This window comes from Emys orbicularis, chromosome 1, assembly GCF_028017835.1.
Source record: "Emys orbicularis isolate rEmyOrb1 chromosome 1, rEmyOrb1.hap1, whole genome shotgun sequence".
NCBI lineage: Eukaryota > Metazoa > Chordata > Testudines > Emydidae > Emys > Emys orbicularis.
This window is the reverse complement of record NC_088683.1, coordinates 237,252,287-237,538,258: the sequence shown is the minus strand read 5'-3', so window position 1 is coordinate 237,538,258 and position 285,972 is coordinate 237,252,287. Positions and strand designations below refer to the sequence as shown.

The 285,972-nt window shown below is 42.1% G+C and overlaps 1 protein-coding gene and 1 pseudogene across 1 annotated transcript; one reads left to right on the top strand and one right to left on the bottom strand.

Moving 5' to 3' along the window:
- Nucleotides 1-44,870: 44,870 nt before the first annotated feature.
- Nucleotides 44,871-172,090, top strand: STS (steroid sulfatase). Its single transcript, XM_065414985.1, has 9 exons — nt 44,871-45,023; nt 46,205-46,326; nt 49,081-49,203; nt 60,327-60,750; nt 71,563-71,699; nt 110,946-111,083; nt 121,448-121,607; nt 127,812-127,933; nt 171,711-172,090. The coding sequence occupies exons 1-9, from the start codon at nt 44,878-44,880 to the stop codon at nt 172,088-172,090; spliced, it is 1,752 nt and encodes a 583-aa protein (XP_065271057.1). The 5' UTR covers nt 44,871-44,877.
- A 17,139-nt stretch (nt 172,091-189,229) lies between these two features.
- Nucleotides 189,230-191,799, bottom strand: LOC135895312 (tigger transposable element-derived protein 1-like; annotated as a pseudogene).
- Between the last annotated feature and the right edge of the window lie 94,173 nt (nt 191,800-285,972).

Here is a 285,972-nt window from a genome sequence, read left to right as displayed (position 1 = left end):
TTCCCCTCCTCGAAAAGTGAACGCCATCTCTGCCTAGCAGTCCTTCCTGTAATAGCATCCTGTGGTCGAGGAAGCCAAAGCCCTCCTGGCGACACTGTGACGTTGTGCAGTCTACATGGTTTTATAAAAACATGATAATAAGTGAATATAATGTAACTGGGATAGTTTTATAAAAAAATTGATAATAAGTGACTATAATGCAAATGGGATATGCTTTGTGCAAAAGGTCTCTTGTAAGGTATCATTACAAAGCTCATAATCTACTGAGTGTGATCATCCTATTTGTAGAAATGTACCACTCTTGTATCTAAAACTAGAAATATAAAATGTAACTCTGAGGGCCTATTGTAATTATGTAAAGTGTGGGCCATTAATGATGGTTTGGAATCTTGATGACTCCCATTGTCTGCAGATGGCTGTTTACCTGTGAGTCTCCCTGTATATGTGTGTGCTGGCAAGTGAGTAATGAAGTCTTGCAGTGACATGCGATCATGTCACCTGAACTGGAATCCATCTTTAACCTGGTGCTTTTCCAGTGAGGGGAGGGGGTGGAAACCCAGAGGGACAAAGGGTTCCCGCCTTATGCAAAAGATATATAAAGGGGTGGAAGAGAACAGAGAGGGAGAGGAGCCATCATGGAGAATCCCCTAGCTAACACCTAAGCTGGAACAAGAGCTGTACCAGGGGAAAGAATTGTGCCCAGGCCTGGAAGGTGTCCAGTCTGAGAAAAACTTACTGAAGCATCTCTGAGGGTGAGATTATCTGTATTTAGTTTGATTAGGCATAGATTTGCGCATTTTATTTTATTTTGCTTGTGACTTACTTTGTTCTGTCTGTTACTACTTGGAACTACTTAAATCCTACTGTCTGTATTTAATAAAATCACTTTTTATTTAGTAACTTACTCAGAGTATGTATTAATACCTGGGGGAGCAAACAACTGTGCATATCTCTCTATCAGTGTTATAGAGGGCGAACAATTTATGAGTTTACTCTGCATAAGCTTTATGCAGGGTAAAACGGATTTATCTGGGTTTAGACCCCATTGGGAGTTGGGCATCTGAGTGCTAAAGACAAGCACACTACTGAGAGCTGTTTTCAGGTAAACTTGCAGCTTTGGGACAAGTGATTCAGACCCTGGGTCTTTGTTAGAGCAGACTGGAGTGTCTGGCTCAGCAAGACAGGGTGCTGGAGTCCTGAGCTGGCAGGGAAAACAGAAGCAGGGGTAGTCTTTGCACATTGGATGACAGCTCCCAAGGGGGTTTCTGTGATCCAACCCGTCACAGACACCATCTTCGCAGCCAGGCATTCACCTCCACGATGCACCTGTCTCTGCCCGGGCCCCTACCATTGACAGGAAGGATGGAAGACAATACCACCTGCGCTCCAAACTCCTTTACCTGTACTCCCAGAGTCCTGTAGTCACTCTTGATCCGCTCAGTGTCACACCTCTCAGTATCATTTGTGCCCACTTGGATGAGTAGCATGGGGTAGTAGTGGATAATCCTAGACAATGCCTCCGTAACGTCTCGGATACGGGCCCCCAGGAGGCAGCATACCTCTCGAGATGAATTGTCAGGGCGACAGATGGGCACCTCCGTCCCCCTCAGAAGAGAGTCTCTGACCACCACTACCCTACGTTTCCTATTCGCAGTGGTGGCAGCAGACCCCCCCCCCAACCTTAGGGGTACTAGGCTTCTCCTCCTCTGCTGTAGGGGGTGATTCCTTCTCTCCTGTATCAAGAAGAGCAGTTACCTATTACCACGGTGGGAGGGTTTGGAGCAGGGGTGGAGCACTGCCTGCTGCCAGAGTAACCAGCTGCCAGTGTCCACCCTGAGCCATCTCCTCCTCCACCAGTGGTGTGTCAGCAGTCCTGTGCACTGGGACAGCTACCTCAGCTGTCTCCACATGGAGACTGTCCAGGAATTGCTCGTGGATTCGGATGCTCCTCAACCTAGCCATCTCCTCCTGTAGCTCTCCCACCTGCTGCCTGAGAGACGTGCCAATAGAACATTCATAACACATCACACCATTGTTTATTCTGTGCCAAATCCTAAAGCACCCCAATGCTTCTTGATCTGTTCGGGCTTGACTGATCTTCAGGTTGTCATGATGGTACAATAAGGGGTGCAGAGTACAGAGGGTCTTGACTAGTCAGGAAGGCCCAGATCTACCAAGGTATTTAGGCTCCTAGCTTCCAGTGAAATCAATATATTTGTGTATAGGGGCCAAAGTGCTCTGGACATTTCACTGACTCTGCGGATCCTGACACTCACTTCTCCCGTGCAGGATCCATAGAGGCCACTACTATCCTGGGGCAGCAGAAGCCCCAACAGAGTCACTTGTGTGGAGTGAAGAAAGAAATTCTTACTGTGAACCCTCCAAAAACGTGATAGAAAGGATATTAGGAATTTTAGGAATCAGGAAACATCAGGGGCCCTCTCTCCTTCTCCCTGAGAATGGGGTGTTTGGGGGCCAATCAGATTGCTAGTTGAATGCTCTGTGTATATTGTTACATATATATGGTACCACCAAAAAAAAAAAAAAAAGAAAGGGAGATGCAACGTGACCAAGTTAAAATATAATACTTACAGTGTTAATCAACCAGCAAATAAGTACATTATATACCATGGATTATAGCATACCATTGATGTTCAAGCAGAACTCCCTGTTGAAATCAGTGAGGAGTTGTGATTAAAAAATCAATGGTATTATGGTCTTGTGGACTGTATTTTACTTCAGACAGAATTTGGAATTCTAATTAACTTATTTTATCACTTGATTGAAATATTTTCCTGGCCTGTCAATTTCTTTTGTCTGAAGTAGTGCACTATAGCTTTTTTCCTGAACTGCTGTCCTATGCCTAGATCAGAAGTCATTCCAAAATGGTCAGTTAAGAGACATATAGCAGAGAAGACCTGCTTAGCAACAAGTGCACCAGCAATAAATTCCTCCAGAGCTTTAAAGCTAAACAAAAATTCATACATGTTTAATTTTTTTCCTGCAAAGTAGAAGACATATGCACAATAGTTGAGTGTTCCTATTTTCTCTTTAACTGGCAAGTAATTGAACCAATAACAATGAAAAGATTTTTGTGATCCTTTCTCACTGACTTGTCCTCCCTTGCAGCTTTTTTCTCTCTCCACAGTAATAAATAAATAAAACAAAAACTCTCTATGGCTGATATAGGGCCTGAATCTGCACCACTTAAGTCAAAGGGAGCTTTGTCATTGATTTCAGTAGGTGCAGGATCAGGTCTATAATTATTAGAAAACACTAATTACTCAATTAAAACTAGCTAAATATGCAGAAGTATAGAGGTCCTTAAATTTACCTACTTTCCCTATAAGAAAATGGAATGTTCCCAAAGGAGCATAAGTTTGTCTGGAAGATTGACAGTCGCCATTCAGGTACCTGAATAAGTAAATAACTAGACGTGGGACCTTTATCTCATCCATCTAAACATAATTCTAAAATTTGGGGAAACTTTGCAGACTGCAACACTTTTTTGCATCAATGAGTGATATCAATGGGACTACTCATGGAATAAGGTGCTGTTCAACATAAAGAAGAGTATCAGAATCTGGCCCTCTTAATATCAAGGTGATAAGCTTTCTGCTTCAGTGTATGATTCAAATCTTACTTGCAGTATTCAAAATTTCCTGTCACAAGCTACAGTTTGTGTTCTGATGCCACTCATCTAATTAAAAAATTAAACCCATATCTTTATGGGCAACCATTGTCCATTTATTTCATAATTGAAATTATAAATTTAAATATTACTCTTAATTAAAAGAGGTCTAGGAATAAATATCTAACCCATGAAGAGCAAGTACTTAATACAAATTGAAAGGGATTTGTGAGGGCTCCAAGTATGAGAAATGAATTCATCATAAATCCGATGATGCAGCTATCTACAAAATAGGTTACAGAATGATTTGTTGTGTAATTATTTCATAAATATTAGACATGTCATTTAGACCATTTGGTACCACAATCTATAACAGATTAGCGTTGTGTTAACAACTAAATTTGACAGCCTTACTCCATAATCTACTGTAATAGTTTTAACTGAATTTTTTAGCCTAACAACTGTGCCCTCATCTGAAACAGAAAAACTAGGTTAATGCAATTTCCTAAAAGCTAATAACAAGATTTCCAATATTAATAGTAAAGTATATTCTAATTATGTAAAAGGTGAAATCCTGAAATCAGCCACCTCATGCTGGGATCCTGTCTGATCTTGCAAACTGCACAGGATCAAATTGAGTTCTTGGATGGGAGAACTCTTAGGAAAACCTAGGTGCAGGAAACATTGGATTTGATTCAGTAGGTGGCACTCTTGTCTCTGAATCTGTACCAGACCAAACTTCTTGCATCATGTTTGAGGACCTCCGCAGTTAGAGCTGGGATTGATTTGCAGTTATTAAAGATCTCATGTTGCTTTATTTTGTAAGAGTAGATGTGTCAATTCTGGTAACCTGGCCAAATTTCAACTAGGCCAAATATAGATTCAGGTGCGTAACTTAAAACATCATTTTGGCATTTAGATAACAAGGTATTAAGCTTTGGGTTTTGCGGGATACACAGATTGCTGAAGTGTTGAGAAATTCCTTTTTTCACCTTATCTAGTTAGAAAGCCTTGTACACTCTTCTCACATGGACACAGTCAACATTATCCACTTTCATCATTTCCATGTTTTACTCATAACTCACTCTATCTAGGATTTGACACAACCACTACAAAAATACCAAATCTGGTAACACATATTTCTAAATTCCTCATTAGCAATACAAGTGAATATCACCACAGAAAATCACAGATTCCTCTGGCTCCCAATGTGGTTCAAATAGTAATTCTAAGGCTTGGTCTACACTTACTCCCCAAGTCGAAGTAAGGTACGCAAATTCAGCTACGTGAATAACGTAGCTGAATTCGACATACCTTACTTCGAACTTACCGCGGTTCAGACGCGGTCCACACGCGGCAGGCAGGCTCCCCGTCGACTCCGCGGTACTCCTCTCGTCTAGCTGGAGTACCGCAGTCGACGGCGAGCACTTCCTGGTTTGATTTATCGCGTCCACACCAGACGCGATAAATCGAACACGGAACTTCGATCCCCAGCCGCCGAACTAGCGCGGCAGTGTAGACATACCCTAAGTCTTAGTCCTATGATACAAGGTATTCCTGGAGTTACCGAATACTCCAGGAATTATCCTTCCACAATACCCATTGGTGAATATGTTCCACAGAGTGATGCAATCAAATAGAACCAGGTTCTGACTATTTGGCAGTGAGAAAAAAAATTATTCTTGGTTTTGGAATCCCTATTGCAGAATTTTTTTTCTAGAGATATCAGACTAAGGCTATGACAAGCAGTGAACTGATCAAGGTTCAAAACACACCTTTTCATTGAAGTTTTTCTACAGTATAGATTCATCTTTTTGTTTCTTCATTCTTTTGTTTTAAATCATAGCCACAAAAAGTCCAGAGGAACAGAATAAGAAAAAACTCTGTCTTTTTGTTGTTGTTTTGGGATTCTGTAATTGTATACAGTATGTCCTAAAACTACCCCTTAGATTTCAGTGTGATAGACGGTTTTAAAAGTGCAGAAATATGGAAAGTTAAACTAAAAGAAGTCTCTATATTTAACTCTTTTAATGGCGTGTGTCCTTTGCATCCGTATTCAAGACCAGAGAAGCATTTGTAGACGTATTTGGAGATATTGTAAACTCTTTGATTAGACAGATTAGATTAGAGTGCAGGAACATTCAACCATTTCATATTAAAGGACTGTTCAACTACGTAAAGGACATGCTCAGGTTCTTGGTTGGATTGGGACCCAAAGTTCAACTTTCCTAACATTCTTTGTGGTCATTGGGTTTTCCATGTGCTCCTTTCTGACAGCAGCCCACATCTTCACTGAACATTTAAAGAGTGGGCCACCTTCTAGCTTACCCATTTGATCCACTGTTCCATACCTTTGTGCCCTCTTTCTCTTTCTGAACAGAATTTAGAAGCAAAGCTAGTTTTCCTAATCTCTGAGAATGGTCCATAGGTATTGTCCCCATTCCAACCTAAACACAGATATTTCTTTTAAAAAACAACACTATTACATATCTGAGAGAAAATCAAAGCAAATAAAAGTGAAGTGCTATAAAATCTTATATATATTTTTCTTCTAATGTCTGGTCAGAAACACCACTGGTAGTAAGTCAGGTAATAATATGTTTGTGTCCTTCAGGCTTACAGTTTCTCTTACTAGGCTCATCTCCAATAGGAAAATTACCTGTTGCTTACAGCAGAAGCTGCAAATAGTTTAAGTGCTAGTGTCGACAGACAAAACTGTTTTCAGCACCAAGAGAAAACATGGCTGAGACCATGTTTCAGCATAAGTCAAATAGAACCTCTCACTCTTATTAGCATCCCAGTCCCAGTTCCCTGCCCTGCTGTGTCAGTGAAGTCATTCAGTTCTAATATTAAGTCACTTTGGTCCTTAGGTGTAAAGATCCCTTAAAATCCATTGATTTCTAATCAAATACAAGTTATACAATAAGCATTAAGAACAATACCATTTCCATTTTATGTTCTAGTTCTTCCAATACTCAATTAGTAGACAGCTTGCTTTTCCTCTTCTGTCACTTAGCATGTATCACTTCAACAGAACCCTCTAAATCTTTTGCATACCATTTTGGTCAAAATAAAGTCTGTTTACATAGCTTTGTTGTTGTGATTCCAGATTGAACCATTACGAATTTTCAGACTAGGGTTGCCAACCCTCCCGGTTTCACTGGGAGTCTCCTGGAATCAGGCTCTATCTTCCTGAGGTTACTGCAGCCAAACCAGGAGATTTTAGGCGCTAAAAGTCCAGTGGCGTGGCAGAACTAAGGCAGGCTCGCTGCCTGCCCTGGCCCCACGCTGCTCTCGGAAGCAGCCGGCATGTCCCTGTGGCCCTTGGGGGGGGGCAGGGGCAGGGATTCTCCGCGCGCTGCCCCCACCCCCAGTGCTGACTATGCAGCTCCCATTGGCCAGGAACTGTGACCAATGGGAGCTGCGGAGGCGGTGCCCATGGGCAGGGACAGCACGTGGAGACCGCCCCCTGGCCCCACCGCCTAGGAGCTGCTGCCAGAGGGATGTGCTGGTCGCTTTCAAGAGCCTCCCAAGGTAAGTGACATCCCCTTCACCCCCTCTTGCATCCCAACCCCCTGCCCCAGCCCAGAGCCCACACCCTGCACCCACACTCCCTCCCAGAGCCCACACATCCTCCTGCACCCCAACCCTCTGCCCCAGGCTCAGCCCGGACATTCCGGACCCCCCCGGCCCCAGCCCAGATCCCACACCCCCTTCCACACCTCAACTGCCTACCCCAGCCCAGTGAGGGTGTGGGAGAGCAAGTAACGGAGGGAGGGGGGCTTGAGTGAATGGGGGCAGGGGCTTAGGGAAAGGGCGGGGCAGAGGGTGTGGCAAGGTTGTTTGAGTTTGTGCGATTAGACAGTTGGCAACACTATTTCAGACTAATTTAGCAATCTTGTCATTTCAATTAGGTCGGGTCTATATTGCAGTTTTAATCAGACTATTGTATACCCAGACAATCTCAGATCCCTTTACTACTGTTTGTATCAGAGAACAGTATGTGCACTTCAGAAAGGTAGGAAAATATCAAATCACCTCTTTTCTCTCCTTATGAAAGCTTCTGCTGCGCCTAATGTACTGCTTGTTATGGCTGTACAAAGCAGCATCTCTCAGTGGCTGCCAGAAGACATTACTACTAAGAATTTTCACTTATGGCAAGAAGAGGTGGATGAAAAATTTCGAGATATATATAAATAAAAAATGTGGATGACATTTTTTACAAAATATTTTAAAAAAAACTTGAAGACTTTGTTGATGTTTTTCAACCAGATGTAAGACATTGGAAAGGGATATAGTTTTACAAATCTGAAAAGTTCATTGCAGAGCTAGTGAATGAATGGCAGAAGAGGTGTTTTCATGTGTATTTAAACATTTAAAATAAACACAGTAAAACATGAAGGCTGGCAATTGAAATCTCATTTGTTTGGTAGGTGTCACACTACAAGTATACTGTGACAGGTTAGACCCCCCCGTCCAGGATGCCACCTGATGTGCTGGGGTTCCACTTCACTTTTGTTCCACCAGCCTGGGCTTCCTCCCCCTGCCCTTGCTGTGCCAGGCCCTCAAGCCTTCTCTAGCACACACCCAGCTGCAGACACAGACTGAAATCACCTCTCTGTGGGAGGATTCAGCTCGGGACTTTACCCTGCACTCACGTGCACACCTTCTTTGGGCCCGGGGTGCCACTGCTGCTTGAGGACTGCTGCTCCAGGGCAGCGCCGAGGACCGCCGCTGCTCCAGCGGTGCCTGGGGCTGCCCAAGGAGCAGCTGACCTTGGGACTGCCCCAGCTGCTCGGCCAGCCCTGGGGTAGCCACACTGGCCGCTGCAGAAGTCATGGAGATCCTGGAAAGTCACGGAATCCTTAATTACTGGCCCTGGAGAAAGGGTGTGATTTTGTAGTCAGAGCACAGGAATGGGAGCTATTCACTTTGGCACCAGCTCTCTGACATGTCTTTCAACTTGTCTCTCTCTCTTACTTAGTTTCCTTATATACAATATGAGAAGAATAATATGTACCTCACAAGCATTTTGTGAAGCTAAATTAATACTTGCAAAGGGCTTTAATATCCCTTGATAGAAGTTACTATGTAGATGTTCAGTAGGAGTATTTTACCATACTCACAATAGGATGAACATTAAATTGCATCTATGGCCTGGTCCCCACTAAGCCCCCACTTCGGACTAAGGTACGCAAATTCAGCTACGTTAATAACGTAGCTGAAGTCGAAGTACCTTAGTCCGAACTTACCGCGGGTCCAGACGCTGCAGGCAGGCTCCCCCATCGATGCCGCGTACTCCTCTCGCCGAGCTGGAGTACCGGCGTCGACGGCGAGCACTTCCGGGATCGATCCCAGAACATCGATTGCCTGCCGCCGGACCCTCCAGTAAGTGTAGATGTACCCTATGATTCTCTCCTTCCCTGTTTCCTACAGTGTGTTTCTAATTAATTAGAATCGAAAGTCCTACAGTAGTTGATCCAGTACAATTGGAAGGTTTAAACTACATTATTTCTCTTAAGCTTATCTTTGCATACGCATGGACTATGAAAATTTGTTTGCCTTTGTTTCTTTATGTATAATATTACGTATGTGTATATATATATATAGAGAGAGAGAGATTTTGAAGATATTGTATAGTCTTTTTTACACTGTTTTATCTGTAGGGGCTGTATGCCAAGAACAAATGGTGCCTTTTCCTTCCCCACTCTGTCATTCCTACAGTTAATGGGAGTGGACTTTCCACCCATATAGTGGTGATAAGTGCATGCAGCCAGCTTGTTTGAAAGCTGGAGGCAGAAAGTGAAACAGCCTGACGAGAGGTAAAGTATCTTTTTCAAATGTCTCTCCTATGTACTTATACTGTAAGATCTTTGGAACAAGGGACTGCTATATTTTTCAGTCTTATGCAGCCGTAAGCACATTTTTGGCACTTGATAAATTAATAATAATAATGTACCAAAATGTCTTATAACAAAAAAAGGAAGGTGGTTGGTGAAAGACTCTGATAAGCCAAATCTACAAAAGATAATCTGGCAACCATAATGACAAACTAAGATTGTAACATGAGAATGCACTGCATTAGTACAGTACTGTAATGTGCTATTAAGTTTCCTGCCTAGAATGGGTTACAAAGAACATAAAACGTTGTCTGGTTTCGGAAAGCAGTAGGAACCAGTGAGAAAGTGGTGAGACCATGAGTTACACTGTTTCCCTGCTGTGCTGCAGTGTGATTTTTTTCCCCCCTCACCACTTAAATCCTTGTGTGTTCAAAAAAGTGATATTAAAAGAATGTGTAATTTTGATTAGAAATTCTGTTTAAAGACTCAAAAGCTGCTGGGCTGCTAAAGAGTTGTAAAATAAGCTCTTTAACAAACCTCTGGTTTTAGAGTAGCTTTGCTGACTCTGAGTGAGAGGGTTATATTGTATAAAGTAAGCTAATGCAAGCCCATTGATTCAATGGAGGAAATACATGAGACTGAGAAATTTAATTATTTAAATTACATACATACATACATACATACATACAATTACATAAGTTAGTAAAGTTAGACTCTTTCTTCAATAATCCCATATGCCCTCAGGTTTACTGAGGCTAATGAAAGTTAAGGTCATGTACTGTGGGGAATATCCATTAATGGAAATAATTGAGACAGAGAACTGGTGTGGGTGTGATAGAGGAGCAGCAATGGAAAGTATGCCCTTCAGTACCCCTGTACTCACCCCTTACACACTATTGCAATAATATTTGTGCAAACTATGCCTTGTGAGATATCACATGAAGGCTAATAACACACTGGTTACCTAATATGATTGTAAAATGCATGTGTTAATGATTATATGTGAAGTTATGAATTCCCTCTGTATGATATTACTAAAACACACTTAAGGCCAGACAGCCTTGCCCAGGTAAAGGTGATAAACAGGTCTGTCCTAGATAAACAAATGTGGGTTTACCTCAATTTACATATTAACAGTAAACAAGGCCATCAAGCTAAACCTGCAGGGGTTATCTGATCCTGAATTTGAAAGACAGAGAATTAACATGGCTCCTGCACCCCAGAGAGACACAAGAGCCTGAATCCCCAGGAGACATTCCTGACTTGTAAGACAAAGGGCATGGCTACACTTGCAGATGTCAGGGCCGGCTCCAGCTTTTTTGCCGCCCCGAGCGGCGAAGAAAAAAAAAGAAAAAACCTGATTGAAGCGGAGCGATTGAGCCGAAGTGCCGCCGAAGAGGAAGCAAGGCACTGAAGGATCCGCCGCCGAATTGCCACCACAGACCCAGACGTGCCGCCCCAACAACGGACGGACTGCCGCCCCTTTCTATTGGCCGCCCCAGGCAGCTGCTTCCTTCGCTGGTGCCTGGAGTTGGCCCTGGCAGATGTAGAGCGCTTTGAGTTAAACCAGCTCTCGGAGATTGCAGCAGGGAAAACGATGCCGTGTGTTTACACTGTCAGCTGCAAGCGCAGTAGCGTGGCCACATTAGCAGCTCTTGCAATGCCACAGAGAGCAGTGCATTGTGGTAGCTATCCCAGTGTGCAAGTGGCTGCAGCGTGCTTTTCAAATCGGGGAGGGGGGGAAGAGATGAGGTGGGTGGAGTGTGACAAGGAGTTTGTTGTGTTTATGTGGAGGGAGATACTGTGTTTTGGGGGGCAGAGAGTGTGTCAGCATGCTGTCCTGTAAGTTCAGACAGCGGCAGAGGGAAGGGGGAAACCCCAACATCAGCTCCCACCCCCGCCTCTCTCTCTCACACACACACACGCACAAACACAGCACATTCCACAGTAAAGGTTTGCTTTGTCCCGGAGCAGATAAGCATGCCGGCTGTCAGAAATGGAGGTTTGAAAGGAGATAGCCGCGTGTCTTCAGCTGAGTTCAAAACAGTGAGAAAAGTGGCCACTTGACTTCGAGGGATTATGGGACGTTTCCGGAGGCCAATCACAGTGCAGTAATGCAACACATCGTCCACACTGACGCCCGGGCGTTTCAGCCAGGGTGCAGCAAGCTTTATGCTTCTCGTGGAGGTGGATTGCCGGGGCGCTCCAGCTGCAGAGTCCAGGCACTCAACGTGCCTTGCCAGTGTGGACACCTCAGGAGTTAGGGCACCTGGGGCTGATTTAATGCATTCTAACTTGCAAGTGTAGACAAGGCCAAAGACATTCCCCTTGGGGATATAAGGAACACAGAGAGATTCCATCTTTACCCTTCACCTTAGGGGACAAAGAAATCAAGCAATTTGATCTCTGAAATGGGTTGTGGCCAGGCCAGTCAGTAAAGAACTTGAAAGGAGAGTGGGGATGAGAAAAACCATCTTGCCGAGGCAACAGTAAAACATACAGCTGTTAATACTTGTGCTTCAGTCAAAAGGAGAAAAAAACCTCTCACAACTTTATCATGGTATTTGATGTTTTACTTATTAGCTCAGCTCTTTGTCTCATATATTCAAATTATTTCCTCATCTCAGCTTTCTTTCTTTTTTTCTTTCTTTCTTTCTAGTAAGACTCTAGCACAAATGGTTGCAGAGAAAGGCTGGAAAAAACATGAACACTAAATGTTCAAATCCTAGATGACAATTAAAAAGACACCAAAAACACTATTTTAAAAAAATCTTGTGATTTTGTGGGCCTGACTCGTGATTGAGTGATTGGGACTGGCAATATTAAAGATTTAAAACTCAGAATTTAGTTACATAAATTACCGCCAACTATCTCTTCTATTAAGTTAACCTTCCCTGTTCCCTTCCTCAAAGTTTTATACATTTAGGGCTATATTTTCAAAAGCTTTGTATATCTAAATTGGGTGTTTGTGCCCCTGAAATCAGGCACAAAGTGCAGAGAAGAGTGCAGAGAAATAGCTAGTGAATTGGCTCTGCCTAGATGGGTGTACCCAGAAATATGTACCCACCATGGAATTTTCACAGGGTTGCACCAAGGGGCATCATTTCTGAAAAATTTGGGAGGGAGGGCAAACTTGTGTCAGCATATAAAACGTTGTGTGTCCCAAAGAGCATCATAAATGAGAAAAACTAGGCAGTTAATATTTTCCTAATGACCATGTCCAAAGTCAGAGGAGAGGGGGGGAAAGATGTGAGGCAGACAGTGGAAGACATAATAGAGCATTTAGACTTATGAAAAGATGGGATGAGGGGAACCATAGTCGAGGGAGAAGGCCAATATCCATCCATAGCACCTGGATGCACCTGGACATAATTGTAAAGGCTCAAATATGCTATTCCTCAGATTATGTCCATGGCAACTGCCACAAACCCAAACAAGCTCCCCTGCATTGCCTATTTGGGCCAGCTGTTTAACATGCACAAACCAGACAGAACAGCCCATCACTTGCAAATGGGGCATGGTCACTGGGCACATACTCATAGCACATTTTGGGCCAAGTCAAACTGAGACAAGAGAAGGAAAGGAATTTGTGGGGTCATTCTGACCACATAGAATGGCATGTGCTGCTGTATAATGATTCATTAAGGAGAATCAAAGGCCCATCTCATAAACATTATTGAAGAATCAGTAAAAGTAGTGGCCTAACCAGGTTGAAAGTTTATAAAATTTTCAAAATTATGGCATAAACAAACAAAAAAATACTGTCTTAAAAATATGTTCCGTACAGCTCTATTATTGGCAGAGTGTTAGCAGGATGCAAGCTGCACAGTAGACACAAACTGCCTGAATCCTTTTTAAGATATTAGCAAAACTCCATTAACTAAGCCAGTCAAACCATTATTGCTGCAGCAATCCCCACCCCCACACACACACGTACACACACAATCTAAAAAAGTACATATCATGACTAATAGAAACTACCTAATGAATCCCCAATATTAAGGAATTCTGTTTTATTAAATGTGGGAGAAAGTCAGTAAAATGGAAAGTTTTTTCTTCCTCTTATTGCTCCGGTGTATGCTTATAAAATTTGCAGATTACATCAAGGTGGGAGGGGTTGAAAGCACTTTGGAGGACAGGATTAGAATTCAAAATAACCTTGACAAATTGGAGAATTGACCTGAAGTCAACAAGATGAAATTCAATAAAGACAAGTGCAAGGTACTTCACTTTGGAAGGAAAAATCAAATGCACAACTACCAAATGGGGAATAGATGGCTAGGTGGTAGTACTACTGAAAAGGATCTGGGGGTTATAGTGGATCACAAATTGAATATGAGTCAACACTTTGATGCAGTTACGAAAGAGGCTAATGATTCTGGGATGTATTAACAGGAGTGTCGTATGTAAGACACAGAACGTTATTGCCCTGCTCTACTCAACACAGGTGAGGCCTCAGCTAGAGCAGTGGTTCTCAACCAAGGGTACGCATGCCCACTGGGGTACACAGAGGTCTTCCAAGGGGTACATCAACTCACCCAGATATTTGCCTAGTTTTACAACAGGCTACATAAAAAGTACCAGTGAAGTCAATACAAACTAAAAGCTCATACAGACAATGGTTTATTGTGCTCTATATACTATACACTGAAATTTAAGTACAATATTTATATTCCAATTGATTTATTTTGTAATTACATGGTAAAATGAAAAGGTAAGCCATTTTTCAGTAATAGTGTGCTGTGACACTTTTATATTTTTATGTCTGATTTTGTATTCAATAATTTTAAGTGAGGTATAACTTGGGGGTTTGCAAGACAAATCAGACTCCTGAAAGGGGTACAGTAATCTGGAAAGGTTGAGAACCACTGAGCTAGAGGTCTGTGTTCAGTTCTGAGAGCCACACTTTAGGAAAAATGTGAACAAATTGGAGAGAGTCAAGTGGAAAGCAACAAAATACTGAAAAGGTTTGAAAACCTGATCTATGAGGAAAGGTTTAAAATACTGGGGATGTTTAGTCTTGAGAAAAGAATACTGAGGGGGGATCAGATAATACTCTTCAAATATGTTATGGGCTGCTATAAAGAGAACGGGGGATCACCTTTTCTTCATGTCCATTGAAGGTAGGAGAAGAATAGGCTTAATCTATAGCACGGAGATTTAGATTAGATATTAGGAGAAAACTTGCTAACTATAAGGTTATTTAAGGTCTGGAATAGAGTTACAAGAGAAATTGTGGAATCCCATTCATTGGAGGTTTTTAAGAACAGGTTGAACAAACACCTGTCTGTGCTGATCTAGGTTTATTGGTCCTACCTTAGCTCAGCGCGCTGGACTTGATGACCTCTTGAGGTCCCTTCCAGTCCTACATTTCAATGATTCTGTGATCACCCCTGCACTTGCTGACATGCAAATGGAGACAGAGGACTTGTCCTGACTGCTAAAAAAGGTTTATATTTTATCCTGGAATAACTAATACATCTGAGCTATACTGAAATGAAAACACAGTTAAGATTAGGCATTTTAGTTTTACTGCACGGTAAACATGCCAACATCAACCCAGAGGGGTTATAGGTAGAGCCCTACCAAATTCACAGCCATGAAATCTGATCTCCTACTATCTGGTCTTTTGTGTGCTTTTACCCTATACTATAAAGATCTCATGGAGGAGATGAGCATTTCTCAAATTGGGGGTCCTGACCCAAAAGGGAGTTGTAGGGGGGTCACAAGGTTATTTTAGGGGGCTCCCAGTCAGCAGCTGACACTCTCCAGCTGCCCAGCTCTGAAGGCAGCACCGCTTCCAGCAGCACTGCAGAAGTAAGGGTAGCAGTACCGGAACTTCCTCTACAATAACCTTGCGACCCCTGCCAGAACTCCTTTTTGATTTAGAACCCCTACAGTTCCAACACCATGAAATTTCAGATTTAAATAGCAAAAATTGTTAAATTTATGATTTTTAAAATCCTATTCTGTGAAATTGACCAAAATGGATCGTGAATTTGGCACGTTTCTAATTATATGGCAGTTTTCCTCATGGTTTACCTCACAGTGAAAGTGGGTGCCTAGTCTTCTCTGTATTTTTACCTCAAGATAGCTCATGCATGTTAGTTACTCCCAGGTTTAAAAAAAACCCACCTTTTTTAGCAGTGGGGACCAGGGTTGATACAGAAGTACTGGTTAAGGAGATTAAAGGCCATCATACAATAGGAGTTACATAAAAGTGGCACGCAGCTGCATAAGAAGAGCCCCATCCACAATTAATGCTAGGTGTTTTAGAAAAGATAAAAGGATGTCAGAAGCTGAACAGCATGGGAGTAATAGTGCTAGAAATTGTAAGTAAAACCTGTACAGGGATGTGGACTTTCTCCTTGATAAATCTGAAGACTTAGAAAATAGGAGTACTCTCTTGAACATATCTGGTGTCCCCGAGGACACAGAAGGAAGGTGAAAATATAATTTCCTTTGTCCAAAACTCATTTAAGGATATTTTGAAAAAAGATAAAAATTCCCTAGTTGTTGAATTCTAACACACCCACAGAGTACTTCAGTCCAAATAATGAGACCCCAAGAGCAATTATTGAGAAACTGCTCAGCTTCCAGAAAAAAAAAAAAAAGTAATACTAAGGGAAAGCAAGACAATGGAAAAGGTGTCTTTTCAGAACAGTCAGCTTTTTTTTTTTTTTTTTTTTTTTTATGTGCTTAGGCTTTGGTACAGAAACATTCAGAAGGAAAGGAAGTGAAATAAATATAATGATCATCTAATGAAAAATGAGGCTCGTTCTGCTGTGTGGGACCCTATCGTGTTAACCTTTATATATTAAGGGAGGACAGTTTCTTAACACTCCTCAGGAATTTAAAGATTTCCTACATTCTCCACCTAACTTCCTAAAAGAAAAAACAGACACAAGCAGCTGGATTTCTACCTATAAGTGCCACAAAAAACACCTGACCCATCATGGCTTGGCTTTCAGTTTTTCTGTATTGTTCTAACTAAAGAGCCTTGTGTCTACACTATTTATTCAAGACTTATTTCTGTCAGGTTTTGTAGAACATATTTGGCCTCCTCTTGTATCTTCAGCAGATTTTTTTTTTAATTTGCAGAATGCATTGCTATTTCAGAGATCATTCTTTTTAATACTTTGTTTTTGTGTAATCCTATTATGTTTCAGTTGTGTTCCTCAAATGTTTTGCCTGGTTAAACATATTCATAATTCATTCCTTTCCTTGATGTTAAAGGGAGTAACTCAATGGTTCCTACTGTGCATTTACTGAAGCTTATTTTTTTCTAAAATATGTTTAGATGTGAACAAAACCCAGTAATAGCGTTTTTCCAGTTAATAGCCAGACATTCCTGGTTTTGTTTTTTTAATGGTTTTGCCCCTCTCCTGGCACACCTTCAGGATATTTTTCTCCTTTACTATGATTTGTTTTACAAGCAACCTTCTCTATATAAGCACTGTGTAGTTCTTCAGTCTTTTTCTCTGTGTGCATATGTTTTTTTCAAGGTACACCTCTACCCCGATATAACACGGCCCGATATAAGATGAATTCAGATATAATACAGTAAAGCAGTGCTCGGGGAGGGGGGCTGCACACTCTGGTGGATCAAAGCAAGTTCAGTATAACGCGGTGTCACCTATAATGCTGTAAGATTTTTTGGCTCCCGCGGACAGCGTTATATCGAGGTAGAGGCGTATGTAAAATACTATATTTCCTTCCTGTTTGGATGTTCTCCATAGTGTAAGGCCATGACCATCTGTTTCCAAACATAGTTTCCATTACTCATGTCTGACTTTCAAGATTCTTCATGGTTTTATGTGCTATTTATGGGCCCAGTCCTGATGCAACACGAGTAACTTTACACATGTGCATAATGGTTTGCAGGATGGTTTCCATAGTTCTTTTAATGTTAATAGCATGAACTAACCTATTTTAAAAAAAGAAAAGATTACATTTTGATTTTGATGTTAACTCCAGGAACAGTGCAGGGAAGGAATCATTCCTCACAGAGGCACTCTTCCCTTCCTGCTCTTCCCTTGCTCCAGAAAAGTTGGGTTCTGGGCCCATGTCCACAAAGGGACTTGAGCATTGCAACGAGCATCACAGTATCTAACTTTTAGGCACCTAGAAAAATCACAGGAACACCACTGCTATCCATACTGCCTGAGTTAGTTGCCTAGGCTACCTGTACAGGGAATGGGAAGAGATAGGCACCTCAGAGTACAATACACAAAAACCAGCATGCTAAGTGGGAAACATCAGGTCCTTGAAGCCTGGTCCACAGTGCTCTCAGCGGCTAGCAATAAGGTTGCCAACCCCGCAGGATTGTCCTGGAGTTTCCAAGAATTAAAGATTAATCTTTAATTAAAGATTATGTCATGTGAGGAAACCTCCAGGAATACGTCCAACCAAAATTGGCAACCCTAGCTAGCAGTTCCAACCTGGCACCCAATGACTTGCTAACAGGTGTCAGAATAGAAGCTGAATTCTGACAGAGAGGACTTCAGTCCTGGGATCAGATTGGCAGAACTCTGGGGGTCCTGATTGGTTCACAACTTCTATTTAAACCAAGCACAAGCACAGGAAGGTGTCCATGCAGCTGGGTTCTCTCAGCTTAGGCCTGTCATCCCCGTGCTACCTGCTCCCACTGCTGATCTCCTGGTAACCTAACCTTTCCTGACTCTTGGTTTTGCCCTCTGGCCTGTCTTGGACTCTGACCCCTTGGTATTTGACCCGGCTTGACTCCTGCTCTGACCACTAGGTCAGACTGTTCACATCCACTTATGACACTGAGCTGCTTAAGCTATCCAAGGGGAGAAGCCACTTAGAGGGGTGTGTGGTAAGTCCTGACCCTGCCAGAGTGATAGGCACCTCCTTCAAAGTTGGACTTAGGCACCTATCTCTGCTAGAGATACATGAATGGGAACCAGCCAAGACACCTAAATAGCTTTTTTGCAGGAATGAGTTTGGTGTCTGCCTTGCTCCACATGAAACAGCCACAGAAGGAGGAGGTTGTGGTGCTTACCTTATAACTTTTAGGCCAGTGGTTAGAGCACTCGCATGGGATGTGGGAGATCCAGGTTTAATTCCCTCAGGCAGAGGGGAGAACATATTTGAAAAGAGGTCTCTCACTTATCAATAGAGTGGTCTGACCACTGAACTATAAGATATACTGTTGTGGGACTGCCTCAGCCTCTCCCGGTGAAGCTGTTCCACTGTGGATAACTAATGAAAGAGTGCTTGGAGCAAGGGGATTGGACCCTGGGTCTCCCACCTCCCACCACTGGACTGTAGAGTCATTTTTTTTTTCCTCTTGTGCATGAGTATGCCAAGTGACTATTCCACTGTGGATACTTTATTAAATAGTCATTAGGTCACAGAGAGAGAGAATGACTCAATAGTCCAGTGGTTAGGACACCCACTAGGCAGACCCAGAGTCTAGTCCCCTTATTCTAACCACTCTGAGTATTCATCAGAGATGAATGCATTGCTGTATAGCTTGGAGATTAAAAATTTCATTTGGGGAGAAAATCTGCAACCCATACTCATGATGTGCAGTCCCTTAATCTGAGGTTTCTATGGGGCTATTCACAGAGTATACTACTCAGCATGGGTTAGGTTGACAAAATCTGCCACTATGCTCATTTAAAACTGTGTTATTTGTTAAACTCACTTGTTGTGTCTTATCCTACATTAGACTGTCAGCTCTTCAGGACAGGGACTGTCTCTTTCTCTGTTTTTGTACAGTACCTAGTACAGTGGTGACGTGTTGGGGACCTTTGGGTGTCATCACAACACAATTATAAATAGTAGTAGACCCTATATGGAAAAAAAATCCTAGAAACTTTCGCAGGAGAATCCTACAGATGAGGTCAAATGAATGCAGCCACAACTTTCTAACACAGAACATCATCTTAGCTATCTCAAAAGATTTGGGGCCAGATTTACCAATACACTGTTGCTGCTGTGTACCACTCTGATGAGGCAGGGCAGCCATTAAATGGTCATTTCACCAGGTCGCTGTGTCGAACTGAGTAGCATACTCCCTTCTAATGAATTGGTTGGATGTGGGAGAAATACAAGAATATAATATCAGGAGACCTACAACTGTGGTCCTCACAGACCCCAAAGACTACCTAGGAGCAGTTGTGAGCAAGGTTCATGAAAACCTATGAGCTTTGTTTTGACAGAATTTCAGCCCTTGTCATTGACTTGCATGTTGAAGACTTTCTCTGCAATGAAAAGGGCTAGAAACTTTTTTTTTAATTAATGTTGGGATTAGCGTTGGGAGGGAGGGGATCATTGGCCATGGGCTCTTCAGACCACCAAAGCCAGCGCTATATTTTAGCCCTGTACCTTCCATTCTGCCCTAAGTGGCTGTTCTGTTATGGAGTTGGTAGAATTTAGAAACACAATAAACTTTATTATCTAAAATTAGACATTTTTCCTTAAGGGTTTTCTAAACATCTCGCTATGTTAGTTTTTGCTGATGTGGATGTTAATTTTTCTCTCAGCTCTGTTCCATCAACATTTAAGGATGGGTTATTATTTTAATAAACAGAAATTTGTGCTGAGATGCACCTTCTTGGAGTGCATAAACGCCCATAAAGAGTTTAAAAGAGATGGGCACAAACCAAGACCATGGATCTACACCCTCAAGATCTCTTTTCTGTTATGATGTATGTGTTTTGAGGAAATTGAAATGACCTAGCCTTTTTAGAGCAACATCATGATCATTTTTTGAGAATTTGGATCTGCTGGAAGTGTCAGGTCTTTGAACATATTTGATTAAATTGCAGTTTGCTGCTCCTGGTGGAACAAGCAACATGTTTTTGCATCATCTTACGAGACTTCTGTGTCACAATGGGAGAAAGCCTCTTGACTCTAATTCTTAATGATTTAGGGCCAGATCTTCAAAGGTATTTGAACACCTACAGATGCAAATAGGTGCTCAGTAGGATTTTCAGGTTAGGCACCCAACTAACATTGAAATAATATTACAGAGGCCCCCAGAACATAATTACCCCATAATTACATAATTAAACAGAACTGATTAATTCCCCTGCTAGGAGCCACAGAACAGCTGTGGGGCGTGCTCAGCTAATAGGGACAGGAAAGGAGGCTTCATTCATTCAGACATGTCCCTCCCTTCTATTCATCCTGCCTCCTCAAGTATGCTCTATGGTTGTGGGAGGGGGTACCACCCTGCATCTGTCCGTCCCTCCCAAACCAGTTGGAAGAAAGCTATGGGGAGAGTGAGGGGAGAAAAAGGAGAAACACACATGTTACCAGCTTTGCCCGTTACTTTGGGGTATGCTCATTTATTAGGGTTACTTTTGGGGGGAGGGGGTCTGTACTTCTATCAATGTACTGCTTGTGTCACTTGTGTGCTCATATGGAGCTCTACTTCTCCCTGCTGCAAGTTCCCTCCCAATGGAGCTATCCTGCAGGACCTAGGTTCCCCAGGGCTGGGTTCTTCAGCCCCAGAATCAGACACACACACACACACACACACACACACACATTAACAGAGTGCGTCTGAGAGGACTGGGTTAATCAGCACTCCCAAGCTGACCCCTTATATATCCCTGGACTCAGTAGTCTGGGTTGAGCAGCACTTCCAAGGTGTCACCCTCATATGTCCCAGGTTCAGCACATCTCTATCCCCACTTTCACGTTATTGTTATTCTGATAGTAACCCACTTGATGAGCAAACCCCTGCAGGGATCTTTTAGCTTAGGTATGAGGAGCGTTGCTGCAGAGGGAATGAGGAAACCAAAAAAAAAAACCCCACCCATGGGGGGGCGGGAAGGGAGAAAGAGAAAGAGAAGCAACCAGCTTAATCATTAAAGTTATTTATTGCCAGGTAATAACCATAGGGGAGCCATATTAAATCTAACTTAAATTTGATTATAAAAGTCAGATTTAGAAAACTATAACTGATCACACAAGTCAGGGTCAGAAGGCTAGAGAGAGAGAGAGAGAGCTGGGTTCTCACCACTCCATGAAGCTTGAATCGATTGGGGGTCCCAAGTGGTAGTGGTAGCTGAGGGTCCTGAGTGCTGGAGACAGGCGGAGTCCCCAGCATGATCAGTCAGGAGAAGATGACATCCTAATGGAACTGATGCAGATTTTGGATCCAGGGCATCAGAACACTTACTTGAGCATAGGTAGGGGTTTTTGTAGAGAAACAACAATGGTTCAAGGGAGAACACTAGATTTGTTTATGTGTAAACAAGGGAGTATACCAAAGTTGTTTTGTTCAGGTTATGGGAGCTGATCATTCCTGGCTTTGGGCAGTGTTCCTTGGAGGGAGCTCACAATGCAATTAGGCAACTTCACTATTTTGGATACCATTAAAGGATTTATTACTAGAATGGGCCTGATAAGTACTGAGCTGGGTGTGTGCAGGCATTGATTCATTAACATCTGGATCAGAGATCCCGCATCATGCAGTGCTTCCCTGCTTTTCTGGTCCCAGAGTTCAGACAGTTTCTTCCTTGGAATCTCTTTTCTCTATTCGGTATGCTAATGGAGATGCCTCCTTGTCCCATCTTCTATGCAAATGAGGCTAGGGGAGTTTCCCTAATCCTGTCATCCTTATCCCAGGGGGTTAAGTATGTCTCCCACTGCCTTTTCATTGCTTTTTGTAAGTCTTTCTTCTGACTGGTTTTGATTCAAGCAGAGGCCAGGGCGGGAGGGAAAGCTCTTTTGTGAGTCAGACAGGCTGGGTACTGCGCCCTGGTTCCCAAGAATACAGAGCTGACAGGTAACACATAGGGCATGGTGGGAAGGAGAGAAGGGGGCAGGAGTAGAGCCTCTGGCATGCTAGGGAGAATGGGGGACCTTGCTGTGGGGAATACACAGAACCCCTAGGAGAGTACTTGGGGAACACTGGTGTGGGGGGAAAGGGGCATGAGGAACACAAGAACCCCTCGTGAGTGGAAATTGGTAGAACCACATCCGATCCGCAATCTGCAAAAATAATCTGCGGATATCCGCATCCGCAGATATCCGGGGATTTGCAGGGCTCTACACCAGGGGTTGGACTGAGGTTCCAAGGAACCCCCTCTCACCCGGAGCCCGGTCGGGGAGAGACACGCTGGCAGCTGTGGGGAGCCATGGCAGACCCTCCACCTGTCCTGGGCGGGGAGCCTGAGCAGCCCCCTGCCCAGTGTCCCAGCCTATCACCCAGGGCAAGAGACCCAGCCTCCCCACAGCTGCCAGCCCGGCTCTCTCTGACCAGGCTCCGGCCGGGTAGGGGGGCAGCTTGAAGCCGCAGCCCGGCCACGGTAAGAGCCGGGCTGGCAGCTGTGGGGATCTGTGACGGACCCTCCACCTGCCCTGGGCATGGGACCCGAGCCGACCCCTATCCCTGCCCCTCAGGCCCTCTGCCCAGGATAAGTGGAGGATCCGCACTGTGGTTCCTCACAGCTGCCCGCCTGCTCTTAACCATCAGAGCCCTTTGTATCCGCATCTGCATTGGTATCTGCAGAAATGATCCACGGATATAAAGCGGATACCCACAGATTTGCAGGGCTCTAGAGATTGGGGGACCCTGCTGTGGGGGAATATGGGGGCCAACAGAGCCCCTAGTGGGTGGGGAGAGATTGTTTGGGGGAGTTTCAGAGAGTCTCTGAAATAGAGAGGGATGAGAGGATGGTACCCAGGGAGCTTGTGGGGTGGAGTGGAGAAATGCAAGACGGATGTAGTGTATGCAGTAAGCGCTGCTTACAGAAGTTACAAAGTGGGTGCCTTTCCTGCTATACATATATTGACTCATGAGTTCACCGGACTTCAATAATACGTAATAATCCTTATTAAATAAGGATTGGGAAGGTGGGGACTGCTTTTTTTTTTTTAATACAAAGAAGATCGCGTATCATTAGAGAGTTGAAAAAGCATCTAAGCAGAGGCTCTAGAGTGAAACAGAAATAGAATAATAACATTCTTTATATAGTGTCAGAAGATAATGACTATGGTTCTTTACTTGTCATGTGACGTAGCAAAAGATGCAGCAGACATGGCTAATCTGTAAAGAATGAATAAACTTTAAATTAATGTCAGAAATTATTATTAATAATATACAGTGTGCTCCTACTATTCTGTTTTGTTATGATTCCAAAACTTAAATTTTTGTTGTTTTCCAATACACAGTGAGGAATTTTGTTTTTGCAGAATCATCTGGATTAAGTGTGTTTTGCTTACAGTGACATCTTTTTTGTGGCTGTTAGAACTTCATATTGAAATACTAGCACCCTATTAAACCAGTTAAAATCACTTTTGGCATACTATTCATGTATATCACAGAATATTTTTGAAGTGAGTATCTTTAAATGTTGTTTGTTTTAGCAAACCTCCCAGTAGAAAGCATGTGAAACATTTTATCAAAGGATTCTGCAGATTTCTATACGAAAGGAATAGTTTAGAGATAAATCACTTAAACTGAATAAAACTGTAGGAAGATTGTGTGTGTGAAGGGGTTTTTGTAGCAATTGTAGCTACAGCTGCTGCATGTTCCTATAATAATCAAGTTGATGACAAGGAGCTAATTGGTGAGAAAACTGGGCACACTTCTAATTTTGTTAAGAGAAACAGGACAAATCTTCAGCTTCTGCATGAGGTATCAAAATATATTGTGCAGAAGACAGAACATTTGTAATGAAAAGAAATGTTTGGTAGATCCATGTGAAGTAAAAACAGCTATGCATATGCATTTCTATACATTAAAGTTTATTAGAAAAAGGGATTTCTGTGTGTGAAATGAAATCTATAATTCTGAATTATGAAGGAAGGTAACTGTTTTTAGATGAGTACTGTTTTTTTTTTAACTGTAAAAATTATATTTGGCTGAATTATTTGTTTAACTATTTGAAATTCTTATATTTCCCTTAAAGGGTATTTAATTTGATTATATAAACATTACAGTTTCAAATAAATAGAAATACAGTGTTTGCTATTATCTATCTTAGGTTCTTATATGGCCCCCATTGCTGAAAAACACCCCTGTGAGGTAGAGACTTCCTATTGTCCCCATTTTATAGATGAGGAACCTAGGAACAGAGAGGCTAAGTGACTTGCCCAGAGTCACACAGGAAGTGTGTGGCAGAGCATGCATGTGAAACAAGGCATCTCAAGTCCAACAACAGTATCCTACTTACTGGACAGCCTTCCTCACCCTTTAATTTGTCCAGTTAAATTACCTGTTCTCAGATACTACAAATTATCTGTATTCTTACTGGGTCTTATCTTTATGTCTTTCTCATGCTGTAATGTTCTGTAGTCTTCTGTAAATGAACCATCGACCTTAATATTTTACCTTTTTTTAAAATATGGGATTACAGCTGCCCAGACTGTTTTTCTAAGGGAGACTAACATGGGTGAAATCTTAATCTCATTGACTTCAATGCGGCCAGGATTTTACTCCAACTGTTTATTGCTGAGCTGAAGCAGGTGTGTTCTTTTGGTTATGTGAGTTTCTATTGAAGTCTCAAACTTAACAGGCACCACTTTTATTCCAACACACAAAGAACCCCTTTCCCATACTAGAATTGATCAACTTTAAATTCATTTATAGGCACTGCCATGGTGTGTATCGCTGTAGTATTTGAATGTCTATATATCACAGGCATACTTGCTAATATCTGAGAAGCGTTACAAGGGGCAGTTCTTATAAACCAGGAATGTGTGAGAGATTAGTTCCACCATCCACTGGATAGTTGTCTATGCATTCTAGTAGATTTTGAGGCCTGATTCTCCACTGGTGTGTCCATTTACGCTTGTGCAAAAGTGGGCTTACATTAAAACACCATTGACTCAGAATAGTAGTGTGTTACACCCATTTTGCACAGGTGTAAATGAATATACAAGGCAATGCAGGATCAGATCCTAGATATTTTTTCTTGGGAAAATGTAAACAAAACCTTTCAATGTTTCCCCTTTTGGATTCTTGCCTTATTTGGAAAAATTGCATTAGCATTCTTACCCCACCAAAGCTATCTCATACCTCTTCCTTCTCCTTCAAGGCTCCCCTTTCTCCCCCCACTCCCAAGACCTTTCCTTCCATTCTCATTGCTTCCCCAGTGGCTTCTTACCTTTTTTTCTTCAGTGGCTGCCAGTGGCTCCCTCGTCTTCTTGACCATAATGTATTTCTTCCTTTTCCCACCCATATCTGTCTCTCTTTTTCCTGCTCCTTTTCCAAAGAGAAGTGGAGGCTGCTATTACTGGGACTGGTTGAACGAGTGTTTATGTTCATTTGCTCTCACTGCAAGGACCACAGATATCATCAGGAGCAGAAAGGAAGCCCTGGTCAGGAGAGTAGCTGAGGAGTGTATTCAGACAGCTATCCCTGCAGTGATGGGATGTAGACATTGCAGTACCATGGTGGTTTGATATCTGAACAATCAGAGAACCAAGACAGTGGCTGAGGCCGTCCTCACCAGGGACAGAATCTACAGGCTGGTACCAGCCAAATTGGGACTTCTAGCAAATGTACAAAGGAAGATGCTCTAGAAATATTTCTAAGGGAACAGCTATCACCAGCTCTTTCTTATAGACTATATTTCAAAAATAAGGGTATGAAGAGGCTACACGATACTCTTAGTAGAAGAGGTTAGAGTTTCATGTTGAAAGTTACCATCTTATCAGTTTAAAATATTAGAAATTGTTTTATTGTATTATGTGGTTTACTGTTTTATGTTTCTATCCAGACTCAAGTTCTTACTGAAATAAAGATATGAAAGATAGTGATCAGCCAGCTTCTAAGTTACAGCCTCCATTTATTGTACTACTTTGATACTGGAAACCAAAATACTGTCGATATTGGGATTTTCATTAACAACACCTTTGTCCCGTTCACTGTTGGCTAAATGCCTCACCAGAGGTTCAAAAAGGCTTTCTTGTTCTGGATCATATATTCTAACTAAAATACAGGCTTGTCTTTTTTCAATTAGCTTAAACCTTTGAAATTTTGTGTTTGTGAAAGTTGTCAAAACATACCCTGATATGCTTGATTTCATATAAAACGATGTTTTTGTTAGTGCTGCAAGTACACGTCTAGATTTTAATATCATAAGAGTGGTTACACGAGAGTGGGAAATCAAACAGGATAAATAATGTTTAGCTGATTGCAAATCATTCAAGCTGCAGCAGAGTTTTTATGTTTATCTTGTTCCTTCAACTTATATTTCTGAACATGTCACAGTAGTTTCACCTGCAGAGCAACACATTCAAGCGTCAAGCCAAACAGAGCAGTCCAGAATTAGGCTGTGCCCCCTAAATTGTTAAAGTGATGTTGAGTTGTCTTTCAGCAGGGCTCCTTGTGACGTTAGAGAGTGGCTGGTAAATTTTACAGCTAGCATGAAAAAGTATGGTAATTCCCAGATGGGATGATTTAGTGGATTAATATTCCCTCCCCCCAATGTTTCCAATAGAAGATCCAGAGCCTATGGAAATCACTTTTAGCTATTAGCTATCTGCTTTAAATTGGGATTGTGCCTCTGTTAAGGAAACAACAGAGGTAGAGTTCAGTGAGATGAAGGATGTAAGTCACTTATCTGATTCAGCTGGACTTATGGGGAAAAGATAGTGCCCTATCATGTGAGGCCCCTGTAGAAATAGAGGAACAGGAGATTTTCTGTATTGTCTTAAAACCCTGTAAAATTTTTGCTACAGGCAAGATTTCTTATCTGACCACAAACTGAGGCAACCAGGTCAACTATTAACAAAGGTCAATGGTGCTAGCTAGAAGAATCGCTCAACAGTCTTTCTGTTTGCTAACAAGACAGTAATGTTTGGATAAGGACTGAGAGACACTGTAGTTTGATTCCAACTCTGAATAATCCACACTACATGTATTGACACACTACAAATTAGAAAGCACTATAGACTGATACATCATCAGAGATGAAAGGATAGTTATGTATTAGATGTAGTTGGGGTATGTATTTGTTCTCCTAAAAAACATTGATGAAAGCAACAAAAATTTCATTTTCATTAAAGTTTTTATTCAAGTTTTCATTGAAAACCCAACCCCCAGTATGGGCCAAATACTGAAATGTTGGGGTTTGGGATGGTCAAGAAAAAGAAAAAATATTCAGGTTTTGTCTGAGATTTTTCAGTTTTTGGTTGCTGAAAAGTGTGTGTGGGGGGGGAATTCTCAACAGACCTCCTGTCTCCTCCCCCCCAAAAAATTATTTGTAAACAGACATTTCCTGCACATTTTCCATTATCACATTCTTTATATGTATATAATGAAAAACTTTACAAGCTCTCTTATCTGTGTGTGACCTAGGAACCTCTTAATGTCAACTGGCAAAGGGCACAGAGGGAGTGCACAGGGGTTATGGGAATCTCCTCAGTCTGCTATGTATATTTTAGCTCACCAAAAGAGTGTCATGTGAGGTCTCTAATAAAAGCCTGTGTCACTCTGGTCATCAATATCATTGTGAGATGTATTTACAGATACTATGTAAGTAGTTGTGTGTGTATTCTTAATATGTCCTTAAACTGTGTTTGTAGAGACTGGTCACCAGCAAAGGTGAAAAAACAGCTCTTTGGTCAGATAAGAAATTGGTATCTGTCTGGCTGTTTAAATGTAAATGAAGTATTACATCGTTTACAATGGGTCGCCACTCACCAGTCTGAACACAATGCCAAGAAAACATAGTGAGAACATCAAAAGAAAGAAACGATCAGGAAGAGTTAAAACAGCAGGGTGTTGGGGGGAAACCTATCTGGAGATATACATCAAAGGTTTGATCTACTATATTTGGGGACAAAAGACATCATACCACCCTTTACTGAGAAAGTAAGCAAATAGCGAGTCTGCTTTGTGAAAAAGGGGTCTCAACCAGGCATGATTGAAAATGTTGAAGAGAACTTTGGGTGAGATAAACTTCTTTAGAATGAAGGTTAGCCTGTTAGTTTAAAAACAACAAGGAGTCCGGTGGCACCTTAAAGACTAACAGATTTATTTGTGCATAAGCATTCGTGGGTAAAAATCCACTTCTTCAGATGCATGGAGTGAAAATTACAGATGCAGGCATCATTATACTGTTAGTTTAGTCACTAGAAAGTGTGTTATGATGTTGTTTTGTATGTAATCATTCATTTTCACTATTCTTACTCACTATCACTTGAATTAATAATGAACTTATCCTTGTTTTCATTTTAAATAAAGTCTAAGTCCTGAGGGGCCAAGCAAAGTAGTGATCCTACAAGCTGGTGTGTACTGTTCCTTTGGGAACAGCAGGCCTGGTAATTCTATGGAGCTACTATAAAGGTGGGTGCATAACTGGTTGGGAAACCATTCCCAGAGAGTAGTTATAAGTGATTCACAGTCAAGTTGGAAGGGCATATCAAGTAGGGTCCCAGAGGGACTGGTCCTAGTTCTGATTCTGTTCAATATCTCCATTAATGATTTAGATAATGGCATAGAGAATATACTTATAAAGTTTGCAGATGATACCAAGCTGGAAGGGGTTGCAAGTGATTTGGAGGAGGGGATTACAATTCAAAATGATCTGGACAAACTGGAGAAATGGTCTGAAGTAAATAGGATGAAATTCAAGAAGTACAAATGCAAAGTTCTCTACTTAGAATTGCAGACATGCAAAATGGACTGCCTAGGAAGGAGTACTACAGAAAGGGATCTGGAGGTTATAGTAGATCACAAGCTAAATATGAGTCAACACTGTTGCAAAAAAAAAAAAAAAAAGACCATTTTGGGATGTATTAGCAGGAGTGGGCAGCACATTTCAGGAAAGATGTGGACAAATCAGAGAAAGTCCAAAGAAGAGCAACAAAAATTATTAAAGGTTTAGAAAACATGACCTATGATGAGAGATTGAAAAAAAAATGGATTTGTTTAGTTTGGAGAAGAGAAGACTGAGGGGAGAACATGACACCAATCGTCAAGTACATAAAAGGCTGTTACAAAGAGAAGGGTGAAAACCTCTGAGGATAGGACAAGAAGCAATGGGCTTAAATTACAGCAAGGGCAGTTTAGGTTGGACATTAGGAAAATCTTCCTAACTTCAATATGGTTAAGCACTGGAATAAATTGCCTTTGGAGGTTGTGGAATATCCATCATTGGAGGTTTTTAAGAACAGGTTAGACAAACACCTGTCAGGAATGGGCTAGTTATGTAATCCTGCTTTGAGTGCAGGAGATTGGGCAAGATGACCTATTGAGGTCCCTTCCAGTCCTACACTTCTATGATTCTATGACTGTAATAGCAGTAGAAAGCATTTGTGAAAGTCTGTGTAGGAAGAACACAGTGATCAATTTACTGCATAATAGCTCTTGTTTAAAAGTAATTTAAGAATATTTCAAGTACTATTTAAATGTTTCTTTTTTTGTACTATATGTACATATAAATATACACTAAACAACTGAGTGGTACTCTGTCTTTAAATGAGACTGAGAGCTGTTACTAATCCCCAAGGTGAGGGTTTTGAGTATCATAGCCCCAGGTTTGATTCTGTGTAATGTGCACTGAAAGGTCCTGGAAAAGATAGAACCTTGGTCTGTGCCTCAATAAAGAGGCAAACGGAGGTTTTGAAAAGGTAAATGTAATAGGAGCTGTACATAACTTGCCCCCATCATGCCTTACCTAGTCCTACATGGGTCTCTCTCTATTGTCTCAAAGAGCATAAGCCTCCCTTAAAACATATTGTAATTTTAGCTGCTTAGTGCTGGAGTATCGCATAGCATGCCAGGTATACCACAACTTGGAGGCAAGTACTGATGGTGTTTCAGCTGGTAGGCCTGGTGTGCCCACTTGTGGGTGCTAGTCCTGGTGTGCTCCAGTAATCACTCAGACACATGGCTAAGTGAAAATGGTTATCTTGCTAGGACTGGCAGGAAAAGGAAAGGTTGCAAATGCCCTACACAGAGAGGCTTAAATAGTTTCAGTTCAAAGTGAGCAATAGGGGTTTTTTGTTTGGGTCACTGGGGTCAGTCCACTGGAGAGTAAGGCTCTTAGGCCTGGTCTACACTAGGAGGTTATGTCGAATTTAGCAGCGTTAAATCGAATTAACCCTGCACCCGTCCACACAACGAAGCTATTTAGTTCGACATAGAGGTCTCTTTAAATCGATTTCTGTACTCCTCCCCGACGAGGGGAGTAGCGCTAAATTCGACATGGCCATGTCGAATTTGGGTAGGTCTGGATGGAATTCGACGCTAATAGCTCCGGGAGCTATCCCACAGTGTACCACTCTGTTGACGCTCTGGACAGCAGTCCGAGCTCGGATGCTCTGACCAGCCACACAGGAAATGCCCCGGGAAAATTTGAATTCCTTTTCCTGTCTGGCCAGTTTGAATCTCACTTCCTGTTTGGACATCGTGGCGAGCTCAGCAGCACTGGCAACGATGCAGAGCTCTCCAGCAGAGGTGACCATGCAATCGCAGAATAGAAAGAGGGCCCCAGCATGGACTGATCGGGAAGTCTTGGATCTGATCGCTGTGTGGGGCGATGAGTCTGGGCTTTCGGAGCTGCGATCGAAAAAACGGAATGCGAAGATCTACGAGAAGATCTCCAAAGCCATGATGGAGAGAGGATACAGCCGGGATGCAACGCAGTGCCGCGTGAAAATCAAGGACCTGAGACAAGGCTACCAGAAGACCAAAGCGGCAAACGGACGCTCCGGATCCCAGCCCCAGACATGCCGTTTCTACGAGGCAAAGCATTGCATTCTAGGTGCGGCTGCCACCACTACCCCACCACTGACCGTGGACTCTGACGATGGGGTTGTCATAACTATAAAGGGAAGGGTGACAGCTCTCCTGTGTACAGTACTAAAGTCCCTCCTGGTCAGAGACTCTAAAATCCTTTTACCTGTAAAGGGTTAAGAAGCTCGGGTAACCTGGCTGACACCTGACCCAGAGGACCAATAAGGGGACAAGATACTTTCAAATCTTGGGGGGGGAAAGGCTTTTGTGTGTGTCCTTTGTTTAAGGGGTTGTTCGCTCTTGGGACTGAGAGGGACCAGACATCAATCCAGGTTCTCCCCATCTTTCTAAACAAGTCTCTCTTATTTCAAAATTGTAAGTAAAAGCCAGGCAAGGCGTCTTAGATTTACTTTGTTTTCTCAATTTGTAAATGTACCTTTTACTAAAGTGCTTATCTTGTTTGCTATACTTTGAACCTAAGACAGAGGGGATTCCTCTGAGCTCTTTAAGTTTGATTACCCTGTAAAGTTATTTTCCATACTGATTTTGCAGAGATAATTTTTACCTTTTGCTTTAATTAAAAGCCTTCTTTTTAAGAACCTGATTGATTTCTCCTTGTTTTAAGATCCAAAGGGGGTTTGGATCTGTATTCACCAGGAGTTGGTGAAAGGAAGGAGGGGGGAAGGGTCAATCTCTCCTTGTTTAAGATCCAAGCAGTTTGGATCTGTATTCACCAGGGAATTGGTGAAAGGTTTCTCAAGGCTTCCCAGGGAGGGAATCCATCGAGAATGGTGGCAGCGGGACCAGAGCTAAGCTGGTAGATAAGCTTAGCAGTTTTCATGCAGGCCCCTACATTTGTACCCTAAAGTTCAAAGTAGGGATACAGCCTTGACATGGTGGCACAGCGGTGGGATCGTTTTAAACCCAAAAGCCAGTAAGATTTTTTTTTTCCTTCTAGCTGCTTGGAAAGCAGAGCTGAAGGTAGATGCATATCTTATCTCTCCTTGCCTGAAGGCAGAGGTGTTAAGTTTTTTTTAACAAGGTCCTTTGTTAAGAGAAAGGTTCAATAAGTGAGCAAACTTTGATCTAGTAAAGGTAATTTACAAGGTGAATTGTTTTTTTTTTTCTTTTTACATCCTCGGGAGTAGCTTGTTAGAAAGTCTCTGTTAACTCAGCAGCACTCAGCAGGAGCCTGAGCTAAGTACATCCCAGTTTCAGTCAACTGCAGAGGGGTGTGACCCAGCACAAGAAAACCAGGAAAATGACTACCAAAGAAGAAAAAGCTAAAGAGGAGGCCCACAAGAGAGCTATGGAGCTGAAAGAAAAAGAGATAGAGCTGAGAGACAGAGAAGAGAAAGCCAAAGAGGGGGCCCACAAGAGAGAGATGGAGCTGAGAGACAGAGAAGAGAAAGCCAAAGAGGAGGCCCACAAGAGAGAAATGGAGCTGGAAAAAGCCAAACAGGAGGCCCATAAAAGAGAGATGGAGCTGAGAGAAAGAGAAGAAAAAGCCAAACAGGAGGCCCATAAAAGAGAGATGGAGCTGAAAGAAAAAGAGATGGAACTGGAAGCAGCAAGGACTAGGCAGGGTGCATCAGACCATCCTAACAACTCCTCTCCAGGTACCACTTCCCATCCCAGGAAATTCCCCACCTACAAGGCAGGCGATGATACTGAGGCCTTCTTAGAAAATTTTGAAAGGGCCTGCCTTGGATACGACATCCCTCCAACCCAGTACATGGTAGAGCTGAGGCCGCAGCTCAGTGGACCCTTAGCAGAGGTGGCGGCTGAAATGCCTAAGGAACACATGAACAGTTATGAACTTTTTAAAAACAAGGCCAGAATCAGAATGGGGCTAACACCTGAGCATGCCCGTCGGCGGTTCAGAGCCCTAAGGTGGAAACCTGATGTGTCATTTACCCGACATGCCTACCACATTGGGAAAAATTGGGATGCCTGGATATCAGGAGCAAATGTTAAATCTACGGAAGAGTTGCCCTTCCTATTGCAAATGGAGCAGTTTTTAGAGGGTGTTCCTGAGGAAATAGAAAGGTACATCCTAGATGGGAAGCCCAAAACTGTAACCGAGGCGGGGGAGATTGGAGCCAAATGGGTGGAGGTGACAGAAAAGAAAAAAGCTAGTAGCAGTTGGAGCGAATATCAGAAGGGGCAAACCGAAACAAAACCTTATCACCGGGGACAACCCAAGGCCCCACCCACATCCCAAGGGAAACCCCAGACGCCTTCTCACCCCACCACACCAGTCTCCATCAACCAACATCGCCCCGGTGATACCTTAGCAGGGCGATGTTTTAAATGTAATGAACTGGGGCACATAAAGGCTCACTGCCCCAAGAACCCCAACCGATTACAGTTCATTACACCCCAATCACACCAAAGAACCCCAGACCCAGATGCCTCTCTCATACCCTCGGAGCGAAGGGAAACCTTGAGAGTGGGCGGAAAGAAGGTTATCGCTTGGAGGGACACTGGGGCACAAGTGTCAACTATTCACCAATCCCTAGTGGACCCCAAACTCATCAACCCGGAGGCTACAGTGACAATTCAACCCTTCGTGTCACAGTCTGTAACCTTGCCTACAGCCCAGTTGCATGTCCAGTACAAGGGCTGGGCAGGAATGTGGACTTTTGCAGTCTATGACAATTATCCCATCCCCATGCTGCTGGGGGAAGACTTGGCCAACCATGTGAAGCTAGCCAAGAGGGTGGGAATAGTCACCCGCAGCCAGGCTAAGCAAGCTTCCACCCCCATCCCTGTTCCTGAGCCGTCCACCAGGACCCCGTCTGTGTTACCAGAGACCCAAACAAAGGTGGTGGAACCGGATCCCCTGCCAACGACTGCAACAGCCGTAGTGGATCCAATCCCAGAGACCCAGCCAAAGCCAGTCCCGGAACCGGAACTGGCAACGCACCCAGCACCAGAACCATTGCCAGCACTGAGTCCAGCGCTTGCAAGCCCATCTACAACTCCAATGCCAGAGGGCACCAGCGAGTCTGAACTGGTGGAAGCAGCAGATAACCCTACCCAAGAGGCTCAGCCAGAGCCTGAAATACCACATAGTGCACCAACGGACAGCGGTTCACAGTCAATGGAAACAGCCCCAGCACCTGCATCGCTTCCAGAGGGACCAAGCCTCAGTCCACAGTCCAAGGAGGAACTGATGTCTCCAGCATCAAGGGAACAGTTCCAGGCCGAGCAGGAAGCAGATGACAGCCTTCAAAAAGCTTGGGCGGCGGCACGGAGCACCCCACCGCCTCTCAGCTCTTCTAACCGATCCCGGTTTGTTGTAGAAAAAGGACTATTATACAAGGAGACTCTTTCTGGTGGGCACCAGGAAGACTGGCATCCTCAAAGACAGTTGGTAGTTCCCACTAAGTATCGGGTAAAGCTCTTGAGCTTAGCCCATGATCATCCCAGTGGCCATTCTGGGGTGAACAGAACCAAAGACCGGTTGGGGAAGTCCTTCCACTGGGAGGGAATGGGCAAGGACGTTGCTAATTATGTCCGGTCTTGTGAAGTGTGCCAACGAGTGGGAAAGCCCCAAGATCAGGTTAAAGCCCCTCTCCAGCCACTACCCATAATTGAGGTCCCCTTTCAGCGAGTAGCTGTGGATATTCTGGGTCCTTTCCCAAAGAAGACACCCAGAGGAAAGCAGTACGTACTGACTTTCATGGATTTTGCTACCCGATGGCCGGAAGCTGTACCCTTAAGCAACACCAAGACTAAAAGTGTGTGCCAGGCATTAGCAGACATTTTTGCCAGGGTAGGGTGGCCCTCCGACATACTTACAGATTCGGGAACTAATTTCCTGGCAGGGAACATGAAAAACCTGTGGAAAGCTCATGGGGTGAATCACTTGGTTGCCACCCCTCATCACCATCAAACCAATGGTCTGGTGGAGAGGTTTAATGGAACTTTGGGGGCCATGATACGTAAATTCGTAAATGAACACTCCAATGATTGGGACCTAGTGTTGCAGCAGTTGCTTTTTGCCTACAGGGCTGTACCACATCCCAGTTTAGGGTTTTCACCATTTGAACTTGTGTATGGCCGCGAGGTTAAGGGGCCATTACAGTTGGTGAAGCAGCAATGGGAGGGGTTTACGCCTTCTCCAGGAACTAACATTCTAGACTTTGTAAGCAACCTACAAAACACCCTCCGACACTCTTTAGCCCTTGCTAAAGAAAACCTAAAGGATGCTCAGGAAGAGCAAAAGGCCTGGTATGATAAACATTCCAGAGAACGGTCCTTCAAAGTAGGAGACCAAGTAATGGTCTTAAAGGCGCTCCAGGCCCATAAAATGGAAGCGTCGTGGGAAGGACCATTCACGGTCCAGGAGCGCCTAGGAGCTGTTAACTATCTCATAGCCTCCCCCACCTCCAACATAAAGCCTAAGGTATACCATGTTAATTCTCTTAAGCCCTTTTATTCTAGAGAATTAAACGTTTGCCAGTTTACAGCCCAGGAAACTGATGACGCGGAGTGGCCTGCAGGTGTCTACTATGAAGGAAAAAGGAATGGTGGCGTGGAAGAGGTGAACCTCTCCACGACCCTGGGACGTCTGCAGCGACAGCAGATAAAGGAGCTGTGCACAAGCTTTGCACCGATTTTCTCAGCCACTCCAGGACGGACCGAACGGGCATACCACTCCATTGACACAGGTAATGCTCACCCAATTAGAACCCCACCCTACCGGGAGTCACCTCATGCCCAAGCGGCTAAACAAAGGGAGATCCAGGACATGCTACAGATGGGTATAATCCGCCCCTCTACCAGTGCATGGGCATCTCCAGTGGTTCTAGTTCCCAAACCAGATGGGGAAATACGCTTTTGCGTGGACTACCGTAAGCTAAATGCTGTAACTCGTCCTGACAACTATCCAATGCCACGCACAGATGAGCTATTGGAAAAATTGGGACATGCCCAATTCATCTCTACTTTAGACTTAACCAAAGGGTACTGGCAAGTACCACTAGATGAACCCGCTAAGGAAAGGTCAGCCTTCGTCACCCAGGCAGGGGTGTATGAATTCAATGTACTCCCTTTCGGGTTGCGAAATGCACCCGCCACCTTCCAAAGACTTGTAGATGGTCTCCTAGCAGGATTGGGAGAATCTGCAGTTGCCTACCTCGATGATGTGGCCATTTTTTCTGATTCATGGACAGAACACCTGGAGCACCTGAAAAAAGTCTTCGAGCGCATCCGGCAGGCAGGACTAACTGTTAAGGCTAAAAAGTGTCAAATAGGCCAAAACAGAGTGACGTACCTGGGGCACCAGGTGGGTCAAGGAACTATAAATCCCCTACAGGCCAAAGTGGATGCTATCCAAAAGTGGCCGGTTCCAAAGTCAAAGAAACAGGTCCAATCCTTCTTAGGCTTGGCCGGATATTATAGGCGATTTGTACCACACTACAGCCAAATCGCCGCCCCGCTGACAGACCTAACCAGAAAGAAACAGCCAAATGCAGTTCAGTGGACTGATAAGTGTCAAAAGGCCTTTAACCAGCTTAAGGCAACACTCATGTCTGACCCTGTGCTAAGGGCCCCAGACTTTGACGAACCGTTCCTAGTAACCACAGATGCGTCCGAGCGAGGCGTGGGAGCAGTTTTAATGCAGGAAGGACCGGATCAAGAATTCCATCCTGTCGTGTTTCTCAGCAAGAAACTGTCTGAGAGGGAAAGCCACTGGTCAATCAGCGAAAAGGAATGCTACGCCATTGTGTACGCGCTGGAAAAGCTACGCCCATATGTTTGGGGACGGCGGTTCCAACTACAAACAGACCATGCTGCGCTACAGTGGCTTCATACCGCCAAGGGAAATAACAAAAAACTTCTTCGGTGGAGTTTAGCCCTCCAAGATTTTGATTTTGAAATACAACACATTTCGGGAGCTTCTAACAAAGTGGCTGATGCACTCTCCCGGGAAGGTTTCCCAGAGTTAACTGGTTAACAATTGTTCTTGTAATGAAACATATTGTTAGTTTTTATATAATCAGTAGTATGTCTAAAGGTACATGTGTCTTGTTAACTCTGTTTTCTCCTAGAACTCCAGGAAGAAATCACAGCCAGTGTGGAACCGAACGTCCAACACTATCTGTGATTTGGGGGGCGTGTCATAACTATAAAGGGAAGGGTGACAGCTCTCCTGTGTACAGTACTAAAGTCCCTCCTGGTCAGAGACTCTAAAATCCTTTTACCTGTAAAGGGTTAAGAAGCTCGGGTAACCTGGCTGACACCTGACCCAGAGGACCAATAAGGGGACAAGATACTTTCAAATCTTGGGGGGGGAAAGGCTTTTGTGTGTGTCCTTTGTTTAAGGGGTTGTTCGCTCTTGGGACTGAGAGGGACCAGACATCAATCCAGGTTCTCCCCATCTTTCTAAACAAGTCTCTCTTATTTCAAAATTGTAAGTAAAAGCCAGGCAAGGCGTCTTAGATTTACTTTGTTTTCTCAACTTGTAAATGTACCTTTTACTAAAGTGCTTATCTTGTTTGCTATACTTTGAACCTAAGACAGAGGGGATTCCTCTGAGCTCTTTAAGTTTGATTACCCTGTAAAGTTATTTTCCATACTGATTTTGCAGAGATAATTTTTACCTTTTGCTTTAATTAAAAGCCTTCTTTTTAAGAACCTGATTGATTTCTCCTTGTTTTAAGATCCAAAGGGGGTTTGGATCTGTATTCACCAGGAGTTGGTGAAAGGAAGGAGGGGGGAAGGGTCAATCTCTCCTTGTTTAAGATCCAAGCAGTTTGGATCTGTATTCACCAGGGAATTGGTGAAAGGTTTCTCAAGGCTTCCCAGGGAGGGAATCCATCGAGAATGGTGGCAGCGGGACCAGAGCTAAGCTGGTAGATAAGCTTAGCAGTTTTCATGCAGGCCCCTACATTTGTACCCTAAAGTTCAAAGTAGGGATACAGCCTTGACAGGGGTATTGTCGACGGCCGCGTCCTCAGAGATGTTCGCGGACAGGGAAGATGAGGAAGGAGATGAGGAGGACGAGGCAGTCGACAGCGCTTACAACGCTGATTTCCCCGACAGCCAGGATCTCTTCATCACCCTCACGGAGATCCCCTACCAACCCTCCCAAGGCGTTAACCGTGACCCTGAATCAGGGGAAGGATCAGTCGGTAAGTGTTTTAAACATGTAAACATTTATTTTGAACAGAACAGGAATGGAATATTAACAATGGGTTTTTCATGATTACTTTGCCCTAGGCGCTTAACTTTTTAGTCCTTGCCAGTGCAACTACTGCAAAAGTATCTCAAAATGTCCGGTTTTTCATTATTAGTTTGCCCTAGGCACTCTACCTTTTAGTCCTTGCCAGTGCAGCTACTGGAAAATTAGGTCAATATGTCCGGGGATAGAGCTGAAATCCTCCTGGGACATCTCCACGAAGCTCTCCTGGAGGTAATTTGAAAGCCTTTGCATCAGGTTCCTGGGGAGAGCGGCCTTATTGCGTCCTCCATGGTAGGAAACTTTTCCGCGCCAGGCTAGCAGCAAGTACTCTGGGATCAGTGCCTCGCACAGCATGGCTGCATATAGCCCTGGTTTTTGCTGGCATTCACGCAGCATGCGGTCTTTCTCAGTGTCCGAAATCCCCATCAGAGTGATATCACTCATGGTGACCTGCTTTAAATTAGGGGAATGTTAGTATTGGGACTGATTGCCTGTTCCTTTACATAACTGTAACCGGTGGTTTACAGCCATGCGGTGGAGGCGGGACAGGGGCAGCATACAGGGATCTTTCCCGGGGACAGCCGCGAGGGGGGTGGGACAGGGGCAGAGTTCATGCTGGCCGGATTGCTGGCAGCAGGAACTGGCCAACGCTAGGGGCATTGATTTGAACGTGAAAGGAGGGCACTGCTATAAATTAAGCTTTCAGCAGCCAAAAGTCTACGGCTTACCATGTCCGCCTGCTACCCGAATTCCGCTGTCCTGCCCCGCTTATGTGATCTGTACTCCAAGACTCCAGGCACTGAATGGGAAGGCCGAAAATTCGACCTTGTCCTGAGTGCACATGTGATAGGTGCTGTGCATGATCTTGTTCACAGAGAAAGACTATGTTCATTGTTCACAAAAATGTATCTTTGTGAGGAATTCACTCCCTTTTTCCCATCCCACAGCTGCGAGTGTCTCCCGACCTACCCCGGCATCCCCCTCCCAGAGGCTGGCGCAGATTAGGCGCCAAAAGAGAAGGACACGGGACGAGATGTTCTCCAAACTTATGGGCTGCTCCCGAGCCGAGGCGGCACAGCAGACCCAGTGGAGGGAGAATATGTTGCAATACCAGCGATCACACAGCGAACGGGAGGACAGGTGGCAGCAGGAAGACCAGCAGGCGACTCAAACGCTGCTTGGACTAATGAGGGAGCAAACGGACACGCTCCGGCGCCTTGTAGATGTTCTACAGGACCGGAGGCAGGAGGACAGAGCCCCGCTGCAGTCTATCTCTAACCGCCCTCCCCCGCCACAAAGTCCCATCCCCCCCTCACCCAAAGTCCCAAGAAGGAGGGGCGGCAGGGGCCGTGGAAACAGTCACTCTACCCCTGCAGACTGCTCAAGTACCAGACGGCTCTCATTCCCAAAGTTTTGATAAGTCCTTTCCTTCACTCCAAAAGCACCTCACCCAAGCCCCCGTCCCAGTGTCATCCCCTACCTGTGCAGTTGTTAATAAAAAATATGTTTCTTTTAATTACTGTTTCCATCAGGTTCTTTTAGAGGAGAGTGTGTTTGAAGGGGGAAAGAGGGTTGGGAATTGGAGAGGACAGTCACCTTTACCAGGATACAGACACGGAGGCAGGTTCAGCAGCAGGTCACACACACATTGCAGTCACTAGGCACCCTGGTCAGTCTGGGAGGTGGTTTTCATGTTCTGTGTGTGGGGGCTATGTGAGTTTGTGGCAGGGGAGGGCGGTTACAGATCTTATGCAGCGGTCCTTAGCCAGGATGACAGAGCCACGCAGCAGGGGATCTGTAACCGTCCTCCCCAGCCACAAAGTCACATAGCCCCCACACACAGAGTCCCGAAAAGGAGGGGTGGCAGGCTCCGTTGAAACAACCAGTCCACCACTGCGGACCGCTCTTGGAGCAGGAGCCTGTCATTCCTCGAGTTTAGAAGCGTCCTTTCCATCACTACACCCACTCCCCACCACAGTCTGCGTCCCAGTTTCAACCCTTTACCACGAAACCCTTAATAAAGAAAACTGTGTTAATTAACGAAGTTCCATTTACTTTATTTTTAAAGATGTGTTGGAAGGGGGGAAACGGGGTGAAGGGGGTATGTAACTGGAGAGGATAGTCAACATTAACTGGGTAAAGAAACAGGGGCAGGTTCAGCTTCTCTTTAAACAAACTTAATAGTCACAGATTACCCTGCTCACTGTGGGACCTAGCTTTCAAAGCCTCCCGGATGCACAGCGTGTCCCGCTGGGCTCTTTTAATCGCCCGGCTGTCTGGCTGGGCGTAATCAGCAGCCAGGCGATGTGCCTCAACCTCCCACCCCGCCATAAACGTCTCCCCCTTGCTCTCACAGAGATTGTGGAGCACACAGCAAGCTGCAATAACAATGGGGATATTGGTTTCGCTGAGATCAGAGCGAGTCAGTAAGCTTCTCCATCTCCCCTTGAGACGTCCAAAAGCACACTCCACCACCATTCTGCACTTGCTCAGACGGTAGTTGAAGAGTTCTTTTTCACTGTCCAGGGCGCCTGTATAGGGCTTCATGAGCCAGGGCATTAGCGGGTAGGCTGGGTCCCCGAGGATCACTATAGGCATCTCCACATCCCCAACAGTTATTTTGTGGTCCGGGAAGTAAATACCTTCCTGCAGCCGTCTAAACAGACCAGAGTTCCTGAAAACACGAGCGTCATGAACCTTGCCCGGCCATCCGACGTTGATGTTGGTAAAACATCCCCTATGGTCCACCAGTGCTTGCAGCACCATTGAAAAGTAGCCCTTTCGGTTAATGTACTGGCTGGCCTGGTGCTCCGGTCCCAGGATAGGGATGTGAGTTCCATCTATAGCCCCACCGCAGTTTGGGAATCCCATCGCGGCGAAGCCATCTATGATGACCTGCACGTTTCCCAGGGTCACTACCTTTGAAAGCAGTAGCTCAACGATTGCGTTGGCTACTTGCATCACAGCAACCCCCACGGTAGATTTGCCCACGCCAAAGTGGTTCGCGACTGACCGGTAGCTGTCTGGCATTGCAAGCTTCCAGAGGGCTATGGCCACTCGCTTCTGGACAGTCAGGGCTGCTCGCATCCGGGTGTCCTTGCACTTCAGGGCAGGGGACAGCAACTCACAAAGTTCAAGGAAAGTTCCCTTACGCATGCAAAAGTTTCGCAGCCACTGTGATTCATCCCAGACCTGCAGCACTATGCGGTCCCACCAGTCCGTGCTTGTTTCCCGGGCCCAGAATCGCCGTTCCACAGCATCAATATGACCCACTGCCACCATGATATCCAAGGTGCGGGGTCCCGTGCTTTGCGAGAGGTCTGTGCCACTCTCAGACTTAATGTCTTCACCGCGCTGCCGTAGCCTCCTCGCCCGATTTCTCAGCCTCTGCCTCTGAAAAAGGTGGATGATAAGGTGCGAGGTGTTGACAACGGCCATAACTGCAGCGATGGTCGCAGCGGGCTCCATGCTCGCAGTGCTGTGGCATCCGCGCTGTCACTCACCAGAAAAGTGCGCGAACTGATTCCCCGCCGGCGCTTTCAGGGAGGGAGGGCGAGAGTGACGGTTGAATGACGACAGTTACCCAAAACCACCCTCGACACATTTTTTTCCCCAGCAGGCATTGGGGGCTCGACCCAGAATTCCAATGGGCAGCGGGGTCTGTGGGAACTGTGGGATAGCTGCCCACAGTGCACCGCTTCCAATGTCGATGCTTGCCCCGTTAGTGTGGACTCACAAAGTCGAATTACTGTTCTTAGTGTGGATACACACGTTCGACTTTGTAATATCGGTTCCACTAATTCGATTTAAGTAAAATCGAACTACTCTCGTAGTGTAGACATACCCTTAGTGCCTTGGGTGGCCTCTCTGTTAAAAGGCTCTATGAGAAGTAAATAGGAGCTTGTAGGTCTCCAGGCCAGATTCAGTTAGTAGCATATCTCTCACTGGGGCCTCTTTACCCTGGCTCCCTGCCCAGTCATTGCTGCTCCCCAACAAGTCTCACAGACCTGCACCCACCTGTAATGTCTGGAAGTCACACCCTGTATGCAGTTACTCAGGATTCTTCTCTGCAGCTTCTGACTAGCCACTTCCACTGCCTCCCAAAATCGCCCAGTCAATTCCTAGTTCAGCGTCCTTCCTCCTACCTGGCCAGGAAGAAGAGGATGCGCAGTGGGAAGAGGATGATGGGAAATTGTAATTCATGGTAATATTTATCTTAGTGTCTGGATTTGTAAGCAGTTAAAGATGGGTTTGGGACTCCATTGTGAATATTCCTTGTTGGACTTTAACTCGACTGACTAACTCATGCGAAGACTTCAAACGTCAACAGGATTGTAATTCAAGTTAATGAACTCAAGTAATGATTTTTATTTATTTATTTATTTTGCCATGGACACAAGGTCTTTGTCTCAGTACCTTCTTCTAGAAGCAGTTTCTCAGTCTGCTTCCTAACAAAACACCATCCCCCATATTTGGCTTGTGTGACTCTGCAGAATCTCACTTCAAACAACATACAAGAGTCCTTTTCGGTTTTTTTCAGCCTCTTGCTTACAGCTCTGTGGACAGATTAAATTCCATTGGGAGTCAGCCTCCCTGGGATTCTCTGTCCCGGTGAATGTATGTTCACATCCAGCATTGCATATGAAAATAATCTATTTTTTTTTTTAAAAAAAAAGTTTAACAGTATAGCCAGGTGTAGAGGAGCGGACTCACCCCTGCAGCGCCTCCTGCTGGTCACTCTGGGAATTAGCTTGATCCAGCCATCAGAGCACCCCCTGCAGGCCAGTGATCCATCTGTCCTCTGATGGCCCCGTGTCCCTCCCAGCGGTGCCCTTTTGTCTGGGGTGCTGCCCACTGGCAGTATACCCCACAGTCTTAGGGTCACCCCTCCCTAGGGAACCCCCACCCACTATCCCTACCTCACCTCAGAATAAGGCCACTGCCAGTCACCAACTAGCCCCCGCTCCCTGGGGCAGACTGCAGTATAGGCCACTCATCACTGGCAAGGGGGGGGGGGGGTTGGACCTGCTGCCTTGGCCTAGCCCTGGGCTGCCCTCTGCAACCCCCAGTACCTGTTGGCCTTATGCCAGGCCACAGCCTGGGGCTTTCCAGGCTGGAGCTCCCCAGCCTTTCCCCAGCCCTGCTCCACTCAGCCAGCCAGCCAGCCAGCCAGCCCCTCCCTCCCTCTCTGAAGGCAGAGAGAGACTGCTGAGAGCCTGGCTCCCAGCCTTTTTATACAGGCCAGCTGTGGCCTGATTGGGGCGTGGCCCAGCTGCAGCCACTTCCCCCAATCAGCCAGGGTTTTACCTTGCCCAGCCCCAGCCCTCTGCAGGGCTTTTCCAACCCCTTCAGGGCCGGAGCGGGTGTTCACCCTGCTACACCAGGAAATAGGAAAAATACCATTTTCCTATTCTTATTCCTGTTAGGCTGGATGTGGCTGTAGTATTGTTGATAGCTCATTGTGATCTCATGTCAAATATTTTGACGTTATTTTATTATGACCCCTTATGTTTAAACCATTTATGGAGAGTTTCTTCTTAGACATTCATTTCAATAATTCCCTAATGCATCTCTTCACCACCTTTACCACAACAATACTTATTCCTTGATGGAAATATTTTTTGTGTTGATAGTATTTTGCTATGAAATTTGTTTACTTCAGATACTGAAATCTCTGAAAGTTTCTCCTGTCAATCAGCAGCTGAAGATCTGTTCCTAAATGTTCTTTTCTTTGTTTTCAAATAATCATTAAAATTTAAGAAACCTTTCTTCTCATTATATGTACATGCTGGTTTATTGCTGTAGGATTATCTTTATATGTTAGAATACTAGCACACAGATTTCTTTTTAATTTTAATATACTACTGATGGATTTGTGTTAGAGAAGGAGGGGCCTGACACACATAATAAAGTATGCATAGGTGCCAACTTTTCCCGGCGCCGGTGGGGGCTCGTGCCCCATGCCCCGACTCCACCCCTGCCCTGCCCCTGCCCCGCCCCCATTCCAACCCCTTCCCCAAAGTCCCTGCCCCAACTCCGCCCCCTCCCTGCCCCTATTGGACCCCTTCCCCAAATCCCCGCTCCAGCCCCACCTCTTCCCCGAGCATGCCAAGTTCTCCCTCCCCCCTCCCTCCCAGCGCTTACCGCCGCGAAACAGCTGTTTCACGGCAGGAAGCGCTGGGCGCTAGGGGGAAAAAGCGGTGCGCTCGGGGAGGAGGCGGAGTGGACGCAGAGGTGAGCTGGGGCGGGGAGCTGCCGGTGGGTGCAGAGCACCCATCAATTTTTCTAGTGGGTGCTCCAGCCCCGGAGCACCCACGGAGTCGGCATCTATGAAAGTACGTACTTAAGAAAAAGGTCAGATTTTCTACCTTGACAGTATGTCAACTTAAAAGCCATAATAATTGCTTTCTTCACCTTTTGTTCTTACTATAATAACTGGGGATATGATGGTGCTAAATTAGAGTAACCCTTGTGAAGACAAACAATGGTCTTTATCCTTAATATTTACAACTTTTTCACCACCACTAGGAGGAAGATGAGGATCCTTGTACTTCTACTATTTTATCACTATGCCACAAAGAATGCCAAAAGTTACAGAACTTCAAATCCTAACTTTATTTTAATCATGGCTGATGACCTTGGCATTGGAGATCTTGGATGTTATGGAAACAAAACTTTAAGGTTTGATAAAACACTTGGAGGAGGGGGAGAGTGTACCATATCTATGTATAGAGCATATTGTGTGCTTACAGATTTTAAACTATTTTAAATACAGTTAGAGCTTCAGCAAGGTATCTTTTGTACAGAAAGGTCAATCCTGTTTCTGCAGTGTGGACTGCGTATATTTGACTCTCATTGTTTCTTTACTGTTATAGGAAGAAATTTAGGTAAATATACATAGTCCTCCAAAAAGCTGCATCACAAACAGAAAAAATCAATAAAAGTAAGATTGTGGTCCAAGCAAGAAAAATGAATGATAATTTTCTTTTAACATAATTTCAGAAGTATACATATTTTGAAGTAGTCTCAAAATTGTAACTTTTTGGAGAGCTTGTCATTACGCATTTGAAAATAAAGCACTGATTTGTTTTACTGCAGTTCATCTTTAACTATGGCATGCTAATTAAATCCATTAAAGCAAATGTTAATATATCTGACTAATTCAGAAATGTCTTCCCAACATGATTGTTGTCACCAGATTAGGTAAGGTGCTGCTGTACTGGTTGAAAAAGCATATAGGTTAAGCCTCCACATTTAAATGTGTTTTTTTTCCAAGTGCGCGAATCAAAACTGTGATTGAGTAGAGTAAAATATAATATAAAGGCCCTTTCCTGTGAAATGAGTGCCTGTGAAATGAATGAGATATATATCAGTAAACACTGAACATTTATATTGAAATATTACAAAATTGGAGCTTTTTAATAATATGAAAAATAACTGAAATATGTTAAATTCATACAACTCATAATTATAGTTATATGTTTTTTATAATATGTGTCTTATATATTATTAAAAACATATATATTACATTTGGGTATACCATATTGTCAATGTTTTAATAAGGTTTGTTAAATGTGAACAGACTATTACTCTGGGCTGCAATACTCCAAAATCAAATGTCTGGTTGTGCATTTAGTGTATTGTAAAAGTTGCACTAGACCCGTATGTTGACCATGATCATCGTTTTCAAAAATGGCTCAGTGACTTGGGAGCCTGTCTCTTTGAAAGTCAGTGCAAATCAGACTCCTAAGACACTGAGGCATTTTTGAACATTTTAGCCCATGAGCTTTAATTTGGCCATTTCCAGATAATCAATATGAAATTATTATATATTTATATATATATATATTTCCCCCCACTAGAACCCGCAATATTGACAAGCTAGCTAAAGGAGGAGTGACATTTACTCAACATATAGCAGCATCTCCACTGTGTACCCCAAGCAGAGCAGCTTTTCTGACAGGCCGATACCCTGTCAGATCAGGTAAAATTCATTAATATTTCATTATCATTTATGCGTAATGGTTTTGCCTCTGACAGGAACTATTTTGCATTTTTTGCCTTCTGCCCCGGTACTGGCTGAATGTGTCTTTATGATCACTGGATCAAATACTCAGTCAAGTGCCCAGTGAGGTTGTGTGCTTGGGAAAAGAGAGTGAAGAATCTTCACCACCAAGCATATCCATGTCATGTCCGCCTCTCCTCCTTCATTTTAAGATCATGCAAGCGCATGCAACTTTAGCTTTGGCAGTTCTTGCTTGTCATTGACTTCAGTGGCTGGGACTCTGGGTGCTTCACCATTGCACCTTAACATTTCCGAACATGGTTTTTAGCAAGGACTGTTATATTAATCAGATTACTTGTTCATTAGTGATAACCCATTTCCTGTTCTTGCTTCTGAGAATAAAAGCAAAGCATGTCTCAGGGTCCTGCTTAATAAGTGTATGTTCATTCCAATCAAGTAAGAAGCTGCAGCTGCAGCAGTCAGTGTAACCTGCTGGGTTCATTCATAGTTTCTGTTGTAAAGGAAGCTAATATGTGTTTATTACCAATAGCACCTGCTATATTTAAAATTGCAAACAGCTTTCCATTGTGACCCTTGTTTTCATGTATTTGTGATTTTCTGAAAAATTCATTGTTTTGAGCTGAAAGTTTCACTGATTGTCCTGCCCTGGGTCTTCTTTAATATCTTCATGTATCAATGAAAGAGTAAACATTCTTTTTTGTCAAATTTATAAAAGCTGTTCAATGGGGACTAATTGCAAATACTAGTGGAGACAGAGAATTGATACCAAAGGACCCTGAGATATCAGAAGCATGTTCAGAAAATAAAGTGAGCTTCAACTTGCAATAATTCAGGCTAAAACATCTGAAGGAAAGTAAACCAAAACCCAGATATTTAATGGGAGGGAGAAACCTGGAGAAAAGTAATGGCATAATAATAATAATAATTAATAAGTTATTAATAATAATAATCCCCAACTGGTGTAAATCAGTGTAGCCCCAATAATCTTAATGGAGCGACATTGATTTATACCAATTGAGAACCTGACCTGAGATATCTAAATATGCCTTCAAATAAAATAAATAAAGTGTTTTTGTAGAGAACACAACTATCTATCCTTTGAGCATGTTGATTGTGGGTGCGAAATCTAGGACTAAGTTGGAAGTAAGATTGAGATCACTTTGATGATTTGGTCCAACAGGTCTTTTCCATTTCTTGCTGCTACAATTACATACATCTGGTGGGATCCACATGAAGGGACTACAGCATTGCAACACTGAGCATAACGGCACCTAATGTCTAGGTGCCTATAATATCATAGGAACAAGACTGTGATCCACCAAGCTGAGCTATGTGCCTAGGATCCCTATACAATAAATGGGCAGAGATAAGCTCCTAAGAACATGATCCACAGAAGCCAACACACTAGGTGGGGACCCACCTAAACTAGCCAATGGGAGATGCTGACCAGATGGGTGTGTGCTCAGAGATAGGTGCCTAGGTGTAGGCTGCAGAAAGGCACCTTGCTCTGCTTAGCAATCCACAAATTGGAACCCGCCTCCTGGAATCAGATGGTTTAGGCAGCTAAGGCATTAGTGAGGGAATGAGTTAGGTGCCTGCTTTGTTCCACACAAAACAGGGATTGCGGGGGTGATGGAGGCAGGGAAGCGGTGGCAGAAAAGTGCTCTAACCACGGAGCCAGTGCTTAATTTGTGCCAGGGCTTGCCAGGGCTCAGCCCTGGCACCTCTGGGCTTGCTGCATCAGTTATGAATGTAAGAAAATTGTTTGAGCCCTGGCACCTCTTTCATTACAAATTAATCACTGCACTGAGCTATGGGATACTCTGATGTAGTGGGAATTGAACCTAGGTCTCCTGTATTCCACCTGAGTGTGCTAACCACTGGGCTGAAAGTTATAAGGTGAGCAGCACCTCCTCCTTCTGTCTTTCCCCAGTTTGTGAATCGCTCTGGGGCTTAGGCAGGAGATAGTCATCTGGACACCTAAAGTGAGGCAGCAGTGCACATGCCAGAGGCAGAAAGGTAAACACTTGGGGAACTTCTACTCTGCAAAACTTAGGTGGTGAGCAAGTTTGGGCATCTACAGAGTTCGGCAAGAGTTTGTGGATTGTAGTGGAGCCAAAACTGGGACTTACTACTTTTGAGTATCCCACCCTTAGTGCCTTGCTCTGAGGAATTCAAAAATGCACTTCAGAAATGTCAATTAACCATGCCTCACAACATCACGTGAAGTAGATGGTATTAATAGTTTTACAGGTAGGTAAAATGAGGCAAAGAGATGTTGAGTGAGTTGCCCAAATTCATACAGTCAGATCTGGAAATAGAACCTTGGAGTGTTGACTACCGGTCCCCTGATCTAACCACTACCTGTGGTCCCTGACTCTTAAGGAAAGAAGAAATATTAAATTGTGCAATCCCAAATTCTGCTGTCAGAAGTACAGATATGTCATAGTAATGACTACAAAAATTGCCTGTCTGTTTGGAAGGGCCCACAGTAATTTGAGATTTTTCTCCATCTCTACTTCTCAGCTTTGCATAAAAGTGGAAAAACGACCTTATTCAGCGGAAACAGACAATTCCCTGCCATTTGCTGCTATAGCTGCTGGTGGGAAAATGTCATTCTAGTGACACCACTTTTTAAAAAAAGTATAGAATTGATGAATGAAAATCATTTCTCTTCATTATGCTGTTCACACTCATTTTTGTTTTATTTAGGAATGGCTGCATTGTCAAACATTGGTGTCTTCTTATTTTCTGCCTCTTCTGGTGGACTTCCCACTGAAGAAATAACTTTTGCGAAACTTTTGAAGCAGAAAGGTTATTCTACAGCTCTTATAGGTACGACTGTTGATATATGTATAGCAACAACTATGTTATATAATAGCATATGTTTTATTATTCATTTAAATAAGAAGTGCACTTTCTACAGTGCAAGAAGTATTAAATCAGTCACACAAAGTCGTTTTCTTCTGCAATGCAATGAGTTTACTCCTGTAATACACTATAGCTCACCAGAACTGCAACACATTCAGAGAAAATTTATGCATGTGTGAAGCACTAATAATTTAGATATGTCTTCTTATTGATCTGTATTGACATAATGCATAAGGTCTCAAACATGGGTCAGTGTCCCATTGTGCAATGCAGTGTACAGACACAGAACAAAAGAAGGCCCCAAAGAGCTTACAATCTAAGTTTAAAATGTGACAAGTAGATGCAATAAACAGACAGGTAGCAAGAAGTAACAGTAGTCACTGCACACCAGCTGCTTAACCAATGCTATTAGGTGATTACATAACCAACACTAATATTTTTTTTTGTTGAGATATCCTATCTCCTAGAACTGGAAGGGACCTTGAAAGGTCATCAAGTCCAGCCCCCTGCCTTCACTAGCAGGACCAAATACTGCTTTTGCCCCAGATCCCTAAGGCTAGGTCTACACTACAGCGGGGGTCCGACCTAAGATACGCAACTTCAGCTACGTGAATACCGTAGCTGAAGTTGCGTATTTTAGGTCGGCTTACCTGGCTGTGAGGACGGGGGAAAGTCGACCGCTGCCGCGCTGTCGCCGACTCCGCTGCCGCCTCTTGCCGTGGTGGATTTCCGGAGTCGACGGCAGAGCGATCAGGGATCGATTTTATCGCATCTTCACTAGACGCGGTAAGTCGATCCCCGATAGACCGATTGCTACCTGCCGGATCGGCGGGTAGTGAAGACAAGCCCTAAGTGGCTCCCTCAAAGATTGAACTCATAACCCTGGGTTTAGGAGGCCAATGCTCAAACCACTGAGCTATCCCTCCCCCCCCATGTTTGGACAGGTAGAGACTGTTTAGGGTAATAATAATACTTTATTGTATTTAAATGTATTGCATTTAAATACTGTGATGTGCTTTCCTAATTTGGGCAGTGAGGCACTTCATATTGCTTGTGTTGGGAGGTTTCTGTGAGCTGATCACAAATGAAATTCTATTGTGATTTTTCATTTAAGTATTTGTTATCTACAGGCCAGTCACTAACAGCATCATTTTCAAAGGTGACCACTAATCTGGATACCTCCTTTTTTAGGTTCCCAAGTAGACATCTAGGACCTGATTTTTACTTGACATCATTTTGAGTTGTGGATGCTTAGTACCTCTAAAAATCAGGCCTAAATGTATTCCAGCTTTTAAAGGAATAAAATAATAAATCCTTGTCAAACTCTTCAGAACAAGGGGGTATGTTCTGACAAATTTGGAATGGGAAAATATCAGCTGTGTTGTTTAATACAAGCTACACTGCAAATACAGTAACATTAATATAATTCACAGTCACCATAAAAGTTTAACCACAGTTTGATTCCCCGCAGTCTGTATACAATTTAAGGCTGCAAACAATTCATTTTTCTGTTTGTAATAAGCAGCTCCATTTAGTGTCGCTTATTTTCTTGAGGCTAACTTACATAATGCTTACTCTTCTTCACTACTATCACTGTGACATGACAAACTTCCATGTAGATCACCAGAAGATAAACATGATGTTATAATGAGGGATTTCCTCCAAGTGTCTAAATGATAATATTGCATCTTATAGTTTCATAACTTACCATACTCTTAAAACGTAATGAAGCCTTCAGAAAATCAAGAAGAGTCTTCAAACTAAGGAAAGAGCATATATAAATGAAAAAGGGAAATACTGTAGATTTAAATTGCAGAAGACAGATTTCACTGCCCAACCTGCCCTTCTCTGCCTGCTGATATGCTCATCATGTCATCTTGGCAGGTCAGGGAGACTTTGCTTGGTTCAGCCTAACCAGGGCCGGCTCCAAGTTTTTTGCTGCCCCAAGCAAAAAAATTTTCCCATGCCCCCCCGGCCCCGCCCCAACTCCGCCCCTTCCCTGCCCCATTCCAACCCCTTCCCCAAATCCCCGGCCCCGCCTCCTCCCCCGGACGCAGGGGCGGCTCTGTGTTTTCTGCCGCCCCAAGCACGGCAGTCAGGCGGCTTTCGGCGGCGCGCCTGCGGGAGGACCGCTGGTAACGCGGATTCGGCATACCCGCCGCTGAATTGCCGCGGGACCAGCGGACCTCCCGCAGGCATGCCGACCCAGGCACGCGCTTGGTGCGCTGATGCCTGGAGCCGCCGCTGCCCAGATGTGCTGCATTTTTCCTCCCATTCTTCCCTCCCAGGCAAGCCTGGGAGGGAGAGGGGAGAAGCGGAGCAGCGGCGTGCTCGGGGGAGGAGGCGGAGGTGAGCTGGGGGGGGGGAGCGGTTCCTCTGCCCCCTCCAGGGTTGCTTCCTGCGGCCCTCCCCACACCCCCCACAGCTGCAGCTCACCTCCGCTCCGCCTGCTCCCCTGAGCGCACCACCGCAGCTCCGCTTCTCCCCTCCCCCCCCCCCCCCCCGGCTTGCCGCAAAACAGCTGATTCACGCAGCATGCCTGGGAGGGAGGGGGTAGAAGCGGAGCAGCGGCACGCTCGGGGGAGCAGGCGGCAGCGGAGGTGAGCTGGGGGGGGGGGGAGAGCGTTTCCTCTGCCCCCCCCCCCCGAGTTACATCCTGCGGCCCTCCCCGCGCCTCCCACCACCGCAGCTCACCTCCGCTCAGGGCCGGCTCCCGGCTTTTTGCACCCCAAGCAACAAAAAAAAAAGGAGCCGGAGTGCCGCCCCTTGGAAAGTGCCGCCCCCAAGCACATGCTTAGAGCGCTGGTGCCTAGAGCCGGCCCTGAGCCTAACTCAGTGGTTCCCAAACATTTATTGTCACAACCTCCACTAGTGATGGATTAATATCTCCATGTTTCCTTGCACCAAGCCACTGTTTTTTAGTCCACTGTGCCTCATTCCTTTTCTCTCTGCTTTTCACTACTCTTGTATTTTTCTTTCCCCTGTCTTTCTTTTTATCTTTTATCTTTGGTGCACAAATTTTCTTTCTTTTTTAATCTATAAATATATTTTATATGTACATTTTTTTATCTCCTTGCTACACTCCCCACCCCCAATCACCTCCAGAAGGCAACATATACTACTTAAATGGCAAATATCCCTTGGTCACTCCATAGATCAGAGTTGTATGTGGTCCCATTGAATGCAGCTCAGCTGTGGAATGATCAAAGAATCTTGAGCTGACAAGCTGGTACCCGAGCCTATAACCTCATATGCATGAACTGTCCCCTATATTTAGCTGCATCAGGGAGCAGGAGGAGTGTGGGCAGTGTTCAAGACTGTGTACTCTTTTAACCACAGCCAAGGGTACATGTCTGCAGTGGACAAAGGGCATTCTTTGGTCCTGCCTCTCCCTCATTGCTCCTGTCTTTTGCCCCACATCTGATTAGTCTAGAGCCCTCAGTAGGACCTATCTCCAATGTTAGAAAAGTCCAGTTGCTAAATTCAAATAGTGTGACCTTCAAAGTGAGAATCTGCAAGATCTGTAGACCCCATCTAGCTAGAGATTGGGTGACCTGCTGAACCCACACAATGAATTTAATAGTTTAGCGTATTGGAAAGGTAAAGATCTTATTAGGAACAGCACGCTGTGAATCCATTGTCATATACACCTTAACAATTCATTCATCACATTGATATATTTATTTGAAAGCATAAAATATAGCTATAGGCATCAATCTTACGTTTTAGGCACCTGCCCCATTGGTAAAACACACACAAAATCATAAAAAAGAACTGCCAGTTAATATAAACAACTCAGTTTTCAGCCAACTCTTTTCTCAACAGCCTGAGAAAAAAAGAGGGAAAATGTGGGCTTTGCCATGTGCCCAGAAGGTTATGAAATCTGTGCTCTGGCAGAGCGAGAGCGAGACCAAGTTCCAGAATTGAGGGCCCATTACAGGGAACTCCCTGCTAGCAGCTCCTAAATCCCAAACTATTTAGGTCTTTACAGTTTAAATCCAACATGTGAAATTCTACTCTGAAGTTTATTGGAAGCCATTGCAGTGCGCAGAGCACTGGTCTTACATGCTTCCAGCGTACAACTACACTTAATAAACAGGCTACAGCATTCTGCCCTAGTTTCACCTTCTGAATGGTCTCAAGTTGTAGCTATAGATCAAGCACATTACAGCAATCTAATCTTAACATGTCAAAGGCATCAATAATTGTGGCAAGAAAAGGTCTCACTCTGCTTGCCAGGAACAGATGGGAAAAAATGTGTTCATGGATACAACCATTACTTGGGCATCCAGAAGCATCTCAGGATCTATCAGCAGGCCCCAAATTGCTCACCTGTTTTGAAAAACCACAGTTGCACTCCCTCAGTCGGGCACTGATATAAATTCCTTCAATTCTTCTGGCTCCTTATTCCACCAGCACTATCTCTGTCTTGTCTGGATTAAGTTGTAACATGACAATTCTTAATTGTGGCCCAAATTCATCTAGACACTGAATAATTTGTTACATTTAGTAAAAGGTTTTTGATTAAAATTGCCTAAATCGTGCGTGCTGTTCAACTCAGAAGAACCTCCTTAAAAAGATGTTTTGTTTGTTTTTGTAGCACTTTTCCTCTACCTACCTAATCACAAGCACCTTGAGACTGACAAATTAAAATACATATTTTTTTTAAAAAAGTTTTGAAGATCCTTTTATTTTTATGATTATAAGCCTCTAATTTTACTTCAGCTATCTGACTTTATGAGAGGAACTTGCTGCCCAACTTGCCATCCATCTGGCTTTAACATTATTTTCTAAACCCAAAGACAGTCATCAAAAATCAAAGAGAATACACTGATATAGTGCTGTAATTTCATCAACTTCACTTTTACTGGTTTGACTGAATCCTTGGGAAACTTCAGATCAACCAAAGGAACTAGTGGTAAGCTCTCCGGAGGAGGCCAGAAAACTAATGTTACAATGTGGCTAGTGCCCCAGTGCATAGGAAGAGAGAAGAAAAATTGTACTGCCAGGTGTGTGCCTCTACTAGATAGAACTGAAATGCAGAGCTTCACAATTTCAGTCTTAGGCCCATATGCCACTGTGACAATATCAAGAAATTCAGTACATTTGGCCATAGTGTGTTTTTTGTAACTTGTCCTGTTAAAGTACATGTATTGGTCCACAGCAGCAGTGACCAAAGGCATTCTGTCTATAGAGAACTGTGTGCCTTTGGGGGTTGAGGTGGCTATCCTGATAACAAGGGACATCACTTGTGACATATTGAGTGTGGGAGCCATAAATGCCTCCAGTTCACTGGGGCAAGCACTGTGAGCAATGCCTGTAACACTGGTCTACAATTTTTGAGAAGTCGTCTGCTTCAGAGATAAAATGTGCTATTTATTATGTATTTTGATGTGCTGAATTCAAATATGACAATTAAAACAACTGATTGGCTACTGTTTCTAAGATATTTAAGTTTTTACATTTTATGTCTATGTATATTGTGTAGATAGTAGAGTTTTAATCATAAATTGTAAACCTAGGTCTTTTCATGTGTTTATGGTTGCTTTACATGATAATATTTCACCTGTCCTGTTTATGTAACACTTTAAAAATCAGCAAAAGGGTTATATAAATAAAATTTATTATGAAACAAAAGGCAAAAAACTATTCTGTACATAGTTTAGTCCTATTCAGTGTCTACTCGGCGCTTCTTGGCTTGTCTCTTGTATTCATTAAATGGAGCATCTCTTGTCACTGTCCAGCAATAGTCTGCAAGCATTGATGGGCTCCATTTGCCCTGATAGCGTTTCTCCATTGTTGCAATGTCCTGGTGAAATCGCTCGCCGTGCTCGTCGCTCACTGCTCCGCAGTTCGGTGGAAAAAAATCTAGATGAGAGTGCAAAAAATGTATCTTTAGTGACATGTTGCAACCAAGGCTTTTGTATGCCTTGAGGAGGTTTTCCACCAACAACCTGTAGTTGTCTGCCTTGTTGTTTCCGAGAAAATTTATTGCCACTAACTGGAAGGCTTTCCATGCCGTCTTTTCCTTGCCACGCAGTGCATGGTCAAATGCATCATCTCGAAGAAGTTCACGAATCTGAGGACCAACAAAGACACCTTCCTTTATCTTAGCTTCACTTAACCTTGGAAATTTTCCACGGAGGTACTTGAAAGCTGCTTGTGTTTTGTCAATGGCCTTGACAAAGTTCTTCATCAGACCCAGCTTGATGTGTAAGGGTGATAACAAAATCTTCCTTGATTCAACAAGTGGTGGATGCTGAACACTTTTCCTCCCAGGCTCCAATGACTGTCGGAGTGGCCAATCTTTCTTGATGTAGTGGGAATCTCTTGCACGACTATCCCATTCGCAGAGAAAACAGCAGTACTTTGTGTATCCAGTCTGCAGACCAAGCAAGAGAGCAACAACCTTCAAATCGCCACAAAGCTGCCACTGATGTTGGTCATAGTTTATGCACCTCAAAAGTTGTTTCATGTTGTCATAGGTTTCCTTCATATGGACTGCATGACCAACTGGAATTGATGGCAAAACATTGCCATTATGCAGTAAAACAGCTTTAAGACTCGTCTTGGATGAATCAATGAACAGTCTCCACTCATCTGGATCGTGAACGATGTTGAGGGCTGCCATCACACCATCGATGTTGTTGCAGGCTACAAGATCACCTTCCATGAAGAAGAATGGGACAAGATCCTTTTGACGGTCACGGAACATGGAAACCCTAACATCACCTGCCAGGAGATTCCACTGCTGTAGTCTGGAGCCCAACAGCTCTGCCTTACTCTTGGGTAGTTCCAAATCCCTGACAAGGTCATTCAGTTCACCTTGTGTTATGAGGTGTGGTTCAGAGGAGGAGGATGGGAGAAAATGGGGTCCTGTGACATTGATGGTTCAGGACCAGAAGTTTCATCCTCTTCCTCTTCCTCGTCTGACTCAAGTGAGAATGATTCTGGTGCATCAGGAACCGGCAGTCCTTCTCCGTGGGGTACTGGGCGTATAGCTGATGGAATGTTTGGATAATGTACAGTCCACTTTTTCTTCTTTGACACACCTTTCCCAACTGGAGGCACCATGCAGAAGTAACAATTGCTGGTATGATCTGTTGGCTCTCTCCAAATCATTGGCACTGCAAAAGGCATAGATTTCCTTTTCCTGTTCAACCACCGGCGAAGATTTGTTGCACAAGTGTTGCAGCATATGTGTGGGGCCCACCTCTTGCCCTGATCTCCAATTTTGCAGCCAAAATAAAGGTGATAGGCTTTCTAAACCATAGTGGTTATACTGCGCTTTTGTGATGCAAAAGTCACTTCACCACAAACATAGCAGAAGTTATCTGCACTGTTCATACAAGTACGAGGCATCTCTGCTCACTTTGGCTAAACAGAAATGTGTCCCTTTGCAAAATCAAGCACTGACAAATAAGAGAGCACGACACTGTATGATTTCTAGAGCTGATATAGGGCAATTTGTTCAGCAGAGTGATGTAAGCTTCATTATGATTGCATCATCCATGACTTCTAGGAATAACATGATGCAATTCATATCATGTATGACGCAATACCAGTTTCAGATTGCATCATTCATTGTTTTGCCTAAAAAGCAAGTACTGTCCAAACCCAGTCAGATTTATTCATAGATCCAGTCAAAGATGTATTTTAGTCATTTCTGGTTTAAATTGAGATCCCTTCCCTTTATAACTCACTTATCCTCCGCCATTCCCAAGTCAAGGGTCATATATACTGACCCAATAGCATATCTTGAAAACTAGAGCCAATCAACAATTTTAAGCATCATTTTCGTTCTCAGTGACCCAGAATTAGTAAAGTTTGACTACGTTTATTTCAGAAGCATTTTGGCTGTAGAGCAGTGTAATTATCAGGCCCCATGGGTCTCAAACCCAGGTCCCTGGAGTCATCACACTCTAGTTCTCTACTTGGCAGCTCACAGACTGGAGCTGGGACCAGGGTCCATGAAACCCAAGTGGGTCATAAGCTCTGCTCTACACTCTGATTGGGAGAGATGCAAGACTCCTGGGCTGCAGCCTTTATTTAAGAAAGAGGAAGTTGTCTGTACAACTGAGCTTCACCCTGCCTATGACTGCTGGTCTGGTGTTTATCTGTTCCCGCCTTCTGATCCTGACCTCTTGGTAACTGACTTTTTATCTCTGCCTTCCAGTTTGTCTCTTGGTTTTGATCTCCTGGCGTTACAGTCTGGCCTGATTCCTGGTAATTGGCTCCTGGACCCTTGACTCATGTCTGACACTAATCCTTAGGCCAGGCTTCCCACACCCTGACCCTGATGCTAATTTCTCCTCTGAGTTGCAGCACATGCTCTTCGTGGTGCTGGCCTAAGACTACCAGCTGGTGTGCAAAGAGAACTAGACCCTAGCCTTGTGCTTACCTCACCCTGTTTGGGATGTTTGGTGGTGCTATGCTCTTTGGAGGGTGTATAATAGAGCAGGTTGGAACATTTTTGGCTAAATATAATTTTGTCAAAAAATGCTGTTTCACTGAAACATTTCACAGAGACATTGATTTTGATGAAGTTTTCATCCTGAAGGTTTCTGAGATCCAAGATTATCTGATCACTTCTGACCAGAGAGAGAGAGAAGGACCAGAATAGAAAAATAGCGGTTTTGACACAATTTCATTTTGCAAACATGTTCAGAAGGGTTATTGCACCTTGGAAGGAAAACAAATTTCAAAATCACCAAAATTGTCGTGAAATGGAATTGCTGTCCTCTGGTCCGGTCTAATATTTAGTGCTGTTGGGAATGGGAAAGACAGGATGGACATGCACCTGTATCTTAGGCTCATGAATTATCAACATCAGGTACAGTCTTCCTTTGTGCAAATTCAGAAGTTGTGTGATGTGGAAGGAGGAGAAAAGTTCCACCTATCTTCTGTTCTCTCATATGTGCTTATATGGAGGAAATGCTGGAATCCTGCTTGGGACAATGATTTGCAACCCACCCTAGATCTTTTCTCAGGCACCTATCATAGCCTGGGACTTTCCCTCCGTCAGCCTGCCCCAGCACAGATTGCCCACCTTTTCCCACAAATTGTCATTGGTGGTGAACCCCTGGAAAATGTTGAGCATTTCTCTTACTTTGGTAGCCATCTCTCCCAGACAGCTAATCTTGATGTGGGGATTGAGCATAGGATCCGTTGTGCCAGAGCATTCTTCAGAAAGTTGCTCCATTGTGTCTTTATTGACAGAGATCTGCGAATGGAAACTAAGATCCCAGCCTACAATGCCCCACTCTTTTTTTATGGGTGTGAGACATGGGTGACACACCAAAGCTATCTTAAGTGTCTGGAGTGGTACCAACAGTGCTACCTTAGGTAGATTGTCTGTATCAGATAGGAAGACCATCGCACCAATGCCAGCGTTTTCTCTGCAGCTAACATCACCAGTGTTGAGGCAAAGATTATGTAACATCAACTTCGCTGGGCTGGTCATTGTGTACCGATGACTGATGCTCATCTTCCGAAGCAAATCCTCTTTTCTCAACATAGTCATGGTAAGAAGACCCATGGGGAACAGAGGAAATGCTACAATGACTCCCTGAAAGTATATCTTAAGAAGGGAGGCATTGATCCCATGAACTGGGAAGAGCTGTCTGGCAATGGCATCACATCATACATCAAGCCTTAGCCTGTTTTGAAGAGAATCACCTTGTTCAAGAGGCTGAGAAACAGCAGAGGAGGAAGGAAAGTGTACAGCATCCCGGCCAGCAATTGTGCTCTCTCCAAGCAACTACCTGTCACATGTGGAGAAACCTGTAGAGCAGGGATTGGACTCCTCAGCCATCTTAAGTCTCATCAATGACTTTTCCTCCTGGCAGACATCATCCTTGTATCGAGGGACAGCCAACGACGCTTGTATGGAGGGAATGCTGGAATCCTGTCTAGAACATTTTTTTTAAAAGATCACAACTTACACTGCTGTGAATTTACAGATCATTTTTAGATATTTGACTACTGCAAAATTGCCATGTACTTGATCATTGGAATACACTACTTAATTTTTTGTTGTTCTTGTTCCTGACAACTATTAGATGCAAATCATTAAAGTTACAAGGAATAAAAATGGATCAAACATACATTAGCCCTGTCTAATGATTGGTTAAGATTCTGTTCAGTTATATCAGTGTAAGTCTGGAGGCGATGTTGTTGTTTATTACCCATTATTGTGTTACAATAACACCTAGTGGCCCCAACCAAGAATGGAGGTAAATTGTACTAGGCACTGTAAAGATACATAGCAAGGAATAATACTTGTCCTGAAGAGTTATCTGGAAAAATAAAGGTTCTCATTTGGCATGAATGGAATTTACACATAATGCAGAGCAGTTTATCTTAGAACGGAACCTGGTCCACTCTCTTCCTATTTTGACCAGTGCTCAGGCTTGGGGGGAAAAAATCATTCTGTGTCACTTAAATGCAAAGAAAATGAATTTAAGGGATGTGTATTAAGAATTTTGTTATTTGTTTATTTATTTACTTTTTTAAAAAGATCAGGAGAAGGAATCTTTCATGCAAATATAGCGAGTGACTGGCATTTTAAAGACCCGTGTGAGCCCTTGTATAAATAAATACTTAGTGTATTTTAAATACCTACCTGTTTGGAACAGCTCTAGTTACTGTGTTTTAGAAATAAATTCACTGGAAATTATTTACCTGATAGATCACAATGATGAATGGTTGCAACAAATCCACAAAGACACTTTTGGGAAAACTGGTACAGATAATTTCACCAGGAGCTAATATAAATAAGTATTTGTTTAAGGGGCCTTAGCTACACATGAACAGAGGCTACATTTTCAAAGCTAACTAACTGTTAGGGGTCTGTTGCTCTGCAGTAGTCTCTCAAGCCCACCTAATGGTTACCTAAGGAGCTTCAGACATGATGCAAAGTCTTTGAGGATGAAGGTATAAACAAGGGGTGGGAGAGCAATAAGGATCCACATAATAAATGGAGAAATGCCAGTCCTAAGGTGGCAGTTTCCCTTATTCAGAGGGGCACGTACTACAAATGGGGCTATTTAACTACATAAATGTTGTATGTGCTTGTTTCCTCATAGGAAAGTGGCATCTTGGGCTGAACTGTAACAGCAGGGATGACTTCTGTCATCACCCCCTCAATCATGGATTTGATTACTTCTATGGGCTCACCGTGACCAGTCTTAGAGACTGCAAACCAGGGGAAGGCAGCGTGTTTGTGGCAGGGGTTCGAGCATACCTTGCCACTCCACTTCAGCTCATCGGCATCACCCTAATCTCTTTGGAGGTGCTGTATTATATTGGCCTCCTCAGAATACCCCATGGAGCACTGCGCTACTTCTTTTTAATATCTACAGTTTTATTTGGACTTTTGCTCATTTTCTTATATACTTTTCGATATCTAAACTGCTTCTTGATGAGGAACCACCAGATTATCCAGCAGCCACTGTCCTATAAGAACCTTACTCAAAGATTGACAGAAGAAGCTGTACAGTTTATAGGAAGGTAGGTTGGTTTAGTCATGTTATGACTTCATGCCAGCATTTCACTGTCATAATGCTGCTTTAAAAATATACATATAGACGGGTGGATGAAGGAAACAGTGTCATTATGTAATACTGTCATTTTTCTCTAGATTTAACAAGTCACTAATGAAAGTGAACCATTTAACAATTGGATGCACATCTAGGTGCACATCCTCCATAATCTCTTCAGTATATTGTGTTAGAGGCATAATTGTTTTTCCCAGGCAAAATACAAAGACCCAGATTTTTAAAGGTATTTATGTGTTGCTCTTCTCAGCATTGCAATACCTAAACTGATTAAGGAACCTAAGTCTCATTTTCAGACTTGACTGACTTTCAATGAGATTTCGGCTCCAAAGAGCCTAAGGCCCAGATCCTCAAAGGTATTTAGGTGCCTAACTCGCACTAATGTCAGTTATGTTGTTTATATTTTCATCTTTAAAAATAACAAGATATCTTCATAGGTAACATTCCATTAAGCAGTAAATATAAGTTTGGGTCCTACATTCTTCTTTATATGTTCAGTGTGACTTAATAAATATAGGAAATTGTTGCCGGAATTCAGTATCTTTTGAAATGTGATTCAAAGTATTTTCAGTATTCAAAAATGCCATGTTAGATAAGTTATTGCAGTTCTAGATATGTGATCTCTGAGCATGTTGGACTGGAAAAGTGTTGGTGTTCAGTTGTATGTGGCCTTTTGGGTACATCCATTAAATTAGACTTCTGTGGTCTAAATTTTTAAGAGAAAATAGTGATTTTGGGTGCCTTAATTTTTGGGTGACACATTCATAAGTGTAAATGAAGTTGTATTGTATTATATTTCACACTAGTGTTTAGAACTGCCAGAGAAGAGAAATCCAGATCACCAGTTGGTCTAACTTGGCATAGTTTAATTGGAGCTGAACTGATAAATTGAGGATCTAGTCTGCAAGACAAAAAGATGTTAAGGTGGAATTAATAGCACATTATTTTTGGTATTTAGGGTAAATTATGTTCTGGCCTTAAACTCTATGACTATAGGTTCAATTAGATAGTGTCAGAGCCAGTGTATGAAAACAAATACTAATTTTGTTGCTGATTACCTCCATTATATGGAGGCAGGTCAGTTCAGTTTATATTAATTCTAATTATCATTTTTCCCCAAGAGCAGGTTTATATACATATGGTATAAACCTATCAAAATATACATGAGGCATTATGCTATATTTGGAAGTAAATGGATTCTAATTATGTCATGTTAATTTCAATGCAGTGTTGTAGCCATGTTGATCCCATGATAATAGAGAGACAAGATAGGTGAGGTAATATCTTTTATTGAACCAATTTCTGTTGGTGAGAGAGACAAGCTTTTGAGCCACATAGAGCTCTTCTTCAGGTCTGGGAAATGTACCCACAGTATCACAGCTAAATACAAAGTGGAACAGAAACCCATGCAAGGTACCTTAAACAGTTACAACCCATACTCGATGGGGACCACATCCTGAAAGATATCTTTCATGAACCCCCTCTTCTGGCCTTCATATCACCCCTCAACCTCTCCAAGCTCACCATCAGAAGCAAGCACCCCTCAGACCAGGGCACACCAACTCAAAGTGGCACCAGATCCTGCCAGAATAACATATGCAAAACCTGTAGACATAGCCCCACTGTTTCTATGATCAACACCCCCCCCCCCCCCCCACAACACACCTTTCAAGATCCAGGGGTCCTACACATGCCTATCACAACATGTGGTGTACCTCATCCAGTGCACTAAATGCCGCAATAGCAACTATGTGGGTGAAACCAGACCATCACTATGCTCTCGAATGAACTCACACAGGACAATGATAAAAGAGAAAAACACCATCTCTCCTGTGGGTGAACCCTTTTCACAAAGTGATCACTCTGTATCTGACCTCTCAGTCCTCATTCTCAATGGAAACCTGCACAACCCTTTCAAAAGACAGGTCTGGGAGCTTAAATTCATAACTTTGCTACATACTAAAAATCATGCACTGAATAGACACTGAATTTATGGCTTATTACAACGATATGTCACCCATTAACACCTGCTCAGCTTTCCCCCCCTTCTTTCCCCCCTATGACTGGAGAGGTGTTAACTGGCCACTTCACTTTGACTGATTCCTTGAAATATGTATAACTATTTATGCTAAACAATCTGTTCCACCTTTGTATTTAGCTGTGACACTGAGTACATTTTCCAGACCTGAAGAAAGTTCAAAAGCTTATCTTTCTCACCAACAGAAGTTGATTCAATAAACAATATTACCTCAGCCACCCTGTCTCTGCAATGCTAAGTTCAGTGCAGTTATCACTTATGCCTAAGGATATGATTCTGTCACGGAGGTCACAGATTCTGTGACTTTCCAGGACCCCCAGGACTTCTTTTGGGGCAGGGCTGGAGCAGCAGCCCCAGGGCTGAAGCAGCAGTTGGGGTTGGATCAGTCCACTGGGGCTGGAGCAGCAGCTGTCACTCACTGCTGCAGGAGCAGCAGCAGAGCTGAAGCAGTGGCCAGCAGTCACTGCTGGGGCTGCTGGAGCAGTGGTCTCTGGGGCTGCCGGAGCAGCAGCCTGCAGTCGGCCCCTGGGACTGCCAGAGCAGCGGTCCCTGGGGCTGCTGAGCAGCTGGCCGGTGGTCAGGAGTAGCGGTCTCCAGGCCACCGGAACAGTGGCCGGAGTTCAGCCCCGAGGCTGCCGGAGCAGCTGGGCAGTGGACTAACTGCCAGAGAAGCGGTCCCCACAGCCAGCAGCTGTCCATTGGGTTGCCGGAGCAGCAGCCAGAATTCAGTCCCGGGGCCGCTGGAGCAGCTGGGTGATGGGCTGACCACTGGAGCAGTAGTCCCCGGACCCCTGGAGCAGCAACCCCCCTGGAGCTGGAGTCCCCCTGGAGCTGGAGTTGGGTCAGCACCCCTGGAGCTGGAGCAGCAGCAGGGCTGGAGCAACTGCTGGAGGTCAGCTCCCGGCAGTGCTCTGACCGTTAGTCCCCCCGCCCCCAGGGTATTTTTACTAAAAGCCAGGGACAGGTCATGGGCTTTTATGAATTTTTGTTTATTGCCCCTGACCTGTCCCTGACTTTTAGTAAAAAAGAATCTTAACCTTACTTATGCCTCATCAGCACATTGTTTAGTAAATGATCTGGTGCACAGGCAATCCAAAATTTCAAAATGTCAGAAGCATATTTTAAACTTCTTTGGAATTGGCAGGGTAAAAACACCTCCATGTTCTTTCAGCATACCTCTCCCTACTAAACTCAGATGGCTGACCACCATTCATGGGGGAAACCAGTGAAATCAGACTTTTTGAAAAATTATATTTCCATAGATAAAATAGGCTCATAACTGAGAGTTATGGTGATAATGCTACTTGAGCATTTTTCATGCAGATACAGATGAAGCCTCCTCTCTAACGTCATGGATTGTATAACCATAATTCTCTGAAGTCTGTGGTGACAGCTAATAAACATATCATTAAAAGAAATTACCTTTTATCCTATTCTATTCCAGTCACAATTTGGCATAGTCAAAGCCCTGAAACACATTTATCTCTCATCCTCTTTAGCACAGCTGTGAGTTAGAGCTTTTTGATGTATCACCAAGGCTTAAAAGCAGGCACCAGGCATGCTGTACAGGTCTCATTTTGTACCAAAAATTACTGTGTTCGTAATTCTAGGATTTAAAAAACTCTAAAATCAGATGCTTTTCATGACTCCTAAAGAAACTGACCAGCTGATTAAGGCAAGACACTCATGTACTTGGATGTAGTTTATATATTATATACATATGAATGTATCTATCTGTACAGTTTAAAAAAAACCTGATGCATTAGTATCTGATTGATCACCACCTGCGTACTTTACTTGTATGTTTTCCCCTTGCCTCTGCCCTCTTTCTGTTTTGTTGCTTCAGAGTGTAAGTAATTTAAGGAAGCAATCATGCCCTCTTGTGTTTGTACAGCTTCTTACACTCTGTGGGTGCTACTGGAAATAAATAATTAAATAAATAATTTAGGAGTCATTTTGTCAGCAAGCTAGTGACACAGTTTGCTAGTGAGCAGTTGTAACAAGCATTGGATCTGTATTTCTGTATTGGGTTCCATGCATGTTTGGTTTTTCAGTTACAAAAAACTGTGGGTGGATAAGGAATCTTAAATGTTCTTTTTGCCAGAAAGAATCATTCAAACATTTTCTTTTGCGGGGGAAAAGTCTGCATATATGCCCATAAACTACAAGGAAAGGAAACTATGTGTATGAATACAGTATATCTTAAGCATTTAAAGCTGACATGGGTATTAAATTGCAGATGTCAAAAACATGCTGGCAATGTGACTGCTTGGAAAAATCATTTAACATAGACAGAGATAACAAAGACACATCCCAGTTTAAAATATCTTCCTAGTCACAGCCAAGTTTCCCATTTTCTCATACACACCAGTTTTTTTTTTATAAGCCACCCCAAAATGGTCCACAATTCCTTTTTCTTGTCAAAATATTACAAGTGTGAGATGTTTAGCTTATTTTAGATCATATCTTTAAAAAATCAGAAAGATTTTTTTATTTTTATTTTTCAGAAAACAACCAGGTTTTTAAGCACAATGAAAGTGTACAAGAAAAATGAATTTCTGACACAAGGACCCAATCTAAGGAGCTGATCCTGCTTCCATGAAGTCAATGCAAGTTTTGCCATTTACTTCTAAAGGAGCAAGATTGAGATCTAAATGAAATTTGTACAATCGGTACAGCCAGAGAGTGGTAGTCCGATCTTGAAGTGGGTGCAAGTAGCCTTAGCAAATAAGCTTGGAAAGAATTCACGAATGAGATGAATTTTAAAGAGGTTTAAACGGGGAGAAGAACGTTTAGTGAAAAAAGGGGAGAGAGGGAGTTCCAAGCAGAGAATTAGTTACTGCAAAATATCAGTTAGATTTGCACCCATAGATACAGATATACTGTTACCTGTTTATGCCCAGAATATCTTGACATTCCTACCTACCAGATTGCTCCTCAGTCACTTATGTTTGATGCCATAGGTATACATTGGGTCAGATTCTCAGCTGGTGTAAATCATGTAGCTCTATCAAAATCAATGGAGTTATACCGATGAACACAAACTGAGGCTCCGGCCCAAGGATGTTGAATATATGTAACTGTGTGGCAAAATTTGGCCAGCAATATTTTTAATATGATGCATCAGCTGGAAAGTTTGTAGCTTGTCTTTCAGATTGCAGGTTGATTTGGAAGTCATTGTGAGGAAATAAAAATGGAGCCTGTGATGTCATATTTACATTCATTTGCCAGTTTTGAATAACACTCACACCTACAAAGTGTGAGCCCCCATTTGCTGCTCTACTACAGTGGCATTAGGCTAATACTGTTTGCCACACTGGACATATTTGTGGTGACAATTAATGATGCTGATGCACAAAAAGAAGTAATGAAAAGACGGGTAGGTTGCTTTCTGTGGCATTCACAAGGCAATAAATGGGAGAGGGAGAATTATGGAGCTGAATCTCATTTTTTACTAAGTGTAAAAGGGGGCTATAAAGTAGGGGTACAACTTAGACCCACATGAAGGCCTAGAGCAAACTAAAAAGACCTTAGTGTCAATAAGAATCAAGCCCTACAACAGAGAATAAAAGAAATATGTAAATGATATCACAAATAGCTAAGGATGAAAGGATGGGGACAGATATTTGTACCCGATGGTATGGGCCCTCCTTTGAGGGCCTGAAACACCAATTGCACCCCATCCTCTCTCCACTGTTGAATGTCAGAGCTAACTTTGATTCTATTAGGAGTCCAGTTACAGGCTGCTGAGCTGAATTCACTTTGGGCCAATAGTGCACCAGCACTGGGGCTCCCCTACTATGAGCTGAAATCACTAAGAGCTAAAGTTACTAAGAACTGAGTGCTGTGTTACCTAGTGGGGGAGCCTGAAGCTATATTGCTACGTGGCTGGCAGAGCAGTTTGCGGGGACGGCTGGAGGAGCAGCGAGCGGCGCGGAGCCTTGCGGGGACGGTTGGAGCGGCCCAAGGAACGGCGAGCGGAGCCGTTTGCGGGGACGGCTGGAGCGGCTCACAGGTTGGTGAGCGGAGCGGAGCCATTTGCGGGGACGGCTGGAGCGGCTCACAGGTCGGTGAGCGGAGTGGAGCAGCTATAATTATAATAATTAATGGAGATATCCCATCTCCTAGAACTGGAAGGGACCTTGAAAGGTCATCGAGTCCAGCCCCCTGCCTTCACTAGCAGGACCAAGTACTGATTTTGCCCCAGATCCCCAAGTGGCCCCCTCAAGGATTGAACTCACAACCCTGGGTTTAGTAGGCCAATGCTCAAACCACTGAGCTATCCCTCCCCCCCTGCAGAGCAGTTCGTGGCAGGGCAGGAAGTGGACTGGCTCGCGGTGAAGGCGGCGGCGGAACCCCACAAAATAAATTTTAAATTTAAAAAAAAAAAAAAAAAGGGGGGGGGGGAGGGATAGCTCAGTGGTTTGAGCATTGGCCTGCTAAACCCAGGGTTGTGAGTTCAATCCTTGAGGGGGCCACTTAGGGATCTGGGGCAAAATCAGTACTTGGTCCTGCTAGTGAAGGCAGGGGGCTGGACTCAATGACCTTTCAGGGTCCCTTCCAGTTCTAGGAGATGGGATATCTCCATTTATTTATTTATTTATTTATTTAAGTATAGATTTAAGAATGTCTAATGACATATTTATATGGCTTCTCTTTACTGAATTGGAATGATTGCATGTTTCATGTCAACATAAAAATTTCTTGCTGTACTTTCAGCAAAGGAAACTTAGATATGTTGAAACTGAAAGCTCTCTCTTAGCATGCATACAAAATAGCGGCAATAAATTTTCAAAGGAGATTTGACTGAAGTGCTCCAGTTAGTAAAATAGGAGTTAAATTGTTATTGTCAAATCTCCCTTCCACCTACTAGCTGAGATGCCATTCCATTTTCAAGGTTGCAGTAGAAGCAGTCAGTATTCTCCTCAAAGAGGCTTGGCATGAGATAAATGATTGTCTTTAAAAGATCAAAGGATATTAATAGGCAAGACTCCTCTTCACCTGACAGACAGCTGTCAGTCAGAGCTTGTCAATTTGAGCTGAAAACTGTAAGAAGGAAATTTTGTTAACCCAGTAACATACCTAAACCACCGCCCGCAGCTGGAATACCAAATGTTATGCTTATTGCTGAAAGCAGCTAGAAGGGCCTTTCTGAAACCTTAGCGCAATTAACAGACCAGGATGGGAGTGGGGGAGTGAGTGACCACAAGGAGCAATCATGACCCTGTGCCCTCCTGACTTGAGCTTTTTCTGAAGCATGTTGTTTTGCGAGATGGAAAGTCTGGCAATAGTTAACTATTGCTAAGTGAGATAAAGCTGGTTACCTGATGGAAAGCTACACACTACAGGCTAGAAAACTCCATACTTAATTTAGCTTCTGCTCAGCCATTGTTTTTTGTTAATAAAAAAGCTATGTAATACTAACAAATTGGATATAAAAAGAGAAGAAATCTGAGCTTGATGGACACTTGAACATCTGTCAAATTACCCTGCAGACAGAAGCTGGCCACCAGATATCTACAGTTATCCACTTGAGACCTCCTCAAGACCCTGGGTGAATATGAATCTGGGGGTAATTTGGGGTGCTCTACTAACCTGTTGGACATGTGTATGTGCTGGAGACTAAATAAAGTAGAGCACTTTTGTTTGCCTGCTTGCATCAACTATCTATCAGCTGGATGGCTGTGTCTCCATTGATTTATTTCCTGCCACCGCCTTGCAAAGAGTAAAGTTATCAAGAGCTTTGGGTTCAGCAAAACCCTTGGTAACAAAACCAGTGAAATGATTTTGAGTATACCTCTTCATGAAAGTTAGATCTTTGTCATAGTGGCATTTTTTAATATTATTTATTTTACAACTGTCATCTCATGAAAATAAGCACTTGTTACGGATGCGGTGATGCTCACCTTTAACGGTATTGATGTAAATGTAGCTGTAGCAATTCTGCTACGTTGTTAGAAAGTGACAGTTTCTATGCAATTTAAGTTATCTCTGATACTAATAGTTGAAAATCTATTTTTAAGTGATGGGAAGAATATATGAGAAATTGTGTTATTCCCAGTTTATGGTAATCTTTATTTTTGTGACTTCTCCTTTCCCAAATAATCTCCCAGGCACACATCCTCAAAGATATTTAGCAAAAATAACAGGAGTACTTGTGGCACCACAAGTACTCCTGTTATTTTTGCGGATACAGACTAACACGGCTTCTACTCTGAAAGATATTTAGGTGCCTAACACCTACTGAAATAATGTGAGTGAGGCACCTAAATACCGTTGAGTATCTGTGCCTAATTAGAGCTGAACAGATAAAAATCTAATATAAAATAAATCATCTGCCTGGTAGAAGTATTTAACTAAAGGACAAACCATATTTTATTAGAAATGTTGCAGAAACTTTTATAACATCACTTAAGATTGGGTCTTGCCTACTATAGGTAGCCCTTAATGATTTGCCCATACAGAGCATAGATGAGACAATATCATAAACCTAAACAACAAATAATTGACCTTGAAATGCAAGTTGAAATAGGTTTGTTTTCTCTTGAACCTTAAATGCTGACATGCTCTAAGAATTTTTAATTTGACTTGAAAGAGTCTCCTAAATAATTTGTAGTTACATTAATTAAAGATTCTATTAACATGAGACTTCGTTTATATTCTAGCAAATTCCAACAAGTCATAAGGATAAGAGTGACATTCTATACCTTGCAATACATCGATCTCTTATAAAAAAAAACATTTGTCTTTAGGGATTTTTTTGCTCACAAAGTTTATCCATCATTTTACAAAATTAGTAAAAAAAATACAAGCCAATATAAACATAGGCAGACAGAGAGAGAAAATGAGAACCAAAGACCCAGATTGTCCCCTCCCACAAAACCTATAAGACAACTGGGAAGTATAGTCCAGTGTAGTCCATCTAGGGAACCTGGCCTATAGAGTAGAATCTGAATTACATGACACATTTGAGTTATCACTCCCAAGGCATCATGGCATATTTACAAAGCATTGATATATAATTTTTTTCAGATGAAAGGTGTTCAGCTTTTCAACAAAACATCAACATTTTCTTCAGAAAGCAGACATTTTTATGAGGAAAAATTCATCTAGTCCATAAATCAAATTTCCATCAAAAACAGTTTTGATGGAAAACTTTTGATGAGCTCTGGCCAATGTGTGCTCATAGAATTAAGACTGGATGTTTCTTCTAAAAGATATACTCTGGGAGTTATTTTGGGCAAGTTCTTTTGCCTGTGATATACAGGAGGTCAGACCAAATGATCACAGTGGTCCATTCTGGCCTTGTAATCTATGAATTCTTGGCCTGCAGAAGGGAGAATTTTTACCACAGATCTCTCATGGAAACAGCCACAGCCAACGGGAAGGGAGTGAAGTGGACAGATAAATAAATACACCAGAATAGTTTATTTGTTTTTCTTTAGAATGATTTATGGGTATTATAGCAATTCCTTTCATCAATGGGCTTTTCACAGGTTTTACAGGCCCTTTAGGGCTGAAAAAAAGAACCTTCCTAGTTCAAAGGTTAAAAGTTTATTGCATTGTTTTCCTTACCTCATGTCCAAGTTTGGCTTTCTGGCTCAGCACGTTAATATTATATTTTGTTGTTGGGTTTTATTTGTTTGTTTGTTTGTTTGTTTTGGGGGGGTGTTGTTTTTAACCACCAGAAGTTCAATAAGTACAAACGGTATGGGATAGGGAAATGTACAACAGAAAAAAACTGCTCTGACCTGTGTGTTGCAAGGTGCCAGTCTAGACACACTGTACCCTAGCTGCTCTTATGGTTCAGCTGAAATTTACAGTGTGTGGAATATCATAACAATAAGCTCAACTAGTCATTGTTAATACTCTGAGTAATGTCCCCCACACTAGGATTGTAGTGCAAAAATCCATACTTATCTAAGCTTTCCCTTCACAGCCTTCTGGATTAAGCCATATATATTGTCAGATCCCATAAGGAGCAAAATTGAAGCTCTGTTGTTGTTGTTGTTGTTGTTGTGGGGGTTTATTTTTCCTTTTTTTATTAGAGAATAATCCATTGAGGAAATGGCTTGAAATGAATGGAGAGTGGATATTGTTACAAGAGAAAAAATATTTTTTCTACCTCTCTATATATTAGGCATAACTTTTGTAATGCTATTGTGTTTGGTTCCGGGTGATAGCTATATATTTTTGGTCCCTATTGCTCATGCTAACCCTGTTAGTTGTTAAATGTCCATATGTTAAGATTGCCAAGAAGAAAGCTGGCTAAGCATCTTGTTTGGTTTGGGGATTGTATATCTTTTAAACTATGCATTGTTCTAATGCTTCCTGGTGAGGTCAGAGAGAGCCTGAACTGGTAATAACGTGCAGAAAGAAAGGCAAGTGGCTAGGCACTTTTAGTGCCTGACTCTGTACAGTGATTGTGCCAGTGTTTTTTAAACAGGTATAACAACTAAAAATCCAACAGAAGGGTTAACTTGTCTGTATTTCTTATCTTCAGTACAGTATGTATTAAGAGTGGCATTTCTAACACGAGATTCAGGATTGCTCTATAAATGATTTTGTTAGTCCTTCCCCTATATAATATTTCTTCTGTTCTATAGAGCATGCATGTAGAAAAACTTCATTGTTAGAAATGTTGCTCAAATTTTATTGCTGTCCAAGTGACTTACTTCGGGGGGGGTTATTTTTATTTTTTTTTTAATTTATTTTTATTTATTCCAGGAACGCTGATGCACCATTTCTTCTTTTCCTGTCCTACCTTCAAGTCCACACTGCTCTATATGCATCAAAGGATTTCAAAGGAAAGAGCAAACATGGCTTATATGGGGATGCTGTAGAGGAAATGGACTGGAGTGTAGGTATGTTGCACATTTATCTTAAATGAGTTTAAAAATTTTCACAGATGTTTCTTTAATCTTCATTAGAAATTTGTGACAATTCCACTGCATGCAAAATCTGGTCTGGTAAGGGGAAGACTAAACAATTACTATGTATTAATACTGATTCCTTAGATGCTGTGTCATGCTCAGATACTATTGATACTGTGTCCCCCTTGGTATCATATGAAGTCAGTATAAATTCTGCATGCTGCAAGTCATCAGAGGGAAAGCTGAGTTAAGGAGACTTCATAGGGCTGTCATCAGAAGAACTAATGATAAAATAACTGCAAAGTCTTAATATGTACTGTTATTGTTAATTCTTAGTAAGCACAATATATAATGAGTAATTCTTCCGTATTGGTGAAATCAGTCAAGTAAGGTCCACTTCTCTGGGCACAATACAGCTAAAAGGCAAATAAGTCACCTCTCAAGGCACAGACCCTCTGATGTCGCAGAGAGCAGTAAATTATCAAATTGTTCAACGGGCCTGCTTTATTTCTGGGCATTTTGGAATGACTCTCCATTTCTAGAGGTAATCACCTGTGAAAACAACTCACAGTTCATACTTGAAACAATCAGGCGAAAGTAGAACAGTACTAAAAGATAATGAACATCTTGCATTCCTCCTCCCTACCTGACCCAAGCCAATTCTGGTTTTAGTAAAGCCAAGTAAAAAATTACTTTCTTCAAATAAGCAATATTTACTAAATTACTATAAACAGACTTTCATCTCAATATTAGATGCATGCTTAATAATACGCTTTCAAACAATGTATTTTGATTGCAAGCATGTAGAGTTCAACTCCATACACATTTCTATTCATCTTATCAAGAAATTCTGACTACAAATGGCAAGGGATGAATGGGCTGCAGTGATTGTTCAGCAAGGTACATAAAGGGATTTGTAATATAAATAGGGCAATATTTGAATAGATAGGTAAAAAACATGGAAGTTGTGAAGCATTTTAAATGGGACGAGTATCCTTCTTGTATGCAACTATACCTCAAAAACTTTTCTATATATGAAGTTTATTCAAGTGAGGGAGACTTGCACTGAATCTTCCTTACGCCCTCAACTTTCACCACTCCTCCTGGTGCTATGGTAATCACTATGACTAAGTTGGTTGTTTACTACAATCTTAGCATTAGACTGCCATATGTTTGGTGAACATTCATGTTGTCATGCCCTCCAAACCATTAGCATGTCTGGGACATCATGTCTTTTCCTCTACCTCTGCTTCCAGTTTGGGGTCTTCATACACAGTGGTAAGGATTAGGCAAATCTAATTCACTACTTGTTACTGCCAATCGTTACCTCAGCTTAACTTTGTTCACCTGTTGAGACAGTTTACAGTTGTGGCCACTGAATACAAGCAACTAGTTGGAGACAAAAGCAACAGACTAGCTGTTCCTGAAGCACTAGTATTGTAGAGTTGTTTGTAGATTGAGTGTCACTACTTATATTCAAAGGTACCACTGGACTCTCAGAAAATACTTTAAACATACCAAGCAGCAAGTTGCAACATCAAAAAGATATAGTTAAAACAATTTGGGATATACCAGATAGCCAGGATCTGGCTTTATTCTCCTAGATGTTTTGAACCATATGTACTCCATATTAAACAGAGATAGTTCCAGTCATGAGATAGTAAGCAACCTCTGTTCTTCCTCAGACTCTATTTCACTTTTCTTTTCTTTTCTTTTCTTTTCTTTACAATATGTCATAAAAGGATGAGTAGCAGCAGAGCTACACACCCAGGGCCAGATCCTCAATTAGTGGAGCTCTGCCAGTTTATCCCAGCTGAGGATCTGGTCCCACAGTCTGGCTGTTTGGTGAGAGTGATTTGTTCTCAGGTTGCGTATTTGCTCCAAATGAAAAAGGAAAAGTTTAAGTTCTTATGGATACATTCTCTTCCATAATTACAACTATAAAGAAAAGAACTGGTGCTGGGATTTTCAAAGGAGCCTGAGGTAGTTAGGTACCCAACTCCCATGGAAATAGGCACCTAACTCCCTAGGCTTCTTTAAAAATCAAAGCTTAAATGCCTGAGGGTATGTCTACACTGCGAAATTAGGTCGAATTTATAGAAGCCGGTTTTATAGAAATCGGTTGTATACAGCCGGTTTTATAGAAATCGGTTGTATACAGCCGATTGTGTGTGTCCCCACATAAAATGCTCTAAGTGCTCTAGTCGGCGGACCGCTTCCACAGTACCGAGGCTAGCGTCGACTTCCGGAGCATTGCACTATGGGTAGCTATCCCACAGTTCCCGCAGTCTCCGCCGCCCATTGGAATTCTGGGTTGAGATCCCAATGCCCGAATGATGCAAAACAGTGTCGCGGGGGGTTCTGGGTACATGTCGTCAGGGCCCTCCCCCTCCGTCAGAGCAATGGCAGACAATAGATTCGCGCATTTTTACCTGGGTTACCTGTGCAGACAACATACCACGGCAAGCATGGAGCCCGCTCAGCTCAGCTCACCGTCACCATATGTCATCTGGGTGCCGGCAGACGTGGGACTGCATTGCTACACAGCAGCAGCAGCTAACTGCCTTTTGGCGGTAGATGGTGCAGCATAACTGGTAGCCGTGGGGCTGGCAGCCGTAGGGCTGCATTGCACCAGCCCCTTGCCTTTTGGTAGAAGATGGTATATTACGATTGGTATCCATCGTCATCGTACTGCAGTGGCTGTCGATCATGGGCACCTGGGCAGACATGCTCAGTCCTATTGAACTGTCTTGACGATGATGGCTATCAGTCGTAGTATGCTATTTTCTGCCAAGCGCCCAGTATTTTCTGCTAAGCACCCAGAAGAGGCCGAGGGCGATCTGGGTGCTGGCAGACGTGGGGCTGGGAGACGTGGGGCTGCATTGCTACACAGCAGCAGCCCCTTGCCTTTTGGTAGAAGATGGTATATTACGACTGGTATCCATCGTCATCATACTGCAGTGGCTATCAGTCATGCTGCACCGTCGGCTGCCAGCTTAAGATGTAAAAAATAGATTTGTTCTGTATTCATTAGCTTCCCCCTCCCTCCGTGAAATCAACGGCCTGCTAAACCCAGGGTTTTGAGTTCAATCTTTGGGGGGGCCATTCTGTGTGACAGTTGTTTGTGTTTCTCCCTGATGCACAGCCACCTTTGTTGATTTTAATTCCCTGTACCTGTACGCCATGTCGTCACTCGCCCCTCCCTCCTTCTCCTGGTCCGTCAGATACTAGTTTCGCGCCTTTTTTCAGACCAGGCGCCATAGCTAGCACTGGGATCATGGAACCCGCTCAGATCACCGCGGCAATTATGAGCACTATGAACACCACACGCATTGTCCTGGAGTATATGCAGAGTCAGGACTTGCCAAAGCAAAACCAGGACCAGCCGAGGAGGCGATTGCAGCGCGGCGACGAGAGTGATGAGGAAATTGACATGGACCTCTCACAAGGCACAGGCCCCAGCAATGTGGAAATCATGGTGTTACTGGGGCAGGTTCATGCCATGGAACGCCGATTCTGGGCCCGGGAAACAAGCACAGACTGGTGGGACCGCATCGTGTTGCAGGTCTGGGACGATTCCCAGTGGCTGTGAAACTTTCGCATGCGTAAGGGCATTTTAATGGAACTTTGTGACTTGCTTTCCCCTGCCCTGAAGCGCCAGAATACCAGGATGAGAGCAGCCCTCACAGTTGAGAAGCGAGTGGCGATAGCCCTGTGGAAGCTTGCAACGCCAGACAGCTACCGGTCAGTCGGGAATCAATTTGGAGTGGGCAAATCTACTGTGGGGGCTGCTGTGATCCAAGTTGCCAGGGCAATGAAAGACCTGGTGATATCAAGGGTAGTGACTCTGGGAAACGTGCAGGCCATAGTGGATGGCTTTGCTGCAATGGGATTCCCAAACTGTGGTGGGGCCATAGACGGAACCCATATCCCTATCTTGGCACCGGAGCACCAAGCCACCGAGTACATAAACCGCAAGGGGTACTTTTCAATGCTGCTGCAAACCCTGGTGGATCACAAGGGACGTTTCACCAACATCAACGTGGGATGGCCTGGAAAGGTACATGATGCTCGCGTCTTCAGGCACTCTGGTCTGTTTCGAAAGCTGGAGGAAGGGACTTTCTTCCCGGACCAGAAAGTAACTGTCGGGGATGTTGAAATGCCTATCGTGATCCTTGGGGACCCAGCCTACCCCTTAATGCCATGGCTCATGAAGCCGTACAGAGGCAGCCTGGACAGGAGTCAGGACCTGTTCAACTACAGGCTGAGCAAGTGTCGAATGGTGGTGGAATGTGCATGTGGACGTTAAAAGCGTGCTGGCACAGCTTACTGACTCGCTCAGACCTCAGCGAAAAGAATACCCCATTGTTATTGCTGCTTGCTGTGCGCTCCACAATATCTGTGAGAGTAAGGGGGAGACATTTATGGCGGGGTGGGAGGTTGAGGCAAATCGCCTGGCCGCTGATTACGCGCAGCCAGACACCAGGGCGGTTAGAGGAGCACAGCAGGGTGTGGTGCGCATCAGAGAAGCTTTGAAAACGAGTTTTGTGACTGGCCGGGCTACGGTGTGAAACTTCTGTTTGTTTCTCCTTGATGAACCCTCGCCCCCCCCCCCCCCCCGGTTCACTCTACTTCCCTGTAAGCCAACCACCCCACCCTCCCCTCCCCCCTTTGAGCACCGCTTGCAGAGGCAATAAAGTCATTGTTACTTCACATTCATGCATTCTTTATTAATTCATCACACAACTAGGGGGATAATTGCAAAGGTAGCCCGGGATGGGTGGGGGAGGAGGGAAGGAAAAGGACACAGTGCAGTTTAAAACTTTAACTCTTATTGAAGGCCAGCCTTCTGATGCTAGGGCAATCATCTGGGGTGGAGTGACTGGGTGGCCGGAGGCCCCCCCACCGTGTTCTTGGGCGTCTGGGTGAGGAGGCTATGGAACTTGGGGAGGAGGGCTGTTGGTTACACAGGGGCTGTAGCGGCGGTCTCTGCTCCTGCTGCCTTTCCTGCAGCTCAACCATACGCTGGAGCATATCAGTTTGATGCTCCAGCAGCCGGAGCATCGACTCTTGCCTTCTGTCTGCAAGCTGACGCCACCTATCATCTTCAGCCCGCAACTTGCTCTGTTCATCCCGCGATTCAGCCCGCCACCTCTCCTCTCGTTCATATTGTGCTTTTCTGTAGTCTGACATTGACTGCCTCCACGCATTCTGCTGTGCTCTGTCAGCGTGGGAGGACATCTGGAGTTCCGTGAACATATCATCCCGTGTCCTCCGTTTTCTCTTTCTAATCTTCACTAGCCTCTGTGAAGGAGAAACATTTGCAGCTGGTGGAGGAGAAGGGAGAGGTGGTTAAAAAAGACACATTTTAGAGAACAATGGGTACACTCTTTCACGTTAAATTTTGCTGTTCACATTACACAGCACATGTGCTTTCGTTACAAGGTCGCATTTTTCCTCTTATATTGAGGGCCTGCCGGTTTGGTGTGAGAGATCACTCATGCAGTGCCAGGCCACAGATTTCGGCTTGCAGGCAGCCATGGTAAGACACAGTCTTTTGGCTTTTTTAACCTTCTTAACATGTGGGAATGGTTTCAAACAGTAGCGCTCTCATTTCCCATACCAAGCACCCGTTGGGTTGGCCATTTAAAATGGGTTTGCAATGTAAAAGGAGGGGCTGCGGTTTCCGGGTTAACATGCAGCACATACCCAACTAACTCCCCTCCCCCCCCACACCCAATTCTCTGGGATGATCACTTCACCCCTCCCCCCCACCACGTGGCTAACAGCGGGGAATATTTCTGTTCAGCAGAGCAGGAACGGGCACCTCTGAATGTCCCCTTAATAAAATCGCCCCATTTCAACCAGGTGACCATGAATGATATCACTCTCCTGAAGATAACAAAGAGCGATAAGGAATGGATGTTGTCTGCATGCCAGCAAACACCGGGACCATACGCTGCCATGCTTTGTTATGCAATGATTCCAGACTACGTGCTACTGGCCTGGCGTGGTAAAGTGTCCTACCATGGCGGACGGGATAAGGCAGCCCTCCCCAGAAACCTTTTGCAAAGGCTTTGGGAGTACATGAAGGAGAGTTTTCTGGAGATGTCCCTGGAGGATTTCCGCTCCATCCCCATACACGTTAACAGACTTTTCCAGTAGCTGTACTGGCCGCGATTGCCAGGGCAAATTAATCATTAATCATTAAACACGCTTGCTTTTAAACCATGTGTAATGTTTACAAAGGTACACTCACCAGAGGTCCTCTGTGCGCCCTCAGGGGATGGGAGCACGCCTTGGGTGAGTTCGGGGGTTACTGGTTCCAGGTCCAGGGTGATAAACATATCCTGGCTGTTGGGGAAACCGGTTTCTCCGCTTCCTTGCTGCTGTGAGCTATCTACATTATCTCCATCCTCATCTTCCTCGTACCCCGAACCGCTTCCCTGTGTGTTTCTCCAGTGAGGGAGTCATAACAAACGGTTGGGGTAGTGGTGGCTGCACCCCCTAGAATGGCATGCAGCTCCGCGTAGAAGTGGCATGTTTGCGGCTCTGCCCCGGACCTTCCGTTTGCTTCTCTGGCTTTGTGGTAGGCTTGCCTTAGCTCCTTAATTTTCACGCGGCACTGCTGTGTGTCCCTGTTATGGCCTCTGTCCTTCATGGCCTTGGAGACCTTTTCTAATATTTTGCCATTTTGTTTACTGCTACGGAGTTCAGCCAGCAGTGATTCATCTCCCCATATGGCGAGCAGATCCCGTACCTCCCGTTCTGTCCATGCTGGAGCTCTTTTGCGATCCTGGGACTCCATCATGGTTACCTGTGCTGATGAGCTCTGCATGGTCACCTGTGCTCTCCACGCTGAGCAAACAGGAAATGAAATTCAAACGTTCGCGGGGCTTTTCCTGTCTACCTGGTCAGTGCATCTGAGTTGAGAGTGCTGTCCAGAGCGGTCACAATGAAGCACTGTGGGATAGCTCCCGGAGGCCAATAACGTCGAATTCCGTCCACACTACCCCAATTCCGACCCCCTAAGGCCGATTTTATCGCTAATCCCCTCGTCGGAGGTGGAGTAAAGAAACCGGTTTAAAGGGCCCTTTAAGTCGAAAGAAAGGGCTTCGTCATGTGAACGTGTCCAGGCTTTATTCGATTTAATGCTGCTAAAGTCGACCTAAACTCGTAGTGTAGACCAGGCCTCAGAGTAAGAGTAGGTCTGACAAACTAGACATTTAATGTATTGCTCACATCAGTGGCCAGCACACCGACTTTGATTTCTACTCTGGTACCTCTTCAGCATCTGTGCTAGGAAATACAAACACTATTAGCTGGAACAGCTGGCCTGAAAAAGTGCAAAGCTGCAAATTTCCCTTAAAGGGAAGTTTGATCCTCTGTCGACCAAACATAAGTAACTAGCTACACAAGAAAAATACAAATTGGGCAGGGGGGACCACAGAAATGTCAACTTGACATGAAGGGTTGATTCACAAAAGGACTTAGGCACCTAACTGCCACTTTAAGTACCTACATCGCAGAATCAAGCCCCACTAGGATTCACAAAGCCCCCGCTTTGGTGCTACCAAACACTGTAGACTTCTAAACTCAGTCGATGCCCAATTTTTTGCTGTAAAATTTCCCTAAGTGCCTATGTTTCTTCTGTTCATGCACACTGCAATCCCATGCCAGTTATCTGGATGCCTAAGTCCCAGTGTGATGCATGAATCAGGAAAAGATAGGTGTTCCTCCACTTAACTTGCCAGCAAGGCCCCATCTGGTAAGCATGCTCCGAGCTCACCTACTCGATCAGGCCCCTGTAAATGACATGCTTACACAAAACAGCCAGGGCGGAGGTGGACCTCCCTCATAACTTTTAATCCAGTGGTTAGAGTACTAATGTGGGATGTGAAAGACTCATGGTTCAAGTCTCCACTTTGCTGGAGGGGAGAAGAAATCTGAACTGGGGTGTACGACCTCTCCGGTGAGGGCCTGAACAGTAGGGCTATGAGATATTCCTAAGTGGGACTTTTTCTGTCTCTTCTGTTGAAGCTGTTCCACTGTGGATAAATCATTTAAGAAAAACTGAAGCAGGGGAATTAGATCCTGGGTTTCCTTTGTCCCAGGTGAGTTCTCTATCTACCATGCTACAGAGTCATTCTCTTGCTTGCTGCTCTCTCTCTGGTCCAATGACTCCTTCATTATTTGTCTACAGTGGAACAGCTTCAACTGGAAAAATTGAGGGAGCAACCCTTCTTCCCCCATCAGAATATCTTATAGCCCAATGGCTAGGGTATTCATCTAAGGCTACATCTACACTACAGGGGGGGTCGATTTAAGATACGCAAATTCAGCTACGCGAATAGCGTAGCTGAATTCGACGTATCAGATCCGACTTACCCTGTTGTGAGGACGGCGGCAAAATCGACTGCCGCGGCTCCCAGTCGACGGCGCTTACTCCCACCTCCGCTGGTGGAGTAAGTGCGTCGATTCGGGGATCGATTGTCGCGTCCTGACGAGACGCGATAAGTCGATCCCCAAGAGATCGATTTCTACCCGCCGATTCAGGCGGGTAGTGTAGACCAGGCCTGAGAGGTGGCATGTTCCAGTTCATATCCCTCTCTCTCCTCAGGGCTTGAGTATCCTAGCCACTGGTCTAAAAGTTGTCTCCCTCACCATCATGTGCCTAACTTTGTTTGTGAATATAGCCCAAAATCTTTAAATTAAAAAGTAACCTAATTATAGCCGGGCAAATAGAAAGTATAGAAAACCACATTAGAGCACTTAACTTGAAACTGGACACACCACCCTCAGTTGAGTACTTGAGAAACATTTTGCTATTAGTCTTAAACACGGTCATCCATGAGCTGCTCAATGTGGGGAAATGTCACAGAAAATCTTTGTTGGTGGGTAATGAGAAAGTGCGAACAGCTGTACTGCAGTTGTGACTGTCAGATTCCAGAGATTAAGAACTTGTGTCAAAAGCAGAAGCATGAAGGTGAATGAAAATTGTTCCCTGATTTTTTTAAGACCAGTAACTCAGGTCAAAAAGAAGGATTTCGCTTTCATAAAGTACTTAAAGTAAGGAGAAGGCTTCTTAGTTGTGTCTATCCAGAGTGAGAATCTTCAATTAAGGAAAACTCTCCATTTTTTGAGACTTAATCACCTAACCAACTCTTAAAATAAATAGAGAGTTTTCCTTCTTAATTTTAGCAGGGAAGTTGACACAAAAGCAGGTGGATGAAATACTTTAAAAAAAAATTATGTTTGAGGCATGTTAAATTGATACTTGATGATTATGATTACAATCCATGTCCCAAATACTAAGTACAAGCTCACAGGATAAGCTTTAGGATCCTGTATTTCTACTGCTCATGCATGTTTCATGTGTATATAACAGCATTCAGTGCTTAAAGAGTTCACAGTTTTAATGCTGCTTCATATGACATGCCTTGCAGGGTTATTTTCTGACTAGTTAACATTTTAAATTTGTTTCAGTGTAAGATAAGTACCTTATTATTTATATTAATGATAGTTAATAGTTGTAGCAGGTGAAATAACCTCCCACTGTAAAAATGAAGGGGGATGAAGAGACTATAATCCCTTTTTCTTGCTGTTATTTTTTTTAAATAACATAGTAGTGGATTTAATGTGGAAGTCTGAATGGATATGTGCTGAAATTATTTATGATAAAAATTAAACCACACAAATATAATCACTACAAAGAGTTCTGGAGCCCCCTATAGCCTTATGTTACAGCAGTGTGAAGACATACCTCTTCAGAGCTTTCTCTTCTGTTCTCCTTAGGGGGGGTGGGGGAAGAGGGTTCTAACAGAGATCCTTTTATTCACCTGTAGAACAATCAGTGCTACATAGTTCACACATGAGGAAGAGCTAGAAAATGCTATCTATACTCTGTCACAAGCCAAACACCAGTAAGGTGTGGCCATTACATCGGGTGTCTTTATTATTATAAAGAGAATTCCATGAACTTTCCAATAACATGAAAAACAGAATCTCCCCTCCCTCATCATATTCCTAAACAGATGTTGTCAACAAGGTGTACTTATGATGCTCATTATGAAAGGGGGGAGGAAACAAACCATTTTGGACATGAAGTTTCTGTTTGGGAATCTCCTTAATAGTGTGGATAGTTAGTGTAGAAGAGAAAATAGGTGGGTCCCACCTACAGTCAGTTCACATTTAGAAATGAAGATTTCTGGATGTGATAGGATTCAAATTTGGAAAAACCCTTGGCTGACTACAGGTAGATACAAGCAAAATACTTATATTACCCTATGATGGTGACAAGCTGTGGACATGATTTACTGTCTTGGACAGTACTGCCCTATTGAGCGATGTTGGTATTTTCTTGTTGTATGCTAAGTATAAATGGTGGTATGTCAGAAGTATGGGCAAAATTTGATAAAGGGGCATGTAGGAGAATCAAGGAACAAGATTTTCAAAAGTGTTTAATTATTTTGGGTGCCCAGCTTGAGACATCTGAAAATGAGTCTGAAAGTGCTGAGTTTCTACCCAAGCACCTTTAAGATGTACCTAGCTGAACAACCAAAACTTAAAGCACTCAGAATGACTGGGGTGAAATCCTGGCCCCATTCATACCCATTTGAAAATCATAGCAAATACTTTATGGTCTGACTACCCAATATCACCAGGTGTGTTACCAAAATTCAGAGCTCAAATGCCATGAACGTAATATGGAGAAACTTTGGACTTCAGAATCATACTTACTATATAGGCTTTATAGAGAATGAGTCCTAACACTGACCTTTCCAGCTGTATAAAGTCCAGAAAAGGAGTTTAAATGAAGCAGTTAAAAAGCATGCTGCAAATGTTACTCCTGTCCTTGGAAAAAGTAGTTTACAGAAGTATGATTCCATTTTGTTTATTTTTACTAAGAAAGTGAGGCATTTGAGACTGAAGAATAGTCTGACATTATTATTATTATCCTGTAAGTTTGACTCATAGCTGAGCAAATAGTAAAGTGAACAATAGCATCTTTTGGCTAATAAACCCAAGACAATGATTTCATAAATAAGCCCTTTGACCGGATTGAGCATTGGCCTGCTAAACCCAGGGCTGTGAGTTCAATCCTTGAGGGGGCCATTTAGGGAACTGGGGTAAAAAAAAACTGTCTGGGGATTTGTCCTGCTTTGAGCAGGGGGTTGGACTAGATCAGGGGTCGGCAACGTTTGGCACGCGGCTCGCCAGGGTAAGCACCCTAGCGGGCCGGGCCAGTTTATTTACCTGCTGACGCGGCAGGTTCGGCCGATCGCGGCCCCCACTGGCCACGGTTCGCCGTCCCGGGCCAATGGGGGCGGTGGGAAGCCGCGACCAGCACATCCCTCGCCCGCGCTGCGTCCCGCCGCCCCCATTGGCCCGGGACGGCGAACCGTGGCCAGTGGGGGCCGCGATCGGCCGAACCTGCCGCGTCAGCAGGTAAATAAACTGGCCCGGCCCGCTAGGGTGCTTACCCTGGCGAGCTGCGTGCCAAACATTGCTGACCCCTGGACTAGATGATCTCCTGAGGTCCCTTCCAACCCTGTTATTCTATTATTCTATTTAGATATGTGACTTGTTAGGGCAAAATAGAGATGAAGTGATATAAAAATATGGGTGTTATTTTCATGAATAAGGGTGCATTTTACTTTTTTAAAGCTTCACAACATTCAAGAATATAGTCTCTTTTCTCATATATTGATAGGGGACAATTCACTTTGACCCCTGCATAACACAGGCCATAGAATTTGTTTCACTAAAACTTGCCTTCTCAAAAGATATCCACTCTTGATTTGCAAACCTCAAGAGACGGATATTCCACCACTTCCCTTGTTAGTTTGTTCCAATGGTTAATAATCCTCCCTGTTTAAAAAATTGTGGTACAAAGTCTTGTGGCCTGTTGGATTTAACATTTAGCCTAGAAGATGACCATCAGTGTCTAGAAATACTTTCTTCCACTTCCAGCTTGTTAGGAAACTTCTCCCCTTCTTTGCTGGTGAGGATCTGATCACAGTGGTTCATATACTTATCACTTCCAGACTGGATTACACACTGGGTCTGATCCTCAGCATAGCACCATTAACTTCAGTTGTCTTCAGACCAGCTGAGGATCTACTCCAAAGTGTATGGGTCTGAAAGTGGAAGCAATGCGCAATGCAAAATTTGTCAGGTTACCTCCTTAACAGGATGGGCTGCTGTGAGCATAGCACTCCAATGCCTTTATCTCTCCACTGGCTCACAGTCTGGTTTTATTGCCTGTTTGAAGCCTGATCTTTCAAAATATCTGTGGCTCAAGACACAGTTCCATCAGTGGCCTCATCCTCAGCCAAAGGAATCATCATGACCTGCCAAAGTAGTTGTGCTCCTCTGCAACAATGGAGATTATGGAGTCCAGGAAGAAGCACAGAAGGGGAGAGCAGCTGAAGGTCTATGCAATAAACTGTCGACCTCATTACCAGATTTATCTGTTATATACTTATATACTATACTAATGGGCCTGCTTAAATAAAAAATGTTAAAATAGGCATGTGATCCTCCCAAGGGCTTTCAGTTACTGCAGCCACAAAGAGTGAGATGATAACTGCATATTTAAATAATGCTTTTCATCTGAAAGTGCTTGACAAACTTAAAAACAAATATACAAAAGTGTGTATCCAGCTATAGAATGAAATGCAACAGTTTGTAAGCACCGAGAGAATAATAGGTTTATAAGTAATAGCCAGCATGGATTTGTCAAAAATAAATCATGCCAAACCAACCTATTTTTCTTCTTTGACAGGGTTACTGGCCTAGTGGATAGGGAGAAAACAGTAGATGTGATATAATATGATTTTAATAAGGCTTTTGACACAGTCCCACTTGAAACACTCATACGCAAATTAGGAAAATGTGGTGTAGATGAAGTTACTACTGGGTGGGTGAAAAACTGATTGAGAGACCATAATCAAAGAGTAATTATCAATGGTTTTCTGTCAAACTGGGAGCACATAGCTAGGGGGGTCATGCAAGAGTTTGTTCTGGGGATGGTATTAATCAATATTTTCATTCATGACTTGGAATGGGGAGTATGCTTATATAATCTGTGGATGACACCAAGGTGGGAGGGATTGCTAACTCTTTGGATGCCAGCATTAACATTCAAAACAGCCTTAACAAATTAGAAAATTAGTCTGAAATCAACAAGATGAAATTCAGTAAAGAAAAGTGCTTCACATAGGAAGGACAAATCAAATGTACAACTACAAGATGGGGAATAACTGGCTAGCTTGTAGTGCTGCTGAAAATGATATGGGGGTTATAGCGGATCATAGATTGAATATGGAGTCAGTAATGTGATGCAGTTGTGAAAAAGACCAATATCATTCTGGGATGTATTAACAAGAGTGTCATGTAAGACATGGGAGGTAATTGTTCTGCTCTACTAGGCATTGGTGAGGCCTCAGCTGGACTATTGTGTCCAGTTCTGGGCACCCCACTTTAGGAAAGATGTGGACTGTAGTGAGGCACAGTGGCCTCCCTTTGAGCCTGAGAGCGAGGGACCACTACACTCGCGTTGGTAGGCAGAGTCAAACCAGCCTTGCTCCATGCACAGGAAGCAGAGAGGCGTGGCAGGAAGTCTCAGTGTTGGGCCCTGCAGCTCAGTTGGGCAGGAGCCAGATGCCCCTAGCAGAACTCTGGACCCGAAACTGCACTGTGTAGCGCCCTGCTCCCCAGCCGTGGAGAGGAGTTACCAGGACTGCCATCAGCCACGTACCCTGAAGAGACTCATAGACTGTCAGGGTTGGAAGGGACCTCAAGAGGTCATCTAGTCCAACCTCCTACTCAGAGCAGGACCAATCCCCAGACAGATTTTTGCCCCAGATCTCTAAATGGCCCCCTCAAGGATTGAACTCACAGCCCTGGGTTTAGCAGGCCAATGCTCAAACCACTGAGCTATCCCTCCCCCCTGAGACAGAGGACCCTGGGACCACAAAGCCCTGCACCGAGACTGTGGTAGGAAGTAGCCAAGGGAAACCAGACTTTAGTCCAGTTGGGCTGCCGGAGAGCGAGTCAGCATGTTTTGGTGAGATCCCTACTGACCCAGTGGCAGAACCATTCACCATTGTTAGTACCCTGGGCAGGGACCCAGTGGAGTAGGATGGGCCTGGGTCCTCCTACCCGCCTGCCATCAACCCCACCCCTGATTTGGCGGCCTGCTTCCCCTTGGCTGGATGGCCTGGTCCGTGTTTTTGACTTGCCCCAGCCAGAAGGCTGTGAGGCCCCCGACTATGTTTGCTGGCTGCCTTATTCAGGAGGCCTAGGCTAAAGCCTGCTCCTTGCTGGGCCCCACCCAGAGGGCCAGAGCCCCAGACTGTTTGCTGGCTGCCAAGAGGCTCAGCCTAAAGACTGGTCATTGCTCTGCCTCTTCCAGAGGGTCCAAATCTCAGACTGTGATCACCATCTGCCCTAGCCAGGAGGCTTGGTCTAGAGACTGCTTACTGCTCTGCCCCACCCAGAAGCCAGAGCTATAGACTGCTAATTGTTGTTTGTTGCCTGACGCAGAGAGACAGATTGGCCTCCCTCCGAGCCTGAGACTGAGGGACCACTACATGGACAAATTGGAGAGAGTGCAGAGGAGAGCAACAAAAATAGCAATAGGTTTAGAAATCCTGACCTACAAGGAAAGGTTAAACAAACTAGGCATGTTTAGTCTTGAGAAAAGAAGACTGGGGGGGACCGACCTGGTAAGTCTTCAAATATGCTAAGGTGTGTTATAAAAAAGACCATGATCAATTGCTCTCTCTGGGTATGTCTACACTACAATTAGAAACCCATGGCTGTCCCATGCCAGCTGACTCGGACTTGGGCTGTGCGGCTGTTTCATTGCAGTATAGACTTCTGGGCTCAGACTGCAACCTGAGCTCTGGGATTTCCCCACATCGCAGGGTCCTAGAGCCCAGTCCCCAGCCTGACCCCAGGAGTCTACACTGCAATTAAATAGCACTGCAGTCTGAGCCCAAATCACCGGGCACAGGCCAGCCACAGGTGTCTAATTGCAGTGTAGACATACCCTAACTCTCCTGAAGGATTGGGCTTAATCTTTAGCAAGGGAGATTTAGATTAGATATTAGAAAGTTTTCCCCTAACTATAAGGATATTTAAGCACTGCAATAGCATTCCAAGGGAGGTGTGGAATCCCTGCCATTGGAGGTTTATAAGAACAGGTTCAACAAACCTGTCAGGGATGGTCTAGGTATACTTGGTTCTGCCTCAGTGCAGGAAGTATGACTGGATGACCTGTTGAAGTCCCTTCTACATTTCTATGATCCTAAGGGCCTGATCCAAAACCCATTAAAGTTAATAGGAATCATATCCATTGACCCCAGTGGCTTTGGATCAGACCCAACTGTTTTATACTGCACAGCAAAGAATTACATCTTTGGAGAAGAAGAGAAAACTTTTGAAATTAGGATTGTATGAGAAATTTGGATAGGCAGAATACAATTAATGAAACTGGAATTTGTCCAGGACACCAATACTAGGACAATCAGCAACACTCCTACTCTTATGAAAACTATCATGGAGTCTAAATGATCACAAATATTCAGGAGGGCAGAAGAGAGGCACTTCTTGAGATGATGAAATATGTACTACACTCTCTCTAATTCATCTGTTAGTGTCTTCCATATGTAGAGCAGCATATATGGTGCATCTGTCTTTTATTAATAGAAACCCTTTTTGCATTCTAGAAATCTTGTGCCGAAGTTATAAATGCTCAGATTTTTAAACTTGAGAAACTATTTCTAATGAGAAAGTCGTCAAAGGAAAGCATCATTTTTTATTTTTAAATTACTCAGCACTGAAACTGCATTCCTAGGAAATATATATATATATTTTAAATTTGCTATCCTATTTCTAGTATTAACTTTTTTTTATTCTTCTGGGAAATGGTATAACATTCAGCTAAACCTATTAAAACTGGCCCTTCAGTTAATCATAATATGTGAGCTGCTATTAGTGTGGCTCTCACAGCCATATTTTACTATGCAGGATTTGTATGCAATCAGCATTTATTTAGAATTCCACTCTATTAATTCCAATACGTGAAGGAATCATAAATCAGCAGTAAACTAGTGAACTCTGGATTATATTAAAAAGAAATAAAGATAGAGAATAATAATATGAGAAGCAAAAACAACACTCACTTATGCCCTAGAAAAAATGAATGAGGCACTCTTAATTTGTTGCTCTCAATTGTTTCCCTGTACAAGACTTCAGCATAGGGCTGTACGATAGGGGGCTAATTTTTCATTGTTTTGCATCTTCCGCAGTCATTTACACCTCTGCAAAGTGGATGTAAAGTGCTATTGAATCAGAATGGTAGCACAGAGTGAAAGGTAGCACACAGTCAGGACCTGGATTATTAAATTCAGGCAGCTAATCAAGACTGAAGCACAAACAAAGCAGATTCAGGAAACTTAAAAGTGAGCCTGACAAACTTTAAGAGGATGACATATGTGATATAAGATACAGTTAACTTTGCATTTCTTGACTTTCTGTTGAGGTGTGTCACAATCCTAACATTTTAGAACAGAGATGGGCAACACAAGTGCCACAGAAACCACTAAAATTCTTTGGTGGGCCAGGCGGTATGACATAAGGGAGTATGACATTGGGTCCTGTCCCCAGAGGATGTGATGCAGGGTGGGTCACTCCTGCCTCGGGTGGACGGGGGTTGAACAGTGAGTCTGCCATGCACTCACCCAGCAGTGATGGCTTCTGTCCCATGGGGCTGAGCCCAGCTTCTTGCTTTGGCCCGTTGGCTAGCACCACAGCATTACGTGATGCACACATCAGCATGCAGGGGGGGCTCTCCCCCTTCAACACCTTGTCCCTTCCTGGCCCTGGTGCCACTGGATTGCCTGCCCTGAGCTGGGCTGTGATGGGCCAAATGAACTGATCTGGTGGGCCAGATATGCCCCCCAGGCCACAGTTGGTCATCCCTGTTTTAGAAAATTAATTCAATTGTCATGAAAGGTGGTTGATTAGCATCTATAGGAAATGGAATTTTTTATCAGTCCACAAGAACGGATATGTTTTCGATAGTAAAGCACTTCCCCACACTATTCTGTCAGTCTGCTTTTAACTTTAACATTGGAGGACTATTTCTAGGGCTGAGAAGGTAGTTAAGACTCCAGGCCTATTTAGTCTTTGGCATTGCTGGTGAAATTGTCAACAAGGATACGGCACAGACATTTAGCTTGGTGTCTTTTGAAGGGTGGATACCTTCCAAACAGATCTGGGCTAAGACCCAAAGTCATTTCATATGTCATCAAACAGTAATGACTTTTAGTCACTACTGACTGGGGCTGGATTTAAGAGGTGACTTTGTAATGAAAGACTCCACATCCCATTTCCAGTGTGATAAACCTCCTGAGTCATCTAATTCCCGCTTACATGCAGGTTTTTATAAGTAACATCTTTGTACAAAATAAAACTCTGCTGAAAACATTATTTAGAAGATTATAAAGCACATAGGTAGCCACTTCTATAGTATTTTTTTTAATCAGTCAAGTTTAATGATGTTGATTAACATTCAAGTAGAGTACTATATAATGTAAATCTCCTTTATAATGCACCAGATGCTTGCATTTGAAATTACACCATGGAAGAAATTTGCTGTCAGATGCTGTAGAGGCTTCATCAGCAACCAGTAGGGAAGGGGTTAATCTATGCCAGCACAAAAAGTTTTTGTGACTAGTGCATTTTATTTTGCAAACATAATTTGTATCACTTCCAAAATTATATTTCACCCAAAGTTATGAAGCCCTGAAAATTGGGCCTCATAAAAGAAACACCGAGAGAATGTATTTTGTAGACTTGTGAACGGAAATGCTGTAATCAGCTAGAAAATTAACATTACTCTTGAGAAGAGCTGAAGTTTCCGTAACAAGAAAAAAAAGCAAATGCTTGTATTGGGCCACCTAGGGATAAAAGAAACCCAACAACTCCACAAATTCCTCTCCATACAATAAGGATGCAAAATTTTGCAATCAACAACTTTCTACCACCCACACACCTTCACAGAGAAGTAAGTTTTTCTCCTTACTTTTAATCAATCATTGAGTTGAAATAGTAGGATATTGAAGCTTGCTTAAAGTGAACGGGAAAACTAATTACGAATGGCAATCAAGATAACAAAGACAATCTTGGCCTAAATTTACCACAGGATCTTTGCTGGCTTCTGCATATACCTTGACGGAGGCTGCTAGTGGTGCGAGTTCTATTTGGGGGAAGGTTGTAAACAGAGAGTTTGGAGGGGGATAGTACTACCCAAAGAGTGTGAAGAATATATTACCAGAGCAGCTGGGCATGTGACGATCCAGTGCCTCACCTTAACAGAGTCTTTAGCAGAGATTGTTTGAAACTGTCATTAAATCTGTTCTGTCTCAGCAGAAACCTTGCAGGAAAGCATTAAGGATGAGTCCCCTATCCAGTGCAAGGAGCCAGGCTGGCACAGAGAGATGTGATTTATATCTCACTATGCCAGCTTTGGTGAATGTGCCTCTTGTGAAGATGAAACCCCTCAGCATTGACTATGAACATGATTTTATGATCCTTTTTCAACACCTGGACATAAAGCAATATCTGTTTAGGTATTTATAGCTCACATAATCATTACATAAAGAATGTAGTTGAATAGTGAGGGATATTGATGATATAACTTACATCACTTTGTATGAGAAAGAAGCCCAAATTTGAAACAAAGAATCACAGAAACTAGAGATGGACAGACTTATTAAGGCATTTCATCCATATTCCTTATAGTGCAAGATACTGCCTATAATGGCTTGTCCAGGACTCCTGGAGATCTAGTACAACCTATAAATAATTAAACACAAAAAGCACATTAAAAGAACATTAAGTCAAGCACTCAAAAGTCAGGAAATGCCAAAATTGAGGTTGCCTGTGCAACCTTATTTCAGCTATCTTGTGTGTATACATTATGACACAGTGTTTACTTATGTTATCAAATATATTTTGTCCACAGGACCCACCTAATCCAGTGCTCAGGATGGACTATGCTCACTGAATGAGCAGCTATTCAATATTTTGTTTTCTCCTCATTGTTGAGCATGTGGTCTTATTTACTGCACAATAGTCACAACCTCTTCTGAATACAGAATTGTTAATTTCTTCGTGGACTTTTCTGTGGCTCACATCATTATAATGTCTGAGTGCTTCACAAACAAATTAATTAATTTCCCCAACACTCCTGTGGAATCAGGGGATATTACTACTCCCATTCTACTGATGGGGAGCTCAGGCACATTAAGGTAACAAGCATCCATTAATTTTGTGTGTCTAGTTTGAGACACCTAAAACCTGATATGCACAGTGGATCCTATCTCTCCAGTGAGGATGAACCAGAGAATGCATATCATGCATTACTCTGTACTAGCTTCTGATCGGTTCAAAGTCCTGATCTTCAGAGCTCTTAATGGGGAGGGAACAATCTGTCTTAATAGACATCTTTTTTTTTTTCTGTGCCCTGCTACGGTAATTGCAATAAATTAGAATATTGTAGCAGACAGGCCCCAGAGTGATACATGCAATGAGTGGGTAGATTCAGAGCCTTCTGAGGCTATGTCTATACTACATATCACTGGCAGTGGTATGAGTTGTAAGTGTAACTATATTATGCAGTGAGAAGCACTGTGGTGTGTAGCTACGTGTGTCAATGAAAGGCTGTGCGGGGGGAGGCACCAAGGAAAAGTTTTGTAGCTCCCAGCTGACAGAGCCTTTCACTATGGCAAGGAAAGGCTCAATCTTTCCCTGCTGCCTCCCACCTGTCAGAACCTTTTCCTGCTGCCAGAGTCTTTCCCGGTGATGGGGAAGGGCTCCAGCAGTGGGGAGCTACAAGAGCTTTTCCCCACTGCCTCCCTTGTGCCAGAGACTTTCCCCACTGGGGGATTCTTTTCCTGTGGAGAGGAAAGGTTCCAGCAGTGGGGAAGTGGTGGGACACTACACTGCTAAAAAGATCAGTATAGTCAGGAAGGCACAGCTTGGGCGAGTACAGAACATGTATGCTATGTTCTGGCATACATACCCACACCCTTCAGGTGTGTCTTTCTTTATTCTACTTGCCTAAGCCATGCCTCACCGGCTACACTGCTATTTGTACCCAGGCGGGGGTAGTGGAGAGGCATTACATGAGTATGTACTCCAGATGTTCCTGAAAGACACGTGCAGTGTAATAGTGTGTCATTTTGCCATTTTGAGGACTTAATGGAAGAGACCTATCTCTGTGTACAAAGCTTTCCTTCAATAACAGAGCTGTAACAGAGCCAGCCATGCCCTCTGGGAACACAACCTTCAATGGAAAATAATTAGGGTAGGGCTGGTGAGTTTGGGTCTTTTGAGGAAGAATCAGTATGAATCTCGCGTTTGTACACGGGATCTAGATGCTGTGGAGAAAAGTGCATTATAGATGCATACAGACTGGAGCCATCTGAAGTGTGGTGATATCCCAGCATGACAAACACCTTGTCAGGCCTTCACACTTGATTCCCCCTCCCCTTACACACGCATCCTTTTTCTTCTGTCTCAGAATAACCTTCACTTTATTTTACGTTAACAATGTTATTTGGAGAAGGAGGATGGTTCAGTGGTTAGGGCACAAGTTGGGGATTTGAGAAACCTGAGTTCAATTCCTAGACTTCATGTATGACTTTGGGTAAGTCTCTCTGTGCCTCAGTTCCCCATCTATAAAAATGGGACTAATGCCTAACAGGGTTGTTATGAGGCTAAATACAGTAAGGATTGGGGCATGCTTAGCTTCTATCATTATGGGCTCCATATAAGTATCTTAGATACGTATTTTTTTAATTGACTTTGTTTTAATTTCTAAAGCAGACTGGAATTTAAAACAAAGTAGGACAGCATCAATCTGAGGAATAATATAAAACTTAAAAGTGCTTTAAGCTGAAAGAAAATTAAAGGATGGCATGCTCGTTAAATATAAACTTCTGTTTTTCTGCAAACCCACGCATAACTTGATCCTGGCTCTTTAAAAAAAATAACACAGGATGTCTCGGCATTTGTAGCAAAACTATACAAAATACCAGTTTTGACTGGTTAAAATAGCTAGTTTGACAGGTACAGGTCTGCTTGTTATCCAGAGTGGAATAGATTTTTGACATCAGAAAGCTGTAGAAATGTTAAACAAGTTATCAGTCAGTAAGGTTTCCCATGCTGTTTTCTTATTTACAATATAATATGAACAGATGTAATTTGTCCCTGTCTACAAAATCATCAGCACATGCAGAGGCTTTCAAAATCATTTAATAATGAGTAATGAATCAAAGAATATAAAGAAGATATGATGAATGGTTAGGAACCATTGGTACTATATTTTCAGGTGACAAATAAGAAAACAGACTTTTAAAAGTCTGTGATTTCTTGGTTCTGAACTTTGTAAATTTGAAGTTAGACTTTCCCTGACAACTAGCTAGATCTACAGAGTAGTTTCTTGCTGACAAGTTGCATCAGTAATGAGCCCCTAACGAATGCATTTATACATTTGCTTTGGGGAGTTGGATAGTAAATAGCATTTTCTTAGGAACAGGAAGAGGGGATCAAAGGAAAATAAGCTACTCTGACACTACCAGAAGCTTTGAAAACAAAACTGTTTTGGTTATGAAACTTGATGCATGCATAATGTGATTGTTTGAGCTATTTTGTAAATAAGAGGGGGTAGGGAGGAAGTAAATCTACAATATATGGATTTTAGCAGAGATGCATCTTAACTTTACCTAAAAATAGAGCTTTTTTTTTTTTTTTTTTTTGAGGTTGTTCTGTTTTCCCAGATGCTAAGAGCAGTTTTGGTCCATCCGTCCAAACTTTATTCATATGCGGCATCCCATTAAAGACAATAAGACCACTTTTAGGCCACTTTGGACATAGCTCCATATCTAGTAACAGGGTCAATGTTGTCCTCATTCAAGTACATTGCTGCCTTCAGTGACTTCAGTGGGAGAGGTGCACTCTCATCCAAGGGCAGAATCTGGCTCTTGTTCTGCTTATGCTGTTCTGGTTTGCTCTTGTTCAACCTACTATGCCATGGACAGATCATCCATCCCTTCCTTTGTCCGTATTTCCTGTTTGTAAAACCCTCCTAGTGGATTGCCATGGCTCTTTTTCTCAAACTGCTTTGGACATCCACTCCTTCAATTTTTTCTTCAGGTCCCATTTATATTGGCATATTAGAGTGCCTCTGTGTATGTACTACTGCAGAAAACAGAATAAATATAATAAAATTCTAATATGAAGAACATACAGGTCCTTTCTGAAGTCCTGGCACAGTCAAGGAATTATGATGTGATCAGAATAACAGAGACTTGGTGGGATAACTCACATGACTGGAGTACTGTCATGGATGGATATAAACTGTTAAGGAAGGACAGGCAGGGCAGAAAAGGTGGGGGAGTTGCATGGATGTAAGAGAGCAGTATGACTGCTCAGAGCTCTGGTATGAAACTGCAGAAAAACCTGAGAGTCTCTGGATTAAGTTTAGAAGTGTGAGCAACAAGGGTGATGGTGTGGTGGGAGTCTGCTATAGACCACCAGACCAGGGGGATGAGGTGGATGAGGCTTTCTTCCGGCAACTAACAGAAGTTACTAGATCACAGGCCCTGGTTTTCATGGGAGACTTCAATCACCCTGATATCTGCTGGGAGAGCAATACAGTGGTGCACAGACAATCCAGGAAGTTTTTGGAAAGTGCAGGGGACAATTTCCTAGTTCAAGTGCTGGAGGAACCAACTAGGGGCAGAGCTCTTCTAGACCTGCTGCTCACAATCCGGGAAGAATTAGTAGGTGAAGCAAAAGTGGATGGGAACCTGGGAGACGGTGACCACGAGATGGTCGAGTTCAGGATCTTGACACAAGGAAGAAAGGAGAGCAGTAGAATATGGACCCTGGACTTCAGAAAAGCAGACTTTGACTCCCTCAGGGAACGGATGGGCAGGATCCCCTGGGAGAATAACATGAGGGGGAAAGGAGTCCAGGAGAGCTGGCTGTATTTTAAAGAATCCTTATTGAGGTTGCAGGAACAAACCATCCTGATATGTAGAAAGAATAGTAAATATAGCAGGCGACCAGCTTGGCTTAACAGTGAAATCCTTGCTGATCTTAAACACAAAAAAGAAGCTTACAAGAAGTGGAAGATTGGACAAATGACCAGGGAGGAGTATAAAAATATTGCTCAGGCATGCAGGAGTGAAATCAGGAAGTCCAAATCACACTTGGAGTTGCAGCTAGCAAGAGATGTTAAGAGTAACAAGAAGGGTTTCTTCAGGTATGTTAGCAACAAGAAGAAGGTCAAGGAAAGTGTGGGCCACTTACTGAATGAGGGAGGCAACCTAGTGACAGAGGATGTGGAAAAAGCTAATGTACTCAATGCTTTTTTTGCCTCTGTCTTCATGAACAAGGTCAGCTCCCAGATTACTGCACTGGGCAGCACAGTGTGGGGAGGAGGTGACCAGCCCTGTGTAGAGAAAGAAGTGGTTCAGGACTATTTAGAAAAGCTGGATGAGCACAACTCCATGGAGCCGGATGCGCTTCACCCGAGGGTGCTAAAGGAGTTGGCGGATGTGATTGCAGAGCCATTGACCATTATCTTTGAAAACTCATGGCGATCGGGGGCGGTCCCGTATGACTGGAAAAAGGCTAATGGTGTGCCCATCTTTTAAAAAGGGAAGAAAGAGGATCTGGGGAACTACAGGCCAACCAGTCTCACCTCTGTCCCTGAAAAAATCATGGAGCAGGTCCTCAAGGAATCAATTCTGAAGCACTTAGAGGAGAGGAAAGTAATCAGGAACAGTCAACATGGATTCACCAACTGCAATTCATGCCTGACTAACCCAATTGCCTTCTATGACGAGATAACTGGCTCTGTGGATGAGGGGAAAGCAGTGGACACGTTATTCCTTGACTTTAGCAAAGCTTTTGATATGGTCTCCCACAGTATTCTTCCTGGCAAGTTAAAGAAGTATGGGCTAGATGAATGGACTATAAGGTGGATAGAAAGCTGGCTAGATCGTCGGGCTCAACGGGTAGTGATCAATGGCTCCATGTCTAGTTGGCAGCCGGTATCAAGCGGAGTGCCCCAAGGGTTGGTCCTGGGACCGGTTTTGTTCAATATCTTCATTAATGATCTGGAGGATGGTGTAGACTGCACCCTCAGCAAGTTTGCAGATGATACTAAACTGGGAGGAGTGGTCGATACGCTGGAGGGTAGGTATAGGATACAGAGGGACCTAGACAAATTAGAGGATTGGGCCAAAAAAAATCTGAGGAGGTTCAAAACGGACAAGTGCAGGGTCCTGCACTTAGGACAGAAGAATCCCATGCACTGCTACAGACTAGGGACCGAATGGCTAGGCAACAGTTCTGCAGAAAAGGACCTAGGGGTTACAGTGGACAAGAAGCTGGATATGAGTCAACAGTGTGCCCTTGTTGCCAAGAAGGCTAATGGCATTTTGGGCTGTATAAGTAGGGGCATTGCCAGCAGATCGAGGGACATGATCATTCCCTTCTATTCGACATTGGTGAGGCCTCATCTGGAGTACTGTGTCCAGTTTTGGGCCTCACACTACAAGAAGGATGTGGAAAAATTGGAAAGAGTCCAGCAGAGGGCAACAAAAATGATTAGGGGGCTGGAGCATATGACTTATGAGGAGAGGCTGAGGGAACTGGGATTGTTTAGTCTGCAGAAGAGAAGAATGAGGGGGGATTTGATAGCTGTTTTCAACTACCTGAAAGGGGGTTCCAAAGAGGATTGTTCTAGACTGTTCTCAGTGGTACCAGATGACAGAACAAGAAATAACGGTCTCAAGTTGCAGTGGGGGAGGTTTAGATTTGATATTAGGAAAAACTTTTTCACTAGGAGGGTGGTCAAGCACTGGAATGGGTTTCCTACGGAGGTGGTGGAATCTCCTTCCTTAGAGGTTGTGAAGGTCAGGCTTGACAAAGCCCTGGCTGGGATGATTTAGTTGCGGATTGGTCCTGCTTTGAGCAGGGTGTTGGACTAGATGACCTCCTGAGGTCCCTTCCAACCCTGATATTCTATGATTCTGATTCTATTCTAAGATTTCTCTTTCTAAGGGAGCTTATGCTTCTCTTTGTAGTTAAAGTGAAGTTTCTTTGATAGATATAAGCATTGTCCAGGTCCAGTATGCTCAGTTATTCATTGTTCTTCCCTCTAGACTTGAAGAAGGCATCCTGATAAATCCATGTGGAAAGAGATTATCACAAGACATATTTTACTTCAGAGCTTTAGTATAACCATAGAAAGTCCCTCTATTTGGCAAATATTCAAATCTTACCAAATATTTATAAAAGATCTTTATAGGGCCTTTAAAAAATGAAGATAGCTAATTAAACTATAGGATTCTCCAGGGGAAAATCCGTGGGTCATTCATTTTAAACACTCTGGGCTAGATCTTCAGCTAATGTAAATATAGTTTATATAACTCCACTGAGGTCAATGGAACTATGTTGATTTACATCAGCTGAGGATCTGGTCCTTTTGAAAAACCCCCACAAATTTTATTTTATTGTTTTAAGAAAAGATTGTAAAGTCCATTTGGTTGAACCAAAGAGTATTTGGTTTTAAGATCTAGCCACAATGTCTGTGGTGTAGCAGCCAAACTGTATATCCTCCTAAGTTGTGCAAGGTTTGTCTATGTCAAATATTGGCAGGGAAGAAAAGAAAACACAGGAACTTCCTGCCAGCAACTGGCTGGCAAGGAGCAACACACATAGTGCTGTCAGCAAGAAGCTAGAGGATTGTTGTTTGCAAAGGCAAGAGAGAAGAAAAGCAAATGTACAGTATGATGGTTGTGCAGCTGGAATCAGGGAGAGATTTAATCTTGTTTCTATTAATGTCTTGATTTGGGACCAAAGCCTCTAACCCCATGATAAGGCAGTGGTCTAGTGCTGCATCAGGGTAGAAGTGCCACCTCCCTGAATCATCAGCCCCACTCCCTACAGCTCCTCTGGGTCAGTAGTGAACCAGTGTCCTAGCCTGATGTTAAGAGCACTGTGCTGCTGCAGGTGGCTTTTTTCCTACTTGGCTAAGAGAGAAAACTAATATGTGGTCTTTAAAAAGTCACTACATATTTTTTTACAAGAATTAGGTGTTACACTTGGTGTACAGGCCAAGCTCCAATTGGGGTAGTTACATCCCCCTCCCTAAATTTCTGTTATAATCACTTCCTGCTCTGAGCTGTTGCGTTGCTATGTCCTGTCAAACAGTGGCTGCAATTTACTCTTCAGTGGTTTCATGCCAAAGGTGGATGAGTGATTCCTGTAGACATCAGTTAAGGAGAACTTTGGGGGTCCATCTGGATGAAAAGCGCTAGAAGTGTAAGATCGATAACACTGTCTCAGAATTTGAGCTGACTTTGATTGACATTTAATTACTACTTCCTGTGTTTCCTATTAACCTTAGGTATCTGGAAAAGGAGTACAGAAAGGGAAGATAATTTAAACAGCTACTATTGATATTTTAAATATACCATAACCAGAAATATCTGTACAAAAACATTAGATACTGAAGTTTATGCATATTTATCACTATATAGCTGAATGGTTACAGTCAACTTCTGGGTGTAGAGCAACTGCATTTTCTGTAGGCTGTAAGAATAGAAAGCCACTTGACTCTGTACTTAAACCGCTCTCCACGTGATACTGAAACTGCAATGTGTTGTGGACATGTTTGTGAGTGTTTCTGGGAAGAATGGAGATTTCACAGCTCACTTGCTTGTCATCCATCTGTACACAACACCCACAGATTTAAATTGGTGTTACATGCACAGAAGGAAAGAAAAAAGAGGTCCCTGAAAAGCAAATTTATATATGGGGCAAATCCTGTACCCTCCTCCACATCCATAGAGACATGCCTGACAGCAGGAGCAGGGCAGTTCCACTGTGCAATCAAAGGGGCACGATACTGAGGGGCTTTGCTCAGAGTGCTTCCCTTCTGTGCAGTGGGGACCTCAGCACTGCAAGGTCCCCAGTCATATATGTTACAGTTACCAGGCTAACTGCACCTTTGACCTCTCCTGGTCTGTTTGAATGCAACTTGTTAAGGTCGCAGGCCTAAAGCCCTCTTCTCTAGTAGAATCACACAATTCTCTCACTTTCAGGGCTTGTCTTCACTGCAACCGTTAGCTCAAGTTCGTACAGTACATTTGAGTTACTCCACTTGAGCTAGCCCAAGTCGAGTGTACAAGCTAGCCTAGCTCGAGTGAGAGCAGAGCACAGGGAGAGTGACCACTCTGAAACAACACTTGACCTACACAGTGTTTGGATTAGCAGCTGACGAGTTGTTGTAACTTGAGCTACTGCATCTCTATTGCATTGCTAGCTCAAGTGGCAGTAGCCCTCAAGCTCCAAGCCACGCCTCTGATGGGATAGCTAGCTGGATCTTACAGCCCCACTTAGCCTGAGCCGGAGATTTTTGTATGTGGACAGGCGCCAGGTTAGAGACAAAACTCAAGTTATAGCGTGAGCTAACAACGTAGTGAGGACAAACCCTCAGACTGGATCTTAAGTGCTGACTATGAATATCTTATGAGGCAGCCCCAGCAGTTCTGTTCTCTCTAGAAGTAATGACAGTGGTCATCAGACAGCTTCCCTAAAGCAAAGTGTTATTTATTTAGAACAAAAGCATTTAAGAGAAAACAGATCTTAAAGCAATAAAACTGACTATAGGCATGTCTAGTTTACAAGGTATCTAACCATATTCCACATGGGGATCCTAGTAGGTCTAAGCTTCCTATAGACCCTCCCCTCCCCAAAGACCTCTAGGGTCTTGCTGGCATGGTATGTGAGTTAAGACACTGCACTATTTATCTTCTATGCATCAGGGTCCCGTTCAAAAGCTGTTCAGTCCTTTTGATCTTCAAGTTCCCTGCCGGCAAAACAAGCTTTTATATTCCTTGGAGACAGGACGTAAGGTCCTTGAAGCTGATAGTTTTGCCCACTATCCTTCAAGTGTGTGCTGGGGTATCTGTATCTGGGGCCATTGCCACCTTGTTTGTTCTTCCCGTAACCACCTACTAAACAAGATCAGTGCCTTCATACAGGAAAGTCTTATAACCCAATATGCACTAACTTCCCCTCACTGACCAGATCACATAAAGTGTTCACAGAATATTACATCTTAGATTATCACATACCAATTCCATGTCTATCACCCCCCCCGTACCCGTCAACATACAGAGTTGGGGTAGAGGCCTAGGCAGACTATCAGAAGGGTGAGGACTGTCCCAGATGATCCAATGCTATGCTGTACTCCCACCCTGCCATTCTTTGGCACTGTGAAGGCTACTGAAGCATCAGGGCAGCAGTAGAGTCCATGAAGCAGTTCTACGTGCAATCCATAGTCTAGGAAGAGGCAGAAGTATTTCTCCATCCCCACTCCACAAAGCAGAACAGATTTTTTTTCTGTTTGATATCTTCTCTGCAACTGAATGTATGAGAAGCACTTTCAGAAGTGGCTGGATAAAATTTTCAAAAGCACCCAGGTCTCATTTTCAAAAGTAACACGGGCATTTAGGAGTTTAACTGTCATCGAAACTCATTGGGACTTAGGCTTCTAAGCTCCAGAGCCTCCAAGGTATTTAGGCACCTAACTCCTATTGCTTCCCTAAATTACTTTCACTAACTGCATATGTGCATTTAAGAGCAGGAACCATATGTCTGTGACAATGTTTGTTCAGAAAGTCTTCTATGATTTACTAATATGACCTACAAAATAATTTCTTTCCATTTTTCAAAAGTTTCCTTCAGAGTTTAATTTGTGTGTGTGCAGAATGCTGATACAGTCAATTTCAGAACCAAAATCAGTAAGGGGGGGGAAATAAACTGTAGATTGCTGAACAATAGTGAGCTGTACAGACTTAATTTCCCCCCCCATTTTTCTACTTAAATCCAAAATGTCATCCAGAGAGACAACAGAGTTTACCTCTGTTCTGTTAAGCTCAGTTTCTTGTTGGCATTAACAACTTCTCTGTGAAGAGATTCATTCACGGCTTGCCTCGTCTGCAGATGACAAGTGCATAGTAGGCTTCAAATGTCTAACAGCATTAGCAGATACAAAGCCAATGAGCTATTGCGCCGGGAAGTAAAGATGCAGATGCAACAGGAAACATGCAAACTGAATGTCACATTTAGAGAAAAACAAAAGGAATCTACTGATCATCGGGTCAATGAAATGCAAGCCAATTGCATTCATGGAAGATTAGGTTTGCACAGGGGAAAGTAAGGAAATGTGGGGAATAAAGATTCCAATAGCAATGTTAATTCTGTCTTGCTGAATGTCCTGTTTATTTTGCGGTATACATTTTACAACATAAACCCAATCCGAGAGTGCAGTGTAAACGACCCAATCCCAGAATGCAGTGAAGAGGAAAGTGCTTGGCCAGAGGAAGATTCCGAAAACCTTGGGTTCTAATGTCAGTCAGCTCTTTTTGTTAAAAATATATATTGAATTAGAAAACTGATATCAAAATAAAACAATCTGAAAAATAATTTGGTTAAAGTTTTGAAAGCTGAAAATTTCTGCACTGCTTTGAATATCTCAAACTTTAATCTTACATAATTGTGGCCCAATACATTTGGATCCAAATATCTAGGATGATTTGAGTGGATATGTAAAATTTGAGTTTAGAACTTTATTTTTACATCAAGTTCTTTGAAGTTTATAAAGAAACCTGCTTACCAGTCCCTGTTCATTAACCCAATATAGGAAACATAGTTTTAAACATATAAATGGAAAATAATTGAAGTCAGTGGACCTCTACTCTTTACTCCAGGTGATGATCTGGCCCAAAGTATGGTTTGCATGAAAATGGAAATCATTCTTATCTGTCATTAAAGCTTGCAAACAGTCCCAAGTCTTAGCCAAAGGAAGTGTTTCCAAAAATTAGATGGAAAAGCTTCCATAATATACATGGGAGAGTTTGGTGCAGGACAGCAGACAGTGTATTGTGTATTGTGTACTTTTGGTTGTATGTGTAAAATGGCCTTTACTCTCAGATGTTAGCAGAATGATGCTGTGAATTTCCCAAAAGAAATGATCTCAGCTGGAGTATACAAAATGCAAATACAATAGACCCTTCTAAAATTGCATGACAGTGTCTCATATTTAGTATCTTAGGCAGTCTAAAAGTTAAGAAATACATAGCATTATGGTGAAGAAATGTAAGGTCTAAAAATGAATTTTAAGCAACATATTCGTTAACTAATGTACACACTAACCAGGTAGCCATAAAGCAGCCATACTTGTTGACCTCTACCTATCCCAACAATGTTATCTCTTCAATCCTATAATAGCCATGCAGTTATGGATGCCCTGCAATCCGATATTGTCTATAGTGCAGCCGTACTTAAAGGTGCCTATAACTCTCATTAACTATGTCTCAGAGGGGTAGCCGTGTTAGTCTGTATCCACAAAAAGAACAAGGAGTCCAATTCCATGCATCTGAAGAAGTGGGTTTTTTACCCATGAAAGCTTATGCCCAAATAAATCTGTTAGTCTTTAAGGTGCCACCGGACTCCTCATTGTTTTTATTAACTATGTCCTAGCTCCATGCTTTATTATACGCCAAAGATTGAATAGCACTTTTTGTACACATGTAAAACAAATCATTCCAACAGTTACATTTACTAGGTGATTTGAACCCCATATTAAAAGAAAAGATTTAGTGCCTAACGGTAGAAAACACTTTGCCCTTATCTTATGCATAATTATAAGTCAAAGTTTGGATGATTTATTCATAGCAGCTAAACAGTGCATGTCTAATCGGCTGCGCACTACGCTGAAAATTTACCTCGAGGGTCTGAAAGGCAAGTTGTCCTTTTTAGACTGTATAAACAACCACAAGCTAATTTCAATTTTAAGTTACAGTGCAACACAAATCTGAACACATAGCAAATTGATACTAATACCTTAACTGACCACAGCAATTTTAGCTTTAGTTTTTATAGAAAGAAGGCAAGTCCCAAGCCCATATGGCAAAATTCTGCTTTTGCTTACCACAACTGAAGTCCAGTGTAACACCATTGAGGAAATATATCTTGGCTTTGAAGACCATCTCTTTCCAATTAGAATTGGAGAGGTAATATGGGAAATCCATCAAGACAACCTAAGACAACCTTCACTCTTTCTCATCACCCTCACTCCCTATCCTGTAACAAAATCCCTGTAAAAGATATTCTATGAAAAGGGTTCTGATATAAATAAAACTAGGTGTCTCTTTTTTTTTATATAACAAACAAGTGATGCAAAGATATATATGAGAGATAATAATACAGGTCAGTACAAGGAAACTGAAGCTAATTTACATACTCACAAAATATGAGAAAGATTACTGTAGTCAAATAACCACGTGATGAATGTTCACCATGAGTAAGTAGGGGAATTATCAACAGAGCTAGAGAAAAGGGAGAGGAGAGAACATCTGAAGTTTGCTAGGGTCTATTGTGTCTCAGTTATTGCATTTATCGTGAAAAAATCTGCTGGAAATAACCCATCTGCCTGGATACCATCAAAACACTGGGTGAGTCGCAATACAGTACTTAAAAATGTTTGGGTTATGTCCCACACCCAAACACAGTCCTAGAGAAATGATTATACTATGTATTATCATAATTTATGTATTTATACATCACCCAGATTGTATTAGTTACTTGGGGCCGATCTTCAGGTATTGTAAATTAACATAGCTCTATTGACTTCAGTGTTGCTATTGAGATGTTATCTATCTACTTACCTCTTATTACCATAGTTTCTAAGCACCCCAAGGAGTTTATAGATCTTGTAATTTGATGTGCTTGGGCAGACCCTGCACATGCACAGAGCTCCACTGAAATCAAATTATAAACATATGTCCAGGTTGTTTCAAATATAGGTCAAATCCTCCGCTTATTTCTATGCATTCCTTCAGCAACCATTATGAATGCATCATACTGTGCATGAGAGCCAAGCAAGCAAACCTCTCCAATATAAAAGTTACTAGTCATCTCTGAAGGCCTGATTTTGAGAAGCACCTGAAGCTCCCATTGATTTCAATTGGAGTTGTGAGGGCTCAGCACCTCTGAAATACCAGCCCTGAGTGTCTTAAGTACTTTTTGGAAGATTTCAGGGCACAGGGTGCTATCATAATAGCACTATTAAATAATAACAGTCACAAATTAGAACTGATACAGAACTTCCCCACCACCATTACATTCTACTTCACATTGCATTATTCTATGGATTAAAATATCTCCATTTTCAAAATCGATATAATAAAATATGGAGGTATGATTTTTAATCAATCCATGCTCTTGACTTTCTAGGGGAATTTTATATATATTTTCTAGACAGGCATTTGGATCAATTTTTTCCTGATTGTGACCTTACAGAGACATGTGAATGTTTTGCCTGTATGCAGAATCACCTGTCTTCCTTGGGTTCTATTGATTGATGTCATGGCACATTATCTATCCAATCTATTGCCTCTTTCCAAAATCTCCACTTTCCATTTGCCGTATTTCAGCTCAGAATGCTAAACAAGTGTATGCAAGTATATATGGTTCACTGTACGTGCTGCAACTTCTTGTCTTGCTGTCAGTGGTTTTATTATTTTTCATCTTCACCTCTCAAGTGTTGCGCTCAATGACTAGGTCTGAAAGTGATAATTACTTCCCCATCGCAGAGACAGACTGATTTACATACTTATCAAGGGGAAACTTGATGACTCTGAGCTTATCACAGAAATTTGAATATTTATAACCTGAAATCTACAAAAGCTAAAATTAAGACATGGATGTCTAGGTCTTAGTTACTGTACTTGGGCATGTTTTTACACAGCACCCAGATTGTACTAGGTACTTGGGGCAGATCCTCAGGTAATGTAAATTTGCATAGCTAATCAGTGGGTTTTATATCAGATCAACAAATTAAACTCTTTTCAGAATACTCGTCTCAAAACCGTTATAGGAAGATTAAGTTCTGCTAAATTGATTTTTAGCTTGTAGATGTTGGAATGCAGAAGTTGCAACATTTATTTTTCATAAGGAAACAATATTACCCTTCTGAACACCAAGTAGGGGTTCAGCTATTGAATTACCTTATAATTCAAAACCTGTGGCAGTGAAGCGGCTGTCCCCTCAGGAACTACTACATACTGTCTACACTGCAGTCTGGCTCCATCACCTTCTCAGGGATGAGTCCTGGATTCCAGCCCCCCATAGTATTTGGGGATGTTTTGCACATGTTCAGAATCTCCCCATTTCCCCAGACATGGAGGCAGGTCCCCAGAGCTGACTGTCAGTCCCCAGCTGAGATGTTTAAAAAAGCTATTCAGCCACAGGGAGTGGTGCCAGCAGATGGCTCTGAAACAGAGCTGTTAACCAAATAAATGATCTCTCTCCTCTAGGTATATGGAAGATGGGGTGGCTCATGCTCCCAAATCATCCTTTGCCCCTCCCCCCCCCCCCCGATGTCCCTTAGAGCATCACTACAGACCCAGGGATGCAGTCGTTCCAACAGAAGAAAGTGGAAATATGGGGAAAGATATATGAATGTTGCCTTGAGTGGGGCAGTGGTATCTCATTTGCTTGAATTACCTGTATCCACCATTAGGGCTCCGTGTTTGTCATGGAGGTTGCGGTAGTCACGGATTCTGTGACTTCCTGCAACCTTCGTGACTTCTGCAGCGGCCAGTGTGGCTGACCCTGGGAACAGCCACACCGGCCACTGCTGGAGCGGCTCTGCAGATGTGGCTGGCCCTGGGGACTGCCTGAGCAGTGGTCCCGGAATGGCCAGAGCAGCTGCTGGCCCCCTGTGGCTCCCCGCTGTTGGTGGCCAGAGCAGCTGCTGGCCTCCCTGGGCTCCTGCCATGTCAGTGGCTGAAGCAGCCACTGTTCCCCTGGGGCTTCCTCTCCCCTCTCCCCCTGGCAGCTGGTACCGCTGGCCCCCCAGGACTCTCCCCTCCAGCATCTGGTGCTGCAGGCTCCCCCCTCTGCACTGCCCCCCCAATTCAATTAGGGGTATTTATGGTATAAGTCATGGACAGGCCATGGTCTGTGACTTTTTTTTTCCAGCCTGTGACCTGTCCATGACTTACTAAAAATATTCATGATTAAATCGTAGCCTTACCCATCATCTGCCCTATACAGTAGAACTTCAGCTGGAGCTGTTCCACACCCCTTCTGCAGCATTCTGACCATTGTGTGGATTGGTCGCACTGGTGCAGAACTGCCCTATGTGGGAGTAAGAAGGCTGCATGACCTTTAGTGTTGTGACAGATGGGTCAGGATTGGGTCCTTTAGTGATTTTAGCAGGCATCTGAGTTATTTCAAACAGACGAACAAGATTCACATTTTAAATTGTATGGAAAACATTCCTGGATTATTAATTTTAAATGAAAGTGAGTGAATTTATTAAACAAATGCATGTATATCACACACACATCTTCAATTATATTTCTCTTTGAAAAAAATTCAGAATTGAGTGCAATGGGAGATTTGCATGATTCAGGACTGCAGCACTGGGCAATGTTAATGGAATGTTAATGTTGAGATTCAGTATGAGTTGTACTGAGTTAACCAGGATAAGACTGTAGAGATGAAATCTTACATTTGCAAAGTCATCCCAAAGGATAAGAGTCAAGCTCCAATCAGCTATACTCCATCACTCCATATAAATTGACGACATCACATTTTAAAAACCTTTCTAGGAGACAGCACCTGCAGATCTGACACCTTATAATATTACTTAGAGCAAAAGTGGAGCAGGATATAAAGATGATTCGGCTAGGATATTTGCATATGGGCATTTCAAGGGGAGCTTTAGCTGGACTTTAAAGCATTAATCCTATTAATTAATTAATTAATGTCAAACCTTATTTTTTAATGCCTTCATTAATGTGTCTCTAATTAAAAAAGTAAAAATGAGACGTGTACCCAATGATCTGTGACATTATGTGCTACATGGAAATGATTTAGGTCAGTGGTTCCCAAACTTCTTCCACCGCTTGTGCAGGGAAAGCCCCTGGCGGGCTGGGCTGGTTTGTTTACCTGCCACATCCGCAAGTTCGGCCAATTGCGGCTCCCAGTGGCCGCGGTTCACTGCTCCAGGCCATTAGGAGCTGCTGGAAGCGGCGGCCAGTACGTCGCTCAGCCCGTGCCGCTTCCAGCAACTTCCATTGGCCTGGAGCAGCAAACCGCGGCCACTGGAAGCCGCCATTGGCCGAACCTGCGAACACAGCAGGTAAACAAACCAGCCCGGCCCGCCAGGGGCTTTCCCTGCACAAGCAGCGGAACAAGTTTGGGAAACACTGATCTAGGTTCAGGACCAAAGATGATCAAACTCCTGGGATGACAGTGCTGGGAGAAACTCAGTCTTATATTCTAACCACTCAGCAATCTTTCAGAAACTACGTGGCTCTTTCAGCCTCACATTGGCCCCATGGTCTTGGGCTCCATCGGCCAAACCACATTCTGGTCAATCAATTGCCCTGCAATAAAATGACATGTGCCCCGGGAGCATCTGCATCCGTAGGGATTAACACAACTCTTAACTTTTCCAGACCACAATTTTCAAGTGGATCTCCTCAACTGGCAGTTCTGTCATTTGGGAGTAGTTGTAGAGTGCCACAAGTGTATACAGTGGATAATGTCTGTGCCCTGAGCAAAGAGGCAATTGCAACAAATTCACTATTGATTCAGTAGAGCTATTTTTTTGCTTATTTTCTCAAGGTCACACAAACTTGGTTACATTGCTTCCTTGAATGCTGCCGCAATGCCAAACTAAGTTTCTATTCCTTCCTACAGTCATGGATAAGACTGATTTCTAACTCTAGTTGCCCTTCTGGCAAACAGTGTGTAAATTACACTTCCCTGCACAATTGAACCTATAGTCATCAGACTTGGCTTTAATTTTTAAGCTTCATTTAAATCTACAAAACAAACAAGTCTCAAAAATTTAGACCCAAAAATAATGTATTGGAGAAAGTACTGAACAATTGAAAAAGGAGGATTGTAATGGAATTTGTGTTTCAGCCCTATGTAGTGATTGCTCCCAATATAGATATAAGTGTGTGTGTGTGTGTGTGTGTGTGTGTGTGTGTGTGTGTGTGTGTGTGTGTGTGTGTGTGTGTAAAATATACACACAGTTACACTCAATGTAATATATTTATTTTATTGTTTTTCTTACCATTTTTAACACAGTTGAGATACTGTATGGGTAGAGCTGGGCAGGAACTGGATTTTCCATTTGGCAGGAAATTCCACAATTTCATTTTTTTCCCCCTGTTCTGGAACGGAACAAAAACAAAGAAAAAAATTCCAAGAAACAAAATAAAAAAACCATTTAGGGGATATCAAAATGTTTTGTTTTGATTACATTTCATTCCAATTTTGACCTTTTCAAACTTATAAAAAAATCTAAGCAAAACAAAATTTTGACATGTTTCAGTCCAAAAATGTCAAGTGGGACATTTCAACACTATTAAATTGATGTTTATTTTAAAACAAAATTTCATCAAAATCTATTTTTTTTTATATTCTGCTTTCAATGGAGCTGACATTTTTCATCAAAAAAATTATTTTGATGAAAAATTTCTAATCAGAGCTATGTAGGGCTCGTATTAACACTAACCACATTGTTGAAACACCCTTTAGTATGCCTTATCTTACAGTAAAATACATCTTATTACTTATTTATACAGTGCTCATTCCAAAAGGTGTCAATGTTCAAGGAGAAAATAGAAATGCAAGTTCTGTTTTATTTTTGTGATACTTAATCTCCAAGCACAGCAAAGTGTGTTATTTGGAATACTGAAAACTTAGGTTGCTAGAAATAAATTGTTGTCATTTTAGTATTTATTAACCCTGCTGTAATATAATCAACCAAATGCTTTGTTATTACCTTATTATGACCCTGATCAAAAAAGCCCATTGACGCCAATGGGAATGTTTTCATTCACATCAATGGGCTTTGGATCAGGTTCTATATGCAATTTGTTGCCTTTCTGGAATAGATACTATTTGCATGGCCTTTGCATGAGTCTAAACTCAGTAATGATGTTCAGACTACGTCAAATTTTATCCAATCTACTTGCCAATAAATAAATACTTTTTTTTTTTAATGGAGTGCGTTGGAAAGGGGAGTTTCAGATGAATATTTCCTGTTTTGTCCCAGTTCAGGTAGAAAAATGAATATTGATTGTTCGTGAATGAGAAAAGGAGGCCTAGATTTCATGCTCCATTTGGTGTGCTTTTAATTATTTCTTTTAATATGATCTATTACATGGTAATAATTGTACTTTTTTCTTTCACATGCACATGGTGTCATACTCTGTGGTTCTTAAACTCTGGGGTGAGCCAGAGGTGCGGTAATGTGTCACAGTTTGCAGATTTTAAATAGAAAAGTGTATTAGAGTAGGTCATCTTGTCTATCCTTCACTTTTTTAAATCATATGTACCCACACAATGTCCAACCTAACTTTCTGACTGCATCACCACCACTTTATCAGCAAACACGACAGTGTTTAGCAAGCACAACCAATGGAAAACTGCCTTTTTCTTTCTTTGGCACTTAGCCTACCTGCTACAACAAGCAAAATGACTTGTCAGATGGAGCTGCATGAGCTGTTAACCAAATCCCCTCACAACCCACCAGCTTTAAAATGTCAGCCTTTGTAACAGATTTTCCACAGCTCTGTTGGGAAATTTCAACTCCCACCAAGTTTCAAAATTTATGTAAACAAATTCTCCTATTCTTATATAGCTACTTTTCTCCTATTTTACAAACCAGAACAATAGACACTGCTTATTTAACTGGTTGTATCCCTTTAATTAGAGCCCAGTCATTAAAGTCAGTAGGAAATGAAGGCACTCAGCCCCTTCCAGTAAGTGCTCAGTACATTACAGAACTGTGATTTTACTGAATTGCAACTTGCAAGGGGATTGGTGAGCAAAAGGATGAGGTAACTGCTTCTAAGCCAGAACAGGTTGATAATGACAGAAAGCCATTATAATCTGAAAACTGTTTAAGTGGCCTCACTCCTAATGAAATGGATTCTGTATTTCTGGGTTCTTGCATCATGCTACTTAACATGGTAGCTGAATGTTTCAGCTGGGGAACCAGTTTTTAGTGGACAGATGAACAAATCAAAATAGCCACCCATATTGTCACCTTTCTTGACTGGTTAAGCAGAGAGGATGAGGAGAATGGTCATGGAGTTTGAATTATCTTTATACTGTATGGATTTTCTGAAGAACTAGGTTAAGGCTCATTGGCAGGGCAGTGTTGGAAAGGGTGTTATTTGTGCTGTATCTTTTCCTTGATCTGTTTCCAGTGACAATAATCCTACATTTCTTTCAGTACAAAAATGTACTTTAGCATTAGGCCCTAATTCTCATTTACACTAAAGCCCCTTTACAAAACTTGAGCGGTGTAAAGGAGTCTTAAAATTGGTTTAAATATAATTTACACCCATTGCAAGGCCTGTTTACAGTGTCAGAGTAGGGTGAAGAGCCCTCTGTATAAATGAAAATTAGGCCCAAAGTATTTTGAAGTCTCACAACATATTCAAGTGGCCCAACTCTTTTAAAATATGTATTTACATTTTGAAACTTTTTCTCTAGTTTACTAAGGGTCTATTCTGATCTGCCCAAGAGCATTTTTCCAACTGTGATTGATTGGCAGAGTTAGATAATGAAATTGTGTAGCTTCAAGAGGCACTTCTTCTCTGTACTATTACTCTTTTAAGAGTGCCTTATTCTAGCACATACGCTAGGTGAGCCATGCCTCTTCTGAAGGCTTCCATGTGGCAAAGCTGTAGTACATTGTTAACTGTACTTTGCATACTGTGACTCTTTCAGTTATGATCAACTGTTTCAAACTCCTTGTTATGGGGTTGCTGCTTCTCTGTGGTGCAGCCCTTTCCTCTGATGTGCACAAATCTTCTCGTTTTATACATCAGGAGGCCCTGCAGCAATCAAGCCACAATCTTGATAGCAGCAAGCTCTGTGTGGTAGCCACCTAGTGTGCTCTGCATGGTGTCAGTTGCTATATATAATAATGTTTTTTTAAGGAAAAACATCTGAAAAATTAATAAGGGCAAAAATGTCTATTTCTTTCAGGTTAAAAATAAAAGTTTAAATCTTTCTGTTTTGTTTTTTCAGGAAAGATTCTGGATGTGCTAGAGAAATGGAATTTGAATGATAAGACTCTTGTATACTTCACATCTGACCAGGGGGCACATGTTGAAGAAGTCTCTAGCACTGGAGAAGTCCATGGGGGGTATAATGGAATTTATAAAGGTGAGCTACTTGTAATGATTTTTAGAAACATGTGTCGAAAATTAGCTGCTTACTCTGCACTGTTTGTAATATGCTGTAAGCCCAAAATGTTCACATCTGGGTTCCTAACATTAAACTTCTAATGTCCAGAATCCTAAATCCATATTTAGACACCTAAACGTAAATGGCCTGATTGTCAAAAGTGATGAGCATCTGCAGCTCCAGTGACTTTAGTGAGATTTTTAGGTGTTTAGCACTTCTGAAAATGCTTTTAAATAGACCAGTGAGCCATCCAGAAAGAGATATCAGTGCAACAGGCTGAGATACCTGATTGGGTAGTAGAAGAAAGGGGAGGAATGAAGAGGTAGCTGTGTGTCATCAGAAATTGTAGCCAAGTGAGTGGGTGAAGTCGCACAGAGAAAGGGTGTAGAGGATGAGGGAGCCAAGGACAAAGTCTAAGGAAACCCATAGAAAGCAGCAGAGGAGGAAGACCCAGTGAAAGAGATGCTGAAAAATACCAAAGAGATAAGAGGAGAACCAGGACAGGACAGAGTCATGAAAGCCAAAGGAGCACAAGATTTCAAGAGGAGGGTATGATCAGTGGTGTCAAAGGCACGCAAATTGATTGCTTTTCTCCCAATACAGCTATTGAGACAATCAATGCGTACTTCAAATTCACGTAATTCTGTAGCGGCTTGAGATCATCAGTAAGTTTACCTTATTGTAATAAGACCTGCAGTCCAAGAGATCATGCTGCTGTAGAGGAGAATAGTGTTTTTAGCAAGATACGGTGAATGTCAAAGTAGCAAAAAATCTAGCTGAACAGATGATCTTTTTCTTTTTGTCTGTTCATGTGTCCCTGACTCGATGTCACTTGCTGACTCATTTCATTTCAAGCAATAGCAGTGCAAAATATGCAGATGAATTTGGTAACTCATTCAGACAAAGGGGTCATGATATGCACATGATTATAGAATACAAGGTGATTCTGGAGAAGGGGAGAATGAAAAGAGGAAGAAAAGAAAGAGCGGGAGGGAAGAAGAGGATTACTTCCCTTTGATATCACAATCCCACTCACCAATACGTAGCAGATGGAGAGGATGGGGGAATATTAGGTGAGGGAGAAGGTAAAGAAGAGGGACAGTGAGAGAACTGTTACCGTTCCACTGCACTGTGAAGTTTTCATTAGTACCAGCTGCTAAAACAGGGTCTGATTTTCAGCGTGGAAGTGGCAGGTACACGGCATTTCTGAAAAGCAGGCCTGTGATGACGAAAGTGAGCTTAACTTCCATCAAAATAGGAGAGAGATGCCTGGTTCTTGTATGGACAGGTTTAGATATTCTCACTCTTCCCAGAGAAAATTTTGTGAAAATGGTTCTTTAATTTTTGTTTCCCTTCCTTTTTGGGTGATGGAGGGAGAGAATTGGAAAACCAGTCCCTAAACTTACCAGCTGTAATTTTATAGAGCAGGTAGCACATTGCCTTTGAGTATGATTTCAGAGAAGAAGAATTAGAGGGAGGGAAAAGAGGGTCACAGGAAGTAATAAAAGTGTAGTAGGGCCACCGTGTGAGGAAGCTATATAACTTTAATGTGTTTATAATGTGGGTGAGAAACAATCTCAGATATGAGTGGCGCAAAAATTGCAACAACCACAACTGTGGAGGTTACAGAATATACAAGGGGTCCTATTGTACTATAGAGATTGACAGCTGAGAGGAATCTATCATTAACCTGAATTAGAACTATATTAATACTTAGCCGTTATATAGCACTTGCCATATTCAAAACACCATAGACTTACACATTTGTAGCTGTAGGCATGCCCCAATGAATTTTGGAAGCTCTAAAAATGTTAGTGCTTTAGAATGTCAGACATAAAATGGGGGATACAATCTGAGAAAGAAGATGAATAAATCTGGGGAATGTACTTTCCTTTGGAACTGTCATTTAACATAGAGTATTATATTTCTACTTATATAACAGTGACGAATTTGAAACAGATCTTAGTTGAATCAATACGGATCTGATAGCTAGTGTGGCCTAAAGAAGAAAACAGACCTTTGGGTTTTTTTTAAATGGATTATTAAGTGATTTACAGATTCCTCTTAGATAAGCTGATAAATGCACTAATATATTATGGGTGGGAAGATAAGCAACTTAATAAAAGACATTTATAATGAAACTAAGATGTTTAAAAGATCTCTGCAATCACTTTAATTTACCCTAACAGATTGAAAATATAGTGGATTATATTTTATCTTTCACACTCTACTCTAAAGCCCTAAATCAAAAGGCATCTTTTTAACATTAAGATATGTCATGCTTGATTGTCAAAAGCTCACAAAGGGAAATGGACCATTAGACACATAACTAGTTATTTTTATGTGTGAAGACCCTTTTTACATACACAAATTGGGTGTGCAAGATCAGTGTACATTTGCATGACTGACCTTCTGAAAATCAGACCTGTGATGTCCTAAACTATCACGCACTGGATGTTAATATATGTAGAAAATTAACTGGACTAAAAAGCTATGCCTCTTGCTTTTGTGTGTGTATATTGGAATTTAGCTCATCTGGTTTAGAGGAATAGAAAGTAATAGATGTACTTTATGAGAGGGGCATCTCAGTGTCTGTGCTGGGGAATCTCAATAATACGCCTTTCTGTATATGAAAGTGTGAACATTAATCAAACCTCTTGACTCTCTTATCAAAGATGTAGCAGTCTATTCAACAGTAATTGGTTCTGCCCTAAATCAAAAGCTCACAACAGATCTTCACAGTTTGAACTCACTAATTTATCTTGATACACAGCCAGGTCAGTCCCAATAATAAAAGTTAGGGGCTGTTTGGATGGAGTGTCTGGTACCAGCTAGCTAGATTGCAAAAAGGTGACATCACTATTATTATTTCCTGAAACTTTGTGTTCTGATTATAGTGTGATCTCTGAAAAGCTGGATACAATGCAAAATTAAAACCCGACATTGACACTGTAGTTAACTAGCTCTTTGACACTATCAGCAAATAAACAAATCCTGCTTAAATCTTCACTGTCCTCCTCTAATTAACCTGAATGCTGTTACATAATGACCTATACATTTAAGGATTGCCATTAGACTCATGGCCCATCTAGCCCTGTAGCCTCTTTCCAACAGTGGCCAGTACCAGATGTTTCAGAAGGTGCAAGAAACCCAACAATAGGCATCTTTGATTATATCATTTTTGTATTTGGCACCTTTCAATTTCATTGAATGTCCCTTTGTTGTTGTGTTATGAGTCAGAGAAAACAGAAGATCTCAATATGCCTAATGTACACCATTCATGGTTTTGTATACTTCTATCATGTCCTCTCTTACCTGTCTCCTTGATAAAATAATCAATCCCAGACTCTTCAATATCTTTTCAGACAAGAGTTTTTCCTACCCCACAATTGCTTAGTTCTTTAGACACCTTTTCTGAGGGACCTGTCACAGACCTTTTGAAAGTCAAAATATAGGTGGAAACGTTTGCTCCCCTCTAATCCTCCAGTACAGTAGCTGAATGTAATGAGAGATTGTATAGTTTTGCTAGCAGCTCAGCTACTTTGTATTTGTACATTTGGATGTGGTGAGTTATTGTTTTTTTTTAAATTATTGATTTCTTCCAGCACCATTTCTGATTCCTCAATCTCTGAGGCTACCTCATCTTCATTACCAGAAGTGAGTTGGTCAAAGATAGGTATCTTCTCCAACGTGCTCGTCAAAATCTATATTAAATCTCCTAATTTCTCTTTTACTCACTGTAAATTATGCCCCTGTTTTTTTTGGCTTTCCTAGAGTTAAAATTTCAAATATTGAAGGATATCTGTTTGGTTCAATGAACTTCTTGAACCTTGCCATTTAGCCAGGGCAGTTTACGTCTGGACTTCCAGGTTCTGATTTTGTTGTGAGGTATGCAGACCTTCTCAGACATTGTTTTCCATTGCCATATGTAAAGTCTTTACTTACTATACTTTTGACTTTCAGGGCCTTATTAACTACCTCATTTTATTGACAGCTCCCTTTCTAAACTCTGTGTTACAGTGTCAATTTTTTGCAGCTTGCCTTTCCCTAAGATGTTTAACATCATTATATTGTGGTCACTGAAACATACACAGGAAAAGCTTTGCATGGGCTAGCCTATCCAAGCTATCTTGAATCCAGGTAGTTCATGTAAGAGAAGACAGCATAGTGTGGCTTTCAGGGCAGGTAGTACAAGCCAGATACAGGGCCTGGCTATGTACTTAGCTCGCTAGCCCACTCTCAAGCCAATGCTGCACTGCCTTCACTGCTGGATTCAAGATAGTTTGGATAGGCTATTCTGGGCAAAGCTTTTGCTAGGCAGACATACATGCACTAACTGTGGTTGAGCTAGTGCGCTAAAAATAGCAGTGGCACTGGCAGTGGGATGGGCTAGCTGTCCCAAGTACAATCCCACCGAGAACCCTTGGTACTTAGGGTGAGTAGCCAGCCATACCACAACCCATGCCACTGCAGCTACACTTCTATTTTTAGCATTCTAGCTTGAGGAAAGCTACCATGGGTCTGTCTATCTGAGCCGGAAATTACACCTTTAGCTCGGGTGTAGACATACCCTATGCTGAAAATAGCCTCGCCATTGGTGTGCTCTGGAGCTGTTCCAAGAAGCAATCACTTGAGCTTCATTAGAAATGCTGCAGTGCTTCAGTATAGATCCTCACTACAGCGATGGGAGGGGTTTGCCTGCTGGCATAGTTAATCTGCCTACTCAAGAGGTGGTAGCTTAGTTAATGGAAGAATTCTTCTGTCAACCTAGTACTGTCTATACTGGGGGTTATGTCGGCTCAGGAGTGTGGATTTTTCACACCCCGGAGCAACGTGGCTGGGTCGACCTAACTTTGTAGCTTAGACCTGGCATTAAAGTGTTGAGAAATTATTTCTCTAAACTTTGTCCCATTGTGCCATTTGACCTGTTTATATGCAGACAGCTGATTTCCCCCATTATTATCATTTTGTTGGGTCTGATGTGATGCTGATGCACCTTGGTTTCTTGGTTTTGTTTGGTTAGGTCCCTTTTTATTTATTGGTACTCTGTCTAGCCATCTTCTTTCAGATACACACAGACACAGAGAGATATCAGATGTCTTTTGCATCCAGTAATCATTGGAGTGGGGACAATGTGTTCCCTATGCATTTGTACGGTGCTTAGCGCAATGGGCCTTGATCCTGAGTGGGGCATTTGGATACTATTGTAATACTACCATTATGTAATAACTAATATTCTTGATTTTGGATTGTGGCACCCCTATTAAAGTTTAAAACATTCACACTAAACATCAAACTCATTTGAATTATATTTGACTCTGAAGTTCCATATGCCTTGAAGGTTCTCCAAGCTACTGCTCCCTCCTCTGATTTAAATGACTGAATCTTTTGGATAGTACAAGCTATTACAATTATCTTCCATTCCAGACTCTTCCTCCCTGATATAGCTGAACAGCTGTACAGGAGACAATATTCATTCTATTCCAAAAATAAGATACAAATAGATAAATAAGAAAATAGTGGAGAGAGCCAAGTTAACTTTTCACTGATTCCTGATTGTGCTCTAATACTATTACCTCTAAATTCTGTGATTCTGAATACGTTCATAACTAATGTATCTATTAATGTCTATTGGAGGATGATTCATACTATCAATGTCTGCTGAAGACTCAGGCCCTGATTCTTCAACCCTTATTCACATCTAGTAGAACGTACTTATGTGAGTAGACCTGTTAAAGATAAGCAAGGGGTGTAAATTATAATCTTCTGCAATGTGATGTGCTACAGTGATAAGCTTCTTCATCAGTGTTTCTTAAAACTATTAATTAACAAGTTAATTTATTTTGAACTAGCATGCAAATCAATTTGACAGTGTTTATGGTATTTTTGCTGCAGAATTTAAGTTAATAATACTATGTGAAAACTGACTATCAAAGTCAGTGGCAGTTTTTCCATTAACTTCAGTGGGCCAGGACTTCATCCCCTGTCTCTAATTTATTCTACTATTGTACATCTGGAATGATCAAACCATCCTGATATTGCAAATAGAATACACTATCCTGAGCAATAAGGCTATTTGTTTGAGAAGAGGATCAGCTTTGAGGCAGTTTGCATTCACCATCTCTGTTTGTCAATTCTTCTTGTATGAGAACTGGGACAATTCAAGTTAAAATACAGAACAAAAACCAAAACCAAAAAAATAAACCAACACTTGACAGAGCACTGAAAATAGATAAAGCAGAGGGGTTAGCAGATGGTCTTGCCATTAAAAATGGTGTGCTGTTTGAAGACCAGAAATAGCAACACATTTTTATACTAGATATTCAGAAACAAGAGTCCACTACAGGTGAGCAAAGTAATTAATTTCTGCTTATTCTCTCTTCATTCAAAAGAATAAATAGGCTGAGGGAGGCCACTTCCTGATGTGCATGGGTAGGAAGAAAAGTTTACCCTGATTAAACTCCAGTGAGAGAGTGAAAGACACAGAGAGAGAGAGAGAGAGAGAGAGATGTTTTCAACAGTTTTGATCATTCTGTGAGAACCAAGCCCAAATATTAATAAGTCTGCACAATAGAATCACAGAGTGTCCTAATTCATCTTACATACAAAGTCTATCCCAAAATACTTTACAAAGTTAAACAATAGCAGTCAATGTGAATTAGAGGTTTATGCAAGGGAGAAAAATACAAGTTTTCAATGGAAATGGAAATTTGGGATCTCTCTGTAGGTGACAACACAGAGTTGTAGCTGTACTTTTTCTGCACCTACAGTTTTTTTCTGAGGAAAAGGGGAATATCAGCTATTAAACATAAGGCTGAAGGCCATAGTCACTCAGAAAGTGTAAACATCAATGCATAAAAATACAACCTGGGTTGTTGTTCTTCTTCTTTTAAAAACACTTTTAAAGAACTTTAAGAGAGAAAATATGTCTCTGTGTGAGGATGCATATTACTGTCTAGGTGCTGCCGGCATATGGACTCATGGGCTGTTCCTCCTCCTCTTTTGTAGTACTGCCAACCTCAAGTATTCAAAAATCATGAGTCAGGCCCTAAAATATCATGAGTTTTATTTTTAAATAATACGTTTGGGTTCTTTTCATTTGTCTCCTGGTTTCTGAGCCTTTAGGGTGCTTTGCATTTTCAAGCTTTTCTTTGCAATCCTTAGGGCTAGAAACCTTTTTAAAAGGAAAGCTGAAATTCTCATGCAGTTTCTCAACTGAAGCAGCTGGAGTTTTGAGAAAATATCAAATATTACAAGGTTTGCGATCATATTATGGGAGTTGGCAATGCTTCTGTTGTCATCGGACACAGCTAGATCTATATAGCAGAATAAATTCTGCTACATTAGCATCTAGTTCCCCTGTTGTAGCCGCCCTTTACTCTGGTTCAGAGGTCTATTCTCAACCTCCATAGGACTTAAACAACTTGTCTGTTTCCTGAAAGCAAAATGGTGGCTGTGTCTGGGCAGAGACAAGTGAGGAAGTAGCCCGGCTGCAATGCAGGGATGATGTCTGTACTTTTCTGTGTTTTCTTATACTGCACTTATCACCATAGTATCTGAGCACCTTCTGTCAGTGCATTAAGCAATGTGACTACACATATGTCACTTGTTCTTTGTTCCCTCATTGCTATGTGATTATGAGAAGGAAACGTCAAAGAAATGCACCTTGAAATTGGAGCAGAAAGCAGTGAGGTTTGTGATGGTCCTTAGTTCCGGGAAAGTACATTCCCCAGTCTTGGACCAGCCCCTAGAGATGAGCTTTATTGTTATCGTTGAGCGTTTCATTGTGGCAGAGGTATGTAGTTGTCCCAGAGCTTTAGATGGGCTTGTTATCCTTGGCACTGCCCATGAAGTGCATTGAAGATAAGAACTGAGACCTTGAACACGATTGGATAATCTATGGGAAGCCAGTATAGAGAACAGTGGACAAGTCTGATGTGCTTATGGAAGTTCAGCTTCATCCAGCTGTTCTTCATCCAAGAGCTAATCTCATCCAAGCACTGGGTGGTAGTGTTCATATGCATGTTAAAGGCACTTGAGTACATGTTGTTTGATCAGTTCACCAGTGGTAGCGTGTAGATGTTGAAAAGGACTGGGGAAAGAGTTGATCCTTGTGGAACTCTACAAGTATCAGGCAGCAATTCTGCCCCATTTGCTTCTTGGGCTCCTTTGCATATACTGAGAGGCAAAGTGCCCCTTCCCTGGGTGGGTGAACAGCAGATTTCTCAGCAGCTTTTCAACTCAATAATTCACAAGAACAGAGGAAGAAAATGTATCTTCTTCTTCCTACTTGCCCCAGCTCTCTTCAGGTTGCAACTTCCCAAGAAGTATTTCTTTTCAATGGGTCTACTCTAGTTCTTCTTCTAACACACTTGCCTCATTGCTTCCTCTGGCCACTCTGATTCTACACATTGCTTCTGCACGTGTCAGTCTCTCTCCTTTGGAAGAAGGAGGGTAGAGTTCCAGGTCCTCCTTCCATCCTTTATAATTTTTCATTGATATTTATCTTTTCAGAGCAAGTCAGGATGCCACCAGTCTCAGATCAATGATTCTCATCATGATATCTGAAGTGGTGGGAATAATCCCCTGAGAAATAAGTACACAAACCACAGCAAGGCAATTTGCCTTAGAGAATGTTGAAGCTACGAGGCCATAAAGCTGTCAATAGTGTTCACAGAACAGCAGATGGTATCCAGGAACTGATTGTGAATCTAGATGACAATACAGGAAGTGCTTCCCTTTCATGAAAATAATCATGATATTCTGACTAATTGCCCTCAGCCCATGCAAAGGCCCTGTAGGATCCTCAAACTGTTATGAGATCTGGAGACCCCTTTTCATGAGTGAGCCCCTGGTTACCACCTTGGTCTGAAATTCTACTGTCCTTGTGGAAGTTGGTGCATCTCAGGAAGATCAGTGCAATAGAAAGCAGGAGGCCAAACTTCAGAAAACATCAATGTATCATCATAATAGACAATTCTAGTGGTGAGTGTATTATAGCCCCCTGACCAGGGGCTATGCCATTCGCATCAATGAATATATCCAAAATATTAATCTTGTTTATAAACTTAGTTACACTGGATTTCAGTAAACACACTTTATTCTGAGGACATGGGTTGATCTGCCTGCTCCCAATCAATACCCACCAAATCACTCCTGAAAACCCACATGTCATTTGAGAGCTTTGCCACTGACTTCAATAAAAGCAGGACTGATAAACTCTTTTGGTCAGGAACTTTTTCCAAGTTCATATATTCATTTTTAAAACACTTTGGAGCACTGTGCCTATCCATGGTACTATGTAAGCAATTAATTACAATATTTGATACATTTTCCATATGGATTTGTGTCAATCACATCTCATTAAGTAATGGATAGGTATATTGTCTGTATAATAAATATGTGCTGGGCTTTCACATTAGACAGAGAGGACTGGATGACTGGGGCAGTGATGGATGTCACGGAATCTAAGAGAGGGAAATATGGGTTTGTAAGTTGCGTGTTGCACTCAGTCTGATTATTTGGATGATAGAATTATAATTGTTGTCACTTAAAAAAAAGATCTTCAGGACATCCAGAAAGTGTTTGAAATCATTGCTCATCTTCCTGATGTGTTTAATTTCAGAATTCAATACCAAAATCTTTTTCCCCCTCTAGGAATCCGACAGCAGCAATTATAATAAAATGCTGCAAAACTTTTCTGGGTGTTCATGCCTCAGACCTATACAAATCTATACTTTGGCTTCTGGTTTGAATTGGTTCTGCACATGCCTTTGTGCCACATGAACCAGGCAAAATTTTTATGAGGCATTATTTTTTTCCCTTCAACTGTTCTTGCATTTCTTGCATTTCAGCTGTAAATATATATGTATCCGACACTGATATATATATATATATATATATATATATATATATATATATATATATATATATATATATATATATATATATATTAATTCTTGGCTCCTATCAGTGAGCTAAAAACTCTCCCAAAGAATCTGTTTTAGGCTGAAATTTCAGAACCAGAAATGAATTAAAAAATATATATGGGGAAAAAATCAGCTGAGTAAAGGAATAGTACATTTAGTGCAAATAAAATAACCAGTTTGTGAGGTATCAGAGGGGTAGCCGTGTTAGTCTGAATCTGTAAAAAGCAACAGAGGGTCCTGTGGCACCTTTAAGACTAACAGAAGTATTGGGAGCATAAGCTTTCGTGGATAAGAACCTCACTTCTTCAGATGCAAGTTTGTGAGGGTGGCATGTAAAGAGGAAACAAAATAATGGTGTTTAAATGGCATTTCTGAAGGAGAAATTTCTGCTAAAAGCCATGTTCACTCTTTCAGGTGGAAAGGCTACAAACTGGGAAGGAGGTATTCGTGTGCCAGGTCTTCTTCACTGGCCAGGAGTGGTACAGGCGGGTGTCCATATTGATGAGCCTACAAGTAACATGGATATATTCCCAACAGTTGTTAAACTTGCAGGGATACCATTACCCAAAGACAGGTATGGTATACATTTTCTTGTATTCTACACAGTATTTTTCATGGACCCTTTCTTCTCTTTGCTAGCTTTTATGTCTGTATTTAGTGGGAGAGAAGCATGGAAAAAGTCTGGATTTGAAATTTCATTATTTTACCATTGTTTACAATAGTAAAATGTCTTTTTCATAGCACTGTTGTGGTATATTTTATAGCCATGTTGTGCATGAAGACAAAATCTTTTGGACTGCCTTTTCTGAACTAGTTCATATAATTAATTTCCATCTCCTCTTGGGTGATCCCTTGGTGAGTCCTAGTTCCAGCCTCTCAACAACCCTATAGACTAATCCTGCACCACTGATATCCATGGGTGCTTTGTCCATGGAGGTAGTGTGACCTCCTTTGTAAAGTGCTTTGAGATCTATGGATGGACAGTTCTGTAAAAGAGCTAGGTATTGTTCAATGAGTGCAGGATCAGGTTCCATGTTCTAGATCATCCTCCTACTCTTTGCCTTTAAACCCTCACCTCCCTTATCCTTCACAAAACATTTCGAAAAATTGTACAAAATAATGAGTAGCTCTGTAAGAAACAGTCCTCTTCCTGCAGTTTTATAGGGTGAGACCAATGGGGCATTCAAAGAAATTAAATGGATCAGCAGAATTTTTAGAACAGATAAAAGAAAATGGCCCTTATGCAGAGTATTGCAAATATATGAAGGTCACTGCTATGGAGCACATTGTGATCTGAGTTAAGTCACTGTAATGCATTGACTTTTATGGAGTTACTCTGTCTTTACACCAGTAACAGAGGTAGAATCTTCCTCTAAGGCAGAGGTTCCCAAACTTGGTCCGTGGCTTGTTCAGGGTAAGCCTCTGGTGGGCTGCGAGATGCTTTGTTTACCTGAGTGTCTGCAGGTACGGCTGCTCACAGCTCCCAGTGGCCGCGGTTCACCATTCCCAGCCAATGGGAACTGCGGGAAGTTGTTGGAAAAGCTTATTGGAGAATACCCCTTACCTGTCTCCACCCAGGCTAAAAATGGTTTACTTTTCCAAGGATAAGCTGAGGATCAAAGGGGGATGCTAAAGTTTACAGGAACCCAGGCCTTGAAAAGGGAGGGGGGTTGGATGAGCTAAGGGGGGCTGCCCAGAGAGTGTCAATGAGAGCTGAAAGGCACGCAAGGAGACACACAGAGATCAAGAAAATATGTTGCAAGCACGACAGTCTGCATCTCCCAGCCAGAGATAGGGGTTAGGTGGGATGAGAAGAATTTACACCAAGAAAGAAAGATTAAGGGTTAGGTAAGGGAAAATATATATATATATTTATTGTGACAAAGTTCCTCCTCTATCTTGGTGGGTCCTGCGCTTACTGGTGGATTTTCTTGCCTCAGAGATTCACCATGTGGGTTGGGGAACAGCCCAGAGACCTTCCCCTCTGGAAGAACCCACAGTCCAGGTCAATTGGGAGGTTTGGGGGGAACCCAGGCCCACCCTCTACTCCGGGTTCCAGCCCAGGGCCCTGTGGATTGCAGCTGTCTATAGTGCCTCCTGTAACAGCTGCATGACAGCTACAACTCCCTGAGCTATTTCCCCATGGCCTCCTCCAAACACCTTCCTTATTCTCACCACAGGACCTTCCTCCTGGTGTCTGATAACGCTTGTACTCCTCAGTCCTCCAGCAGCACACCCTTACCCTCTCACTCTCAGCTCCTTGCACCTCTTGTTCCCAGCTCCTCACACTCGCACCACAAACTGAAGTGAGTTCCTTTTAAAACCCAGGTGCCCTGATTAGCCTGCCTTAATTGATTCTAGCAGCTTCTTCTTAATTGGCTCCAGGTGTCCTAATTAGCCTGCCTGCCTTAACTGGTTCTAGCAGGTTCCTGATTACTCTAGTGCAGCCCCTGCTCTGGTCACTCAGGGAACAGAAAACTACTCATCCAGTGACCAGTATATTTGCCCTCTACCAGACTCCTGTACCCCACTGGTCTGGGTCTGTCACAATATATATAGACCTTCACTATTTTTACCCTTCACTCAGTGTGCTATGTACCTATGGGTGAAAGAATACATAATACTTTGTTTTGAAGAAGCTGTTTTCAAGTCATTAATCGGCCACTGTCTCAGGCTCCCGCTGGAAAAGGCTTACGGGTGCCAAATTCAGTTGGGCCTGTCAGGTTAATACCGTTGGAAGACAGGGAGGCTTCAGGCCAGAGATCCAGTCTAAGGGTTATTGGACCATGTGGTTCCACCCAGAGTGAGGTGCAGGAAGCAAAGCCTGTCACTTGAGAGAGATAGAAAGGGTCCTAAGTCTTAGCTCACCCAATAACTGTGACACAAGGTATTGTGAAAGATGAAAACAGAAATTAAAATATCTTACGTGAAAGTTTCCCATCATCCTGTAACTTCTCTGTGACCCAGTTGCCACTAATGCTGTCCTTGGTCAAGGGATGAAAGAACTAATACCCTGGCTGTCACTTCTAGGGCACATTAGACTTCAAGGCTGCTAAATATTTTGCTCATCCAACTTCTCCGTAATGTTGAAAACAGTATGTTCTAATTTCCCTTCTTGGTTACGAGAGGTAGGTTTAATTAGTTTGTGTCCCTGCCTTTCTTTTGATCAGTTCATAGGTGCTAATATACAGTCCCAAAGCTGTTGTGTCCTTTCCTAAATATACTCAGTAAATCATCAGCAGTGAAGAGGCTCTTTTTTTGAAGTTCTGGAGAAATACTGGTCTGTCTTCTGGTGCTTAATTTGGTCATGTAAAATGAAAATGTGCACCTGCTTAACTAAACTCAGTGCAGCTTTCCTTCTGTACCTCCTTGGAGGTCCTAGGCAAAATAATAAATACAAATAATAAAATAAAGCAAAATAAGACAAAGTAATTCAGAGTTAATACATCAAGCAGAACTTATGATTACTTATTATTAGGCCAAATGGGACGCTTCTAAGAATAAGAATGAATGAGAGTGGCAGAATCTGGATCCAAATATATAAATTGCTTTAAACTTCAGGAAATCCTATCCCGGTTGAAATCAGTGGGAGTTTTGCCTGTGATTCCAAAGGGGCCAGGGTCTGACCCCATATTTTCTTCTTGGACTCTTAAAATGAACCTTTGCTTATTGAAATCACGCATAATACATTGATAGCCATTTCTCAGATCATTCATTGCCATGAACCTAATCAGTGCAAATATCCTCCTGCAGAATTCCAGAGCAAAATGAGAAACATTTTTTGGAAGCTGCAAAATTTGGTTCCCAAGATCAAGTGTGAATGTCTGCTATACTGAAGTTCTGGGCTAGATTGTGTCACTAGGGCATGGCCTTTACTAAGGAGAAGCATGTTGCTGCATTGTCTCAAGACAATCCCAGAGAAGGAAATGTGGTTCAGGGAGTCACAATTCCCTCCCTGCTCTCCCTTTGCTCCTCAGGGAAAGTAATTTGCTGCTGGCCTATAGCACAAATAAATTAATACTCTGACAACATGCCATATGTGCTCTGTTATGAGTTCTGTTGGCTGGTGTGTTGATGGGGCAGATTAAAATCTCTATCCATTCCCCACCTGTCCCCCGTTATTCTCCCCTATCTGCCCAGGCTAGTTGACTTGTAGCACCTCAACTTCTGTGCGTCTAAACTCAAGGCCAAGCTAGCTTTCTGAAGGGGCATATTTCCCCATATGCACCTGCACAGTCATGCAGCCCAAAACATCTTAGCCATCTGAGATTGTTGGAGTTTATTAGTATTCATTTATACAGTTTATCTGACACTCTCAGTGAAATGATGTTCAAAATTAATTATGACTTTCAAAGTGAAAAAAAATGTAATTTTTTTCCATGGGAAAAATAGGAAGGAACATCACAACTGGCATCCAGAACTACTTTATGAAGTGACTATTTTTAACTGTCCATTAAAACTCAAATTAGATAGCTGCAGAATTAGTTCATCATATGTTTAGAATATTCAGGCTACTTTGAGTTCAATAAAGCAGGGTCACTTTTTAATTTTACATGGCAAAAATGAGCACCAGCTGATACGCCAGACTGGTATTTCTTCACAGCTGCAGTGAAGAGACACTCTGCTGCTGATGATTTATTGAGTGCTTGTAGAAACAGACAAGACAGGTATAGGATATGAAAAATTACAGGCTTGCCCCGGGACATCCATTACAAACAATCACTCTGTCAGATCCTTGGTGGTCTTGATGTGTGCAGATTTTATGGACATAGATCTCATGCTCTCTGAGTGGACACTAAGCCCCTAGGAATGTTTTTGTTTTGTTTTGTTTTGTTTTCCTCTTTTCCTGTGATGCCCCCCTCCCTCACCAGTTTCTCTACTTTAACCTCTGCCATCAAATTGCTTTGTTGCCACCACAGTCCTTCTAGGTGAAGAGAAGTGGAAAGAACTACATGCCATAATTACTGCTCCACAATAGCTCAAAACAGTTTATTGTGACTAGCATGAAGCACCCCAGCGGCTGGATCACTCAGCAGCAGTCCTCTGAACTCTCTCCAGCAAAAAAAGCCAACAAATAGGTTTAGATCTGGGGGAAGATACACGTCAGAGAGGAAGACCCAAAAATGAGGTTCTAGGAGGGGAAAGATAGCAGCAGGCCCTGGGGGATTAAGTAGAAAAGGGATTAAGTAGCAAAGAAACACACATCCTTAGCAAGGAGGCTGGAGAGGGAGGGTAGCAGAGGCACCTTCTTCTCCTATCCTCATCCTTGCAGCAGCCAAAAAATAGAAAAGGAACCGAATAAGGAGATTTTCACCCATGTGCAATGAGTTACCTCTGAGTCTGCCTACATTTGATGAGTCATTCCTGGGTTCCCTCTGAGGCCATGTTTACACTAGCATTTATGTTGGCAAAACTTCTGTGGTGAAGGGGTATGAAAAGGTCCTGCAACCTGTGTCTGTTTCTATGATAGTCAGCCCCTGTTCCAGCCTATCTCTGCTCCTATCTCAACGAGCTATCGCATGACTCTCATTCCATGAATCAGACCGGAGGACCCTAGGGGGTAGGAAAGGAGTTTCTAATTTTATTAGACACTTCCTAGTCAGGGAGTGATATCAAAAATGGAACCCAAAGTGGAGGCCAGGGACAACATTGTGGTAGAAGCCTCAGTATCTTCTCCCTCCTCATTAGCTAGGAGTGAGTACTGAGCTCACCATGGTGGTGGTCCATGATTTTCAAACTTTTCTCTTCAGTTTCTGGCCAGTAGGTTTAATTTTCCAGCTAGTAATTACCTGGCAATTTTTTCAAGCATTGGTTGTAATAACAGGGAATTACATAATTAAAATTTACATAGAAGCTTAAAAGTTCAGCTGTTTTAAAAACTGTTTTTACAGGATGTCCTTCAAAAAGCTGAAAGAATAATAGCCTTGCTGATCTATGTATGTGCGTGAATTAATCTCTTTTAAAAACTGTTGTAAAACTTGTAATTCACACAATGCCAAAACCGTGTATTGTGATTATTTTTTTCCTGTCAGTTCATTCTAGCGACTTGATAGCTTAATGAATGGAAACAGTCATGTTTTGCTGATTATATAACTCCTTTCCCATCTAAATGGATGGATTCCTTCAAAGCATGATCAGATATGTCCAGCAGCTGTTAGAGAACTATTTTTATTTGGTGACCATGCAGTTAATCCCTTAACATGTATTCTGAAAATAATTCATTTCAACTTTGGAATCATTGCATTCATATTTAGTTCAGCATATAGAATACATTCAGGTAGTGCCCTGGCGGTTACTTTAATGAATGTCCCTAGCCATAAAAGCTAGGGACATTGGGCATGTGATGAAGATTTCATTTACCTGTCCCACAGCTACCACAGCAAATCTACTTTTTTAAGCAGCATTAATGGCTATACGTGTTTGTGTATCTAGAGGCCCGTGTTCCAGAAATTTACTCACATACAGCTCAACTATTTCCAGGCCAAAAATATAGAGAATGGGGTGGGAAAGCCAACTATCCACAAAAAGCAAAAGGCAATATTAACGTTCCTGTGAATAATGTAGAACTCAAGGAGAAAAAATGCCAGTAGGTTTTGCTCCAAATTCACCAATTTGTTGTGTCCCTTCAAGTCATGAAAATAAGGCTAGCTCTAACACTTCAGCCTTCATGGTGGAATGGCACTTGCACTATTAAGAAATGGAAATGCATAGTTAGTTTTTTCTCAGCCAGGAAAGGCTTGGGTTATTCTCCCTGACTTTGAAATGCTTTCTTATTCAGAATTATTGATGGACATGATCTGATGCCCTTGCTTCAAGGGAAAATTCTCCAATCCGAGCATGAATTTCTCTTCCATTACTGTAATGCATATTTAAATGCAGTGCGCTGGCATCCAGGAAACAGTAAGTAAACTTGCCTGTTCACATATTAAATATTTCATATAATTTTTATTGCAACTTGAAAAGAATCAGAAAAAAGCCTCAGGCTATGGTTACAAATAAATTGCTTAAAGTACTGGGGGGGTTTCTTCATCTTTTTTATACCTTTCTCCTTTTTTATCCAGAAAACACATCTATCTACACAGCCAATTTATTATTTGACATTAATTTGATGCTGCACAACAAAGTTTTATATCAACACAGTGCTGAGACCTACAGTGACTGAATATATTTTCTAAATTTTTATTTGTTTAGAGCAGAGTTTCTGATACATGATGTTACATTTGAGTCAGGGCCAGATATTACTTTTTAAATAAAATTTACAGCTAATAGGAATGTTTGCTGGACATCTTAGTGGGTATTATGCCAACTGGACAATTTTTACTATTGAAAGCAGCAAAGTATAAAGGAACCACTGGGACAAAGTCACAAATCCCAAGTGAATTATTAGACTTTTCATGCTTTTATGAACACTATAATTGTGCTTTGAAGGCCAAGGAACTAAACATTGCTCACTGATCTATTTCTTTTTATCAGCTAAGTTTTCATGGTGGCAGATGCCGTACTAACGTCAACCTGTTGCCCTTCCTATAAAAATCCCTGTGCTGAAGGAGTTGCTTTCTCATTTAGGTGACAATATGCAGTGCTTGTCCCAGGTCAGTTGACACTCATGGTGACAAATTATAAAAAGGCTTCAGAATGTTGACATGACACAAACCTTTTGCACTAGGCATCACCATGCATGCTGTCAATTTCAATGCTTTTCAGCAGGTTTGTTAGCCTGTCAGGAGAGGTGTATTTAAGACTCTGATTCGTAAACCTCAAATAATTTGGAGGTTTGGTATTTATAATCATCTATACATCTTATCCCAAACTTTCCATAATCACCTTGGATTGCATATGGGGATGAAAATCCTGGAAGATGACAGGATTGATGCAATTAAAAACAGATATCAAGATGCTACACATGTAAGTAAGGCTTTAGGAAAGAAATGCATGAAGTGTTGTATTTGAGAACAAGTACACAATCATGTAACGAAAGGGTATTGTAATGCTTAATCATGCAACATGAAGATGTGATTATACCATTTAGGTACAGCACCGCATCCAGGGCAGTGTATAACTGCACCACCCTAGGGGGAGCAGGGGATGCAGTGTGTTTCTCAGAATTCCCAGGTCTGTAGGGGTTGTTTTCTCACTACCACATGTGACGCTGTATGGAATATGTGGGACACTTTATGATATTGCTGATACCAATATTATAAATTTGTAATGAATCATGCCAGATATCTCGTGTGAGATATCTGCAAAAATTTTATAATTTGCCAAGTCTGATAATCTTTTTAATATGTTTGTATCACCTTTGTATTATGAGTTATAGATATATAAGGTATATCTGTATTTCCAAACTTGTGCTGTGCATCTGGGCGACACCCCCAGACAGATTGGCGGCAGCACTGCCCAGCTTGCTTTATGGCCCATCAAGGGACATCAGCTGTACAGCGAACAAATTGAAAGGGTCAGGGGCTACACCTTATGACTCAGCAAGGCATGCAGGGGCATGCCTATGGACAGAACTCTAAGGCTTCCATAGGGTTGCCAACTTTCTAATTGCACAAAACTGAACACCCTTGCTCCACCCCTTCCCCGCCCCTTCCCCAAGGCCCCGCCTCTGCCCCACCCCTTCTCTGAGCCTCGCCCCCACTCACTCGCTTACTCTTCCCCACCCTCACTCACTCGCTCATTTTCACCAGGCTGGGGCAGGGAGTTGGGGTGTAAGAGGGGGTGAGGACTCTATCTGGGGGTGTGGGCTCCAGGATGGGGCCAGGAGCAGGTGTGGGGTGCGGGCTCTGGGTGGGAGTTTGGGTGAGGGAGGGAGTTCAGGGCTGGGGCAGGGGGTTAGGATGCGGGAGGGGATGCAGGCTGCGGGTGGTGCTTACCCTCAGATGGCTCCCGGAAGTGGCCGGCATGTCCCTCGGCTCCTAGACAGCCAATGGGAGCTGCAGAGCTGGCGCTCAGGGTGGGGGCAGCGCACAGAGCCCCCCTGACCATCCCTCTGCCTAGGGGCCACAGGGACGTGTCGCCACTTCTGGGGAGCCATGTGGAGCCAGGTAGGGAGACTGTTAGCCCCACGCCAACCGGACTTTTAATGGTGCAGTCAGCGGTGCTGACTGGAGCCACCAGGGTCCCTTTTTGACTGGGTATGCCAGTCAAAAACTGGACACCTGGCAACCCTAGGCTTCCAGGCTACGTGCTGGGTAGCTTGTGTTTGGAACAAAGAAAATACATCGTGCATGGCAAAACCCTATAAAAGGCAGCTGCATCTTCTCCATTTTGTCTTCAGTCCTACTTCTTGTCTTCAGTCCTGCTTCTTGCCTCTGGAGGAACTTCGCTACAAACTGAAGCTCTGTACAAAGGACTGAATGACCCATCCAAGCTGTGGATGTATTCCAGAGGGACTTTCAAGCCACCAAACTCACCAATACTGTTAAGAACCTGGTATATGGCCTATGAAGTCTTTGTATGTATGTGGTTGCGTTACCATTTAACAACTCTCTTCTTGTTCTTTCTTTGTAATAAACCTTTAGTTTTAGACACTAAAGGATTGGCTGGCAGCGTGGTATTTTGGATAAGATCCAACCTAATATTGACCGGGCAAGGTGGCTGGCCCTTTGGGGTCAGAAAAACATTTTGTATAGTGAGCAGAGTTTTAAAATAATTTTTCACTCTACTGGACCTAGGTGCTGATTGGGAGCCAGAGAACTGGAATGCAATAAAGGGGCTGTGTGATTTCTTTTCTTTTCTTGATGACCAGTGGGGGATCAGAAGTACTGTTTGTGACTGGTTGGGGAGTTTAACTTCAGGGTTACCCACCAGTCTTGCGAGTATCTGCTCTCCCTTTTGCAGCCTGCCTTGACCTTGGCATTTCCAGTGAGGGCTGTCCTAGGCACCACCGAGTCACACCATGCATCTTTGTGGGGTGGAGTTCTCACTCCTTCTCCTGAGCAGCTAGTCAGCTTTGGTGTCTCTTGGGGAAGAGGGGTGAGTGGAGAGGGTTGGAGCAATGGACCCTTATCTTCCCAACCTCTATAATGACTAGAATAGAGCAGTCCCTCTTATTCCCAGAATTCATGGACTGCAATTTTTCCTAATACTAAGATGTGCCATACAAGGGTGGCAAGAAGTCTGTTTGCATTCTCCCTCCATACTGCGTAGCAAAACAGAGCTAGGCCGAATCTGGCCATGAAGTTTGCTTGATGTCACTTTTTTATGGAAGTGTAGTAGCAGCTTGACAGTCATGCAGAGTATAATTCTGGGAGCACAAGCAGGTGGTAGCTAAACATTCTTCTTCTCTCCCTTTTGTGTCAGTTTCTCTGGAGAGTGTTCAGTTGTCATTGATACCACTCTTTTCCAATCCCAGCTCTTCATAAATGCCTTTTCTTTGGAGACAATAGAGCAGCATCCGTAAAGATCTTTGCTCAAGCCAGTAAAAGGTCCTTCACATTGCTTATCTCACTCCAACATGTTACTGTTGTATAGAAAGAGACTCTATGTACTTCTCTAGCTTGTTGCTCTAGTACGGAGCTGATGTAATCAGCATTCCTATGGGCACTCACCTGGCACAATATAGTATTTTCCTCACTTCTGATTTCTCAATAGCTCTCTGTGGCAGTTCTCTGATATTGTAAGAAGTGCCTGATATGTTCAAAATACAGTATATTATTAATTATTGCTCTTTAACTGCTCCCAACTGCTCTTATTGGCATTTTGACCATTAGTTTCATATGCAATTCTGAATTTTATTATTATCATTTGTGACAATCAGGGTCCAGACATCCCAAGGGGAAAAGAGGGGATCTGAACCCCAAAAATAAGCAGTTGAATCAGCTGATTGTATATACAATTGTTGTACTATAAGTAAAGTATCATATAAAAACTGATGATGTGCTGCTCATGAATATCATTGTGTGATGTATGTACAGGTGGTGTGTAAAGAGTGATGCATGTGTGCTGGAAAAATGTTCCTAAAATATGTTGTGGGAGCAGACTTGATAAACAAAGGAATGTTGTTTTGCCAGTGTCTCCAGTGTAAATGGAACAAGGTGATTCCAGAGACAATGGAAGTTAGATAGAAGTCACCAGGGGAATGGGAAGTCAATAGCTGGTGAGAAGAACTTTAGCTGGGGATACACTTGAAAAGAATACATTTAAAAGGTTTACTGGATTATAAAAAAGAAGGGGAGAATTAATTCATGGGTATCCTTAAAAAAGGCCTAGAAAACTATAAAATGCTATCCTATCATACTCACTTAAACTTCTTGCATTCAAGTATCAGAGGGGTAGCCGTGTTAGTCTGGATCTGTAAAAAGCAACAGAGAGTCCTGTGGCACCTTTAAGACTAACTCTAACTCAGGAACCAATCCATGCAACAAACCTCGATGCCAACTCTGCCCACATATCTACACCAGCAACACCATCACAGGACCTAACCAGATCAGCTACAACATTACTGGTTCAGTCACCTGCACGTCCACCAATGTTATATATGCCATCATGTGCCAGCAATGCCCCTCTGCTATGTACATTGGCCAAACTGGACAGTCAGTACGTAAAAGGATAAATGGACACAAGTCAGATATCAGGAATGGCAATATACAAAAACCTGTAGGAGAACACTTCAACCTCCCTGGCCACACAATAGCAGATGTAAAGGTAGCCATCTTACAGCAAAAAAACTTCAGGACCAGACTCCAAAGAGAAACTGCTGAGCTTCAGTTCATTTGCAAATTTGATACCATCAGCTCAGGATTAAACAAAGACTGTGAATGGCTAGCCAACTACAGAAGCAGTTTCTCCTCCCTTGGTGTTCACACCTCAACTGCTAGCAGAGGACCTCACCCTCCTTGATTGAACTAACCTCGTTATCTCCAGACTGATTCTTGCCTGCATATTTATACCTGCCTCTGGAAATTTCCATTACATGCATCTGACGAAGTGGGTATTCACCCACGAAAGCTTATGATCCAATACATCTGTTAGTCTTAAAGGTGCCACAGGACTCTCTGTTCCTTCTTGCATTGTGGTTTGCATGTGGGCACAAACCCAAGCCTGCATAACAAAAATGAAATATATGCAAGTATCAAAGTATTCATTTCTTTCTTGTCTTTGTATTTTATGTACTCTTTAGAAAATATGCTTCGGCCTCGTAAACTCTGCAGTGTCCGTAATGGCTGGTCCTGCTAGGGATTGCATTTGTCCAAAAGGAAGAGCTTCCAGCTTCATTTGTCCAAGAGCAAAAGTTTTGTAAGGATTGAGCATTTAAGGTTCCAGAATGCCAGCATGCAAAATATACTGTGTATGCACTCACATCTCTGGCTAATTTAAATTCAGTTAAAGGGTTGCAAGTCCCATATGATTATGTATAGTGCCTGTACACCAGAATGGAGCTGGTCAAGCTTTATTTGAAAAGAATTTCCAAGAAAAGGATAACAACCAGATCTTTTTTGCACATACAGAGATGCTCAGGAAACCAACGCTAATACAAAAGAGCCCTGTATGAATCTCCACCATCTTCCCTCTAGCCAGCTGCAGCTGTGGAAGATGCTTGAATTAGTGCAGATCTAGGTTTTACCAGAAGGAGGGAGACATGTAGTACTTATCTGGACAAAAGGAAAATAAAGATAAATCATTTGATTTTTTTTCTTAAATAAACTAAATACACTGCAACAAAAGACTGAATCCTTAGTACAGTAGCCTTTTTCAGACTGACATCCAAATGGATATTTAGGATATATGTATCCTCAACACCCAGATGGTTAATTGGATTGATCTCCAAATAATACAGAGTAGAGTCAGAGAGCCTATGAATGAGCTGCATACTTTGATGGCTGATCTTCCCTTCACTGTATTTCACCAGGACAAAGCTGTTCTGCATCCTTTTACAAACCTGTTTCTGAGGTCCACCAAAACCAAGCCATTTGGCTGTGTTTTCTTTTTAAAACCCCATTGTCAACCAAGAGAGGCTAGGTTCCATACCCTATCTAGAGTATTGCTAGTCTATTGTGCTATTTTATATTGAGGTTCTTATACTGAGCCCACTACTGTGGTATCGGAGTGGCTCTTACTAGTGTGTTACATGATTTGACTAGAATCTGCCATATGTGGTTCTCTTCTTTTTTCCTGTCCTCTCCCCAGGGAGAAAATTGTGTTTGGATTCTTTTATATTTCTTTTTAAATTATTGTTTGTTCTTATTTAGATAAGACTAAGGCATTAGGAGTTAAAGTGTTTTGTAGCTTTGGGAGCCAATGTAAGAGGAATGTAATTTCCATGCAGTGCCTGTCAAGGTGGATCAGATTATGCATTGAGACATGTTATGCTTTAACTGAAAGTCTGACCATCTCTTTGCTAGGGTTCTGGCAGAATCAATGGCCTGCCTTCATACTGTTTCCATCTTAGAAAGCTGCAGGGCTGATACCAGTTCTGATCACACGTTTACATAGCACCTTTCTCGATGTGGCATCTAGGTCTGATGCTCACTTTGGGAGGGCAGTACAGCAATCCTTGCTTAATTAGAACTCCTCAGCCCACCTTCTTGGGGTTTGTAATGTTAACTAGACTCTGACAAATGGGAATATGCAGAGATCATCTTTAAGAAGAAAGGCTGATTTGCAGTAACTGTGGTTCGTTGACAGTGTTGGCTGTCAACATATTCACGCTAACTGCTGACCATCCCTATTGCACTCTAGGACTCTGAGGTTTAATAGAAGGAACTGAGGTGGTTTAGGGTTGGGGAATGCACGGCCCATTATAAACTTGGCTCTGAACATTCAGTACTACAAAGGGCTTTTGTAGAAGCTCCTGAATCTCAGTGATGCTGGAGGGCTCTGCCCACACGTATTAATATTCTGAAGCTACACATTTGAAAAATTCTAATTCCAGGTATTTAACCTGTCTTTTTGCCTAATTAGATGTCATCTTAAGTGCTCGGGATCCTAAATCATTAAACATTTACACTTTAAAAGATCATAATCAATGACAATGTAATTTCTGCTTTTAAAGATTAAACCATCTAAGGTTTTGTATAATGTTCTGGTCACTGTATATGCCAGAATATGCTCTGGCCTAATTTAACTTGATCAAATGCTATAGTTCTGCTGATGCTAACAGACTGGTACTTTTGTACTGTGGATTGCTCTTCTCTGTTAAAGTTACAATTTACATAAAGAAATACTGTAAAAAATGTCAAGAGCTGCTGCTCTGGAACTTTACTGGCATAAGAATTAGTGCTATTAAAAATGCATCACTATGACAACGTAATTATAAGGAGAGTATTCATCAAATAAAGAGTGTATTTCTGGTCGGATGGTACTGTTGCATGTTGCAAACTCAGAGGCCTATTCTCCTCTCATTGTGACCATCATTCCATTACTATAAGTGGGAAATACACTGCACATGTTGTGCAGTAAATTCCTGCGTGCCTTGTAAACATTCTGGAATACAACACAGCACAGTATATATTACAAAGAAATCACAATCCTAATGGGTTTTTTTGCACTATAAGTAAAAATCTGTTGATAAATGTCAAGCTGATTGCATTAGCAACAGTTCAGCTTCTCTATTACAAATCAGGGTTTTAGTAGTACAAAGGAAACTGCTACTTTTAGACAAAGAAGAGGAAGGAGGGGAAACGTAAGCTTCATTTTTGTGTTTAGTAGAAATGTTTACTGACTTATCTAGGATGAACTAGATCAACTTCTTATTTTTTACTAGACAATAAATTAAACCAGCACATTTACGGCTTCCTTGCCCTCTCCCCCTACTCCATAGTAGGTTGCTTCCAGTACCAAAACTGTGAGTGTCAATATGAATATTTTTAAGGGCCTTGCCATGGCAAATTAAACTGAAATAAAATGCCAATAAAATCAAAACAGTGCATCATGAAAACATAAATGACTGATAGAAAGGGGAATACAATTCACTGAGATATATTAATCTGCATAGACAGAGGGGAAGAATCTACTAATCTCAGTGCTGCATTGCCTCTAGTACTGAGACACAGGATAAAGGGAGAATAACACCCAAGTTATGAGTTTTATAAATGAAATTATTAGCAGCTCTCATTACAAGAACAACCACACATCAAAAACAATGGATTGATCCTTTTTGTGAAAAATACTGATTTTAAACCTTGTTCTTTTAACTTTGTGATGTAATTTAGAAATGCCTTTGAGAATTCTTACTCATCAGTTCACTTGGGACACCCACAACCTCAATGGGAGAGGCTGAGGTTGTCTGGCACAGAGTGCCCCATGCTGCTTCACACATTATGGACCATATTACTACCAAAGGCCACACTATTATTGTCCCTTCAAAGGCCATCTGGTTGGTCAGATGACATTGGATATTACAGGTTCAGAGCAATGGTCAAGGAGCATCCTTGTCAAACTTCTTGCTAGTCAGTCTTTGCCTACTCATCCAACCATGGCAAGGCCCTTAAAAATATTCATTCTGGGATGTATTAGCCACAGTGTAAGCAAGACACAAGAAGCATTTCTTCCATCTGCTTAGCACTGATAAGGCCTCTAATGGAGTACAGTAACTCCTCACTTAACGTTGTAGTTATGTTCCTGAAAAATGCGACTTTAAACGAAACAATGCTAAGCAAATCCAATTTCCCCATAAGATTTAATGTAAATGAGGGGGTTAGGTTCCAGGGAAATTTTTTTCACCAGACAAAAGACTATATATATACTGTGTATATATGTACACATTACTGTGTATATATGTACACATATACACACACACAGTATAAGTTTTAAACAAACAATTTAATACCGGTACACAGTGATGATGATTTTGAAGCTGGGTTGAGGTGGTGAAGTTAGAGGGTGGGATATTTCCCAGGGAATGCCTTACTGCTAAATGATGAACTAGCATTTGGCTGAGCCCCCAAGGGTTAACTCGTTGTTAATGTAGCCTCACTCTACAAGGCAGCAGGCATGGAGGGAGGGGAGAGAGCATAGCAGACAGGGACAGAGACACATACTGTATGTGTGAGAGACAGAGATGCACATTTTCCCTTTAAGTAACTGACCCCAGTCTTAAGTACACTGCCTTAGATCAGCTTGTTGAGACCGCAGCTGCTGCCTGAAAGCTCCCTCCGTCCTGAACCCTGTCGTGTGTACCCCCTGCTCTATGGAAATGGGGTAAACGGGGTGCAGGAGCAGGGGGGAGGGGGACACCCTGACATTAGCCCCCGACTTCTCCCCTCCCCCTATACAGCAAGCAGGAGTCTCTGGGAGCAGCTCCAAGGCAGAGGGCAGGAGCAGCACATGGCAGTGGGGGGAGGGACAGCTGAATGCCAGCAATTGCTAGCCTGCTGGGCAGCTGCTGCACAGGGAACTTAGGGGAGCGGGGAGGTGATAGGGGGAGCTGATAGGAGGGCTGCCAGTCAACCCTGATTCCAAGTCCCCACCAGCTAGCTCCAACAGGCTGCTCTTCCTACAAGCAGTGGACAAAGCAGGCGGTTGCCAAACGACATTAGAAGGGAGCATTGCACAGCTTTAAACAACGTAGCAACGTAGTAACGAAACAGCGTTAACCGGGACGACTTTAAGTGAGGAGTTACTGTACTGTGTCCAGTTCTGGGCACAACACTTTGGAGAATGTCGAGAGGAGAGCAACACAGAGGTCTAGAAACATGACCTACAAGGAAAGATTGAAAAAAACTGGGTTGTTTAGTTTGGAGATGACTAAATACGTCTTCAAATACATAAATTTAAGTCTTCAAGTTTATAGAGAGGAGGGTGATAAATTGTTCTCCTTATCCATGGAGGAGAGGACAAGAAGTAATGGGCTTAAATTGCAGCCAGGGAGATTTAGGTTAGACATTATGCAAAACTTCCTAATTGTAAGTTAGTTAAGCACTGGAACAAATTACCTAGGAAGGCTATGGAATCTCTGTCATTAGAAATTTTTTAAAACAAGTTAGGGCTTATCTAGACTGGCAAATTTCTGTGCAGTAAAGCAGATTTTTGCGCTCAAACTGCAGATGTGTACACACTGCCAAGCCACTTTGTGCGCAGAAATGCCTCAGTTGCAGCGCTGCAAAAAACCCACCTCGACAAGAGTCGTAAGGCTATTTGCACAGAGGCTCCAGGGCTCTATTGCCAGTGTAGACATCTGATTGCTTTCTGTGCTGTAATTGGTCTCTGGAGCAGTCCCATAATGCCTCAAATGACCGTTCTGCTCATTATTTTGAACTCAGCTGCCCTGGAGACATGCGCCCCTCCCCTTTCAAAGCACCGTTTCTGACAGCCATTGAGTGCTGTGCTGATTTGCTCTGGGACACAAAGCAAACCATTAATGTGGAATGCTCGTGCTGTTGAACACAGAGGCAGGTGTGTGTGTGTGTGAGAGAGAGAGAGAGAGAGAGAGAGAGAGATTGCTGTGCAGAGAGCCCAGGGCAGGAGGCGGGGGCTGATGTCGGGGTTTCCCCCTCCCCCTGCGTCAGGACAGGTTGCTTCCTGCCGCTGTCTAAACTTACAAGACAGCATGCTGAGACACTCTCTGTACCCCAAAAATACTGTCTCTCTCCCCCTTCCATACACACACACACTCCCTGTCACACTCTTCCCCCCCACACACACTTCAATTGGAAAGCAGCTAACAATGTAGTAGGATGCCCATGGAACAATGGGATTGGAAACCTGCATCATGCGACACTGTGCCTGTCCCATGAGGCATCGCAAATGCTTCCCAAAGCACCCTACGGACAGTTGCACAGTGGGATAACTACCCACAATGCGCTCCTATCTTTGCTGTTGCAAGAGCTGCTAATGTGGATGCGCTCCAGCGTCACGAGCACAGTGTGGATACGCAACAGCAGTTTAATTCCAGCGTTTTAATAAAAGTGGTATAACTTGTGGTGCAGAAACTTGCCAGAGTAGACATACCCTTAGACAAATACCTGTCAGGGATGGTCTAGATAATACTTAGTCCTACCTCTGTGCAGGAGACTAAACTAGATGACCCCTTGAGATCCCATCCAATCCTACATTTCTATGAGTTACAGAAATAAAAATGAGTAAAGAATCTACTTTAAAGAAAAAGTTCAAGACTGTAAAGATTTGACTGTCTAGTTTAACACCCCTTAAAGGGGCTTGATCTTCCAAGGGTGGATGTTCAGCACTTTCTGAAAATCAGGCCCCTTTATGGTGTGTCTTGCTAAGAAAACTAAAATTGAGGCATCCAAAATTACTAGTCACTCTTAAATCCATGGACAATGATTCATATTGAAATAGGTTTTTTTTAAGATGGGAGAATATCAGACTTTTTAAAATTGTTGCAACCACATTGTGCACTCTGTTGCCTGCTTTAAAATTTTGTAACCCTAGGCTGCCAGAGATGGTTATACAGTGCTATTCAGTATGTAGTACATTCACTTTAAAAGCCACAGGATAAGCGGTGAAAATGAGCCAGAAGTAATTAGGCTGCTGTTCTGGAAATGACAATATCTATTCTATTCTGTTACTGGCTAAAAGGTTTGCCTTGTGAATATAGCTGGTTGAGGAATCGAATCAAAAATGTCCACCCATCCCTTGTTTTGAAATTTCAACATTTGAAAAAATTAAATGAGTCCTAGTGAATTTCTGCATCTTGGAATATACTGCAGTAATAAAAATGAATTCCATCAATGTCACCCACTAGGAGTCGGATCTTTAAATGTTTATATAGTAGTCAGTGCCAACAACTGTGGTCCAGAGTATCCCACTTTGTATGATATTCCATGAGAGCTATTTAGTCCTCCTAAAGGAGAGGAGTCTTCCTAGTCATTGTTTATTTCAATTTTTTGCTCAGCACACACTATTTTCCTCTATGCACTTAGTATATCTTTACTCAAAGTGCAGGATTATTTCAGCTAATGACAGTGGATTTTTATTTTGTTGAGTCCTGAGATTAAAAAATACAGAAGATTTTGCAGTTGACAGGTGTCAGACAGATCTTTTTTTTTTTAAAGAAACTTGTTTAGGTTTTACTGCACTATTTTTTTTAAAGCTATGAAAAGAATTTAGGCCAAAATCTGTTCTCAGTTACCCAGGTGTAATTTAAAATCAGTGAAGATAAGAACGGCCATACTGGGTCAGACCAATGGTCCATCTAGCCCAGTATCCTGTCTTCCAACAGTGCCCAATGCCAGGTGCTTCAGAGGCAGGGCCGGCTCTGGCTTTTTTGCCGCCCTAGGCAAAAAAGCCAGCTGCCGCCCCCCCCCCCCAATTGCGGCAGGGGGAGGGCGGCAAGCCCGGCCGGGGCTCTCCGCTTTCCCCCCGGCGGCCAGAGCGCCCGGAGGAGGGCGGAGAGCCCCCGGCGGCCAGAGCGCCGGGAGGAGGGCGGCAAGCCCGGCCGGGGCTCTCCGCTTTCCCCCCGGCGGCCAGAGCGCCCGGGGGAGGGCGGAGAGCCCCCGGCGGCCAGAGCGTCGGGAGGAGGGCGGCAAGCCCGGCCGCGGCTCTCCGCTTTCCCCCCCGGCGGCCAGAGCGCCCGGGGGAGGGCGGAGAGCCCCCAGCGGCCAGAGCGCCGGGAGCAGGGCAGAGAGCCCAGCTGGGGCTCTCTGCTCTCCCCGGCGGCCAGAGAGCCCCCAGCGGCCAGAGTGCCGGGAGCAGGGCGGCAAGCCTGGCCGGGGCTCTCCGCTCTCCCCCCCGGCAGCCAGAGCGCCGGGAGGAGGGCGGCAAGCCCGGCCGGAGCTCTCCGCTCTCCCCCGGCAGCCAGAGCGCCGGGAGCAGGGCGGAGAGCCCGGCTGGGGCTCTCCCCGGCGGCCAGAGAGCCCCCGGCGGCCAGAGCGCCTGGAGGAGGGCGGCAAGCCCGGCTGGGGCTCGCCGCTCTCCCCCCGGCGGCCAGAGCGCCGGGGGGGAGGGCGGAGAGCCCCCGGCGGCCAGAGCGCCGGGGGGAGGGCGGAGAGCCCAGCCGGGGCCCCGCTCTCCCCTACCGGCCGGAGCACCGGGGGAGGGCGGCGAGCCCGCTGCAGCTCCGCTCTCCCTGGCTGCCGGAGCGCCGCGGGGAGGGCGGCGAGCCCAGTTGCGGCCCCGCTCTCGGGCCGGAGCGCCCCGCCGTGCCGCCCCCCTCCAGGCCCTGTTCAGAGGGAATGAACAGAACAGGTAATCATCAAGTGATCCATCCCCTGTCTCCCATTCCCAGCTTCTGGCAAACAGAGGCTAGGGACACCATCTCTGCCAATCCTGGCTAATAGCCATTGATTGACCTATCTTCCATGAACTTATCTAGTTCTTTTTTTGAGATGTATGATTAGGGAAGAATTTTACCTCTTGTGAAAACTAGTAGAGAAATCAGACTTGTTTCTGAAGATGAAAATGTGCATAAAAGAGGCACAATCTGCAATTTCCCCAGTTTCCCAAGACTGATATGAAATTGTACATTCGAACCCTTATTTTAATTAACAGGGTTGAAAATTATTCATGGTATTGCGGTTTAGTTTAAAATGTAGCCATATCAATTTGTGACTCAGCATTTAAATAAAATAAATAAAATTAAAGAATGCCAAACTTGTGTACAAAATTGTCCCGAGAGCAGTTAAGCATGTGAGTAAGTGCTGGTAGATATTGAAAACTGGGAAATGGCTATGTAATTCTGTAGAATCAATCTGAAACTGTTCTTCCTGTTATAAATGTACATGCGGGAGGGTGGCTGAGGCTAGAGTGGCAACAGCAGTTGTAGAAACAATAATTTCTGTCTGAGGAGATGTTTTCGAACTAAAGTAGTTGGCAACATATCTTCCTCTCTAATTCTGCTCTCCTCAAATATTTTTGGCTTAATTTTAAAAACGTAGTACCCTCATACATCCACAGAACAAATGAACAATTATTGTATTTAAAATGAAGGGGGTGAGGGGTAAATATCTATTGAGATCTTCCAAAGAGGCTTTCCCATGTCCTCTTGTGGAAGAAATGATACTGATAAGAAGATTTGTTCATTGTGCTCCTTCCTTTATGGTGAATGAATGCTATTGCAGCTTCATATGTGAAATGTCAAATGTGTCACTATACATCACATTAGACCTATAAGCTTTGCCTTGGCTTTGTTTTTGTCTTTCTCTTACTTGCTTTGCTGAAGACTTTTTCATATCAATATTGTTTACCTTTTCTTACATGAAAAAAGGTAATCACAGACTATTAGTGATTAATCAAGACTCCTATTGCTACTGAGAACCCCAGCACCTACTTACAAATACAAAAGAGGATACAATCATCTATTTAGCTGTTTTGGTCCAGGAAGTGAACATTTCCTTTAACACAACACACTTCAAAAGAAGTGGCTATCATACAGTATGCTAGCTTGTCTACACCACGCAGCTTTTAGCGACAAGGCAGTGTCGACACAGCCTTGTCACTAAAAGTTAGTGTGTGTAAATGTTCTTTGTTGGTTTGTCGGCACTTTTGCTGACAAAATACTTCCAGCCCCGCGAGCAGCATCAGCTTTGTCGGCAGGAGAGCGCTCCTGCCGACAAAGCCACGTTCACACTGCCACTTGCATCGGCAAAACTTTTGTCTTTCATGGGGGGGCTTTTTAAGTACTCGTGAAAGACAAAAGCTTTGTCGACAACTTCGCAGTGTAGACATACCCCAGCTGTTGCCAGGTAAACCTTTTGTTTTCATACCATAAAAACAGATCTCTTTAAATTCATCCTCCTAGCACACCAACCTCATCTCTTCCTTCAGTAAAGGAAGTCAAACAGGTGGCATTGTATGAGAGGGAGAGGGAGAGAGAGCGTGCAAGCGCAAACCAAGGAAAAATAATCAAAGCAACAAATTTCTCCATTTCCTTTAAAAGCTTTGCTTTCTGGTTAGAACAAGAGTAGTAAAACTGATTTAAGAACCTACCAGTGAAAGAGCATGGTGGATGTCCCTTGACACTGACATTCTGTTCCCAGACTCTCCTTGTGATCATACTACAGTGCTTTTTCCTCAGACAAAAATTGCAGCCATAACTGATCAGTCTCTTGAATCCAAGACACCCTGACCTAAATTAGTAATGTTCTTAGTGAATAGGGAAAAGTTGACAGGTTTGAATGATTATATAAAACAAAGACATTTGAAAGAGGCTAATTTAGTACCATTTAAACGTCAACGTGGATGGGTTTCTGTCAGGAACAGTACCATATATTTGTGGTGGTAAAACAGTCTTGAGGGTTCTGACCTATAGAATTTACATCTATGCCTTGGACAGAAAAAGGATATAAACTAGGGCAGCTTTCTGTTTTTAAAGATACCATCCATTTGGAAGGTTGGCAGCAGACACAATGAAAGTAAATAATAATCAATATAAAAAAGTAGACAAAAATTATATTCCAACCTTCAAAAGTGGATGTCTGCTCACAAAATCACTTTAAAAAAAGGGGGGGAGGGCTCTTTAAAAATCTCCAGAGCAGTGCACTTCCAAAGATAGCTTCAGTTCAGTGCTAGATTTGAGCCTGCAGCATCCTGCATATTCAGAACATTGCACTGATTCATTCTAATTTTAAAATTGGATTCCAATGACATACGGTGTCTTAGGCAATGTGCTTCAAAGAAAGGAGTTACTTCATATGCATCCTGCCTAGTATATAAAGTGTGAAAGACCACTTGGTTCCTCTCTCTCCCACAAAGTGCTTGTTTCTCAGGAAAAAAATCACTGAAAACATGATTGCCTGGAGTTGGCTAATGTATCATTACCTCATTAAGAACACTGTCCTGGAGGAGAGAGTACCATAAAAGCATCAGAATGAAAAAAGAACTGTGTGGAAAATAAGGTTTCTAATCAGTGCTATGGACTCAGATTCAGAATGACTGGGTAAGTTACAGACCAGGATACTCTGTTTTCACTTACTGGCCACAACAGACATGCACATATCTAGTGCAGGAAAATAACCACCCTGCCCACAGCAGGCAGATAGTGTCCCTCGACCTCCCCTTCTTCTCCTAGCACAGGCAGCTATTTTTCTTCCTCTGCTTCTGCCAGTGCAGGCACTCACTCTTCCCACCCCCTCTTACATCTTGGTCTAGGTGCTGTATGAGGCCCTCACAACATAATTCATTACATTTTCCTCCTATATCTTGGTTAATTATGTAAAACTTCAATACTTAAAAAACTTTTTAAAAGCTTCTATTTATTATAACTCCTTTGACTTTTTCTCCTTACTGAAAAAGTATGAAAATCTGCCTGCAAACAGAAAAGCGGGGCTAAATTTAGTAAACAAATTGTTTGCTTTCAGCTCTTAACTAGAAATACAAAGTCCATGAGATCAGACGAAGCAACAGATTGTGACTTTTTACAAATGTATTCTTTATTCAAAACTTTCAAATTAAAAAAAAAATTCTTGGACTGCAGATCAGTCCTGAGTTTGTTCCTTGATTCTATGAGTAGAACTTAGATTTGGGGTTCCAGTGCAAATACATATTTGAACTTTATTCTCCAGGACTACATTGCTGTTTCTCTTACCCCACCAGAATGGCATTCGGGGCCCAGGATACAATGGCAGTGTTGCAGAGGAAAGCTGCACCAAGTTGCACCCTAAAGGCTCATAAACCAAAAGACAAATAAAAGGAGTCCATTATTTATGATTTAAAAAAAAATTCTCGGGAATTTTAAGCCAGTCTCATGACTTTTTTGAGTCTTGACTCATGATTTTTGAATGCTAGGGGTTGGAAACACTGCAGTGGAGGAAGTCCAAAGCCTTTTACCCTGAGTCAATGTTAATCCTCCAAACACACATGAGAATATTTCTGCTCTTTACAGCTGATTTAGAGTTAACTCTTCATTTTGTGAGCAGAGATGTTTCTGGTGTTACACACACTTGGTACAATCTGAAGTCATTGAGGTAGAATTCCTGTTGACTCCAGTGGCAGCTTTGCCTGTATGAGGACTTTAAATTCAGGATAATTTTGTTATCCAGAATCTCCTCATTGTCTTCATCTCCACTGGCCAATCCAGTGTATTGAGACTTCCCCAGACACCTAGACATTTCACTTCTTTATATAATTGTGATTCTTATGAGAGTTGAGATGATTCTCGGACATTTCCTTTTATTCCTTTCTTTATCCTCTTAGCTCGTGAGCCAGGGAAAAATTACTTAGGTGGTACCTATTCATAGAGGTACCTGAGTGTGCCAATTAATCATTTGCTAAAGCTACTAAAACACTATGATATACAAACACAAGGTAAAAACATACAGCAAGAAAAATAGAAAATGAACCAAAGTTAGATGTAATCACTTCATACACAAGAGTATTTTGAGCCTAGATCTGCAAAATTAAATGAGATGGAAATTCCAGGAAAATAATTGTATGCAAAGAAATCTAACTAAATGCAGAAATCATGGCACATTTCTCCTGAGAAAATGTCTTGCTGCTGCTAGCTTGTTAAGTGGATTCATTGTCTGTCTCTGATCTATCATTCATGTTTATATCGCCCATCTAAATTCCCCCTGCAGTTTCTTTTGGGTAAGATTCTTCATTTCTAGCATGCAGAGTGGCACCTTAAAATACATATTAATTAATGTTTTGAGACCACATTTGTGACGGTGTTCCCCATAAGGCTTTATGGAAATATGCTTATGAATGTATATATGACATAACTAGAATATGATTTATGCTACATATGCCATGTAACATATCTCTGTAAAGGTTATGATCTACTGAATCTATTAATCCTATTTATATGCATGTATCATTTTTGTATTCAAAGTTATGAATATTGGCTGTGTACTAGCTTGATTTTTAAGTAGCCCTGGTAAAGCATTTGGTCAGCTTCTTGAGAAAGGAATGTGCAAATTAAGTGCCCAATCAAGAAGCACTTAAGGGACAATGGATCTTGGAAGGCTCCAATCCACATAAGAAGTCTACATGAGGACTTTCAAGGTAGCAGGTAAGCAATGGCTGCTGCCTGTAAAAACTGAGTCATGCATAGACATGTGACTTGCCCAGGTGACTCCAGAACTCCATCTTGGAGCTGGACTTTGCATAGGAAAGAGGAGGGGGTCTCCACCCACAAGAGAAAGTCTATTTAAGCCCGTGGGAGACTCCTCCATTTTGTCTTCAGCTGGCTAAAGAGATAGCCTCTCCACCGCCAAGGATACCTGAAAGAAACTGGAACAAAGGACAGTAACTACAAGGGGTGTGAGTGATTGCTGGACCCAGACTAGAAGGAGACTAGTCTGTAAAAGGAAGCTTACTGGAATTCCTCTAAGGGTGAGGTTTTTATCTGTGCTCAGTTTTCTTACTGTATTAGACTCAGACGTGCGTGTTTTATTTTATTTTACTTGGTAATTCACTTTATTCTGTCTGCTATTATTTGGAACCACTTAAATCCTACTTTCTGTATTTAATAACATCACTTTTTACTTATTAATTAACCCAGAGTATGTATTAATACAAACAGCTGTGCATACCTCTCTATCAGTGTTATAGAGGGCAAACAATTTATGAGTTTACCCTGTATAAGCTTTATAAGCTTTATACAGGGTAATACGGATTTATTTGGGGTTTGGACCCCATTGGGAGTTGGGCATCTGAGTGTTAAAGACAGGAACAATTCTCAAGTTGCTTTCAGTTAAGTCTGCAGCTTTGGGGCACGTGGTTCATACCCTGGGTCTGTGTTGGAGCAGACAGGCGTGTCTGGCTCTGCAAGACAGGGTGCTGGAGTCCTAAGCTGGCAGGAAAAGCAGGGGCAGAAGTAGTCTTGGCACATCAGTTGGCAGTTCCCAAGGGGGTTTCCATTACCTTAAAATTCCAGAATCCTTTAATCCAGCTAGGCCCTCACAAAGCAATACCTGTTACTCTAGAGCTGGACACAGGCCCTGAAAACCACTTTCTTCCATTTCCTGCCTCACCTCTCTCAAACCACACCTATCTGTAACCCAGCTAAAGAAGGAAAGGAAACTCACTGAAGTCATGTCGTGCGGGTTTTAAACAGTTAATGATGTTCACCCTAGATATAGCTGCATTCTCAGTGGTGGAATAAGTGATCCTTGTCTATAGTATGTAGATGTTAGATATTTATAAAGTAATTCAGGGCCCTTGAGGATGAAAGGCACTGTATAAAAGTATTATGTATTATTTACTACTTTTGTGTATATCATGCACCTGCCTAGCTAGTTCAACTGAATGTCATACAGTTTAAGCACCTCCCATTTTTAGTCTGGGGACATTGTACAGTATGAGACAACACATTTTGTCTGTTTTCCTTTTCTCAAAACTAAATAATTTCCATTCCAAAGTCTCAGATGCACGTTTAGAGTTATGAACTTCAATTACAGAGACTCATGCTGGCAGCTCTGTAATAAAATTTCTAGTAATGTGCTTGTATTGTTTATAGCTGGCAGTGATTCAGGGCCTATATTGTGGACTGGATTCTGAAAATGCTGCATGTGAGCAATTCCCACTGAAGTTGCTTACATACAGCTGCTGTTGCAGCCTGAGGCTCTGGATGTATATACCTTTAAGAAGCAGAAGCTACTATAGTCAGTGTGGTTGAGTCAGTCGTTCAATGGAAGGTTTAGAGATATAGGGAAGCAACACAAAGTTAAAAAAAAGACTAGATCAAAGTTGGCTTCATTAGTAAGGGCCAGTTTTACTTATAAGAATGCAAGTACCCACCACACAAAGATGATGCAGGTTTGAACCAAGCACCCTGACAGTGATGTTTTGCAGTAACTACTTTGAATTTGCTACAAAGCCTGAAAAAAAAGCTTTGAAAGAATTCTGATGTGTCTAACAAGTCCAAAGCTAGAAGCAACCAAGTGAAAGAATATAGAAAATGCAGTAAGTAGCAGCTGTGTTCTGCTGAAAATTAGTCTGTGTAAAATTGGACTTGGTAGTTTCTGTAAAACTAAGTAACCATAGAAAGCATACAAAAAAATCCTCTTTTTTGGAATTTTGTTTTATTGATCAGTTTTAATCTGTTGAAAAGCATTTTGACACTTTATACAGAGTTATGTTGGTCTAAAAAACACTGCTTCTTTTCCTTTAGTTTGGATAGATGCCAGTAATCTACCACACAATTCAACAGCAGAAAATACCTCATAGAATCATAGACTATCAGGGTTGGAAGGGACCTCGAGAGGTCATCTAGTCCAACCTCCTGCTCAAAGCAGGACCAATCCCCAACCTCATAAGATATGTAAATGTGCTAGTTGTACTAAATGTAATAACAGCTAAGCAGAAATAGCATTGCTTTGGCATTTTGTAGGTCCACCTGTCCAAAGACTTTGCATTCTGTAAAATGCATTGAGATACTTATATTAGGGCAAAAATAAATTCACAACAAGAATGTCACAAATCTGGGACAGGTCAACAGAAATTTGAGCAGTTAACGAATGAAATTGCAACTAAAATGATAAAATTAGCTTACCCAGGTAACTTTTCTGATACAGAGTATCAGGGGGTAGCCGTGTTAGTCTGTATCCACAAAAACAACAAGGAGTCTGGTGGCACCTTAAAGACTAACAGATTTATTTGGGCATAAACTTTCAAGGGTAAAAAACCTCACTTCTTCAGAAGCTTCTTCAGATGCATCTGAAGAAGTGAGGCTTTTTACCCATAAAAGCTTTTGCCCAAATAAATCTGTTAGTCTTTAAGGTGCCACCGGACTCCTTGTTGTTTTTCTGATACCGGGAATTGAAACAAAATCCATGTTGCTTGTATTTTTGCCTCACTCATCAGAAAAAAACTGACCCTAACTGAATGGCTAGAACGTGCCAGAAGTTATAGAAATCTCAGAGCTATTGGGCAGACAAAGAGCAAAGGACAAGTAAATCTCAAAATCTGTAAAAATACTTAGCAAAGAAATAAAAATACTTTTTAATTCCTATTGACTTCATTGAGAATGGCACATGTGTATCTGAGGGCAGAATTTGACCCACTGCTGTTAACTTTAGCTTTCAAAAGTATTGTTGTCCAAGTTTGAATGACTGGGAGCAGAGGAAAACAATAGGAGTTTCTGGGAGCTAAACAATTCTGAAAATCCAGTCCTGTATTGCTTCACTGCTGCCTCAAGCACCAGGTCTGGTATGGTGGACACAACATACTTGATGTGCCACTTGATGTTTCAGGTACAGTATGACATTCCACTGGGATTTCAGAACAACAGGATAGTGCTGCCACAACACAGTGGCTGGACTAGAAGATTATTTCCTTGCTCAAATGGATCCAGTATTCTTTCCAAGCAGGATTTGGATAAAGAAGATTGTTAAATTTGATGCTTTGGTCTTGGTATTTGACATGTTTTTCCAGCTCAAATAGTGCTTAGGTATTATAAAAAGACTTCATTCTTTGAAGTCTTGAAACATTTCAGGAGACTAAAAAAAATATCATTTGGCAAATATTTTAATCTGTGCCAATGTGTTTATAGTGATGACACATTGGGTTTTGGCAAACAACTGAATAGGGCAAAGCTCTAAGATATGTATTTGAATATTTAGATGTTAGTAACCTGAATTTAAAAAAAGGCTAAGTGTCACTGCCACAAGGAATCCATAGTGTTTTTTTTTTAAATATACATTTTTCAAAAGCATTTAACCTAAGTCAAAGAAGGTAACAGCTATGAAAAATCAGGTGTACTAGAAGATGGGGGAAGGGCATGCAAAAATCAACTTCTTAGCTTGACTCCTTAATGTGCCCCTTAACTCTTTTTTCAAGTTTAAGCTCTCCAATAATGAAACCAGAATATAGAATGTGAATGATTAGACTATTGTAAGAGGTTATCTGGTGCTCTCAATGGGTTTCTAATGCTATTGTGTCAACTGTTGATCTTGAATTGGCAAATTCAGAGAATATTGAAACAGGTGACACCCCCACTTCACTCTTAAAAACCCTGCATCTTCTTGTAGCCAAAATAAAGCTATCTGTCATAGGTCTGGTTTACTAAACAAAACGCACTCCTAGAATTATACCCCATGCAACGCCAGCTTAAGCCTTCTCCTCAGGCTTTAGCTATTTCTATGGTTACTTTATCCCGGTCTAATGTCTGGTCTACACCTAAAACTTAGGATGTCCTAGCTACGTCACTTGGGTGTAAAAAAATCACACCTCTGAGAGATGTATTTCAGCTAACCTAAGCCCCACTAGGTTGACAGAAGAACTCTTCTGTGCTGGAGTTCTCTCTCAAAGGGGTGGGTTTACTACAGCAACAACAACAAAAAATTCTCTCACTGCAGCAAGTGTCTACACAACAGTGGGAAAGCTGCACTGTGGAAGTTGTGCCACTATAACACTTGTAGTTTAGACATAGCCTAAGATAACTTTACCTGTTTGCCTGGATTTTGGGGTCCTATCATGTCCCTGAGATCCCTTCTGTCCTGGTATATTCCTGTTTCCTTATAGCTCAGAGGGATGATGAGCCAACTGTACCAGTGAATCAGCAATATCCACTTAACATTTTCCAGCAGGATCAACACTTGCTAACAGGGTGCTCTTTTCAGGCAAACTCTGCCAGCTTGAGACTAAGATGTAAACTCAGTGGGTTTAGAAATCATAATAGCCCAGTGTCATTCTAACAAAAAAGTAATTATCAGAAGTTTAGGGGAAAATATTCTCAACAGATTAGTAGATAATTTGGAGGGATGGGAGGAAAGTGTTATATATGTCATTTGTGTGTGGGAAAGTCCTTTAGTGGGAAAATAGTTATTGAAAAATGGGATGATTTGAAATACTGTACGGATGCATTTTGAGATTTTTCTCAAGGCTTGCTCTTAAATTTTGAGCTCTGGCAAGGCATCCAAAATAAATAAATAACATCTAGAAAAGGAAGCCTGAGCACTGAGTAGCATGGGAAGATGGGCTTTAGAAGAATGTTTCTTTTTGGTTGTTGCTACCCTTTCTCTTGTCACAGATCATCAAGCTCTAGAGACTATTTTTGGCAAAGCAACCTGCTACGATTGAAAGATGGGGATTGTGCTTGCAAACCGACAATTTAAAAATTGAACATAAGCCTGGTTTAAATAAATAAAACAACCCGAACCCAGCTGTCTGTATTTCAGGACATCCTTTGAGTGCTATCATCACTGATAACTACAGTAGAGAGGTGTATATAAAATTCATATATTATCATGCAATGCCAAAAGCACTTTCAGTACTTTGGAGAAGGTACAACATGCAACTCTAAATGACTTCCATCTTCAAGCTGTTATTTATTCTATTTTTTTATATTTCTTATTTAAATAATTGATTAAGGCCCTGATCCTGCAAACTGACCAGTATAGAGTTGATCAGAAACTTTCCGACAAAACTGTTTCATTGGAAAATGCCAGCTCATTGAGCCTGAAATTTCTTGCAAAAACAAGTTCAGTATGACAAACTTTCACTGAGTCAAAGGCAGGGTCTTGGCAGAACCCTGCTGCTGGGCAGATTACCTGGGTGCTGAGGGTCCACAGCTCTGCGGCAGCCCCACCACTTGATCCCCAGGAAAAAAATCTGGTTTCAAAAACACCATGAGTCAATTTGTTTCTGAAACAGCTTTTTTTTTTACTACGTTCTAGCTCATGAGAAACTTCTGAAAACTTGGTTTTGTTCTGAGTTGGAATGAAACCGAACTTCAAAATCCTGAAATTTGTCACAAAACATAAATCCTGAGTTTTGGCCAGCTCTATCTACGTGGGCAGACTGCACTAACACACAGTCCCATCACATCAGGCTGAAGGCAGGCAGGCTGATTATATTTGTCAGCACATCCGGACTACAGTATCAAAAGTTGATAATGGACACTATTAAATAGTTACTCATTTTATAGTCTCCACAATAACTAGGATTTGAACACTAAACGGTTATTTGATATTTGAGAGGAAGAAATGTCCACTGGTGAGGACACTACCCTCAGACTTGGGAGACCCAGGTTCATGTCTCTGCTCTGCCACAGACTCCCAGTGTGATTTAAGGCAAGTCGCTTAGGGCGTGATCCAGAATGATTTGGGGGTAAGGAACATCTTCCATATGAAGAGAGATTAAAAAAGACTGGAGTTGTTCAGTTTAGAAAAGAGATGACAGAGGTATGATATGATAGAGGTCTATGATATCATGAGTGGTGCGGAGAAAGTGAATAAGGAAGTGTTATTTCCCCCTTCATATAGCAAAAGAATCACCCCATGAAATTATAGGTAGTAGGTTTAAAACAAACATAAGGAAATACTATTTCCCACAACGACAGTCAACCTGTGGAACTCATTATCACAGGATGTTGTGAAGGCCAAAAGTATAACTGGGTTCATAAAAGAATTAGATAAGTTCATGGGGGATAGGTCTATCAATGGCTATTAGCCAAGATGGTCAGGGGCATAAGCCCATGCTCCAGGTGTCCCTAAATCTCTGACTGTCAGAAGCTGGCACTAATAATAATATATGGAGATATACCTATCTCATAGAACTGGAAGGGACCCTGAAATGTCCCCCCACCATTAGCATCTGCCAGTCGCAGCTCTCCTGCCTAGTGCGCTGGCTTTTGTGGATCGCATACTATAGCACCTATCTGTCCCCATTCATTGTTTAGGGAGCCTCTGCACCTAACTCAGGCTTTGTGGATCTCAATGGTGTTCCTGTGATTTTCTAGGTAACTAAAAGTTTTGTACTGTGGTGCTCAGTGTTGCAACTCCTATGTCCCTTCATGGATCTGGACCTTTGTGTGTTTCGGCCAAATTTATAAAGATATTTTGGGGCCTAATTCCCACTGAAATCAATTTAAACCCTGTTAAAATCTGGAGCTTTGTGCCTCAGTTCCTCATCTGTAAAATGGGGGCAAATAACACTTCCCTACCTCAACAAAGTGTTGTTAGGATAAATACATTAAAGACTTTGAGGTGCTCAGATAGGACACTAATGGGGTTATACAAGTGGATAGATTATTGGTCACAGCCTAGCGAATCAGTTGAAGACTCTGAGGGCATTGAGCAAACATACAAAAATTGCATATAAACAATAAAAACCTCCAAAATGAGTTTTATTTCAGTACCCAGGAAGATGTAGAGCAATACAGCATTATTAACGTACTTCTGATTTCAAATACACTATTATGAATACAACTGTCAGAAATGGGGGAAATTAGTAGAGATGATTAATTACTGCACTGCAGGCTGGGGCTTACTGAGGAGTCAGGTGCACATTTGGGCCCCAGTTCAACAAGGTACTTAAATATGAGGGTAACTTAAAGCTTGTGGGTAGTACTTGACTGCTTAAAGTGATGTGCATAAGTATCTTGTTGAATTGGAGTAAAATAAAACAAAGGGGTGAAATCCTAGCCCCACTGAAATCAGTGGCAGGGTTTGAAAATGGGGCTTAACATAGGCAAGAGAAAAGGGTAAATGAAGACCACAACAAACCAAATAAACTAAACTTTGAAACAATTCACCTGCACTGCAGTCTTTGCAGCAGAAACTCATGAAGAGGAGGAAATTTATTCCGAGCATTTGCAGGATACAAATTAAATGCCAATAAAATGTGAGCACCTTTGTCTTCCTCAATAAAGGAAGTGAATGATGGTAGCACAAAAGCCACAATAGAAGACACCATTCATCAAGGCACAGCATTAGAAAAATACATTGTAAGGAACAATCATGCACTGGCAGGGGGATGAACTAGATGGGTGTTTTTTCCATCTCTCATTCTATGATCATTTTTTCTTAATTGCTACAACATTATACAAAGGATATTGAGTCTATTCATAACAGAAAGAGATGGACATTACATAACCAGAAGTGCATCACATGTATGTAACTTAACACAAAATGGGTTTCTATTTTCTGACCATCTCAATTAAATATACAGGGCTTATAAGCATTTGATACGAGCAGCTATTTGACCCACTGTCTGTGGGATCATTCACAAAAGTTCTATACGAATACACTTTTAAGGTATTTGTTTCAAAGTTCCCACCAAGTTCAGTGAAAGGCAGAGTAGAGGCTACTGAAATGGCAGAGAGTTTGGATGACACACCTATGCTGGCTAACGGTGTGTTCCAGGAGTGATTCAGTTCATAGACACACAAGAAAGATTGCTCGTTCACCAAAAAGACTGATTTTGTGTGGTGACTTTTCTGTGGTGTCCTGTAAATCCCCGCAGACTTCTTGCTAACCTTGGATAGGGTTGCCAGGTATCTGGTTTTCAACTGGAATGCCCAGTCAAAAAGGGACCCTGGCGGCTCCGGCTAGTACCGCTGACCAGGCCGTTAAATATCTGTTTGGCAGTGCACTGGGTCAAAGGCAGGCTTCCTGCCTGCCGTGGCTCCACGCGGCTCCTGGAAGCAGTGGCATGTCCCCCCTCCAGCTCCTACCTGTAGGGGCAGCCAGGGGGCTCCACACACTGCCCCCACCCCAAGCGCCGGCTCTGCAGATCCCACGGCCAATGGGAGCTGCAGTGGCAATGCCTGTGTATGGAGCAGCACGCAGAGCTGCCTGGCCGTGCCTCTGCATAGGAGCCGGAGAAGTAACATGCCACTGCTTCTGGGAGCTGCTGGAGGTAAGTGCCACCTGGATCCTGTATCCCTGATCCCCTCCCGTGCCCCAACTCCCTGCACCAGCCCTGATCCCCCTCCTGCCCTCCGAACCCCTCGGTCCCAGCCCGGAGCACCCTCCTACCCTCCAAACCCCTCATCCCCAGCCCCATCAGAGAGTCTGCACCCCCAGCCGGAGCCCTCCCCCCGCACCCCAACCCCCTGCCCCAGCTTTGATCCCCCTCCCTCAGTCCAAACCCCTCATTCCCAGCCTGGAGCACCCTCCTGCACCCCAAACCCCCCATCCCTAGCCCCACCCCAGAGGCCGCACCCCCATTTGGAGCCCTCACCCCCCTGCACCTCAAACCCCTACCCCAGCCCACAGCCCCCTCCCACACCCTGAACCCCTCATTTCTGGCCCCACCCCAGAGCCTGCACACCCAGCCAGAGTCCTCATCCCCTCCGGCACCACAACCCCCGAGCCAGCCCGATGAAAATGAGTGAGTGAGTGAGTGAGGGTGGGGAGAGTGAGCGACAGAGGGAGGGGAGGAATGGAGTGAGTGGGGGTGTGGCCTCGGAGAAAGGGTGGGGCAGGGGTGGGGCCTTGGAGGAGGAGCGGGGTATAGGGCGCAGCAAGAGGGTTCAGTTTTTTGTGAGTAGAAAGTTGGCAACCCTAACCTTGGAGTACAATTTGTTCTCTCTGAAGTCCATTATGACCTGCAACAATATCCTCCTCCAGTTTTATTCTTGATTATTGGGGTTATTCTCCTCTGCAACCCCAGTTTGTTTGCACACACACGGAGGCATCATTTGTACTTCTTTTTTGTCCTTCTTGATCTTTTCTCTGGCCCCACCAGTCCATTTTCCTTCCTGTCCCTTTCCCCTTCCTCCTCCCCCCATTAATATACAGGCCACAAAAAGGAGAAAGCTGTGAACGTCCCAAATTTTCTCTTCTAAATGTCAGTTGTGCAAGTCAGTCACAACAGCTGGAGGAAGCAGAGCAGATACCAGTGCAATTTGGCTAAGCTGTCTCATTATGCATTTTAATTTGTTATTTTGATCATCATGGCAAAGCAGCTGCAGCTGAATTTGTGACACACACTTTGGGCATTTTATTTGCTAAGTGTGAAATTACATAACTGCCAAAGGAAAGGAACCTGTGGCTAGCTGATGCAGATACTGTAAAAGTGTTAATATCAAACTCAAGAAAAAATTGACCTAATCTTCTGCTAGCAATACTTTGTGTGGAAATGTGTTTCCCTGACAAACAGTCTTACTGTATTTTATTAGTGCTGTTCTGTAATAGTAGAGACACTAGCTATTGTTATGTTTTCACCTAGAGCTATTTATACCCTGTGGCACTAAGGTCTCCATTCTGTGCTGGTATTCTCCCATCTACGCCAGGACAATCTTTGAAAAAAATTAAATCAAATTAAATTATATAGTATTTCTTACCTTGCTCTTAGTCACATTAAAGAACAACTTCCAGGTTATTTGGGCTCAGCTAAAATGAAATGTACAGCTCTCTAGTGAAAAAGGTCTGCCTCTTGTAATAGGTCTTTATATAGGGGGACTTTGGTTTTATGGGAATCAAGAGATCTAGCTTATGTTCCTGGCTGTTCCATGAGCTTCCGATGTGGCCTTTGGCAAGTCACTTAACATCTCTGTGCCTCTGTCACTCCCCCTCTGTAAAATGATGACAATAGCCAAGATTTTTTTTAAATAAGAGCCTATGTTTTTATATCCATATTTAGGCACCTGAATAAAGGACTTGATTTTCAACAGTGCCGAGCACCCAGCAGCAATCATTGGCTCAGTGTTTCTATCTCTTAGGAGCATTGTGACGCTTATTTCTTTAATATCTTTAAAACATTTTGAGTTCCTTTCATGGTAGATTGAGTAAAAAAGGCTTGAAAACATGGCAGAAGTATAACATGAATGCTCAAAAGCCAGTAGACAAAGAAAAAGAACCTCTCCCCCCCCCCCCATTTTTTTTTTAACTTCACATTTTTTTACAGCTTGCCTCATGCTTTTGACTGCTTGCTTGGGGTTGGCAATGCTGCATGTTGGGGAAATACATCATCTAATCCAAAATATTTCAGATAAAAAAATTGATATTTCAGGACACAGAGATGTGTTCATGATAAAAACATTTCTATTTTTAAAAAGGAATTAGACATTTAAATCGTAAAGCTAAAAAACCCAAAACTTGTTTCTTTGCACTCCTCTGTCTGTGGTACTTACTTGTCTTTCATCTTTTACTTATATTATAAGCTTCTTGGAGCAGGGATAGTCTATTTTTGTGTGTGTTTGTGACCCTGATCCATGACTGGGGCCCTGAGGCGCTGCTGCAGCACAAGTAATAAATAATTATAGTAAGTTGGCCCCTGTCCTAACAAGAGTTCAAAGATCAACAATCTCCAACAGAGGGCCAGAAACTGGATTTAAACTGGAGACACTGAGCCAACCTCATTATCCTCCAACCTGCTGTACACAACTGGAGCTGGGTGAATAGCTGATTTTTTTAGAAATTGTGACTCCACATCAGGCAGTGGGAGGAATTGAAGCCTGGTCTACCACATCCCAGATAAGTCCTTAACCACCTCTTCTGCTCCTCCCGTTGTTGGGCCAAAACTATATGACCAATTTGTGTCAAATTCAGGGATCATTCTGGGTCAACCAAAACTACATTTTTCATGCAAACTGTTCGTCCAAAAACATTTGCCCAGCTCTATACACAGCTCAAGTGTACCACACTTCACAAAAACATCTGCAAATAGCAAACCTTTGGACCTTTACCTCGGTTATGAAATATCTGTATATCTGCCAGACGTATTTGATCAAATAACAAACCTGGAGCAACTTTCCCCCAAAAGGATGTCAAACAAATAGTAGCATATAACACGCACTATTCAAGACAACAGCAAACTTTGTATCCATAATTTCACAGCTGGATTTTGTTTTGGAGGGATTTTCACCAGGCATTATTAAAAAAAAATTCTGCCTTGGCCAACAAAGAAAATGTGTCTTTTATAATGTGGTCCTTGTAATTTGCCTCTTTGAGACCTAGCACTGGTGACAGCTGAAGAGCAAAACATTTTAAAAAGACAAAGTTTTTTCTAAGTAAGACTTTGTAAAGTTACTGCTTCAATTCACTAGAGACAACGATTTCTACTGTATGTGTTCATATTGATCCCTCCACTTATTCACAGTCAGGTTCTTCTGTAAAAACATCATTACCTGGCATAGTTCAAAAAAATAAAAATCTGCTGTAAGTAAATATTATTTCAGGAAATGTGCTTACTGAATTAATGAAGTTGCTCTGTTGCTATGTCTACACTTGGAACTGAGGATGTGATTCCTAGCTCAAGTAGAATCGAGTTTATAGCCTGGGTTTCGTCAAGCGGTGGCTGTACCCCTAGAGATTTAGGGCATGTCTACACGTACAGTGCTGCAGCGGCGCAGCTGTACCGATGAAGCCATGCTGTCGCAGCGCATCTGGTGAAGACGCTCTATGCCGATGGGAGAGAGCTCTCCTGTTGGCATAATAAAACCACCTCAGCGAATAGCGGAAGCTAAGATGGCGGGAGAAGCTCTCCTGCTGACATAGCACTGAGTGCATGAGTGCTTATGTCGGTGTAACTTATGTTACTCAGAGGTAGGGTGACCAGATGAGAGGAAGAAAATATCGGGACACCGGGGGGGGGGGGGGGGGAGGAGGAGGGTCCGCCGGCGGAGAAAAAAAAAACTGCCGGCGGAGCGAAATATCAGGACAAATTGCGTCCCGACCAGAGATCGGTCAGGACGGTCCCATCTGGTCACCCTACTCAGAGGGTGGTTTATTCACACCCTGAGAGACATAAGTTATGCTGACATAAGCTGTGGTGTAGACATGGTCTTAGTGTCAGTTCAGCCCTGATCCACCCCAGTTTCAGCCCCAAGAAGTAACCTGGATCACATTGCTGTCTATCTATATTTATTAGAGAATTTAGCAACAAAAATGTTCCTGTTGCTAAATTCATGAAGAACTGCATACATATCATAGATATATAATAATATGACCCATAAAAATGTTTCTAAAAATATAGCAGAAAAGAAACAAAACCCACAACCCACAACAAAGGTAAACTCTGATTACTACTAGGTTATGTGTAGAAATAGATTAGAGAATGGAATGAATCAGAATGGGAGAGCTCATAAGAAATGTAATGCACTTTCTGAACACAAAGCAAATGAAATATCTTTGAGCAATTCAAATTAATACACTGTATGTATATAATTTGGCATCTAGAAAGTCAAGGGCAGTCAAACAAATTCCCTCATTTACACAAAAAGGTGGTGGAGAGTGTTGAATTTCTCCTTCTATAGAAAGAAGTTCAAACACCTCAAATCCAGTAACAAAGGAAACAGCACCATACTTATGAAGCTGCCCTCACAGAAATGACTCGGAATACTATAGAGCAAAGTACAAAATCAAGGTTGAATTTTTACCTTAGTTACTCAAATATAGCTTCCTTTCACTTCAATGCCTGTGTGTCTGAGAACAAGTAATACCAAGACAAAAATCACATACACATGTACAACCCTAACCTCATCTTTGGAAAGATATATTTTACTGAGAAGCTCTTATTTCAAAAGCATATATTCTGTTGTTACTACCTCACCTTCAGAGTTAAGGTGGTCTCACATGAGTGTAAGAACACATGTATGGTGGCTGAATGCTGGAATGGAAAGGCAGTTTGTTGCAGTGATAAGCAATCTGTGAGTAGATTTGAGTGTTATGATGTTTTGGTGGTATGGAATGTCAACTGAGGTTTGGTCTGAATGTTAATGCTGCCGTTACTGGTGATTTCCTTGTGTTTAGTGATCATGTTAATAATAGGAAATTCACTTGAACAACTTGGGTATGTCTACATTGCAGCTGGGAGCATGCCTTCCAGTCAGGATAGACAGATATGCAGTAAGTCTGCTTGGGTTAGTGCACTAAAAATTGCAATGCAGGTGTTATGCCATGGGCAGCAGCTTCGGCTAGCTACCTGAGTACAGACTCAGGGGGCTAGGCGGGCTTGCACTTGGGTGGCTAGCCCATGCTAGTGCTTGTGCCACAATACCCAGTGAGACCCTCTCCCATCTGCTGTGTAGTCATACCCTAAGTTAAAGACATTTTTCGGTGTGAATTTAATTGGGCTTCTTCAAAGTGTCTGTAGGGGAGCAGTGTTATGCTGAGGTGTATATGGAGAGTTGTTGGGAAGCTGATACCATTGTGTGGGTGAAGGCCTAGTGGTGGTTTCAGGGAGAGCAGGTGCTACCTGAGGCTTTCATGCCTTTTCCAGTGGAGGTGACACAAATGTGGGAATGTCTGGTAATATTTTTCTGAGCTGTATGTATGACTCTATACAAATCCACTTTGTAGTGTGTCAGATCCCTACTGTGCCCCAGGTGGGAGGGAGCTGATTTGCACCTGGGACAAGGTAGATAAGGGCTAGGTGTTTGGAGCACATGTGCTGTCTGGGTTGAGGCTGGATGCATTTGCAAGAGCTGGCTGGAACCAACCCATGTGAATGAAAGGACCAAGAGAGACAACGGAAGAGCCAACGACTGGGGCATTAACACTGAAATGACTGGGCAGGCTGGACACAGCATGGCTGAGTTTGGAGAAAAAAGGAATGAGGGGTGCCCAGACTGTGTTTTAAGTGTGCTTTTGAGAACACTCAGGGGACAGAGAGAGACACAGGATCTCTGGCAGGGACACACACACAGAGAGGGACAGAGAGAATAAAGATGGACTCAAAGAATTATGGCATGGTGAAGCTATTGAGCTTCCAATATGGACAAGTCTTCAACTTGGCTTTTCCTTGCTGACCTAAGGACTTTCTCATGCTTTGTTCCAGTGAACTAATAAAGAACACCTTGCTTTGAAAGGCTGTTCTGCCTCACTGTAAATGCTTACTGGGTTGCATTGCTCCCTAAGAAGTTAAAAGAACAGGAGTACTTGTGGCACCGTAGAGACTAACAAATTTATTTCAGCATAAGCTTTCGTGGGCTACAGCTCACTTCTTCAGATGCATAGAGTGAAACACACAGACAGAAGATATTTATACATACAGAGAACATGAAAAGGTGGCAGTACGCATACCAATTGTAAGAGGCCAATCAATTGAGATGAGCTATCAGTAGCAGCAGAAGAAAAAACTTTGAAGTGATAATCTACAGCCAAGCTCTAAGATACAACCGCATTTGCTCCAATCCCTCAGACAGAGATAAACACCTACAAGATCTCTATCAAGCATTCTTAAAACTACAATACCCACCTGCTGAAGTGAAAAAACAGATTGACAGAGCCAGAAGAGTACCCAGAAGCCACCTACTACAGGACAGGCCCAACAAAGAAAATAACAGAACGCCACTAGCCGCCACCTTCAGCCCCCAACTGAAACCTCTCCAGCGCATCATCAAAGATCTACAACCTATCCTGAAAGATGATCCCTCACTCTCACAGATCTTGGGAGACAGACCAGTCCTCGCTTACAAACAGCCTCCCAACCTTAAGCAAATACTCACCAGCAACCGCACACCATACAACAAAAACACTAACCCAGGAACCTATCCTTGCAACAAAGCCCAATGCCAGCTCTGTCCACATATCTATTCAAGTGACACCATCATAGGACCTAACCACATCAGCCACACCATCAGGGGCTCGTTCACCGGCACATCTACCAACGTGATATATGCCATCATGTGCCAGCAATGCCCCTCTGCCATGTACATTGGCCAAACTGGACAGTCTCTACGCAAAAGAATAAATGGACACAAATCTGACATCAGGAATCATAACATTCAAAAACCAGTGGGAGAACACTTCAACCTCTCTAATCACTCAGTGACAGACTTGAAGGTGTCAGTTTTGCAACAAAAAAACTTCAAAAACAGACTCCAAAGAGAGACTGCTGAACTCGAATTAATATGCAAATTAGACACAATTAACTTAGGTCTAAACAGAGACTGGGAATGGTTGGGTCATTACACTAATTGAATTTTTTTCCCCCCATGTTAAGTTCTCCTCACACCTTCTATGGGTCATCTCGATTATCACTTCAAAGTTTTTTCTTCTGCTGCTACTGATAGCTCATCTCAATTGATTGGCCTCTTACAATTGGTATGCGTACTTCCACCTTTTCATGTTCTCTGTATGTATAAATATCTTCTGTCTGTGTGTTTCACTCTATGCATCTGAAGAAGTGAGCTGTAGCCCACGAAAGCTTATGCTGAAATAAATTTGTTAGTCTCTAAGGTGCCACAAGTACTCCTGTTCTTTTTGCAGATACAGACTAACACGGCTGCTACTTTGAAACTTAAGAAGTTAAAGTGTCCCCAGTGGTCTGAACTAAAGTGGACTCGCTGTGGGAGCTCACGGTGGGAAACAGAGGTTCTTCTTCGAATAGATGCAGCCGTGTATTCCATGTGAGTGTATGTGCGCCCCATGCACCAGAGCTGGAGAACTTTGCTTAGCAGTACCCGTAAGGATGGTGCTCATAACCCGCGGTCATAACTCCTCCTCTGGCCATATAAGGGTGGCACCACCCTGACCCACCTCAGTTCCTTCTCACCTCCCATAGCTAGAATTTCTGTGGTGTCTTCACCTCACAATTTTGCTCTCCGTTTTCTGAGAACTTTTTCTTGCACATAGTAATAGCAGTACCTTAGCTTTAGTTTGTGTTAGTTTAGTGTTAGTAGAGGAGCTGGCTGCCCTGTGTGATGCCCTCACCAGGGTTCAAGCATTGTCTGTCATGTAGGGGGACCATCCCCAACAGCAACCACTTACACAAGGTGCTCGGTGCGTCTCAGTGAGAAACACATTAAAGAGAGGTACTCCATCTCTGAGTCATTCACAGAGAGAATTCAGGAGACAAGAGACTTGCAGTTGAAGCAGCACCTTTTGAAGCAGGCTAATGAGGCCCTGGTCTCATTGGCGGTTGCCTTCAGATCCAGCAACTGATGCCACTCCGCACATGGGCTCTGGCATCTCCCCCAAGAGGAAAAGGGGTATTTCTCCTTCCTCTGGTGTGGCAAGATCCCATAAAATGAGTCAGGACCATTCAAGGGCTAAGGAACACTCCTTTTCCTCTTCCAAGAGGAGTGCTGATCAACACCATAATCCCTCTGGCATGCAGGATGGAGCAGGTCCATTCAACTGCTCCCAATAGCATCCTGTGAGTAGTGAGGGCCCGTGCCATCAACTCCGGTTCCAGCCGTTTGATGTACATTAAGTCCAGTACCGACAATGTCAGCACCCGCACTAACTGTCTCCATGCCGAAACGACCAGAATCAGAGACCTCCTGGACTATGACCGGGGGACTGAGTGGATCCCTGGGTGCTCAGTCAGTGCATGGGGCTCTCCACCCTTCAGACCCCCCTGCGAGTATTCCAGGAGGTGGGGGCAACCATACCGCCCGTCCCTTACCCCTGGCTCTCTGCACTTTTCCATCGGGCCCCTGCTCCGCGGTTCGCCGCTCCAGGCCAGTGGGGGCTGCGGGAAGCAGCGCGGGCCGAGGGATGTGCTGGCCATCCTTCCTGCAGCCCCCATTGGCCTGGAGCGGCGAACCACGGCCAGTGGAAGCCGCAATCGGTCGAACCTGTGGACACAGCAGGTAAACAAACTGGCCTGGCCCACCAGGGGCTTTCCTTGAACAAGCGGCGGACCAGCTTTGAGAACCACTGATCTAGGCAACAACTCTACACACTCGTGTTCCACACATTTCACTTCCTCACCCTCATGTCTCGCCCCGATACCAAGTGGCGGGACCTCTTACCACCTGTGGGGGGTGAGGGACCCTGGTGGGCCAGCCTGTTCTCCACCTTGGTCCCACAGCCTGCCGGGGCTAGCGGTTGGCAGCTCCTTTACAGAGCCATAAGCACAGGCATGTACCTGGCACGATTCACCATCCCCGATGCCTGTCCATATTGCAGCGCGAGGGAGACCCTGGCGCATGCGTATCTAGAATGTGCCAGGTTGCAGTCTCTTTTCTGGCTCCTCCAGAACTTCCAGTTGAGGTTCTGGCTGCACTTTTCCACACACCTTTTCATATACGCACACCCTGTCCATGGCCCCATGAAGTCACGAGACCTCCTCGTCAACCTCCTCCTAGAATTGCCCAAAGTAGCCATCTCAAACACCAGGAGAAGGATGCTGGACGGGGAAGTGCTCTGTGACTGTGGGGCCTATTTCTCTTCCTCCCTTGTCTCACGCATCCGGGCAGAGTTCCTCTGGGCAGCATCTGCTGATTCCCTTACAGCTTTGAGGAGCAGTGGGCACTGTCCAGGGTTCTCTGCTCAGTGCCCCCTCTGGATCCCTAGTTTTGAACCTATGACCTGCACTCCCAACTCTGTTATTCCTTAGTTGTCCCCCGTCATCAGTTGAGTCCTGGGTCCTCTGGCTCCTCCCCTACGGCTTGGGGTGGGGGTCTTTAGACACAGGCAGGCTTGTGCCTGCCCATCTCCCGGAATTCAATAAGGGGTGTCTCCATGCCGATGGCATATCAGGCAGCATCAGACTTGGTTTGCCTCTCAATCACAGACTCTCCGTTCTTCGGTGCTGTGGCTTCTACTGGTTCATTCTCCATTATGCGCGTGGCATCTTCCAGCCATGTCATAAAGCCACCAGTTCATCGGCACTGCAGCTTGCACTACTTGGGCCACAAACTATGGCGTCAAAGCCAGGCCTGGCACCAAAGGCCCCCTCAATGTTGATGCATCTTTCCGCATCCCATCATCGAGTTCAGTACCAGCATCAGTATTGATGTTTCTCCAGGTACTGGGTGGGAGTGTATCCTATTCGGTGCCACTGTTGCCGCTTCCCCACTTCTCTTCAGCAATGATGCCACCTCCTTATTGGGCTTTAGATGAGTTTGATTGGTTGTTTGCCCCATTGGGGATGGCTCCCGCATTGTCATCACACAACCTCCAGGATTCCTCAAGAACCAGATCAGGTAGTTGTCCTTGTTGGCTAGGCACCAGAGATCTCCCATGGATCACTACCAGAACTGAGATTGGCATCTGTCCTGCAGTTTGGACAGGGGTTCTTGAACCGGTGCCTACTGGTCACCAGTGCCTTATTTGTATGCCCAGTGGCCTCCTTGGAATCCCTGCAATGCTCCTCAGTCTCTGGGCTCCCGCTCCTCGAACAGCTCCCGAGCGAGATCACCAGTTGTGACACTAACTCCCACTCCCATACTGTTTCAGATGCAAGTGATAGCTTAGTCTGTTCCCCCTGGGCCTACAGGGCTCTTCCGACCTGATCCTGTGGTGCAAGAACAGGATCTGTCATTGGCACAGCAAACTGCCTCCTCATTCTCTCCAGATGACTTTTTCTTGCCAGAATCTTCCTCTCCCTCAGTGCTTATTTCCACTTAGCAATCATCCTGAGCCACAGGACGTTCCACAAATTTGATATGGCTGGCCAGCGCTACCAGAACATCATGCTCTTTCCACCTGTCATCTGCTCCCCGGGTTTTCAGCAAAGGCATGATTGTGTTAACAGTATAACTCAGGAAGAAGGTAATTCTTATCTTCCCGTAACTGGACAATTGGTTACTGAGGGGCAAGTCCAGAGAGGAAGTCTAATGTTCATTTAACCCTATACCTACTTGATTGTCTAGGTCAGTGGTTGGCAACCTGCAGCCTGCGGGCTGCACGCGGCCCATCAAGGTAATCTGCTGGTGGGCCGTGAGACAGTTTCTTTACATTGACGGTCTGTAGCTCCCAGTGGCTGCAGTTCACCGTTCCTGGCCAATAGGAGCTGCGGGAAGGGGCAGCCAGCATGTACCTGCGGCCCGCGCCGCTTCCCACAGCTCTTATTGGCCAGGAACAATGAACCGCAGCCACTGGGAGTTCCGGGGGGGCCAAGCCTGCGGACAGTCAATGTAAACAAACTGTCTCGTGGCCCGCCAGTGGATTACCCTGACGAACCACATACGGCCCGTGGGCCGTAGACTGCCCACCACTGGTCTAGGTCAACATTGGTTCCGACTCAAGGTATCAAATTAATTGGGGTCCTGCTGAATTCTCTATGAATTCAAGAGAGTTTATACCAACTGAGAGATTCCATGTGATCCACTACTTATGTCTGGAGCTGCAGTCTCAGCCCTCAATCACAGTCTGAATATGCCTGAGGTTGTTAGGCCATATGGCCGCATGCATACAGGTAGTTCAATATTCATTCATCCTCTTCAGATATGGCTGAAGTCGGTCTATCATCTGAATCGCTATCCCTTGGACATGCTTGTCCAGCTTCCTCCATTGATTCTGGGCCCTTACAGTGGTGGATATGCTGGACAATGTGTGCCAGGGCATTCCTTTTGCTTGGCCTTCACTGACCTGGATTATAGTCACCGACACCTCCTTAATAGGTTAGGGAGTGCATTTGAACTTACTGAAAGTTCAGGGCCTGTGGAATGAGAAGCTTCTCTTCATATCAATGACCTGGAACTTTATGCCATCTACAATGACTGTCAGACCTTTCAGGATCACCTCAGGGGTTCATGGTTCTCATACTCACTGACAATATCACTGCAATGTATTATGTCACCAGGCGGGGGGGAGCACACTCCAATGTGCTGTGCCAGGAGGCAATCAGGTTCTGGCAGGTTTGCAGCTGGGAAAACATTACCCCTGTGGCCGGTCCCTTATCTGGGATACACAATCACCTGGCGTATCACCTCAGCAGGAATTTCTCCTTGACTCATAAGTGGTCTCTGAAGCCCAGTATCCTGCAGACCATCTTTGCAGTTTGGGGCATCCTGATGATTGACCTGTTCACCACAAGAGAAAAAAACAAATGCCCACTGTTCTGCTCCCCAGGAGTTCTCAGTCTGGGTTCCTGGACTGATGCTTTCCACCTCAGCTCGGAATCGGCACTCCTGTATGCATGTCCTCCAATTCCGATCATCCTGCAGGTTATTCTTAAACTGAAATTGGATTGTGCGAAACTCATTCCTATTGCTCTGGCGTGACCAAGGCAATGTTGGTTCTCCAACCTCCTCACATTGTCGGTTCGGCCTCCCATATCCCTTCCTCTTCATCTTGACAGCCAGGTTTTGCATAAAGCAGTAATCTCCCTGCACTTCAAGGGCTGGATGCTGAATGGCTAGATGATGAGGAACGATGTTTGGAAGCAGTCCCAGAGGTTTTGCTTAACAGTATGAAGCCTTCCACCAGGATGGCCTATTCAGACAGATGGAAGTGATTCTTGGCATGGTTGTTACCCCAAGGAATTCAACCAATGCTGACTTGTATCCAGGACACCTTGGAGTACTTGTTACACTTTCACTCTTCTGGTCTTGCACTTACTTTATTGAGAGTCCACCTGGTGGCTGTTTTGGCATTTCATCCTCCTATCCATGGGAAGACAGTGTTTTCAAACCCCATGGCAGTGAGGTTCTTGAAAGGAGTCACTTGTATCCACTCACCAGTTAAAAAGCCAGTTCCTTTGTGGAACTTTAACACTGTTTTAGTGGCTCTTATGGGGCCTTTGTTTGAGCCTCTGGCAACTTTTTTCTCCCTTCTGTGGCAGAAAACTGCCTTTCTTATGACAATAGCGTCTGCAAGGACAGTGTGTGAGTTGCAGGCTTTGATGGCAGAACCTCCTTACATTCAATTTTCCAGAGACAAAGTAACCTGAGGCCACATCCTGTTTTTATCTTAGGTAGTTTCCCTGTTGCACTTGATCCAAGTTATGTATCTACCAGTATTCTTCCCTAAGCCACATTCGACCCCAGAGGAGCAGTGCCTTCACATATTGGGTGTCAGATGGTGTCTAGCTTTTTATTTGATTAGAACTAAACCTTTCCATTTCTTACCTCATCTTTTTGTTTTGTATGCAGATTGGATAAAGTCTCAAGATAGATAACTTCCTATATCATGAGAGCATATGAAGTAGCCCAGGCTATGTCTACTCAAGGGATACAACTTCCACAAGAGCTCAGAAGACGTCAATGGCATTTCGAAACGATGTTTCTATATTACACATGTTCAGGGCGGTCACTTGGTCCTTGTGCATACTTTTGCAAACCACTATGCCATTACTGCTGCCTCCAGATCAGATGCAAACTTTGGGAAGGCAATCCTGCAGTGCTTCTTTAAATAGACTCCAAGCCCCACCTCCTGCGATTACTGCTTGAGAGTAAATGGTAATCTATCTGTAACTGTTGTTCTTTGAGGTGTGATGCAGACGTGTATGCCATGGCCTGCCCTCCGTCCCCCTCCGTCTGTATCAGAGTGTATACTCCTGAAATTCTTTGCGGAGGAACTGAGGGGGGTGAGGCGGCACCTCTCTCATATGACCAGGGGAGGGGCTGCAGATGCAGGGTATGAGCGCCACCCCCATGGGTACTGCAAGGCAAAGTTCTTCAGCTCTGGAGCATGGTGTGAGCACACACCCACATGGAATACATGTCTGTATCACATTTTGAGAAACCACAGTTACAGGTAAGTAACTGTTTTTTGCTGGCACCCGAAGGGTCTGGCACACTAAAGGGGTTACTCCCAGGGGACTGGATTCCAGGGGACCTGGGTTACTCCCAGGGGACTTTGGGGTAAGGACCATCTTTTTGTTCTGTGTTTGTACAGCTCCTTAACACAATGCAATTCTGCTCCATGACTAGGGCTGCTGCAATACAAAATAATTAGTATTAATTAATAATAGTACAAGCCCTGTAAATCCATGCCAGGATGGATCTAGCATGCCTATCTGTGGAGGAATCCTGGTGCTACAGCCATAGCCTTATTCTTTATTCTAGTTGTTGATTCCATAGAGAAAAGGGTATGTAGTAATCCCTACATCAAATGAGACTTTACTAGCCAGATGTCTTTGTAGAACAAAGAGATTGTTAATTACTGGGAGATTAATTTGATCCTTGTGGCTAGCCCTCTGACAAAATGAGATTTTATACCAGCTGAGAGAGGCAGAAAGAGTACTCTTCCTTTTAATATCCAGCCTTATACAATTTATCAACTTTACAGATTACAAGTCTGACAGCTCTTTATGTCTACCAGCATATTATATTGGCTGTTCCACAGGCACAGGATCTGATATGTTTTACTTTTTTATAACGATCTGGAAATCAGTAGTTAGACTGCACTGCTGTCTTTCAGCAATACAGCGATGTTCCAGAATCACACCAGAATGCCACTGCAATGAAATGAAACATTGTGAAACAATAGCAGACTTTGCTCAGCTCAGTGTTTTGCCCAACATACCTGCTACACTAAGAAGCAGTGTAGCTGTTACTTTTCTAAACACTTCATAATAATTTTAATTTAAGACTAGCCAAAGCCAGAAAATTCAAATGTAATATAGTGTCTCACGTTCCATCCTTAACTTATGCAATTGCAAGACAGTGGTTGCAAGCTGTGGCTGGGGTTTCAGTTTTAACACTGAATGCCCTTAATTTTGCTTGTTTGTGTTACAAACAGGGTGCTATTTACTTAGTTTCCACATCTTTTCTTTTTTTGCAAACATATGTATTTACTTGAGCTACCCTAAATAAAGGCTTTTATTATTCAGGATACTCTACTTAATATTTGTATGGCTAAATCCTTGAACTGGCATCAGGCTATGGTGCCCAACAATGATGGAATTGGCTGCAGATTTCTTTTCAATGTCATTCTGCACAAATGCGCCATCAAAGACAGATGTGTGATCAGACAGCATGACCTCCTCAAATTCCCCACATGAATATTTTTATTGAAATTCTTTCTCGTTGCTATTTTGATAGCTATGTAAATTTTCATTTTTCTTGACCTCTGTTATCCAGCTGTATCTTTACGTCAAATGATTTGTAATACTATGGGCCAGAGCCTCAGCTAGGGTAAATCAGCATAACTCCATTGTGTGATCCTAAACAACCTACAATTCTCACATATCACTGATTAATAGAATCCTTAGCTTTTCTCTTCCTTATGCCTCCCCCAATCCATCTTGCCAGTTAAACACTTAAAATCGCCTGAAGCAACACTTAGCACAGAACTATCTACCTTTCCCAGTATGCTTAAATAAGTACCACAGTAAATAGAGGCATATCCCTGCTCAGAGCAATGGTCTGTGCAAAGACACATATAGAAGAATTGTGATTTATTTAAATCTGAGAATATTTTACGAAGCAAAGCCACCAGTGTGCCTTTCAGAATAATGCTGGAAACACAGAGAAAGGTGATTGCATCCATTTTGCAACAACTTGACAGCTCTGTAAGTCTGTGAATATCTGCGGTGGGAGTCAGGGAGTTCTCTGAAGATTTTCAAGGTGCTGCTACTTATTGTCTGCACAAGCAAGTCAGTCTCAGGCTTGAAACATCCTCTCCCTTTGCTGAGTTCTAAGCAACATTCAGAGGTTCCCCCCTCCTAATATCCTTCACCCACCTGATCCTGATTATTGAGTGTTAGTGCCGTCTAAGTGAACTGGAAGCCTCCAGGCTCTGTCAGATTGTCACTGAATAAGTTCCTAAAGGTAATGTATCTTGTACTGTGAAGAATGATGTATGATAGGAGATGCTGGAAAGAATCTTAAGGTTACTTACTTTCTTTTAAATCCAGGCTGTATATTATACCTTCATTCTGTGGCTCTTTTTGCACTGGCACAGGTCTGTCTGAAAGACTAATCTTATCTTAAAAAGCAAAGTGTAATGTAGTTAGCACTTTTAGAGTGATACACCGGTTATCTCTCCCCTCATCCTATTTCCTAATGATTTCCATTGGGGGGGCTTAATGAACACCACATTATGTAGCCCTGCATATAAATCATGACAGCCAGTTACTGGATTAACAAAAAAGCTTGCTTTGAGCTCAATGAAGCTCTTTTTACTGAGATTAACTTTACCCTGAAATGTGGAAAATACCAAAAAAAAAAAAAAAGTCTCCTTGACTGGCACTTAAAGGGTGAGCTGTTTAAAAAATTGTTTCAGTGATGCAATGTTGTGAAATAAAAGCTAGCAGTTTGTGTGTGTTTTTTTCCAGCAAGAACAGGAGACAAATTGTGACTCTCTGAGAGGCAATTTGTTCTCTGGTCTGTCGCTGGGGCAGTTCAGCTATGTGTTGCTAACTCTGGGTAGAATGAAAAGTTACAATCTTGTCTAGAGGCAAGGTGGGTGAGGTAATATCTTCTACTGGACCAACTTCTGTTGGTGAGAGAGACAAACTTTCAAGCTTACACAGAGCTCTTCTTCAGGTTTTCTTCAGGACGGAAGAAGAGCTCTGTGTAAACTTGAAAGCTTGTCTCTCAAATACCCTGGGACCAACATGCCTACAACAATACTGCAAACAATTGGGCTCTGTGCTATTTGAGCAAAGTATTAGCCATTTCTTGGTAGACTTCTTTGCTGTTGAACATTCTGGGGTTCCCCAATAAATCTGCGCTTAAACCACATCTGCATCAGTTCACATTTGCTTTCTGTGAAACCAAAAAAACAAAAAAATCAGACAATACTTTAAGAAAAGAAAAATTAAACTGTGTTACATCAGTGCATATCACTTACTCCCTATACACAACAAAATGAGACATTTAGCAACGCATTTAGAATTAAAGACATATTTGATTCTCATTTGCCAAGGCAGTGGGTCACCTAAAGATGACATTGCCACATTTCCTAAACAATTGCAATTCAGTTTCATCTGTGTAATTATTAGTAGTACTATTGCAGTAGCTCCTAGAGGCCTCAGTCAGGAAATGGGGGACTTATTGTGCAGGTCATTCTACATCCATCTAATAGAAAGTCCCTGCCTCAAACAGCTTGCAATCTATGTATGTGACTACAGACAACAGGTAGCTACAACAAGCAGATGGAGGGGCTCAAAGTAACAATGAGATGATTATAATTAGCATAATAAATGGTAGTTATGGAACATCAGCTGCCTGCCTATGGTCAGTATTTTGTTGGCATCATGGCAGAAGTGCATTGTAATGAGAGATTTGAAGGTAATGCAATGACTTGTGGATATTTATGGTGCACCTCTTGTGCAGACGGGTGGCATGAGATTAAGTGGAAAGGGGTTTTAAGATGTATATGATTCATTTTAATAAAGAATATGAAGTGACTGTAATTGCTCCGAATAGGAGTGGAACATTGCAAGAAACTTTTTGTGCTATTTCTGTATTTTGTGGTTTCTGTACACTAATACTGTACATGTAAAGGTTGAGATTAATGACTAATTTTATGTGGTTTGATTTTGATTTTCACAAGGGGTTTTTTGTACTCTAATCAACAGCTGTTGTTTCTTTAAATTGCAGGTGAATCTATTTGGAAAGCTTTTTTCTTCACTCCAAACTTTGATCCAGAAGGCTCCAACGGTTGCTATAATTCCCACGTGTGCTATTGCTTTGGAAGACTTGTCACACACCATAACCCACCGCTACTCTTTGATCTCTCCAGAGACCCCGGAGAGAAGAATCCACTAACACCAGAGACTGAACATCGTTTCTATGAAATCCTTGATGTCATTCAACAAGCAGTAAACAACCATACAAAATCATTGCACATAGTCTCCAACCAGTTATCATGGGGGAATATCCTTTGGAAGCCCTGGCTTCAGTTATGTTGCTCATCCGTCTTTCTGTCTTGTTACTGTGACCATGAGTCAGAAGAAAAACTAAGCTTGCCTACGGCATGACACCTCTGAAACACACACACACATGCTTTTTGGATAACATATCTGCAATTTTACCTACAATAATTGGAACAAGTGGTATTGGTAGGTTGTTTTGCTTGAACCACTACAATACCCAACCTTTACAATCCCACTGGGGCTCCTAGGACTCTATCATAGGTGTATAGTATCTGCTGGAATCCCAAATCCTACTTTATAGGGTAAACCATCTTTTAAATACACCATTGCCAAATATTTTTGGGGGAGGGAAAACCAATCCTGGACCCTCCATTCCAGAGGAAAGAGTATGTTCTGGAGCAGCACAACCCTTTCTACCCTTGGCATAATCCTTTTTCATGCAATGTTTGTATGAAGCAGGAGTGCCTGCCATATTCGCAGATGGTCATGCTGTAGTCACTCTACGGAGAGTACTATTTCTTAAGACCTCTGACTCCAGCTGTGTTCACAAGCTTTGAAGGTATGTAACTACAGCTTCCAGCTGCAACTGTCACACATCGCTCCTGCCCCCATTGGTAACTATCATCTACTGTTACGAGAGTATTGCAGCAAGGGAAAAATACAAAAAAGATACCACCGTGATGAGGACCACAGAACTACCTAGATAGACGGACAAACAGACACAGAAACAGACAGATAAAGAGAGGATTTGTAGCCGCATTCATGATGGGCAATCAATGCTGCTATAAAACAAAAAATAGATGACTGACTATACAAAACAACTTATGGATGACTACACAGTAACAGCCGCCCATATTTAACAGGACTAACAGATGATGTCACTTGCATTCCCCAGTTTCTGGGAGGGCAGATGGGCATACTGAGCTGCTGACAGGCAGGAAGGCAGAAAAGCAGGCAAAGGAATGTGTCATATGAAGCCTTTTACAGCCACTAATCATGTGGAGAGGTCCAACTTGGCCCAGTCAACTGGATCCATCCTACTTCGCCAACAAGTTCCATAATAACAAACATCCCAAAACAGGGTCCAAACACTGAATGGCCAATTCTGCCCAATCTATATGTCCAAACTCCAAACACAGGCCATGCTATGAGGGTCTTTTTTCTCAGTGGCTACTGTGCAAACCAGCTGTTTCACTGATGGCAGAGAACTACATTTTTTTTAAAAAAGTCTTGCTTCAAACGTTTGAAATTATTACTTTGAAAACCCCCTGCAAGGTCTGCTATTTTCTGAGAAGTCTATAAAAAGTAGCTCAGATTTACCCAAGGCTGAATGTGTATACTCTGTATTCTTAATAAGGCCTGGGGAAATCTTTAACATTTATGGGCTAATTTCAGTACCAGAGTTTACTCTGTATCTCGTTCACTCACATTTTCTTTTCATTCTGCAGCAAAGCAAATTATTATTATTTTTGGCAGATATTAAGAAAACATATCAACAATATAAACTAAAATTATGTGATGCCTAATAATATGAGACTTTCACCTTGTCACAGAAACATAGTGAATTCCTGTCCATCCAACAACATAATGCATTAAGGCAGGCATCAGCAACCTTCGGCACACTGCCCATCAGGGTAATCCGCTGATGGGCCGCAAGACATTTTGTTTACATTGACCGACCACAGGCACGGCCTCCCACAGCTCCCAATGGCCGCGGTTCACCATTCCTGGCCAATGGGAGCAGTGGGAAGACACAGGGATGTGCTGGCTGCCGCTTCCCGCAGCTCCCATTGGCCGGGAACGGCGAACTGCAGCCACTGGGAACTGCGGGGAGCCGTGCCTGCGGACAGTCAACATAAACAAAATGTCTTGTGGCCCACCAGTGGACTACCCTGATGGGCCGCGTGCCAAAGGTTGCCGACCCCTGCATTAAGGCAAGGGTTCTCAAACTAAGGGTTGCGAGCTGTCAGTCCCTGGGCGGTTGGGCTCCAGCTATCAATCCCATGCCTGGCTGACAGCCGAAGCCCATGCATGCACCCAGCTCTGCAGACAGCGCCACCATCAGCAACAGCACAGAATTAAGGGTGGCAATGGGGCACTAAGTCTTCTGTGAAAAGTTTCTTCACCCCCCCCCCCAGCACTAAACAGTAACTATTTAAAAAAATAACTGTTCTGCTTATAACAGTAATTTGATAAAAATGTGTTTTAGTCTTAATTTAAAAGAGGTGAGAAAAGGCAGATTCATTTTAAACAATAGGGTTATAAATTTAGCATTTAAAATGTGTTTTCAATTTCTAAGGAGGGGTCACACTCAGAGACTTGCTGTGTGAAAGGGGTCACCAGCACAAAAAGTGTGAGAGTCACTGCATTAGGGGGTGTTTGATGGTATTAGTAAGGCCCTAACACAATATGATCTTTGCTGATGTTAACACTCAAAAACTGCATTTAGCTAATATTAAAGTTGTGATGCCGTTTTTTTGAGCTGCCTGTCATGGTAATATATGTTTTGATTTAGAGTCTAGCCCTCGGCCTATTATAACCTAGTGTTTTATTTGCCTTTTTTTATGAAACTCATGCAATGAAGCTCAAGGTTTCACAGATTAATCCATGGCATCCATACATTTTTCCTGGTAAGTATGGTGTCATATTTCCCATATTCCCTATTTTGGATGATTCATTGCAGATTTATCATTGTACATTTTTCTAAATGTTATGCCATTCATGCCATCTGTAGGTTGACAATAACATAGCAAGATCCTGTGTATTGTGACAAGTCAGGTCAAATAACTCCCGGATAACCCATATGGGCTTTTTATATTACAGCTGAAAAGCCATGAGATGGCCATTCAGCTTGGTTTCCTGTCTGTTTTATTAAATCACAGCAAATACACGATAAATTTAGCAACAAAGAAATCTGTTTATGCTTGTTGTACTGCAAGTACTTTTCTGCTGTCATCTATGTGAACTTTTCAAGCATGAATGTATGCAACATTATACGTTCTCATACGTTTCTTGCTTACTATACAGTGATGTATTCGGCTGAGCTATTTTACATTGTTGAACCCATCTTTGTCCTCACAATTCCCTAGTTGTGACCTCAATAAGGCTCTCAGTGGATACTCTTAAGAACGTCCATATCGTCTTCCTTTCCTCCGGCAGCTGCCAGCTTGCTATCTTTTTTTTCCTGCATGATGTTGGTGCGACTGTTCTTTTTTTGATGCAGATAGCAGTATATGTTCTCTGATTCAAAAGAGGGAATTACCAAGAGAGGTAATTCCTCCACCCACCTCTTTGATCTCTTTCCCCAACTGAATTAGGCCTGTCCAATACCCCCTTTTTCTTTGGAATCATCCAGGTCTTTCTGATCTCCATGCCTAGGAGCTTTACACACCTCAAATTCTTCCTCGCCCCTTTCCATTTCAGTCTCCATATCGTCCAATCACCACAGTAAAAAGAAATCGTTTTGAATAGATGCAGTTTTCTGAGCTCTACAACTCTAATCCTCTACTTATTAGTTAAGGTCTAACAAGAATGCTTGAGTTAACTGTATATTATAACATCAAAGACGTTTAAAAAAGCATGGACGGTTGAAGTTATTTCTTGTTTATGCCATATTTCATATTTACAAAAATATGTTGTAACACAACATTTAATTTTTTGACACTGAAAATAAAATCTGCAATCTAATTTTATAATTGTTACTTCAATACAATTGTATTAAGTATAACACTATATTTTTCAGCAGTTATGCTGGATGCTATTTTGTTTAGTGCTTAATAAAATAATCCCCCCACATTACAAATGTATTGTACCTTTCGGTGACATATCGGATCCTGATAATTAAAACAGTCTTGTATGTATGCAGGATAAAAAGGGAAGCACAATGTACCATCTTGTATAGTAGCATCATGCACTAATAAGGCAAAGTTTGTTTTTCACAGTGGTTTGATGGTGGCTCATGCATAAATTCTATTATTTATTAATGAGAAATGTGCGAGAAAAGCTTGCTCCTGCACTGCTTTGAGATTGTCTCTTCCACCCCTATCGTTTAATTATCCTAGCTGTACAAATGCGTTAACCTGGTACAGGGTAGCAGCCTAGGTCAATTTAAATGTATGCTTGGCTTCAGAGGAAAGTTAGTGCACTAACTAGTAGACCATCTAACTACCCCTGGACTTCAAATTTGTGAGTAGTACCATTACTTAAAGTTTAGCATGTGTGAGATCAGGGTCTAAAAGAGAGAGAGATGGCTAAAAAAGAGAGGAACTGGGAGACTCAGAGAAAAGTATTAATTAGATTTTTTAAGTACATTTAATCTTAGTCTCTTCTTCTTTTCATGGGCAAGGGGGAGCCAGTGGAGAGATTTGAATAATAGTTCCAAAGTTGAACATAGTAGCACAGGGAAAGAGAAATTAAGAGGTAAAATGCACATTGATGAAATTATGCATATTTAATTATGATTGAAAGTGCACAGACATGTTGGACCTCTGCATAATTAAACAAAGGTGGCAATTTGAATATGAATCTCTTCAGCCTTGCAATAGTAGTTTCAAAAGGAACCTTCCAGCACATTCATTTACACTGTAAACTAAAGCCCTGCATGTCGGAATAAAATAACATTAATTATCCAAAGAAAAGGATTTGCAATGAAAATTTGGTTTTGCATTCAGAATTTTGATATTTTATTCGTTCCAGATTAACTAAATGTAAGGCAATTAAACATTTTCCTTGGATGCTTTCAAAGCCATATTGAAAGACCTGCAGGGAGCAGGTGGAGGAAGAGACAGAGTATCAATCCCTCATAGCTTTTTAGTGCGGTAGTTAGGACACTCACCTGGGAAATGGAAGATGCCTGGTTTAAGTCCCTCCTCCACCCAAAGGGACTTGGGATTTGAACAGGGCTCTTCTACCTCTAATGTGAATGCCTTAACAACTGGGCTATAGAATAGTATGATGGTGGGGGTCCCCTCAGTCTCTCCTGTTGAAGCTGTCTCCTTTCCTCCCATCCCACTGAAGCTTCTTGCAAAAACATCATAGGTGCCTATCACCAATAGAGGGATTGCAGCAGAGAAACCCAAGCAGAAGGAGGTGCCTCTCTGCGGCCCAGATGTAGGTGCTGAACTCCCTGAGAGGATGGGACTTAGGACACACCCCTCACCTTGGTATCTCCCATTGGTTAGCTTAGGTGGGGAGCTTCCTAGCATGCTGCCTTTTGTGAATCCCTTTCTGAGGTGTCTGTCTCTCCCCATTCATTGTATAGGGAGCCTAGGCACCAAACTCTAGCTTTGTAAATCCCAGACTTTTTCCAGGCATCTAAAAGTTAGGCATCATGATGCTCAGTGTCCTCATGCCTAGTACCTGTGTCAACCTGGGCCATATGGTTTTAGAGATCAAAGTTAACACACTCAATTATACCTGTAAGTGTACAGCCTTCAGAAAACTAATATGACGTGCTTCATGTCTTGCACTCCTAAATAAGCGGACATCCTCATTTTGCACAAACTAATGCTTCCAGTAGCTCACATTGCAGTAATGTAAGCTGGAGAGTCAAAAGCATATAACAATATTGAGAACTCCACTTGTGAGAGGAATGGTCATGACCTCATGGACAAAGACAGATTGATAAAGACACTTCTGGCCACTTTCACAAGCTGAGAATCCAGGACCTTTGAGGGGCAGGGGGTCCTGAATTTGGAAGCCTCTGACAAGTTGTAGGCACGAGAATTCTATAAACAGGGCAGACACCAGCTCCATCACACCTTTTGTATGGTTTCTCCTTCCCACTAGCACTATCTATATCTTATCTGAAATCAGCTTCACAACTTCTGTCTTGGCCAAGCATTTGCAAGCAGAGAAACTGAATGGTCTGGACCTGGTCAGCACACTAATGCACTGCAGCTCATCCGCCTCACTAGCTAACCAGTCACATGCTGAAGAAAAGAATGACAGAACAGAGCCCTGCATCATGGAGTACGCGAGAGGCCATGCACCCACTGGAACTGTTCAGAATGGCAAGCAGCGTGCCACTGAAGTATGAGTCCATCTGCGCCTGCTAGGGACTGTGGATGAATTACAGGAAAAGGAGTGACTTTGACTGCTTAAACAACGAGGAGTCCTTGTGGCACCTTAGAGACTAACAAATGTATTTGGGCATAAGCTTTCGTCAGCTAAAACCCACTTCATCAGATGCATGGAGTGAAAAATACAGTAGCTAGGTATAAATATAAAGCACATGAAAAGATGGACGTTGCCTTACCAAGTGGGGGGTCAGTGCTAACGAGGCCAATTCAGTCAGGGTGGATGTGGCCCATTCCCAACAGTTGACAAGAAGGTCACTTTTGAAAATCACTTAAATCACTTAGGCCAAGATCCTCAAAGATATCTAGGCGCCTAACTTCCCATTGATTTGAATTCCTTTGAGGATCTGAGCCACAGGCCTTGCAACAGAGTGGCACAACACCTAAATAGCTTTAAAATTCTGCTCTTAATTCCTTTTAGTGCTAATCAGACTAGATTCCCTGGCGAAGTTGCTATCTCCTATCACATATAAATGGAATAGTGCCTAAAGTATTTTTCTTTAAGTTTAAAATTAAATTTAAAATGATTTAAAATATAGCTATGTTCTGCCAAACACATTTTTTTAAAGACGATTTTCCTTTGTGCTTTTGCTATTAGAGAAACACTTTTTTTTCTCTAGATAATATTGTATCATCCCTGGCTGGCATGAAAAACATTATGAAATGGTTGAAATTATTATGCAGTGCTCTTTATTGTGACATTGATTGTGAGAGAATTTGGTGCAAACTTGCTGTTTGTAGCAATATTTATGATAAAAGGATGGAGCAAGAAAATGTCAAGTGCTTAGCAGACTTGCACTGGGCTTGCAAGAGAATAATTTTTTCTTAGTATCAGAGGGGTAGCCGTGTTAGTTTGAATCTGTAAAAAGCAACAGAGGGTCCTGTGGCACCTTTAAGACTAACAGAAGTATTAAGCTTTCGTGGGTAAGAACCTCACTTGCATCTGAAGAAGTGAGGTTCTTACCCACGAAAGCTTAATACTTCTGTTAGTCTTAAAGGTGCCACAGGACCCTCTGTTGCTTTTTCTTAGTATGCTCTCATCACTGTTGAATTAAAATAAGCTATCAAGAAAAAAAATTAAAAATGAGTTTTCCAGTCTGATGGTGATAAAAGAGATTACTCTAAGCATATTCCATATGTAAGAAGTTCTTTCATTTTTTCTCATTTTTATCTCTTGTGCAGTTCCCCTTTAAAAAAAGACAATATAACCGGAGTTAAGAAAACCAACTTGCCATCAACTACTATGTGCCGATTGCCCTGTAATAGTCAATCTTATACTATCTTAGATAACACATTGGGAAGCATTTGATTAATGCCACTGTCCAGATAACTGTTTAAGCTCTAGGGAGATTGGTAGAGAGGAATTTCAGACCCTAACATCTCTCTGTCTGGTACATATGAAAAGCGCAGTTATCCAGTGTCATCTCATCACTCACCAGGCTTTTAAAAAACATTACTTTGCAAAAGGATCATCTGGATGCCCTAGCCTTCTCTCCTCTGATGCTTGCTAAAAATAAACAGAGATCCTCTCTGACACTAAGATTTATGCTGCTGAACGACACCCCTCTTTGATTATCTTTCAGTGAAATTCAGTCATGAGAGGCCACCCCTGGCAGCTAGATGGCATTCTGCCCTTTCTGGAAATTAATGACAATGACAAAAGTGGTTTGCCAGCACTCAGGCAGCTGCATTAATGTGCATGGTGTGAATGCTGCAGATACTTAGTTTTGCCTATCAATTTGAAACACTCAATAGCAGAATATATAAAAGGCACTTTCCTTCATACTTTTAGCTTAGGCTCAGTTCCATGTCTCTTTTATGAGTCTCTTTTTGCAAGTGGGGTTCAGACCCTCACAACCACAATTCAGTTTATGACTTGAGAAACACAAGCTCTGTTAAACTGTTTGTTTCTGCTCCTCAGATATTTAAATGTGTTTTATGAACGCAGAGATATCTCTCTGCAAGCATGGAGATTGCTGTACTGTAAGATTGTGTCATATTTCATGCTGGCAGACTTGTTAAACTCTTGTAAAGGGCCAGGCACTGGCTTTAAGCCATGGTGCACATTGCGGGGAGAACTAGAGGGGCAGCAGTACAGTAGGAACCCCTGGAGGAATGCTTGCTAGTTCAGTCCAAAATTCCTCTTTAGGCTTCAGCTCAGCCACTCATTAAACACACACTGGGTGCATTCCTCACTCCTTCAGCGATCTCTGTTGACTACTGCTGAGGGAGTTGTGGGGCCCTAACCTTCATGGCCAGTGACATGAGCATGAAGTGCAAGGACTATAAATGTGGTTAGCCCTAGCACCTAGAAGATCCATGCATGTTGCACCTCATAAATGTGTTCAGACATCTCAGATTCCCAGAAAGGGGCCCTTGTGGTCATACCCTGACATCTCAGATTCCCTAATGCATAGAAGATGGAGGCTTGGACCCAGAGTACTGTCCTCAGGAGCTGAAAAGATGGCAGTAAGAGAACTGCACCTACTATTTTCAAGCAGATGTATAGAGAGGGCATTCCCCTTGCAAGGCAGCAGTGGTTGCTGCTGTTGCTCCTAGCAGAAAAAGTGGCCCTCCATTTCCTGAGGGATTGCTGTGAATTCATGTTTGCACATGTTTTGCATTTTGAAGTTTGTATTAAAAGCCTAGAGGATCCAAGAGCCTCTGTGAAAGGCTTTGAAATCAATGGAAGTTAGGTGCCTAAATAGCTTTAAAAAGCTAGCCCATTTTGTTGGTTCTCTGAATAAATTACCAGACTCCTTTCCCCAAAAGAGGTCCTTCCCTTTTGTGCTTTAAAAGGGGAAGGACTTTAGCACCTGGAATTGCCATCCTTGCATATTCATGCAGAATCAGCTGTGATTTAACCCTAAGGATTTTAGCTCATGTAACCTTCAGCATCCACTGTAACTCAGTGGAGAAGTTATGACTGACAGAATTTTAAAGAATTGCCACCGTTATATAGGTCAAGCAATTTATTTTTAAGGTCATATTAATCATTCTGTATGCCAACATTTTAATTATTGTACTAAGATGAGATATTTCAATTAGAATAGAATTCTGCCAGCAGTAAATTAAGCTGTTTTCCAATTAGCATTTTCTGCTAACATCAGTTATAAATGTGGGATGTATCGAATCACTTGGGTTTGAAGTGCAGTACTCAACTTCTGTAACGTGCCCTTTACCACCTAAATGCCCGTGCCCATAATACTGTGTGCACACATTTTCCCTCTTCTTATAGAAACAGAGATTCTCCCCAGGCTAGCAAATAGATAAATTGCAACACAAGTACTCATGACATAGATATTTGTAGTGATCAGTCTTCTGAATGTTTTAATTTAGTCAGTTTCTTAGGGCAAGTAAAATTTGTTTAACATACTATAATGCAGCATGAGGCAAGGTAGGCTCTTAAGTTGCAGAGCCTTTCTAATAATTTTATGGTATCAGTTTCCTTTTTCCATTCAATATTGTTGCTTGATTGAGCTCACATATTTGTTAAAACATGGGCAGTAAGGCCGCAAAGCACTTAAGTACATACTTAACTTTAAATATGTGAGTCATCCCATTGACATGCTCAAGTGCTTTGCAGGATCATAGAATATCAGGGTTGGAAGGGACCTCAAGAGGTCATCTAGTCCAACCCCCTGCTCAAAGCAGGACCAATTCCCAACTAAATCATCCCAGCCAGGGCTTTGTCAAGCCGGGCCTTAAAAACCTCCAAGGAAGGAGACTCCACCACCTCCCTAGGTAACGCATTCCAGTGCTTCACCACCCTCCTAGTGAAATAGTGTTTCCTAATATCCAACCTGGACCTCCCCCACTGCAACTTGAGACCATTGCTCCTTGTTCTGTCATCTGCCAGGATCAGGAGAAAGTATACAAACTGACTGTTGTATTACTGAGACAAAGTGGGTGAGGTAATATCTTTTATTGGACCAACTTCTGTAAAAGATATTACCTTACCAACCTTGTGTCTCTAATATCCTGAGACCAACATAGCTACAACAGCACTACACACAACAATGGAAGATGTTGTATTACTGTCACTTTACTTTGACTGATCAATAGATTTAACTTATTCTAAAATAAAATAATAATAAATAGTTGTTTATGTTTTAATTTCCAAATTTCTCCCACTTTCAGGGGGTACTTTTAAGCCATTTGTTACCTCATCCCCAAATCTTCTCTTGGTAGAAATACAGAGGTAAACCAACGTTTTCAAAAAATCCCAACTCAATGCTCAATCATTTCTGTTACTAAGATACAGTTTACAGGAGAGATTATAATGCTGAATATATTGTTAAAATAATTAGGCTTTCTGTAAAGGATAAATCCAAATACAGCAGGCAGCAGCAAAGGTCAGCCACTATCCAGCTATAAAGTGTACCTGCGTTAATGGGTCACAGAAAAGAACACTGAATCTGCTAAACCAGCCCCAGAGGAAAACAAATATTTAAATGAGAAATGAAGGTAGCCTTTTATACATGCATCGCTAGGAACCTGCTAAGCTCAGCATTTACCACTATCACAATGGCTTATCGCTCAATGGAAATAAAACATACTTGACTGTACAATGAATAGATAAAAGAGAGCAAAAAATAGATAAAAGAATCAGCTATTAGAATCAGATAAATATCAAGAGAAGAATTTAAAAAAGATACACTACCAGCACTGTAGTCCTTCACGGAATGGAAAGAAAGAAACAAAGTAGAAAGGTTCAGACCAGAAATAAGAAAAAATTACAACTATTACTCTGTGTAACAGGAAGGAATCTTTATCATCTCATTGCACCAGCCAGGGGAGACACATGCCTGGCTTGACATTCATTACCTTTGCTACTACCTTCTCCATTACTGAGAAGGGGGAAAACACCAAGGATCTGAAAAAGCCTCACACTCTGCTGCCTTTTTATATGGGAATGTAGAACAAAGATTAGGGCTTTGTGACTGTGAGAGCTGTTGAAGAGACCCAGCTGTGGGGCCCCTTCACTGGTCATACAGCTGGAAGAAAAACCCAGGAATGCTTTCTTCTACAACAGTGGTTCCCAAACTTGTTCCGCCACTTGAGCAGGGAAAGCCCCTGGCGGGCCGGGACAGTTTGTGTACCTGCCGCGTCCACAGGTTCGGCCGATCGCAGCTCCCAGTAGCAGCGGTTCACTGCTCCAGGCCAATGGGAGCTGCTGGAAGCAGCGTGGGCCGAAGGACGTACCAGCCGCCGCTTCGAGCAGCTCCCATTGGCCTGAAGCAGCGAACTGCGGCCACTGGGAGCCGCGATCAGCCGAACCTGCGGACGCGGCAGGTACAGAAACCGGCCCGCCAGGGGCTTTCCCTGCACAAGCGGCGGAACAAGTTTGGGAACCACTGTTCTACAGCATTTGACACCTAGACAGGGCATCATCGGTTCTCAGATTGTCTGACCTGGGAAAGTGCTGAGTAGTCAGGCTGATTTTTTTTGTTCTGATCAATTTCTGTATTTGTGTGATCAGATTGGTGGTCATCTACTTTCACTTGGCCCCATCAGATTGGTCAGATATGCTGCAATTGTGCCATCATCTGATAGCAACTTTCTGTGGCTGTCCTAGGCAAAGTATAATCCACACATTTAAGACTACAAATAGCTTTTCCTTTTCTCATCTCTTTTGTGAAAAAAGACAATCAGGAGGTTTAAGGCAAAAAGCACCAAACATTCCATGGATAGCTTTCCTCTCATTATTGTGAAAATGTACCCTCCAAGGTCTGCATGAAGGCTACCATGTCCTCAAGGAGACCTAGAGCTGCAGCCACAGTGAACTTATTGAAAGTGGGTGGAGCAATGCAGAAGGGAGGAACAGGAAAGGTAGAGCCCTTCAGATGGGAGGTGGTAGGGCAGTGGAAGTGGAGGCACTCATACTATCTAAGCAAATCTTCTCAAGAGGGAAGGGAGTAGTTTAGAGTGTCCATATTCTTATGGAGCCAGCAAAGTGTCTTCCATAACTAGCCCTTCCTCATTCCCTGAATGAAAAGAAATAATTATTAAATCAACATTTAACCAAACCACTCTGGTTCATTTTTAAATAGGGCTGATTAGACAACCAATAACGATAGGGCTGATTAAATCTCATGGTGTAAGGCATATGCTGACTGACTGTAGGGATCAGGAAGGAATTCATAACCTAACCACCACTCTACCTACCTTCACGATATTTTATACTTGGATGGATGGCTTATTTTTTTTGTTTTGTTCTTTTGTCTTGCTCTGAAGAGGAGGTTTTAGGCAGTGCCAAAGGCAGACTTGCTGGATTAATGCTATGATCCAGGATGGCAAATCTAATATGCCTATGTTTTTAAGAATAATATAGGAACAGAACTGAAATTTTTTCAGAGAAGTTCCAAGGCCTTATAGCACTTCAGGCAAGAACAAGTATTTGTCAGTGGATTAATAAGCATCCCTTCTTTCAACAAAATTACTATTTTCCTTTTAAATAGAATGAGGAAAAGGCTTTGTAAGAACCCTAAGGGTTTCAGTCATGGCTTTTCTTGGACTTGTTCAGTGTTTTCCTCACTATTCTCTACAGGCATTTCCTTCCATGCCTGTTACATCTTGAACTATGTACCCTTTGACAAAAATTAAAATCTACATAAGCCTCCAAACATTCATTCTAGCATTAGTAGTCCATACACACTGCATCAAATGCAGCATACCAATTGCTGTCTCAGGCTATGTTTTTCAAGATACTCCTGAGGAAGAGCAACAGTAAATTCACAGACTTTATGCAACCAACCACAACAACAACCAGAACCAAACCAGGGACCTGCTTTTCAGAAAGTGGAGCCTTTCTGTGTATGTGCAAACATATGGATGTTCTGTTTTCAAGCACTAACAACTGGAAATAGTTTCAAATTACATTGTTTATTTATTTCTTTTAAAAACATAAGGAAATTCCATTAAAAATATCCCTACATTTAGAGAACCTTAAGTACACTGTTAAGCACTACAAGGTCTGGAATTGCTGGAGTTAAGTTTGCACATGCACCCTTTGCTCTTCTCCTTCTCTGTGTGCGTTCTAATTCAGCCTGTAATGACATGATCACATACTCTCTCAAATACTATCATACATCCTTATACAATTTTGACACTCTTATAAAGTGTGGTCCATCAATTGCTCAGTGATTTGGGGCAAAGGCTCTGCAATAGGCAAGTGTATAGTGACTATGCATGTTACATGATACACCTTACATTTTATTCCCATCATCATTCTAGGTCAGAGTTGGGCAAACTATGGCCCGCGGGCCACGTCCAGCCTGCAGGACCCTCCTGCCTGGCCCCTGAGCTCCTGGCCTGGGAGGCTAGCCACCAGCCCCTCCCCTGCTGTTCCCCCTCCCCCGCAGCCTCAGTTCACTGTGCTGCCGGCGCAATGCTCTGGGTGGCAGCGCAGCTGCAGAGCCTCAGCCTGACCCGGTGCTCTGTGCTCCACTGTGATGTAGCTGGCTCCAGCCAGGCGGCATGGCTGCCTATCCTGCTGCTCTGGGTGGCGCGGCTGTAGTGCCACCAGCCACTGGTGCTCCAGGCAGTGCAGTAAGGGGGCAGGGAACAGGGGGGTTGGATAGAGGGCAGGGGAGTTTGGGGTGGTGGTCGGGGCAGGGGTGTTGATAGGGGTCAGGGTGGTCAGAGGGCGGGGAACAGGAGGGTTTAATGGGGGCAGGTGGCCTGGGGGGGCAGTCAGGAAGGAGAGGGGAGGTTGGATGGGGCGGCAGGGGACAGTCAGGGGTGGGGGTTCTGGGGGCGATCAGGGAGAAGGGGTGGTTGGATGGGGCAGGGGTCCCGGGGGGACAGTCAGGAAGGAGATGGGGGGTTGGATGGGGTAGCGGGGGGCAATCAGGGGCGGGGGGTCCAGGGGCGGTCAGGGGACAGGGAGGGGTGGATGGGGCAGGGGTCACGTGGGGGCTGTCAGGGGGCGAGAAGCGGGGGGGGGGGGTGATGGGGGCAGGGGCCGGGCCACGCCTGGCTGTTTGCGGAGGCACAGCATCTCCTAACCGGCCCTCCATACAATTTCAGAAACCCAATGTGTCCCTCAGGCCAAAAAGTTTGCCCGCCCTTGTTCTAGGTAGTAGAATTTTTTTTTTCTAATTAGGTAATTATGTCCTGTTCTTCAGATGGTGTAAACTGATGTAGCACCATTGACGTCAATTCAGTCCACTGAAGCGTAGTGTCAGAGCGAAGCTACACAATTTTACACCAGCCAAGCATCTGGCCTACAATTGTAACATATCATTATAACCTTTTTACAAGGAACAGTAAACATAATGTTCCCTTATGCATTTTATGAGCTATTACAATTATTTTCATTATAGAGCATTGCTAATTTACCAGGAAACAGTTGTGTTGTCATAAGACTGAAATGTGACCCAGATTTATGTGGCTGGAAGGGACAGATAACCAGGACTCTGTTCCAGGATGTCCAGGATGTTAAGGATGGATGAGCCTGCAGAACATAGGGAGCACATAAAGGATATAGGGAGAAGACCACTGGAAAATCCATGTACACGTTTTTGAAACTTTCAGCCTGTGTATCTATCTAGACCACAAATGAGAGGAAGGGATTTTAATGTTTGAGCAACAGAATCTCCAATTCTTATGCATTATTAATTCATCTTAACAAAAATAGCATGGGCACGTCAAGATTCATTAGAAATTTTAATAGCATATTAATTTATTTAAGGACTGTCACACCATGAAGCCTACCCAATGTAACTGATTGTTTTGAAGAGATAATTTACTGTCTACAAGTTCCACTAATCACCTCAAATGAAAATCATGTCTAATGATCACAGATTCAGTGCCTGGTTACTTTAACAATGTTTCAATATTCATTTACATTTGTTTTTCCTAATTGGAATTAATTGGAATAAATATGTGTCAAACCGTTAAAAAGTCAGTAACCTAATTTCGGGGGAAAGATATATTGCATTCACCCTGAAGTGCCTGGCTGTGTTTTTCTTCTTCTGTTTTGCCCTGTAGTCTTTGTTTAGATTATATGACAACCATCAACTGCCCAACATGCTCTTACCCTGTTGCTAAATCCAGCAGCAATCCTGAAGTATGTCAACCCTAGAATCAATCCTTAAGGTTTATTTCATTTTAATGTTAAAATAAGAGAAATGACTAATATAACATTCCCTTAAAATGTGAATGATTTATAATTAATCAGCTCATGTTATTGAGTGTATATTGCATGTGTAAAGGTTCTGTCTTTCACAAAGGTAGGACCAGTAGTAACACGTAGGACAAAGCAAAGACTAGGCAAGTGTTCCTTTAGCCTATTCATTCACCTCTGCCTATGCACTACTCTGCTGGCCTATAGAATACTTGGGTCTCTCTTAGGGAGAGATTGCCAGTTTATTAAAATTATGTGATATGGACAAATGTCCACCAAACTCATTTTCACTTGTGATCTAAGGTAGGATTTATTCCCAGGTCTCCAAAGGTGAATAGCTAATACATTCATTTATTGGAAGAAATGGCCACAAGATTCATGTTCTTAAAGAACCATGAAAAATGAAGTTGATTGACATGATTTTGCATGGCTGAAGTGAAGAGTGGTTGTTTTATGTTTGTTCATTTGTTTTTTAGTTTTCATTGTCAATTTGACTAGCCAGAATGTTACAAAAGTACAGAACATGAAAGGAGTTTTAGTTTTTAAAGAAAAGTCTGGGAGAAAGTCAGAGTGACGTGACAGAAAAGTTTTCCATGTAAAAGCTATCCATCAATTTCCCCCCTTTTTAAGCCATAGGTTTTTTGCTCATTTTCACCAACAAAATGCATCTTCTTCCAAAGAAAAGAAAAACATATCTACCAACTCTGGAAAGCTATAAATCAGAGACATTTGGAATGGAAAATAGGGAATGGTAGGCATGGAATGTCAGATTAAGGCCTGGTCTCTGCTTCATCTATTGGGTAATAATATGAAAAGATGCCATGCTTATAAAATTAAATTGGCACTTTATTAAAAGAACTGATGGTCCCTTGGCCTTAAAGTCTATGAGAACTATTTACAGAGGTGCTGCAAATGCAGCTAACATTCTAAGCCAGGTCATGCACACCGGCTTCCTGGTGCCTCTTCCAAATTCTTCCTTCCTGCAAAATGTGTTCCTCTCTCCAAGTTCCATGCAGGTTCTATAGTAGAAAGTCTGTGCTGGTTCAATGTAATGGATTTGAAACTGATTTAACTTTGCTCATGCAACCCCCAAATGTAGACACCAGTTTACACCTTATACCAGTTTAAGTGCCAGCTAACCCAGTTTTGTAAGTGAGGCTTAAATCAGTTTTAAGTGCTTGTATGTTTGCACCTGTGTAATTATACTGATTTTTAAATCATTTTTGTTACAACAACACAGCTTTTCAAATATGGACCAGGCCTAAGAGAGGGGAGTGGGCAGAGAGAGAGAGAGAGAGAGGGTATCTGTAAGGGTCTGTAGATTAGACGCTAGGCCTGCAGAGCCTGGGACAGCTGACATTCCCACACTGCCACCAGGAGCCATACAGAACCACAGCCAGTGAGTGGGTGCTGCAGGAAGTATCACCTAAGAGAGCCAGAGTGACAGTACAGGCAGTCCTTGGACTTATGACACAATTGGTTCCTGAAAATTGCGTCTTAAGTTGAAACGTTGTAACTTGGAACTGATTTTCCCATAGGAACCAATGTTATAACTGGGCGATTGGTTCCTGAACCAAGGCCCAATATACTGTTTTCACCAAAATAACCCAGATTTTTGTACTCAATCAATTATACACAAGTAATATAGCTATATCAATGTATTTATATTGTAAATAGCAATCACGTTGACATAAAAATATCACATAATAAGCTAAAATACATAAAGAAATATAGTACAGGCAGTCCTCGGACTTATGACACAATTGGTTCCTGGGCATTGCTGATCTTGTAATTTGATTTGTAGGTTAAGAAAATTACTGAAGGAATGAAGAAGGAGATGGGACACTTTCTTCTGAGCTCATGGGTGGGTCTAATTGGGTGGGGTTTTCAGGGGTTTTTGAGGTGATTTGGAAGGACTTAAAGAAAGTGTCCAAGGATGTTCTCCTCTTTTCCTTTTAAATTTCTCTGTAGCAGCTGTACATTTTGGATATGCTCCTATTCACAGATGCACTGTGGTCAATGTTGGGATCATGTTCCTCAAACAGGAACATGGCAGCTTCCAAATGCCTCAGCCAACACTTTTGTTGTCAAGACTTTACAAGGAGGAGTCTCTTCAACAGTGGCTGCATCTTCTTCTTCCTCTGCCACTTTTTGCTGTTCCAAATCAATGAGGTCCTCATTCGCTAATTCTTCAGATTGTGATGCCAGCAACTCATCAACATCCTCTGGTGCAACGTCTAAGTTGAGATCTTTTCCCATTTCAACAACAGTGATGGTCACTTCCTCAACAGTGTCTGTAAAGCCTTGGAAGTCAGACACAAAATCAGGACACAATTTTCTCCAAACACCATTCAAATTTGATTGTTTGACTTCATTACATGCCTTACCAATGTTCTTAACTGCATGGTAAATGTTGAAGCCCTCCCAGAATTCCTTCAGAGTTGGTCAACCTTCTTTCTCAGTTGCTCTGATGGCCTTGGCAAATGTGCTTCTAAGATAGTAGGCCTTGAAGGATGCAATTACCCCTTGGTCCATGGGTTGCAACAGTGATGTAGTGTTGGGGTGATGTCAGGATGCGTGTCATCAAGAATGGTTGGATGACCAGGAGCATTGTCGAGGATTAACAATGCTTTAAATGCAAGACTTTTTTTGCTGCAATAATTCCTGACACTTGGCACAAAATGATGATTAAACCAATCCTCGAAAATGTTCCTATTGACACATGCCTTACGATTGGATTTCCATATCACTGGGATAAATACCTTGGAATATTCCTTGAAAGCCCTGGGGTTTTCGGAAAGGTACAAAAGCAAAGGTTTAAGTTTGAAGTCACCTGCAGCATTTGCACTGAGCAAAAGAGTGAGCCTATCTTTAGCAGCTTTGTACCTTGGCCTGGATTTCTCCTCTTTGGCAATGTAGGTTCTCGATGGCATTTTTTCCAAAAGAGCCCAGTTTCATCAACATTAAAAACTTGCTGAGCACAATACCCATCCTCTTCAATGATTTCAGCCAATGTCTCAGGAAAAACATGAGCTGCCTCCTCATCAGCACTGGCAGCAAATTGGCCCTGGCTTTAAAACAGATAAACCATCTGTGATGGGTTGGATCACAGAAACCCCCTTGGGGCTGCCAACTGATGTGCCAAGACTACTTCTGCCCCTGCTTTCCTGTCCTGGCAGGTTAGGACTTCAGTGCCCTGCCTGGTTTGAGCCAGACCCGCTAGCCTGCTGCAAACTCAGACCCAGGGTCTGAACCACATCCCCTAACAGCTGTAGGCTTAACTAAAAGCAACTTACAGAAATGTTTTTGTCTTTAACATGCCGATGCCCAACTCCCAATGGGGTCCAAACCCCAAATAAATCCGTTTTACCCTGTCTAAAGCTTAAACAGGGTAAACTCATAAATTGTTCTCCCTCTATAACACTGATAGAGAGATATGCACAGCTGTCTCCCCCCTCCCCCCAGGTATTAATACGTACTTACAACTCTGGGTTAATTAATAAGTAAAAAGTGATTTTATTAAATACAGAAAGTAGGATTTAAGTGGTTCCAAGTAGTGACAGACAGAACAAAGTGAATTACCAAGTAAAATAAAATAAAACACGCACGTCTGAGTCTAAGAAAACTGAATACAAATAACACCTCACCAGTTCCAATAAGCTTCCTTTTACAGACTAGTCTCCTGCTAGTCTGGGTCCAGCAATCACTCACACCCCCTGTAGTGACTGTCCTTTGTTCCAGTTTCTTTCAGGTATCCTTGGGGGTGGAGAGGCTCTCTATTTAGCCAGCTGAAGACAAAATGGAGGGGTCTCCCATGGGCTTAAATAGACTTTCTCTTGTGGGTGGAGACCCCCTCCTCTCTCCTATGCAAAGTCCAGCTCCAAGATGGAGTTCTGGAATCACCTGGGCAAGTCACATGTCCATGCATGACCCACAGTTTTTTCAGGCAGAAGCCATTACCCACATGGTATCTTGAATATCTCCATGAAGACTTCTTATGTGGATTGGAGCATTCCAAAATGCATTGTTCCTTAAGTGCTTCTTGATTGGGCACTTAACTTTGCGAATTCCTTTCTCCAGGAACTGACCAAATGCTCTACTAAGGTTATTTAGAAATCAAGCCAGTACACGGCCAATATTCATAACTTTGAATATAAAAATGATACATGCATACAAATAGGATTAATAGATTCAGTAGATCATAATCTTTACATAGATATGTTACATGGCATATGTAGCACAGAACATATTCCAGTTATGTCACATATATTTATAAGTATATTTCCATTAAACCTTATGGGGGGCACCGCCAACCCCCCCCCCACACACACACACACACACTTGCATTAAAATGGCTTAGCATTAGAACTCTCCCCCTGTTGTTTCTTTAGATCATCTTAAAGACTCCTAGCCTTTTCCTGAATTATGCCTAAACTCACAGGAGCACGGTGTTGATTTTGATCCTCCAGCCAAATAATGAACAGTTTCTCAACCTGGGCGATAAGTCCAACACACTGCTTAGTTATCACAGTTGCTTGCATAGGCGCTGAGCCCTTAACACGTTCCTGAATTTGCACCTGGTCTTTCAGGATGGTCACAATAGTCATTCGGGGGAAATCCAAAGCTTTATCAATTTCATTTGGTGTCTCACTTTCTCGGACCTCTTAATTATTTCCATTTTTGTTTCCATAGTAATTGTTCTACGTTTCTTAGAAGAACAAACATCACCAGATTTTCACTTTTCTGCCATTATTATGGGCAAAGAAACACTAACTTTTTAGAAACAGTTTGGAAGCATAAAGAATCACGATGTAAAAATGGCATCAGAACAGCTACTGAGCGAACTGAGTCAGGGAGATGGGAGGCACAGAACATCGATGCACATATGAACTTGTTCGCTGGTGTGGTGTTGCGTCAGCTCAAGCATCGTAAAATTAAAATCAGTGTCATAAAGTTGAAACAGCGTGTCCATTTATAAACAGCATAAGTGCCATGCATCATAACTCGAATGTCGTAGAGTCGACCCGTAGCTGTCTGTACCCTGTGGCCCTCTAATTGACCAAGCACCCTATTTAACTTAGGGGGCTGCCCAAGAAAGTTGTCTGGGAAACCACAAAGACTATGGCCTGCTGTGATTCCAGACTGCCTAGTCCCCATTCTCTGGTCTCCAATCCCAGCCTGATTCTGACCCTAACTCTCACCTGGTACGACCTCTGACCTCCAAGCTGTGACCCTGGCCCCCACTCTTGCTTACTGAACCTGGTTCTTGCAATTCCTTCAACACCTGCTCAATGACTACTATCCCTGATGTGCAGACTTCAGCCCAGCTGTGACCGATAGACCAGACTGCCTATGCCCCGGTCCCTTACAGTATGTATAGAGGTGAATAGGGAGAGAAGGAAAGAGCACAAAGAGCTGGGATAGTGATGTAAATTAGCTAAAGAGTTATAGTGGTAATAGAGTGATGGGGTAAAGGTGGGAGCCAACCACCAAGGACAATAGAGCAAATGAGATTAAAAAAATCCCTCAGAGTACAAGAAATAAATCTGAGTATCAATAGAAGAAATGTATTCCTTCAAACTGGAAGGCAGAAAACATACTTCAGCTTTTAAAAGTATTGAACACTTTCATATTAGCCTTGTGAATGCCATCTATTGTACACAATCTGGGACCATGATGTTTCAGAAGCCTTGTGTCATTCAAAGCTATATAATGAAAATCCATAGCCCATACTACTGCTGCTGTATGCGAAGGGAGCAAGTGAGGATGGGGCCTGGGGCAGAGCGGGCGGTTGAGTACCCCTGGGGCCCAGAGGAAGCCAGTACCTGTGGATCCTCAGATTCTGTTCAGTCTTCAGAGAGCCTCTAGAACTTCCCATGCTCCCTGGAGCAACCCGTGAAAGGAGTCATTCAATTACTTGGCAGTTGTATAGGTTTTTTTAATGTGAACAGCCTCCTTAGCACATGTGCTAAGGTCATTTTGAGAAGCAGTTCATTCAAATGCTTCCAGTCTGTTCTCACCTGCTTTTTTTTCTGTTTCCTTGTTTCATCATGATAAAACAACACTGACAGTGCAAGGACATTAAAACCTCGGTTTAACTTGTGTGGATATATCTGAGGATCCATGCCAGAGTTGAATTTGTTTAAGATGTTGCATGACAACCCGATTCTTTGAACTGAATCTATACTTTCTTGCACCTCCCGTTGCCATGACACCCAGATGAAATGGTTCAGATATTTTTCCCTATGGGTGAACCAACAACTAATGTATTCTAAGGAGGTGTCTCTGGTTGAACTCTTCATTTCTGGAATACTGATGTGCAAACTCTTTTCAGAAGCATGCACGTCATTACGTTCTCTTTGTAAACCTTCAAGAAATCCTGCAAAAACAGTACAGGCTTGAATCTCTAAAAATCCTTTCAACTGATTCTTATAACCTTTACTCTGTTAACTTTATGATCTCATTTTCCACAGCAGCTCTTAAATTGGTTCCACCAAAGCGAGAGACATAGGTGACCCTGACAATATGTACATTATTATCTACCTGCAGTGCCCATAGTGGAAAATGATTCTAACAAGTTTTCATCAATAATTATGACATTTTTTGAGGTGGCTAAAGATCCCTTAGCCTTAACTGGGATGCTAGAACAACACAGCACATGCTATAAACACACATCATAGTATTTGTTAGTTATCTAAACAGCAAAAATGGATTTTTAATAGAGACTTTACTTTGCTCTTTATAATAAAAGGAATTTAAACTGCACAATTTAAAGTGGTTAGGTCAAATATTATAGAAGGGTGGAGCTGCAGGACACAATAAAGGATTTTGCAATGTCATGTGGGACTCGCAAACTGATAACTGCTATTTTGGAGTAAAATCCTGCAATTGTTTTTGACATGTTAAACACATTAGGATAGATTCAACTGTGGGATACATGCTGAGTACTCCAAGTGTTTTGAAGGGTACATGTCCCCCTGAGCAGAATATCCATCCACAGATTGGAAGGTTGGCTCTGTGCAAAATGTGACTATGGCTCCACAGGATGTGATGAATCTGTGCATCCCATGCACCACGTTCACCATTAAGCTTCTTATGGAGTCTGAGATACTTTCGTAAGCTGCTTCTGCTTGTAGCACTCCAGGGAAATGTGATCAGGAGCCGAGCAGTCTAACAATGTTCATAGAAAAATGCTGTTATTGAAACCAAACTGTTTTACTGGTTCTCAGAAATTTATGGGTGCAGGATGTAATTTCTGATGCTCAGAGGAGGGAGGAAGGGAAAGAGAGATTTATCCCAAAATAGATGATAGTTTGGTGACCAGGGCACACAACTGGCAATGAAGCAGACTAGGATTTGAACTTTGGTCTCCCATAGCCCATGTGAGTTCCCTGAGCCCTAGAACTGGGGAACATTTTTTCACCAAACTGTATTTTTACTGAAAAAAATGTATTTTGGGAGCCCCACAATTATTTGCTAAATTTAGATGACATTTCAGTTGGATTTTTTTTTCAAAAGAGTTGAAATGTTTCCGACATGTAGCTGAATCAAAATAAAAAACTAAAAAAAAATTTTGTCTAGAGAAGATCAAAACATTTTGATTCACTCAAAATGAGTTGAAAAAACAACATTTTCATTTCAAATCACGTAAAATAATTTCAGTTGATTTGAAACTTTTCTTTTAATTTAACTAATTTTTAAAATTGTTTTAGTTTGAATCAAATTGCATATTTTTTTCTGATTTTTGTTGCGGTTCAGCTCTTACCATCAGACTATTCACTGTTCCTGGAATGAGTATCTCTCTTGCTCTTTTGTTGTTGTTTAGTCAGGGGTTTTTTGCAATAAAATAAAATAAAAATCAGAAAAAGTCTTGGTTTCATTTCACATTGGAACAAAAACAAATTTCAAAACCTCAACATTTTTTGCAAAATGAAATTGTTGTTTTCTAGCCAGCTCTACAAGGGAGTGAAGTTGGTTGGGTTTTTGTTTTTCCTTCAAAAATTGACAACTTTTTTGTTGTTCTTGTCAAACAACACAGCTCACTCACAGGTATTTTTTCTTGTCATTTTTTACTATCCCCTGTGTATTCCATAACAGCCACACCCCAGTTCTGGATGAGTACCGTGGAGCTTGCCCTTCTCTGGTGGTCATAAAATATATATTCAGTTATGTTATTGTCAAGCTGTCTGGAGTGGCTCTCAATGTGGGTGTCAACCCCAAGGAAAACTGTTACAAACCAGTGCACAAACTGGTTGTGTTTTCTATAATTAGATTTCACCAATCAAATATCAAGTGTGAACCCCTCAAGCACTATAACATTCTTAACATGGAGTCACAGACAATCCCTTTGGGCACTCTGGTCTATCTTACCACCCAGGCAAGCCTGCCTTTGTGATAGATGGTCCCTTACACCAAAATTGCAAAAAAAAAAAATCAGGTTACTCCCAGTCACAAAGGACCAGTCACTTACACCAGGTCAGTTGTACCTTAAATCACTCACCAAAGACAATGCTTGTAGTCAATCCTATATTAAACTAAAGTTTTATTAACTAGGAAAAAGAAATTAGTTGTTTACAAGATTAAAGCAGGTAAATAGACACACAAATGAGTTAAAGTCTTAGGTTTCAAAAAAATAATAATAGTAGCTGCTGTAATGTGTAAGTTCTATGTGTCTTTAGGGCTAACCCAAGCTAAGAAGCTTGCGGATCCCTTGCTTATGCTTGCAAATATTGCCCTCGCTACAATCTAAGCAGCACAGTGAAACAGATCCTTCTGGGCAGGGATTATTTATTCCCTTCCCCCCACATTCAAACTGTGATAGGACAAGGGTTTATATTAGGGCTGTCGATTAATTGCAGTTAACTCATGAGATTAACTCAAAAAAAAAATTAATTGAGATTAATTGCAGTTTTAATCACACTATTAAGCAATGGAATACCAAGCGAAATTTATTAAATATTTTGGATGTTTTTCTACATTTTCAAATATATTGATTTCAATTACAACACACTTTATATTAGTATTTTTGATTACTAATATTTGCACTCTAAAAATGATAAACAAAAGAAATAGTATTTTTCAATTCACCTCATACAAGTACTGTAGAGCAATCTCTTTATCGTGAAAGTGCAACTTACAAATAATAATAGATTTTACAATGTAGATTTTAGATAATACAAATGTAGATTTTTTTTTTGTTACATAACCGCACTCAAAAACAAAACAATGTAAAACTTTGATCCACTCAGTCCTACTTCTTATTCACCCAATTGCTAAGACAAACAAGTTTGTTTACATTTACAGGAGATAATGCTGCCCTCTTCTTATTTACAATTTTACCTGAAAGTGAAAACAGGCATTCACGTGGCAATTTTGTAGCTGGCATTGCAAGGTATTTACATGCCAGATATACTAAACATTCATATGCCCCTTCATGCTTCGGCCACCATTCCAGAGGACTGATGATGCTCATTAAAAAATAGTTTATTAAATTTGTGACTTAACTCCTTGGTGGGAGAACTGTATGTCCCCTGCTCTGTTTTACCCACATTCTGTCATTTATTTCATGTGATAGCAGTCTCGGATGATGATCCAGCACATGTGGTTCATTTTAAGAACACCTTCACCGCAGATTTGACAAAAGGCAAAAATGGTACCAATATGAGACTTCTAAAGATAGCTACAGCACTCGACCCAAGGTTTAAGAATCTGAAGTGACTTCCAAAACCTGAGAGGGATGAGGTGTGGAGCATGCTTTCAGAAGTCTTAAAAGAGCAACACTCCGATGCGAAAACTACAGAACCCGAACTACCAAAAAAGAAAATCAACCTTCTGATGGTGGCATCGGACTCAGATGATGAAAATGAACATGCGTCGGTCCTCACTGGTTTGGATCATTATCGAGCAGAACCCGTCATCAGCATGGACGCATGTCCTCTGGATTGGTGGTTGAAGCATGAAGGGACATATGAATCTTTATTGCATCTGGCACATAAATATCTTGTGATGCTGGTTATAACACTGCCATATGAATGCCTGTTCTCATTTTCAGGTGACATAGTAAACAAAAAGTGGGCAGCATTATCTCCTACAAATGTAAACAAACTTGTTTGTCTCAGCAATTAGATGAACAAGGAGTAGGACTGAGTGGACTCTAAAGTTTTACATTGTTTTATTTTGGAATGCAGGCTTTTTTTTACATAATTCTACATTTGTAAATTCAACTTTCATGATATTGCACTACAGTACTTGCAATGGGGGAAATGAAAAATACTATTTCTTTTGTTTTTTACAGTGCAAATATTTGTGATAAAAATAAATATAAAGTGAGCACTGTACACTTTGTATTCTGTGTTGTAATTGGAATCAATCAATTGAAACATCACTTTCATATTAGTGCACATAACAAAATTCATGTGATGGGGGTGGGGCCGAGGAGTTTGGAGTGTGGGAGGGGGCTCAGGGCTGGGGCAGAGGGTTGGATGCAGGGGATGAGGGCTCTGGCTGGAGGTGTGGGCTCTGGGGTGGGGCTGTGGATGAGGGGTTCAGAGTGCGGGAGGGGGCTCAGGGCTGGGGCAGAGGGTTGGGGTGCAGGGTGTGTGGGCTCTGGGGTGGGGCCAGGGATGTGGGGTTTGGGGTGCATGCTGCCCCAGGGCTGCGACAGGGAAAGAGGACTCCTCTCAGCCCTCTCTCTCTGCAGCAGTTCAGGGCCGGGGGAGAGGCGCCTCTCCTCGGCCACAGCAGTTCCGGTGGGACTGGGCTGGGCTGGGTCCAGGGAGAGGCTTCACTCCCCCATTCGCGGCAAGTCCTGGGCAGGTCCATGCTGGGGCCGGTGGTGAGGGGAACCTCTCCCCACCGTGGCAGGTCTGTGCTGGGGCTGGCAGGAAGAAGCGCCTCTCCCTGCCGCAGCCTTGAGCCCCGCTTAATAGGCAGCTGCATGGCTGTGCGGCCGTGCAGCTTAGAGGGAACTTAGATCATGTCCCCTCTCAGTCTTCTCTTTTCCAGACTAAACAAACTCAATTTTTTCAATCTTCCCTCATAGGTCATGTTTTCTAGACTTTTAATCATTTTCTTGCTCTTCTCTGGACTTTCTCCAATTTGTCCACATCTTTCCTGAAATGTGGCACCCAGAACTGGACACAATACTCTGGTTGAGGCCTAATCAGCGCGGAGTAGAGCGGAAGAATTACTTCTCGTGTCTTGCTTACAATACAATTCATCCCAGAATGATGTTTGCTTTTTTTGCAACAGTGTTACACTGTTGACTCATATTTAGCTTGTGATCCACTATGACCCCCGGATCCCTTTCTGCAATAGTCCTTCCTAGGAAGTCATTTCCCATTTTGTATGTATGCAGCTGATTGTTCTTTCCTAAATGGAGAACTTTTCTCCAGTTTGTCCAGATCATTTCGAATTAAAATCCTATCCTCCAAAGCACTTGCAACCCCTCCCAGCTTTGTATTGTCAGCAAACTTTATAAGTGTACTCTCTATACCATTATAAAAATCATTGATGAAGATATTGAATAGAACCAGACCAAGAACCGTATCCCTGCAGGATCCTGTTCATTATGCCCTTCTAGCATGACTGTGAACCACTGATAACTGCTCTCTGGGAATGGTTTTCCAACCAGTTTTGCTCCCATTAGGTTACATTTCCCTACTTTGTTTATGAGACAGTCATGTGAAACAGTATCAAAAGCTTTATTAAAGTCAAGATATACCACGTCTACTGCTTTCCCCCCATCCACAAGGTTTGTTACCCTGTCAAAGAAAGCTATCACATTGGTTTGACATGATTTGTTCTTGACAAATCCATGCTCACTGTTACTTATCACCTTATTATCTTCTAGATGTTTGCAAATTGATTGCTTAATTATTTGCTCCATTATCTTTCTGGGTACAGAAGTTAAGCTGACTGGTCTGTAATTTCCCGGGTTGTCCTTATTTCTCCTTTTATAGATGGGCACTATATTTGCTCTTTTCCAGTCATCTGGAATCTCTCCTGGCTTCCATGACTTTTCAAGGATAATCGCTAATGGGTCAGATATCTCCTCAGTCAGCTCCTTAAGCATTCTAGGATGCATTTCATCAGGCCCTGGTGACTTGAAGACGTCTAACTTGTCTACGTAATTTTTAACTTGTTCTTTTCCTATTTTAGCCTCTGATCCTACCTCATTTTCACTGACCTTCACTATGTTAGACGTCCAATCATCACCAACCTTCTTGGTGAAAATTGAAACAAAGAAGTCATTAAGCACATCTGCCATTTCCACATTTTCTGTTATTATTCCCACCCCCCTCATTGAGTAACGGGCCTACCCTGTTCTTGGTCTTCCTCTTGCTTCTAATGTATTTGTAGAATGTTTTCTTGTTACCCTTTTTGTCTCTAGCTAGTTTGAGCTCCTTTTGTGTCTTGGCCTTTCTAATTTTCTCCCTACATACTTGTGTTATTTGTTTATATTCATCCTTTGTAATTTGACCTAGTTTCCACTTTTTGTAGGACTCTTTTTTGATTTTTAGATCATTGAAGATCTCCTGGTTAAGCCAGAGTGGTCTCTTGCCATACTTCCTATCTTTCCTATGCAGTGGGATAGTTTGCTCTTATGCCCTTAATAATGTCTCTTTGAAAAACTGCCAACTGTCTTCAATTGTTTTTCCCCTTAGACTTGCTTCCCATGGGATCTTACCTACCAACTCCTTGAGTTTGCTAAAGTCTGCTTTCTTGAAATCCGTTGTCTCTGTTTTGCTGTTCTCCCTCCTACCATTCCTTAGAATCATGAACTCTACCATTTCATGATCACTTTCATCCAAGCTGCCTTCTACTTTCAAATTCTCAACCAGTTCCTCCCTATTTGTCAAAATCAAATCTAGAACAGCCTTTCCCCTAGTAGCTTTTTCCACCTTCTGAAATAAAAAAAAAAAAAGATCTCCAATGCATTCCAAGAACTTGTTGGATAATCTGTTCCTTGTTGCGTTATTTTCCCAACAGAAGTCCCCCATCATTACCAAGTCCTGTGCTTTGGATGATTTTGTTAGTTGTTTAAATAAAGCCTCATCCACCTCTTCTTCCTGGTTAGGTGGTCTGTTGTAGACCCCTACCATGACATCATCATTGTTTTTTTACCTTTTTTATGCTTATCCAGAGACTTTCAACAAGTCTGTCTCCTATTTCCATCTCAACCTCAGTCCAAGTATATACATTTTTAATATATAAGGCAACACCTCCTCCCTTTTTCCCTGCCTGTCCTTCCTGAGCAAGCTGTACACTCCTATACCAATATTCCAGTCATGCATATTATCCCACCAAGTCTCTGTGATGCCAGCTATATCATAGTTGTGTTTATTTACTATCATTTTGATTTCTTCCTGCTTATTCCCCATACTTCTCCCATTAGTATACAGACATCTAAGATACTGATTTGATTTCTCCCTGTGTTCTGTCTTGTCTCTCCTTTATCCCTGCTATAACAGCCCATGCTCCCCACCAAATTGCGACCCTTCTCCCAGATTTCCATGTTTTTGACTTACCTGTGGGCTTTGGTCACCTACCCCCTTCAAACCTAGTTCAAAAGCCTTTCTCATTAGGTTAGCCAATCTGTATCCAAATATGCTCTTTCCTTTCCTTGATAGGTGGACCTCATCTCTGTTTAGCAGTCCTTCTTTCTTTAATTAATGCATATAACAACTCACAAGCAAGTCATAAAGTCCAAATACTAAACATAACTCTATAAATTTAACACCTATTTTAACAATACTAACACACAGGTGAGCCAGACTGGTTTTCAGCTATATATTTGTCAGTGTTCATTGAGGCTTAGGGGCTATGGCATGAGCTGGCATCTGGTCTGCCAGAGTCACCATTATCATTTCAATCAGCCTTCAGTAGTATATTTCACTACTGATGGATCACAGATTGGTCCCATTCAGCTCATCATTAGACAGCATTACAGCATTATATAAACAGAGGAAAACCATACAGCTATATACATAGTAGTTTCAGGATGGCTGTATCTCAGACTTTACAAAACCTTACTGGTCACACCATGGCTTCCCACATAAATCATACAGGTTACTGATCAATTATAGTCTTAATCATGGAGACATTAATCATATAGGGTATCAAGTACTAATGGGGCTTTTTTGATCAGTTTTTCCTCAGGTTCCCCCTTTTCTTTCTGGGCATTTTAAGTCTCTTGGTTGTAGCATTAAAACCATAAAGATTAAGTTCCTAATATAATCTTAACCATTCTACATTACTCTGATGTATCCAATTGCATACAGAGTATCTAAAAGTCACGTATCTGTCATTTATTATGAGTTTCTTGCCACTGTTTCATCCTATTTTAATCTTTTATTGATGATTCTATATAAAATAGTTTATTATATTTAATCTACTGCCTATGCCAAAACTGAAACTTCCAAAGCTGTGCACTGCACGGGTGGGAAAAAGCCACCAGATGTTGGAGGAGCACACACTCTGGGTGGAGACATCCCTTAAGGATAAATTTATTAAAAGGGGAACTCTACATCCTAGTAAAGAGGGTAGGAAAGAAGCTGGTAAAGTACAGATAGAAGGTAATAATTAAACATAAAAGAGGCAAACATAAAAGAGACAAATTTAAATATAACACTTGAAAGCAAGCAACTAAATATTGACAAAATGTACAAGTACTTATATACAAATCCTAGATGTCTAAATACTAAGATACTAGAGTGTTTGGTATTAAATTAGGATATTGATATAATAGGCATCACAGAAACTTAGTGGAATGAGGAGAATCAGTGGCACATGGTAATACCAGGGTACAAAATATATAGGAATGACAGACTAGGTTCCAGTAGTGGGAGAGCAGTACTATATGTGAAAGAAAACATAGAATCAAGTATAGTAAAAATCTTAAATAAATCAAACTGTACCATAGAATCTCTATGGATAGAAATTCCATGATTGAATAAGAAGAGTATAGCAGTAGAAATATAATACTAACCCCCTGACCAGGAAGGTAACAGTGACTGTGAAAAGCTCAGGGAGATTAAAGGCAAAACATGAAATAATAATGGGAGATTTCAACTATCCCCATATTATCTGAGTATATGTCACCTCAGGAAGGAATGCAGAGATAAAATTTCTAGACACAGAAAAATGATTGCTTCTTGGAGCAGCTAGTTCTGGAACCTACATGGCGAGAAGCACTTCTTGATTTAGTCCTAAGTGGAGCACAGGATCTGGTCAAAGTAGCGAATATAGCTGAACTGTTTGGTAAAAGTGACCGTAGTGTAAATAAATGTTGCATCCTTATAGGGGGGCGTCAGGCAAGAGTTAAAATTTAGCTAACAGCTAAGACAGAAATTGCAGATCAAGCAGGAATGCTTCAGTAGCTCAAGGACACTGGCAACTGTAAACACTTGATAAACTTATATGGTCAAGTGTCCACCCAGTAACTCAGCTGTTAGAACAGAACAAACCCTCCCTTCACAGCCCACCAGATATCTGTAAGCACTCATCCCAAACCCCTACCCCCCGCCCCGCCTCCTTCCCCCACAAGGTAGCCATAGATATTTAATATAATCAGGATGACCTCTATACGTATGTCTTGTTCCTATTTTTATCTTTGTTCAGAGTTCTTTCTTAACTTATAACAATGTCTATCTCTGTATTGGGGGGAGGGATAGCTCAGTGGTTTGAGCATTGCCCTACTAACCCTAGGATTATGAGTTCAATCCTTGAGGGGGCCACTTAGGGATCTGGGGCAAAAATCTGTCTGGGGATTGGTCCTGCTTTGAGCAAGGGGTTAGACTAGATGATCTCCTGAGGTCCCTTCCAACCCTGATATTCTATGGCAAATGAATTGATAAGAGACTGTATATAACTGGCCACAGTGGCACCATGTTTTTGAAGCTGTTTACTAGTCTTCCCGGTACCGTGAATAACCCCCCTTCAGTATTCTCTGTGCCTGCCTGATTCTTGGGGAAAATAATCTTTTTGCCTAATAGTTTTGGCGCAGCGAGTGGGGTATGATCGGGAATCCTCGGAGAGTTTCTCACAACCAGAGATAGAGGTGAGTACCCTTTTACTTACCACCTCTAGTGCACACCTTGATTTGGGACTCCCCGAGACACCTTTTCGCACCCCTTTTTTAATACGAACCACATATAGGGCACACAGACAAGAGGACTGAATGGGACTGTGTTTGTGGCCAAGTTTTTGGGGTGCAGCGATCGCTGGAGGCGAAGGCTGCACTGCCAGGTACTGAGCACCAAAGTGTGTGCTGCAGTAGACTGAGTACAAGGGTGTGCTCAGTCGGTCTCCCCTGAAGTACTGCTTAAGTGTGTTTCAGGAAGCTGGGATACAATGTTGTATGAGTTGCCCCAGAATGCGTCAAAGATTCCCTCTATGGGAGGGGGACTTGTTGGTGTGTCCCAGGGTGCACCAATGACACCCTCTATAGGAGGGAGACTCATTGACTGGCCCTGGGGAACATCAATGATGCCCTCTACGGGAGGGAGACTCATTGATTTTATAAAAGGGAAACGTGAGAAGGTTCGAAAGATGATGGCAAAAGATGGATGGAAACATCCGCGGCCGGAGGAGCGAAGGGGGGTGCAGGCTGGCAGCCTGCAGCGTGGCCGGCAGCCATGGGGGGGCGGCGGGCATGGCCAGAGGAGCGGGCCAGGCACAGCCGGAGGAGCGGGGGGCGCGTGGCATGCAGCCCGCAGTGCACCCCAGCAGCCGTGGCCGGAGGAGCGAGGGGGGGGCGCAGCCTGGTGGCCCGCAGTATGGCCGGCAGCCATGGGGGGGCAGCGGGCACGCCGGCAGCTGCGGCTGGAGTAGCGAGGGGGGGGCCACAGGGGTGGCATGGCAGGGCCGGAGGAGTCATGGGGGGGAGGGGCGGTGCGGCCGGAGGAGGAGCCAAGGGGGGGCGCCTTTTTTATATTTGCTCCCCCTCCTCTTAGAAGCTGGCTACGCCACTGGATGGAATGAGGGTATGAGTTCGATGGACAGCGTGTCGTGGTGGTCTGGTCAGATGAAAGGAAGATTAGAGAAAGGGATTGTAATAATGTATTGAAAATATGAAAGGAAATTACAAGAGTTGGAAATACTCCAAAAGGCTCTTACAGAGCAGAATCAAAAGGCAGATTTCAACTGCAAGCTGAATGAGCTTGAAGCAGAAAACAAGGCTCTAAAAGCAAAACGAAAAGAAAACAACTCCTCTGCATGCCGTTTTGTTGCTAGCATACAACAAAAGGGTAATTTCATCGACTTTGGTTTAGGCAGAGATACTGATAAAAACCAAAATGAAATTAATTGGAAACACCTTGAGAAACAAATTCAAAATTGGAACCTGGCACACACGGGGGAAGAGCGAAATAATTGGCCCCCTCCTTCTCTCCCCCTCCTTTTAAACCCAGAATTAAGTGCCAGTGCTCCCTTGGTCCCTCTCCAAGTGACCACTTGTTGTTCAGGGACAGGTGAAAACAGAATGGCTCATAATATTTATAAGTACACTCCTCTCAGCACAGAGGATATGAGGGGCTTACTGAAAGCCCTGATCTAAAGCCCAAAGACCCAAATTTGATATTCTGAAAAAGAATAAGCCAGATGGTTACCACCTGTGTTACATCCCAGGGATCTTTATATTTTAACAAAAGCTAAATGCCCCGATCTATCATGGGCCAAGATCCCTATAGATGGACACCGAAATGGCGTTTGGGCCTCTGTTAAATTTGAATCTGAAAATGATATGACTCGTGCCTGCACTGAGTTTAAGGAAGCCATCCAAGAAGCCTTGGGGAACAGAGCCGGTAATTGCAAACTGATCATAGGCTGCGTATAAGGCAAGGATGAGCCTGCGGCTCAATATTGTGAGAAAAAATGGGAGATGTATTCCAGCAATGCAGGCATTGCGAACCCAAAGAAAACTGATCAGGCATTTCTAAAAATGTTAAAGGAAGGTTTTAACTCCCACCTGCAACCAGCCCTTAATTTGGGAGTGAACCCAGACTCTGATTATGAATCCATCTGTATGTGGGCCTCCGAATGCGAAGCCAGACAAGCTAAAGAGATAAAGAGCAAGTCTGCTGGCGTTGCTGTGGTAACAGCAAAAGATAATGTAATTTGCTATAACTGTGGGTGTCTCAGGGGAGACTGGACATTGGGCAGCCGGATGCCCGAGCCGAGTAACCTTGGGCAACCGGCTCCCACCGGTATCTCAACCAGCTGCCAACCCTTACTCACACCTAAGCAAAGAGGAAATGGCCAGGCTTTTAAATTCCATGACCCGCTAGAATCCAGTGCCCCTGTCCCCCCACTCCCGCTTGCCCCGCTCAGTACTGCTAATGCAGATATAAATCCCTCGAGAGCACACTTATGGTCAAGTGTCCGCCCAGTAACTCAGCTCTTAGAACAGAACATACCACCGGATATCTGTAAGCACTCATCCCTACCCCTCCACCCCGCCTCTTTCCCCCGCAAGGTAGCCATAGATATTTAATGTAATCAGGATGACCTCTATACGTACGTACTGTTCCTATTTTTATCTTTGTTCAGAGTTCTTTCTTGACTTGTAACAATGTCTGTCTCTGTATGTACAGATAAATGCAAATGAATTAATAAAAGAATGTATATAACTGGCCATAGTGGCACCATATTTTTGAAGCTGTTTATCAGTCTTCCCGGTACCGTGAATAATTCCCCTTCTGTATTGTCTGTGCCTGCTTGATTCTTGGGGAAAAGAATCTTTTTGCCTAACAGGAAAATGCCAAAGAAACCCACCATCCAATCATTTAATTTGAAAAGGGGAAAGAGGCTGGGGAAGGAAAAGCTCAGTGGTTTGAGCATTGGCCTGCTAACCCAGGTTGTGAGTTCAATCCTTGAGGGGGCCATTTAGGGATCTGGGGCAAAAATCTGTCTGGGGATTGGTCCTGGTTTGAGCAGGGGGTTAGACTAGATGACCTCCTGAGGTCCCTTCCAACCCTGATAGTCTAAAGGATGCTAGTTAAACAGAAATTAAAAGGAACAGCTACACGGGTGACATGCCTGCAAACTGCATGGACACATTTAAAAATATTATACTAGGTCATGCAAGAGGCTGAAATGAAATGAATACCCCAAATAATAATTTAAAAGAACAAACGTTAAGGGGCCAAACCCACCACCCTGGCTAAACGGCAGAATGAAAGGCATCCTTTAAAAATTGGAAGTCAAATACTAGAGAGGAAAATAGAAAGGAATATAAATTCTGGAAAGTTAAGTGTAAAAGCATAATTAGGCAGGCCAAAAAAAGAATTTGAAGAGCAACTAACTTAAGACACAGAAAACTAACAGCAATTTTTAAGTACATCAGAAACAGGAAGCCTGCCAAACAATGAGTGGGGTCACTGGATGATTGGAATGCTAAAAGAGCGCTCAAGACAAGGCTGTTGCAGAGAAGTTTAATGCATTATTTGCATCATTCTTCACTGTAATTGATGTGAGGGACATCTCCACACTCAAGCCATTCTTTTGAGGTGACAAATCTGAGAAATTGTCCCAGATTGAGGTGACTATAGAGGAGGTTTGGAAACAAATTGATAAATTAAATACTGAGAAGTTACCAGGACCAGATGGTTTTCACCCAAGAGTTCTGAAGGAACTCACATATAAAATTGCAGAACTAACAACTGTGGTATGTAACCTATTGTTTAACTCAGCCTCTGTACCAGATGATTGGAGGTTAGAAAATGTAATGCCCATTTTTAAAAAAGCCTCCAGAGGTTATCCTGGCAATTACAGGCCAGTAAGCCTAACTTCAGTACCAGGCACATTGGTTGAAACCATAGTAAAGAACAAAATTATCAAACACATAGATTAAACACAATATGTTGGGGAAGAGTCAACATGACTTTTTTAAAAGTAAATCATGCCTCACCCATCTATTAGAATTTTTGAGGGTGTCAACAAGCACGTGGACAAGGGTGATCCAGTTTATACAGAGAACTTGGAGTTTCAAGGTCTGACACAAAATGCTCAGAAGCAATGTAAGTCGTCATGGATAAAAAGGAAGGTCCTCTCATGGATCAGAAAGTGGTTAAAAGATAGGAAACAAAGAGTAGGAATAAATGGTCAGTTTTCACAATTGAGGGAGATAAATAATGAGGTCGCCCAGGGATCTGTACTGGGACCTGTACTGTTCAACATATTCATAAATGATCTGGAAAAGGGGGTAAACCTGAGGCAGCACAATTTGCAGATGATCTAAATTGCTCAATATAGTTAAGTTCAAAGCTGACTGTGAAGAGTTACAAGGTGATCTCATAAAACTGGATGACAAAATGGCAGATGAAATTCTGTGTTGATAAATGAAAAGTAATGCACATGGAAAAAATGAATCCCAATTATACATACAAAATGATGGGGTCTAAATTAGCAGTTACCACTTAGGAAAAGATCTTGGAATCATTGTGGATAGTTCTCTGAAAATATCTTCTCAATGTGCAGTGGCTGTCATAAAAGCTTCCAGAATTTTAGGAACCCCTGGGAAAGGGATAAATAACACAGAAAATATAATACCAATGTATAAACCCATGGTATATGCACACTAGGGGTGTCAATTAATCACAGTTAACTCACATGATTAACTCAAAACAAATTAACTTGCTTAAAAAATTAATCATGGTTAATCACAGTTTTAATCACACTGTTAAATAATAATAGAATACCAATTTAAATTTATTATAAATATTTCTGGATGTTTTTCTACATTTAAAATATATATTGAATTCAATTACAACGAAGTGTACAGTGCTCACTTTATATTATTATTTTTATTACAAATATTTGGACTTTAAAAAAGATAAACGAAAGAAATAGAATTTTTCAATTCAGCTCCTACAAGTACTGTGTTGCAATCTCTTTATCGTGAAAGTGCAATTTACAAATGTAGATTTTTTTGGTTAAAATAACTGCACTCAAAAACAAAACAATGTACAACTTTAGAGCCTACAAGATCACTCAGTCCTGCTTCTTGTTCAGCCAATCACTTAGACAAAGACATTTGTTTACATTACGGGAGATAATGCTGCCCTCTTCTTATTTACAATGTCATGTGAAAGTGAGAACAGGTGTTCACATGGCACTTTTGTAGCTGGCATTGCAAAGTATTTATGTGCCAGATATGCTAAACATATACGTATGCCCCTACATGCTTTGACCACCATGCCAGAGGACATGTTTTCATGATGATGATGCTCGTTAAAAAATAATGCATTAATAAATTTGTGATTGAAAGCCTCAGGGGAGAACTGTATGTCTCCTGTTCAGTCGTTTTACCTGCATTCTGCCATATATTTCGTGTTATGTCAGTGTTGGATGATTACCCAGCACATGTTGTTTGATTTAAGAACACTTTCATTGCAGATTTGACAAAAATGCAAATGGAGATATCCCATCTCCTAGAACTGGAAGGGACCTTGAAAGGTCATCGAGTCCAGCCCCCTGCCTTCACTAGCAGGACCAAGTACTGATTTTTGCCCCAGATCCCTAAGTGGCCCCCTCAAGGACTGAACTCACAACGCTGGGTTTAGCAGGCCAATGCTCAAACCACTGAGCTATCCCTCCCCCAAAGAAAGTACCAATATGAGATTTCTAAAGATAGATGCAGCACTCGACCCAAGGTTTAAGAATTTGAAGTGCCTTCCAAAATATGAGAGGGACGAGGTGTGGAACATCCTGTCAGAAGTCTTAAAAGAGCAACACTCTGATTTGAAAACTAAAAAACCCAAACCACCAAAAAAGAAAATCAACCTTCTGCTGGTAGCATCTGACTCAGATGATGAAAATGAACATGTGTTGGTCCTCATTGCTTTGGATCGTTATCAAGTAGAACTTGTCATCGGCATGGACGCATGTCCTCGGTAATGGTGGTCGAAGCATGAAGAGGTATACAAATGTTTAGCATATCTGCCACATAAATACCTTGCAGTGCCGGCTACAACAGTGCCATGTGAATGGCTGTTCTCACTTTCAGGTGACACTGTAAATAAGAAGCGGGCAGCATTATCTCCTGAAAATGTAAACAAACTTATTTGTCTGAGCAATTGGCTGAACTAGAACGAGGACTGAGTGGACTTGTAGGCTCTAAGGTTTTACATCGTTTTATTTTTGAGTGAAGTTATGTAAAAAAAAATTCTACATTTGTAAATTGCACTTTCACGATACAGAGATTGCAACACAGTACTTGTGTGAGGTGAATTGAAAAATACTAGTTATTTTGTTTACCTTTTTTACAGTGCAAATATTTGTAATAAAAAATAAAGTGAGCACTGTGCACTTTGTATTGTGTGTGTTGTAATTGAAATCAACATATTTGAAAATGTAGAAAACATCCAAAAATATTTAAATAAATGGTATTCTATTATTGTTTAACAGTGCGATTAAAACTGTGGTTAATAATGAGTATCTTTTTAATCTCGCGATTAATTTTTTTAATTGTTTGACAGCCCTAGTGCACACCTTGAATACTGTGTGCAGTTTTGGTCAGCTCATCTCAAAAATATATTAGAATTGGAAAAGGTACAGAGATGAACAACAAAAATTATTCGGGGGATGAAACCGCTTCCATGTGAGGAGAGATTAAAAATACCGTGACTGTTCACCTTAGAAAAGAGATGACTGAGGAAGGATATGATAGAGGTCTATAAAATTGTGAATAGTATGGAGAAAGTGAATAGGGCAGTGTTATTTACCCCTTCACAGAACACAAAAACAAGGGGTCACCCAATGAAATTGATAGGTAGCAATTTTAAAGCAAACAAAAGGAAGTACTCTTTCATGCAACACACAGTCAATCTGTGGAATTTGTTGCCATGGGATGTAGTGAAGGCCAAAACCATCACTGGGTTCAAAAAAAGAATGAGATAAGTTCATGGAGGAAAGGTCCATCAATGGCCGTCAGCTAAGATGGTCAGGGATGCCACCCTATGCTCTGGGTCTACCTAAATCTCCAATTGCCAGTAGCTGGGACTGGACGACAGGGAATGGATCACTTGAAATTGCCATATTCTGTTCATTCCCTCTGAAGCATTTAGCATTGGCCACTGTCAGAATACAGGATACTGGGCTAGATGGACCATTGGTCTGACCCAGTATGGCCGTTCTTATGTTCTTATGAACCATCCATGACTCTCTTGCCTATTTACATCAACTTCCTTTGCAATCAATCAAGAGATTACATAATAGTTTTCCTGTAATTCAGGCCTGAAGCACAATATTCTCATTTTATAAACTGTTGTATTGTCAACCCCAGAAGTTCAAAATTCATGAGTCAGACCCAGAAAAAGATTATCCCTCAAATCATGAAGTTTCTTTATATGTGTGTGTATTTTGGTCAGCCTTCTGATTTTTAACTCCCTGCCCATCCCCAGAATATGTGCGTGACAATTAGCATTGCCAAATCTTGCAAACCTGTAAGTATTAATGTGAGGTGGCCCCAAACCACACATCAATTAATTATACACCCTCCCAGCTCAGACATCAATTCTGGGCAATCCCACCCAAGATAATCAATTCCAAAAGCCTTGCCCCAGCACATCTCTGCTCCTCTTGCAGTTGTGGAGGTTCTTTGCCCTTTTGCCAGTCTCAGGGAGGCAGATACAGAAGATTGACTTCCGCTGACCAAGCCTGGGGCAGAAGGGCAGTTCCATCAGGGTCTTTTTTCTCCCTTCCCAGGCCTGGTGATGCAGAACAGAAAGGAAGAAACAGAGGAAGGAGACGGGAGCAGAACCTTGACCAGCTACTGGGCTTTCTGCTTCCTCTTGCCTACTGTGTGGAAAATTATATCAGCTGATATCTCTCCCCATCTCCTGCATCCAAAATCTTCCGTTGCCTCTGGAGGGGTGGAGGAGAGCTCTGCCTGCCTCCCACAGGATGTCTGGTTGGCTGCTCTTTCCTAGGAAGTGGGGAAGAGGGAAAGGTAACCAATCAGGGAACTGGGGGCAGATAAAAAGAGGCCTAAAGCATAGTCAGGACTAGAGATAGAGGACTTGGACAAGATGGAGAGGGAATTCTGCAGTATATGCTGGGGGGGAAAGTGAGGAGCCTTCCTCAGAAACAGAGCTCTAAAAAACCAGCCCCGAAATAAATGAAAAAAGCCACACAGTGAATCCAAACTTTAAGGGAGTTTGCTTCATGCTAGTTACAGTGTTTATATAGCAGGGAGTATTTGTATTTAACATTTTTTTTTTCAGAAAACAGTGTGGAATAGAAACGGAGAAAATGAGAACATTAGTTAGTAATTGTTTCTCAGTTCAGTGGAGTGCACTTAGCCCATTAAACTGGAGTGACTGTTTGTGTGGTGAGCTGGGGTATGCACTGAGATAATTGTACTGATGGTGAAAGCTGAGTGTGGGGGAAAGAGCCACTTGATTTCCTGAGTGATAGAAGATACCAGATAGAGAGAAATCAGTTCTCAAACTCTGAGAGGGGAGACAGCCACAGAATGAATGCATACTATAATGAAGTTTGATGTCAGTGGGAGTTATGTATTGAGTGGCAAACTGAGGCGGTGACTAGCAGGGTTGAGTTAATAAGGATAGATTATTCAAAGGCCTTATTTTTAATAAACTTAGGCATGCAATTGCATAATTATTTGCATGACTAATTACTGCAATTGCACAAGCAAATCAGGTAATTGTCTGCACAGTTGACTAATGGTAATCTTTATGCACAATTAACTATCTTGCATGCAAAATCATAGTAAATGTCTACACAAATTAAGACGTGTTTAAAAGCAGGCTGTAAAAATGTTGGCCTAGCAGTGAATGGGAGACTGCAAATGGGAGGTCATGGGGAAACAGAATGCTTTGGTACTGTTGCTCTTTCTCATGCCAGTGTCCCATTTGGACACCAGTTTCGCATGTGCGCTGAGCACGTAGCAAACGTCCAGGGTTTTGCAGGTCAGCTTCCCAGTGAAGAAGAACCCAATGACGTAGAGTTTGGGTATATTCAAAGTGTAATTTGCTTTATTTACACACATACATCAGTCCTATAATGAGATAGTCAAACAGCATGCCAGGGTCGTCCCTTCTGCAAAGAATCTTCTGCCCAACACCGAAGACCTGTGACTAAGGAGCAACTGTGCCTCAAGAACTGACTCTAGTCAGAGGTCAAGGCCCTGCTGCTCGCACAGCTCTCAGTCCCAAAAGCTGCCTCTGAACACAAAAGCCTTGCCTAACCCAAAACTAACAACAATACAGCTTGCCTTCCCAAGGGTCAAAACTTGCCCACTAAGAAAAAGAACATGGAGGACTATGTGTAACAGCACCATCTGGTGACGCCTATCATAAAAGCACTCACAGGTTCCCACTAGTAAGGACGCATTCTGAAGTAAGAAAACAACAACTGCAAGGAAGAAAAGCTAAGAGTGAAGGCAGCCCAATGTCTGTTGAAATTACTATTGCTTTTAAAACATGAATGGCAAAAGCCTGATTTTAATATTGCTCAGAATGAAATTTACCATATTTTTATATCCCTCAAAGAGATGTTCAATTCCACATCTAGAATTTATTGACATTGTAATTACTTTTAGACAATGGAGCATAGATCTGCAAACACTATACTTTTTCCTAGCTGCTTGGAATTCAAATTTTGATCTCTACATATCTGACAGAGCATGGACATCTATATTCAAATCAATCAAAGCTCCGAGTCTCCTCAGTTCACTTGGAAATGTGATACAAAATCCTTTGCTGGATGTACCTCATTCTCAGACAACACTCCTACACTGGCTGCCTACTACGTGGAGCCTATTGGTGTAACTGTAACTGCTAAAAAGTTACTGAAATAATAATAACAACTAATAAATGCTTCACTCTAATATAATGCTTTTCAGCCATAGACCTCAAAGCACTTTAAAAAGAAGGTCAGCATCATTTTCTCCATTTTATAGATGGGGAAACCAAAGCACGGGGAGGTGAAGAGACTGAAGGTAAAACTCATTTGATATCTAGTGTTTGAGACTAATAATTTTAAAATGAACACTCGTGCATAATGCTGGCTATATTCTGCTCTTGCTCAACAAATAAAGCTCACGGGGAAGTCGATGAATGTCCGGCATTACTCAGTATACAAGCCATGTTTGGCTCTTTAAAGTATTCAAGTTTCTTTAAATGGAAAGCATTCTCCCTGGATGTTGTATTGGATCTGCTGCCTTTAAAGGAAAGCATGGATCCGTAACCAGGTTCACTTTGTCCTTTTAATAGAATTTTTACATAATAAAAAAAAAAGAGCTTTGGTCTAGATGTAAAATAGATTACATTTTTAAATCCACTTGTTCTGATGTGTTGTTCTCATTATGGTGAGAACATACATAACTCAAGGTCATCCATGAAGCTCAAGGGAGCAAAGCCATATAAAGGCAGTAGTTATAGTGATGGTCTTTCATGTTTGACATCGCTTTTCTGTGTCAAAGAAAAACAGACTCAACATATTTTTCATTTCTATTTGCAGTCACACAGATTAACAAATGTAAGATATGGTTGGGCAGAACTCACTTGACTTGCAAAAGAGACATAATGTTGTGCTGTACTGAAGATGCTTATGTTAATTAAGCAGATTTCATTAAAGCTTATGGTTCTGAATAATATGTATGCTGATTACTCTCAGATTTATGTTTCTTTTGCAGCTTTCTTTTCACTATATGTAGCCAATGTCTTTAATTGGATATATTAAAATTTTTGTTGTGGTAAATATGGATAAAATTAAATTTTGGTTTTAGGCTCAGATGCTTCATTTTCCAATACTGAGTGTAATATTCATTTCAGTTCTGCCGAACTGGAGAGGTACTATGGTTATTATTATTTGAACTACAGTAGTGCTTACTGGCCCCAATTGAGATCAGGGTGCCTTCTGCGAGCTTCTGTACATATAGTGTCAACATATTATTTGCTTGTCTTATCAGTTCAATTGCCAGATAGTTTCTACTGTTTGTCTATGTATAAAATTATAATTACTTAACTTCAACTACTGCTACAATTCTGGTTCATGTCTCAGTCATTTTCTTAGCTTACAATTATCATCTGTGCAGTCATCAAGTTTCTTCATCTTCTAGCTGATCAAAACACTGCTCCTCAGTTAACTTATTGCTTGCCCTCACTGGTTTAATATTACCTCCTTTTAATATTACTCCTTGTAGTCAAGGGATAGCACTGGCAGTCCATGAAATTGAGAATCAAATGTAAATTAGACCTGCATGAAACTCTTGTTACAAAACTTCAAAATATGTGAAACTTAGAACTCTGGCTAAGTTCACTGGAAGGCTTCGCAAGGTTTCAAACCTTTTTGAATTCAGCTGTGATAATTCTGTAAATAATTAATATCTAAAATGCAGTAGAAATATAGGAAAGAGGAAATTATGGAGGGAGAGGGTATTCTGCAGCATTAAGGACAGACTGAGCATGATGCTGGCTAACACCTCTAGTTAGGGCATTTGACATGTGAAAAGATGGCCCTGGCCATGGGGAGTGGTAATTGCTGAAATAGAGAGAATATGTCTTGTGTAGATACATCTTCAAAGGACCTTTTTTATGAGATTGTCAAAAATGGAACAGAAAAAATAAGAATGGAAGCTGTTTATTCCAAGTGTAACAGGGTCTGAATGAATGCTTTCTTGACAGCTAGTTGGGAGGGGAAGAGACTATGGGTGTGTTTATGTAAATACAGTTTGCTCCTGCTCTGTTTACATATTCATCATTTACAGCTGAGTGAAAGGATCAACTTTGGCTGGTGTTGGCTGGGGCTCGAGATGGTTCTGTGTTGTATCGATGGAAAGGAACCCCTAGATATTGAACCCGGCCCTGGTTGCTGCTGGCTCCACCTGACAGAAAGGTTATACATGCAATGAATACAATACTGAATGGATCCGAGACTCAGGCAATACACATGGCAGGAGAGACTGTAGGAAACACCTCTGTGGGGGCATCTGATATGATAATAAGCCAATCACATCAAAGAAACTTGGGGGTCAAGTAAGGAGAAAGGGAGACTTGAAATCAAAGGTTGGTTCTGTGATGGGCTGGCTGCCTCAAGGATCAGAGGGGAGCCAGGAGAATGTACTTTCTACAAAATGTAAGTCTGTCTATACTGTAACTAAATCCTGTGGTGCACCTACCTAGATAACCTTTGACGGGGTTTCAGACTAGAGATGTTATATTTGATGTATTCCTTTCTTTAAATATGTTTTCTTTATATATTCTTGTTAAATCATGTTTTGCTCCAATTAGTTGGCTCTGCACTGAGAATTTCACTGAGAATATCCTGAAGAGATTTAGCCTTTCAGTCTCCAAGAGGAGGCAGTGCAGGAACAGCGTCTGGAGCCTAACGGCTTGCCTACATGGGAAAAAATATCCTGCAGTAGTTCATGCACACTAGCTAGTGTGTAGTAGCTACTCTGCACTTACTCTCCATGAGGACACTTACTACACACCCAGGGCTTGTCTACATGGGCCTGCAGTTCGGACAATGGGGGTGTGACATGCTGTGCTGTACCTCCCCTGTGCAGATGCTGTTAATACAAACCAGTTCACACTCTTTCAAATAGGACTAAGTTAACTCAAACTAGGCACTTTTTGGTTCACGACAACAGTGTCTACACAGGGGAGTTACAGTGCAGCATGCAAGGGCGTGCTGCAGTTCACACCCCCGTAGTCCAAACTGTGGGCCATGTAGACATAGCCTGAAAGTACCTTTCTGCACATAAACATAATGAACTTTGAAACTGTATTAAGCTAAACTGCCTGAGGGCACTCCTTGACCTGGTCTACATTGAGCGGGGGGAATTGATATAAGTTACGCAACTTCAGCTATGTAAATAATGTAGCTGAAGTCAACATACTTAGATCGACTTACCGTGGTGTCTTCACCGCGGTGAGTCGACTGCTGCCGCTCCCCCGTCGACTCCACCTGCGCCTCTTGTGGTGATGGAGTACAGGAGTCAACGGGAGAGCGCTCGGGGGTCGACATATCGCATCAAGACTAGGCGCGATAAATTGATCCCCGCTGGATCGATCGCTGCCCGCCAATCAGGCGGGTAGTGTAGACATACCCTTAGTGTGCAGTAAGAGTGTTCATACTGGGCATTAGTAGCACTTTAAATTCACGCTCTAGCTCACTGCACACTAACCTCCCCTTGTAGACAAGCCTTAAGTTACTCACAAATCTTGGTCAAATGTAATATGGACCAAGGAGCTCTCATAAGATGTGCTGCTTGCATGACTGCAGTCCAAACAGCACACATGAAAAGCCTAAAGACCACGCAAGAGAACTGAGTTTGAGGGACCTGAAGTGACAAAGGCCCAGTTTACTCTTATGCAATGAAACTAGGCAAAGCTGAATTTCACTTTGAGTTTTGGATTTAGCTGAGCTCAGATGTCAAAGCCCTAGGAGGTGTGGGTGGCAGTGTGAGAATCCACAAAAAGCAGGACAGAAAAGAAAAAGCTGTATGTGAGCCCCTGCAAATCAAAATTGCAATATTTTGCACATCTCTAATATTAAACCAGTCTACATTTGTGGAATCTAGTTCTTGTTTCCATGTGCTCTCATCATTTATTTCCTGCTAATAACTAACTGTAGCTCTTTTTCCTGCATCTTTGTCATTTATCTATTTATGTAGGCATTTATACTGTATTCATCATAATGATACTTGGGTGCCTCATCTTTCATTGCTCATTTTTCACTTGATTTTTATGGACTTCCCTCTCACTTGAAACATGCACAGTTGATTTTCTTATCTGATTTAAAGGTACATCTAATCATTTTTCTTAAGCATAATTTGTATTGTGTGTCAGTGATTGGCTGGTATACCACAATTTCTGGTTCTCAACCTTTTCAGACTATTGAACCCCATTCAGGAGTCTGATTTATCTTGCGTAGCCTCAAGTTACACTTCACTTAAAAACTATTTGCTTACAAAATCAGACATAAAAATACAAGTGTCACAGCACACTATTACTGAAAAATTGCTTACTTTCTCATTGTTACCATATAATTACAAAATAAATCAATTGGAATATAAATATTGTACTTATATTTCAATGTATAGTATATAGAGCAGTATAAACAAGTTATTGTCTGTATGAAATTTTAGTTTGTACTGACTTCACTAGTGCTTTTTATGTAGACTGTTGTAAAACTAGGCAAATATCTCGATGAGTTGATGTACCTCCCCTGGAAGACCTCTGCATAAATCTGGGGTATGCATACCATTGTACTACACCTTATTTGTCCAAGCTATTTGTTAGTCAGGTTTGTTATTTAGTTTTCTATTTCTTCTCAAGCTCTTGGTCATATATTTGGAAGAAGACCCTATGTCACATCAATCAATAATAATAATATTAATTAATAATAATATAATTTGACTAAGTATTCAATAACAATATATGATTGACACAGATGTGTTACTTATGAAGCACTAACAGCTATTTTACTTCTTTGTTTAGTGTCTATAAATAAGCAAAATGGAAATAAAATAGATTATTCTTATAGCATACCACTTATTTCATAGATATTTTCCCAAACATAAGGATGCGTTTAATAGCTGAATATATTTTACCCTTGGATAAATTCAATTTGTATTCATTTTAGAGCTTACTCTGTTAATTAGAAAAGGTTATAGATTAATAACTAGTCATTGCTGATGTATGCAATGGACTGTAAGTTTCAGTAGATGATGTTTTCTCCCCAAAGAGGCATTAGTGATTAGTTCATACAAATCATAGCAAGCACTATAGGCTACCTTCCAAAGCCAGTCTTCATCTCTACATTACATTTTAATCTTTGAGTCTTTTCCAAAACAAAACAAAACAAAACAAAACACAACACTCCAATTCCAGATATTCCTCGTAGAATACAGAACTGATTTGCAAGGAATTCATTGTAGAACCAAAATGAGGCAGCTTAGAAACAGACACTATAACAAATTGTGATAAAATTGTGTTTTAAAAGAAAATGCATTGTTAACTACACAGTATCAACTGTCTGTTATTCTGATTTGTATGATATTCACAGTAGGCCAAATCCTGGTATGGATCCCAGCTACAGTTTTGCAGTTCGTCTGTGATCCTTGACCAAGGAGCATGGGTTGAATCCAGAAAGTCAAAGCCCTCTATGCAGTGGCTTCAGCCCTGGAGAAAGAGGGAAAATCCTAGATGTTGTCCGCTGCCCCACTGCTATACCTGGCAGTGGAGTCACGGATGAGTGGTGTCAGGAAAGAGGGGAGGACAGCCTTCTGTGAAGGGCTGAGTGCCATCTTCTCACTACAGCAACAGGAATGCCTATCATAGCTCAGACAGAAAGAGAGCCTTTCAAGGCCAAAGAGCATCTGTGCATTTACACAGAGACGCACAGGCCCCACACTATCCTCTGAATGCCAAACAGCTTTTGCTTGGGGGCACCCTGATTGAACACTACCCTCCTCTATCTCTCTTGCCCTGTTCTGCCTGCTCCACTATGGGCAATCGGAGGAGGGGAAGAAGTTGGTAGCAGAATCCCCACAAACTCCTAGCAAACCAACTAAGTGTTAGGGGTTTATGAGTCCGCCACCCCTCCTTAACCATGGTTCCTTCTCTTCTCTACCAAAATCTCTTCATGGGGGTTACTGTCACTTCAGGGTAGCACTAATTTCTTTAGCCTCCCCTCCCTTCCTTTGGTGATGGGGGAGAAGGACAGGTGAGAAATTAGGAGGCCTGAAATGGAGCTCTTCTCAGGTCCCAATCATGGAGCAGCCACTCTGTACTCCTACTGTGCACTCCTGAGGATTGCTCAGGATGCCCTAGAGCTCCCTCCACAAGGGACAAAAGGGCTTCTGCAGGCCTAGAAAACTTGGCCTATTGTAGAGTGTGGAAAAAATCAGACCATGGAAAGCATAGGTGTTGGAACTAGGGGTGCTGGGAGTGCTGCCGCACCCCCTGGCTTGACGTGGTTTCCATTATATACAGAGCTTACAGTTTGGTTCAAAGGCTCTCAGTGCCCCCACTATAGAAATTGTTCCAGCGCCCCTGCTTGAAAGGAAATATCATCTGTATCTGACCTTCTATACAGTATGTCAGACCCCCCACAAATACACACACCAGGCCCTGTTGTGACTGCTGCCCTTTTTCACGATGGCTGAATGCTCAGGTTTGACAACACTGTGTCTAGCTCTTCCTATTTTCCTTCTTTGTGGGGTCTAGTCATGTCGGCCATATACTCCAAATCCACCTATCAGTTTTCTGTGGGAGAGCAGGGTCTGCTTGCTATCCTTCATCTATTGCCACTTCTGGCCTTTTAAACATTCTGAAACCCAAAGCACACTGGGCTAAGGACATTTATGTCAACAACAGCAGAGATGAGCAAATCTTTATGAAGTGACTAGCAATAGTTAGATAATATTCTCTCAGGTTTCCCAATACTTCATTAAAATTAGCTCGGGGAATACTTCAGATACCACAGTCATTATTTACTCATCTAAGGCAAATAAAGTGATAGGGAACCTAGTTTATCCATGCTAGCTGACAATTTTTCTTTTAGATTCACCCACCCCTTTAGTTTATACACAAAAGTGTAGTTTATACACAATTCATTGTCAGTTTCTGAGTAGTAATGTTAAAAAAGGCATTTCTAGTGCTAGTCTACACAATTGCAATACAACATAGAAACACATTTTCATGAATTCAAGAACTGGCACTCAGTCTCTGTGTTCTCCAGAATCTGTAAATGTTAACATTGTTGGCGATTTCACTAATCATCAAAGCATGTTACAAAGGAGAGAGAGGGTCACACTGTGAAGAGATGCTCAATGTACTGTGAGTGAGTTCATTTTGGTGCTGTGAATTTATTGGCTTGGGAGAGCACTGTCACTTTTTTTTTTTCTCCCAAAGAGCCCTGCAATGCATCTGAGCGCATTCAACAGGGAGCCAAGCCCAAGAGGTTCAATATGCTATCCAAGTTCCACAAAGGGGAAGCTTGGCCCAAGTTGTTTCAGGACCCCCTTAGGAAGCCCAAGGAACCTCGGGAGCACACACAAACGCATTTTGAACATTTGTACAGTCTACTATAAGTGACCTCTTATGTGGGCAGAGTTTAGAGAATTACCACCACCCTTTGCTTTCCAGTTCAACCCCTAATGACAACTAATAACTTGTACCAATTTTCTTTTTCCTTTGGTCTTTATTTACCTTTCCTCCTGAACCAAAGCATGGCCCATCTCATAGCAAAAGGCTGTGTATTCTTATGTGTATTCTCAGTAACCACTTACAGAGTAAACAGGTCCACATAATAATCATATAGAATGTAGAGATTACAAATACCTATTCTGTCATTTTGTCTACGAATGTGTGATTGTGCCCTTCAGTACATATACCAGTGCATTGTCCTCTTGAAGTTTTAAATTGCTCAACTGTCGGGACATCTCTTTGGAGATTATTTCTTAGATTTCTAGATCTCACTACCTGGAAGCTTTGATGCTCACCAAACTTTGCCATTAACCATTTTTTCTCCATTTTCTCTAGGGCTTCTAGTTGTACAATGTGACACTACACCCCATATTTTTCATAGAGATATTGTTATGATAGGAATATGGAATAACTAAGATATGTTTTATGCAAGATGGATCATGTGAGGTATCATTAGAAAGGTTATGTTGTACTGACTATAATTATCCTATTTGTATACATATATCATTTCTGTATTTGAAGTTGGGAATATTAACTATGTAACAATTACAACTGTGTTTACATCCGGAGAACGCCTATCAGACAGAATGTAATCAGTCTGGATGGGCCATTAGGGAGAACAATAGGTATTTGAAGATGCTAATCTCCCACCTTCCTGAGAAGCTTCTGGGGATGCTGCTTTGACACTGCAGGGTCGTGTGATCATGTCACCTGGTACTGGACCAGGGCCGGCTCTAACTTTTTTGCCGCCTCAAGCAGCAAAAAAAAGCGCCGCCCTGCCCCAACACACACCCCCACCGCCGCCCCGCCCTGCCGAAACACCCCCCCCATGGAGTGCCACGCCGCCGAAACCCCCCCGCCGAGCGCCGCGCCGCCGAACAGCCCCCGCCCCCCGCCGCACCGCCGAACACCCCCCGCCCCCCGCCGAGCGCCGTGCTGCGGAACCCCCCTGCACGGAATGCCGCCGAACACCCCCCGCCGAGCGCCGCGCTGCTGAACACCCCCGCCCCCCGCGGAGCGCCGCGCTGCCGAAACCCCCTCCGAGTGCCGCGCCACCGAACACCTCCGCCCCTCGCGGAGCGCCGCACTACCGAAGTGCCCCCCCCCGTGCGGAGCGCCGCCGAAACCCCTGTAGAGCGCCGCGCTGACGAACACCCCCCGCCCCCCGCGGAGCACTGCACTGCCGAAACCCCCATCGAGCGCCGTGCCGCCGAACACCCCCCGCTGAGCACCGTGCTGCCGAACCCCTCCCCGCGGAGCACCATGCCGCCAAACACCCCCCGCCGAGCGCCGCGCTGCCCCCCGCCACCCCAAGATTGGCCACCCCTTACCAGGTGCTGCCCCAAGCACGTGCTTGGTTTGCTGGTGCCTGGAGCCAGCCCTGTACTGGACCCAATCTTGGCCTATTAGTATTTTTCCACTAATGGGGGTGGGGATCAAACTGGGAAACAAAGGATTCCTGCCATATGTAAATCCTATTTAAGGCAGGGAAGTGAGTTAATCATGATCGGTTCTTCACTGAATCCCCGCCCTAGATGACTGCTGAAAAGAAAGGACTGGACCCAGGCTAGAAGGTGTCTGGCCTGTGAAAGGAATATCTGGAGTTCTAAGCTACAAGCAAGAGCTGTTTGTCTACAGGTAACTCTGCAACCTGCTTAAAACAACATTTAGGGTGAGAAATTACTATTTGTAGTCAGTTTCCTTAGTCTATTAGCTTAGTTTGCCTGTTTGCTTTATTTGCTCAGTAATCTGCTTTGATCTGTTTGCTACCCCTTCTAATGACTTAAAATCTATCCTTTGTAGTTAATAAACCTGTTTTTGTTTTCTATAAACCAGTTTGTGCAATTCATAACTGGGGGGCAAAAAGCTGTGCACATCTTCCTCCACATTGAGTGAGGGAGCGAATTGCATGAGCTTATGATGTACAGTTTTCTGTGCGGCGCAGGACAAGACAATTTTGGGTTTACACTCTAGAGGGGTGTTCACTTGAGTGCTGGGCAATCCCCAAACTGAGTCTTCCCATGCAGAGCTAATCTCAGTATCTGTGTCTTTCTGCAGCTGGGTGTGGCCCTACCTGTGTGTGTGCTGGAAGAGGTTTGAGGGCCTGGCTCAGCAGGGCAGTGTAAGGAAACCCAGACTGGTGGAATCAGTGGTACCCCAGTATATCAGGTGGCACCTCAGAAGAGGGCGGGGGCAACCGTCACATATACCCCTCCCATATATCCCTGCCAAAGAACCAATGTACATGATTTAAAGTAATTCCTCCATCTTGTGTTTCTTTCCTGCCCAGGGACCAGAAGTGAATATTATAAACAGGTGGCACTAGCCAAAGCCCTAGAATTTGCTTTACTATTTTGTGCATTTACAGGTTTCCTGTGCGACAGTGTCTCATTTACTCAGTGCTACAGGCAATCTCTGCCTGTGCCTAAAATAACTTTAACAGCTACACATAGGGAAAAATCCTGGGGGGAAGTGCACAAAAGTAAAAGGCAAATTAGAAAGGGAATGGAGCCAGAAGTACTCAAGGTGGGGGTACCTTCATTAGCTAAAGTGCGTTCGCTTTGGGAAGCGTGCTGTGGCAGCTTCCACGGCTTCTAATTCTGTTGGTACTTTGTCCATTGTTATTGTTTATTTACAACAATCTCTCAAGAGGCTGCCACATTACCACAGGTTGCTAATTCTCGGGAATCAATTTTAGAAATAAAAATGGGCTCATTCTCTCAAAAAAATGAAAAGAAAGCACAGAAGGCTGACCACCGCTTTACAGACACAAAGCAGTATCTATTATGGATGGTATAATATATTAGGGAGGTAAGGTGAGTTTGTATAAATTCACCAACAGAACCAAGAAATGGTGTAAAAGGAGTATTTTTTCTCACTTCAGAAATAAAAAACAAACAACAAATCCCATCCATGGAGATGTTTAATTCTCTATTAGAACAAAGAGATTATCTCTTATTCTTAGTGGTCTCTGGAACATGAAAATTCCATGCATATTTAAAAGCCCTCTTAAAGAGTTTTTATAGTACCTTTCCCAATGCACTAGTCTAGTAGAAGGTGCACATTTGGATAGCAGCATGCTAAAGAGCCTCAGAGGCTGCAGGGGAAGGAGGGCTTTGTCTGGGCCAGCAGGTAAAAAAGAAACATGGGCTTTTTTAAGGATTCCCCATCCCCACTTCTTTTCTCCCTTTTTTGTGGGCATTCACCCTCCTCCTGGTGGGGCAGACAAAATTGGACAAAAGGGGCAGAGGGCCCACTGGATCTTCCTGTATGCCTAAGGCACCATTCTGTGCCCTGAGAAAATTCTCCCTGCTTTCTTCTTTGGGATCAGGACCAGGTTTTAGGGCTTTGCTGTGGGCATTATGATAGTTGCCTTTGGGTGCTAGGAAGGATTTTTCCTCACTGCCAACTTGACTTGGTCAGGGTGTTTTGTTTTTTTTTAATTATGTTTTAATAAATCTTTCCTCTCAGCAGCCCAGGGACCTGGTGAATAGGTTAATATGTAAAACTCATGTTGTCATAACTTGGCAGGTGCTCAATACAAGTAAATCATTCAGTAGGAGGTCCAGGTCCCTGATAAACCAGAACTGGAAGTGGATGAGGAGACGATGCCTCCTAAAGATAGCGGGGAAGGGATTTGGAGCACCTAATGTCTGGTACAGAGAAGATACTACCTCTTCTGCCCCCCTCCCTGCAACCCTTGTACCAGGGGAGGGCCCTGAGGGTCCAGCAATGGTGGTAGGACCAGGTTAAAGATGTGGAGATAGTAATGGGGCTGAGGGAAGCCAGTTAGTACATTTTACAAAGGAAGGATGGCCTGGGCGAGTTATTGCTGGATGTTTCCCGGATGTGTAACTTAATAAGGTTGTGGCTTACTTAAAACACATTCCTGGTATCCTGTCTTTCTTCCTGTAGTTTCAGGGATAATGCATTCGCATTTTTTTCTCATGTAAACACATAAGACAGATGGACAACACACACACACACACAAACCTAAAACTGTCAGCAGGCTTTTGCCCTGTCCACCACTGCATCTTATATGCACAAGTGACAAGGTCTCCTCCTAGCCATAAGAAAGAAGAAATGGGAAATGGGCAACTACTCACCTTGAAACTGTCCTTTTTCCAGGGCCCTTTTGGAAATTAACAGCCAAAGATAAGCCTGCTTCCCAGAATCTCCTAAAAAGGCAATTTGTTCTGGGAAAAGTGGTAAGCCTCTGTTTTCCAAAAGAAACCCAAATGTAGAAACAAAACAATTACAGCTAAAGACAAATCCAACAGCAACTCCAATGCTTCACAGTCATTTTAAAAGCTAGGTTGAAGCACAAAGGATGAAAATCACCCTTGTGTAGAGGACCCACATAAGGACTATAGAGAAATTAAGGCCTCATGCAGTCTATCTGCATAGTTTTATCTACAATACCCAGAATCGGTCTATATGGTTTCATAAGGGCAGCTCAAACATCTGAGGATAAAAGGAAATCTATACATGAAACAGAAAAGTAAGAGGCAACCAAACAAGGATGTTCAAAGTCAGTTCAGATATGCAGAAAAAAGGTTAGGAACAGCAAAAAGTAAAAGAGATCAAGTTAATAGTAACCAAAGGGTCTTTATGAGTACAGCAAGGCAAAATATAGTACTAAACAGAAAGTAGGTGCATTAATGAATGAGAAATGGAATGGAAATACTTATGATTCACATAATAGCTGTGATAATGAACTCCTTTTTTAAGAATCTAAGCTTTATTTTTTTTAATAAAAAGGTAAAAAAAAATTCTAACTGTTATGATTGTGAAGAAAACCTTTCAAGCATGAACAGATATGTTTTCAGAGATTCAGGAGCTATTTAAATGCTTCTGAAATGAACGCCTAGCCCATTTGATTACCCTTGCTCATTTTACTGAATAGCAGCACCCTGTAGACTCAAGAACACCAGAAGAGAACAGATGGATCTGAGATTTCAAGCAAGTCAGCCTATGGGCAAGGCATAAGGATCAGTGAGGGAAAGGACACGTTTCTTTCAGAAGTTTCCATTTCTTTTTAAGGTACATTTTAAATACACACAAAACCTATGTTAAAAGAATGTTAAGGTTGCCAAGTTAAGCACCTAAAATTGGGAAATTCCAGAATTAAGTTTTTTTAATGCAATCTGAATTCAGCCCTCTTGTTCATATGCATTATAATTCAGTCTTTAACTACATGATCACATGCTATTGTTTTCACAGAACCCACTTCATTCAGGACATGGGATGGATAGTACTCACTGACTGAGCTGTTATTAAATATTTTTGTTTTATCCTCATTATCCCGTGTGTGGCTCCATGAAGTTGAAGACAGCTCTAGAGTCAGGAGACTGGCATAAAGATTCAGGGCATGAGGTGAGCATACAAAGACCTGAAGAAAGAGTCTTGGAAGGGGATAGAAGGAGGAAAGAACCAAATGGGTGGTACACATTTGAGTGGACTATGTTTTATGTTTATTCATCTAGTGTGGGCCCAAGATACCAGAAAACTGATAGAAAAGTCCTTCAGACCTGCTAAGACAGCCATGATATCAAAGTTTATCTCTATGTAAAACATTAGATGTTGCACAATTCATGTTCTAAATCATAAAGGTGCAGTAAATTTACATATTTGTTTATTTGCATGCTGCCCCCCCTTACCCACCCTCTGTGCAAAATACCACTCTTCTTGGAGCTCATCTCACAGCTAATCACAAGTAGAATAACCCATGATGCAACACCACATTTTTGTAACATATTGAAATATTTAATAACAAATAATAATTATTTATATTGTTAAGAGTTTTTACATGCATATAGTGAGAACATAAGAATGGCCATACTGGGTCAGACCAAAGGTCCATCCAGCCCAGTATCCTGTCTACTGACAGTGACCAATGCCAGGTTTCCCAGAGGAAGTGAACTTAACAGGTAAAGATCAAGTGATCTCTCTCCTGCCATCCATCTCCACCCTCTGATAAACAGAGGCTAGGGACACCATTCCTAAGACATACAATGATAGTATATTATTTAACTGGCAACATATGTACAAATAGTTTATTATATATTCTTATCTCTGTAGCTATACAATACACCCAGTAGGAAAGTTTATTCTCTAGGTAAGGACAAGACTCGCAGGCCAACTGTGGAAAAAAGTGCTACGTTCTATTAAGTCCCCTTGCGATGTAACGTTTCTGCTTCAGTTTACTTTCCTCACATTTTCTGATTATTCTGTTCATTTTGTTCTTTGAATATATTGTGAGAGAATATACAGTTAATGAAGATGATGTTTGAAGAAGGTGGAACACAGTTGTTTTTCCCCAGTGATGGAGGATTTCCAAACTTCACTGCTGCTATATATGTATGTAGGCATTGCCATACTGGATCAGACCAGTGACCCATCTAAACTAGTATTCTGTCTCCACTAGCAGCCATACCAAATGCTTCAGAGGAGTATGCAAAAAAACCCCATAGTACCTAACTAAGGAATAATCTCCCCCCTGTCAAGTGGCTTATGACCTTAAACATGGGAGTTTATATCTCTTTTACAAGACTTTTTTTTAAATCCCGGAGGATGTATATGTGTCAGGGTTCCCTCCCCACTCTGAACTCTGGGGTACAGATGTGGGGACCCGCATGAAAGACCCCCTAAGCTTATTTCTACCAGCTTCGGTTAAAAACTTCCCTAAGGCACAAATCCTTCCTTGTCCTTGGATGAGTACTGCTGCCACCACCAAGTGTGTTAGACAAAAATTCAAGGAAAAGAACCACTTGGAGTTCCTGTTCCCCCCAAATCCCCCCAAGTCCATTCACCCCCTTTCCTAGGGAGGCTTGAGAATAATATACCAACCAAATAGGTTAACAAAGTGGGCACAGATCAGCCCTTGGGTTTTTAGGACACTAAAAACCAATCCGGTTCTTAAAAGCAGAACTTTATTATAAAGGAAAAGTAAAAGAAGCACCTCTGTAAAATCAGGATGGAAGGTAATTTTACAGGTTAATCAGATTCAAACACAGAGTATTTCCCTCTAGGCAAAACTTTAAAGTTACAAAACAACAACAACAACAAAAAACAGGAATAAACCTCCCTCATAGCATAGGGACAATTCACAAGCTAAAACAAAAGATAATCTAATGCATTTCCTTCCTATTACTTACAATTTGTAATCTTAGATGCTTAGTTCAGGTATGGCTTTGGGAGATTTATTTTCCCTGCCCTGATTCCTCGCTGACCCGGAGAGAACACACAAAGAGAGACAAAACAAAAACCTTCCCCCACAGATTTGAAAGTATTTTCTCCCCTCATTGGTCCTTTTGGTCAGGTGCCAAACAGGTTATTTGAGCTTCTTAACCCTTTACAGGTAAAGGAGGGATTTTATGCTACCCTCAGCTGTATGTTTATGACAATATGTTTGTGGATGTTCTCATTATCCATGTATCTGACTGATTGATTTTTGAATCCTACTAAGTTATTGGCCTGTGTGATACTTTGTGACAATAAGTTCCACAAGGTAATTATGCAATGCTGCTTAACCATATTGTGGCCACTGTTACTTAGTGGCTTAACTTGAACCGATGCCCATGTATTAATAGGACTAAATCAAGAATTGCTTCTTCTCTTGTGGTTTGGAACATTTTCAGTGTTGAAAAATTTGCTTCTCTAAATGTTAGAATCATAGAGTTTAAGGCCAGAAGGGACCATCAGATCATCTAGACTGACCTGTATATCACAGGCCCCCAACACCACTCAGCTCCCTCACACTACACCCAACCACCAAAATTAGACTAGAGTATTACATCCAACAGTCTATTATGTGCCACAGGCAGAGTATGTGAGGGACTGAGGTACACCAATGCCCGAGGCCCCTGCCATGGCAGAAACTTAAGTAACATATACCCAGATAATCCTGGCACATGGCCACCACTCATGCTGGTGAGGAAAGTGAAAAAAACCCAGGGTCACTGCCAATCTTACGTGGGGGAATATTTCTTCACAACCCCATATATGGTGTTCAGGCATAAGAGCAAGAACAAGCCAGCTAAACCCCTGAGATAGAGAATGCTCAAAAGCCCTGTCTCACCACGTTCTATGTCCCATTTCTTGTTGCGGCTATCTCTGATGCTTCAGAGGAAGGAGATTTTAAAAATCACATACAAAACACCCAGAATAAATCGGGGGGGAAGGGAGGAGGAAAGAATCCCTTCCTGATCTATTCAAGTGACAGCTGAGCCTTGGAGCATGAGCTTGTAAGAAAATAAGACATAAATCAGAAGGAACCCTCCAGGGTTTCTGAGCCTTGCTCCCCACCATCACAAGCCATCATGTCATACAATCCCACTCATACATTTGTCCAGATCTCTCTTAAAACTAATTAAATTGTTTGCCCCTACGACTCCTATTGGGAGGCTGCTCCAGGACCTCACTCTTCTGATGGTTAGAGACCTTCTTCTAATTTCCAGACTGAATTTCTTCATGGTCAGTTTGTACCCATTTAATCTTGTGCTAACATTGTAATTTAGCTTAAATAACTCTTAATTGTCCTAGTTTATCCCTGGTCTATTTATAGACAGCGAGCATATCCCCTCTCAGCCTTCTGTTTCTAGACTAAACAAACCAAACTCTTCCAGTCTTCTCTCATAAGACAGACCCTCTATTACCCTAATCATCTTACTAACTCTTCTCTGCAGCTGTTCTAGTTTGAATTAATCTTTCTTGAACATGGGTGCTCGTAATTATACACAGTATTACAGATAAAGCCTTACCTGTGTCCTGTACAGTGGCATTAATATTATGATATTTGACCAGTTACTATGTAGGAAGTTGAAGTCTTCATTATTATTTTATTAAATTTGTTCCTTAGTTGATTTCCCTCAACACTGTGCCCTCAATATTCATGTTCTGACTAGGAGCCTGATAGTCCTTTTTTAAACACTAATATGTCAGTGGTTTGAGCATTGGCCTGCTAAACCCAGGGTTGTGAGTTCAATCCTTGAGCGGGCCATTTGGGGATTTAGTTAGGGATTGGTCTTGCTTTGAGTAGGGGGTTGTACTAGATGACCTCCTGAGGTCCCTTCCAACCCTGATATTCTATGATTCTAACATAGGGCCAATGCTGATTTAATTTACACTAGCGTATAGCATCAGTAACTCCAGTTAAGACAATGCAGTTCCACTGATTTAAAACTGGTCTGAGATAAGAATTAACCCATCATTTTCTTAATTGTTAGTGTGTGGAGATAAATAGATTGATTTTTTGTCATATGACATGTAATGCCCGGAAGCAATCTGCCTAAGTTTTGAAGCCAGTCCCCTAAGCACTTTCCTTCTTCCTCCTTTCCTTGGGATGTGTTCTCATTAATTGTACAAGCATTCTTGAAAAGTAAGATGAAGAAGACTCTAAGAACAAATCTGTTGTAGATATGCTCAGATTACTTACAGCAGTGACAAGTTTGGTCTTCAGATTTTAAGGGTGAAGTGATCACGATTCTTTTAATATCCCTGGGAAGCCAGTTCAGGGAGCAACACAAGTAAAAATTACTGGAGGAGATCATGGCTTCTACCATCTTAATCTCCAGCTTGAGGAGAGAATTTAATGTTTGTGACTAGCTAGAAGGAGGAAAAGGAATTTAGGTAGAAGAAAATAGGAGAAAATGTAAGCGTGGGTAACTGTCAGTATTTACATACCCAGTGGTTCTACCAAGAAAAGAAAATTCTTTAAAGCGGGTTTGTTCAAAATTCTCAGCTTGATTCATCACTGGTATAAAAAGTCATTGTTATGCCAGAGTACGCCAGTCACATAAGTGTAAGCCATTTTTTAGTAAGCCAAGCCTGAAGCACCTATTTTAGAAGCTTCTCCAGCATCTTATACAGCAAAAGATGTGATATTCAAAGAGAGCTGTTGACTTTATTTGGGCCAAAATTTAGATTTTTTAAAATAAAGCTATTACAAGACCTAATATTAGAAGAAATGTTTTCATGAACTCTTTTGAAGCATAAGGAAAATAGCTTTTTTGTGTTTGCATGGATTTCAACATACCCTTACAGAGTTTGCAACAAAAAATATTGTAGCTTTGTGCTAGTATAGGAGAACCAGAAGTAAAAAAAAAAAAAATAGTACCTAAATATGAGAGCTGAAAATTTTTGAGCAAAATATTAGGATTGAGGTGCATTGACAGAAGTGTGTGAAGAATCTTATATAACAATGAACTGAATTACACCTGACACAAGTCCCTGTTATTTTCTTATTTTTAAGAACACTAAATTCATGCAGCTTTGTAAAAGCGAGAACACTGTTCACCTGGATGATAATGTTATTACTCAATCAGTCACAAAGTAGCAGCTTTTGGGGACTCACAAGTAGTCAAATTTCATTTCTTACATCTAGAGCAAAGTTACTTAATATGCAAAAAAAGAAGGAAAAGAGGAAGAATATTATACTAAATTCTGCACCATTGAATTGCTTCTGATTTCCTATTACTGGGTAACATTGCTGGGTTCTTGTCAAAGGAATCTTTAACAGCTGAAATCCTGGGACTGCTAGTGCAGATGGTTATGGATCCTAGCACTGAGAGGCTATCTTCAAGGCTGAAAGGATGGGAGATTTGAAATTTAACAAAATTTATAGAACTAAACATTTGATTAACGAAAAATAAATACATCAATAACTTCTGAACTGAATATCAACAAAAGAACACTAGTTAGTTCTAAAAGGTCAAGTTTTGAATTAGAAATATTTGCCGAAGTTCTGATCAGCCATAAGAAATTTGCATTGCAGATAAGTGACACTTGGAAAGGGTTATATCACTTTGTGTGTGTTTCAACACTGCTGGGGTTTAATTTATGTACTGTCATTGCAAAGAGGGAAGTATAATGGATTTTTAATTATCACAAACTACGAAGAGCAAAGGGAAAGTACTCTAGTTTCTAGACAAAGCAGGAAGAGTATTAGGAGTTATGAAGAACAAATTACACAGTCATGGCCTATTAAAGACTTCCAGGACATGTGGTGCTCCTGTATTTTAAAAGGTGTACATTAATTTCTGGAGTCAATTTCAGAGTATAATATTTAGTTACTTTAAAATAGCTAAAAAGGTTGAATATAGCAAATTAACTGGTTTATTTATTTTCATATAATTTCCTCCACCTCTCCCACCCTAGCTTTTGGGGTGAAGGCAGTAGGTTTATATTCCATGCAAATGTAACAGAGATTTGCTAATTAAACTTGTAATTTCATGGCTTTCCAGATAGTGAGCTCAGGGGAAGGTAAAGCCCCCATAGGAAAGTGTTTTGGTCCCAGATAGTGTTACAAAATGCATCATTATTTGATGGGCTTTTGAAACACAATTACTTTTTTACAAGTGCTAACATACAACTACCCATCTTCCTGTCATTTCCTGTGCCAGTATGAAAGGGGCAAAGGGCTTCATTCTCCACTATGTTGCAACAGTATAACCTTGTATAGTTCTTTACATTTGTACAAGGTGAATGAAATATAAAACACCTCCATTCAGTAACAAGTGTTTACAAGAGAGCTTCTGGCTCTTCTGAGTGTCTTCCTTTTCACTAATGACCTCATCCAGTGCTTGTTGAGTCAAAGAGAGTTTTTCTATTCATTTCAATGGGCACTGAATTAGGCCCAGTTAAATACACTACCCACTACAACACACATCGAGTAAGAATTTTGGTTTCCTTTGTTTTCTGTAACATAATTTTCATTACACTCACCTCTTCACCATAACTCTTTCTTCCCTATTTCTCTTCAGATTCCTTTTCTTCACTTTTCCTGCTGGTTGTCATTGAAAACACATTTGTCATGGATTTTCAGTAGAGCTGGTTGAAGTGTTCAGAGTTTTAGATTCAGTTCATATAAGCATCCTTACATGTTTTGATGAATTGCCAAAGCTTATCTGAATTGCTTGAGCCTTCAAAACAAATCTGGAGATTTCATAATAGGTTTTCTTGGAAAATTTCCAGCAATTCTGCTTTTGGTTCTGTTATACTGCAACAACCTCTCTGTGAGTATTTCAGCACCTCCAATTCCATCTGGAACCCAGAAGGATACACATACATACATAAAAATAAAATGCTACCCGAATACTTCAGAGTTCCAGTAAAGGTTTTATCTCATTCCAGGTCTAAACAAAGATTAACGCTAATGGGGATATCTAGACTTTTCCTGCACTCTTTATCCCTAGTTTTCATCATCAAGATAATTGACTTCTCCAGGAAAAAGGAAATAATTAAAAACTCTACTGCTTCTTGGAGAAAAAATAAAGTAAGGGGAAATAATGGTTGAGGAAGTAAACAAAGTGCATTCAAATGATCATCAATGCCTTTGAGGGAGTTCAGGGAGAGAAATGAAAGGTTTTAAAAAGGAGAAGTTTGTACACTCTTAATTGCAATGCTTTCTTTGTTTTTGTCCTGCACTTTCCCTTGCCCTTGCATTACACAGTACAGACTATACATTCCTAAATGGTTTCTCTAAACACCGCACTAGCTGCTATTTCTAGTGGCAACAACTTTTGAACTGTAAAGGCAAGGAAATGTGTTTTATTAATGTGTTAAAAGAGTCTGAAATGGATGGATTTTATTGTTTTTAAGGACATTATTATATTTTATAGCCAAAAGATGCACTTTGGGACCTTTTGGAGTATTATGGTGTGTGGGGAGCTGCTGTAGTCTGTGTACTTGGGTAGAATTCAGAATTCAACCATGTGTGATCACATAGAAGGAACCACACTACTTATGTTATTTTGAATTATTAGAGTATTGGTTACTTTATTTTTCTAATATATGAATAATGTGTAAGGTAGTTGGTTTCTTTCCTCAAATTAGATTTAACAACAATTTGACTTATAAACTAACAGCACATTAGATGTAATAACAACCATGGTTACACCATCAGTGCACCATGCACCTCAGAGTCTGTGGCCAAATCTGCTATCAATAACATAAAATAATATCTGAGACACTCCAAGGTGAACTGAGAGAGGAAACATCATCTTCTAAAATGACGACATCAGAAAATCTTCCACTGTGAGTAATGGCTGACATGGAAATAAGTCTTGTTCATGGTCTCAGATGTAACCTGTTGCTTCTCCCTAGTGACTGATACTGTTCTTTGGGAACTGGAGCAACACTTGTTGTAGAACAGACTTGTTTGTTCCTGATGGCAGACTATTTGTGAGAGCAGAAGACATAAAGGTAAATAAGGCAAGAACTGTCTACTCAGAAGGTTTCCAGTCAGTACCACATCCAATGAACAGCAGTTCTGAGGAGATGATACAGGAGGGAAATTTGCCTCGTTGGGAAATAGTAATGGAAGCTTTATCTGCCAGGGAGCTTACAGCACAAAGAAAAGAAAGCCCTATTTTGTAGGATTTGGTGTATGGACTGGAATAGAACTATTTTTAAAATCTGCCATTGGAAAAAAGGAGGTAGGGGGAGAGGGAAAGAGTGAGAGAAAGGAAAAAAGAAAAGTGGTATTGAAATAAAAACTGAAAACCCAAACATTTTTCATAGGAAATTTTGAAAAAAAAATTGAAAAAAGACTCTGAAATGGATGGATTTGTTTTTTTAATTACTGTGGGTAAAATATCCTTTTTTTTTTTTTTACCAGCCCTAGTTTGGAATAATTGGAGGAGCATTTGCAGCCATGTTATATTTCAGTCTACTGCAATCAGCCACACTATTGCCAAACCCTGGCAAGGTGTATGAGGATCAGACAGTGACAAAGACTAGTGCAGTCAGCATGGATAATTAAAAGCGCATTATACAACAACAGATCACAGCTAATCTCAGCGAGGTGAGAATTGTGTCTGTTTATATAAATATTTGTTGCGAAGGGAAGGAAACTGGGAGTGAGCTGTGAATTAGATTGCACGCACCCAGAAAAGTTTTAAATCAAAGAACTGCTAAATAACAATCAAGTTCTCCTGTGGACTGAGTATATGTGCTAGATCTGCAAAGGAACGGGCTTAAAAATGTCAGCAGGGAGAATATAAGAATTGTACATAGTACCCAATGAAAAGATAGCAACTGAGCTATAGGAGATAGCTTGAAAACATAGGTTCAGGTCTGCATTTTGAGGGCTTGCAGAAACAGCTATTAAAGTCAATGTGAAATTTTGCTTACATGACTAAAGTATATTGGAGACTATAAGATTAAGAAGGGTATCTGGGATTGGACCAATGGTGGAACTTTGTTATATTTTGATTCTGATTACAATTCTGTTCCAGCACTATGGCCCTCAGAGAGTCCACCTAATTTATTTTCAACATGATGGGCTTTAGTTGTATTTTCCGCATTAAAATTGGCTTTTTCTACATTCCAAATTTAACAAGTTACTGTCTGACAACTCTGAGCATTCGGCACCTAGCTTCTTAACTGCAGTACAACCACTACGACTATTAGTGCTGATCCAGTTCTGGTAAAGAATGAAACTCCCCTCTTGTTCAATTGGGAGGTGGTCAGTAAGTGACTTAATCATCACTAGCAATTAAAGGAAAATGTTCTATATTGAAGTAAGAATTAATCTCCAAGGATTACATAAATAACGGGTGAAATCTTGGTCCTGTTGAAATCAAGGAGAGTTTTGCCACTTACTTCAATGGGGTCAGGGTTTCACCCATTGTTTGTTTGTTTTTTAACTTAAACATGGACGTATAGAAATATCTAGAGATGGGTAAAGTCCATGAGGAACGGAAAATTATCTCAACTTTCCCTTCATTTTGGGGGGTGGATTTTAACCAGGGGCTCCAGACAGGCCCCTCCGGTACTTCACTGACAAGGTCATTATCTCCCTGCTGCTCACTCTCAGATAAAACAACTGACTGTATTATGCTGGTTGCTTTCTGGCATACTTTTTGTTCTGATCCTAATGAGAAAATGGCATTTGCAAATGAGACTAGAGGGTTTGTTGACCAAAATCTACATTCCTACTGCTTCAGTTTTGATCAAAACAGAGAAGGAGACACAAGCAAGGTGCCATTTCACCAAAGATATTTTCAAATGTGTTGCAGTCAATTCTGAAGGAGAGAGGATTAGGTTAGTTGGGATCACAAGTCTTTAGTATCAGTGGAGATGGATTGAGGCTAGAAGACCTAGGGAATATGACAAAAGAATTTGCAATGAAAATACATAAGAAATGATCTACAAACGAGCATAGCCACTGGCCAATTGGCTTGCAAAATCAAAAGAGATTCTCACTGAATTAAACCATACCAATTAAATTTTGAAATGGAATCAAAATGATCAAGGAAGATTAACAGGGAAAGCATCTTATAAAGTCGGAAACATTTTCAGAAGTAAGTGTCCCGAACGTAAGTTTTTTGAGAGTGAAAGTACATTCCCTAATATGTTCTTCTACTCACGATGTGTTCCTTGGGGACATAGAGACTAACTATCTACACAAGGAGGAAGATGCAACTAACATAGAGAGCTGAGGGATGAAAGATGATCAAAATCATAAAGAGAGATTACAAAGCAAATTAATCAAGGGGAGAGTGAGACAAGAGCTGGAGATAATGTATGAGCAGTCACTGGAGAAGTGTGTTGATCATCTGTCCTGCAAATATGATGGCAGATGGACCCAAGTGAATAAAGCCAAGTGAATTCTTTATATGAGGAAAAGATTATATGGATCCCCAAGGAGGCCCTAAACTGATACAAACCCACATGGTGTCTTTTCATTCTGATCAAAGACCGACAGAAAAGGAAAATTATGTTATGCTTCAGTAGCCATTTCACTATAAGGGCCAGATTCTCCATCCTGCTCAAACTCTGTTTTGTGCAGGAATAGGGAGTGGGGAGTTGAGGGAAAGATGGCTTTAATCTGTTCATTTTATGCAGGGCCGGCTCCAGGGTTTTGGCCACCCCAAGCAGCCAAAAAAAAAAGCCGCGATCGCGATGGCAATTCAGCGGGAGGTCCTTCGCTCCAAGCTGGAGTGAGGGACTGTCTCCCGAATTGCCGCCGAAGAGCTCGATGTGCCGCCCCTCTCTGGAGTGGCCGCCCCAAGCACCTGCTCGGCAAGCTGGTGCCTGGAGTCGGCCCTGATTTTATGGAGCCATTTGGGGGCTGATTCAGCTCCTGCCACAAACTAAAGCAGCCTCAGGGATAGAGTATGGCAGGGGAGAACATTAAAAAAACACTCCTAGATGGGGTTTTGTCAGCCTAGTGCCTCTTTGCAGATCCCTTATATCTCTTCCTTGTATAAGGAATTCAGTTGGGTTTATTCAGTTGAGTCCATCTGCCATTGCATTTGCAAATTGGATGACCAATACACTCCTGGTTCCACTAACTACATCTTAAGATTGCTGGAGCAGCATAAAGAGGCCTCTAACAGGGTGATCTGCCCCTTTAATGGCCCAAGGGAGAGGAGGGGAGGCAGGAAGCAGCTGACCCTGCTCCAGGGAGAAGCCCAGCAGGCAGGTTCTGGGAATCAGCTGACACAGCTGAACAGTACCTCATAATTCGCCCACTTAGCTGGACAATAAAGGAGGTCCCAGCTCATTGGTGAGGACAGGTGGAGGAAGGAGGAAAAGAAGGAGAGAGTAGGGAGTATATTTTCCTGTCACCAGAGCAGGAGGCTGCAGGCAGGTGGGCCTTGTGGATCTCCCTCCCACCAGGGTTGGAGAAGGCCCTGCCTGGTAGCTACTGGAGGCCAGATAGCCCCCATCTGAACCTTTAACCAAGTTGTTGTTTGTTATTTTTGTACATTGTTTCTTTCCTTGTGAAGATATTAAACAGAGCCCTGAAAGAAGGGACAGAGACTAAGCTGGGCTTGGCTGACACCTAGTCCCTGGCTGGTGATTAGGGCCACTAGTTTACAGGGCCACAGAACAGATTCTTGCCCCCAGTATTTTGCTGTTGTAATATTGCTCTAGTGGAATCGGAGTAAAGTAGCTCACATTCTAGTTTTCACAATAGAAATTGGGATGTGAAATTGTCCAAAGGGCCACAAAGGACTGATGATTTCATACTTGTGATTCGATGGAGGAGTCCTATGAAAACCACAGCAAAGGGCCAACTAGCCAACAGAACACGGCTTAGTGCAATAAGTATCCAAAGCCATATGGCAATAAGGCATGAACCCTTAGGTTCGCGGGTTTCTAAGAGGCTTGTTATAGTTATGGAACAAACATATTTTCATTGTCTGACCATAATCTGCCAATGCAGTTCTTTGAACTGAAGAATGTAAGAATTTAAACTAAAGCTGGTACTTGACAGGTAGCTGTGATTTAACAGCTTTGTCTTTGACAAACACTTCTGACAGATAATTATTATTTTGCCTAGAAGTTTTCTTTTTCATAATAAGGTCAACACAAGAAGTTCTGTGGAAATGAATAGAGGGAACTAGCTGTCACTTTACAGTGTCTTTGTTATAAATTTAACAATATACCCTTATGCCAAGATTATGACAATACAAATAGATCACATTATGGAACCTTTTTTTCTGAACTTCTTTATAATATTTTTTATGAAGTAGACACTTGGGTCCGGATCTTCTAAGGTATTCCATTATGGGAGTTAGGCCCCTAAATACCTTTGGAAATCTGGGCCTCAGATACTGTTGTGCACTGACTGATGGACAGTAGCGTAAATGAATGAATAATAATAATAATGGAATTAAATATAATAGTGAAGAATTCTGCACTCTGCTTATTTACTGGGAATTCTCTCCTATCATATTATGCCATACCACATGGTTGAACATGTCAAAATTACCTGATGAGTCTCACATGTAGATTTGTTATCTGAGGTTTTGCTGAACCCAAAGCTATGGGTAACTTTACTCTTTGCAAGGTGGTGGCAGGAAATAAATCAATGGGGACACAGCTGTCCGGATGATAGATAGTTGATGCAAGCGGGCAAACAAAAGTGCTTTCACTCAAAACTTCTACTTTATTTATAGAGCCCTGCATGGATAAAAAATTCCTATCTGTGGATGGCGGATATCCGTGGATATAAATCAGATATTAGGGGAGCTGCAGGGCTTCACCGGGAACTGCAACAGTGAAAGCAGCAGCATGTCGGGCCACTGCTTGCAGGAGCCAGTGCCCTGTATGGGCAGCTCTTCTGGCATGGCTGTACCACCCCCAGCCCTGTCCCCAGTCCCACCCACTGGGGCGGGCACCAGGCTCACCCAGAGCTGTCCCTGGTTGCACTAGTGTGTGCAAGCAGCTCGCATGCCCCCAGTCAGGAGATGCAGACTGCTGTGTGGAAGGGACTCCAGTCCCAGGGTGTGACCAGGGGCAGATGTGGGTGGAACTGGTGCCTGCCCCAGTGGGCGGGACTGTAGGCAGTACAGCCACGCCAGAGGAGGGCCTGCATGGGGCTCTGCCTCCTGTGAGTGGCAGCCCAATATGCCGCTGCTTTCGCCGCTGCAGTTCTTGGTAGAGCCCTGCAGCTCCTCAGATATCTGATTTATATCTGCGGAAATCTGCATCCGTGGATATAAATTTTGTATCCACGCAGGGCACTATTTATTTAGTCCAGCACTTACACACATCTGCAATAGGTTAATAGAGCAGCCCAAATTACCCCCAGATTTATATTTACCCAGGGTTTTGAAGAGGTCTCGAATGGATAACTGTAGACATCCAGTGGCCAGCCTTCTGTCTGCAGGGGAACTTGAGAGGTGTCCAAGTGTTCAAGCATCCACCAAGCCCCGAGTCCTTCCTCTTTTTATTCCCAGTTTGTTAGCATTACATAGCTTGTTCATGAAAAAAAGGGCTAAGCAGAGGTTAAGTTAAATGTAGAGTTTTCCAGCCTGTAGTTTTCCAAGCTGCAGTGTGGATTTTTCCATCAGTTAACTAGCTGTATCTCACTACTGAAGATCACTACTACTTGGAACATCAAAATTATTACAATGGGATTCAGGGCCAAGTTGAAGATCCCTGTGCCAGCGAGTAACCATTCCAATAATGCCTCCCACCACTGGTGTTTTTTAGATTCTGGCCAATTCTTGCAAATATACATTTAATTTCATTGATGTTATGATGTACAGTAACCGTGACCTTGTGCACCTCTTGTTTGGCAGTATGCAAATCAGGGTGTGCAAGCAACGTTTGTAAAACAGTTAAAGTCATTCCAAGGGATACAGATTTTACAGAAGAGTACAAAGAATATGTCTCTTTTAATTGATTATATTTAAGTTCAGGCACTTGAAATTCAAAATCACATCCCCGAATCACTGTAACATGACAAAAACATTTATCCTCATGAGGATCATTATCTATTTTATGCATGTAATTAACAAGAAGCATAGGACACCAGCTTCTTAGAACACACAGTGATCACCTATATATACAAGCATATAGTTATTATTTGCAAATGGGTTAATAGCATAGTGGCATTTCCCTTCAGTCAGTTCCAAACACACATCCTCTACTTGCAGGGCATTTTTGTTGCTTTCATATCCCATTCCAGGTTCTTTTAAGCAGGCTTCCAATTTTACTGTTTTTCACCCTGGTCATTTGTCACCACCCATGGTCCATATGTGTCGACCCATTGCATTTATCTTGTTTGCTAGCATTTCCTCATTGATGCTGTTAAAAACTCCACCCTTGTTCCAATTGCTCCTTATAGGTCTCTTCTTACCCATTCCTTTCCAGATTTGGGGACCTCATATAGATTTATCCAGTTTTTCCATCTTTCAAATAATGGCTGGACCAACTGTTTACAGAGGGCCTCTAGTGCCAAAATGTTTCTTGAGACTCCAGAGCCTCCAAATTGCATGGCAAAGGAGCTTCCCATTCCCCTCCTGAATGAATTGGTTTTCCCCCCAGTGCTGTCCGCTGGGGAATGTCAGTCCACAAATGAACACATTTAGGCTTAGTACAATTAAATAATAGCTTATCAGTTCCCACCCAGCGACAACTGTACCCACCTGGGTAGCTTTTAATGCTCCACACAAACAAATCCTTTCTCCCACTAGCCCCTTATGTATACATGAGAATGGTGTGGTTGCCACTGAAGTGGGGGATTCCATAGTGGCCAGTGTAGACCATTTGCAACCCAAACCATGACACATTGCCAGTTCTTGCTCATTCCCAAGCTAATGTTTCCAAGGGGTCTAAAGAGTGATTTGTTCTTCTGGGATGTTGGGATCAGTAGTGATGTCAAAGGTATTGTTCACTTTACATTTCACTGTCATTCACTGATTGTCTCCCCATGCTGTAAACACAATGGATTCCTGATTCACATCACCAAAGGAGCAGGTCTGCCATCCAAATGCCAGGAACAGCAGCACACAGGAGTGCATTCACATGGTTAATAATCTAAAACACAAAGCAGAACAAACTTTTCCCCTCCCTATATAGAGGGAGGTATCACTAAAACATTTAAGCTAAACTTATTAACTTTTACTCAGACCCATCTGGGCCTGAGTCCCACTTTTCCCCTCTACCCTTTTTTCCCTGGGAGGGGACTCTTGAATTTTTAACTGTGCTTTGAGCCCGCACTTGGGGCTTAGCAAATTCATCAGCACTGGTTTACTTCAGGCTTGCTGAGGCTGGACACCTGACGGTTGTGAGGACACATTTTACTGGAGAGTGGGCAGTTTTCAGTAACACCAGGGACAATCCCACCAGATATTCCCAATGCTGCAAAGCGCAAACTAGTGCCAAAGCTTTCTTTTCATAGGGAGTAAATCTCCTCTCTACCTCACTGGAAGGCTAGGAGACATACGTCTCAGGGCGGAGCATTGTTCCATGGTTCTGACTCTGTAAAGCTCTCCTCACAAACAGTTCTCAAATCCAGAGGCTTAGGCTAAGGCTTGTTTTAACTAGACCATGGATTCTTGTTGAGAGCCCCAGTTCCACTCTGCTCTCTTCTTTAACAGTTCATGAAGTGGGGCTTCTCTGAAAATCCCTCAATGAAATCTCAGCTCCACTCTCATTTGGTCACAGGAATGCCCCTCTTGTCCCCAAATCACTCCAAAAACTTTACTTCTTGGGAGCACAGCTGGGCTTTCTTTGGGCTCACCTTAAACAAGTTTCCTGACTCTTTTGTAACACCCTGTCCAATACCTCCAGAGTCGCTTCCCTGGTCTGAGTGCGAACCAGGATATCATCCACATAAAAATATTAGACATAAAAATGTCTCTTTTGGGCATTCCTGCTCACATCTTGACCACCTAGACATGACAAAGAATAGAGGTATGTTCCAGCCATGTTCCTGGCAAAACACAACTGCTTCCCTTGAAAGGTAAAAGCAAATCTGCAATAGCCATCCTGATGTAAAGGGATAGCAAAGAAAGCCTTGGCCAAATCCAAAACTGAAACCCACTGGGCCCCCTCCTACAATGGAGGCCATCCCCTCCTGACACTTAGCCACTACGGGGACATCAGCAGGGTCACCCAACTAAGGGGCAAAAAATCCACCACAAGCCTCCAAGTATTACCATCATCTTTAAGGACTGGCCACAGAGCGGCATTATTGGGGGGGTTACCTGTTCTACCAAAACTCCTTGGCCCAAAAGCCCATCAGATATTTCTTTCAGGCTGGCTTTTGCCTCCTTTGGCTACCTACACTGATCTGGCCTGGGGGATCGGGGCCTGTAACTAGGATTTCTGCATCAATTTTACCATATTCTATCTTATTTTTGCCCCACACTCCTGGTATTTCTCTGCAATTACTAGGACTTCTGGGGGCCACTTGGGCCACTCCAGTTCTTCAGATGCCTTAAGGGCTGCTCTCCGGTACTTTGCTCAAATCTCCACTGGCTCCCAGGGTGTGCTGGGAGGTGGTTCCCCCAGGACCCTGATAGCAAAATCAACCATCACTCTCAATGCTGTTAAATCATCAATTCCCAGAATCTCTTCTCTTTCCTTTCTCCCCTTTAGCCCTCGCCTTCCTTTAGAGTCTTATCTGGGAGGGCTATTGATTTACACGTGGTTGCTTCATTCGGAGCAACAAATTCCCTATGGCTATAAAATAAACAGCTTTGGGCCCGATCCTTCTTTTGTTAATTTACTACTTTTCTCAAAACTGCTTTTCTGGCAGTAATTAAAATCAGTAGCAAAATAAACTTTCCTGTTGCTTGGCAACCGTATTTTCAAGGGCAGTAAAGTAAAGCCAGCTGTGGTTTTAACCCTTAACTTTCAAAACAAAAACGCACAAAAGAAAAAACAAATAGCATGTGTGTGGGGGAAGCCGTGTGTGTGTGTGTGAAGAATGACTTAGGAAGGAAGGGAAACTTAAGCAAAAAAATAAAGCACAGACAACAACAATTCTACAAGTGGGGCTTCTTGGGCCAAAGAATCTGGGAACCTGTACCCCTAGACTGGCTCTGAGAGGAGAGTGGAGGCTGACACAACATCCGCCAGAGTGAGACTGGGAGGTGCCAGCTGTCCTTGCCAGACATCCCAAGACTGTGCTCCAGTTTAAAGTGACAACCAATTTCCCTGGTACCCTAGCCTGGTCAGGGGGAAGGGCCTGATGTCTACTCATTCTTTCCCTCCTTGGTTACCCCCTTGGGAATCAATCTTCCTCACTGTGGGGGCTATGGGCATGGGAGTCTGCAGCTCTTCCAGTGTTTCAAGCAAGGGACCATATGGGGACTGCCCAGAAGAGCCCAAAGGAAAGGGAAGTGATCATCTTGGTGATCATCCCTCTCATCATCATAAGAAGGATGCAAGTGGGGATCCACCTCTGACCCATACCCCCTTCCCAGACTACAACTTCCTCTAATTGAGGCCACTATTCCCTTCTGCTCTCCCCCAATTGCTCTGAGAGGACAAATCTGTCTCTTACATTCCCCATGATCTGCCTGGATCTTAGCCTCAGAATCCTTCAGTAAGGTTCTAACAATTCTTTCACTCTCCATTGTCTGATGTTTCAGTCTAGACACCTCCTGTTCCAGCTTCTCACTCACCCTCTCACTGTCACTATCACACACACTTGCTTTTGCACTCCCAGTATCTGAGCTTTGGAGGATGTCCTACTCAGCCTTCAGGCTGGATATCTCTTTGTCTTTCTCAATTTTATATTTCTCTAGTTCCTCCATGCTTGCCTTTAACTGACCTATCTCTCTACCTACTACTGTCACTACTATCTGCTTACAGAGCTGTGGGATCACCCTGGGGCCAGTCAAAGCTCCAGGTTTCAGGGGCATGTTACCCCTGTTCCTGTATAAAATCAGTCAAGCTGTTTCCCCATTTTCAACTGTTCTTCCTTTCCAGATGTTTCCTTTCCTTTGGACATAATTCCTCACTTGAACAGGCCACCAGCCTGAGCTCTAAGTCCCAGTGACAGAATTTACCCATAAACTGACTTGTGAGTTACAACATGAGAACTGTAAGTAGCTACCCCACTGCACCATCCTCTACTTCCTATTGCAATAGACAACTATTGGTTTGCATCAACAGTCCCCTTCCTCTCCATCATCCTCTCTTGAGCCTCCAATTCTATTACCGGGGGTTTTGCGGAACCCAAAGCTCTTTGTAACTTTATTCTTTGCAAGGCAGTGGCAGGAAATTAATCAATGTGGACATGGCTGTCTGGCTGATAGATAGTTGATGCAAGCAGGCAAACAAAAGTGCTTTCCCTCAAAAATTCTACTTTATTTAGTCTCCAGCACTTACACCTGTCCGCAACAGGTTAGTGGAGCAGCCCTAATTACCCCCAGATTCATATTTACCCAGGATCTTGAGGAGATCTTGAGTGGCTAACTGTAGACTCCAGTGGCCAACCTTCCATATGCAGGGGAACATGAGAGGTGTCCAAGTGGTCAGGTGTCCACCGAGCCCAGAGTTCTTCCTCTTTTTATACCCAATTTGTTAGTATTACGTAGCTTGTTCATCAAAAAAACTGCTGAGTAGAAGCTAAGTAAAGTATGGAGTTTTCCAGCCTGTAGTCTGGAGTATCCCATCAGTTAACAAGCTGTATCTCACATAGGAATAGTTAACTATTGCCAGACTTTCCATCTTGCAACTTTGCATGCTTCGGGAAAAAGCTCAAGTCAGGAGGGCAGAGGGTCATGTTTACTCCTTGTGGCCACTCACTTCCCCCTCCCCTCCTGATCTGTTAGTTGTGCTAAGGCTGCTACAAAGGCCATACAGTTGCTTTCAGCAATAAGCATAACATTTGTTATTCCAGCTGCGGGCAGTGGTTTAGGTGTGTTACTGGGTTAATAAAATTTCATCCTTACAGATATATAGAAATTCTGCTAATTGCATGGCTCCAGTTCTGTATACTACAAAATGTATTCTATTGTTCAGGCTAGAGACCAATACAAAACTGTTAGATATAGAGCTAGACATAGATGATATAGATAGTTAAATAGGGAAAGACCAAGATACTAGGTAATTCACTCTCACAGTGGGAATCAGTCCTTAAATCCACATTACTACCAGTTTCACTCATGAGACTTAAGTATATTGTTTTAACAGTTCACTCGTCTATCCTGAACAAAAGGACAATATTTCTGTAGACTACAGAATTAGAACCAGGCAATAAAAAGAACTTTTATAGACAGCTACATTTTAGCCTTGCTGCAATAAGCATTATACAGCAAAAAGGAGTGTTATCAAAATGTACGATGTGGCAAGAATGGAAGCAATCATTCAACTCTTCATGGATATTAACTATATTTTCTGTTCCCTTTAATTGTTTTGATGTAGCAAATTAAGATATACTATACTTTTACATAGACAATAAAATAAGTTAACCAAAGGGAAATATGTGTGCCAAAAACAGACAAATAGATATTGGAGAATGAAAGTATAAGAGACTATCAGTCACTTTAATCATAATGTCAACTAAACCATGAAAGAAAAGAACGGTTGTCTTCTCCCTAATATAGTCTTAAAATAGTATTTTCAAAGTAATAATTAAACATTTTGGACTCTTTAGAAATGTACGTTTGGTAAGTATCTTTATTTTGTGCAAAATGAATCAAGAAATTATTTCACTCAAAATTAGAGGCATCTAAGGTATTCTGTTACTGCGGCACAAAGTTATTGCATAGTTAATAGAAATGCCTGAATAGTTAAATGCACTCTGCTTATGAGTACAACTTTTACTTGCTGACCCACTGAATTAATGTATCAATACAGAATTTCTGGCACTGAAAATTTATTTCCAGCAGTTAAAGTAGTTATTATACTATACTTCAAGAAGTGAGGATTAGCAATGGGAAGAACATGGTCCTTTACCCCTGGGGTAGTAACCAAAACATCTTTATATTCATATTCAATTACTTATTGGAGGGACAATTTAAAATCAGACAAAACACATTTCACTTTTTAAGTGCAAAACTATTTCAACATGTTAAAATAGTGCAGCAGTGCAGCTCTCACTTCACATCGGATTTACAAATTAAACAAAGTCTGGAATTTGACCACTGACAAAAATTAAAATTCAGTTTTGGTAAAAAGAGTATGGGGGAAAACTTCCTGTGGTGTCAAAATAATTATTGCTTAAGTCTCTTTTCAAAACTTTTCAAAGTTTGTCTTCTCTGAAAGCCTTTGAGTGTTGAATGGTTTTTTTGTAGTAATAATGCTAAATTTCTATCTTTTTAGAAAGCCCTGGAGTTAGACCCATAGGCTAAGACACAACCAATGTAATAAACAAAAGCCAAAGACCAAAAAAGGGAATGTAGTAAGTACCATTGCTAATTTTAACAGAGCCTATTTAATAATTGACTTTTGTGCTTGGTGCTTTGTGCCTAATGATAAAGGGTAGTGTCAGCAATTGGATTACAGCATTACATTGCTGAACACGTGGAACAACAAACAAAGCAAAGTTTAAAAAGAGAGTAAATATAATGAGCGAGGAATGGTTCATTCTGAAAAAAAAAGAGCACAAGCTGTGTTTTCTCCCCAAGAATCTCTCTTATAACATGCAGAGAAGATTGTTGAACATAGAGAAATTAGTGACACAAACATCTGAAAAGGAAATAAGAATAAGTATTTGAGCAAAATAAATTCTGTGACAACTTCTACAGAACTTGAAAATTAACTTGTTAGTTAAATTCAAAGTAATGATGGAATTGGGACCAAGACCCAGATTTTCTATCATTTTGTTTCACACCTATGAAATACCCATAATTAAGCATGAAACAAGTTTAATATGTGGGTTCATAGAAGTAAACTAAGTATTGCATGCACCCTGCCTCAGACAATATGCCACACTTGCTAGTGCTGAGATTGTGTTTCTACAGTTTTCCCAGTGAGAAAAAAACAACTGGTACTCTAATAGAAAGGTTCTTAATATTAGCATATTTCTTCAGGCATCTCTAAATGAAAGAAAACAAGTGAATGTCACAAACTATTCACATATATGTAATGAAAATTTACCCAAAGCAAAGGGGTGCTCCTAGAACACAATGAAGCTGGCACATGTGCATGGGCGAAGGAAAAGAATTGGAAGAACTAGATTTTACAAGTCATTACAGGCCATAATTACTGTATTTTTTTTCTGTTCAAGTTTACAAAAAATGTCTGTGGCACCATTCAGGATCAGCTGGGCAAAGCAACATTACTGATGATATTGGCCTCAGACAGTGTTTAGTGGAAGTGATCCTCTGCTGTCAGAGAGAAGAGAATTTGAGCCAATATTTGAGCCTCATCTATAACCCAATAAAGTCAATAGGTGCTATTCAACTGATTTCTATAGGGTGGGATTAGGCTCTTAGTACACACTTCTGACTTTCACACAGGACACATTGGCTATGACAAGACAGCAAAGAAAGACCCGTGGCTGGCTTGTGCCAGCCGACTCAGGCTCGCAGGGCTCGGACTGCAGTGCTGTTTCATTGTTGTGAAGATTTCCAGGCTCAGGCTGGAGGCTGGGCTCTGGGATCCCACAGAGTCCTAGAGCCCAGCCTCCAGCCTAAGTCTGGAAGTTTACACAGCAATGAAAAAGCATGCTGCCTAAGCCCGGTGAGCCCAAATTGGCTGGCCCAGGCCAGCTACAGGTGTCTAGTTGCTGTGTAGACATACCCATTGTATCATGGAGAAAATCAAATATTTTAAAAATAAATATACACTTATTCATTGTATTTTATTTTTAATTAATTAATAAATAGATTTGAGGAAGGTTGTACGTTTGAGCTAGAAATAGCTTCATCATTAATAATAATAGCTCCAGCAACTGCTGCCTGGAACTGAAAAGGCAAGAAAACAAATGAAAGGAAATAGTATGAGTCTAGTCAAAGCAAACAATATGAAAATTATATTTCACAACCACTACTTATGGGCCTAACTTCAACAAGCTCTACAAATTATTTAGCATCAACCAATGCTGAATTCAACATCTCTTCTTCTACTATTGCTGTCAAGTAAACTACTGCATAGAGCTTTCCTATGGCCTGACCCAAAGCCCTCTGAAATCAATGAGATTCTTTTCCATTGACTTCAGTGAACTTTGGCTCAGGACCCTAGATTGTAAGATTTTCTGGACAGGGACCCTGCATGTTATGGCATATAAATAATACAGCATAACAACAACTCCATTAGAAGTTCTCTAGTGCTAGTTAGCAGCAATATTGTTGAACTAGACTATCATCTCTGTTTTGCTTTCTCTGGAAAAGAAACTTTAAAATTAAAGCTTGTCCTTGATACAACACAGCATTTTTACATGCAATGACACAAAGTGTTATTCAGCCAATCTCTATCTAACCCCATCTATACAATGCAAAATATGGGGGGGGGAACAGATTTGGGAGGATAAAGAAAAAATAGTAAACTCAATATGATGTGTGACAGGGAAAGTTTTAGTGGATCTCTCATTCTTTCTGTCTCATCCAGCTCAAAAATCTCTCCCCCAAAGCTGTCTGCTAATGGTTAAAGGTCAAATATAGAATAAAAATCTGTCCACCGCACCAGGATTCTAATGCTAACCCATCCAAAGTAGTGTACATCAGCCTTGTAAAATTCTGTTTATCTGCTCATCTCAAGGGGAGTAATTTATTTTGATGAGTGATTAAAATCTCATTAGTTTTTTCTAGTAAGGGTGGCCAAATAGATTCTGAGCTGTCGCTGTTCAAAGTTCATGTTGATTTTGCAACACTGCCATACTTGCCCATTGGCCTTGTTTAAGTTGTTCTGAGAACTGTATCCACGGGAACAAAGATATTTTGGTTTTCTTGTCATAGTGTCTTCCCTATAAAGTACTGATATGGTTTATGAGCTGCTGAAATTCCAGGCATTACAAGCCAATTTGTGGCATTTAGCAATATGCATGAGTAGGAGGTGAGTGGAGCTGCACCTCCCTACCTTAATCTAGTAGAGTCCCACTCCCTGCTGAAGCAACATTGTCTCTGGGGACAGTATACCTTCCTGTTGAAGATGGCCCACGCTATAGCCTCACCTACTTTCTGCTCCTTTTCCTATTCCCTTTGGAGCAGGCCATGGGAACAGTTCCTGAGGTCCACTGAGTGTAGGGACTACACCAATGACTGGCCCTTGTGTGGGCTGTGCAAGTGGATGGAGGCAGAAGGCTACTTGTATTGTCCCTTTGTACATCTGCATAAGAGCCTGTCACAATTTGGTTCTAATTCTCAATATGCAAGTCATTTTCTACGAGGTTACAAAAGATGCTCTCGCTACTTAGATATATATGGTCTTATAGGTGGTGGGGAAACACTGAAGATCAAGTATGCTACAGACCATTATCCAATTTATGACAAAGAGGATGTTGTTAATTGTGGTTGTGTATCTCTCCTTTATCATTATTTTCTTCTCTCTCCTCATACATACAATATATATTGACATGTCCTGAGTGTTTAAAGATCTTAAACAATGGAACACTAATGTTGTAGGAACTTCAATTGCTCAAGTAGGCCAAAAATTTCAAAAGCAGGTGCCTAAAGTTAAACTCCTAAAATTAGGCCTAATTAAGGGGTTCATTGGGGGAATGCAGACAAAGCTAATTGTCAGCAGGCATCTGATTCCTCTGATGGGACTACATAACCTTGCAGGGGGGAGAGTATGAAGAGAGTATGAAAGGAGACAAATGGGCATAAGCCCTGGTTTGTAGGTTATTTTGAAGCCATTATTTTGAAAGGTTAAACATCCAGAAGGGCCCAGATCCTCAAAGGTATTAGGCACCTAACTCCCATTGATGTCAATGGAAATTAGGAGCCTAAACAGCTTTAGGGACCTGGGCCAAGCAGGTTTTAACTTGACTGAAGGAATCATTTCTTGTCTATTTGAAAACAGAATAAACAGTGGTACCTCCTTCTTTCTTGTGGTGAATAGCAACAATCCTCTGTATTTTACATTGACATAAAATGGAGCCTTCACATCTAAATTACTTGATTTCCTAGGAAACCTGTTTTATCTCATAATTTGAGTGCTTTCAAATCCCCATGCAAGATGTAGTTTACACACTTCATGTTTTTGAAGAATCTGGTGACCTTGAGGTAAATCTTCATTACTAAATCTTCATTACTACATATTATTGCACAGCAATTGCAGGCAATTGTTAATCTATATGCTAAGGCAAAATCTCTTACAGTACATTTGCTATATTTGTACGTGCACAAATGGAGACAGACTTGTTTTTCACAGATGATTTAATCTGTTATTTACCTACCAATGCAGGCAACGCCCGCAGCTATTTTAGCAAAATAAATAAAAAATTATAACTGAACAAACCAACGATGAGAGAAAAGTGTGTTTTTGATTGTAATTTTCTATCTAGTGACGGGGGTTCCTCAGTGACACGACAGTGCCATTATGTAATGTGAACAATACATGTAGCCCATTCCTATCAAAAACCAGAAAAGCAAGTTTAAAGGAAAAAATATTATTTACTATTTACAATCAAAAGTATTATCAATTGCTGATTATTGACATATTAACAAGAACTTGATAATAAATTCTATTTATTTATTTTATTTTTTAAATGTGTCCATTGTGGTTTTCACCAAAGTCAAAGTGCAAATGGTCTCAGGCCCAAAAGTAAAGCAGTAAACATAACAAATGCACCTCATCAACACTCTCAGTAACGGTCTGAGTAAACAGATGAGGTTGACACTTCAATATTGCAAACCCATTCAAGAATCTTGAATCAGATTCCCCAAACTGTGCAATCTAGATTAATTATAATATGTTTGTTTTGTTCTGTTTTTTTAACCTTTAGGATGAATCTCCTCTTTCCACTAATTTGTGGGTGATTATTTCAGGTTATAAAAATCAACCCTAAATGTGTGCTAAAAAACACAGACCTTTGCCTGACTACTAAGAGATAGTCTATACATGGAATTATCTCTGGTTAACTATCCCTGATTAAAAGCAGGTATGCACAATCTTATTCCAGAATAAAAGTGCCTTGTTCCACTTTATCTTAATCCATTTAAGGATTAAGCTAAACTGGAACAATGCACTGAGGATTCAAGAATAATTCCAGTTTCTCATTGGAGTCTGTTTTTGAAGCTTTTCTGTTGCAAAATTGCTGCCTTTAAGTCTGTTACTGAGTGACCAGAGAGGCTGAAATGTTCTCCTACTGGTTTTTGAATGTTATGATTTCTGAATAAATGGACACAAATCTGACATCAGGAATCATAACATTCAAAAACCAGTAGGAGAACACTTCAACCTCTCTGGTCACTCAGTAACAGACTTAAAGGTGGCAATTTTGCAACAGAAAAGCTTCAAAAACAGACTCCAACGAGAAACTGCTGAACTTGAATTAATATGCAAACTAAATACCATTAATTTAGGCTTGAAGAGAGACTGGGAATGGCTGAGTCATTACACAGATTGAATCTATTCCCCCATGTTAAGTATCCTCACACCTCTTGTCAACTGTCTGAAATGGGCCATCTTGATTATCACTACAAAAGTTTTTTTTCTCCTGCTGATAATTGCTCATCTTAATTAATTAGCCTCTCAGAGTTGATATGGCTACTTCCACCTTTTCATGTTCTCTGTATGTATATATATATATCCTTACTATATGTTCCATTCTATGCATCTGAAGAAGTGGGCTGTAGCCCACAAAAGCTTATGCTCAAATAAATTTGTTAGTCTCTAAGGTGCCACAAGTACTCCTGTTCTTTTTGCGGATACAGACTAACACCGCTGCTACTCTGAAACCAAATCTCACTGAGTTTCAAGACAGCCTATATTCTATATTTTAAAGGTTTAGAAACTCTTTTTTTCTGTTTGGAAATGCAGAGTTCAGCACAACGTTAGCTCAGACACAATGTCAATCAGTGAAAGATTATGGTATGTAGCATGTATCAGAAGGGTAGCTGTGTTAGTCTGGATCTGTAAAAAGCAACAGAGGGTCCTGTGGCACCTTTAAGACTAATAGATGTATTGGAGCATAAGCTTTAGTGGGTGAATGTCACATGCATCCGACGAAGTGGGCATTCACCCACGAAAGCTTATGCTCCAATACATCTGTTAGTCTTAAAGGTGCCACAGGACTCTCTGTTGGTATGTAGCATGGATAACTTCCCAGGCAGAGGTGGCCAGAATGTTCTCTCAAAATGTCACCCAAAATGATATCTATCTTATAATCTCTGTGAAAATGATCCTCAGCCAGCAGAAGAAACAAAGTGAAAAGTTGCATCTAAAAGGAGGGCTGGTCACTTTCCCTTTAGATCTACCTGGAGTGATTTATTTGGACACAAATTATTCTGAACCATTTTAATTCCACAAGCAGCCACAGTGAACACAGAATGTTCATCTAATTCCTTTCCAACTGGCCAGTTTTTCAAGCCGTTATTTCTCTTTAGTACACTGACAGATTGTCATCTTTTCAATACGGAATCTAAGTGCATATGCTTAAAATGTGCATTTAAAAAGCCATTTAACTACTTGGTGTAAATATTAAACATGGGGAAGATGAAGGCCACATAGCTGAACTCAGCACTTAATTGAGGCAGCAGTCAGGAAACGAATCACTTCACGTCTGAAGAGCCTTCCCTATTATTAGCATATTTAGAATTTGTGCAGACAATATTTTTCCATTTAGGATATATTCTCTATCCATGCATTTTACACACCCATCTCTTTCTGCTTACATTTACCTGTATGGCTCTCTCCCTACTGGAGAAAGAATGTGTTTCTCTGTCACTTTGAACAATGAGCTGCTACCCATTTTCTTATTTATGTTTTATGTTAATTAATTCAATTTAGACTCCAAAAGAAGAAACATGTTAGACTTTTGTTGGATCAAATTCTGGACCACAACAAATAGTCTGAATGGCTAAGTTGTACACTAAAGATCTGCATGGGGGATAGGAAGAGAAGAGTCCATCACCCAGGTTTGGTTCTTCTGCTCTAGGAAAAGCCAAATTAAGGCACATACACTGTAGACCCATGCCTAGGGTCCCATCCCTTGGGGTCAAGTGATTACATCAGAATCTGAGCTTTCATTTAACAATAAGTAGCTGATGTGCTTTTGTAAACCAAGTTTATTTCACACACAGTGTCTATTTCCATTCCTACATGCCCCCCACAAGCTCTCATGTGCCACCCCTGCTCCCTCCTCTATCACAGGGACTCCTGCAACTCCCCGAATATCCCCTCTGGTAGGAGTTCTGTGTGCCCCCTATTCACTTCTCTTTCCATACCAGTATTCTTTAGTCTACCACCATGAACGTGTCTCTGTGTGCATGCCCATTCTCATTGCCCCCCATGCCAGGCGCTCTGTGTGCTACCCTCACCCCATACCAGAATCCCCCACTATCCCCTGGGATCCCCATTCTCCACCTCATGGTAGGGACTCTGTGTGTTCCCTCTATGCCCCAGGGGCTTTATGTGCACCCCACTCCTTCATCTTCCTATGCTAGGGTCCCCCATTCTCCACCCCATTCCAGAGCCCCCTGTCTGACCCCTGTTTCCCTCTTCCCTCCATACTAACATCTGTGTCTCCCTCCCCTCATATCCTCCCCCATTCCCCCCCACCAGGGATTCTATGTGCCCCCCCATTTTCTTCCCCTCCCCCATGCAATGTGTGCATACCCTCATTCCCCCTTTCCCTCTACACCATTATTGTGTGTTTGTTTTATTATTTAAAAGTCATTCGGGGGTGTCAACATGTTAAACTCTATTGGGAGGATGAACAGAGATGAGATGGAGATATTGTTGTGCTGGAAGATGTTAATGGGTGCCATCAAGAACTCTGATTTATAGACAATTGCAGAGATGCTTGAAGCTGTGGCCATACTAAACAGATATCAGAGACTGTATGTGTCCCCCATTTCCCCTTTCAGTTGTCCAACTCCCCCCCAAAAAATCAATATGGTTCTGGTCCCCTGATGCCTAGAACATTCCCTGAAATTTTGGAATTGATCAGATGCAGCATGCAAAAGTTAGGATGTTACATACAGACAGTCAGATAGACAAATAGAGAAATGCAACCAAGTTGAGTGTAAGGCCTTCACAAACTTGTTCCAAAAGAAACCATAATGTTTTATTTTATTTTAAAAAGCATTACTTTTAAACCAATTGCATGATCTCTTGGGCCTCACTGATGATTTTTGAATGCTTGGAGTTGGGAAGAGTGGACCCAGCATTTGACTTTAGACAGTGGTAAGAACTAATTTTTTTTTATAATTTAACTGGTATCTTTAAGCTATTCAAAATATATATCACATGATTCAGAAACCACTACATACTTCAATGCCAGGACTGAATCATCAGCTGCTCAGAATCATAATTTCTCCAAGAAGCTCAGCATGTAAGAACAAATGAGTATTTCTGTGTCTCAAAATATATGACAAGGTGAAGTAAAAAATTTGAAGTGTAGTTAAATCCCGTAAGGATCTCCAGGGAGATGGCATAACATGCCATATTGGTTTTGTGGTAGTTTCCTGATGTCAAGAACTAATTACTCCATAAATCCTCTACTGTATTGATATCTGTATAAGAAGCATGATGTGTGGCAGGCAAATATGCCTGATAATTGTGCATTAAAAAAAAAAGCTTCCTCTTGCTGATGTCATCATTACCATTGGAAGGTCTTATCTTATTAAATGTTCTATTTTAACCTAAAAGTGACTGGAAAAGATAAAGCAATAGATTATTTCTGCTAACAAGTAGAAAGACACTAGAATAGACATCATGGGTGAAATCTTAGCCTAATAAAGTCAATGGCATAACTCCCATTGGCCAGGATTTCACACCACATTTCCCCCATCTTGTGTAGTTTGTAATGTTGTGTGGTCATGAAATAATGAAAAATTATGGGCCAAATCTTCAGCTGGTGTAACTCTTCATAGCACCGTTAATGTGGTCTATATGAAATCACTATAAAATGGGTGCACAACTGGTTGAAAAAAATGTACTCAAATAGTAGTTATCAATGGTTTGCTGTCAAACTCAGGGGTGACGTGTTCTCGCACTGTCTAGTAATAATCAATATTTTCATTAATGATTTGTACAGTGGAGTGGAGAATATGCTTATAACATTTTCAAATGACACCATGCTAAAAGCATGTTGGAGGACAGGATTAGAATTCAAACTTACCTAGAAAATTGGTAAACTGGTCTGGAATCAACAAGATGAAATTCAATAAAGACCAGTGCAAAGTACTTTACTTAGAAAGGAAAAATCAATGCACAAATACAAAATAGGGAATAACTGGCTAGGTGCTAGTATTGCTGAAAAGGATCTGGGGGTTATAGTGCATCACAAATTCAGCTTTAGCCAACAATGTCATGCAGTTGCAAAAAGGACTAATACCTTTCTGGGCTATATTAACAGCAGTGTCATAGTCTGGACATAGAAGGTAATTGTTCTGCTCTACTCCACGTGGTGAGGCCTCAGCTAAAGTACTGTGTCCAGTTTTGGACACCACACTTTAAGAAAGATGTGCACAAACTGGAGAGAGTCCAGAGGAGAGCAATAAAAATGATAGCAGGTTTAGAATACCTGACCTCTGCAAAAAAGTTTTAAAAAACTGGATGTTTAGTCTTGAGGAAAGAAGACTGACGAGGGAACCTAATATCATTTTCAAATAAGTTAAAGACTTTTAGAAAGAGGGTGGTGATTGTGACACTTTCTCAGTGTACCCAGGACTGAGAGTCACCATGTTAACCCCCTGCCTCAGCGAGAGAGAGAGATTTGCTGGTGCTAAACTGGGTGTCAGCTCCCTGCCGCATCAGGCTGTTAGCCATCCAAACAATATCCTCAGGACTCTGCCCACCCCTACTTTGCCTTGCACATTAATACTTGGTGTACCCCAATCCCCAAGCTCCTCAGAAGCCACTCCCTGTAGTATCCAGCCCCTGTCACTGGACACTCACAGAAAGTACAAGGTAAGCAGATCCTGAAGGGAACATACACACACAGCTTGATTGGTACAACTCAGGATCAGGTCTTTTATAAGAACACAGCACTGTAATCTATTTATAGTGAAAACAAATAAAAAGTTTATTTAAAAAGGTTAAAATTTAAGAGACAGTGAACACAGATAATAAGAACAACAGGTTACAAATAAAACAAAATGTCTTAACACACTCCTTATAGTCTAAACTTAATGTTAACAGGCTAAGACCTTGTCTAAAGAAGTCTGTCTTATCCAAATGTCCTTTATAGTGCTTTCAACCAAACCCTGATTGAGATCACGTCTTCATTAATGTAATCACACTGCCCAATTACTCTCTAGGTGCAGGGCAAAACAGGGGGTCCTTTTGCCTTCCTCTTATATGCCAAAGGTTTACCTTTTGCATCCCAAAGACAAGACCATCCCCTGTGATTTTTGTCTCTAGTATCTTCCCATACTGACTTTACATCCTCATATTGACTTGAAATGCAAATATAGCTCCCATTGTGTTTTCCTTATAATGCTTAATTTACATCAGAGACAGGGATAGTGAATGTTTTGTCTGGCAGAAAACCTGTTTGTCAACTCTACCTGGTTACATAATTTAAAATCTATTTTTAGTACATACACACAACTCTTTAGATACCATCCATACATACCCCTCTCAACAATATTAATGACCAGCATGATGCTGACTTTCATTTAAGACCTCACTTGATGTTCTTTATAGATAAACACTATGACATCAATGTGTAAGGTATTGTGAGTTTGTTGGGCCTGTTAGGAGCTGCTGACACAGAGTAGTGAGCCCTTTTGCTAGCTGTCACCAATGGGCCTATGTCACAGTGATCAATTCATCTCTATGTCCACTGAAGGCAGGACAAGAATTCATCAACTTAGTCTGCACCAAGGGAGATTTAAGAAAGAGATTTCTAGCAATAAGGATAGTTAAGCGCTGGAAGAGGTTGCCAACAGAGGTTGGGGAATTCCCATCACTGGAGGTTTTAAAGAACAGGTTAGACAAACACCTGTCAGGAATGTCCTATGTATACTTGGTCCTGACTTAGTGTGCTGGGATGGACTAGAGGACCTCTTAAGGTTCCTTCAAATCCTGCATATCTATGGTTCATTAGAATCCATACAGGGATCTGACCCTGTATCTCAATCTGACCCTCTCCTTTTTAATCTGATTAGACTCCTGGATCTTCTATAACATAAACCTATCTAACTCCCAGTGAAGCCAGTGTGAGTCTTTAACATCTATATCTATTCCATATGTAGAAAGGTACAAGCTGATTTTGCTAGAGGAAAGTCTCCAAGCAAGCTTTCCAGGGCAGATACTGTCTACTACTCTGTGTTAATATTTTGCCTAGCTTAATGGGGACACAATCTTGGTCGGTCCTTAGGCATTACATAATAAACATGATTATCAATAATAAATATCTACTTTATTTTTTTATAGAAAGTGTACATTATTGAGAAAATAATGCACATTTTGTGGAAATCATAAAAAATGTGTTCACTGAATTTCAAAGTGGACCAAAATTCACAATTATTTTGCAAGGCGTTAGAAAAATCTTGGCTTTTCCTATGAACATTTTGCAAAATGAAAGCAGGTGATATTGCACAGCTCTAACAGAGTTCTAACTTTAAATGAAAACTTTATTTGGTGACCTATTTTACCTTTCAAGATGCTCCTTGTCCACTTTATCATTTATTGCCAAGTCTTGCAACCATTCATTCATGTAATGTTACTAGTCATATTGCAGTTAGTGGAACTACTCATGTGAGCACAATTACTCACATACATATTTGCAAGGTTGGTACATTAGTTATTATTGACATGCATTCCCCTCCAAATAATAAAATTGCCTCTGCTTCTCTATTCTGCTCTTGCTGACCTTATCACCTGCTCCCAAATAATATCCCTAACCAACTCTCTCCACACATACATGCACACAGCCGCTTCCTTCACTGACCCTGTTCCAATTACATCTATCTGATACCACCTGCCCTGCATGTATCCCCACATTGACTCCTTTGGTCAAATTAATCTCTAATGTAACTTCATTGATTTTTAATTAATGAGATTTCCTTTTGGGATTAGCAGGGTTTTTTTTTTAATAGTTAAATATTTTTAGAAACTATTTTAGTTTATAGCTACACAGCTTTAGTTATAAATGTGCCCGCCCCTTGGCTTCCATAGGAAGCAGATAGTAGACTGACGAGATCTATTTAATATCTGGCTGCCTTGAAGGAAGTGAAAACAGTAAAGGTATGTCATTTAATACATGGCAAGGGTAAATCATTCTTTCATTAGCATAATTGTAAAACCAGACTTTTATCCTAGGAAGGAAATTTCTAACACATGAATCTGTGCACCAGATCCTAAAATACTGTTGTTATCTTTCTGAAGGCCACCAAATGCAGCCTTTCTCTCTCCAAAGAACCAGGCCTCTTGCTTAGTTTGTATATGTCTAGATTTTACCCATCCCTAGGCTTTAAAACTTGCCAGTGTCTTCTGTGACTTTACACATTTGCATTCTACCTTTGGATCATGGATTACGACCAGGCTTTAACTTGGCTGATATGTGTCAGAGCAAAGAACAGGTGTAGGTTCATTTGATTTAGAGCTATTCATAAGTAACTGGTGTGTGGTGCAAAGAGAAAACATTTACAAAGAATAAAAAAAGGTATTTTTCTGCCAATGTTTACTTGTGTCTTTTTAGTGGAGAAAACAAATGTACTGCATTCATATTTTTGATGCAGTTTCCATATGACAAACATTATTAAAAGACAGGAAAAATAATATTAGGAAATTGCTTACTAAAATAATGCAACATTGTAATGCAATGTAATATTTTCTGACACTTTGTTTTTTTTCCCTGTAGTGAGCTCACTGTTTGAATTTCATAGTGTTTATATTACAAATGTTATCCCTGGAAAAGGCAAGGGCTGACTTTGTGCCCAGAACACACATATTGGGAAATTGACTAACACCAGAATCCTACTCTTACAGATGGGTAAATTGTTACTTTGTTTTCTGATAAAGCTATTTTTATTTTATTACACCATTAATTAATAGCAAAGAAGTGTTCTTTATGTTCAGTTTCCCATGTGAAATTTAATGTAAGGGAAAGCTGTGTTAGTGTAAATCATGCTTTTTAAATAATTATTGTGTATAAGAAAACTGAGGAAAATACAGTGGGTCTTGAATGCATGTATCAAATATTGCCAAATACTGCTTTTTCTTATGCAAGTGCAATTGCCAACCTGATGATCAAATCAGATCCCTCCAGTGCAAAAACCATGAGTCTTGACAGCTTGAGCTTCATACGCAGTCTCCGTAGCTTCAACAGTCTCACATCTTCTGAGGATCAGGCACAGAGACATGTAACTTACATTGACCGGTGGGTTATATACTTCCTCTGGTCAGAGGAAGCTCTGAAGCCAACTAATCACAATGTGTCTATAAATATCCTATCTATAGACCAGGGATCGGCAATGTTTGGCCTGAGGCCCGCCAGGGTAAGCCCCTTGGCAGGCCGGGCTGGTTTGTTTACTTGCCGCATCCGCAGGTTCGGCCGATCGTAGCTCCCACTGGCCGCGGTTCGCCGCTCCAGGCTAATGGGGGCTGCAGGAAGCCGCAGCCAGCACATCCCTCGTCCCGCGCCACTTCCCGCAGCCCCCATTGGCCTGGAGCGGTGAACCACGGCCAGTGGGAGCCGCAATTGGCCGAACCTGCGGACGCGGCAAGTAAACAAAACAGCCCGGCATGCCAGGGAGCTTACCCTGGCGGGCCGCATGCCAAACATTGCTGATCCCTGCGATAGAGGTCTATAAAATCATGACTGGCATTGAGAAAGTAAATAAGAAAGTACTACTTACTCCTTCTCATAACACAAGAACTAGGAGTCACCAAATGAAACTAATAGGCAGCAGGTTTAAAACAAACAAAAGGAAATATTTTTTCACACAATGCACAGTCAACCCGTGGAACTCCTTGCCAGAGGATATTGTGAAGGCCAAACTATAGCAAGGTTCAAGAAAGAACTAGATACGTTCATGGAGGATAGATCCATCAATTGCTATTAGCCAGAATGGGCAGGCATGGTGTCCCTAGCCTCTGTTTGCCAGAAGCTGGGAATGGGTGACTGGGGATGGATCACTTGATCATTACCTGTTCTGTTCATTCCCTCTGAAGCACCTGGCATTGGCCACTGTCAGAAGACAGGACACTGGGCAAGATGGACCTTTGGTCCGACCCAGTATGGTCGTTCTTATGTTCTTATACTTAGCTTTTCCTACACCAGCCACAGAGTGGACATGCCTGTGTAGTTAATAGGTCTGTTAAACACTAATGAAACGCCAATAAAATAAGGTCTTAATTAACTTCCAAACAGCCTGTGAATGGCTCTCAGCATGAAAAATCAAAAATCTCAAAGGGTCAAATTCTGGTCCTAATTACACCTACTCACTAGGGTTGAACAAATATCATTAAAGGCAAAATGTGCCCATAAGTTATCATTAAAGCTAAGAAGTGTGCAGATATAGTCAGCCTTTTACTAAGGCCCTAGTGCAAGTGAACTGGGACCACCCCATACCCTAGAGCCTGTCTCTCCTTTAAAAGATGTTTTATTTCTTTTTGGTGCAGTTATTACATGTCAGACATTGTAAAGATCCAACAAACCATAACAGATTTAAGAATACATTACAGAAAATTTCTTGAGTGGCACAATGCATTGCATACACTGGTCAAAGTGTTATTTAGCTAAATAAAACTTGACAGTCCAAGAAAATATATACGGAGAGAGACAAAGTTCTTGAAACTAGAACAGAGCTAGTTTGCTTAATAACATTTTATGTGATTATAAATGTGCTCAAATTATATGCCAGGGTGTTTTTGTTGAGAAATAACTTTTTTATTGGAAAGGCTCAGTAAACACTAATGCAAGTTTTTGTTTTAAAATGTGAATGTGGGTTGCATTAAGAACAACAAGGAGAAGAACAAGAATTGACAGTTAGGTCCACTAACAACCCTAGTTACTAATCATACTTTTGTAAATTGTATGTGATTTTAATCCTAGATTGAAGGTCACCAGGCTAGATGACCAGCTACTTAAAATACCTTAAGACATAATTTGTTATGTCTCTGTCATATATTTTCTTAACACTTTAAAAGCCATATAATTTCCTGAGTCTGAACATAAATTTCCAAGGGGAATTGATTTCTTCTATATTCATGTACCTGCTTTGTATATTTATGTCTTGATAAGACTGAGAACAACGTTAACAATATGTTCATATGAATGACCTCGCGCAGGAACATATTAGTCTGCTGTTCAGTACGCATAGCAACGTTGGCCCTATAATTAAACTTATAATAATTAAAGAAGAGTTTCAGAAGAAATCTCTGTACTTCAGTTCTTCTGGTTGAATATCATAATGTTAAGTTTCACTGTGAAAACCTGGCCCATTTGAAGTCAATGACAAAACTTCCATGGACTTCACTGAGGCCAAGATTTTACCTTCAATGTGTATAAATACTGTAGTGTATTATGACAGGATGGGAGTTTCAAATGTGCCCAACGAAGTTAGGCACTCAGCTACCATTGGCTTTCAATGGGAATTGGGCACCTAACTCACCTAGGGCATGTTTGAAAATCTCACCCATAATCCTACAAACACTTATGTACATGTTTAAGGTAAAGCACATGTAGTCCCTTTGAAATCAAATGGACTGGTGTTTGCAGGGTTGGGGGTCTTAATGTACTGCAGAGCACAGAAGAGTCTTCATGCTGATTTGAAGGCAAATTATCTGATTAATCACTAAAGCCCAGCTTCTCAAAAGGATTTAGGTGTCTAACTCCCATTGATTTCCTAAATACATTTGTGGTTTACTTTCTAAACTCCCTTGTGTCTAGAGGTATGTACTACATGCTGTATGCATGCATTACTATTTGATTTACTCCATTTTAGTGTAGTCCTTTTAATAGCTATACAATACAGATGAAATGTTCAAGAAAATATGTTGAAAACATAATTGAAAAATCTATTGATTCAAAATAATATTTCTAATACAATAAATAACATTAATGGAGGTCACGTGATTAAGTCTACATAGCTACTGTTGTTGGATTAATTTTAGTCTTGCATTTTACTAATATATTTATATTGTGGAGGTGCCAGTCATAGCTTCATAGTTGGGGTTGAGTTGATGGCGTTTTATATATCTAGATTTATGTCAGATAAGCAAAGGTTTCGGGTTCTGATCCTTCAAACAAGATTCCATTGACTTTAATGGGACTGCTCAGTATCCATCTATCTTAGGTACTTATAGGGCCCCCATCACCATAGCATTTGAATGTGTCTCACAATTTTAACATATTCATCCTCACAACATTCCTATGAAATAGGAAAGTGCTATCATCCCCATTTCACAGGGAATGGAAGCACAGAGAGGACCAAAATCACACAGGAAGTCCATGACGGAGCATGGAATTAAACCCAGGTCCCCAAGTCCTAGGCTAGTACTTTAGCTACTATATCATATTTCTTCTCACATCTGTGAAATTCTACTCTGTGAGTGTGTCTACACTGCAGCCATCTTTCAATAACGTGTAGTGTACATATACACATAGCCCCCCTAGCACAGGTATAAATAGCAGTGTAGATGGTGAGGCATGGCTTAGGCGAGGAAAGACACGCCTGAAGGATGTGGGTACATACTTGAGTATACACCCTACACTGCTCTCTGCTCACTCAAGCAGTGCCTCCTTATCTACGGGTACGTCTACACTACCCGCCGGATCGGCGGGTAGCGATCGATCTATCGGGGATCGATTTATCACGTGTAGTTAATTAAGTTAATTAAGACATTATTATTATTATTATTATTATTATTATTATTATAATCCCCGTTCGCTCTCCTGTCGCCTGCTGAACTCCAGCTCGGCGAGAGGCAGAAGCAAAGTCGATGGCGGAGCCGCGGCAATTGACCCCGCTCCGTGAGGACGCGAGGTAAGTCAAACTAAGATACGTCGACTTCAGCTACGCTATTCTCGTAGCTGAGGTTGCGTATCTTAGGTGGATCCCCCCCCCCCCAGTGTAGACCAGGCCTACCATGCTATTTTTAGCAGTGTAGTGTCCCACTGCTGGAATCCAGCACAGGAAAAGACTCCAGTAGCTCTCGACTGCTGGAGCCCTTCTCCCACCTCAGGGAAAGACTCCAGCAGTGGGGAAAGGCTCTGGCATTTCCCCATTGCTGGAGCCTTTCTCTGCAGCAGGGAAAGACTCTGGCAGTGGGGAAAGACTGTGGCGGGGAGAGGGAGCAAGGAAAGACCTCCCTCTGCCAGATCCTTTCAATGACATATGTAGCTGCACATCACAGTGTGGATACAAAGTGCTTTCCATTTCAGTTTGTAGCTACACATACAATACTTGCCACTGCCACTGGTATAGATGTAGCCATAGGTGAGTGTATGCAGGATCTGATCCTCAGTTTGTAACTCTCTCACTTTTTAGTGGCTTGATTGAAAAGAGGACTGAAGAAGCACTGGTCTTATTTCTCCTTTAGCTCATGTAATTGTTATCTGTTCTAGTCATTATGGTGTACATCTACAACTAGTCAAAAACTAAATTAATGAGTGTGAGAGAAGAACTGATTGTTCTTTCTGGAAAAATACCATTCTTTTCTGTGACCCAGGTATAGTACTCATATGCTTTTGAATTCAGACAGTCCGTTTCTGTGTAAGTTACCCCACATTTTCATAACCTTGCAGTAAAATCTGCTCTTCATGTTGCTACTTCTGATTTGTAGATTGAAATACAGAAAATTAACACAACTAAAATCTCCATAGAACTTTATGCTCAAGTTCAATCACAAGTTATTACTCTTGAAGTTTGTTCACCTGTGTTGTAATGAAAACTATTTCCCTGTGCTGCAGAAATTGTTGGGTGAAATTTTATAGCCTGTGTTATGCAGGAGGTTAGATTAGATAATTATAATGGACACAAGTATGTTCTGGCCTTAAAAATTTAAAAACTAAGACAGACAAGGACATTATACAGCTAGTTTCTTATTTCAGTTTTTCTATGTGCTGTAGTTCGAGCACAATCAGCATCCATATTTCTTACTGTCAGTGCAGAACTCAACTGTGTTGTTTGTCTATGTAGAAAAGGCAACGCTAACTTAACTTGGGACAAACTGAAGCAGTATGTGAAGTCTCTATTAAGCCAAAATAAAAAAACTGTGAACGTAGCTAATATTCATGAGATAATCACTTTGCTCTGTGAATGATCTTTGTTGGTATCCGCCACTGCGTGGGAACTACTTTATGAGTGAGGTTTGCTGGCAACAGCTACCACATTCAGTGACAGTAGCCGTCATGTAGAGAGAGACATATCCATGATTTTTAGCAGTTCTAAATACCCAATAGGGGCTCACACCAGAGAGGATTGTTCTTGGAGTTATATGCTTGATAAGTAAATGTTGGGTAGGCAAACTTACATATATGCCCTGATGGAGACCATTGTGTGAATGAACTTCGATAGCACCCACTGCCATGAGTGGACACCTCATCAACAATTTTCACTGTCCCTAGCCCACCGACGATGTATTTTATTATACTGTTTTCCTCTGATACTCCACAATATAATTCCTAGTTTATGTCTCACATCACAATAATCAGCACTTCTCTTTAACTGACTCTCCTTTATGACTGTCCTTGATGTCCTACAATTCAAAATGTCCCCGTCAGACTATTTTTCATAAGGGCTTTGAGGGACTACAGAATTTGAGTGTGGAGAAAGGGAAATCTAGGCCAACCAGATTAATGAACCAAAGCTAAATATTAGGATGAGGAAATAAAGGTGAGTGGTGAACAGAATTAAATGGCTTGATTATTTTAAAACTAATTAATTCAAAAAAGTGTTTGAAAGTATGCCCCAAATCCTGGTTTATAAAAAAAAATGCAGTTAATGATCTGTTGTTTTGTGTCATCACTATAGTATTTGACAGCATAATCCATGCTTGTGAAGGATGTAAACAGACCCTAGTCTGGCTCACTTAATTGCTTAGTGCCAGGGTTCTAATGATGGGTATTGGGAAATTTTTCACCCTGCCGTGTCAAGCAACATCCCACTCCATATAAAACATACCATTTCCAATGAGAATAGTTGAGTGCTTGAGCATAACATTTTCTTTCTGCTCAAATGTTTTGGGGGAAATGAACATAAAAATGAGGGTATGAAAACAGCTGAAGCAATATGTGAATCATTTTAAATCTGAGCAAATATTAATGGAAAATATTGGGTATTATTTACCCAGATCTAGTACACATTCACAAATACTATATCTGTCTATATATTATTTAATCCTTCTTGTGAATCTTTTATACCTATTTCACAGATGTTTGCTGACAACAGAGGAAGATGAGAGTCAGGGATATTGGGTTCCATTCCAGGCGCTTGAGGGGAGCATGCTTTAATTAGCTCATTCCCCCCCAAGCTTGACCTCTGTTCCTCCAATGCCCCAAATTGTCCCTGCCCCAGTCCTGTCTTTTCCCTGTCCCTGGCTCCTCCCCACAGTCCCATTCTCCTCACCTAGCCAGTCTCAAATCCTCAGGCTTATCATCCCATCTCCTTGCCCAGCTAGTCCTCAAGTCTCCCCATCTGCATCCCAGTCTCCCTCTGACTGTCCTAGTCTTACTTTTCTAGCCCAGCCAGATGCAGACTCTTCCCTCCCCAATCTGGCTCCCTGTTTCACTCTTCCCACTTCCCACCTCCTGTCAGCTTCCAGGCTTGTTCTCCCTGCTTCTACTGGCTCCTCACCCCTACCTACTCCTTCTCCCTCCCCAACAGGGGAGGGATAGCTCAGTGGTTTGAGCATTGGCCTGCTAAACCCAGGGTTGTGAGTTCAGTCCTTGAGGGGGCCATTTAGGGATCTGGGCCAAAAATCTGTCTGGGGATTGGCCCTGCTAGTTGGACTAGATGATCTCCTGAGGTCCCTTCCAACTCTGATATTCAGGGGGAGAGATAGCTGAGAGCCCAGGCGAGATAATCCATCTGTTCTCATTTTAGGCCCACCCTAGCCTGCAGCAATAGCCCTTGCAGTTCTGGGCTGGAGCATGCTCACTTGCTCTTGTCAGAATGGTGGATGCACAGCCCAGTCACACATAGGAGCTGTGACAGGCCCAAAGTATGTCAGTCTTTGAAGAATTTAGCTGACAAATGCTAATGAGTTTCTACAGAGCATGCACAAACAGAGATTTTTCAAAGGCTTCTAATTTGGCCATATTTGGGCAGATTTTCATGGGAACAGCAAAAGGCACATTCCCGGCACAAAGGCCATCCACCTGTGAAAAGGCAAGTTCCAGCTCCAAAACACCAGGGTGCTTGAGCTTCTCAACAAAATGGTTTTAAGGAATGTTTTCAACATAGACAAAACAATGCATTTTCCCTCAGCCTCATTCCCAGAAATGGTTGACCTACTTTGGCAGAAACTTTAAAAAAAAAAAAAAGCCCAAAGCAGACATCTGTCTGGAAAATTTCAGTCCAAAGTTCAGCACAGTGATAAGCAACTAAAAACAGGGTCTTATAATGGAAAGTGTCAATCAACTTTAATAATAAGTGGAGCTACTGGTTCTGCCTATAAAATCAGAGCTGTGTGAGTAATGTGTTTTTTGGTTTGCTGGTAATTTCAGAAAAAACAATTATTCAGGTAAACCCAAAGATAAAAATTTTCAACAAATGTAAACATTTAAAAAAATGGGTTCAGGTTTAAAATAAGTGTTTAATTTGACCTGAAATAAAACATTTTGTTTCTACTTTGAACCTTTTAAAGTGTTTAAAAATCAATTAAATTAAAAGATATGTCAAAATGAAGTCATTTTGAATTGAAAAATCAAAACATTTCATTTTAAAATATCATTTTTTTTTCAGAATTTTTCTTTTTTTTCTGACAAACAATTTGACAAAATCAGCAAAGATTTGCAAAATATTTCAGCATCACCAAATCTGAATTTTTCACCAAAAAGGTTTTGATGGAATATTTGGCCCAGATCTACCTATAATAAGGTTAGTTCTTTGAAAAATGGCCATCAGTTAAATGAAAAACATATTTCTGAATATAAGTAGCTCTAATAAGGACTTTTTCATTTGTTCCATTTACCGCATGAGTTCAGTGACTTATGACACAAAATGAGGCAGCATTGCTACATTAGTAATTGGTAACAGTCTCTTCAACAATATATTTGTCTAATAAACACTGTAGATAGTACAAGAGTGTTCATAGGTTTATTTATTATTAACTTGTTTTTCAAAAGCAGATAAAACTACATTCCTGTCATAGAACTGATGAGACAGAGTGTCACTAAAATTGAGACATTTAAATTATACAACATATTCAAGCACATACCTGTCTCCTGCAGAGCCCACATTAATGGCATTTGCCAAAATTTTTTGCATGCTTATCCTAATAATGTAAACTATCTCAGAGCTTGATATCACTGGCAGGAAATACAAGGGAGTGAAAGAGCAGTCTGATTTACTCTATGAAGTGAGAAAAAAACCTGAACCAAATAAAATGGCAAGCAATGAGCCGTTGGCAAAGTCTTGGAAAATATACTGTAGAGAACAATCCTGCATTGGCAAGCATATGAACAAGATGCCTAATAAGTCTTTGCTGTAAATCTACAAGATCCTACATTAATGTGGACTTCGATATCTTTTGCTTCAGGGCTCATTGCTTAAGGCACAGAGGCTGTTACATGCTAGATCTCTGGCTGAGATTAGGCTAGGCTAAGACAAAGGCTCTGACCCTGGAAATATAGGTAGACACTTATCACCTAAACAGACATGATTCCTGGCAGCATTGTCACCCCTTGCCTGCTCCCCCCCCCCCCCCCAAAGTACTGTTAAGAGTAGAATATGCTCAATTCCTAAGTATAGTACATAAGAACATAAGAATGGCCCTACTGGGTCAGACCTAGCCATTATCCTGTCTTCTGACAGTGGCCAGTGCCAGGTGCCCCAGAGGGAATGAACAGAACAGGTAATCATCAAGTGATCCATCCCTGTTGCTCATTCCCAGCTTCTGGCAAACAGAGGCTAGGGACACCATCCCTGCTTACATATTGCCAATCTTCTATTTCTATGAGTCTAATTTAAGTATGTAATTTAAGAAAGTGCATTTATGCACTATATCCCCCTTAAAAAAACACATAGCTGATGTAATGGGACACCTCCCAGAGTACAAGCTCAACAACTAAAATGCTCAATGAACTGAAAATAGAACAAGCATATTGCAATATTGAGTATAACTGGAATATAGCTAAAATGAAACACACACACACAGGGATACACCAAACAGAAATATAATTACTGATACAATACTTGTATTATTTATTCATGTATATTCTAGGAAAAACTGTAAAGAAACCATATTATTCCTTGACACCTCTGTCATTACCTGGGCTACTACTGCGACATTTTTTAAAAGGGGAAATGTTTGCTTCTCCCTACGTGCAAGCCCTGATGCAGATAGGACATAGCCATTACTCCACCCTGCCCACTTAAAAGAGACCCCTCCTACCCCATGAGCACAAAGGCTAAGTTCATGGAGAATTTCTGTATTCCATTCCATCCTTTGGACCCCTCTTAGTAGTATTAGCTATATAATGTATAAGGCCCCAATCCAGCAGATACTACTTTGGAAGTGTTTGCGGGATCATGGCCTTAGTCTGAGACACTGTTTTAGAAACAAACCCAAATAATATTATCAGTAAAGCACTCCATGTTATGTGTTTGTTTGTTTTTCTCTTGATTTAATCAGTTAAATTACCTTGTGTAGATACATTAGAGCTGCTCAAAACAAATATTAAAAAAAACAACAACTTGCAAATGTTTTACAAATGTTTTCACTATTGTTTTTATTTCAAACATTTTTAGCTGTCCAGAAAACAACATAAAACAAACCTCCAACAAAAGTGTTCAACAAAAAAATCAAAATCAGAAACATTAGTCCAGCTCTAATTCACATGCTTTTACACACTTCAAAATACACTCTGCTCTTATGGGCCCAGGGCTTCCCTCCTGCTCCTAACCTGTCCCCACAATGTCTCCTCCAACTCTAAGGAAATTGAATCTTGCAGAGAAGGTTCTCTGCGCTTAGGATCAAGCTGTGAAGAGATAGCTGTCCCCTTCCATTAACACAGGATCATCTGTGCTTGTGAATGTGGAGGGAGCATGGATCACCAAGAATCTGGTACAGATTTTTTTATTCTTTTATTTTTTTTAAATGAAACCATTTTTTTTTTCATAAAAAAAGACTGTCTTTAATGACAGCTTCCATTGAAATCAGAAGGAGTTTTGAAGTCACAGGGATTCAGAACTAGGCTTTACGGGACTCCACTCCACAATTTGAATAAAAAATAAATGTTGAAACTTCTGCACTCCAGCATCTACAAGCTAAACTTCAATTGGGCAGAATTGTATCTGCCCATGCAGATTTTGAGAGGAGTATCGTGAAAAAAAAGTTACCCCTGCCTTTAATGCATCAATCTGTGACAGTCTTGCCAACTCTCAGGATTTTATTGTTAGTTTCATTATATCTGGATGTTTGTCTTAAAGCTCCAGTGGCTGGAGTTGTGAAACTCTCGACATTTATTTTAAAAACAAAGATAAGTGTATAGCTGCGATGATTGTGGAGAAATGTTCAAAAATTAGAATACAACTAAAAAGACCTAACAAATAGTATTGTTAATCATGATATAAGCCAATCTCATGATTTTTGAACACTTGAGGGTGGCAATACTGATAGGATAACAACCACTGAGCAAAACTGTTGTGTAAACACACACACAAGTACAATATTTAGGACCAAGACATCCATGTTTTTTGTAAATTCTTGGTTCTAAATATGCAAATGGTTCAGTGATAAGCTCAGAGCCATCCAGTTTCCCCTTGATAAATATGAAAATCAGTCTGCCTCTGCAATGAGGAAATAATTATCACTTCTAGACCTAGTAATTGAGCACAACGCTTGAGAGGTAAAGATGAATAGTAATAAAACCACAGAGAGTAAATAGCTGTTGCTCGTTGACTTTTCATTTGCCTCCAGTTTGTTTATTATTCAATAATTCTTTCCTAATTTTAGCTGTATTAAAGATAAACAATATTGTTGACATAACACATTGTTTTCTTTCTCTCCCCTTAAATTCCCCCTTTTAACTTTATTTCAGGTGGCAAGAAGGAAACGTTATATTTGTAATTTTCTTAATGTGTCTATGTGCTCCCTGCACCACTACCCAGACTATAATAAAGGGCTGTAGGGACTAGATCCTCAAAGGTATTTAGGCACCTAACTTTTAGTTTTATTTTTTAATATTATTTAGTTAAGCGCCTAAATACCTTTGAGAATCTGGGTGTAGGAGCCATTTCCTCCTTTTTCTGCCCCAGACTTGAGGCCAGCTATAATATGGGTGGGGAGTGCAAGCCCTAGCGACCCTAAGCTGTATGAACAGGGGATGTGGGGACCTTAAGGAAAAGCCCTACTGCATTGAATAGAATATGATAACCTTTCTTATGTCTCTGACGGAATTCTATAGGATGGTTAGAAGTACTACAGAAAGGATTTCATTCTCTATTAAACTCTATAAGTTTTCAGAGTCATTTCAATTATGCCCTATTTTATTTCTATAGAAGCTGTTAAATACTGCAGGAATTTATTCAGAAGGGTGGGGTGACACAAGCAGCAGAACTGGGTGTTCAAGCTGCCACTTTCTGGGAGCCGCAAGAAAGAGCTGGAATAATTTTCAGGCTTTGTCTACACTACTGCTTAAATCAATGCAAGTTACATCGTTCAGGGGTGTGAAAAACACACACCCTTGAGCAACGTAACTTATGTCACCTTAACTATGCTGTCCACACTGTGCTATGTCGGTAGGAAACACTATACCATTGACATAGCTTCTGCCTTTCATTGAAGTGGGAGAGCGTACTCCCACTGACATTGCGCGTCTTCATCAGATGCGCTAAATTGACACTGCCGCATTGATCGCAGGGCACCGACTTAGCAGGGTAGTGAAGAGAAGCGCTGAGTCAAGACTCAAGTTCTGTGGAGGACTCCAGCTTCAAAACAGTTGCCCTCCACTCCAACACTCCAGAGGCAGAATCCAGTCCTATTAAGAAGATAAAAAAAAGAGGTGGTTTTCAAAATAAATATAAACACCTTGAGCTGATATTAATTAACAGGAAAGGAATTTGCATATTAATTAGGGCTGCTCAAATACTGTTTTCCTTTTCCACAGAAAATTCAATTCTGTGGAAAACTGTCTGCTTTCTGTGGAAAATCTAAATTAAGGTCCCCATGGCAAAGGCACTATGGGAGTAACTCACCCTTGCACTAAGGAATTGCACAAAGTCTTCTGCCTCACTAGTCTCACCTAAACCATGCATGAGGCTGGTGGATCAACATCTATATGGTAGTGGAAACCGCACACAGGGTGAGAGGGTTGGGCACAGTGATTGCAGAGGCATGGCTATTTGAGAGCTTAAAGCTCGTAGGGTGGATTATGTCCCCTTGGCCCCTATGTAGAATGCCTGTGCAAAGCCTACATACTCAGGCTTTGCACATGGAGTGTGTGGATTGAAGCCTAAAAAGTCATCTCTTTCAGACCTCATAGTGAGCTCATTGTTACAAGAGAGGTAATCAGAGCACAGTAAAGCATGCATTTTTATGCACCAAATCAAAACTTATCTTTAATTTTTATTAATAATTTAATATTTGTATATAGCACCAGATTGTAGGTGTGCATGACATTTTACATAAACCAAGTATGGTCACTGGACTAGGACTCAGGAGACTTGGATTCTTGCAGTGTCACAGACATCCCATGTGACCTTGGTCAAGACACTTAAACTCAGTTTCACTGTCTCCCCTGTAAAATGGGGACAACACCACTTTCCTAAATTTCAGTGTTCTTGTGAAGGCAAATTCTTTAATGTTTGAATAGTATTCAGATTCTAATTTGATGAAAGTCATATAAGTACCTAGATAGATAGAGCCAAAGAGATTACAATTCAGATGGCAGAAGGGATGGGTGGAAAGGGGAGGGAGAGAGGAAAGTTCCTACAAAACAAGGCTGTGAGATTGCCTGTTTTTGTTATGTTTGCTTCATTAAAAATAAATAATAATTAAGAGTTTATATTGGTATAGGTGTGTGGGTCATATGCTCTGTCAATTTGATCTATGTGCCACTTCCCTCATTCTCCATATCGTTTCCAATGAGGTGAAAATATATCAGGTAGAGAAATTACCGCCTGAAAATGCTTTACAATTTTATAATATATTTTTAATCACAACTCTGTGATTGGATTTCTGAGATGTTTCTTTCCTAGTCATAGCAATTTACTTGAGCAAAATTTCATAAGGAACCATGAGAAATGTTTTGCTAATGATACACACTGAATTTCCTGTGTCCTTCTTTTGGATTGTTCAGAGAAACCTAGTAGGTTTGTTTGACATGATCTGTTGTGACCTGATAGTAGCTCTAGACCTCTATTAATGAATTATCTTCAAATGCTCATTTTAATTCCCTGATTATTGGCTCCATTATTTTGCCTAGTATAAAATACAGAAATGTTGGCTGACAGTTTCCTGGGACTGCTTTTTGCTGCTTTATAGGGACTAGAATGATACCACATTCATTTACTCTTTTGAGTTATCCAATCTCTTTGCCACTTCAGGGTCCAATTGTTTCCCCTCCATCTGAGAAAGCGGGACAATCAGCGAGTTATCTTAAGTGCCTATACACAAATGCAAGAAGCCTGGGAAACAAGCAGGGAGAACTGGAAGTCCTGGCACAGTCAAGGAACTATGATGTGATTGGAATAGCAGAGACGTGGTGGGATAACTCACATGACTGGAGTACTGTCATGGATGGATATAAACTGTTCAGGAAGGACAGGCGGGACAGAAAAGGTGGGGGAGTTGCATTGTATGTAAGAGAGGAGGATGACTGCTCAGAGCTCCGGTATGAAACTGCAGAAAAACCTGAGAGCCTCTGGATTAAGTTTAGAAGTGTGAGCAACAAGGGTGATCTTGTGGTGGGAGTCTGCTATAGACCACCAGACCAGGGGGATGAGGTGGATGAGGCTTTCTTCCGGCAACTAACAGAAGTTACTAGATCACAGGCCCTGGTTTTCATGGGAGACTTCAATCACCCTGATATCTGCTGGGAGAGCAATACAGCAGTGCACAGACAATCCAGGAAGTTTTTGGAAAGTGCAGGGGACAATTTCCTAGTTCAAGTGCTGGAGGAACCAAATGGAGGAGCAGAGCTTTTCTAGACCTGCTGCTCACAAACAGGGAAGAATTAGTAGGGGAAGCAAAAGTGGATGGGAATCTGGGAGGCAGTGACCATGAGATGGTCAAGTTCAGGATCTTGACACAAGGAAGAAAGGAGAGCAGCAGAATACGGATCTTGGACTTCAGAAAAGCAGACTTTGACTCCTTCAGGGAACTGATGGGCAGGATCCCCTGGGAGAATAACATGAGGGGGAAAGGAGTCCAGGGGAGCTGGCTGTATTTTAAAGAATCCTTATTGAGGTTGCAGGAACAAATCATCCCGATGTGTAGAAAGAATAGTAAATATGGGAGGTGACCAGCTTGGCTTAACAGTGAAATCCTTGCTGATCTTAAATGCAAAAAAAAAAAAGCTTACAAGAAGTGGAAGATTGGACAAATGACCAGGGAGGAGTATAAAAATATTGCTCAGACATGCAGGAGTGAAATCAGGAAGTCCAAATCACACTTGGAGTTGCAGCTAGCAAGAGATGTTAAGAGTAACAAGAAGGGTTTCTTCAGGTATGTTAGCAACAAGAAGAAAGTCAAGGAAAGTGTGGGCCCCTTACTGAATGAGGGAAGCAACCTAGTGACAGAGGATGTGGAAAAAGCTAATGTACTCTATGCTTTTTTTGCCTCTTTCTTCACAAACAAGGTCAGCTCCCAGACTGCTGCATTGGGCAGCACAGTATGGGGAGGAGGTGACCAGCCCTCTGTGGAGAAAGAAGTGGTTCGGGACTATTTAGAAAAACTGGACGAGCACAAGTCCATGGGGCTGGATGCACTGCATCCGAGGGTGCTAAAGGAGTTGGCGGATGTGATTGCAGAGCCATTGGCCATTATCTTTGAAAACTCATGGCGATCGGGGGCGGTCCTGGATGACTGGAAAAAGGCTAATGTAGTGCCCATCTTTAAAAAAGGGAAGAAGGAGGATCTGGGGAACTACAAGCCAGTCAGCCTCACCTCAGTTCCTGGAAAAATCATGGAGCAGGTCCTCAAGGAATCAATTCTGAAGCACTTAGAGGAGAGGAAAGTGATCAGGAACAGTCAGCATGGATTCACCAAGTGCAAGTCATGCCTGACTAACCTAATTGCCTTCTATGAGGAGATAACTGGGTCTGTGGATGAGGGGAAAGCAGTGGATGTGATATATCTTGACTTTAGCAAAGCTTTTGATATGGTCTCCCACAGTATTCTTGCTGGCAAGTTAAAGAAGTATGGGCTGGATGAATGGACTATAAGGTGGATAGAAAGCTGGCTAGATCGTCGGGCTCAACGGGTAGTGATCAATGGCTCCATGTTTAGTTGGCAGCCGGTTTCAAGCAGAGTGCCCCAAGGGTCAGTCCTGGGGCCGGTTTTGTTCAATATCTTCATTAATGATCTGGAGGATGGCGTGGACTGCACTCTCATCAAGTTTGCAGATGACACTAAACTGGGAGGAGTGGTAGATACACTGGAGGGTAGGGATAGGATACAGAGGGACCTAGACAAATTAGAGGATTGGGCCAAAAGAAACTTGATGAGATTCAACAAGGACTAGTGCAGAGTCCTGCACTTAGTACGGAAGAATCCCATTCACTGTTACAGACTAGGGACCGAATGGCTAGGAAGCAGTTCTGCAGAAAAGGACCTAGGGGTTACAGTTGACAAGAAGCTGGATATGAGTCAACAGTGTGCCCTTGTTGCCAAGAAGGCTAACGGCATTTTGGGCTGTATAAGTAGGGGCATTGCCAGCAGATCGAGGGACATGATCATTCCCCTCTATTCGACATTGGTGAGGCCTCATCTGGAGGACTGTGTCCAGTTTTGGGCCCCACACTACAAGAAGGATGTGGAAAAATTGGAAAGAGTCCAGTGGAGGGCAACAAAAATTATTAGGGAGCTGGAGCACATGACTTATGAGGAGAGGCTGAGGGAACTGGGATTGTTTAGTATGCAGAAGAGAAGAATGAGGGGGGATTTGATAGCTGCTTTCAACTACCTGAAAGGGGGTTCCAAAGAGAATGGATCTAGACTGTTCTCAGTGGTAGCAGATGACAGAACAAGGAGTAATGGTCTCAAGTTGAAGTGGGGGAGGTTTAGGTTGGATATTAGGAAACACTTTTTCACTAGGAGGGTGTGAAGCAATGGAATGGGTTACCTAGGGAGGTGGTGGAATCTCCTTCCTTAGAGGTTTTTATGGTCAGGCTTGGCAAAGCCCTGGCTGGGATGATTTAGTTGGGGATTGGTCCTGCTTTGAGCAGGGTGTTGGACTAGATGACCTCCTGAGGTCCCTTCCAACCCTGATATTCTATGATTCTACCCTGTGTTTTATTCTCTCTTGCTTGCTCTCGCTCTCTCATATACACCTGCTAAAACTTCTTCATCTCTGATACTAAGTCATCCATCACAGCTATCCCACCTTTTTTTTGGCAGCCAGCCTCTGTCCCTTCCAGCTATTACAGTAATAGCTTTTTTTCTTTCTCTCTCAACTGCCAGGCACATTTCACAGCTATTAGCGAACTTACCCAGTAGAGAAAAAAACACTATGGCCCAGATCATTTCCCTACAAAGAAAAATAACTTATAGGAGATAGAAATCTTTGCATTTTCCCCTACTGGAGTTTCTACCGGATTGTGCCATGGTGTGGGGCGTGTCAGAAATTTCACTTGTATAATAATAATAATAATAATAATAATAATAATAATAATAAACAACATGCTTATGGTGTTGCAAAATGTCCAAATCGTATCAATAGGAGAATTTTACCTATGAAGAGATGGGCATCCCTGGACAAACATTCTGCATTCTTATAGATAGAGTGTGCATCTACTCTGCTAATTTACTTACCAAAATTTGGTAATTGAATATTGAATCCCAAATCAAAACTTCCATTTAAGTGAATAGAAGAGAGGTTTTCATTCTTTTTGTTATAGGGAACAGAGAGAACACAAAGGAGCTTCTATTTTAGTAGCAAGAATTCTCACATTCAAAGCTCAGAGGGGCCACCATCGTTTGACATTATGGCATAGTTCAAAGGCTGTTATAATTTAGAAGCCTGCTGGGCTTGTCAAAGGCTATTGTTTTGTACCATCGTTTTATACGGTGCTTTTACCAAAAGCTGACAATAGGCACATTTCCATTCACTTTACGTCTTTTTGCCTGTTACCCCCCCACAAAATCATTGGCTTTAGCCACTTTAAATATCAAATACTTTGAGAACTGTACAAAAAGTCCCAAGAACTGGGCTCAGTAATTGAAATATGCATGTTATCATCTGCCAGAAAAACGTCAGATGCGGCTGCTGTATATAGTATAAAAAATTCTTCCCAGAAATGTCTAATTTTTAGGGAACTATCTTGTTTAGCAATGTCCATTCTGATGCATGTACAGTTAAAGGTCACTAGAGGGTCCTGGAAACTTCAGAGAAAATGTCTAACACACCCAACAATTGCTCTTTTCCCAATAATGATTCCGATTGTCCACATTTTACTCCTGGGGGAATTCTGCACCACTGCGCAATGCAGATTTTTGCAGAAATTAACGTTTTGCACGCAGAATTTCCTTTCCCCCAAAGAAATGGGCTGCAGTGCTGTTGGCTGCCACTAGGGGCTACTGGACCCGGCAGAGCCCAGCTCGCACATAGAAGACACTGCTGGGGGAAAGGGGAATGGGGAGGGAGCTAGAAGTTTCCTGGCAGCTGGAGTTCCCAGCATGCCCTGAGGGAAGGAGACTCCCTGCAAGCCTGGGATTGAGCATCAGGCAGGCTGTTTCTCTCTCTGGATCCCTAGGCTCTGCAGGGTGATGGGGCAGGTGTCTTCGGAAGGGGGGAGCCTACAGCTGGACTCTGCGGGGGAAGGTTTGCAGGTATCTGGGCCGGGGGCTGCGGCTGGGTTCTGTGGGGGAGGGGTTGTGGGTGTCTGGAACCCCCCCCCCCCCCATATGGGCTCGGCTGGGTGGGAAGGGGGCAGAGAAACAGGAACTGGGTTGTCATAGGAGTTTCTTTAACTCTCTACTCCTGGGGAATTGTTGTGTATGTCTGTATTGCAATGCCCGTCTGCCATGTACATTGGCCAAACCGGACAGTCTCTATGCAAAAGAATAAATGGACACAAATCAGACATCAAGAATTATAACATTGAAAAACCTGTAAGAGAACACTTCAATCTCCCTGGACACTCAATAACAGACTTAAAAGTGGCCATTCTTCAACAAAAAAAACTTCAGAAATAGAATCCAAAGAGAAACTGCAGAACTGGAATTAATTTGCAAACTGGACATCATCAAATTAGGCCTGAATAAAGACTGGGAGTGGATGGGTCACTACAAAAACTAATTTCCCTCTGCTGATACTCACACCTTGTCAATTGTTTGAAATGGGCCACCTTGATTACATTGGCCTCATTAGCACTACAAAAGTGATTTTCCCTTAGTATTCACCCCTTCTTGTCAACTGTTGAGAATAGGCTACTTTCACCTTAATTGAATTGGCTCGTTAGCACTGACCCCCCCACTTGGTAAGGTAACTCCCATCTTTTCATGTGCTGTGTATTTATACCTGCCTACTGTATTTTCCACTCCACGCATCTGATGAAGTGGGTTTTAGCCCACGAAAGCTTATGCCCAAATACATTTGTTAGTCGCTAAGGTACCACAAGGATTCCTTGTTGTTTTTGTATTGTTACAGACATACTTGCTGACAGGTATTTTGAAGTACTACTACTTTCAATTCTAACCCCCGGTTTTCAGTTACTCAGAACTTTCTCCAAACAATTCCATTTGTTCCTAATCATTCCTCTCAGGCCAAAGTGTAAAATCAGTTCAGTCATTGTTGAGTTATGTAAGCATAAAAGAAAAATGCACTTTCTGATTGAAAATATGTGTTGCACAACTAAAAACTGGCTGAAGCTAGAATCTTTATGCCTTCTTTGTTTTGTAGCTTCCACTGAGTAAGAAAAAATATAGAAGGCTGAAGACATCTGTTGGGTATTTTTGAACTGATGAATCCTTAAAACCTGGATGTTCTCATATGGGCTTTTCTGCAACCCTGGTGTTCGGGGGTGTGTGTGTGTGTGTGTGTGTGTGTATTTCAAGTTCCCCTTTGAAACTACTTGCAAATTGCTGCTTCTTGCAACTGCAGAACATAATGACGCAACTTCTCAATGGCCTTTGCCAGCAAGAATCAGCATATGCTATGTTAAAAAAAAGAGTCTAAAACTGGTTGTCAGTGAGTGCACTTAATGGTTTTACTTTTATCTTGTTGAATCCTGAGTAGGGGTAGAACTCCTGATCCAAAAATCCCCAATATCCCAATAGGGCAAAATCCCCATTGTCCTCAAGAGTAATAAAAATGGTCCCTGATATAGGACCAGTTTACCCAAAGGATTTTCTGTTGGTTTATGCCCTATCACAGAATTGGAGTTTAGACCTGTTGACCATTCCATAATAATAAACTTCCACGAACAAAAACTATCCCCCACCATGCAAACTGTAAAAAACATGGAGATATCTAATTATGGGATATGTAATGTTAGTTGCACGCTAATGCCCGCACACGTTTCCACCAAGGAACTTCCTTCTGCTTCTCAATGATAAGGAAAAACTGTACACAACACATTAATCTCCCTCCCTTAATTACAAACTTATGCATAACATACGATTCACTTAACTTGTGCACATATGTCAAGACTTGAATAGTTAATGTTTCTGAGGTTCCACTTTAATGTGGCTTTAATCTCACTGAGTAGCTTCAGTCACATTATAAATTATGGGACATGGCAGCCATGTTGATTTAAGGGAAATTATTAATATAACAGGAAAGGTGGGGGAAAATTAATTTTGCCAAATTACAACCTATTTTTTTCAAATGTATGCTTGAAGCTAGTTGGCAATGAGCTTTACCTATATAGAAAGTGTGATTGATAGCAAAGCAGCCATTTGATAGCAAAAAAGTTACAATAAATTTGAGGCGCTGGTGAAAAATTGTGTAAAGGTCTCATTTCTTAATTAATTTTAACTCAGAAACTAAGTAACACATTTAGTTGAAAATCTCCTGAAATCAGATATTAGGTGTTGTAAATTTGGGGAAGATAAAGTACATCTGTCACAGAAAACAAAGAAGTTGAATTCCTGATGTAAGTGAAAAACTGAACTAAGCCTTACCATGATAGAGGCTCAACCCCCATCTCTTTAATAATCTAAGTGATGGTGGGTAAAATCTTTCTTTTTATGGTCCTGAACCTTTGGAACATTTCTCCCTTAGACGTCACAATTTGCCATACTACATTTCTGGCAACTTAAGGGGGAGAGTCAATTAGCTTGATAAAACTTCTGTTACATGCATGCAAGGTAGTGGAATTTGTTTATGTTTGTTTCCTTTGATGGGGGACATCAGGGAGGTGTATTCTTTATATTTTATTTCTGATCTGGATTTACTGGCTATTTACATTGGTGTGTTTCTTATTTGGTTAATTTTAGTAATGTCATTTAGTAATGCTGATCTACAAAGGGAGGGGAAATAAACAAAAACGTTGCCAATTTCTGTTCCTTTTTTTTTCCTCATCAAAACTGACTACAATTTTTTGTTGAAAAATCTTGATCAGTTTTATTATTTAATAATCATGCCTAAGGAGACAAGGCCTTGGGCATGTAATGCTGAGAAGAAAAAATCATGTTAATTATGATGATGATGATCACCTGAAGCTTTGTGTTCATTGGTGTTCATCCCTGTGAGGCCATGGGAGTGAAGATGGGACAGAGATTGCCATAATTCCACAAGGAGAAGGACTGGTAATATTTGTATTCCTGTGCTTCATATCTAAGCTAACATAGTATGAGCTAAAAAACTACTTTGTAATATGTTATCCCTGGCATCCTTTTTCTGCTAAATTAAACTTTGTGGCTCTAAACAAGTTGGCAATATCTTCACAAGAAAATTGCCCATGTACTGAAAGTTGTAGCTATTAGAATATATTCCACTGACCTTTCATTAATATTAACGGAAAGCTGGGTTTTATGAACAGCAGTAGGCAACATTTGAAAGTAACCCCAGTGGAGTAGTAAAAATTAAAATTGTATGAAGTAGTCCTCTGGATACCACATATTTCTTGTATGTACCAACATTATATCAAAGTTTCCTAGGTCCAATGAAAAGAAATCAATGATTCATGAAACTAGTAAGCTAGTATTTAGAACACTGAGCAGCATTTCTCTGACTTTGTTCTGCTATGGGACAAAAATGCTGCTTCATGCACTACTACATCTTTGTAATGAGCACAGATAGCTCTAATGAAGGTGCCTGAGGAAGCTCAGATAAGAGGAGTCAGAGAAGATGTTATCTACGCAATTAAGGAAGACCTGCATTTAAATATATGTGTGGGGTGTGCATGAAACTGATCATGGGTTTTCTTTGGTGTGCAGCACTCTACTTTGCCATGGAATCAATGATAAGGTGGTGTGCAACATGTAGGGCACTATAATATAGGTCAATTAATAGTTTTGTTTTTGATTGATTTAGTATCCATACAGATAGCATCATATTTAACTAAGGTGGTTCAATAACTTTTCCTTAAGTCTAATATAAAAGAATTTTCCTCTTCACTATTTCTCATACGTATTTGACATGACAAAATAATCATAGAATCATAGGACTGGAAGGGACCTCGAAAGGTCATCTAGTCCAGTCCCCTGCACTCATGGCAGGACTAAGTATTATCTAGACCATTCCTGACAGGTGTTTGTCTAACATGCTCTTAAAAATCTCCAATGATGGAGATTCCACAACCTCCCTAAGGTATTCATTCCAGTGCTTAATCACCCTGACAGTTAGGAAGTTTTTCCTAATGTCCAATCTAAACCTCCCTTGCTGCAATTTAAATCCATTGCTTCTTGTCCTATCCTCAGAGTTTAAGAAAAACAATTTTTCTCGCTCCTCCTTGTAACAACCTTTTATGTACAGACGCTCCCCGGGTTACACAAGACCCGACTTACATAAATTCGCACTTACAGAAAAAAATCCATAAGCCAGAAATAGGATTTTCGAGTTGCGGAAATTTTTGCGTAACGTCTGGATATACGTTTCCGACTTACGCAAAATTCGAGTTACGCAAGGCTTTCTGGAATGGAATGATTGCGTAAGTCGGGGGGTGTCTGTACTTGAAAACTGTTATGTCCCCTCTCAGTCTTCTCTTTTCCAGGCTAAACAAACCAATTTTTTTCAATCTTCCCTCCTAGGTCATGTTTTCTAGACCTTTAATAATTTTTGTCACTGTTCTCTGGACTTTCTCCAATTTGTCCACATCTTTCCTGAAATGTGGCACCCAGAACTGGACACAATACTCCAGTTTATGCCTAATCAGCGTGGAGTAGAGTGGAAGAATTACTTCTCCTGTCTTGCTTACAACACTCTTGCTAATACATCCCAGAATGATGTTTGCTTTTTGCAACTGTGTTATATTGTTGACTCATATTTAGCATGTGGTCCACTATGACCCCCAGATCCCTTTCTGCAGTACTCCTTCCTAGGCAGTCATTTCCCATTTTGTATGTATGCAACTGATTGTTCCTTCCTAAATGGAGTACTTGCATTTGTCCTTATTGAATTTCATCCTATTTACTTCAGACCATTTCTCCAGTTTGTCCAGATCATTTTGAATTTTAATCCTATCCTCCAAAGCACTTGCAACCCCTCCCAGCTTGGTATCGTCCACAAACTTTATAAGTGTATTCTCTATACCATTATCTAAATGGTATAAGTGTATTCTCTATACCATATATCATTGATGAAGATATTGACCAGAACCGGACCCAGAACTGATCTCTGTGGGACCCCACTCATTATGCCCTTCCAGCATGTGTGTGAACCACTGATAACTACTCTCTGGGAATGGTTTTCCAACTAGTTTTGCACCCACCTTATCAATCTAGGTTGCATTTCCCTAGTTTGTTTATGTCATGTGAGACAGTATCAGAAGCTTTACTAAAGTCAAGATATACCATGTCTAACACTTCCCTCCATCCACAAGACTTGTTACCCTGTCAAAGAAAGCTATCAGGTTGGTTTGACACAATTTGTTCTTGACAAATCCATACTGACTGTTACTTATCACCTTATCTTAATCTATAGCTTTGGTATTTAAGTTTTTACTGCAGCAGCATAAAACTCCTTGTTATCAAATAGATGAATCTGTTTGATTATCTCAATCAAGCAATTTTAAAGTAATAATGTGAAGTTAAACCAGTAGCTCAAGGCCAAAAAACAAACAAACAAACAAACAAAAAAACCTGGTACAAGTCTCTGGTATCGATAAATTAACATAATCACATGGTAATTTTCTCAGACTTATGATTGTACCATTTTTTCATAGGAATCTGAATCTCTTGTATTTATTTTTCATTTTTATTTTTGTTCTTTGTTTTTAAAGCAAATTTTGTTACAGGTGATAGGTTTATATACCTGGAATTTTATTATTTTTTTAGGTCTAACAATTGCAATGGGACTGCAAGGTTCTCCAGTCTGCAGCACCATGATGGTCAATCCAGAGAACTCTCTAGGAATGAAAAGTAGTTCATTCTTGAGCCCCATTCAATCTTTGCCTTCTCTGCTGAGTATGTCATCAAGCGTGCCAATTACTTCAAACAGTAATCATCTTTTTGTCATGTGAAAGTCAGTCCACTGGGAACTAGACTGAAATCAATGCATTTCAACACAGCCTTCAGAAAGTGATGGATTTTAGTTAATGATTCAAACCTAGTGTTGGAAGACTCTTGCATACTGTTAGAAATCCTGCTCTCTTACCTCCCCAATCTGCCCTGGGCTTCCTGCATTACAATTTTTTTTTTTTCTAACCATAGCTCCAAAGAGTTCTAAGAAATGGCATAACACCGCACAACACATTTTGACATTGCTTCTCTAGGTCTGAAAAATGGAACTTCAATTTAGATTTCACTGTTAAACTGATAATGATCTCACAGGATCATTGTTTCTGAAATAGACATGCTTTTTTCACCCTTCTAAAATCTGTTCCTGTCTGTTATTGAAAAATAGCATGGTAGTGGAACACTGAAATACTGTCCTAAACATCCAGACAGTATGCTGCCCAATTAAATAACAGACAATTGCTTTTATTGCCTCCTCAATGACACAAAGCTTTTACATATTTGTTCAAGTGATGGAATTTCATTTATTTAAAGAAACTATCAAGGTCTGAGTCAGCATTCTGACCCTCATTGATTTCTATTAAGACAAGCTATTATGAATATTCTCTTTATATAGGAAAGTGAGTTTATCATAGGACTTCTTCATCAGCCTCCCTGAAGACTACAAGCTGACAAATGCACAGTATATACTTTTCCTCTGATAACAGAAATTAGATATTTTTGTTTGCAAATGGAAAACATTCTGGGTACCTGGTTTCATATCCACTTTTACTTTGCAGCCTGAGAAAATTTTTGTCATTTCAGAATTCACATCTATTTTTTACTGCTTTGCCTTGGAAGTGATAAAATACATGATTGTACATGTTCCAGTAGCTTTATTTGAAAGGTGACACTCTTATTCTGAACACCATATATTGTATATTCACTTCCAAGGTTCTCAGGAGTGCAGATTACAAACAGGAAGGATATATATGCAGCATGTTGTTTAGTAGAAATTATTTGTATTCACAGCCTACACTGCTACTTAGTTTGGTGCCTGTTACAACCAGACTTTTCTGTCCCAGTGCATTTTAATTATGTATTCGCTCCTAATTTTTAAACTAAGAATTGTACTTTTTGGTGCAAAATGATGTATTGGTGTGAAATTGTTCTTTGTATGTTAAGTGTTCTCAGTTCTGAGTAGCCACTGAAAGATATTAGAATACACTACACGCCCAGAAGGCAATCTAACCCCAAGATAACAGGACACACCACAGAACTAATAAACACTGTCACACAAGTAACACCTTTTACTACTAATTGTAAGCAAACATTTGTATCGGTCAGTCATTTAACATCTGGTGTGTATTTGCATGTGTAATGTTGACAGACCCCAGTCACTGGTGAGCAGGATTGAACCTGGGACCTCTGAAGCTTAATGCATTAACCTCTTTTGCATGAGCTAAAAGCCACATGCCTCTAAGCTAAGGCCTTAGCCGCTCATTAATCTCCAGATGGTCTAGCTGCCACTAGAGGGGGACAGACCACCACACCAAGCAGGCACAGTTACACACGGTCCAAAGCCAGTCATACCACACTCATTTGTAATGTGAAGCTTTACCTCAAAGTGTCTGTGTAAAAATGGCACCCTCTTACTCAGCAGATCTGTACTGAGTTATATCAGCTGACTTCAGCAGCATCAATCCAATTTGATGAATGTTAGCATTGTGGAATTAATACAGACCTGGGAGCATAAGACAGATCCTTTTCTTTCTTGGCACCATGTAAGATTTGGTTCACTCACACATACTTGTAATCTGTAGGCAGCAGCTATACTTAAACAAGCATATCAGTCAAAGAAAGAGAGAGACACATGGGCAGTCTTACTGGTGTTAGACTCAGCGTCTGAATAAACTGCATCCCAGATGAGAATGAGAAGCAGCATTTCTTTCAAGACCTAACTCTTACCCATTCATAGCACCATCATGTGACATCCAGTCATGTAATTTACATGCACTGCCAATAAAATTAACTAAATTCTAATTGTGAACCACCTGTTCAATCCCATGGTCTTCAAATTTTTCTCTCATTCACACTTGTGCAACCATACTGAAGAAAATAAGAGTTGCATAGAAGCAGCTTGTAGAAAATAAGGCTCCACAGGTGTGATTTGAGGACAGAATCTGCACTGCAGAATCTTTATTACTTGGTGATTTATGACTTCATTATGACTTTTTGGTAGACACTTGGTGTTTTAATTTTATTTTATTTTTCCCCTGACATTTATTTTTGTGTGTGAAATAAACTTTTTTTGTTATTCTCCCACAAATCCTCCCATAGCAGTATGGCAGGCAGAGAAAAAACAGCATAAAAATTGGAGGTGTATTATGTTTAAGGGAAAAATATAAAACCAAAGTTTTATTTTTAAAAATGATTATTAAAAATGTATATGTAAGGGGACTGTTGCCCCCTTACTAACATTCAGTGGGGGTGTTTTGGTTGGCTAGCTCCCAGCACTAAAAGACTGGGGAGAGGCCAATGCTCCAGGTCAGCCTCAGCCTCTGAGCCTGATTAACAGGGCCAGCAGGCTAATCAGGGAGTCAGGAGGCCAGGGGGGTCCTGTCCTCCATGTGAGCTGGAATTGCCTGGGTCAGACAGAGTGGGGCTGAGCTAAGGAGAAAGCAGGGGCCCAAGCTGAGCTGGGGAGCAGAGCTGTGCCAGATCCAGAGGGGCCAGAAAAGCAGCCACAGAGCCAGAGACGCAGCCCAGGGAGAGCAGATCCTGTGCTGGGAGCAGAGCTGCAGCCACAGAGCCAGGTGTGGTGAGCAACTGGGGCCAGCCAAGGGGGGACCTTGGGCAAAGGGCCCAGTGCAGAAAGACACCCCCAGACAAGGGTCCTTGCAAGCCAGACTGGGAGGGGGATCTTAACCCGACGGGGGGCTGACGCTGGGAAGAAGGGTCCCACCACCCAAAGCCCGGAGGTGTGTGGCCACCACCATTGCAAGTGTCCAACCCGCAGCATACCTGCAGCACTGCCAGGGCCTGAGGAGGAGACCTGGGACCTACAAGGAACAGACTGTGAACTGCCCTGATGTCCAGAGACACTGTTTGTAATGTTCCCTGCCAGAGAGTGGGGTGATGTGTTTTCCTTTAACCTTTCCCATTTTTCCTTATTCTTTTTAAAAATTAATTGTTAATTAAACAACTTGTATTTGCTTTAAATTATATGAAATGATCAGAGGGTCAGGGAGGTGCCCAGGAGAGAGTACCCCGGAGTGGGGACACCCTAGCCCCTGACCTAGGTGACCACAGCAGGGTTGGGGGTTGAGCCACCCAGGAATCCTGGGCCCAGCTTTGTTGGGGTTTCGAGGACTCTGCCAGAAAGGAGAGTGAAAGGGGAGTCCTCGA

Bases quoted from the DNA above. Each gene is read 5' to 3' on its own strand.
- STS (XM_065414985.1), top strand. From the start codon at position 44,878: ATGAGGATCCTTGTACTTCTACTATTTTATCACTATGCCACAAAGAAT. The intron at 45,024-46,204 runs GTTTGATAAAAC...TCCCCCCACTAG, and splicing joins TATGGAAACAAAACTTTAAG to AACCCGCAATATTGACAAGC. The intron at 111,084-121,447 runs GTGAGCTACTTG...TCACTCTTTCAG, and splicing joins GTATAATGGAATTTATAAAG to GTGGAAAGGCTACAAACTGG.